General features: G+C 40.1%; 4 protein-coding genes, 2 long non-coding RNA genes and 1 pseudogene across 21 annotated transcripts; 4 read left to right on the forward strand and 3 right to left on the reverse strand.

Annotated features, from left to right (window-relative positions):
* Window positions 1–1,297: 1,297 nt before the first annotated feature.
* Window positions 1,298–5,517, reverse strand: LOC123635663. Its single transcript, XR_006734182.1, has 2 exons — window positions 5,391–5,517; window positions 1,298–1,767 (listed from the first exon to the last, which is right to left on the reverse strand). It is a non-coding gene; the product is annotated as an uncharacterized LOC123635663 (long non-coding RNA).
* Window positions 5,159–154,459, forward strand: EPS15 (epidermal growth factor receptor pathway substrate 15). 3 transcript variants are annotated; one of them, XM_045548048.1, is made up of 25 exons: window positions 5,159–5,310; window positions 46,913–46,954; window positions 50,795–50,884; window positions 51,764–51,811; window positions 54,355–54,450; window positions 56,830–56,895; window positions 59,901–60,026; window positions 63,244–63,303; window positions 72,481–72,570; window positions 73,829–73,974; window positions 75,802–75,958; window positions 81,578–81,663; window positions 96,715–96,787; window positions 110,979–111,140; window positions 111,592–111,789; window positions 115,100–115,303; window positions 117,390–117,506; window positions 117,913–118,003; window positions 120,807–120,842; window positions 121,703–121,839; window positions 129,667–129,736; window positions 144,269–144,345; window positions 146,410–146,572; window positions 148,558–148,745; window positions 151,740–154,459. In XM_045548048.1, exons 1-25 carry the CDS (start codon window positions 5,278–5,280, stop codon window positions 151,884–151,886), a joined length of 2,703 nt encoding a protein of 900 aa, XP_045404004.1. In that variant the 5' UTR covers window positions 5,159–5,277; the 3' UTR covers window positions 151,887–154,459. The 3 variants fall into 3 exon arrangements, with proteins under 3 accessions (XP_045404004.1, XP_045404006.1, XP_045404005.1); XM_045548050.1 differs by lacking the exon at window positions 148,558–148,745 and having other exon boundaries at window positions 151,740–151,832; XM_045548049.1 differs by lacking the exon at window positions 46,913–46,954 and having other exon boundaries at window positions 5,165–5,310.
* On the forward strand, window positions 43,610–44,128 carry LOC123634148 (annotated as a pseudogene).
* Window positions 131,481–170,971, reverse strand: LOC123635662. 6 transcript variants are annotated; one of them, XM_045548063.1, is made up of 6 exons: window positions 170,910–170,971; window positions 170,006–170,218; window positions 167,797–167,817; window positions 162,813–162,887; window positions 161,716–161,910; window positions 160,310–160,665 (listed from the first exon to the last, which is right to left on the reverse strand). In XM_045548063.1, the coding sequence occupies exons 1-6, from the start codon at window positions 170,960–170,962 to the stop codon at window positions 160,632–160,634; spliced, it is 591 nt and encodes a 196-aa protein (XP_045404019.1). In that variant the 5' UTR covers window positions 170,963–170,971; the 3' UTR covers window positions 160,310–160,631. The 6 variants fall into 6 exon arrangements, with proteins under 6 accessions (XP_045404021.1, XP_045404019.1, XP_045404016.1 ...); XM_045548060.1 differs by having other exon boundaries at window positions 160,310–161,112; XM_045548062.1 differs by having other exon boundaries at window positions 160,310–161,112; window positions 170,006–170,263; window positions 170,910–170,937.
* TTC39A (tetratricopeptide repeat domain 39A) lies at window positions 170,048–209,485 on the forward strand. 8 transcript variants are annotated; one of them, XM_045548053.1, is made up of 18 exons: window positions 170,048–170,278; window positions 178,363–178,467; window positions 186,046–186,177; window positions 187,492–187,568; window positions 188,345–188,412; window positions 189,887–190,068; window positions 192,135–192,234; window positions 193,069–193,134; window positions 194,547–194,655; window positions 195,114–195,181; window positions 195,263–195,322; window positions 196,191–196,352; window positions 200,674–200,765; window positions 202,318–202,438; window positions 205,559–205,670; window positions 206,060–206,174; window positions 207,530–207,646; window positions 208,442–209,485. In XM_045548053.1, the coding sequence occupies exons 2-18, from the start codon at window positions 178,370–178,372 to the stop codon at window positions 208,563–208,565; spliced, it is 1,803 nt and encodes a 600-aa protein (XP_045404009.1). In that variant the 5' UTR covers window positions 170,048–170,278; window positions 178,363–178,369; the 3' UTR covers window positions 208,566–209,485. The 8 variants fall into 8 exon arrangements, with proteins under 8 accessions (XP_045404009.1, XP_045404010.1, XP_045404011.1 ...); XM_045548054.1 differs by lacking the exon at window positions 170,048–170,278 and adding an exon at window positions 170,761–170,806; XM_045548055.1 differs by lacking the exon at window positions 170,048–170,278 and adding an exon at window positions 171,066–171,187 and having other exon boundaries at window positions 190,004–190,068.
* Window positions 209,486–219,730: 10,245 nt separating this feature from the next.
* RNF11 (ring finger protein 11) lies at window positions 219,731–256,462 on the reverse strand. Its single transcript, XM_045548067.1, has 3 exons — window positions 255,855–256,462; window positions 223,478–223,647; window positions 219,731–222,038 (listed from the first exon to the last, which is right to left on the reverse strand). The coding sequence occupies exons 1-3, from the start codon at window positions 255,975–255,977 to the stop codon at window positions 221,867–221,869; spliced, it is 465 nt and encodes a 154-aa protein (XP_045404023.1). The 5' UTR covers window positions 255,978–256,462; the 3' UTR covers window positions 219,731–221,866.
* Window positions 256,463–260,549: 4,087 nt separating this feature from the next.
* On the forward strand, window positions 260,550–269,783 carry LOC123635665. 2 transcript variants are annotated; one of them, XR_006734183.1, is made up of 3 exons: window positions 260,550–260,615; window positions 269,141–269,330; window positions 269,593–269,783. It is a non-coding gene; the product is annotated as an uncharacterized LOC123635665 (long non-coding RNA). The 2 variants fall into 2 exon arrangements; XR_006734184.1 differs by lacking the exon at window positions 260,550–260,615 and adding an exon at window positions 264,643–264,666.
* Window positions 269,784–288,358: the final 18,575 nt, after the last annotated feature.

A 288,358-nucleotide genomic window follows, 5' to 3' on the forward strand; every position in this document is an offset into this window, starting at 1 on the left:
GCTAGCTAGGCTCTTTCACAAAAGTTGCATCATTTAACTTTCCCTCAAACCCCAAGAAGTTACAATATCCTCATTTTAAAGAAAAAGGGAACTAAGACTTAGTTTATGATTTAACTGAAGTTATGCAGCCAGTAAAGGGCTGAGATTTGAAGTCAAATTTGACTCTGAAGCCCCTGCTCTCATTACTGCACTGATTCAAAGGTACAGAATCAGGATCCTCCCAAACTTTTTTCCTCATTACATGAAGCCTTCTGTTGACTCTCATGTGCCCTACTTTAGAGCCCAAGGCTGACAAACAGGACGGCTTTGTTCTGTCTATAGCCCATCCTCTGACTTGCCTTGTGATTCAGGGCAAGCTTCTTAATTTGATGTTGTCTCAGCATTCACATATGTTAAGCAGAGCTAGTAATTACTTATGGAGAAAATGCTTTGAAATCTTCAGATGAAAGGACCCGCAGCTAAGAGCGCAAGTATTTTCTTTCCTATGGTGTTCTTTTTTGGTTTCTTATATCTTCCAGGACCCTTCATAAAGGATAGAGAGGAAAGTAAGGAAACAGGGCAAGTATAAAACTGCATTTGCTTTCTCACTAGAAGCCAATGGCACTTTGGGGACATAAATGTAATACTCTCCCTTACTCTATGATACTCAATAAATATGACTAATGGATAAATAAATTTTATTTAAAAAACCATTAAGTGAGCTTTGGAAAACCACTAAAATCCTTTAAAAAACAATTTCTATTTTTGTATTCTAGCTATGTAAGCCCTATATGTTCTCCAGTAGGAAGAAAAAAGAGTTAATACTTACCTAGTGTCTGCTGTGTGCCAGGCATTGGGCTTTCACATGTAACTTCATTTAATCATCATAATAGTGTGATCAGGTAGGTGTTATTATTACCTTCAGTTTACAGGAGAGGAAACTATGGCTTAGTATTTTCACTGACTTCTCCAAAATCACAAAACTAAGAAGCTGCAAAGCCCAGAGTGGACCAACCTGGGCCTTCCCAGTCCTAAATTCAGGCTTTTACCAGGACATCTTGCTGCACTGAAAAGTTAGCAACGATGATAACTTTGAGCTGTCCTATCACACCCTGGGTGTGTGTGGCATTTAAAAATCTCTTGCTGCTTGTTCTTTTCATGGCTCAGTCCCTGGCACAGGGATGGTTATTTGTGTAGCACAATTGTTATTATTGTGTAGCCTCACATATTCTTTCTGCCCTGGGCAAACACGAACAATGATGGGCTATATTTATGAAACCAGCAGCTTGAAAGCATGAGCTCTAGATTACCATTACAATTGTAGCATAATTTTTTTAATCGTTTAACACCATTTATATGGAAGGCCCTTCTCAAAGTTTCATACAAATAAACTGGTTCTTTGTATATTCAGAGAATTCCTCATAGTTTTTTTCAGTTTCAATTAATCATCCTGCATTTCTCAATTTTCTAAACGCTGACATTGCAGATGTGCAGTGTTCATGAAGAGTTGATAGGATAGTCACTTTCAAAAGCTAAAAAATAAAAAAAAATAAAACTAGTTGTGATTTCCTCTAAGGGTGGCTTGGGGAGGAGGAGTGAAGTTAGAGTAGGCTAGAAAGATGGCTGATGACAAAGGTGTTCATGATGCAAGGTCTCCTCTTTAGGCTAATCCTGTGTTCAGGTTTATCATAAATCCAGAGCCTCATCTTCAGCTTTCCGTGTTCATGAGCACCATTTTATCAAGTCTTCTTGGGGTGATTAATGTCTGCAGGACACGAGTAACATGCCCTAGGAAAAAGCATTTGAGTCAGAAGACATGAGCATAATTCTCAATCTTGTCATTATGAATTTAGACAGATTCCTCTTCTGCAAAATAAGATTAAAATAATCCCTATAGGGTTGTTTTTAGGATTAAATGAAATAATATACGTGAAAGCAGCAATTTTTGGTTATTAATATTCAGATTTAAGTCATCAAACACAGCTTTGTTTACCTAGGGAACTTTTCTGATGACAGGGATATGTGTGTCAGCTATTCAAGCCCTGCGCCTGCCGCCCCCACTGTAACTAATGTGTCTGCAAAACCAACTAAACTATTGGAGGTTTCCTGAGGGGTAGAGAGTTAAACAGTGATCTTGAAGAATAGTATTTTATAGGTATAACTTATTGAACATCTAGTCCAGGCCAGGCTTTTTGATAGGTCTGCACGGGCTCTAATCATTATACCATCCCTACGAAGTACATATTATTATCTTTAATGTACACATGAGGAATATGAGGCTTAGAGACACAGAGATATTAAGTTGCCCTAGAAAAAACAGGTAAGTCCTTTTTGTCTGCTCCATGCAGCTCATTCTTGTTACAATGAATTAGATCATAACATATCTTCCATTAGCTACATTTTACTCTCCTAAAATAGATTTGAGATGTGACCCAGTGCTTTGATGAGATCTGGGACACACATTTGCAAATTTTCATTGGTGTGTCATTAAAAAAAAAAAATTCAGTCTCAGAAGTTCTAGGCCTTTTGGGGGGAGTTTGGCCTATCACTTCCATTCCTGAACTCCTGCTCCCACCCCCCCCACATTCAAGTAATTAAGAAGCCATTACAAGTTATTGGTGGTCTGAAAGAGGGTGTAGAGCAATTCCCATATAATGATCTTAAGCAAGTCTTTCCTTTCCTAAGCATGTCTGATTCTTTTTATTTTTTGTTAACCAAGACCCAAGCCTGCTTTCAGGCTCTTACTTGCACAAATTATTTATAAAATATTTGTTCCTTGATTTTCTAATCTGTAAAATGCGGATAAAGTGAAGATCCAAATAATAACTACACATGAGATTATGTGTTCATTTCGACTGAACAAACTTTTGTAATGTACCTATTAAACATCAGGAGTTGTGCTAGATGCTGTAAACAGAAACATTTTATAAACTATGAAAAGAAGTACTATACAAATACAAGGTGTTATTTATTTTTTTAAGAGGCAGGGTTTCACTATGTTGCCCAGGCTAAACTCAAACTTTGGGCTTAAGCAATCCTCCTACCTCAGCCTCCCTAGTAGCTAGGTCTACAGGGACCGGCCACTGCACCCAGGTGAGGTGTCATTTTTGATCTAACATAAATCATATAAAAATTATAATAACAATAATTCCTTATATTTCCTCAGTATTTTCCATATTGATTTGCTAATTTTCATACATGAAAACTGAGGTGCAGATAGGTTAAATGGTTTGCCTGAGGTCACTCACTGACTCCAATATTCTCTTTATTACCCCACACTGCTTTTCCAGGAATCTCTATACAATAGAAATTCCACCCTGTTCATCTAACAATAATATCTTGGCTCTCATATGGTTTGGAGGAGTCCCCTTGAATAGCAAGTGAAATTGTACTCCCAAAAGCAATTTGCTCCATGATTTTCAGATTTCTTAATCTGTATATCTACAACTTTAGGCACTTTCATATGTGTTATCTCATTCATCTTCACAACAACCGTAAGGTCATACAACTAGTAAATGGTAGAGCCAGGATTGTAACCTGGATGTTCCTGATGTCTGAGCCCTACTTATTTCACTATACTATACTGCTTTGGGTATTAGTTGTATAATCACTTAACCTCTGTGACCCTGAGTTACCTCATTTGTAAAGTGAGTATGATGATTACTTCCTTTTAGAGCTGTCGTAAAGCTCAAATGTGGTAATGTAAAATATAAAATGCCAGTAGAAACATGAATTGTTGTCATAACTGATAAATGTACCAAAGTGGAGTAATTTAAAACAGCATTTTGGCGGGGTGCAGTGGCTCATGCCTGTAATCCCAGAATCCCAGAGGCCAAGGTGGGAGGATTGCTTGAACCCAGGAATTTGAGACCAGCTTGGACAACATAGCAAGATCCCATCTCTGTGCTAGGCTAAACTGTGAGAGAGATGTAGTAGTGAGTCAGCTCCTTGTCCTCAAGAGTTTTACAGTCTAGTGAGGTGCAGACAAGCCCCCTACTCTTAAAAACAAGGCAGAGCATAATAAAGTCATATAATAAATATAATAAAGTATAATAAAGCTCATATCAGAACAACTTGGAAGTGGGGTGTGAAGTTCCCAGAAGGCATCTTGAAGTAGACACCACATAAGCCAAAGCTTTGAAGATGAGAATTTCAAGTAACTGGTTATTCCAACTGAAGGTTGGCAGCATCAGAAAGTGTAGGATGTGTTATGTTTAATACAGGCAGGCACTAAGGCCATTATTGAGCACAAACTACAATGCTATGGTCTTGGGATATAGAAATATATCAAAATCGGTCATTGCCATTGAGGAGCTCTTAATATAGAGGGGTAGATGGGTGTAAATCGTTATTAGGGTGATGATGACTTCATAAAGTAGAGAACAAAGGTTAGAAAGGAGCGTATGCAACTCTGACTCGGGGAGGAGAGAAGATACTTTGCAAAGGAGGTGACACTTGAGTTGTATCTTGAGAAAGGAGGAGGAGTTTGCCAGGTGGACTGCAAGAGGAGTTGAGAGTGCTGCAGGCACCTGAACGGTCCCAGCATTCTCTTATTGAATTCTCTAAGTGTGACAGGCAGCAGGCAAGGAAAGTATTCCTTCTCCCTTCCAAGTAGATTTTGGTTCTGGGAGGGAATGACTTAAAAGTCTTCTTTTTCAATAAAATGGCAGATGGTTAAATGAAAGGCTTTGGAGTCCAATTTGGATTCTAAGCCAGGTATCTAATCAGAGGTATGACCTTGGGTAAGACACTTATTTGTGCCTCAGTTTCCTCATTTGTATAACTTATTTGTGTTTCAGTCCCCTCATTCATATAATCCAGAAATAAAGAGCCTAGTACAGAGCCTGGCACATAGAAAGTGCTGTTGTTATTTTTTGTCATTATCTCATTCAGTCCTTCAAGCAACCTGGACTGTGGGTATAATTTCCCCCATTTTTCAGAAGCAGAATCTCAGAAAAGGTAGGTGACCTGCCTATAAAGTTCACGGGACAATCTGGAGACGCCTCCGCAGCCCGTCCACTTTAAATTTATATCCGCGCCGGGCTTTCCCAGGCGGCCCCGGGGGCAGGCTCTGGTCCTGCGGCTGAAACTCCGGCGCCAGGGTTTGCGCGCCGCCGCGGCCTGCTCGGGCGGGGCCAGGCGGGGCGGGGCGGGCGTGAGGAGGGAAGTTGTCGAAGTTAGGGGAGACGCCCGCCCGCCAGCCCGGGCCTTGCCTACGGCCGCTCCCTCCGCCTCCTCCCCGCCCCGAGCCCCCGTCTGCCCGTCCTTCCTTCCCCTCCCGTGCATGATGGAAACACCATGGCTGCGGCGGCCCAGCTCTCCCTGACACAGGTAACGCCGCCCGCCACTCCGCCGGGCTCAGCCGGCCGGCGCCCCCGGCTCCCTCCCCCACCGCCCCGAGCTTCGCTTACCGGGGCAGCTTCTCTTGGCTCGTGGGCCAGGCGGCCGGTGTGTGTGAGGAGAGCGTGTGTGAGAGAGGGAGGGCGCCATCCCAAGCCGGAGCTCCGCCGCGGCAGCCGCGACTCCGCCCCGGTTCGGTCGGCGCCCCCGGCCCCGCCCCGCGCGGCCCCCACCGCCCAGCCCCGGCCGGCCCCTCCGAGTAGCCCCAGAGTGGACTGTGACCCCAGCGTCGCTCAGCCCGTGTCGGGCCCGGCTCGCCCCAGTCCGCTTTCACCCGCCCAGGAAGTTTCCTGCTTCCAGGCCAGGCGCACCCCAGGTGAGCTCCTGTTGAGCTCGCGCGGATCAGCCTCGCCCCCTGGCCCGCTCGAAGCTCGCCCTCGGGGCCGGGCGGCGCGCTTGCCCCCGGTTAGAGTGGCCTCCTCGGGCCGGGCGCGCAGGCCCTCTCTAAGCCGGTCTTTCCTGTCTGAACTGCTCTTTGCCCACTGGAGTCGGCGAAAGCCCTCTTTGCCCGGCAGTTTAGTCAGTCTCGCTTCCAAATAAGTCTCATCTTACCCAAGTCCCTCCTGTTAGCCCCTTCTGAATTCAGTCTCTTCTCCTGTTCAGGTTTATCTTCTCGTCAGACCCCCGATTCAATCTTTGCCTGCTCACGGCTACTTCCACTTCCCTCCACCCCCTGGGGGCTCTCCCTCAATTGCTGTCCAGATGGTTCCCTTTAACAGGTGTGGCGGTTCCGCCAGTCCTGGTGCTGGGAGTGACCCGCGAGCATGTGTCCAGGGGGAATCTACACCTAAAGTTACTCTCAAGGTCTTCCCTCTTGCCCTTTTGCTTCCCCCAGAGTCCTTGTTCTTCACCTAAAACCTCTAAACACTCACTCTGGGAACTTGGTTCCTCCCTCTATAATCTAACCACGTTGTCCACTATGACGAGGTGACAGACACCTGCCAGTTCCTTCCTGCTCCTCTGACCAAAATTCGCCCCCACCTCCCCTTCTCAGTCCGATCTCTCCAGAGGCTGGCGGCCATGCACTTTCCAGTCGGGACCCACCCCAGCGGGCCTGCCTGCCTTGTGGTGTTTCCCTGCCATCTTGTAGTCTCCTTGGCCTAGATTTGTCGGTGTTTCTAAGACTTTAACACTGGTATTGGGTATACATTTGGGCAATAGTTTTCTGTTAGGATCAAGTGGCTTTGGGATGTTTTGCCTGGCACTCTAGGATGAAGAGATGGAGTAAAAATGTCTTCTTAGGAACCAAGATTCACATAAAAATATTTGCCTCAGGTAAAAGTCTGCAGGAATTACAAATCTCCTAAGTGGAGTCTTTTTCCCAGCTTCCCAGTTTATTTGGTGTTGGTTGTCCTGTTCAGGGAAGAATCCTTTAACAGGGAATGTGGTGGTTTACATGAATCTCTTTGGGATGGTCCTCCTGAAGCTCAAATTTGAGGAATGGCTACATTGACTTTTAGATATTTACTCTCCATGAGTCTTGTTCGTGACTTGCATTAAATAAGATCCCTGTTGGCAGGCTGTTTTCTGGCTCTGTTGACCAATTCTGGCAGTTTTCCCCTCTTGAAGATTTTGTTCTCTTGAAGACTTCTGTAGAATTGCATCTCAGTTGTGTGCGTACTTTATTCTCTTCCTGGGTAATACTATGTTTTTAGTTTCTATTTACTATCATTCATTTCTAGAGAATTGCTTCAGGCTCTGTCAGTTTTATAATCACTTAAAAATTTACATATGTTCTTGTGGTTATGTATTTAGGTATTAACATGTACACAGAGTAAATAGTGAATCAGTAGTAGGTATTATCCCTCAGTGTCTCACATATAAGAGAACATATATTGGTGGTTAATTTTTATTGATGATTCAAATAAGTGAATTTAGAATATTTTGATTTTAAGACACAAAGAGGCATAAGATACATTGTAAAGGCACAGGAAAAAAGAACCTTCCCAGTTGTTAGTATACCCTAACGTGCCTCCTTGTTATTTCAAAACTTTGCAGATTTATGTTTTTTTAATTTAATTTAATTTTAATTTTTTAACTGCTTGAGCCCAATAAACAGATAACAATGCATCTTAGTTTCACATTCATTATTGATCTGTTTATATCACCCTCTGTGTTTCTCCCCTCCACCCTCCCAACACACACCCTTACACGTAGGGGTAGGCGTAAAGAGTGAGAGATCCTTCAGGGCAGGGACATCTTTTAACTCATCTCTATCACTCAGTGCCTGTCTGGAAGAAAATGATTAATAACTGTTGGATAAATGACTGAAAATTCTAAAGGGCTCTATGACAGTTATGAAGATTAAACAGATGCTGAAGTTAGTTTCTGCCCCTGGTCATGAGATGATGATGATTTTGAAGTAAGTTCATTCATTCATTCAACAAATATATATATATATGTATATATATTTTTTGGAGACAGAGTCTTGCTCTGTCACCCTGGCTAGAGTGCAGCAGTGTCATCATAGCTCACTGCAGCCTCAAACTCCTTGGTTCAAGTGATCCTCCTGCCTCAGCCTCCCGAGTAGCTAGGACTACAGGCATGCACCACCACACCCAGCTAATTTTTCTATTTTTTGTAGAGATGGGTCTCACTTTTGTTTAGGCTGGTCTAGAACTCCCGAGTTCAAGCAATCATCCTGCCTTGGCCTCCTAGAGTGCTAGGATTACCGGCGTGAGCCACTGGGCCTGGCCTATTCAACAAATATTTTTAAAGTACCTGTTATGTACTAGGCACTGTGCTGGGATTATCTTGTTTATAATTTTTGCCTTTTTGCAGTACTGACAGTTTGGGGAAAAGTGTGAAAAATGTTTTAGTTTATGCCTTCCTTCCTCTTTCTCTGCCTGCCAGCACGCCAGCCACCAAAATAAGATACATAAATTATTATGTTCTAGCTTCTTTAGATGATAGAATACTAGACTAACATAGCATTAATTCCAGTCCCAGCTGTGTGAACAGCTAACTCTGTGGGTTTGGGTTAAATCTCTTGGCCTGTTTTCTTAACTTTAAAATTCATTCTACAAATATTTGTTGAGTATTCACTATGTGCTAGGAATTATTCTGTGTAGTGAGGATTATGAATGAACAAAATAGATAATTATTGGAGCTTGGAAACAAAACATGGAACTTTTATTCTGGTAGGGAAATTTGAATTAGCTGGTCTAAGGACCTTTCCAACTCTAACATTCTGTTTTATAGATCATATTCTATGATTAGTAGATCTAGTGGTGACTTTCTCAGGATACTTTAGTGCTGTACAGCCTTAGTGTTTTCTGATTTCAGTTTTTTTGGCTAGATGTTCTGTTTTCTTCTTGTGAATAAGAAGTAAAACATGAGTGAGAAAGATCTTGATTTTTGCTTATAGATTACAAAAAAAGATACTTAATACTTTCTCTTTTTTAAACTTTTCCAATTGTCCATTTCTTTTTCTTATGCCTGTATCCCTAATAATAACCACAATACTATTTGCTTCCCTGAGTGTTACTTATGTGCCAAGAATTTTACTTCTGTTAATCTAACAATCCATTTTACAAATGAGGGAAGTAATTTACATAACCCAGTATGTGGTAGAGCTAAGATTTAAACCAAGGTCTGTAGGACTTGAAAAGCTGACAGTTATGCTATAGTTCTCTGTGTACTAGATGCTTGGCATGTCCAATGCTCCTTTCTGTTATTGATTCCTTTTTTCATTATGCCTGGTTTTAATTAGGTAGTAAACTTCTTGAGGATAAGTCATCTCTTTTGCCTCTGTATCTCCAGTGCTTTTGATGGTATCTTGATGATACAACTGTGTGTGCACAATTAGTGCTCTTGATGATAAAGGTTTATTTTACTGAGATGTGATATGAGTATTTTAAATATTCTTCCAGCAGTTCGGCTTTATACTGAAGTTTTCTTGTTTTAGTTTAGTGAGGATTCTTTTTTTAATAATAGAGAAGCCCTTAAAAAGGAACTTAATAAAAAAATCCTAGTAGATGGTCTAAAACAATAGGTGGTATAAAAGTACTTTTCCTTTTATTGCTTTTATTTATTTATTTATTTATATTTATATTTTATATTTTAGAGTCAGGGTCTCTAGAGTCCAGAGTCTGTCACCCAAGCTGGAGTGTAGTGGCATGATCACAGCTCACTGTAATCTTGAATTCCTGGGTTCAATTGATCATCCTGCCTCAGCCTCCCTAGTAGCTAGGACTACAGACATGTGCCACTATGCCTGGTTAATTTTTAAATTTTTTTGTAGAGATGAGGTCTTGCTATGTTGGCCAGGCTGGTCTTGAACTCCTGGCCTCAAGTGATCCTTCTGCTTTGGCTTCTCAAAGGGCTGGGATTACAGACATGAGTCACTGTGCCTGGGCAATGCTTTTTTTTTTTTTAATTGCAAGAGTGCTATAACTGTATTACAGAAAATTTAGAAATCAGAGAAAAAACTCCTATAATTTCATAGTTTATAGTGTTTATTTTCAGTTTCATTTTTAAAGAAAATACACAATGTGTGCTAATAAGTGTATCACCTTAGTGGTCTGTTTTAACAATTATGACATTAAATATAGGGCAGAGTTTGAAAATTACAACATGTTCTCAGAAGCAGAAAAGGAATATTTTACTCACCGTGGCAGATATGTGAGTTCCTACTATGGGAAAGGCACATTAATGATATTTTTCTTTTTTGCCTGTAATTATAGTGCAGTGTACTCAGGAAATCTGTGCTTCCTTCAGAGATATCTAACCAAACCATTCTCAAAGATGGCTTGGAATGTTCAGCACTTGGGAGAGTTTGTCATAGTTAAAATTAATTAGAAACAGTTGGGTTTGTCCAATAGAGAGTCTCCCAGGAATAATCTTAAAAGTGTATTTCTTTGTTTTCACTCTATTTTCAGACAGAAAGCTAGTAACATAGTATTAATAACATGTAGCAGAAAAAGATTGAGCATCTTTAGTAACTAGTCGTAGTTCTGAATCTCTGTTAATTCTAATGGTCTGATTTTAAGAGCTCAATCTAAAATGTTTTACTTGTTCTTCAAGGAATTAAAAACACTTTATAAACATCTTTGTTTTGTGAGTTTTGGGCTTAATAAAATTGAAAGTCTAGAAACCAAAATGGTCTGAGAGAAAGAGAGATAGATATATGATTACTTGGAGAATTGGTAGAAATAACAAATGGAAAGTTAATCTAGACAGAGTTTATTAGACCCATATGATGGATTTTCATTTTAAAGCAGTTGAACCCTCATCAACAAATAATGACTTTTTAAAAAATTATTAGGAGCTTGTATTAATAATAATCTGAGGAATGTTATAATCTGAATGTTGTATTATAGTAAAGTGGAATATTTTTATTTAGACAAATGATCTAACCCAGTTGAGCATGCATAGAAAAAAGAGTGGAAGGCTAGGTGTGGTGGCTGATGCCTATAATCCTAGTACTCTGGGAGGCCAAGGCGGGAGGATTGCTTGAGGTCAGGGGTTAGAGACCAGCCTGAGCAAGAGCGAGACCCTGTCTCTATCAAAAATAGAAAAAAATTAGCTGGGCGACACCTGTAGTTCCATTTACTTGGGGGATGGGGTGGTAGTGGCTGAGGCAGGAGGATCACTTGAGCCCAGGAGTTTGAGGTTCAGTGAGGTGTGATGACGCCACTGTACTCCTCGCTGGGCGACAGAGCAAGACTCTGTTTCAAAAAAAAAAAAAAAAAAAGACTGGAAGAAAAAACTCTAAGATTTTATAATAGCATGATTATAGTTTTTATTACCTTATTTTCAACAGTGAGTATGTATTCCTTCTGTAATCAACTGATTTAGCATTTCTGTATGGCAACATTTTTGAAAATTTACTCATTTAAATTAAAATCAGTAGCTGTGTAAAATATCTACACTTAGATTTCATTTTAAATGTTCTCATCTTTGGGTTTAGAGAAATTGCTCAGAGAAATGATAATAATTATTATAATTGGTTTGGAGAATTCAGTTAGAGGACTAATTTATAATTTTGTATGCTGCTTTATAATTTACGAAGCATTTTATGTTCTTTCATTTGATCATCACAATCAGCAGTGAACTAGGCTGTTATTATCATCGTTTCAAATTGGAGGATACTGAGACTCAGAATTAGGGACTTAAGTTTTATAGGTTGTAAATAAGAGAGTCAGCAGAAATCCATGTTTAGAAAAAAATCAAAGAATGCTAGTGAAAAGTCTCCTTCCTGCTTTAGGGCCTCAGTCCCTTTTCCAGAAGCAGCCATTCTTGCCAGTTTCTTGTGTGTATTTCCAGTAATAGTCTGTGTATATATATAAAAAAGTGTGCATATATATATATATGTGTATATATATATATATATATATAGTGTGTGTGTGTATACATATACACACGATGTATGTGTGATATATATATATTGTTTTGAGTAGGCTGCTTAACTGACCTAGGAGATTGTCCTAGATCAGTACATTTAGATCTTTGTTGTTATTTTCAAAACTTCATGGTGTTCCTGTATATGAATGTACCATTATTTATTTAACAAGCCAACTAATGATTTATATTGTTTTTGACCTTTTGTTATTACCAAGAATACTGCAGTGAATATTCTTTTACATGTCTTTGTGCACTCGTGTGAGTATATGGATTAGTTTCTAGTTAGTGTAATTGTTGGGCCAATGGATATTTTTAATTTGTGTAGATACTGCTAATTTGCATTCAGAAACGTACCAGCAACAGTGTTTAGGAGTGCCATTTCTTCCACAGCTTCAGCAACATAGTATATTATCAAACTTTTTGATCATTGTCAATCCAATATATAAAAATGATATTTTGGGCCGGGGCGTAGTAACTCATGCCTGTAACCTAGCACTCTGGGAGGCCGAGGCCGGTGGATTGCTCAAGGTTAGGAGTTCGAGACCAGCCTGAGCAAGAGCGAGACCCCATCTCTACTAAAAAATAGAAAGAAATTAACCAGACAACTAAAAATATGTAGAAAAAATTAGCTGGGCATGGTGGTGCATGCCTGTAGTCCCAGCTACTCAGGAGGCTGAGGCAGGAGGATGGCTTGAGCCCAGGAGTTTGAGGTTGCTGTGAGCTAGGCTGATACCACAGCACTCTAGCCCAGGCATGAGACTCTGTCTCAAAAATATATATATATATATATATAAAAATGATATTTTATTGTTTTGTCATTTCTTTAATTATGGGTAAGGTTGAACTTATTTTCTTTTTTCTAGAAACCATTTGTATTTCTTTTTTTGTAAACTGCCTGTTTATTTGCCCATTATCCTGTTGGGCTCTTGGTCTTCTGTCCTACAGATTTATAAGAGCTCTTTGTGTGTTAGGAAATTTACACTTCTTTGCAAAATTCTATGCAAAAATTTTTTTCTCTTTAAAATTTTGGTTTTGGCATTTTTTTCAATTTATTTCTTTTTTTGATATTTCAGAATACTATGGGGGTACAACATTTTACATGTATTACATATGTTACATATATTGCATTTGCATCGCGCAAGCCAGAGCTACAAGCATGCCCATCCCCCATACAGTGCATTCCTCACCCATTAGTTGTGGGTTTACCCATCCCTTCCACCCCCCTCCCACCTGCCTGGCAACCGATGAATATTACTTCCATGTGAGCACCTAAGTGTTGATCAGTTAGTACCAATTTGATGGTGAGTACATGTGGTGCTTGGGCATTTTTTGATTATGTAGAAATACTTAAGTTTTATATGTTTAAATTTATCAGTCTTTTTTCTTAGAGCTTCTGCCAAATCTAGATTTTTAAATTTCAGGAGCAGAATAATATACCTGCTAGAGCAGTGGTCCCCCCAACCTTTTTGGCACGAGGGCCTGGTATCATAGGAGACAATTTTTCCACAGAGCAGGGTGTGCGGGATGGTTTCTGGATGATTCAAACGCGTTACATTTATTGTGTCGTCAAACCTGTCTGCTAATGATATCTGTATCTGCAGCTGCTTCCCAGTGGTAGCATCACCGCCTGAGCTCCACCTCAGATCATCAGGCATTAGATTCTCACAAGGAGCATGTAACCTAGATCCCTCACATGTGCTGTTGACAGTAGGGCTAGCACTATGAGAATCTAATGCTGCTGCTGATCTAACAGGAGGTGGAGCTGAGGCAGTGATTCCTGCGATGGGGAGCCATGCGAGCGATGGGGTGGGGAGCAGCTGTAAATACAGGTGAGGCTTTGCTTGCTGGCCTGAGGCTTACCCCTTGCTGCACAGCCTGGTTCCTAACAGGCCAGGGACTGGTACTGGTCTGCGGCAGGGGGTGGGTTGTATGTGTGTAAGAGTGTGTATGTGTGTATGTGTGAGAAAGAAGAGGTCAATAGTGGAATAATAATAGCAATAATTAATACTTACTGAGCACTTATGATGTGTCAGGTACTGTTTTCAATAATCTTTACAGCCTTTTGAACCTTTCAATAATCTTTACAACCTGGTGATCCTTATATCCCTGTTTTACAAAAAGAGAAAACTGAGGTACAGAAGTGAAGTAATTTGTTCAGGGTCAAACTACTGCTAAGTTGTAGACCCAGGATTATAACCCACTAGTCTAAACAACTCAGTATTGAGTGAATCTGCATTTTTAAGGAGAGAATGGCTCTGATGGACCTCATTGTGGTGCCATTTCTTGGTTATAACTGAATGTATGTTCTAGGCTACAGTATCTTATGTGAAAATCAACTTATTGCATAGGCCACATCTCTAGAAAGTGATTGTTGTACCAAATTGTAGTGGAGGGTTTTTATAGACATAGTAGAAGGTAGTTTTATATTTTGTAACCTTTTAAGTTTATTGCTCATGAAAACCTAAGCTTGTTTAGGTTAGAGTACATCATACCAATATTTACTTTTTAGCTAATATTCTCTTAGATATGATTATTTGGACTTAGAGTTTCTTCAGTATTTTATTGCTAATGACAGTATTTATCAGAGAGAAATATCCTAAGAAACAAACTTTTTTATTCAATAAAACCTGGAACCATTAGTTCTAAAGATTTCTGATGCTCCAGATATAAACATTTTTGAGAACTAGCATAAAATAATGACTGATCTTAGGTTTTGAATTCAGAATGTCTTAGGTTAGTTGATAGATTTTAGTTATTTATAGAGCTGTTAATTTTTATGAATGTTACACTCATTTTGAATTTTGATAGGTTGCTGATACTAAGAGTTATTGATAACTTCATTCTATCTTATATTCTATAGGTATAACACATATATCATTATGCATATATTAAAAATACGAAACTTACATGTGTTAAGGGTGCTTCTAGTATTGCTGGTTGATTCTCTTTTATTTCAGAAAAGATTTACGGAATGCCTCCTGTGTGTCACTACTAGGGTAGGCCTTGGACATAGAAAGAGAATAAGACCATGACACTCGCTGTCAAGTTTTAGTTTTTTAGGGAGATAAACACTGACTTTCTTCTGTGGTTAAGTACTGTGATGAAAGATGATAGAAGTGAGGCACTGGGGTGCTGGGTGAGTATTCTGTGATTATCATGGAACTTTTGGCAATAATTTAGTTTTTAATTTTTTAGTGGTTTTATAGTATCCAGGGTTGATAACTTTAGATGCCATTTAAATTTTACTTACTAGGACAACATAAAACTGTAGGAACATTTGATTCAATGAAAATTTTGTTTTGGTGCATAGGGTCCACATTGTGGGATATAACATCCATTATCTTTTAGTATGTAAAATATTTTGTGTATTTATTTTAGCACAGTATCAGGATTCTCATCCCAGGGATACTGAGAGAGGTTTTATATAGTGGCAAGTAGAACTTAGTACACAAACATGGATTTGAATTCTGGTTCCATCATTTGTACTATCTTTGGGTGACCATGGCAAATTACTTAAACTCTAAACTTTCATTTGCTTATGTATGATGTTTATACGTTGTTGGGATATAGGAGACATTCAGTAAATAGAATTGTTTTTATTATTATTGATACTTATGTTCAGAATTCACATAAATATTTATTTAAATGTTGTTTTATTTCTAATATTCTTTACTCATTCAAGAAAACTTGGAACATGCAAAAAAATAGTAAGAAGATGGATCACCATCCACATCATTCTTTAAATTTTAGTTATTTACTTTTTTTGAACATGGTTGTAATCTCTCTCACACATATACATATGTATGTGTATATATATAATTTTGTATTGTGTTTTCTTCAGTTTAACATTATAGGTGTTTTTCTATGTGGTCTTCATAAGCATCTTTTTAATGTCTATCCTTGGAATATATTAATTGGGTGCTTTATAGTCTACTTAATTAGGCCCTTATGTGGTACAGATATTTTATGTATGTATCAATTGTGATGAATACTGTTGCAAATAACTTTTCCTGAATTCTTTTCTATAGAGTTAAATGTGGTACTTACTGTATAATTGAGTTATTTTTCTATGTGTACCTTTGAGTTTTGAAACCAAACTTGAGTCATTTTTTAGTTTATATTTTTAAGATCTTCAATGGCGAGGCATTCAGGAGCAATAATTAACTTAGGAGCAATAATTAACTTAGGAACAATAATCTAAAAAATATTGAAAGAATTAAGATGAGTATATTTAATTTGGTTGCAAAGGCTGGTTATAGTTTGTAAAAGTTCACTTACCATGGGAAATTGGCATTAAAAGTTGTGAGCTTGAAGAAAAATGAAATGTTTCAGTTTATACGCAGTTTTCATTTTCTGTAGTCTGTGTTGCTTTCATTCTTATTCTGTTCTATGTTTTGTTTTGTTTTGTTTTTTTCCTGGCACACTTTGATGCAGAGCCTTGTAATATCTGGGGGTGGATTCTGGACCATCTGGTACTTTAGAACAGTTAAAAAATGTAACTCTTTTGACTCTACTTTGAGCCATACTTGCTTGAAATGTCCTGGTTTGTCTCTGTGTTTGGCAAGTTTTCTTCTTTATACCCTAACAGATTTTTATGACTAATTTCTTCCTTAGCACAGGAATTTTAACAGTAACAGTATTCGTAGATTAAAGTGGACAAGACTTATTTTACTATAACCTCCTCCAAAAAACCCTCATAAGGAAAACCTCACAAAACATTGTTTTTTAAATAAGTGTGTAATTGACACAAATATTTAAATGTTGATAAGTATTTAAAATTGAATATTTTTAGGTACTAATTATGAGGGTATGTGGAAAGGAAAGTATATTCTGCAAATTGTAAATTTACTGAGTTGATTTGTAGTCCTAGTTTTAAAATACTCCATGTGTCCAAATTAATTTTAAAAATTATATCTGCATTAAACAATATGAGCCATTGTGCACTTCCAGAAAGCTCTAGAGATACTGAATTTATAAAATATTTAAAAATTGTTTAGTTATTAATAGACTTTGAACTTTCTGCCTTTTTTTTTTTTTTAGTTCATAAAATAGTCAACCTTTAATTCAATTTAGTTAACTACTAACCAAGCCTGATCCTGGATCAAATAAAAAGTGAAGCTTTTCTCAAAGAATGCTAGTTTCAAGACACTAAACTGTTCACTGGAGTTAGACAAGTGTTTGGAGAGAAGTTAATGCAGAATTCAGTAGTATTTGCAGACAGTCCAAAGATATTCTTTTGCAAATTCAGATCCCCCTCCCTTCATTTCAATAATCCTGAGGGCTGCAAAGTGTAAAATTCTGGACAAGATAATCATCACAAGGCTCGAGACAGTATGCATGCAACCAATTCCATAGCAGCCAGTGATATCATGTTTAGACTTCAGTAAAACAGTAGCATCCATTCCATTACTGTTTTAGTTTTTGAATGGATTTATTTTATAGATCTTTTCGTTAAGGGCTATAAACAAAGTTTATATCAACTTTTATGTTTGTAAAAATTAAGAAATACGGCCGGGCGCGGTGGCTCACGCCTGTAATCCTAGCTCTGGGAGGCCGAGGCGGGTGGATCGCTCGAGGTCAGGAGTTCGAGACCAGCCTGAGCAAGAGTGAGACCCCGTCTCTACTAAAAATAGAAAGAAATTATCTGGCCAACTAAAAATATATATACAAAAAAATTAGCCGGGCATGGTGGCTCATGCCTGTAGTCCCAGCTACTAGGGAGGCTGAGGCAGTAGGATCGCTTAAGCCCAGGAGTCTGAGGTTGCTGTGAGCTAGGCTGATGCCACGGCACTCACTCTAGCCCGGGCAACAAAGTGACACTCTGTCTCAAAAAAAAAAAAAAAAAAAAAAAAAAAAAAAAAAAAAAAAAAAAAAAAAAATTAAGAAATAGAAAATTAACTTAAGGCAACATTAAGTCAACATAAGTAGTCACAAGAATTTTCCTCCTTAATACAGGGTGCATATATACAAGGGAACTTCAAAAAGTTCATGGAAAAATGAAATTAAAAGATAAAAATAAAAAAATACAGATATTATTTCTCAATATAAACTCCATCAAGTTCAAGACCCTTTGTAAGCAATACCAGCCATTTAGTCCATCCCTAAAGAACTGAGAGTCCTGGAATTGAACCATGTCAATGTAGTCTTTTTTGTATTATTAACTGAAAGAAAAATGAGTGGCCTTTAAAGACTTTTTCCAGATTAGAAAACAAAAAGAAATCAGAGTGAGTTAAATCAGGATTGTAAGATGGATGCCTAATGATTTCCTGTTGAAACTCTTACAAGTAAAACTGCCTGTTTGATGAGAGGAAGGAGCGGGAGCATTGTCCTGGTGAAGGACTCTGGTGAAGCTTTCCTGGGTGTTTTTCTGCTCAAGCTTTGGCTAGCTCTGTCAAAACAGTGTCATAATAAGCAGATGTTATCATTCTTTGGCCTTCCAGAAAGTCAACAAGCAGAATGCCTTGAGCATCCTAAAAAAACTTGCCATGACCTTTGCCCTTGATGAATCCTCTTTTGCTTTGACTGGACCACTTCTGCCTCTTGGTAGCCATTGCTTTGATTATGCTTTGTCTTCAGGATTATACTGGTAAATCCTGTACACATTCCATCTCCTATTACAATTCTTTGAAGAAATGCTTCACGATCTTAATCCCACTTGTTTAAACTTCCCATTGAAAGCTCTGCTCTTATCTGGAGCTGATTTGAGCACAATGGTTTTGGCACCCATTGAGTGGAAAGTTTGCTCAATTTTAATTTTTCATTCAGAATTTTGTAACCTAACCCAGTTGAGATGTCTATGGTATTGGCTATTGTTTCTGCTGTTAATTGTTGGTCCTCTTTAATCAGGACATGAACAAGATGAATTTTTTTGTCACAAATTGGTATCTGCCATGGTGGGCTTCACTTTCAACATCATCTCATCCTTTCTTAAAAGAAGTTAATTGTCCCCATAAACTTTTCGTAAAGCATCAATGATTTCACCCTTCTTCACCCAAGCTTCACCATAAATTTGATGTTTGTTCTTGGTTCAGTTCTGCATATTTCATGTTGCTTTGATTGGGGCTCTTTTTAAATTGATGTCTTATCCTTCTTACTGACTGAGACTAGATCCTTGTTATAGGAATCTGACAAATGATGTTCTCTAAGAAAACCATCCTTCAATTTTATTCTACCTTCCCTGCATATTTTGAGTAATTATCTTCTAAAGACCCATGTATCTTTTCCCAATATCTCTGAAGGTATAATTGTTTTTTCCTTCTTAATTCCCTCATTGTGGCAAAGCATGTTTCAGAAGACGGTTCGTTGAATTAAAAGTCAGCTTATCCTATTAGACTCTCAGACTCCTCTGGAATCACATACCTATGGCCAGCCGTGCCAAGAGCTCCTACATTATCTCTGCAGCAGAGAGCCAGAGACCCATCAGCATGTTCCTTGATTCATCTCAATTTTGATCCTGCCTCTCTGCCCCACATCCTCAGGCATAGCCCCTCAAGAAGCACAATGGTGCTGGATTAAGCCAGGACAAGTGAAAACAGGAGGAAAAATCCTGTTTCTCTTTACAAATTTTTACTTTTTACTTTATAAACAGCTTGAGACATTCACATATCATACAGTTTACCCATTTAAAGTATATAGTTCAATGGTTTTTAGTCTATTCTTAGATAGGTGCAGGTATCACTTCAGTCAGTTTTAGAGTATTTTTGTTACTGCTAAAAGAAAGTCTGTACCCCTCAGCTATCACATGTCTGTTTCACATGCTTCCCTCAGCCCTTAGCAACTATTAATCTACTTTTTACCTCTATAGATTTCCCAATTTGGATTTCATATGAATAGAATCATATAATACGTAGAGTCTTGTGACTGGCTTCTATCAGTTAGCATAATGTTTTTGAGGTTTGTCCAAGTTGGAGCAAGTATCAATAATTCATTCCTTTTTTGAATGCTATTCCATTGTGTGGTTATACCACATTTTGTTTATCTATTTGTCCATTGATGGACATTTGGGTTGTTTCTACCTTTTGGCAATTATGAATAATGCTACTATAAACATTTTGTGTGGATATGTATTTTCATTTCTCCTGGGAATATATCTAGTCATATGGAAACTCAGTGTTTAATCATTTGAGAAACTGCTGTTTTCTAAAGCAGCTGCACCGTTTTATGTTTCTACCAGCAATGTACAAGGGTGAGAATTTTTCCACATCCTGTCCAATGATTGTTATTTTCTAACTTTTTGATTCTAGCCATTCTCATGGAGGTAAAGTGGTATGATTGTTTTTTATTTTCATTTCTCTGATAACTAATGTCAAGTATGTTTTTGTGTGCTTATTAGCCATTTGCATATTTTCTTTGGAGAAATGTCTGTTTATGTCCTTTACCCATTTTAAAATTGGGTTGTCTTTTTATTGTTGAGTTGTAAGAATTATATATTATAGATACAAGTTCTTATTAAATATATGATTTGCAAATATTTTCTCCCAGACCATGGGTTTCTTTTCACTTTCTTAATGGTGTCCTTTGAAGCACTTTGAAGATTTTAATTTTGATGAAATCCAATTTATCTGTTTTTTCTTTTGTTGCTTATGCTTTTGGTGCCATCTTTTGGCAAATCCAAGGTCATGAAGATTTATCTCTATGTTTTCTTCTAAGGGTTTTATAGTTTTAGCTGTTATATCTAGGCCTTTTCTCTATTTTGAATTAATTTTTATATATGGTGTAGTATGAAGTAAGGGTCCAGCTTCATTCTTTTGCTTGTGGATGTCTTGTGCTTGTGGTGTGGTGTTTCAACACCATTTGTTGAAAAGACTATTCTTTCCACATTGAGTGGTTCGTGGAACCCTTGTCAAAAATCACTTGACTGGGTTTATTTCTGACTCTTAATTCTGTTCTGTTGATCTATATGTCTGTCCTGTGCAGTACAACACTATCTTGAGTACTGTTTGCTTTGTAGTAAGTTTTGAAATCAGGACATGCTAATCCTCTAAATTTGCTTTTCTCTTTTCAGCATTGCTTTGGCTATTCTGGGTTCCTTGCAATTCCATGTGAATTTTAGAGTAAGGATTGTGTTGAATTAGTTTGGGGAGTATTGTCATCGTAACAAAGTCTTCCTATCCATTAACATGGGATGTTTTCCCATTTTATTTATATCTTTTTAAATTTTGTTCATTGTATTGTAGTTTTTAGAATATAATAAGTTTTGTACTTCTTTTGTTAAATTTATAACAAATAAATTATGAGATGAGCTGTTTAAATAAAACTTTGATGCTCCTGTGAATGGAATTGACTTCTTAATTTTTTCAGATTGTTCATTGAAAGTGTATAAAAATACAATTTTTGTATATTGATCTTGTATCTTACCTTGCTGAACATATTTATTAGTTTTAATTGTTTTTTAGTGGATTCCTTAGGATTTTTTTGTATATAAGATCATGTCACTTAACAAATAGAGATACTATTATTTCCCCACTCCAATCTGGATGCCATTTATTTCTTCTTCTTGTTTAATTTCCATGGCTAGAACCTCCAAGATAATAATGAATATGTGGCAAGAATGGACATCCTTATCTTGTTCCTGATTTTTTGGGGGAGAGTGTACATATGTATATTCAGTACCTTGAAAGTATGTAGTTTAGCCATGAAATAAAACCTACTGTTATTTGAAAGAGGTTTTTAAATTCACATTTTGGTTATGTTGCTCAGGGATTTTTGAGGGTGGTCCTCATACCATCAGCATAACTTGAGGACTTGTTTGAAATGTAGATTCTTAGATCCCACTTGGGACCTAACTCTGAAAAAGAACCAGAAACTGGGGGTGGGAAGTTTACTTAGCCTTTTGCATGGTAAATGTAGTTCCTCTTAAAAACAAAACTAATAATGCTGCTAATGAGTAAAACATACAAGGTTTTAGGTTTATGGAACATGTGATATTCACAAAGCCTGTTTATAGTAGACATTTTACCTCCCCTCCCTTTTCCTTCCTTTCCCTTCCCTTCTTTTTAAGTCTATAAGGAAACAAAACCCAGAGAGTTGCCAGTTTTCTATGCTTTTGGACAGTAGTTAATGAGTTCTGACATAGTACTGCATGGCTTAGAATTCTAGTTCTACCATTTGTTAGCTGTGTAAGTTTAGAGAACTCATTTAATCTCTCTGTTTATCACTTCTTGACCTTTTAGCTAAGATCAAGTGTAATAATCTTTCTGTATTTCAGATTCCACATATGTAAGATGTGAGTAAGAGTGCCTACTTTATAGAGTTGTGAAGATTAAATGAGATGATACAAGTAAAGTGCTGAGAATAGTACCTGGCCTGTGGTAAAAGTGATTAATAAATGAAAATATTTTCTATTACAATTTTTTTTTTTTTTTGAGACAGAGTCTTGCTCTGTCGCTGGGCTAGAGTGCCATGTTGTCAGTCTAACTCACGGCAACCTCAAACTCCTGGGTTCAAGCGATCCTCCTGCCTTAGCCTCCTGCCTGGCTAATTTTTTCTATTTTTAGTGGAGACGGGGGGTCTGTCTCTTGCTCAGGCTGGTCTGGCACTCCTGACCTCAAGTGATCCTCCTGCGTTGGCCTCCCAGAGTGCTAGGATTACAAGTGTGAGCCACCGTGCTTGGCCTGAGATTTACCTTTTAAAACAATTTCTAAGTGTACACTGTTGTTAACTATAAGCATAGGGGTGGGGAACCTGTGGCTTTAAGGCCATGTGTGGCCTTCTGGGTCCTTAAGTACGGCCTTTTGACTGAATCCAAATGTTACAGAACAAATCCTTTTATTTTTATTAATACATTTTTGTTCCTCTTACATATTTTTATTTTATTTTAAAAATGAACATATTTAAAATACCAAAGAATAAGTTTCGCAGTGGCTCACGCCTGTAATCCTAGCCCTCTGGGACGCCGAGGCGGGTGGATCGCTCGAGGTCAGGAGTTCGAGACCAGCCTGAGCGAGACCCCGTCTCTACTGAAAATGGAAAGAAATTATCTGGCCAACTAAAAATATATATAGAAAAAAATTAGCCGGGCATGATGGCGCATGCCTGTAGTCCCAGCTACTTGGGAGGCTGAGGCAGTAGGATCGCTTAAGCCCAGGAGTTTGAGGTTGCTGTGAGCTAGGCTGATGCCACGGCACTCACTCTAGCCCAGGCAACAAAGTGAGACTCTGTCTCAAAAAAAAAAAAAAAAAAGAATAAGTTTCAATGAAATAATCTTCCCAGATTGACTAGTACAATTAGAATATTAGTAAGCCATAAGGGCTAAATTGATGGCTGCTACATGCATGATTGAGTTCTAACTTCCCCTACCTGACTGGCACCACTGCTGCAGGAGGCTGGTTGGCAAGTGTTTATGGGGGTCGAGTATGCCAGTCTGTTACCAGGTTTTGACAACAGTGCACTGTGTTTCTGTTTGAAGTGGAATTTATGAATAGTTGCAAAGCTTGACAGTATTTTTTAATTCTGTGAGCTTAACAGCCTATCATGTCAAAGAAGACTAAGAATGCTGAAGGAAGAAAACAGATTTTTTAACGAGGATTGGGAATTGCAATATTATCTTGTTTCTGCTAAAGATGATTTGCTTGCTTTGTGATACTACAGTATCAACATTACAGAAATTCAGTGCTCATTAGCATTATAACACTTATAAGGACCACAAATATTTTAAATTAGAGGGAGAGGTGCAAAAGATTGTATCGTAGAAATTAAAAGATGAAAAGCAAAAGCAAAGACAATTTTTTCAAGCAGCAATAAGACCTGGAAATAATGCCACTGAAGCAACTTATAAAGTAGCTTATATACTCGGGAAAAAAGGGAAGCCATTCAGTGATGCAAAAATTGTGAAAGAATACATTGTTAAAGTTATAGGATGCTTAGACCCCAATAATATTTCAAAGTACAAACAACTATCTCTTTCAAGGAGAACCATAACTGATCAGCAGCATGAATTAGCCTTCAACTTAACAACTTCATGCAATACTGCAAAAGGAAAATACATATTATTTAATTGCTTTGGATGAGTCACCTGATACTACTGTCTCGGGGCAGGTTTTATACTTCATTCGGGTCATAATAGAAGATTTTCTTTGTTACGAAGCATTACTTTTAGGCACTCTTATGAACAGGACACGGGGAATAGATATCTTCAACAACTTTCAACATAAATGTTGTGAAGTTGACTGAATTTGGTAAATTTAGTGAGTATATGTACAGACAGTTCACCTTCCATACAGGAAAACAGGAAGGGTTTATTGTACAGCTTAAAAAAATGTATTAACAGATGTACATGCTCTCATTTCTTTACATTGTATCTTGCATCAGCAAAATCTCTGTGCTCAAGGTACTATTTTAAGTGACACTTTGCAGTAATTTATAAGTATTAGTAACTATATGTGTGCAACACAGCATCTTCAGTTTCTGTAACATACTAACGTTGAATGATGAGTGTAGATTTGCCATATCATTTTAAGAGTCTTGGTTATCATAGGGAAAGGTGTTAGCCAAAACTTTTCCCTGTGAGAACAGATAGTTAAATTTTATAAAGAACAGAATCAGCAATGTGAATTACTGAAAGAAGATTTGTGTAGGAGTGCAGCATTTCTGTGTGATATCACATCAAATCAAAATGACAGAAATTTATTTCTCACAGTTCTGGAGGCCAGGAAGTATAAGATCAAGATGTCAGCAGATTTGGTGTCTGGCGAAGGCTGATTTATCTTTCCAAGATGGTACCTCTTGCTGTATCCTCACATGGCAAAAGGGCAAAAATGGACGAATGCTGTATCTTTTTTTTTCTTTTTTTTCTTTTTTTTTTTGAGACAGAGTCTCGCTGTGTTGCCCGGGCTACAGTGAGTGCTGTGGCGTCAGCCTAGCTCACAGCAACCTCAAACTCCTGGGCTTAAGTGATCCTCCTGCCTCAGCCTCCTGAGTAGCTGGGACTACAGGCATGCGCCACCATGCCCAGCTAATTTTTTATATATATATATTTTAGTTGGCCAGATAATTTCTTTCTATTTTTAGTAGAGATGGGGTCTCGCTCTTGCTGAGGCTGGTCTCGAACTCCTGCCCTCGAGCAGTCCACCTGCCTTGGCCTCCCAAAGTGCTAGGATTACAGGCGTGAGCCGCCGTGCCCGGCCAAATGCTGTGTCTTCATTGCAGAAGAGATGGAAGGGCAAAAAAAGTAGAGTGCTGTGAGGACTCTTTTATTAGGGCCTGAATCCTATTTATATGGGAGGAGCCCTCATGACTTTATTACTTCTAACCTTAATACTGTAGCATTGGAGATTAAGTTTCAACATGAATTTTGGGGGGACACAAATATTCAAATCATAGTAATTGAGGTAATTTATTGAATACTGTACTGAAAGCGAAAAAAAGAATGGTTGTATGTATACTTGAAGTATGGTTTCTACTAAGAATGTGGCTTTCACACCATTGTAAAGTTGAAAAATCCTTAAGCTGAATCATTGTGTGTTGGGGACCAACTATAGTGGTGATCATTACACAGCATTGTGAATATACTTCCACTGAGTTATACACTTAACATCACATCATCCATGAAAATTTATGATCTGCTGGGTACGGTGGCTTATGCTTGTAGTCCCAGCGACTTAGGAGGCTGAGGTGGGAGGATTGCTTGAGGCCAGGAGTTCAAGAACAGACTGGGCAACATAGCAAGACCCTGTCTCTAAAAAGAAAAAATCGAAAAAAAGTTTTCTTTTTCTTTTTTTTTTTAAGCAGCTCTGAAAAAAGTTTACCCCAGCATGGTGGCACATGCCTCTAGTTCCAGTGGCTGGGGAGGCTGAGGTGGGAGTTTGAGGGTGTAGTGAAGTATGATTGTGCCACTGCACTGCACTCCGGCTTGGGTGATAGAGTGAGACCCTGTCTCTTAAAAAAAAATTGTGAACCATTTGAAATATATGGGTATGTGGATATTTCTCTAGGTCTTTCTTTTCTTTTGTTCCTTTTGTGAGTTGGATAAATAAATTTATCAATGATCAGGCAGAATTGAGGTTTTCAGGATAAAAGCATAAAACCCAGATGTAGGGAAGTCACATTGTTATCCTATGGACTAGTTGGGGAAAATGGGGGTTTATTAACTTTTTTTTTTTTTTTTTGAGACAGAGTGTTGCTTTGTTGCCCTGGCTAGAGTGAGTGCCGTGGCGTCAGCCTAGCTCACAGCAACCTCAAACTCCTGGGCTTAAGCGATCCTACTGCCTCAGCCTCCCGAGTGGCTGGGACTACAGGCATGCGCCACCATGCCCGGCTAATTTTTTCTATATATATTTTAGTTGGCCAGCAAATTTGTTTCTATTTTCAGTAGAGACGGGGTCTTGCTCTTGCTCAGGCTGGTCTTGAACTCCTGACCTTGAGCGATCCACCCGCCTTGGCCTCCCAGAGTGCTAGGATTACAGGTGTGAGCCACCGTGCCTGGCCTAACTTTTTTCCTAATTACAAATCTGTAGGTCATTATTTGAATCTCTTTCACCTTTATATTTCACAATTACTAGAATTCTGGGTGATTGATTTAAGTGATATTTTTCTCTGCTACCAAAGGACTATGACAAAAAATGTGTAAGATTTAACAAAAAATTTTTTTTTTTTTGCTTAAATCACAAATTTATTATTTTACAATGCTGGAGATTAGAAATCTGAACCAGGTCTCACTTACCTAAAATCAAGATTTTGGCAGGGCTGCTTTCCTTCTGTAGGCTCTAGGGGAAAATCCATTTCCTTGCCTTGCCTTTTCCAGCTTCCAGAGGCTGTCTCCATTCCTTGGTTCATCGCTCCCTTCCATATTCAAAGCCAGCAAGGGCTGGTCTAGTCTTTCTCAAGCTGCATCACTCTGACACTCGATTTAACAAATTTTTATATGTCATGATACTTCTAAGATGTGTACATTGGGTGTAGACATGTTCAAGTGGTCTTGCTTGGGTGATTAATGAGTGTATCTCATCCTTTGTTGCATGCTCATAGATGAAACCGTGCATCATATTCATGTATCATTGCAAGGACATTAGATCATATTCAGCCTAATCTTTGGATGTGGCATAATTAACATTTTTGTGATCTTGGGCAAGTTGCCTATTTCCTTATAATCTCATTTTACATGAAAAAGGGATTTTCCCCTCAATCTTAAGATCCCCGATTTTCTTCCCTTTTTTTTTTTTTTTTTAATGAGAAAAGAGTCTCATTCTGTTGCCTCAGGTAGAGGGCAATGGCGTTCTCATAGCTGACTGCAACCTCAGACTCCTGAGCACAAGCAATCCTCCTGCCTCAGCCTCCGAAGTAGCTGAGACTACAGGTACACACCACGAGGCCCAGCTAATTTTTCTGTTTTTCTCTGGCTGGTCTCGAACTCCTGAACTTAAGTGATTCCCCCGCCTCTGCCTCCCAGAGTGCTAGGATTACAGGTATGAGCCACCTCACCTGGCCTATTTTTCTACCGCTTAAAATTGATAACAAAAGAAATTTGCTAGCTGACTAGTAGAGGAGTTAGTTGTAATACGGTCATCATTGCTCTGCATGTCTGTACTTGGTTGTCCATAGAAATATTCATCAAATGATTACTTCATGTGAGGTGATTACATTTGTCGAGTCATATGAAGTTGAATTTTAACTTAAATTTGAATCCCTAATTGTCTTCTAAGAAATATTCTATAATGCAATATTGAATGTTTTTTTTTCTGTATGCAGCATGCAGAAGATTCCTTGCTCATTTCTTTCTTTCATTTCATTTTTATTCACGTATAAAATATTTATGATCTTCTGTGTGTAAAGTACCGTTCAGGCCACAGGACAATGAAAAAATTCTGGAACTCATATTCTAAGTGTCCACTGCCATATGTCACATACTAGACATTAGACTGTAGTAATTGCAAAACTCTTGTAGTATATTATAGAATTTTCAAAGCAAGAAGAGGTTAATGTGTTGATATATTACTTAATGACTATTATACAAACTCTGACTGTAATTGAATTAATTTACAAAATGAAACTAGGAGTTTAAACAAACAGAAAAAAGGAAATATAAGAGAAAACTGCAGTATTTTAAAATATTTTTTATACTGATGAGATCAGTGTTAGAAGTGAGGCCTAAATTATAGGAAGCAGCAAATCAGTCTGATTCTATGCATAGTTGCCAATGGCTGCAAGCAATTCAGAAGAATCTTCAGATTTTGAATATGAAGAAAGCTTTGACTTAATGTTTGATTGTGATCCTAGGGCAAAAAGGTGGATAAATGTATGCAATTAAAGGTTAATAAAAAGTGTTCTTTTAAATTATCTCTATTTTGGCAGTAAATTATGTTAAGTGGAAAGTAGCATTTAACAATTAAAGATTTCTTAGAATTAAAGAAATACTATATACTTCTGAGTGTTGTTAGGTTCAAATGGTACAATTTATATGGAAGATCTAAGTAAGATAATGGTGAATATAACAATAACATTGCTCAGAGGCAGCAAACCAAATCATTAAGAGTGAATGTCCTTAAATCAGACACTTAACTATGTGTGTGACTTTGAGTCAGTTACTCAGTTTGTTAATGTCTCATTTTCCTCACCTGTTAAATAGGTGTAAGAGTATGTGCCTTATCAGATTAAGTGGGCTTAATGTGTAAATGCTTAGACTAGTACTTGGAGTATAGGAAATGCTTAATAAGGATTCAATATATATTCTTGTTATGAACCTTTGAAATACTGTATGTGTATGATTTTAAAATACAGTGTTACATAAATTCATGCTTTACAGTTTAACTTACCTTTTTAAAAAGCAACATTTCATGCCAGGCATGGTGGCTCACGTCCATAATTGTAGCACTTTGGGAGGCTGAGGCGAGAGGTTCACTTGATGCCAGGAATTTGAGACCAGACTGGATAGCATAGTGAGACCCCACATCTATTAAAAAAATACAAAAATTAGCCAGATGTGGTGGCACATCCTGTAGTCCCAGCTACTCAGGAGGCTAAGGGAGGAGGATGGCTGGAACCCAGGAGTTTGAGGGTGCAGTGAGCTATGATGACTTCACTGAATTCTAGCTTGGGCAATAGAGGTGAGACCTGGTCTCAAAAAAAAAAAAAAAAGGCAACACTTCATTGCTGATTGTTTTGGATCTTTGGTACCCTATTAACTGAAACATTTTTTTGTCTCCTTTGTACAGTGCTTATATTTTTCTCTGTGAATGAGCTACTCTTCATTTGTCTATATAAATATCAGCATGTTTACTTACCTTCAGCTAGTCCAGGTCACGTTTTATAAATTAAAGCTATTCTGGGCTATTAATCATCTCACCCAATTGGGTGGCAGCAGTAAACTCTGAGAGTTTGCTATCTACCACTTTGCAAGTCATTACTATTTAAATCATTGATAAGAATTTGTTTTCCCTGGTTCTTTGCTGTTTTGGAAATAAGAAATGGAACAACTAATAAATATGCAAAAATGTAGATTTTCTCAGATCACTTTAAGAAACTGACTTATTTGGAAAATGGCATTTTAAATTACACTTGAGATAAAAAAGTAAAGTTGTATGGGCATATTTTTTTAAATGTTTGGTCTATAGTATGAAAAGAAGTAAAATAGCAAAGATTTCTGTTGGTTTATATTCCTTGGTTAGGTATATGTGGTTCTGAATACTAGTCAAGAAAAATAAAACCCTTGCTCTACATACTTGCCAGCAAAAAAAAAAAAGCAAAGAAAAAAAATTATATAAAGCTCATTTTGTCAGCCAGTTTTATATAGGCTTACATCAGAACCTTTTTGGTTACAATTGATAAGCACCAATTCTCACAGTTTTAAGCTAAAATGATTAGCTTCTGTAAATGATAGGTACAGGAGTAGAGCTGGCTTTAGGTGTGTTAGGGTCTCAGTGATTGCACTATTCAGTTTTTCCTTCATATCTTGGCTCTAGTCTCAGACAAATTTTCTGAGCACCATTTGTAGCACCAAGATGATTATAAAGCTTCAGGTTTGCGTACTTTTAAACTCCAGGTCCAGGGGAAAAGAGAGCCTTTTTTCTGATAGCTCCCACAAAAGAACTGAGACTTTTTTCTGATGAGATTGACTAAGGTCACATTTCTACCCTGAAATAGTTGTTATGGAGGGTGGGTTGAAAAGTAGGTTTGCCAGAAAGAATCGAGGTTACTGATTGTTATGAGTTGAATTGTGTCCTTTCAGAATTCATATGTTGAAGTCCTAACACCCAGTACCTCAGAATATGACCTTACTTGAAATAGGGTTGTTGCAGATATAATTAGTTAAGATGAGGTAATAGCTGGGCATGGTGGTGGCAGCCGATAGTCCCAGCCACTCAGGAGGCTGAGGTGGGAGGATTGCTTGAGCCCGGGAGTTTGAGGCTGAAGTGAGCTATGATTGTGCCACTGCACTCTATCCTGGGTGACACAGTGAGACCCTGTCTGAGGAAAAAAAAAGGGTCAAGGAAGTAAGAAGCCAGGCTGTTGGATGGGATGTACAAATTGTTGTTGAAGTCACCCAGTTTGATGGAGGGTTGGTGTGGAGAGGAAGACAGTGAGCCAGGTGCCAAAGCCTTAGATGAATGAGGTGGAGAGACTAGGAGGTTAAGATAACAGTGATAAGGAAGAGGAGAGAGTAATTTAGTTGAAGGATAAGAGCCTCAAAAGAATAGAGCTTTATTTTGTTTTTGTGTTTAAAACAAGCAGTTAAATGGTATAATATGGATAAGCTACTGGTGAGCTAAGAGGACTTTATTTGCATTTCTAGAACCTGAAGTAGGCATGTCGCTAAAACCAGACAGCTACTATTTGAGAGGGCTACAAGGAAGGTGAGAGAATTTTTATAAATTCGTACATTTAGTCATTCAGGCTTAAAGATCATGCTTCTCCAGTGATCTCTGTTTGTTTTGACCTAGAATGGCATATATAGGGCTCACTAAATCTTCTGATAAGTTACCAAAGCTATTTTTTGTGTTCACTCTGTCATTGTGTCACCTAGATTTTTGATCAGGTTGAATTGGATTCAACAAAAACTCGTCCATTATTGGTTTGAGTTGCTGGTATGGTGTGTTTATACCCACTGTTTTTCAGTAGTATCTGCTTGTATATCTTTTTTAAGTTTTTTATTCTATTTAAAGTCCCTTTCATCTTTCATTTCTGATAATCTCTAAAGCAAATATATTCTTCGATCTGGATTTTGAAAACTTTTTTTTTTGGATACTGTACTTACAGCATTCCTAGGTCTTTGCCTGCTAAATATGTTATCCACATATAATGGTTTGCTGTGGAACAAACTTGAAATGTTAGCATGTTTACAGAATGGAACATTACAAATTTTACTAGAATGTAAGCTCTTCTGAGGGCAGGAGCACTATCTGACTATTGTAACTCCAGACACTTGAACCTATTGTCCTATACCTAGAAGGCATTCAGTTCATGTTTGTTAAATTATTAAGTGAGTTGGGAATAAGAGAGCTGAGGATATTACTGTACATTCTGTAAGGGAACTGCTCAGATGGCTGCTTGTGTTCCCTCTGTGTCCTCCCACCCTCAAGCTCTGAAGGTAAGGAATGCTCAGGTGACATGCTTTTCTCTACCCTCCCATTCCCTGCAGCCTAGCTTCAGAGTTGTTCTCCTTGCTAAAATTTCTCTATTACTGGCTTTCTTTTGACTCTTCAAGCAGCCTCTGATTTCTGTTTTCCTTGTTGGTTTGGATTACTGTTTATCACTATTGCTTCTTTTGATTTTTCATTGTTGTCTTCTGTTTACTATTAATTTTCATCCTATTTCCTTTGCATTGTGAAATATACAGGTCTTTTTTTAGACATTACAAGCCTATCGGAAGGTTTTAGTCTTCTATCCTGAAAACTGTAAATACATGTATAAAAGCATAGGCTCTTCTTGGTTGTATTTGTCTAGTACTTTGGCCTTAGGAGTTGCTATTCCACCATTAAAGAGGTGATGGTCATGGTTGAGATGGAAGTTAAAAAGATGTAATGGCTAGTCCCCAGTCTGTTTCTCAGCCCTCTTGAAAATGGAGTATTAGAAGAAGGCGGAATTCTAAGTAGTTGAATTTTTTTTATGTTAATATGTCAAAATTAATTTTATGGCAAATTACAGAAAATTGTATGCATTGTAAAACCTATTTTTTATGTTCACTGATACTGCACTGTTACTCATTTTATTAAATTTTTAGAGAGAGCATAGAGTGATTTATTTGAAGGAATAAAATCTGTTCCATTGTCTTCCTTTCACTACCTAGACTTTATATTCATTTGCCATCACATACAGTGTTCTTTTTGTCTGAATTGCCTCCTCCTCTCTGTTTCACAGTGGCCTTCAACACTGTCTTTTCATGGGAAGTTGCAAAAAGCAATACAGAGAGGGCCCCATTTACCCTTCATCTGGTTGTCTCTAATTGTAACACCTTGTATAACTATAGTGAAGTAACAAAACCAGGAATTCAAAATTGGTATAATTCACAGACCTTATTTAAATTTCACCAGTTTTATAGATATTCATTTTTGTGTTTGTATATCTAACTGTATACATATGTAATTTTATCCTGTGGATTCATGTAACTACAACTGTAATCAAGATTAAGAACTATTCTATCACATAGATCCTTTTTTTTTTTTGAGACAGAGTCTCTGTTGCCCCAGCTAGAGTGCCGCGGCATCAACCTAGCTCACAGCAACCTCAAACTCCTGGGCTCAAGCGATCCTACTGCCTCAGCCTCCCCAGTGGCTGGGACTACAGGCATGCGCCACCATGCCCGGCTAATTTTTTATATATATATTTTTAGTTGTCCAGCTAATTTCTTTCTATTTTTATAGTAGAGATGGGGTCTTGCTCTTGCTCAGGCTGGTCTTGAACTCCTGAGCTCAAATGATCCGCCCGCCTCAGCCTCCCAGAGTGCTAGAATTACAGGCGTGAGCCACCATGCTCGGCTCACATAGATCCTTTATGCTGCCTGTTCATAATTGTATCTACTCCCCTCTCTACTTTATTAACTTATTTACTGATTATTCTATATTATATAACTTTGTAATTACCTGTAAGAAGATTGGCATTATGTTTTAGGGGTTGTCTCTTTATTTTTACCCTTTTCTACATTGTACTATATAACCATTTGCAATAAGACTAAACCATTTAAAGTTTCAGTTCGTTTTGCATGTTACAGAATCTTAGACTCTCAAAATCATGTAATCTAACATTTCTTTCCACATAGCCATCCCAAAAAATGACACCAGAAATTCCATATGAAGCAACTCTTGACATTTAATTATTAACCTATAAATTTCTGCAGTGACTGGGACCCCTTTATTATTATTTTTTTTCTATCTGATAGACTTTGGTGTTAGATTTCCTTATGTTTTAACTTTTGCTAGATTATGCTACACTAAGAAACAACCCAAAATATCAGGAGCTAACGATAGGACAGGGTTTATTTATTGCCCACATTATAGATTCCCTAGAAATCAGCTATGTTTCTGCTTTATAATTCTTTTTCATTTCAGGATCCAGGCTGGAGGAGCAATCCCTATTTGTGATATACTGTTCTCTTGGCAGAGAGAAAAAACTGGCAGAAATGCACAATAGCTCTTAAAGGTTCTACTTGGGCCTGGAACTTTCTTCAACTCCTGAGCTCAAGCGATCCTCCCACCTCGGCCTCCCAGAGTGCTAGGATTACAGGCATGAGCCACCACACCTGGCCTAGGCCTGGAACTTTCTCACATTTCATTGGCCAAAGTAAGTCATATGGCCAAGCCCACTGTGACACCTACAGAGACACACTACAAGTCACAGGGCAATAGGCAGGGATGTTAATACTACTTTTATAGAGATAGGTTATATACTATGTGTGTATGAGAGGGGAATAGATGATTGTGAATTATAATACCACCTACCACACCTTAAGATGGTGTACCATGCTATGGTTTTGTAATAACTTTTTTGTTAGTAGAGCTTATTATATTCACATTTGTTATGATTATATATGGAATTATAATGACAGGTTGTTTTCTTAATGAAAATAGCAGCTCCTTTTGTTTTGTTTTGTTTTTGTTGCATTAGTTAGGATATTGGTTCAAGCCAAAATCAGTGACTTAAATAAGAGAGTTTATCTCTATCAAGTAACAGTCCAAGTGGCGTAAGTGTTCTAAGGCTGATATGGCAGCTTCGTGGTGGTGTCAGGGACCCAGGCCCTTTTTTTCTTATTGCTCTGTTATTCTCAACCATGCTTTCCATCTCTCAAATCTATTAATAAGAGAGCTGTTGCAGGCACTGTCACTAGATCTGCATTCTAGCCAGCTGGAAGAAGGGCTGGGAGGTAGAAGGCATTTCCTTTCTTTTTAGGTACACAGCCTGGGAGTTGGACACATTTCCTTCCACATTCTATTGATGATAACTGAGATTGCAAGGGAGTCTGGGAAATGTAGATATTAGCTGGGTATCCATATGTCTATGTCGAACTTAGAGGTATTATTACTAAAGAAAGAAGAGGAGAAAGGATATTAGGGGACAACTATTAGGTTGGTGCAAAAGTAATTGCAGTTTCAGACCGTGAATTTTAAATCATTATACTAGACATCTCATTTTTATTTCAATTTTAATTTACATAAAACCCATGAAAAAGAGGTAGTATTACCATTTTACAGATAAGGAAACAGGATTTTCAAAGAGGTAAATAAGTTATTCAAGATCATATACCTGTGTAGTAATGGAATGGGCTTTGAATCTAGGTCTATTTGATAGCAAAACCTGCTTTTTGTTTTTACGAACCTTTATTGACCTTCTAACATCTCTTATTTACAAGCACTTTATATTTTTCGTACCACTAATAAATAGCAATTGTTCTTTAGAAGGAGTTCTGATATTTATGAATATTTAACTTTGTGACAACTAAGAGTTTATGATATTGCCAATGGATAAATAATCACTTTTAAGTTATAATAACAGAATTTTAAAAGGTCAGATTTTTATTTTAACAACTGGAGTTAAAGTTTTCCTTTAGAAATTAATTTAGTTGCTAAAAATTTATATGCAATTTTGTATACTGATCACATTTTGGATTTTTGTATTTTTCCCTAAATTGAAAATGACTTTATTGTTTCATTCTATTTATGTAAGTAGGACATGCTTATAATAAAAAGGTTTTCATGGGCTTCAAGTGAGTGACAAGTGAAAAAAAAATTTTTAGAGAATACAGAGTAATATAAAGAGGAATGTAAAAATCATTTATGATCCCATTATCCAGATTGGGATATTTAAGCTATATCTTTCAATTTTTTTCTTTACGCATTTATTATGTGTGATTTTTTTTTAAGTTTAAAAAGTGATCATATTTAGTGTCTAACAACAATAACAAAAGTCTATTTCACTGAGACATGCCAAAAACACTCTTTAGTCATCTTCCTTAATCAGAGACTTGGCAATTTGGATAGCTTTTTCCATTTTCACTTAGCTGTATCTCATTAGTATAGTAATCAGTACAGGGTGTACTTCAGAACACTTTAGTGAGCTAAACCCTTCTCATATGGGATTATGTAGTAACCAGTGAATCTGTAATGTGACAATAAGGTACAGTTTGCAGCTCAGGATTTCCTACTATGTCTGAGGTTCTTTCCCTGGGTGCTAAAAATCTAACTAAAATTAACTCTTCATTACTGAGGGAACATATTTCACTTGCTTTCTCTAGCAAAGAATTTATATTAATACTCTTGTCTGTAAATAAGTGGAAGACTGTGTAGTTTTTTATTCAAACTGGGATATTGTTGAGAATGAAAGGGGGGTACTACAAATATTTAAAATTCTAAACATTTTTTGGAATTTTTTTGATCATTGAAACAGTTTTTATTGCATTGGCAGATCAATAAAATAGTTCCATTCATAGTCTTTTTTTCAAAAATAAAATTTTCTAAAACATTTCATTGCACATTATAACAAAATAAGAAAGTCTTTACATAGACTATTTTTTTTTTGAGCAGGGTCTTGCTTTGTTGCCCAGGCTAAGGTACAGTGGTGTCATCATCGCACACTGCAACATCAAACTGCTGGGCTCAAGCGATCCTCCTCCCTCAGCCTTCCAAAGTGCTTCAATTACAGGCAGGAGCCACCGTGCCTGGACTACATTAAAGTCAAATCTGTCTCTAATATTGTGATACTTTTCTGAACAATGTAATTATTTTCCAGTATGCTTTTACTAGTTTTAATTTTTTTATAAAATTGTCTGCAGCCTGACTGTGGTGCATCATGCTTGTAATCCCAGTGCTTTGGGGGGCTGAAGTGGGAGGATTCCTTGAGGCCAGGAGCTTGAGATCAGCTTGGGCCACATAGTGAGACGCTGTGTCTCTACAAAAAATTAAAAAAATAAAAAACTAACTTGATATGATATCGTGTGCATGTAGTCCTATCTACTCGGGAAGCAGGGGTTGAAGGTTGCGGTGAGCTATGATCGTATCACTGCATTCTAGCCTGGGCAACAGAGGTAGGCCCTGTCTCAAAAAAAAAAAAAAAAAAAAAATTGCAGTATTTTTCAGAGTTGCATTTTATGCTTTGTGGTTATTAACTCTTACAGTTGACTCTTCATTTTAACTAGTTATATTTTTGATTGCTAATATACTCTGCCTGTGTGCTGCTATACCCAGTTAGCATACGAAAAATTTTGCTAAATGGAGATTATTTTTTTTTTAAGACATGGGGTCATGCTCTGTCATCCAGGCTGAAGCACAGTGACATGATCAGAGCTCACTGCAACCTTAAACTAAGCGTGGGCTGAAATGATTCTCCTGCCTTAGCCTCATGAATAGCTGGAACTACAGGCATGTGTCACCATGCTCAGCTAATTTTTAAATTTTTTTTAGAGATTGGGTCTCACTATTTTTCCCAGGCTGGTCTCAAACTCCTGGCCTCAAGTGATCCTCCCGCATCAGCCTTCCAAAGTGCTGGGATTACAGGCATGAGCCACTGTGCCCAGTTGGAGAATATTCTTAATTTTAATTTATTTCGTATTGAAACTTATATATATATATATATATATATAATTTCCAGTATTTTTACAGGCAGTATCTTTTTGGATCTATTAAAAGTACTCTCTTTGGTAAATCTGGTCAAATAATCTTGTCTCTATGATTATTTTACATGTCTCACCAAATTTAAATGCTGCAAAACTGTAGGCCTTTTGTAATTTTATTACTTTCCAGTACGGAATAAAAATTTATCCAGTTAAAAATAAGAAGACTCTTGATGAAACTCCTACAATTTATTTTAAAGTATAATTTTAAAATTTTAAAATTAAATCTTGTGTACTATTTGAGCTGTCATCATTTAATTTTTCAGTTCTCCCTTTTTTTAAAAACTGTATTTCTTATTTATTTTCTATAACTTTTATTTTTGTTTTTTATTTCAGAGTATTGCAGGGGTACAAATGCTTTGATTATACTAATTGCATTTGCGTCGCCTGACAAGCATGCCCATCCCCCAGTGTGCACCGCATCTGTTAGGTGTGGATTTACCCATCCCCTCCTCCCCGCTCCCACCTGCCCGATACTCTATGAATATTATTCCGTTTGCCTTTAAAGGATACATTTCAGTGTCCTGGCAAACTTTGTTCATATTATTAGGTCATTAAATCTGAAATGTCTGATTTCAAATAGAAAGTGTAGTTTATGATATCTGAAGAAGCAGTATAATTAAAGTGTGCGCCTGAACTAGCAACACAATTTCGTCATCTTAACATCTTAATGGTAGCTTGTTTTTTTTTTTTTTGTTTGTTTGTTTGTTTTGAGACAGAGTCTTGCTCTGTTGCCCAGGCTAGAGTGCCGTGGCGTCAGCCTAGCTCACAGCAACATCAAACTCCTGGGCTCAAGCAATCCTTCTGCCTCAGTCACCCAAGTAGCTGGGACTACAGGCATGCGCCACCATGCCCGACTAATTTTTCTCTATATATTTTTAGCTGTTTATATGATTTCTTTCTGTTTTAAGTAGAGACGGGGTCTCGCTCTTGCTCCGGCTGGTCTTGAACTCCTGAGCTCAAACAATCCACCTGCCTCGGCCTCCCAGAGTGCTAGGATTACAGGCGTGAGCCACCGCGCCTGGCCTACTTATTCTTTTTAAAAAAATTTTTCCATTTCTTTTTTTTTTCTTTTTCCCTGCTACACATGAAACTGCAAGGTAGCTTGTTTTAAACAGCAGCAAAGAAGTGTGGGGAACTAGTGGCAATGAAGTGTTTTCCACAGCTTGTCGAGAATTGAATGTTTTTCCTTGCAAGAAGTGGTCCAAAGCCTGGAAGAAGTGGTAGTCAGTTGGTGTGAGGTCTGGTGAATACAGTAAATTACAGTTTCCAAGTCCAGCTTGTATAGTTTGAGCAGTGGTGTTTGTGTGACAGTGTTATCTTGCAAGAGGATTGGCTTGTCTCTATTGACCAATCTTGGCTGCTTAATTCTAAGCATCCTCATAATGTTGTCCAACTGGTTGCGGTAGACATCCACTGTAATGGATTGACCAGGTTTCATGAAGCTGTAGTAGATAATACCAGCACTGGATCACCAAATAGACACTGTTAGCTTTTTTTGATGAATATTTGGTTTCGTCTTTATGTCGTGACAGCAAAGAAAGGCAAGCTTTGAGACGATTTCTCTTTTGAAACTTATTTTAATTCATGCAGAACTCATCTATCCAGCTTCTTTACCTTGCTCATTTGTTTCAGATGGTCCAATATTGTTGGAATAGTAATGTCAAACCTTGCTGCTTACTCATGCATAGGTTGAGATGGATTTGCTTCCACTACAGCTTTCAGCTCATCGTTATCCACTTTGGTCTCAGGTCACCCACATCGTTCATCTTCAAGATTAAAATCACCAGAAAGGAGCTTCTCAAACTATCGATGTACTGTGCATTCATTAGCTACATCCTTCCCAAACACTTCATTGATATTTTGAGCTGTCTGTGCTGCATTGGTTCCATGATGGAACTCATTAAAATAAAACCCACAAATGTTTTACTTACCCATGGTTTCACAAAAATTGCTCTAAAAAAAAGTTGCAAAGATAGTCACAAGCCAAAACGTGCATTTGAAAGAATGAGGATGTACTTCACAATAAAAAAAGAAACAAGAAATGTTAAAATAAAATGTCAGAGATATTAACTGTCAAACTTAGTACTTAAGGAAACTGGACATTTTATACTTAATAACCTATTTGTTATTTGCTAAAAGCTTCAAAAGCTGAAGTTTTTTTTTAGCTTTATTCATTGAACTTTAATCTTCATTAAAGGTTTCCAACTGATTTTGAGCAATATGCTACCAATTTTTAGAAGACCCGTTTTCAAAAAGATTTTTTACTGAGACATTAGGTGGAATTTATAAGGTAGTATTTTTTAAAAGTACTAGCCTCTAAAATCTGATGACAGGTTCCAAGGAGAGTACACACATTGTTATGTTGAAGTATTTTTAAAAATTATTTAAGACCTTTATTAACAGGTACATGCAGTTTGTTGATTTTATTTTTAAAAAAACAAATTGTAAACTTTTGTTGCAAATTAAAAATGAATTAAAAATCTCAACTTGACCAGATATGAAACAATTTAAAAACCTTTAAAGGCGTATTGAGAAAAAACAGGCTTTTTAAAAAAACATGTTTGCTATTACCAAAAAAGACATCTTTAGGTAAAAATAATAAAAACCCCATGCTGCATAGATAATACAAATAGTTTTAGTTATCTGGTTAACAGCAAAAGCAAGCATTTAAGGTCTTCAGCTCCAATCTTTTGTTCATTTCTTATTGCTGGAATTTAATATTCATTTCTTCTTGTTGGATGACTAAACCTGTGATGGTAGAGATGGTAAGCTGGCATTTGCTCAGCTCTGCCCTGCTCTGCCTCCGGAGCGGATGAATTCTCAGCTGGTGGATCGGTTGCTTAGTCTCTTTGCCTCTTGTGGTTTAGGGTTTTCTGGGCGTCTGTGTTGGTAATTGAAGTTGTGGTGGTACTGGTGTTGAGGTGGCTGCTTACCCTGGGTCTCATCTCCTTGATTCTCTTTATCTTCTTCATTGCCGTCTTCTCTGGACTGTCTTTGGTGAGGAGGGCCCCTGCAGAATCGTGGTCCATAACCACCCCCTACATATTCTGTCTTACTGGTCTACCTTGTTCTCCTGCACCCTGGTTGTATCAGCCTCCATCACTTCTCCCTGCACACAGGAGGGTTGGAATACCATGGTCCACGCTCATAGGGTCTCTGCATGTAGTGAGAAGGGAAACTTCCCCTGCACTAGGGCCGGGGTTGTTGGGCCTGGCCTTCAGGAGCACTCTCCAGTCCCTGGATCCCTTGTTCTTTTCCCCACTCTCACTATTCTGGTAATTGCATGGTGGACTCTTGCAACATTGCTGCCTATTGACTGCCTTGAACTGCCTTGAACCAGGGCCTGTAACATTTGCTGCTTCCACACACCCTTTTCTCCTTCAACAACATCAAACTCCACAGTCTCTCCCTCTCCTATACTGCGAAGGTACTTCCTGGGGTTATTCTTCATGGCAGTCTGGTATACAAATACTTCTTCCTTGGTGTCATTCCTGTTGATGAAACCATATGTGTTTCTTACATTGAACCATTCTACTGTTTCCAAAGCCTTTATTGCAATGACCTTCTTGTCTCTACTGTCAGCCTGCCGATGTGAGGCTACCGGGGCCACTGCTTCCTGCACTGCTGCCTATGGTGCCGGGGTTGGTGTCAGCAGCTCTGAGGAGGGGGCTGCTGCTGAGCCTCGCTGTTCATGGTTGAGGTGATGTTGACTGGCTGTTCCCGATGTGTGATGGTGGCAGTGGAGGGGCTGCTCAGGGCTGTCTGGGGTCCACTCTCTGTTCCTGCTACTGATTAAACTCTGAAGTTTTGTGTTTTTTTTTTGTATTTAATCTTCATTGAATCAGCTTTATCCTTAAAAATTAAACTGTGGATATGTGAAAACATTTATAAATTTTGATAGTTGCAGCTAACTCATTAACAGTGATGTCACTAGAACTCCCATGATAAGTAGCAATAGCCTCAAAGGTTTTAATGCAAATTATCTGTCCATCTATCTTCTGGAGAAATGAAAATTTAGAGCATAGTTCTTTTTAAATAGTTTCTTCTTTTTAGTTCATTGTTCCTAAAAAGGCTAATGAAATAATAAAGATGATTACCAAACAACAAAATAAACAAAAAGTTGTAGATTTATATCATACAGTAAATGACAAAACCACCTAGAAGTTTTCAGACTGTTGACTCCTTGCATGTACTTCATTTGTACCTAACCTGTAATTTCCCATTGACCTAGCTAGCGTGTAGCCTGGTACATCTTACAGGTTACTGTACATATCACTGTATTGGCTGGCATATCAAATAGCCAGCAGGAGCACTGGTGTCAAATATTTCCCCTAATATTTCTCAAGACATTGGGAATTAGCTGTCCATGGTTACTTGTGAGGATACATTCTAGTGAGTGTTCTGCCTGCTGTCCTTAAAAGGAACGTGTTAGTTATGTTGTATCTGTGAATAATCAGGACAAGAAAGATGGAATTATCACTAGTTCTCTTTCAGATTTCATCATTTGTTCAAGTGGTTAAAGCACACACTATTAGGTGATACCTTGGCCAGAAATTAGATATATACAGTAGAGGTATACTAAACTCATCCTGGTTTATTTTAATGTATTTTAGTGTAATGATTAACAGTAGTTCATTTTTTAAAATGAGAAATTTGAGACAAATGGTAAACTGAGTGGGATACTGGGACAACAGATTGTAAATCAAGACTGTCCTGGGCAAACCAGGGCATATGGGAAGCAGCATAGAGCTTGGAGTGGGACAGATGTAAGTTTAAGTCTTGACTCTGCCCTTTAAAAGCTCTGACAGGCTGGGCACGGTGGCTCCTGCCTGTAATCCTCACACTTTGGGAGACCAAGGCGAGAGGATCTTTTGAGGCTAGGGGTTTGAGATCAGCCTAGGCAACATAGCAAAACCCTGTCTCTACAAAAATTTTTTGTAAAAAATTAGGTGTGGTGGCTAGCTCCTGAGTCCTAGCAACTAGGGAGGCTGAGAAAGGAGGATCACATGAGCCCAGGAGTTTGAAGTTGTAGTGACCTATGATTGCGCCGTTGCACTCCAGGCTGGATGACAGAGTGAGACCCTTTCTCAAACAAAGCTTGCCACAAATAAATAAATAAACATTTTGATAATTAAATAAAGCTTGCCACAAAAACCTATTAGAACTGATAAATTCAGTAAGATTGCAGATACAATGTACAAAAATCAGTAGCATTTCTATATATCAGTGGTAAACAATCTGAAAAAGAAACCAATGAACAAATCCCATTTACAATAGCTACAAATAAAATACCTAAGAATACCAAAGAAGTGAAAGATCTCTACAGTGAAAACTATAAGACATTGATGGAAGAAATTGAGAAGGATCAAAAACAATGGAAAGATATTCCATGCTCATGGATTGGAGGAATCAATATTGTTAAAATGTCCGTACTACCCAAAACAACCTACAGATTCAATGCAATCCCCATCAAAATACCAGTGACATTCTTCATGGAAATAGAAAAAATGATCCTAAAATTCATATGAAACTACAAAAGACCCAGAATAGCCAAAGCCATCCTGAGCAAAAAGAATAAAACTGTAGAAGCCACACTGCCTGACTTCAAATTATACTGCAAAGCTGTAGTAACCAAAATAAGCATGGTACTGGCATAAAAACAGACACATAGACCAATGGAACAAAATAGAGAACCCAGAAGTAAATCCACACATCTATGGTGAACCTATCTTTGACAAAGGTGCCAAGAACATACAATGGGCAAAGGACAGTCTCTTCAATAAATGGTGCTGGGAAAACTGGATATCCATATACAGAAAGAAGAATGAAACTAGACCCTTATCTCTTGCTGTATACAAAAATCACATCAAACTGGATTAAAGACTTTAAGACCTGAAACTATGAGACTGCTAAAAGAAAACATTGGGGAAACATTTCAGGACATTAGTCTGGGCAATGATTTCTTGAGTATTACCCCCAAAGCTTAGACAACCAAGGCAAAATTGTACAGATGGGATCACATCAAGCTAAAAAGGTTCTGCACCACAAAGAAAATAAGAAAGGGAAGAGACAACCCACAGAGTGGGAGAAAATATTTGTAAACTGTGCATCTGACAAGGGATTAATAACTATATGTAAGGAGCTCAATAGGAAAAATATAAAATAATCTGAATCATTAGTTATCAGAGAAATGCAAATCAAAGCTACAGTGAGATATCGTCTCCTCCCAGATAAAATGACTTATCAAAAAGGCATTAACAAATTCTGGCAAGGATGTGGAGAAAGGAGAACACTCGTACACTGTTGATGGGAATGTAAATTAGTGTAACCACTATGGAGAACAGTATGGAGGTTCCTGAAAAAACTAAAAATAGAATTACCATATGACCCAGCAATCCCACATATATATATCCAAAAGAAAGGAAATCAGTATATTGAATAGATATCTGCACTCCCATGTTGACTACAACACTATTCACAATAGCCAAGATTTGGAGTCAACCTAAGTGTCCATCATTGGATGAATGGATAAAGAAATTGTGGTATGTATACATATGGCCATAAAAAGAATGAAATCTGGTTATTTAGAACAGCATGTATGGAACTGGAGAACATTAAGTGTTAAGTGAAATAAGCCAGGCAGAGTCCTCACTCATATGTGGGAGCTAAATATTAAAACAGTTGATCACATGGAAACAGAGAGTAGAATGATGGTTACAACTATTATATACCCATAATAATTAAAAATTTAAAGATAATAAAAGCTTGGACAAGTAGGCTGTGACTGGCAAGAAAAAGCCTGAGTTGCCACCAGAGAGGACTCAACTCCCTAGCAGCAGCTGGCTGAGAGGCCCTCTCACCTGTTTGCCTATCTCCTGCCCTGTTTACAATGCAGCTTGCTTCTGCAAATTGTTAGGATCAAAATGACCATGTCTTCATTGCATTTTGTGTTGAAGATAGTAAAGATGTTAATATAAATTCTGAAAAACCCAAACTTATATTCATTTGTCTTGGAGAGGAAGTGATAATTTTAAACATTTAAATGAAATTGATCTTTTTCGCTGTACTTGTCCAAATAATTCCAGGCATTAAAGAACAGACATATCAATTTTATGTTGTTTACAAAGAGAATCTGGCAAGTCATGGCCAAGATTAACAAAAGAAAAGGTAAAGTTTAATTGGCTTAGTATGGACTTCAGTAATTGGAAAGACTGGGAAGATGATTCAGATGAAGACATGGCTAATTTTGACCGTTTCTCTGAGGAGGCACAATACATTGATTTAAAAAATGCCAGATCTGGAGTAAGGAATATTGTTGTCACCCAGATTTTGAGAAAGAAAAATATCTTCTCTGCAAGATTTTATAATTGAGAGAATTCCTGAGTTACTAGCTCTAAAGGCAGATGCTGTATTTGCTTTCTTTAACCCATTTTTCAACCTGTTTGTTTTTTGAAGGCTTCTCTAATGTACCATTGTGTTGGGCAGCTTTAAGTGAGCTAAGGCAGTAACGTTTTGCATGAACATTTCCCAGATTGAATGAAGCTGTCAAGATCCTAGGCAATTGATACAGCAGTTGTGATAAATAAAAACATTTCACCAAAGTCTTTTTTTCATAGCAGAGATACTAACATGATAGAGCTTTCAATTTAGAGAAAGAGAACTATATTTTAGATTTTAGAACATGGACTCAAAAGTGGATGAAACAGGTCGGGTGCGGTGGTTCACGCCTGTAATCCTAGCCTCTCGGAGGCTGAAGTGGGTGGATCACTTGAGTTCAGGAATTTGAGACCAGCCTGAGCAAGAGTGAGACCCCATCTCTACTAAAAGCAGAAAAAATTAGTTGGGCATTGTGGCACATACCTGTAGTCCTACCTGCTTGGGAGGCTGAGGCAAGAGGATCACTTGAGCCCAGGAGTTTGAGGCTACAGTGAACTGTGATGATGCTTTTGCACTCTACCAGGTGACAAAGTGAGACTCTTAAAAAAAAAAAAAAAGTGGATGAAACAAATTGACTAACACCTTAAACTGGTAACCTGCTGTCCCTCTGGTATGTCCTTCAGGATTGTTCCACTAAAGTTTATTTTTCAGAAAATTTGCTTTACATTATTGTATATAAGTGGTCATTTGCCAGTGTTTCAGGTGTATCTTAGCTAAAACTAGTGAATGCCCTAGCTTAGATGGTTATTGAAGTCTGTACATTTGGTATTGTTTGCTCCTATATATATATATGTATATATGTGTGTATATATATATATATGTACACACACACACCACACGTATATACATATATAGAGATATACACACACACACACACACACACACACACACACACACACACACACACACACACACACACACACTAGTCCCCGCTTATCCTCAGAGGACACGTTCCAAGACCCCCCCCCCCCCGTTGTTGCCTGCAACCATAGTTTATCTATGATAAAGTTTAATTCAAAATTAGGCACAGTAAGAAATTAACAACAATAACTAATAATAAAATAGGATAATTATAACAATATACAGTAATAAAAGTTATATGGATGTGGTGTCTCTCATAGAATATCTTACCGTATCATAGGCACCCTTCTTGTGATCTATTATATCTGATGACCGAGACAGCTACTAAGTGACTAATGAGTGGATATACAGAGTGTATACCCTAGATAAAGGGATAATTCACATCCCAGGCGGGATGGCATGAGATTTGATTACAGTACTCAGAATGGTGCGCAATTTAAAATTTATGAATTGTTGGCTGGACGCAGTGGCTCACGCCTGTAATCCTAGTACTCTGGGAGGCCGAGGTGGGAGAATCGCTGGAGGTCAGGAGTTCGAGACCAGCCTGAGCAAGAGCGAGACCCCCGTCTCTACTAAAAATAGAAAGAAATTATCTGGCCAACTAAAAATATATATAGAAAAAAATTAACTGGGCGTGGTGGCGCATGCCTGTAGTCCCAGCTACTTGGGAGGCTGAGGCAGTAGGATCGCTTGAGCCCAGGAGTTTGATGTTGCTGTGAGCTAGGCTGACGCCATGGCACTCACTCTAGCCCGGGCAACAGAGCGAGACTCTTTCTCAAAGCAAAAAACAAAAAAACAATAAACTTTCCTTCAAACCATACCCTTCTTTTCTGCCATTGCCTTCGATCCTCAAGTGGACTATTAAATTTATTTCATAACTCGTCCCTATAGTCTGCTTCTACTTTGTCTTTCCAAGTAAATTATTATAATACCGAGATCTAATACCAAGTTAATAACTTTTGAATCTGTCCCCTTTTCCATCCTCATTTTCTTTACTTCTGCCCTAGCAGATGAGGCACTTTATAAGTTGTCTTCTATAAAATTTCACAATCTTATTTCCCATCTCTTTTACCATTCAGAGCTCCTGGCTGTACATTTTCAGACATAACTATGCTTTCTTTTGATTGTGAGCCTTTGTGCATGCTGTTACCTCTGTGTAGAATCACCCTCTCCCCATCTTCTCCATACCTCAAGTTCTTGCTCTATGTCACTCCCCCCATGAAGCCTTCCTGGACTCCAATCCTGGTTCCGGAACACTTTTACACGTTCATATGCAGGCAAACCTGAGCCTTTAAACATTGATGCTCCTAAGCTGCCTTTTAGATGAAATATTAAGTTTGTTTATCAGCTGACCAAGGAACCCTTTGAACTGTTGTGTGAATTTAATGGCACTGCCTGCCTGTAAGCAGTTCAGATCTGATGACATCACTGTCATCTTTTTCTATGTCAGTTTGCATATTCCTCTGATTATTTTATTGAAGTGATTTTTTAATTGTATTCATAGGTACCTTGGGTACTTGGGTAGAGGATGAGTGCTTGGGGCTTTGGACCTCTCAAGTGGCTTTAAAGCATTACATCCCAAATTTGTTATATGTTGGGTTTGGGGATAAAATTGGATAAGGAAAAGAGTTCTGATGTAAAAAATAAATTTAAGATTCTTGTTATATTTCTTGTCTACTTGGTTCTTAGTAACCCATGTGCCTATCTTTCTTTATTCTGTCTCTTAGCACTCTCCCAAGAAGAAACAAAACCAAACTTCTTGAAATCAAGGATATCTTATTCATCTTTGTTTCTCAAATATCTGTTGAATATAAGTTACTGAATAGCATATAATTTCTATTTATTTATTTATTTTAGTTATCAAGTGGGAATCCTGTATATGAAAAATACTATAGACAGGTAAGATTTTAATTTCATTGTTTTCCTAGATTGAACATACCATGGGCTGTCAATTTTTGATTGTATGCATGTAGATTGCCAGCTAGCTGGATGAATTTTGACATCTGGTTTTCAACTTCTTGTGCGTTAGCCTCCTACTTTGAGTACTTAATGCTTTTTCACGAGTTCCCAGAAAAGTGAAGGAGAGATAATTAAGTCTGAACACTTACTTGTTTCAAATATTTATGTTAAAAAGCTATACAACATTAAATATATTTATTCAGATATAAATATCCAAATTAATTTATAAGACAGACAGAAGTGGCTTTTATTTATTTATTTTTTTGAGACAGAGTCTCCCTCTGTTGCCCTTACTAGAGTGCTGTGTCATCAGCCTAGCTCACAGCAACCTCAAATCCCTGGGTTCAAGCAATCCTCCTGTCTTAGCCTCCCAAGTAGCTGGGACTACAGGCATGCCCCACCACGCCTGGCTAATTTTTTCCGTTTTTAGTTGTCTGGCTGATTTCTTTCTATTTTTAGTAGAGACGGGGTCTTGCTGTTGCTGAGGCTGGTCTCAAACTCCTGACCTCAAGTTATCCTCCTGCCTTGGCCTCCCAGAGTGCCAGGATTACAGGTGTGAGGCACCACGCCGGGCTTATGTTGTTTTTAAGACTTATTAAACTATGATTTTCACAAAGTGAAAACCATGACTCTCATACAAATGTAAAATGAGTATGTGTCAAGGGTTTTTTATTCAACTCATTAATTATTGGAAGAACCAGTCAGATGTAAAATGAGAATATGAGTTATGGAGATTTATATTCTTCATCAGACAAAATTCATTTGCATTGGATAAGAATCATTTGTATTACTATCAGTTTTCTATAATTTAACCTCTACCCCTATAGAGTATAAAGTAATGTAGTCAGTAGAAAGTCAATCAAGGGTGCATACCATAGATCAGATAATCTGTGGAGGGTATAGACAATCTTATTTGCCCATTTCCAAGTATTGGGTCATTTTTCCTAACAGTCTTCCTTACCTAGTGATCATGATCACAGAAAAGGCTGGTTTGGCTGTCTACATCAGTGGTCCCCAACCTTTTTGGCACGAGGGACTAGTTTCATGGAAGAAAATGTTTCCACCAATGGGGGCGGGTGGTGATGGTTTCCGGATGATTCAGGCACATTACATTTATTGTGCAGTCAAACCTCTCTGCTAATGATAATCTGTAGTTGCAGCTGCTCCCCAGCGCTAGCATCACCACCTCACCTCTACCTCAGACCATCAGGCATTAGATTCTCACAAGGAGAGGGCAATCTAGAGCCCTCACATACAAAGTTTACAGTAGGGTTTGCACTCCTATGAGAATCGAATGCCGCTGTTGTTCTGACAGGAGGTGGAGGTGATACATGCGTGATGGGAAACAGCTGTAAATACAGATGAAGCTTCGCTCACTCCACCTCCACTCACCTCCTGCTGTGCAGCCTGGTTCCTGACATAGGCCATGATGGGTGCCATCCTCAGTCCAGGGGTTGGGATCTACATAGTTGTAGCAAGTATTAATTAACCATCGTAGGCTCTCTTGGTTTTTACTTGCAAATCTAGAGGTATATACTATTTAGCAACTTCTAATGCTGGAGAATTAATTTCAGCCTGAAATTTTTAAAAATCTCAGATTGTATTTTTTAAAGCCTTTGTTATTTATTCATCCATCTTGAGGCTAGGATCCAAACCTTAGAAATTCTCTCCATCATATTTCACCTTCAGTACATATAAATTTGAGTGAATTTATCTCATTTTGAGGTTTTCCAGTTTTGCTAAGGTTCCTAGCCTGCTGGTAAGGGATCTTGTTTGCTACCTGTGAGGCGGGGACCTTACAACATGCAGCAGGCCAGTTTTTTGGGAGGGCTTTATAGATGTTGGTGTCACAGAAAGTGGATCCTTATTCTGTCTGAATAAAAGGGAATCATTCTCAAATGTGGCCTTGTTTTACACAATTGATTTATCCTGATTAAAAAAGGAGAACAAATTGTTATTGAACCTGTGTAATAATTGTATTGCCATAAAGAGTAAAGACATTCAATGAAACTATTTATTTTGAATTCTGAAGGGTCAGTGAGAATCAGACACAAGTAAACTATTTGATTCAGTTTACAAAAGCAGAGCCCATTCTTATAAATTGAGGGTTGAGAGAGCCTAAGAAGAAAAAGAAAGGGCTTCTTCACATATCCATTTAAGAAATCGAACATTAAAAATAATACCAACAGTATTCTATGTAAATATCCATGATTAAATTTTCCTTAACATTTCATTCAGTCCTGTGTAATTAATTCTTGTTCAGCTGAATCTTGGGTAAGAAGTCTGCTTTCATGAAGTACGTCTGCTTCCCGATTGAGAAACAGTCCTGGAAATCCTGACTTAAGTCTACCAGTATAGTGTGAAAGTAGTCTAAGTGATGTCAGCTCAGATGTCTTTACCCAAAAGTCCATTTTTTAACAATAATTCAGAATATGTGGAATAGTATATATCATATACTGTAAAGTATAATCCTTTTCATGATATTCTGAGACTTTCCTTGTTGAAGAAACAGCTTCTAGCCTGTATATGGCAAGGCCTTTATCAGAGTATAACAGAAACTGCCTGTAGATAACAAAGACTAAATGGCTGTGTTTAGTTTATTATGGTAACCAAAAGAATGAAAGATAGTAAAATTATTTATCGGGATATAATACATAAATATTTCATAAGATCTTGATTGATGTTTTCCCTGAATACTTCTATATTTAGGTTATGCTGGGTGTAGGTATTCCTTTTCTACCCTGGTCACAGAGTGGGCAAAGAAAAGGAGTTCTGGAGAATTCTACAGGCAGATTTCCCAACCCTTTTTGTACTTCCTTCTTACCCTAAATTTGAAGGATTAGGCAATTCTTAATTTTTTGCTGAGTGCCCGATTTATCCCACATTCTAGTACTTGAAAGAAAGAGTTTCTCTTTTGCTGCTTTGCTGGGATTGGACTGTCTGGAATGCTTTGTACTGTATGTTTACAGTAAACTTAATCTTTTAACTAAACTGGAAAAACAGCTATCTCATAAATATCCTAGTATCATATTACCTTTCCCATAACTTTTTAAAATTTACTTTTTATTTTTACAAATAGAACTTTAAGAAATCTTTATAAAAATGAGTCTTTTATTTTTATTTTTATTTTTTTCCTGTTCTGTGACCTCATTCTGTCTTAAAGGAAAGTCCCCAGTCACTTAAGTGAATGTGTTTCCCTTAATGTGTTTTAGGACCTTAATAGTTTTTTAAATGTTTCTTAACGTTTATTATGGAACCACTGCTGGTTTTAGAGCTGATAATTGCTTTGACTTTTTAAAAAAGTGCTACCATTTCTAAGAGTAGGTATAAAAGCAAAAGGTGATGATTTAAAGATGTTTGAAGAGCCAGATAACACATATAGCGATTCCCATTTGTCCAAAAGACCTCTCTAGGAAATGCTGCCCTTTTCCTCCTTTTGCCATTTAAGTTTATTGGAATTTAGATGAAAACTGTAGAAGATTGAGAGTCAGAAGATACATGTTGATGTTACAACTCCACTAACTTGCATTTACTTTTCTGAGCTTAAGTTTTCTCATTTGTATAGTGGGCATAAGAAAAAACACTTTTTACATTGCAGTGTTGTCTAGGTGGTACTCTACTCATATGGCTCTCCACATATTCCTTGGCTCATATTAGTTTGAGGATTCCTGTTTCTTTCTTGAAAAAACTGGTTCCCAAATCACAGGGATGAAAGGCAGGTAAATGATGGTAATTTTGCCTTTGTGTTTTGTTATCTACTTATGGTTTTTATCTTTTCAGGTTGATACAGGCAATACTGGAAGAGTGTTGGCTTCTGAAGCTGCTGCTTTTCTGAAAAAATCAGGGCTTCCAGACTTGATACTTGGAAAGGTAGTATTTGTTCATTATAATGAGATTGTAGTGAATATATAGTACTGTAGATGAATTGAGTACAAATTCAGAAATATACCATTAAGAAACTTAGAACTGAGGCATAGAAGCAGTTATAAAAATGGGATGGAAGGAATTTGTGGTGTAGTGATTTACCCTCTTGAAAAGTAAGGTGTTTTTCAGATTTTTAGAAATAAGTTGCTTTTTAGTAGGATGAAATGAAGAAGTAATACTACATTTGGTGGGGAGAAACAGTGCAGACTGGGAATCTTGCCACCCACTCAGATTTGGCTCTGTCCCTACTTCCTCTATTGTAAGTAACTGTTTCTGTATTTAATGTGTGGTGAATAGAGTGGGGAATGAGAAGCTTTGCAAGGAGCACAAAGAGGTGGAAAACCCCTCTCCTGTCAGATCCTTGTACATGATACTGATATATATTCAAAATCCTGAAAAATAATCACTATTAATTTTAATTATTCACAAATAAACATTAACCATCTCAATTTGCCCATAAGAAAGAATATCATCTTAATAAGGATCTAAAATAAGGTAGTATTTTCTAGTAGAAAGAGCATTGAACTCAGAGTTAGAACCTGGGTTAGTGAAAAAGACATTTGACTGGAAGTTAAAACCTGAGTTTTAGTTCTTTCCCTGATACTTGAATGTTCTTGAGCCAAGTCACTTACTCTCACTGGGCCTTAGTATCTTTGTGAAAGGTTGCACTAAATAATCTTTAAGGTTTCTTTCTACTCTTAATTCTGTGATTCTTATATCTGATTACCAGAGAGTATGGGGTTGTAAATTATAGAAGTTTAATTTATCATTACGATGATTTTTGTTTAAAATATAGATTGATACTTTTTTCCCCCTAAATTTCAGATTTGGGATTTAGCCGACACAGATGGCAAAGGTATCCTGAACAAACAAGTAAGAATCAGAGATTCATATGAAAATTTTTTTGATTCAAAATCAGTAATTATTTTTGTTTTTTTTAAAGCTAAGAATTGGTTTTTTACCAACATTAGGGTTTTGCAAGGGCAGATGTCAGAACAATGAAAATATTTCCTCTCACTAGATGTTAAAATAACTAATTTCTAAAGGTTAGTGTTAGTTTAGTGACATTATTTTCCTGGAGTTTGTTTTACTGTCTTTCAGAGAGGCTTTGCTCTTTAATTAAATTTCTTGGGTATAGAGGGCTATAAGTAAAAGTGGATTTTTGTTAGCAAGTGTTAAGATGGTATTACCCGGTACATCTGAAAGGAAGCTCTTAGCTAATTAAACTTCAGTATTCTGGTGCAGGTCTTACCTCTGATACATATACCAAAAAATAGTTTACTGATCAGAAGTAAACTCTAGACCAGAAATACATGGATGTGGTTATGGCTAAGGGTGTTGGATATCATCAAGTGTACTTTGAAGTGCTGACTGTTGGGGGTCGATTTCAGCGTCGTGTAGGATTGAATTCAAAGTTTGCTACATGCTGATACATTTGCTAAGAGCCACTACTCAAAGCTAATTCCCTACTATGGGGATAGCTGCAACAGGATCAAACCCAGAAAAAATATGGGAAAAATTAGATGAGAGTGTCAGAATACCTAGTCTTTTAATTAAGATTTCAGGGCTAGATTGTAGTTCCCTTTGGAGCCTCTGGGTGGAAGGGCTAGTTCAGTACATTCGAGACAGAGAGACTAAATTCATATGGGGTACCCAGGTACTATGCATTCAAGTTAGCAAATATTTGTTGAGTACTTGTTATGAGCCAGGCTTCAGAAATGCAGAGGTGAACATGACAGATGTGGTGACTATCTTAAGATTTTACAGTATTATAAATTCTTCAGTGATCTTCCTGGGTTTTAGATGTTGAGTTTGAATTGTCTTCATTACTTCCAGGTAGTTGGATTTACTTTGAATTTGCATTGGAGGCATAGATTTTCAAATTAACATATGAATGAAAGAAAAGAAGCCAATACTTACAGTTTCTATGTGCCAAAAATGACACTAAGCACTTTTCCTCTTATTGTATAGTTTTTATTTCGGTGCTCATAATACACTGCAAGGTAGATATTAGCTACACTTTTGTGGAAAGGTTTTATTTAACTTGCCCATGGCCTCATAACTTTAAGAAGCAGAATTAGAATTTAATGTAGAATTATTTCACTTCAGAGCCCGTACTGAGTGAGTGCACCTGATTACCTAAGAGTAATTGAATCTCACATAGAGTGAGAAAAGAAAGATCAGTGTTGGAATATTTAAGATACTAGCATTTAAAGGTTGAAGGAGACATTGACTTCAAGAGAAGAGGCTTGAAAGATCAGAGGAGAATTAGGAGAGTTTTATGAAGCTATATTGGTGGAGGAGAGCTTCAGGGAGGATCATACTTTCCCAGGCTGCAAAGAAAGAATGAGCAGGATAAGGTTTGCTTTTTTTTTGGTTTAAATCAGGCTATTATATTTGGTAGCTAGGAGTTTATTTGTGGCATAGGCAGTAGTTTCTTTAGCTAATAGTGGGAGTTGAAGTCAGATTTATACAGAAGCTTGTGGAATGAATGAGATGAAAAGGGGATATCTTGAAATAGCATTTATTTTTTCAATAAATGAGTAAAGGCAAAGAATTATATAAAGTAGACAGCCTACAAGGTGATAAGAATAGTAATTGGGTATGAAGCGTGTATGGGAGAGTAGGGGGTTTGAGAAAAGTAGTGAAGGGTTGGTTGCATCAGCAGCTGTACTAGGGTATTGACAAGTTGGAGGAGTTAAAACTGGAGTAAAGGTTTTTGTTTCCTGTCTATTCCCAGACCTGACTCTAACTCAAAACAACTGAAAACCAGTTGCTTCAGCATTTATTTAGTTATTTAGTTAGTTTGGGATTGAGATTTCAAATGCGAAAAATCCAAGGACCTTTGGTGGGGGAGAAGGGATTTGTAAGTATTTTGAAGTCAAGCAGTCATAATTGTTTTAGGTGCTACACAGTTATTGTCTGTAGTGATTCTGGAATAGCAATGACTGAGTCTTTTGAATTACTGATCCAGTTTCAAAATATATAATCTCATAATCCAGAGATGACTTTTGGTAACATTTAAGTTATTATTTCCTTCTAGGTTTTTTTTCAAAATTTTTTCCTCAGTTAAATTATAAAATGCATCTCTTAAAATCATTAAATATTCTTTGAAATGTGCATATTCTGTATAATTTCTACTATCAAAATTTAAATCACAATTTAAGTATTTTCCCATATATATTTTATCTGCTATTTGTAATATTAGGAGCATATTTGTACAGAGGTCTTTTCTCAATTTTAAAGCAATTGTTTTTGAAGTAAATGTGCTATTACATTTGTTGCTACATAAAAACCCTGGAGTAATTGTGAATTGTTTAATATTTTTAGATTGTAAGCATGCGTATAGGCAGGAGAGAAAGAGAGAGAGAGAGAGAGAATGAATACTCTTAACATTTCATACTTTTCTTTCTCAGGAATTCTTTGTTGCTTTGCGTCTTGTGGCATGTGCCCAGAATGGATTAGAGGTTTCACTGAGTAGCTTGAACCTGGCTGTTCCTCCACCAAGATTTGTAAGAAATAGTTTTAGATTTAAATTGTATTTTATTTTTTAAAAATGATACCATATGATTTGAATAATAAAATTAATATATTAAAGAAATTCTCCCTTTAACCCCTATCACTCAGCTACCTGGATTTTTTTTCTCGGTGACTACTGCTGTTAAAAATTTCTTGTGTATCCTTCCTGAGTTGTTGTATGTGTATATAAAGAAATATAAATATGTATTTCCTCATTTGACGTTAATTGTAGCATACTATACATGGCAATTCTATACCTTTTTAAAATAATGTGGTTTAGAGATCTTTATATATCATTATATAAAAGCTTCATCGTTGTTTTTTATAGTTGCGTAGTATTTCCTTCCTGTTGATAGGCTTTTAACTTATTTCTAATCTTTTATTATAGTAAATGCTGCAATGAATAATGACCTCATATATATGTCATTTTGCATATGCAGGAATATATTTATATATATAAAATCCCAAAAGTGGAAATGCTGTTCCAAAAGTTTTTGCCTTTGTAATTTCCATATATATTGTCAACTTGCCTTCCATAGTGGTTATTCTAGTTTACACTCCTACCAGTAACTGTTCTGAGTGTCTGTTTCTCTATACCTTTGCTAGCATAGTGTTGTAAAACTTTTAGATCTTTGTCAGTTTGATAGGTGACAGTTAGCGTGTAAATGTGATTTTAAATTTGTTCTTTTGGGTTACTGGAGTGAGGCTGAATAGCTTTCTTATGCTTAGGAGACATTTACATTGCCTTTATGTGAATGTCTCTTTTTACCTTTTGCTCATTTTTCTTGAATTGTTGCTCTTTTTCTTACTGAATTCTAGAGACTTTAAATATTAGGAAATTAGCTCTTATGTGAGTTGCAAATTTTTTTTCCATTTCTGTCATTTGTCTATTATTTTAATTTAAGAAACAAAGTCTCCGTATGTTGCCTCTGCTGGCCTCAAATTCCTGGGTTTAAGCAATCCTCTAACCTCAGCCTCCTGAGAGGTAGAGATTACAAACTCAGGCCACCCCACCTTGCCCTGGTTTGTAGTTGTTTTTTATGTAAATAAATTGTGAAGTTTAAAATTTTTTCTTCTTTGTTTTTCTTTTCTTTCTTTTTTTTTTACATTTAAGTTTGTCCTGATGTAGAGTGTGAATATGGATTCAAGTTTGTTTTTTTAAGATGGCTACTCTGTAGACCTATTAAAGATTGATTTTTCAATAAACTGTCCCTTCTTGATTTGAAATGCCACCTGTGCTAAATTCTCATATATATTTGGTTGCTTTTTGGATTTTTTTTTTGTTTTTACCCATTGATCTCTCTGTTTATTCTTATGCTGGTCTTACATTATTTTAATTATTGTATTTGGTAACATGTTTTTATATCCAATATGGCTACTTCTCTCCACCCCACTTTTTTTTTTCAGAAATTTCATGGCTCTTCTTGCTTGTTCTTAAACTCAATATTTTAGAAGTTTTTGGTTTTCGTACTAAGAATTTAACTTCAGTTTAGAGAATTTCTGCACTTTCATGTTTAGGCATGTACTTAGAGGATTAATTTAGGGATGTGTTGCTTAACTATATTATAGTTACTTATTGCTTAGTGATGGGGATACGTTCTGCAAAATGCATCATTAAGTGATTTTGTCATTGTGCGAACACTGTAGAGTGTACTTACATAAGCCTAGATGGTAAAACCTACTACACACCTGGTCTATATGGTGTAGCCTATTGCTCTTAGGCTACAAACCTGTATAGCACGTTTCTGTACTGAATACTATAGGCAGTGGTAGCACAATGGTAAGTTTGTTTATCTAAACACAGAAAAGGACAGTAAAAATATGGTATCATAATCTGTGGGACCACTATCATATATGTCGTTCATCATTGACTGAAATGTTGTTACATGGCACATGCTTGTATTATAAATGTTTTTCAAATATGTTTCTCTGTCTCTTCAACAAGATAAACATAATAACTTAGGAGTGCATTTAATAGGGATCATGTACTTGTAACTTAGAAAATGCCAGATTGGGTTGTTTTCCCAATCTGCTTTTGTCGAATAATGTTGGGAAAAAGTCACCAGTTAACAGGGCCCTGTATATTTTTGTTAAAATTCAGATATCTTTATCTTGATCTCAGTTGTTGGATTTCTTCTGTAATACTTCTGTGTTTTAGTTAGTGCTCCATGGTCATTTATGCTACTAAATCCCTGAAGATGTTTTTGTTTCATTGGTACCTAGATGAAGGTCTAGTAAGTGTAAAATCATGTTCTGTGTGCATTGAGAGCCAGCATATTGTATGAATATATTTAAATCCAAAGACCACTTTTTCTTCATTGCTTACTGATGTGAGAATTTCACCTCTTCATGTACTATACTTTCCTTTTTAGCATGATACCAGTAGTCCTTTGCTAATCAGTGGAACCTCTGCAGCTGAGCTCCCCTGGGCAGTAAAAGTAAGTAAACTTTTTAAAAACATCTTTATTTCAGAGTATTAGGGAGTACAAATGTTCTTGTTACATGGATGAATTGTATAATGCTGAAGTCAGGGCTTTTCATGTGCCCATCACCAAAATCGTGTACATTGTACCTGATAGGTAAGGTTTTATCCTTCGCTATACTCCCACCCTCCCCCTTTCTTAGTTTACAGTGTTCTTTACACCTGCAGTCCCCAACCCACAGGCAGGGGACCGGTACTGGTCCATGGCCTGTTAAGAACCAGGCCACACAGCAGGGGGTCAGTGGTGGGCCAGCAAGTGAAGCTTCATCTGTATTTACAGCCACTACCCATCACTTGCATCACCACATAATCTCCACCTCCTGTCAGATAAGCTGTAGCATTAGATTCTCATTGGAGAGTGGACCCTACTATAAACCGTGCATACGAGTGATCTAGGTTGCACATGCGCTCCTTAAGAAAATCTAGTGCCTAGTGATCTGAGGTAGAGTTGAGGTGGTGGTGCTAGTGCTGAGGAGTGGCTGCAAATACAAATTATCGTTAGCAGATAGGTTTTACTGCCCAATAAATGTAATGCGCTTGAATCATCCTGAAACCATCCCTTCACTCCCCTGTGGAAAAATTGTCTTCCATGAAACCAGTCCCTGGTGCCAAAAAGGTTGGAGATCTTACTTAGCTTTACACCACTTTATGACCATGTATACCCATCCTTTAGCTCCCACTTATTAGTGAGAACATGTGGTGTTTGTTTTTCCATTCCTGAGATACTTTACTTAGGATAATGTTCTCCAGTTCCATCCAAGTTGCTGCAGATAACATTATTTCCTTCCTTTTTATGGCTAAGTAGTACTCCATGGTATATATGTCATGGTATATATTTCACCTTTTCTTTATCCACTCAGGAACTGATGGCACTTAGGTTGATTCCATGTCTTTACAACTGTGAATTATGCTGTGGTAAACATTTGGGTACAGGTGTCTTTTTTATATAATGACTTTTTTTCCTTTGGGTAGGTACCCAGTAGTGGGATTGCTGGATCCAACAGTATATCTACTTTTAGTTTTTCGAGAACTCTCCATACTGTTTTCCATAGAGGCTGTACTAATTTACAGTCCCATCAACAGTGTATAAGCATTCCTTTTTTATTGCATCCTCACCAACATCTATTGTTTTTTTTATTTTTTTAATAATGGCCATTCTGATAGGGGTAAGGTGGTATTTCATTGTAATTTTAGTTTGCATTTCCCTGATGATTAGTGATGTTGAACATTTTTTCATGTGTCTGTTGGCCATTTGTATATTTTCTTTTGAAAAAACTCTGTTCATGTCTTTTGCCCACTTTTTAATGGAGTTATTTGTTTTTTTCTTGGTGATTTGTTCGAGTTCTTTGTAGATTCTGGGTATTAGCCCTTTGTCAGATTTATAGTTTGAAAATATTTTCTCCCATTCTGTAGATTGTTTACTCTGTTGATTATTTCCTTTAGTGTACAGAAACTTTTTAATTTTGTCTCATTCATTTTTGTTGTTGCTGTATAAGTAAACTTTTCAATCGTTTTCTCCTTACCCTTGCTTTGCTTCCTACTCACATACATCGTCTTCCTCTACCTCTAAAATGTATTGCAATCTGCATAAGACTTGGATATGTATGTTCAAGGACAGTAGGGAAGTACTGGTGCTGGATATCTTTGAGGGATCTTTCAGCTCTGTCAGTCATTTTGTGATAATTATTAATAGTATTGGTCTGATCTTATTTCTGCTATAGTGTTAAAATGGTGATGTCATAATCCTTTATTAACTAAAATATTTGATGAACAGGTAATTTACCCCACTGGTAAATTTTCTTATTTGAAAATTCTGGTTAACGAAGTATTCTCTTTATGGCTTAAAACAAAGAATTCTTTATGAAATCTTTTTCAGAAATGGGTATTTTGTAGCATAGTTTTTCAGAGGCAAAATATTGGCTATAGATATCTTACCAGATTTTTTAAATTTGTAATTTTAAAACAATATTATAATATAGCAGATCAAATGATCTTTGACAAATGTGTACAGTTTTTTTTAAAACTATTTTGATTTTCATGTCTGCATAAGCTGTGGCCTATTAACTAATTTTATAAAGTGTAGGAATTTGGCCTTGAGTGGGCAAATGAACAATAGTTTTCCAAATTATACAAGTAACTTTCAAGATTTTTAGGAGATACCTTGTTATTTACGAGAAAAAGGAATCTTGCTTTGGGAAAAATAGAGGAATCTTGATGTTTATTCCTTATAGCAGCAGTCCCCAACCTTTTTGGCACCAGGGACAGGTTTCATGGAAGACAGTTTTTCCACAGAAGGAGGGTGGGCAGGGATGAAAGCAGAGCTCAGCCAGGTGATTCGAACATTGGGGAGGGGAGTGTCTGTAAATACAGATGAAGCTCCCCCCTTGCTCACCTCCTGCTGTGTGGGGCTGCCCCTCTCCCCTCCTAGGTTTCATGGAAGACAGTTTTTCCAACAGGAGTGAGGTGGGGCTTGGGAGGTTGGTTTGCAGCCTGAGGTTTGAGACCATAGCCTTATAGCAATGAATTTATTTTTAAAAATTTATTTGTGTGAATTTGAAGTATACCTAACACAAACTTTCTATATTTAGAAAGTCATAGAATGTCACTGACTAGCTGTATTATAAAAGTTACTTTCTTGTCCTTGGTCTATTTAAGTGAAAGGGTTGGACTAGTTGCTTTTCAAAGCCCTTCTGTCTTTCTGAAATCCCATCAAGCCAAAAAAAGGAATGGGGAACACTGGAATCTTGAGTAGAGTCACTTTGAAATTATAATTTGCTATAATATAAATATTTTTTCTTGCATATCCTTCCAATAAATACTATATTTTGATGAAAGTGAAAATGTTTTATAAATGATAATTGAAAGAAATACGTAGTCTGTTCTTTGAAGACTTGATTTTTATAACTGCAGTTAAATCCTTTTCACCATTTTTTAACTTATGATTTTTTTTTTATATTGTAGTCTGAAGACAAGGCCAAATATGATGCAATTTTTGATAGTTTAAGCCCAGTGAATGGATTTCTCTCCGGTGATAAAGTGAAACCAGTGTTACTCAACTCTAAGTTACCTGTGGATATCCTTGGAAGAGTAAGATATTATTAAATTCTAAATGTAATTTTTATTTTAGTTTTATATCTACCAGGAATGCTTATAGCTGCATTCTTAAAAAATACACAGATCTTAATTTTAATACATCAACTGCCATTTGAGTTGTTTAACTCACGCTAGTTTTGAGGTTAGGGCCTTGTGAAGCATATGTAACTCACATGTCTCTTTACTTTGCGAGTTGGCAACTCACCCTGCCATGCTGTAACATAAATGTTATGTGATGGGTGGCCCCCTGGGCAAAACCCTGCAGTTGGTTCCTGAAAATCTTACTTGTTGATGTTCTTATTGTTACAATTAATATTGACAATTTAATTGCATATAACTCACATGCAGAAAACAATAAAGAATAACAAATTTTTCATTAAATTACAAAGGAGGGCCGGGCGCGGTGGCTCACGCCTGTAACCTTAGCCCTCTGGGAGGCCAAGGTGGGTGGATCGCTCAAGGTCAGGAGTTCGAGACTGGCCTGAGCGAGACCCCGTCTCTACTAAAAATGGAAATAAAAATTATCTGGACAACTAAAACTATAGAAAAAATTAGCCGGGCATGGTGGCGCATGTCTGTAGTCCCAGCTACTCGGGAGGCTGAGGCAGTGGGATTGCTTAAGCCCAGGAGTTTGAGGTTGCTGTGAGCTGGGCTGACGCCATGGCACTCTAGCCCGGGCAACAAAGTGAGACTCTGTCTCAAAAAAAAAAAATTACAAAGGATCGTTTTGTTTTCGAAGTTTTTATACCATTTTCATAATAAAACACTGTGGCCCCAAGGAAAAAAATTTTTTTTTCTAATGTGGCAGTGAATGTGTTAAAGTTGTATTACAAAATTTTTTTTTTCTTTTTTTTCTGAGACAGGCTCTCACTCTATTGCTCAGGCTGGAGTACAGGGGGGGATTATAGCTCACTGCAACCTTGGACGCCTGGGTTCAAGTGATTCTCCTGCCTCAGCTTCCTGAGTAGCTGGGACTACAGTCCCACACCACCATACATGGCTGATTTTTTTTATTTTTTGTAGAGATAGGGTCTGGCTGTGTTGCTCAGGCTGAGCTCGAACTCCTGACATCAAGTGATCCTCCTGCCTGAACCTCCCAAAGTGCTAGGATTATAGGCGTGAGCCACTGCACTCAGCCATGTTACAGAACTTTTTGTTTCTGTATTTGCTTATTCCCTATAAAATATGAGTGGCTGAAATTAGTTTTATATATAAACCCCTTAAGTAGGTCCTTTTTTCTTTGTGCTGATCTCCCAATTGCTTGAGTTCATTTCCAGAGACCGTTAGTATTTTACATCTGCCACCTACTCCATGGCTGTATCATGGTGTCTTATTGTAAGGAATAGTTTCATCTCTGAAATCATATATTCTGCTCTTTAACTTGAACTTCATGTCTATCTAGATCTCTTTCCTAGATACTTGCAAGACTTTAATTCTTTGCCTTCACTAAGACTTTTAAATTTCAAAGTTCTTTACTTTTCCTCCGTGTTTTTTTTTTTTGGAAACAGAGTTTCACTCTGTTGCCTTGGCTAGAGTGCAGTGGTGTCATCATGGTTCACTGCTGCAGCCTCGAACTCCTGGGCTCAATCGATCCTCCTGCCTCAGCCTCCCAAGTAGCTGGGGCTACAGGTGTACCATCATGGCTGGCTAACTTTTCTTATTTTTAGTAGAGATGGAGGTTAGGCTGATCTTGAACTCCTGAGCTCAAGTGATCTTCCCACCTCAGCCTTCCAGAGTGCTAAGATTATAGGCATGAGCCACCAAGCCTAGCTTCCTCTTTTTTTTTTCAATTTTTTCATTGTGGTAAATACACATAACATGAAATTTACTATCATAACCAATTTTAAATTTACCGGTAAGTGGTATTAAGTACATTCACATTGTTATGCAATCATCACCACCATTCATCTCCACAACTCTTTTCATTTTATAAAACTAAAACTCTTCCCCTATCTTTTGGTCCACAGTTCCGTGTCCTTATCCTTAGCTCCTTTTGTCATGTTATTCTGCCATCTCTCCTGAATATTGGAAATCCAGCTTTGCATGAAGCTAATTATCTGCTTTCTCTGTAGTTGCCTGTGGACTACTGAGAAAGTCTAATAAGATTGATGTTACCACAGGCCGGGCGCGGTGGCTCACACCTGTAATCCCAGCACTCTGGGAGGCCGAGGTGGGTGGATTGCTCGAGGTCAGGAGTTCGAGACCAGCAAGAGCGAGACCCTGTCTCTACTAAAAAAATAGAAAGAAATTATCTGGCCAACTAAAATATATATAGAAAAAAAAAATTAGCCGGGCATGGTGGCGCATGCCTGTAGTCCCAGCTGCTCGGGAGGCTGAGGCAGTAGGATCACTTAAGCCTAGGAGTTTGAGGTTGCTGTGAGCTAGGCTGATGCCACGGCACTCACTCTAGCCCGGGCAACAAAGTGAGACTCTATCTCAAAAAAAAAAAAAAAAAAAAGATTGATGTTTCCATAAATTTATCATCACCAACTTCAGCTGGGTTCCTCCCTATTGCCAGCCACTCTTGTGCTATTTCCATAGTGATTTCTCTCTACCTATCTTCTTATTTCGGACCATATCTCCTCTCTTTAAACCTCTTGACCTTTCTTTAATTCCCTGCTTAAGTAGATTACATAGGGTCAAATCCTTGGCTGCACCACTTCCTAGTTTTGTGACCTTAGGGAGATCATTAGAAAACTATGTCTCAGTTTCCTAATCCTTAAAAAGGGAATAACCTTATAAACCCTTCCCAGTTTATAGGGTTATTGGGATTAAATGTGATAATGTATATAAGGTGCTACTACAGTACTTGTTACATATTCTTTGGATGCTAGCTGCCATGATGATGACGATGGTGACCACCATACCACCAGGACTAGCACTACTATTATTGGATCAGTGTTATATAGATTTTAGGTGTTCAATAACTGTTGATTTTTTTAGTATTGTTTCCTACAAATTATTTCTCCACTGTGTGGTCAGTATGAAATTTCTAAACTATAAATGTAATCTTGTCATTTTATTACTTAAAACTAACCTTTTAGCAGCTTCACACATTAGAATAAAGTCTGGACTTCTTTCAAGGCATTTAATGACCAAGTATTTGCTCATCTCCACTCTTAACTCTCACTAGTACACTTTCTTTCCCTGGTACCAAGTAGCACATGAAATGAAAAGAACATTAATCTTTCTCAATTTTTCTCTTTTTAAGGTTTGGGAATTGAGTGACATTGACCATGATGGAATGCTTGACAGAGATGAGTTTGCAGTTGTAAGTAATCTAATGCTCTTAAAATCTTTAACATCTTAATGATTTTCTCATGTGAAAATTTTCTCTTGTAGTTTATTCTTAGAGGAAAACTATATTTCCATCAGATTCTTGGTATATACCTTTTTACCTAGAATTTATAGGCAGACAATAAATATTTCCTAAACAAATGGATAACAGAAAACGTGTATTTTTCCATCTTCATTTTATTTGAATTTCAGGTACATAGGACTACATGCTTTGGATAATATACTATAAAGATGCTGAGTGATACTATCTTTTGTATCACAACTTGACCAGGTATCTCAGTACCTGCTTCTGTTACCAAACAATTTTGCTTCAACTGTATCCCCTAATTCTCACATTTAGTTCATTAAAAGGAAACATAAATAACACTTTAGTTTCATTTCATTTATGAAGTCAGAAAAGTTCTGACATGTTATCTGATGGCATATTATCTTAGTAATTGGATAGTTAATTCCAAATAGGATTGTATTCATCTCTTTCTTTTTTTTTTTTTTTTTTTGAGACAGAGTCTCGCTCTGTTGCCCGGGCTAGAGTGAGTGCTGTGGCGTCAGCCTAGCTCACAGCAACCTCAAACTCTTGGGCTCAAGCAATCCTACTGCCTCAGCCTCCTGAGTAGCTGGGACTACAGGCATGCGCCACCATGCCCGGCTAATTTTTTTCTATATATATATTTTAGTTGGCCAGATAATTTCTTTCCATTTTTAGTAGAGACGGGGTCTCGCTCTTGCTCAGGCTGGTCTCAAACTCCTGACCTTGAGCAATCCACCCGCCTCGGCCTCCCAGAGTGCTAGGATTACAGGCATGAGCCACTGTGCCCAGCCTCATCTCTTTCTTAAATGTTAGATAAAACTCTGTTGTGAATTTATCAGTGGGAAATCTCTAATTTTCCTTTCATTCACTTATTTGGAAGTTAGTCTGTTTAAGTTTTGTATCTCTTCTAATTTTGCTAAGGAGTTGTCTATTTCTTTTACCTTCAAAATTGTTGCTACAAATTTGCATTATTGTCTTAATCTCTTCTGGTTTTGTAGTTGTGCTCTTTTCTCATTCTAAATCTTAAGTATTTTTTTTTTCTGTGTCTTTTTTTGTTTAATGTGATTATGTCTGGTTTATTGATGTTTTAAAAGAATCATCTTTTGGATGTATTTATCCTTTCTATTATATTTTGACTTTTTATTTCAGCTTGTATCTTAATTCCCTCTTTCTAGTTTATTTTTGTTTACTTTACAAAGAGCGCTAAATATATTTACTTCTCATGATCTTTATACTGAAATCATTTAAAGGAAATTTTTCCCCCTGAATACAGGCAACTGACTTTTCCTAGACAACTGACTTTTTTTTTCTTTTTTTTTAAATAAAAGAAACCTTTATTAAAAGGATAATTTAAGAATAATAAATATAATTTGTGGGGAATTACTACTTTAAATTTTGTTTTAAATAGTAAACACCCATGTGTCTTCTCCCAGATTTACTAATTGTTAACTATTTTGCCGCATTTGCTTTCTCCCCATATGCATTCTTCAGAAATTTTTCCAACTTTAAATTCTAGTTTGTGTGATTTTAAATACTTCCTCTCCTGTTCCCTTTTTGTTTGAATTACCTGATATTTCTTATGTTTATTGTAAGAAATATCTTGAAAATGGCACATTTTCTCTTTTTAATGTTTTACCTAATTTGATTGTTTCTGTCTAAAATAATGATGTACATATTGATTTTGTTTTCCTTACTGTATCTATATATTTTACATTGTTATTTTCCCTTTTTTTTCCTGTTCCTTATTATTGGTGATTATCAAGTTGTAATTTATTCGTCTCCCCTTATTAATGTGAAAATTCTCTTATAAGGTCCTGTTTCATTAATAGTAAATACAGGTTGAACATCCCTAATCTGAAAATCCAAAATCTGAAATGCTTCAAAATCTGAAATTTTTTGAGTGCCAACATAATGCCACCAGTGGAAAATTCTACACCTGACATCATGTGATGGATCATAGTCAAAACTTGTTTTATGCACAAAATTATTAAAAAGTTTATATAAAATTATTTTTATGCCATAAATGAACTTTGTGTTTAGACTTAGGTCCCATCTACAAGATATCTCATGTATATGCAAATATTCCAGAATCCAAAAATACCTGAAATCCAAAACACTTCAAGTCCCAGGCATTTTGGATAAGGGATTTTCTCTCTGGACGCTTTTCCCTGTACTCATACTTATTTATTCTGTATTACGTCTTTTCTTTCTCTCTTACCTTCCAACACCAGAAGATTTTAGGATATTTTTTTATGATGCAAATTCTAGATTTTGCTCAGTTAATTTAGTTCTTTTAATTCTAGAATTTTCCTTGCAATTTTTTCAATATTAATAGTTTTTTTTAGTATTCTTTTCGTTAGAATTTGCCTGATATTTCTTTTACTCTCCTTTTACTTTCATGAGTGGAACAACATGATCTATACTATTTTTAAAAATTATAATTACTACAACATAGTGTAACTACAATTGCAAGTCATTGATTTGTCTTTATAATATTTACAAGCATCAAAATTTTTTAAAAACTGAATTTTAAGAGTTGCTCTCACTCTTCCTTGAAAATTGATATAATTTTAACAATACTTTTACAATAGTGGAATAACTAAGATAAGAACATTTTAAATTTATTTCCTAAATAGTGAAGTGTAAAGATAATATTCATATGATTAGTCCTTTTGGCAATTTATACTCTGTCATGTTTGGTCTGTTGAAGTATAATATACGACTTTTTTTTCCCCAAAATTTCTTGCTTTACTTATTAATAAAAACTGAATTGAAATTAAGAATCTTTATGTTTAGGACTTACTTTTAAAATTCTTACCATTTCCCTTTGGATTAAAGGTTTTTATTTGTTTGTTTTAAGGACCCAGTATCTGCTCTGTGTTTATTTTTCGAATGGGAACAGAGAAAAATGAAATTAATGAGAGATTCTAACTTGGTTTGTTGAGTTACAAGATAGATTTTTTTTAAGAATAACTTAATTCATCAGTGAACCCAAACTTGATTCAGCCTGTATCTTTATGTTCTAGGCTGTTTACTCATTGATGAATTATCTGAGTAGATTATAAGGATATTAGAAATATATCTCCCAGTTTTACTTCTTACCCATTTAGTTTAGTACAGAGTCTCTGATGGCACATTAAGGGGACATTTTGCAAAGGGGCAAAATTTTTGTCTCTGTTACCAGTTTGAAAACTCAAACTGTATATAAAATTTTGGTATTGCCCTTGAACCAAGAGAAGTGACTGATAATTATGTTAAAGTTTATTGTTTTCTTTGTGGGATGAGTTCTGCAAGTATGTAGTCCTATTCTGTGAAGTAGCTCTTTGTTTTACTAAGGCTGAATCTACTGCTTTTAAATTTAAAAGGAAAGGCCCCTAAATCTAGTAAGCTAGTATTTGGTGAATAAGCTTATGCTCATGCTTTTTCATAGATTTTTAGGGATTAACAGGATCCTATAATTTAGCTCCTCTAAGCACAGCAATTACTAGCTTAGAATATGGGCTGAAGCTGAGCTTTCTAGAGTTATGCTTTTATTTTTAAATGAACTTTAAATTTTGGAATGATTTTACATTTATAGAAGAGTTATAGAGATAGTACAGAGTTTCCCAATACCCCTCACTGTTTTCCCTTATTGTTAACATATTACATTAGCATAGTACATTTGTCAAAACTAAGAAACTAACATTACTATTAACTAAACTCCAGACTTTATTTGGGTTTCACCAGTTTTTCCTTTCTGTCTCAGGATCCAATCTAGGGCATCACATTGTATTTAGTTGCTGTGTCTCTTCAGTCTTCCTGGTATATAACAGTTTGTCAGTCTTGCCTTGCTTTTTATGACTGACATTTTTGAGGAATACTGGCCAGATATCCTGTAGAATGTCTCCCAATCTACATTTGTCTGATATTTTTCCCATGATTGGAGTGGAGGAATAGGTTTTTGCAGAGAACACTTGTGGAGATGAAATGCCTTTGTCATCACATTATATCAGGGGGTACATGGTATCCATGTGACATCACTGGTGATGTTAACCTTCACCACTTGGTTAAAATGGTGTTTGTCAGGTTTCTCCCTTGTAAAGTTACCGTTTTTACCTTTTCCTGCTCTATTCTTTGGAAGTGTAGACTCAGGACCTTTTTACATCTATTTATTGTTTTTTACGTTCTTACTAAGCCATAAATTTTTCTGTTAGGTAAGTTATACTGAAAGTGGTTTAAGTTTTTGTCAGTAGCATTTGTTGGGTCCTCATCATATGGAAAAGTTTTTGGCACTTGGAGATTTATAAAGGAGCTGTACTTGTCTGTATTAACATGTATGATGTTGTATTGAAATTAACTTTTTACACATCTGCTGAGGTCAGGAGTTGGAGATCAGTCTGGGCAACATAGCAAGACTCCATCTCTACAAAAAAAATTTAAAAATTAGCTAGGTGTGGTGAGGCACACTTGTAGTCCCAGCTACTCAGGAGGCCGAGGCAGGAGGATGACTTGAGCCCAGGAGTTTGAGGCTGCTGTGAGCTATGATGATGCCACTGCACTCCAGCCTGGGCAACACAGGGACATACTTTTCTGGAAAAAAAAAAAAACCAACTAATTAATTAGACTCCTCAAGTGACTCCAGCATGCAGCCAAATTGGAAAACGAAGCTCTAAAGAAAGTTTGGGTATGGTAAAGGGATCATAGAGCACCTATGACTCAAATTAAGTGGGCAGGTTGTATCATCAAAACCTCTTCTGGGTCTGGTGAAGGAGGTTGGACTCAGTCACTAGAATGGAACACAGCTGCCCACCCCACACCCTCTTTAAAAAAAAAAAACAATTTTTTACATATCTACTGTTCAATTGGGTTGTAAAAATGAGGGATTTTTTTAAATTCTTTTTAATTTTTCAGAGACAGGGTCTTGCTCTTGCTGAGGTTGGTCTTGAACTCCTGAGCTCAAGCAGTCCTCCTGCTTTGGCCTCCCAAGAGTGCTAGGATTATAGGTGTGAGCCATTTCGCCCAGCCAAGATCTTTTTACCTTTGTATTTCTGGTGCTTAGCCCAATACAGTGCCTGTTGGCGCGCAATTTCTTAGTAAACATTCTGTTGAACTAAATTGATAAAGATAACTTGCACTACTTGGAAAATGCAAGAAGTACCTGATAATTTTGATCCCAAATTGTAATTTTAAGAAATTATAACAAGCAGTTGAACTGCTTAAGTAAACCAGTGAGCAAGTCAGACTCCTAAGGAAACTCCTAAAAAGACTGGTTCTCAAAGTGTGGTCGCCCATCAGCAACATCAACATCACCTGAGAAGCTATTAGAAATGCAAATTCTTGCGCGTTGCCCCAGACTGAACTTGTTATAAAAGCCCTCTAGGTGATTCTGATGGCCACTAAAATTGAGAACTACAGCCTAAAAGCATGGACAATGAACAAATATCAGAAAAAGTGAGCAGCTATTGTTAACTGACTGCAACAGTAAAGTTAAATTCTCTCTTTTCCTAATTTAGGTTTATTTTTGATGCTTTTACTTTGTTTTCTTTCTTTTAGAGACAGGGAGTTACTCTGTTGTCCAGGTGCAATCATAGCTCACTGCAACTCCCAACTCCTGGGCTCAAGCTATCCTTCCTCCTTAACCTCCCAAAGTGCTAGGATTATAGGCACATGCCACCATGCCCAGCTTGATGCTTTTACTTTGAAATCATCAAAAAGACATTCTAAATATTTCTTTGTGAAGTGTCTGTCTCTATCTGCATAAATGCATTTGCTAGTACATTTCAGTTTGACAACTAGTTAATAGCCATATTTTGTTGTTGATGTTGAGTGTGGCCCATCATTTGATTTAGTTTCCGTTTTTGTTTCAGTGGCAGTCTTGAATAGGATAAAGTACAATGTAATAAGAAAACAAAATCACAACTTAGCAGTATTAAAAGTATTCTGTTCACTTTTTCTGTTTTATTTGGTGGAAAAATTTTTGGCTTCAGTTTTGTCAGGGAAACTATTTTCAAGGCAACATGGAATCAATAATTGTATTTTTTTAACTTTCAAAAAAATGTGTTGTCTATTGGTAGCAGATGGCTAACGTTGCTTTTTTGCTTCTAGTGTCCACTTTTCCACGAAATGATTCCCATCCACGTTAAGAGGAGTGCTGACTGTTAATGTGCATGCTAGTTACTTCTCTTAGCTTGGTGCCAATCTAATATTACAGTACATATGTTTTGAATTTGCTTGAAAGTGTTTGCTAGCCAGATTGTTTTGTTTCTAGCGTTTCAAGCTTTTGGAGATAGAAAGTTTGTGTGTTTCTAAAACTGAAACTCAATTCTTCCAAGTTAGCTAGCAAATGGGGAGAGGAGAATTCTTGGTTTGGGTCAAGTGGTAAAGTGTGGTTCCTAGACAAATATCAGCATCACCTGGGTACTTGTTAGAATGCAAATCCTCAGGCCCAACCCAGCCTTACTGATTCCAGAATTCTGGGGGCATGGCCCAGAAATCTGTGCTATATCAAGCTGTCCAAATATTTCTGATACCCAGTAAAATTTGGGTACCAATAGGTTAATGCTTAGTTTTATTGGTTGTAAAGGAAAACATGGTATTGTAAAATTACATGTGTGCTGCTAATAAAGCTTGTTAAACCTGGAAGAAGCAAGAGCTTGGTAGTCAGAAGATCTTGGTTTGAACTTTATCACTTCTTTAAAATATCGTGTTGGGCAAGTTACTTAGCATCTCAGCCTCAGTTTCTTCATTTGTAAAATGACATTAGTAATGGAAATCATAGATCAGTCTTGTTATATTGTGTGTTCAATAAATTTTGACTTGAAAGCCCCACAAAAACATATAATTAAAAACAAATTTCCTTTTGGGTAGAATTAGGATTTGCAGTGAAAGAAAAAATTAAGAAGAAATGTAAACTTTCTTATGGTTGCTCTTGGAATCTTCTAGAGATTACTTTGAGTAATTTCTTATGCTTAAAGATAGCCATGAAAACTGTTCATCTTCTGAAAGTCTTGAAGGTGCCTTGAATCCTTTAAATGGGGAGGATACCATCTCTACAAAAAATAGAAAAATTAGCCAAGCGTGGTGGTGCGCACCTGCAGTCCCAGCTACTTGGGATGCTGTGGCAGGAGGATTGTTTGAGGTTGAGGTTGCAGTGGTGCCACTACACTCTAGCAGGGTGACAGAGTGAGACCCTGTCTCAAAAAAAAAAAAAAATGAGGAGAATGTATCCTGGGACAGTCTATATGCAGGTTGTCCCATTTTGTACAAGTGATTTATGTATTTATTAATTAAAAATATTTTAAAGTAGGCATTACATTCTATGGTTCAGAAATCAATATAAGAAGATATTCAGCGAAAAAATTCTCAGTTCCATCCCTGCTCTCAACTGTTCCATTTACCCCTGCACTATAACCAGCCAATTTTCTTACTTTGTTATTTATTCTCCTAGAATTTCTTAATAAAAATGTAAACGAATGTGAATAATTGTTTCCTCCTTACCACAAAAGATAACACATTATCCACACTGGTCAACACTACTTTTTCATGTTAAACGTATATCTTGGATGTCTTTTAATGCCATTATTCTCTTTTTGCTGGTCAACTTTATTGAGGATTACTTTATATACAACAAACTGCATTCAATTTAAGTATATAATTTGGTGAGTTTTGTCAATTATATACCTGTGAAGGCATCACCACAGTTAAGATAGAGAATGTTTTCCATGATTTTTTTTTAATGCTTCATAGTATTTCATTATATAGATATACTGCAATTTTTTTAATCAGTTGTTTTGTAGATGGGCACTTGGGTGCTGATACAAACAATACTGCAATTAATAACCTTTTGCTTACAGCATTTCATATGTAGGCAGGTAATCTAAGGATAGATTCCCAGATGTGGGGGATTGCTGACCCAAAGGGGGAATACATTTGCAATTTGGTGGGTGTTGCCAATTTGCCCTTCATAGTAGGAGTAGTACCAATCTGAGCTCTTTAGGGGAGGAAAAATAATTTTTCCTCTACCCTTATAAGTTCTTGGCTGGGACCCCTGTAACAAAAGTCAGATTAACAAGAGAAAAAACAGAAGTTTATTAACATGTATATATTTTATATATACATGGGTGAAACTCAGGGAAATTGTAACTGTCAAAGAGGTGGCTTACAATTCAGGCTTATGTAACAACAAAGAATAATACATTTTTAGAGAAGTGACAAGACAAAGAAAAAGGACTTTGAGTCTCTAAGGGGCTATAAATTAAATAAATGGGAAACTAATAGTCGATAAAAACTATTTAGCAAAGTTTGTTAGGTAGATTCTTCTGGTGGTATCTCCAGGCTGAAAAGGGTCTAAAGTTGTTTGGGAAGGAACTTTTTATTTTTTTCTTGTAGAGAGGGGAGGAGGGACACCTTTGTAAATTTATGTCCTGCTTTTAGGCAAATACTGGGAGGGCAGAGAGCTTTTCTTGTATCTGCTGCTTCTCAATTGTCCTTAGCTCAAAATAATCCTTTTACCAAAGTAACATGTTTTGAGGTGGCATATTTTGCTACTCCTCAGCTTCCACTAGCAATGTATGAAGAGTTTCCTCACAGTTTAGCAACAAAATATATTATGAAACTTTGGATTTTTGCCAATTAGATGGAAAATGGTATTTCAGTATAGTTTTAACTTACAGTTTTCATGTGAGTTTAATTGAGCATATTTTTATATGTTAAAGGATGGGCCATTTATGGTATTTACTTTTCTGTAAAATATCTGTTCATACTCTTTGTCTATTTTTCTGTTGGATTTTGGTTTTTCTTTTAACTTCTAGGACCTCTTTGTATATTAGGAAGATTACCTCTTTCTTTGCTGATATTTTTTTCCCAAATTGTCTTTTGCCCTTGACATTACAAGAATTTTAGTTGAAGGGTATGTCTCTAAGTTTTTGCTAAGGATATCTTCCTAAAAATTGTTTAGCTTTGGTTTCTTTCCTTTTCTCCCATCTTTCTTTCATCCTTCCCTCTTTTCTTCCTCTTTGCCTCCCAACCTAATTTCTTAAAAAAGGATTTGAGATAGCTTGGAGATGATTTGTTGATAAACAGTAATCAATTGGGTGAATATTAAATTGTTTTAATATATATAACCCTACTTCATTTATTTTGAAGGCCATGTTTTTGGTATACCGTGCACTGGAGAAAGAACCTGTGCCAATGTCCTTGCCTCCAGCCTTGGTGCCACCTTCCAAGAGAAAAACGGTCAGTATATCAGGCTCTGTGCGGTTGATCCCCTCTTCAGCATCAGCCAAGGAATCTTACCACTCCTTACCACCTGTAGGCATTTTACCTACCAAAGCACCATTAAGACAGGTATAGATTTATCAATGTTAAAGGATTTTTTTTTAAACAAAAGTGCATGGCATTTAACAGTTGATTACTTGATAAAGATAGAAGGATCAATCAAAGGGATCAAAAATTTAGAGCTCCCTCTGGTCGAATTTACATAACGTGATGTTCCAGAAGAGGCAGACATTCCATCTGCATTTGGGCTTAGGGAATTAAAGTTAGAAATGGAAGATAAGATGCTCCATGCTAACATGGCATGATGCTTGCCCTGGCATAATTAATAGTTGTTTTTGTTTAAGCTCTTGTTAACTCTTGATTTTGGGGATTACATTATCCAATTCTGGGTTTTCCAAGGCCTTTCTTTCCCCTCCAGCCTGCCTCATACCAGGTTGAATAAAGGCAGATAATGGCAGAATATGCAAATCAGCTGGCTATAGTTAAACTGCTTGAGTGAAGCTATAAAAAATGAAGATGGCCGGGCGCTGTGGCTCACACCTGTAATCCTAGCGGTCTGGGAGGCTGAGGCGGGTGGATTGCTTGAGGTCAGGAGTTCGAGACCAGCCTGAGCAAGAGCAAGACCCCCCCCCCCCCCCGTCTCTACTAAAAATAGGAAGAAATTATCTGGCCAACTAAAAAAAATATATATAGAGAGAAAAAAATTAGCCAGACATGGTGGCGCATGCCTGTAGTCCCAGCTACTGGGGAGGCTGAGGCAGTAGGATGGCTTAAGCCCGGGAGTTTGAGGTTGCTGTGAGCTAGGCTGATGCCACGGCACTCACTCTAGCCCAGGCAACACAGCCAGACTCTGTCTCAAAAAAACAAAAAAAATGAAGATGGAGAATTGTCTGAATATTTTGTTTATACAGACTCAGTTACGTATATTAATGTGGGCATTCATAAATCAAGAGTTAACTATGCTTGAATTTACTTATTACTTGAAAAAAAGTAAAGTATGCATTTATAAATGTAGTACTAACTGACCTATATTTTTCTTCTATTATTTTTCTCTTCACCACAGCATTTTGATTGAGATGTGATATGGAAATGATACACTGTTGCTATAGTTAGAGGGTAGAATTGTTCAAAATTAGTGACATACTGTCATGGATTAAAAGATGACACTTTAGTTTGTTTCATTTTGGCAGAAACACTGTTTTTTCCCCCCCTGTAGTGGGTTGTATCCCCTGCAGAAAAAGCTAAATATGATGAAGTCTTCTTGAAAACTGATAAAGATATGGATGGATTTGTATCTGGATTGGAGGTTCGTGAAATCTTCCTGAAAACAGGTTTACCCTCTGCCTTACTGGCCCATATTTGGTAAGACTTTATTTAAATTAATTTTTTTAAAATATGATTTTGTATTAACTCCAGTTTTATGCATTCTTACTTTTTGTCATTTGTAAGTAGGACAGTTTTTGTTTCAAAATTCTTTATCGAGAAAATTTAAATCTGAAGAATTCTTCTGGGTAATAGACAAAAGCTTGAGAATGGATTACGTGAAGCATTTTAAGATTGACAGTGTCAGTTAATTGTTATTAGAATGTTAAAATGCAACAGCTGTTTATATCGGTTAAAGTTAAAATCTTAAGAGAGAATATAAATTTTTGAAATTTAAACAGTATGAAAAACAGTATCTTCAAGGCATACCTGTATAATTCTGTAGCGTGTATGTATGCTTTCAAACCTTTACATAGGAATAATATACATGGTTCTTAAAAAAGACGCACCTGGCTGGCCCATAACTGTAATCCCAGCACTTTGGGAGGCTGAGGTGGGAGGATTGCTTGAGGCCAGGAGTTAGACCAGCCTTTACAACATATTGAGACCCCCATCTCTACAAAAAATACAAAAATTAGCCTGGTGTGGTGGTGTGCATCTGTAGTCCTAGCTACTTGGGAGGCTGAATTGAGAGGATCGGTTGAGCCCAGGAGTTCGAAGTTATAGTAGAACTATGATCACGCCGCTGCCCTCCAACCTGGGTGACAAAGCAGAGTGAGATCCTGTTTCAAAAAAAAAAAAAAAAAAGAAAGAGACAAACCTTAGTGTCTTTAATGAATTTCATATAAAATGAGATAATGTGTATGAAAGCTTTGTAGTGTGCCTACTACCAACTACCAATCTACCTAACTATCCTAGAGGTTATCTTGAGGTTTCAAGAGGCAGCAAACATTAGAAGAAGAACCACATAGTTGTAAAGAGAAACTTAAAAAGAACAGAGGAGGACAATAGATCTACCTTAAAAGGAACAAGAACCCAAGACTGGGAAAGATTAAATATGCATAACTAGTAATAACTGCCACTTTTGAGTGCCTAGACTAGGCACTATGCTCAATGAATGGCAGCTGTCACAGGCTTGGCATTATGCCCAGACTTATGTCTTTAATTCTTATGGTAACTTTGCACAAAGGGTGTTATCATCTTTACTTTATAGATGAGGAAACTAAGGCTTGGAGGAAATTTTACTGAGGTCACAAGAAGAAATAAGTAGAAAGCTGGAATTCAAGGTTTATTTGATACCATAGCCCATAGTCTTTTCATCACATCCTACTGGCTTTCTATGAATTTAACAGATTAGGATTTCAGAAAGCTGAGCTTTAAAAAAAAAAAAAAAAAAGAAAGAAAATAGAATAAAACTTTTGCTGTTTCTCTTTAAGTGATTTTGTAAAGCTTTCCAGATTGCTGCCTTCTCCTCACATGTGATCTCCATTTGCAGCTGTTCATTCTGCTTTGGCGTGATCTTTGTATCCTCCTACTCAAGAGTTGCAGGAAGCAAGCTGACATGAAAATTTTTGCTTGTTTTAGAATCATTCTAGTGCCACCAGTGAATCAAATTTTTTGAGAGTTAGGTTTCATCTTTAACATTGTTTAGTGTTAAAAATTTTGGGAGTAAGGAATGTTGGAATTCTTTGGCGCACCACAACTCTTACTCTGTAGTGGTTCTGGAAATTGGTGAGAAAGCACAAAGTAAACCCAGATTAGAGGATCCTGCTCCACACGAGGGTGAACATATAGCTTCAAGTTGGTGTGACTGTCTTTTTAAATTCAGCTCATTATTTTTGAAAAAGTACATAGTTGTACTTTCTCCCTGGATTTTTAGAATAGTAGTTGTCACATTTATAATGTTCATTTTGTTTATTTGTACAGGGCATTATGTGACACAAAGGACTCTGGGAAGCTTTCAAAGGATCAGTTTGCATTGGCTTTTCACTTAATCAATCAAAAGTTAATAAAGGGCATTGATCCTCCTCATATTCTTACTCCTGAGATGATTCCACCATCAGACAGGGCCAGTTTACAAAAGGTAAGACAACTTAAAAGAAAAACTGAATGGATTAATTTGAAAGGAACAGTGCGATATCAAATTACAGACTTGATTTGAATGGAATAGTAGAAAAAAAATGTATCTGACTAAGAGCAGAGCAGTATGCTCTTTGTGGTTTAGTTTGTGCCTACAAATAAACTGGAGTGCCTTGTATGACATCATTGGCCTGCAGTTTGTTTACTCCACCATTCATTAAACATATGATAACTATATCTTCCAATCTTAAAATTGGAGAAATGTGGCCTTTTTCCTTCCTGGATTTGTCAATCAATTTTTATGAATAGATTATATTGTAAAGTTTAAATGAAAGCTATAAGAATTATTGTTTGGTTTGATGACTTACTCTTACAGAAAATGATACAAATTTGAAAACAAAACCTAGGAAATGATGATTGCTTGGTATAAATTTTACATGAGACAAGCATCCAAGAAAAATGTTATGTTGAGGGTAAATCTCTGTGGTTTTTGCTATAGGTGACTCCTCATTTCTAAGTGTACAGCAGAACTCCATATCTAAACAACTAGAAGCATGTTTTAGTTACCTTTGGCTTCTGGATAGCAGTAGGAATTTTCAAAACTACATTGTTTTAGCCACATTGTGCTTTGGTTTTTCTCTCCTAATCTAGAAACCATTCCTCGTATAGAGTATTTACAATATCTAGGTCTTTAACAGACCTTTATTTATTTATTTATGTATTTATTTTCTTATTTTTTTTTTTTTTGTAGAGATGGCGTCTCCATACATTGGCCAAGTTGGTCTCAAATTCCTAGCCTCAAGCTGTCCTCCTCCCTTGGCCTCCCAAAGTGCTCAGATTACAGGCATGAACCACCATGCCCAGCCTAATACACCTTTCAAAGGACTTACATCCTGTAGTAGTTATTTGCCTTTAAAAATAAATATACCATCTCTACAAAAAAAATAAGAAAAATTATACAGGTGTGGTAGCATGCACCTATAGTCCAAGCTACTCAGGAGGCTGAGGTAGGAGGATTGCTTGAGCTTAGGAGTTTGAGGTTGCAGTGAGCTATGCCACTGTACTCCAGCTGGGTGACAGAGTGAAACCTTGTTTCTAAAAAAATAAATAAATAAATAAAAATAAATACTAAATACCTTGTATCTTTATATCTCTTGTGGCTTATAAAGTAACTATTGTTGTGATTCTTCAGACTTGTATATACAGTAATAGGAGTCGTCAAATGTGTGGTATGAGGAGAACTCTCTTTAAAATATCAATAGAATACTTTGGTTTTGCATTAATTTTGTCACGTGAATTTTTTAAAATCCCATTTTAGCAAACTTAAAAGTCAAAATGAGGTTTTTTTCCTAAGTAAACTAAATGAAATTTATAGCCACCAGGTATATATAGAGAGTTAGTTATAGGACTTTTTTTTTTTTTTTTTTTGAGACAGAGTCTCACTTTGTTGCCCGGGCTAGAGTGAGTGCCGTGGCATCAGCCTAGCTCACAGCAACCTCAGACTCCTGGGCTTAAGCGATCCTACTGCCCCAGCCTCCCGAGTAGCTGGGACTACAGGCATGTGCCACCATGCCCGGCTAATTTTTTTGTATATATATTTTTAGTTGGCCAGATAATTTCTTTCTATTTTTAGTAGAGACGGGGTCTCACTCTTGCTGAGGCTGGTCTCGAACTCCTGACCTCGAGCGATCCACCCGCCTCGGCCTCCCAGAGCTAGGATTACAGGCGTGAGCCACTGCGCCCGGCCTAGTTATAGGACTTTTTATCCTTATTTTTCTTTAACACAGAACATTCTCAAGCTATTTGTATATCCTTATTTTTAATAAAATAAATATTTGATTATATACTTTGAACTATTTTTGAGGGGGAGAACATTTTGTGAATTTTTTGAGATTCCTTGTGATACATGACATGGGTTCCCTAAATTGTGAAGAAGGCTGAAAGTAATGCCACCCAGAAAGATAAAGGTTAATGAATTTGTAATTTTGCCTTTTGCTATATAACGGTATCTCAGTTATGGAATACTCTGTTGTTTTGTTGTTTCATCCTTTCTTTCACCTATGCAGATTGATTTTTTTTCTTGCCTTCCTCATTTTATTACGTACTTAGGCTCCTACCAGTACAAATTGCAAATATGACAAATTTCTGAAGCGAATATGTTTATTAGATTCCCTATAACATTAGAAGACACTTGAAATTGCATATATTATACAAAGTTGTTTTTGTTTTTTTTTTTGAGACAGAGTCTCATTCTGTCACCTGGGCTAGAGTGCCGTGGCATCAGCCTAGCTCACAGCAACCTCAAACTCCTGGGCTCAAGCCATCCTCCTGCCTCAGCCTCCCAAGTTGCTGGGACTACAGACATGTGCTACCATGCCTGGCTAATTTTTTCTATATAGTTGTCTAGCTAATTTGTTTCTATTTTTTTTTAGTAGAGACCGGGTCTTGCTCTTGCTCAGGCTTGACTCGAACTCCTGAGCTCAAATGATCTACCCGCCTCTGCCTCCCAGCGTCAAAGTTTTTAATTCAGTAGATTTGGCTGGGAACGGTGGCTCACATCTGTAAAAGCACTCTGAGAGGCCAAGGCAGGAGGATAGCTTGTGATCAGGAGTTCAAGACCAGCCTGAGCAAGAGGAGAACCCATCTCTCCTAAAAATAGAAAAATTAGCTGGGTATGGTGGCACATGCCTGTAATCCTAGCTCAATCCGGCTGGCTGAGGCAGGAGAATTGCTTGAGCCCAGGAGTTTGAGGTTGCTGTGAGCTAGGGTGACACCATAGCACTCTAGCCCAGGTGACAGAGTGAGACTCCATCTCAAAAAAAAAAGAACAATAATAATAATAATTTAGTAGATTTGTGTGGAGTTCATTTACTAGAGCATAGACACCTTTGTCTACTTGTGTCAGATATCAGTATTATTCATTGAAATGGGATTTTATCACTGTTGTCTTATCTATTAACCAAAAATTTTAACCTTAAAAATTAAAATTTGTGTCTTTCAAATAATCTCTTTTCTCTTTATAATCTGATTTTTTTTTTTTAGTACTGCATTTTTTGCAGCTTTGACTAATCCTTTTTGAATGTTGCTTTCCTTTCTGTGTTTTTTCTAGTTTGGACTATTTTTTCCATTCTGCAGCACTCTGCTTTTCGCCTTTCTTGTACTGTCAGTTTCTTAACTCTACTCTCTCTCAAGGTTAGAGCTTTATTTTATGCCTTTTTTAGCATTAGACTTTTTGGTTTACAAGATAGATTTTGAAATTAGAGGTTTTTTTATTCAGCAAAGTTGATGCAGAGAACATATACTTAAGCAGCATGTTTTTGTCACATGTCACTTGGTCCTTGTGTAAATTTTAGCTTGCCTTTCATAGGCTGTCTGATCCACTTGAAATCACCAAAGTGGAATTTTTGTGTAATGCACAGAATAGGGTGAGAGAAAATATTTTGAAAGAAGGGAACATACTACATTTTTCTTTGTATGCCCTTCATATACTCGTATAATATGAGCTGAACTTTTTCCGTGCTTCCTGGTTACATACCATTTTAGAATCATCTGGGGTGTCACCTTCTAACTTGTTTGAGGTTAAATTAATTTATCTCACTGTCTCCTTATTTGATATTTTTAATGGCAAAAGACTATCAAATGTGAGTCATTTTTTTAAAATTAGTATGACAGAAGAGGTGTGGAAGTCATGCATTTCTTGGTATACTTGCACCTCTGATAACAAATTTCTCAGTAGCATTTAAATGGTGTCAGTTACTCTTGGTGATAAAACTGAGACCAGTGTTAATTTTTCATTTTGTTCACCTTTCTAGCTATCTGGCCAGGCTTAGCTCATAGTTCAAGTTTAGACAGAATTAAAACACTAGTAAGTAACTGTCACATTCAGAAATTCACTTTAAATTTTCTAAATTAATTTAGCGTTGATAAGAGTCTGTGTATCAGTCAGTGGAGCATAGTAAAATAGTTGAAGTATACTTGATAAAAGTCTATAATTAATATAAATTGGGATTAGCATTAATTGAAGCCTTATAGTTGAGTTTTGATATTGATAATGAAAATAAAACAAAACAGCTAAGTACTCAAAGTGCAGTGTAGCATGAAGAAATATAGAAGGAGGAATTATTTGGCAAATGTCATTGATGTACCTGTTTATCAAATTTACTTTTAGGGTAATGGTTTCATTTACCTAAATGATCTTGATATGCAGGTACCAGGGGTCATAGTGTGAAATAGCACTTGAATCTAATCAGAAGACTGTTGATCAAACTACCTGTTAGCTGGATTCAACTTCGAGCAAGTCATTTACTGTGTTTCCTCAGCTCTAAAATGGGGTTAATAATAATATCTGCTCTACCCTCAGTCCACTTTTCAGATTAGTTTTGAGAATTAACTAATGGATTTGAAAGTACTTAGTGAATTGTAAATGAGTATACAAATATAAGGAGATGGGATATTATGAGTTTTTAGGTTTCTTCTGTTGGTGACATACATTAACTTTACAATAACATAAGTATTACTACTAAGTTTTATATGCTACTAATAAGGTCATCAATATGTCTTAGTTTTTATATGTTCAGGCCTCAGTTTTAACATTTCCAAATTATGATTATTCTGTAATTTGTCAGTCTGGTTTTAGCATTGATTGTAGGTCAAGTATTGAAGGAGCAGTTATCTTTTTTGTGCTGACCTCAGCCGGCTATATGAGGCATCAACAATAGTTCACAAAGGAGATTGAGCCAAGGTAGAAACTACTTATTGGGAGGCCACATATTTTAAGAGCATATTCTCTTGAGGTGTGAATCATAACAATAGTTTACATTTATAAAATATCATAAAGTTTATAGAGTGATTTCACATAACATTATCTCATGTAATTTGTAAAGTGGGCAAGGCAGAGATTATTTCCCTATTTTACAGGTGAAGATCATGCAGCTAGTAAAATAGCAGGGCCCAGAATAAACCCAGCTAGATTCTCTAAATACAGGTACCATTCAGATACCAATTTTGGCACCTTCATTATTGAAAGAAAACCATATATAAAGAATGTAATATGAAGACAGTTTTGTATGTGGTGATATTAGTATTTATTATGGAACATGCCTGTGCAGTTGGCCTTACTTTAAATAGCGTAGATGCTAAAAACATTTAACAAAAGTAAATATTTGTTAAATTGAATAAGATCACTCATCATTATAATTCTGAAATGCAACAAAAATTGATGTACTAACTCTGTGCCAGAATGACACGAATAAATCACCATCCATTTGCCCAAGAAATTTACACTTCAGTGGAGGAATTAGTTTCTATATGTGGTATCTGTTATCTGTTTTACTGCAAGGTTCTGAACAGGCTAGGATCAAGTGACAAAGACATTGGGCTCAGAGGTGAGGATGGGGGTGTATATTAACGAATAACAGCTTTTAGAGAATTTAAGGAAAATGTCTTAGTATATAACTAAGTATATAATTGTACCAGATATGGTTTTCTTAATTAAATGTGTTAGTAACACAGTAAAATATGCAATACCTTGTATCTGTGTAGAGCTTTTAATGTTTTTAGTACTTTGCTATATATTACATAATTTTATAGTAATAATGTATAATTGTGAACTTTTTGTTTTTAGAACATCATAGGATCAAGTCCTGTTGCAGATTTCTCTGCTATTAAGGAGCTAGATACCCTTAACAATGAAATAGTTGACTTACAGAGGTATGTAAAGTAAAACTCATACACACACGCACAAAGTATATATATGTATATGTGTATATATGCACACACATCCTTCTGTTTCTAATGTATATTTTGGTAAATGCTACCTTATTTGGTTAAGTACCAAAGTCTACTTGAATAGAATCACTGTATTTTATTTCATCAAATATAAGGCAACCTTTAATTGCAGGATGTGCTATTTTCTTATGTACCACTCAAAAAAGAAAGAACATTGTCAAATAATCAATGACTTGCCATTAACTATAAGGTACTATTTGATTTCAGATTGTGAAAAATGTGAAAAAAAAAAAAAACGTATATCTTAGAATGAATGAAAAATAGTTTTTCTCCAACCTTAGATATTTGGATAACATGGTAGGGAAACATTTGTATATAATGCATTTAATGGAAAGAATGTTAAATGCAGATACCATGCCAAGAGCTTTCATAACTGTTACTTGATCATCACAAAAACCTTGTGAGTTGAGACAGGTAGTGGTATTCCTGTTTTACAGGTAAGGAAGTTAAAGCATTTAGAGGATTATTTTGCCCAAAGCCATACAGACTTGTCAGCTGTAGAGCCAATACCTGATCCCAGGACTACTTGATTCTACGTGGAATCTTTCTTATATGTGAATACTGTATAGAACAGACACAGACACAATTAGATTTGAATCTGAGTACAGCAGGTATTGGTATTTCCTTAATTCTCATGTTCCTTGGAAACTTTATGGGAATACTGATTATAAAAATGCTTATAAAAAAGTAATTTTATACTTTTTAAAAGGTGAAATGATTTTTTCATCTATAGGGCACTGGATTTAAATATCACTTGATATTAATACCACATCCCCCTCCACCATATATATATACTTTTTTCAGTCAGGGTCTTGCTCTCTTGCCCAGGTCAGAGTGCAGTGGCGTCATCATAGCTCACTGCAACTTCAAACTCCTGGGCTGAAGCGATCCTCCTGCCTCAGCCTCCCATGTAGCTGGAATTAAAGGTGTGTGCCATCACATCCAGCTACTTTTTAAATTTTTTGTAGAGGCAGGGTCTCTCTCTGTTGCTCAGGCTGGTCTTGAACTCCTGGCCTCAGGTAATCCTCCTGCATTGGCCTCCTAAGTGCTAGGATTACAGGTGTTAGCCACTGTACCTGGCCATTTCCCCTTTTTTAAACTTCACAACACTTTGAAGCAAGTAATGGTTGATATATTTTGTTATATTGATGATATTGAGACATAAGGGGATTAAATGACTTATTTGGCTTATATGGCAAGAACTTGACAATGATTTTACCTCATCTATGAGACTACATTGAGATTGCTGTAGAGAAACTAAGTTGTTAGAGTTTTTCAGTTTTAAGAAAGAACTCAACTCAAACTAACTTAAGTGAGAGTAAATTTATTGACTGTGAAACTAAAACATTTTAGAAGTAGAGATGGCTTAAAGCATAGCTTGACACTGAGACTCAAATGATGTAATCAGTTCTCTTGCTCCATTTCTTGTTTCCATTTCCACTGGCTTGATTCCATTTTCAGATAGGCTCCCCTTATGTTGGCAAGAGGGCTGTAGCACATCTAGCTTCATGTACTTATAATTTCAAGTTTAGTGGAGAGTGCCTCTCTTTTGGCAGTTGCTGGGAAAGTGCTGAGATTCAATCTAACTGGATTGGCTTAGGACCATGCCCCGCTCTGAATCAATCAGTGGCCAGGGATGTCTAAGTTATTGATTTGTCATGAACACATGAACACATTTGTCCTGGGATTGAGGATAGAGGTAATTTGCCTACAAGAGTGCTTGGAAGGGGGAGTATCCCTGAATGAAAATTGGAAGGTATTGCCAGAAGGAAGAATGAATTCTGGGAAGCAAATATTTACTGCAGGCATATGTCTACTGCAGGCAATATAGCTTTAAATCTACAGTAATTTCAGTGATAATTCATAGTATCATTTACCTCTTTTAACAATATGATTTGACATTCTGTAAATTTAGTCTGGGAACCTTTTAAATATCATTGTTTAGTTTTGAGCATATCTGCCTTATCCTAAATTCTACCAAATTCTTATTTTGATTACTGAGTCTATACTGGTGTTTTAAACTTTTTATTTTCATATGGTCCGTAAATGGCCCATAAACATTTTTGCATGCCTTATATGTATAATATACATTTTATAGTAGCTAGATTTGAAAATACTTGTCTTCTGTGCCTCTTAAGCTTATGAAAATGGACACATACCCCAGTGTACTAGGCCTTGCTTGACTTGACTTCAGCAGTACTTGTTTAATGTATAAAATGTTTCTATAATGAGTTGTAGTAGGAATTAGAGCATCATAGATAGAATGCTCTTGCCATTGCAGACATTTGTAATATGTGTTACATTTCAGTCAACTAAGATTTCAATAACTTTTAGTAACCATAATGTTAAGTTATACCAGTGGCAGTCTTGTATAGTTAATGACAGCTACCAACATAAAAAGAACATATGTAACATTTCTTAACTGTCTTATTACAAAAATAAAAGTTTCAAAATTTTGTTAGTTTTTAGGTTATAGTCACATTTTATAAATGTGTAATACATTTATACATGATTTGACATTTGTGAAAATATTTTCCCTAGGCTTTTAATTTTAGGTGAGATCTACAGTGTAGGCAAACTTCGTCTGTCAACTCCACTAAAGTCATAATGAGACTCATCTACCCATGCTAGAATTATGGTTGTTAAAATTCACTTTTTTAAGTGGTTGTATTAGGTCACTATCACCAAGTCTTCAAGGTATTACATTGTTTTTTGTTATTGTGAATAACAGTTTTTTCCAGTGCAAAGTTATTCTTTAGCCTTTAAATCTTTCTTTTATTAATATATCAGGATGTGATAAGTATGACTACAAAACGGGAATAAAGAATTTAAAGAGATTTTGTTTGTGGCTTTTACTAAATTGTTATCTGAAAAAGATTAACCCCTTCTTTTTTGGTTTTGGGGTGAAGATATCTAATTTTAGTCCAGGGATCAAACATAAATAAACAGCATCCATCATGTGGAATTGTAATGTGTGTGTAGTGAATATGGTGCTTTACAATATTTATTTTTTCCTCTCCTGATAGTTATAATATATATTCGTTGTAAAAATTTGGGAAATACAGAAATGGATAATGGAACAAAAGAATATGTTTCTTAGAATATTTTATTTTCAGCATTGCAAACCCATGGAAATATTGAAAGCTATATAAACTGGAGAGTTGAGTAAAGAATGTTCTTTATTATTGGTCAGAAAATGAGATGCTGTTGTTGTCATCTTTTTTTTTTTTTTTTTTTTTGAGACAGACTCTTGCTCTGTCACCTAGAGTGGAGTACAGTGGCATTGTCGTAGCTCACTACAACCTCAAACTCCTTGGCTCAAGCGATCCTCCCGCCTCAGCCTCTCATAGTGTTAGGATTATAGGCATGAGCCACTGTTCCTGGCCTGTTTTCATCTTGAGTTCACCAAGTTGCTTCTAGTAGAAAATATAAGACATTGAGAGCTTGGGGCAGGATACCTTTTGGAACTATTTTCTTTAAAATTTTTATATGATTCGTTCAACATTTGCTATTAATTTAATGATTTAATTATGTCAATCAGATAAAGTTGGGAGGATTTTTTAACTTAAAGAATGAAAAGCAATACAGGTAGTTGTAATATAATACTCATCAAATACCTGGATCTCTTGCCTGAGCTCAAGACCTATTTTTTTGTTGCCTGATAGTGTTTTCCTCTGAATGTCCAGTCGAACATGATTTCCTAATCTTCCCCTGATCTCTGTCCTTTACCTCCCTTTCTTAGTGACATCACCATTTATCTAGTCACTCAAGCTAGAAACCTGAGGTTTTTCTTTCTTTTATCTTTATTCTTCTATCTGTGAAATGTCTCTTGAATTCATTCCTACCTTTCCATCTTCTTTGGGTGATCAACTTCTCATTCTTCAAATCTCATTTCGTTTTTTTCTGAAGCCTTCTTGACTTTACCTCCCAACTCTAAGAGTCTTATTTAAGGGCCTATCTTATATAGTCTTTGTATTTACAACTGTCACACCACTTACCATACTTTATTATAATTGTCTGGGTTTTTTTTTTTTTTTTTGCTCTCCCACTAGATTATGTGCTGCTTGAGTATAGGGGCTGCTTGCTTATTCACAGTTGTATCCCTAGTGTTTAGCTTATAACAGATGAGAAAAAAATTTGTTCAATATTATTGAAATTAATCTTCTCTATTCTACTGTTTCTTTCTTAATGTTAGCTTTTATCTTTTGTCTGGATCATGGCTGTAACCTCCTCATTGGCCCTCTGCTTTGAGCCTTTCCTTTCTTTCTTTGGACCATCCTACTTCCAACTGATATATAAAATACTACTCAGATCCCTCAGCGATTCCCCATCTCCAGCTGGATCTAGTTCACTTCTGAGCATGGTTTAAAGGCTCACTCTTTATGATGTTCTCTCGGCATTCTGACCATTCTTTTGCCTTAGTCACCTATCATGCTATGGTAGAATCATCCTCCCCTGTGATACTGTAGAGCTTATTGAGAGCAGATAGCGTGTTTGCTCTTTGTACTCTCAGTGATTAGCAGAGTGCTATAACCTACCATTTTAGCTTCATCCCTTTTCTCTAGCCCTGTGGTGGGTGGGTGGGCTTATTCTCACTTTAATATGCCACCACTTTTATTCTCCTATGCCTCTGATCCTACTAGTGTACCTTTTACCTTGTGCTTCAAGGCCCAGCTTAAATATCATATCTTCTGTCAAGTCTTCTCTGAAATCTTTAGATTGCTCCTTGCTCTTTCCTCTACTTCCAGAGACTTTATTCCTTTATTATAGTATTTGCCACAGTTTATTGTAGTAATTTATATTTCTTTTTTGGTGAAATTTGAACTCTTTAAGGGCAAGAGCTATGTCTTATTCTTTTTGACAGGTCTAGAAATTAACCCACACAGTACCTGACACTGTAGAATCAGCATAGGGTAGTTGGTTGGATGAATCAATCAAAGTATATTGTAAACATTAGGATATTACCCAGACTTAATTCCTGCAAAGTATATGGCAGAATAGAAGCCATATGTTAAATGTTGAAATAAGGCAAAAGATCCTCTGAGTAATAGTTTATTTTGAAGACTATAGAAAAGAATCTTATATATAAAAGATTTTTTTTTTTTTTTTTTTTTGAGACCGAGTCTCTCTCTGTTGCCTGGGCTAGAGTGAGTGCCATGGTGTCAGCCTAGCTCACAGCAACCTCAAACTCGTGGGCTTGAGCGATCCTACTTGCCTCAGCCTCCCGAGTAGCTGGGACTACAGGCATGCACCACCATGTCTGGCTAATTTTTTTTCTATATATATTTTAGTTGACCAGATAATTTCTTTATATTTTTAGTAGAGACGGGGGTCTCGCTCTTGCTTAGGCTGGTCTCGAACTCCTGACCTCAAGCGATCCACCTGCCTCGGCCTCCCAGAGTGCTAGGATTACAGGCGTGAGCCACCGCGCCCGGCCTAAAAGATTTTTTTAATCTTCACAGGGACAATAAGGTTAGTGGGCTGATTTTTCAAATTCTGTAGAATTTGAAAATTTTTTTTTCCAATTTCTAAAATTGTGGTAAAATACACATACCACAAAATTTATCATCATAACCATTTTGTTTTTAACTTCAAAACATTAAGGAGGCATAGGTGTTTTTATTACATAGATATATATGCTTGGGTCAGGGCTTTTGGTGTGCCCTTCACCAGAATAGTATTCATTGTATCCAATAGGTAAGCATCTTAACCATTTTTAAGTGTACAATTCAATGGTATTAAATACATTTCACAGTGTTGTGCAACCGTCATTACTATCCATCTCTAAAACGCTTTTCATCTTGTAAAACTGAAGCTCTTTACCCATTAAACAATAGCTCCCCATTCACCTCTCCCCACCACCCTCTAGCAACCACCATTCTACTTTCTGTCTTTGATTTTGACTACTGTAAATATCTCATGTAAGTGGAATCACATACTATTTATCTTTTTGTCACTGGCTTCTTTCACTTAGCATGATGTCCTCAAGGTTCATCCATGTTGTGGCATATGTCAGAATTTCTTTCCTTTTTAAGGCTAAATAATATTCCATTGTACTTATGTATCACATTTTGCCTATGTGTTCATCTGTCACAGACATTAGGGTTGCTTCCATGTTTGAAGTAGCTGTTGTGAATAATGCTGCTGTGAACATGGGTGTATTCATATTTCCATTGTATAAATGAAGAAATGGAGGCACAGATAGTTAGGTAAATTTGTCCCAAGTCATGTTAGGCAATCATGACCCTGATTTCAGTTTTATGGGGTGTATACCCAAAAGTGGACTTGCTGAATCACATGGTAATTGCAGACATGTTTTTGGTCAGGGATTTTCTTTGAGAATCTGATGAAGGCTATTAGACCTTGTGCCCAGAACAAAAAGAGTATGTATACCTCTATACACTATTTTGTACTTATTGAAGGAGTTCCCAGACCCTTGGAAACTATTCATGGACCCATTTTTGAGAACTTTTGCTCTGAAAGTAAAATGCCTCAGATAGAGAATTTCTTTGTATTGGAAATGATGAAACATATTAAGAGATTGCTTTAGTCATTTGGATGGTGTGGTGGTAGTGAGTTGTGTTGAGGCAGGAGTTAATATTTTGTCATCTAAGTAGCTTCTACTTCCTTCCTGGCTCTGTCCCTTTTAGCAAAAACATCAGGAAGTAAAAGCCACATCCTGTCAGGCCTGTTTGTTATCCTGGTCTTGGGCCAATAAACAGGATAGATAATTATAATATTAGTTATTGGGCATTGTGCTATGCCTGCTTTATATAAATTCTCTTATTGAACTCTTGCAACATCCCTGAAAGGTAAATATTTTTATCTTGATTTTTCAGATAAGGAAATGAACAAATCTTTGTTTTTAAAAAGCTTTCCTTGATATCTGCCTCAGCTCAGGGAGCACTCAGTTTCCTTCACTCAGAGCACTTACAATACTGAATTATATTTCTTTCCCCAGTAGATACTGAACTCTGTGATGGCACAGACCAACTCTTATTTCTAATGAGGCAATATAGTGTAGTATTTCAGAACGTGGGCTTCTTAACCAGATTTCCAGATTGCCTAACATGACTTGGGACAAATTTACCTAACTATCTGTGCCTCCATTTCTTCATTTATACAATGGAAATATGAATAATACTATGTACAATGTTTGACACAGTTCTTGGGACATGGTAAACTCTCAGTACATGTTAGTCGTGGTCATCATCTCCAACACCCAGCTCAGCATTTAGAGCACAGACAGGGTTTATTGAATAGCTGCTTACAAAATATTGCAGTAGCTGAATGAAATCTCTTCCTTAATTGAAGAGAGATTGGAGCTATGTAACCAGATAGCCAGATTCTGTTTTCCTAAATATGTAGACCTTTGCCGTAGTCATATTCAAGAACTGATTTGTAAAAAAAAAAAAACTTTAAAAAATATTAGCGTAGGGTTTGAATTTTTAAAAACTTTGTTTTTGGTTTGGTTTGGTTCAAATACCATTAGAATCTATTATGTCTGTAGAGTTCATTGCTTATACTGTCAAATCTGGAACTCTTGTGCTTATATAATCCACCTTGTTCTGTTTCTGACTGTCTAAAGACTTGTGGCACTGATACTAAAAGGTCTCTGTTGTGACTACCTCAAGAATGGCATTACTGGTTAATTGTGTAGCTCTAGGTTATAGTGTGCATTTGTTTGTTAGCAAAGAGGCAACCTAATTGATTTTCACATAAAGTGTATGAATCATCATTAAAACTTCTGTTTAGGCTAGGTGCAGTGGCTCACACCTTTAATCCCAGCACTATGAGGCCGAGGCTGGAGGATTGCTCAAGGCCAGGAGTTGGAGAACAGCCTGAGCTGGTAGAGACCATGTTGATCTCTACAAAAAATTTTAAAAAACATTAATCAGGTGGTGTGGTGCACGCCTGTAGTCCTAGCTACTTGGGAGGCTGAGGTGGGAGGATCCCAGGAGCCCAGGTTAGAGTGAACTATGATTGTGCCACTGCAACTCCAGCCTGGGCAAAAGATCAACACCATGTCTCTAAAAAATAAAATAAAATAAAATAAACCTTCTGTTTAGGGATACTCCTCTTGTTTGAAGAACTGGACCTCTGCTGTCCAATACAGTAGCCACTAGCCATGTGTGGTGATTGAGCACTTGAAATAAGGCTAGTCCAAATTAAGATGTGCTGTTAGTATAAAATATCCTGGATTTCAAAGACTTAGAATGAAAAAATAGAATTTTAACTATCTCATTAATATTTTTATATTTACTACATGTTGAAATGTTAATATTTTGTATATATTCAGTTAAAATATATTAAGGTAAATTTCACTTGTTTCTTTTTACTTTTTAATGTGTGGCTATTGGATCACTTAAAATTGCATATTTGGTTTGCATTATATTTCTATTGGACCTGCTGTGGTCTGAATCAGTTGTATTTTGTAAGAATTACATTTCTTTTGTGGTTCTAGTAGCTTATTAAGGAGCACTTACCTCTTTCAGTAGAGCAATATATGTTAAAATGCGTTAAAGTCTGTCTTTGGGGAAACAAAAACATCCACCAAGAAATTTCAGCACCTTGAGGATTTAAGAATCACACTCTACCAACATATTGGAGTCCTAATTGCTATCACTCTGGATGCTTTATTACAGCTTTCAAAAAGCCAGTAAATGCTTTGCTTTTATACCAATAAATAATATAATGATAATAATAATAGTAGCTGAAGCTTATTTAGCACTAATTGTGTGCCAGGTATTGTTCTGGAGTCTTTCTAGGTGTAACATAAATTAATTGTGACCATCAACTTTATTATCCTTATTTCATAATGAAACTAAAGCTTAGTTCTATATTTTTTTCTTTTAGTTTTTCAATCTTATTTTGTCCTTCTGGATAAGTAGAATAAATGAATTATTTTGTGTTTGCAAAGTTAAGTTTTATTTCTCCTTTGAAAAATGAGCCATCTGATTCCAGTTAGGCTCTCTTTTCAAAGATTTATGCCCATGAATATATTCTCTGACTTATTTCTCAAAAATAAAACTCGTTATAATAGACAGCCTCTCAGAACTAAGTAAGAAGTTTATTTATTCCCGTGCTACCTTAGACACATAAACTTTTACAGCATTTATCTTGAAATTATTAATATATTATATATCTCACCTCCTTCACAAAGCATTTCCAGACTGGAGTAATTTCTTTTGACAAACATATCATTACTCTATGTACAGCTTATTTCACAATTGATCATCCTGCCCTCACTAATATTAATGAAGCCTTTTCTGACCCTGTCCAGGCAGAGTCAGGTTTCCATTCTCTGTGTTCCCACAGCACCTGTTGTGGCACCCAGTATACTGCATTGTAATTATCTCTTTACATTCCTCTCCCCAACCCCTCATGCCTAGTGTGTGTGCACCTACACTGAATTGAGAGTTTCGTTATGGCAGACACTTACCTCACTGTTTTATGCATCCCTAAAGTATAGCACAGTAACAGGTATGTGATAGGATTCAATATATGTTTGTTGAGTCAGTAGATAAGTCTTAAAGTTGCATAGAGGTGTATTGGGTTCTGTTGTATATTTTTTTTCTTTCTCTTTTCATGATTCCACATATTATATGTAAAGTAGATATTCTCTATAGATTCAGAAACTAGAACTTATAAAGAGTTTGGTGCTGTTTAAGTTTTTATTTAGAATCTACTATAAACTAGGTGTGTTGGCATAAATTACGTAATCTTTTCTGCAATTGTGAGATACAAGTTTTATTATCTCTCTTTGAAGAGAAGATAACTGAAGCTTAAAAAAGATTGTGATACATCTAACTGGAGCTGGTTTAGGCAAGAAGGGGAATTTGATGACTCCATAAAATTGGAAGAGCAAGGGTATAGGTGAGGGAAGTGTTAGGGTTCTCCATAGGAACAGAACCAATAGGATGTATCTATACGTATATATAGAGAGATTTATTTTAAGGCATTTGCTCACACGATTGTGGGAGCTGGCAAGTCTGAAATCTGTAGGACAGGCTGGCAAGCTGGAGACCCAGGGAAGAGTTGATGTTGCAATTCAATTCTCAAGGCAGTCTGGAGATAGAATTCCTTCTTCCTTGAGGGACCTCAGTCTTTTTCTCTGAAGGCCTTCAACTGATGGGATGAGGTCCACCTGTATTGTGGAGGGTACTCTGCTTTACTCACATCTACTGATTTAAATGTTAATCTCACCTATAAAATACCTTTACAGCAATATCTAGGCTGGTGTTTGTCCAAATATCTGGATACTGTGGCCTAGCCAAGTTAACACATAAAATTAACTATTACAGGAGCCAGGGCCTAAGTCCTACCAAGACTCACTCTCTCCATGATTTTCACCTCAGCTCTTTTGTATGAAAATTTTATTATTATTTATGCAGGGACAACAGCTGCCAACAGCACCTGGACTCACATTTGCCTATCTTCATCATGTCACAGGAATATTTTTCTCAAGAATGAGTGTGATAATCCATGTAAAGTACTCATCATATAATACCAATTATGTAAATGCTTAATAAATGTTAGCTTCTGTAATGTATTATTATTATTAGTAGTAGATATGCTACTGGTAATACTACTTTTTTATTAGTTCCAAATAAAGGCAGCCTAGGTAAAGATTCCAATTGCCTTGGCTTTGGTCACAGGCTCATTCTTAAATTAATCACTGTGATTATGTGGTGGGGTACTGTGAGTGGTTAAGCTTTGGTCAGGAACCAATTCCTGGGCAATCAATGCTCAGAGAGGTAGAGTCTATTAATAGGTGGTATCTTCTGTTTGAAATATATGAGTAGAAAGACATTAGGTCTACTCTCTTTTAGGGAGAAAGAAGAGTAATCTCCTAAAAGGATTGCTGGACTCTAGAAGGGAGGGTCAGCCAGAACAAATAGCTGTTACAGTGATTTAAGATAATCTGTGAAAGAGCCAGTATTTTAATTCTGGATTGTTTTTCCTCAAATCCTATGCTTTAAAAACCATATAATGCGTTTCTAAAAGTAGAGAGTAGTTAGATTATTTTAAATGATATTTAATTATATATGTGATTATGTTATTTATTCTACAACTATTGGATCAATGTTTTTAACCTTTTTTGTAACCCGTAATTCCTTTTAACAAATTTAAAAATTACTTCATCAACATTATTTAAAATTCTGAATAATGTTATTAATTTAGGCTCAAAGGCTGCTTTTTTGTTTTAGTTATATGACATCTTCTACATTTTGCCTTATAAATCCTAAAATGGTAGAGATATTAGTATCTGCGTATGAAAAATTAGATTGAGGCTCTAAAAGGTTAAGTGACCTAATCAGAGTCAGAAAAAATATTTTTCAGCAGAGCCAGGTTGGAATCCAGGTCTCTAGTATTTTTTTCCATTTTCTTGCTCTCTATAAGACCCAGATACCTTACTGTAGACTATATAATGAGAATATCCTGCCTTTCTCTATTTGCTTGTAAGAGAGGTTGACAGTTAAGCTCCTTAGTAATAAGAGCATTTTTATGGTTAAATGTGCCCCCAAAAGATTTTTATAAGTATGTCTCAGGATTGAAAAATACAGCTTTATGAGTTTCCACAGCTTTCTATAATAGTTTCCAGTGGTTTTTAGTTTGTATTGTTTTCTGGTTATAAAACAATGGATGCTTATGTTCGGAGAAAAAAACATAAGAGTGTATCGGGGAAGGACTTTGAAGGTGGTTTAATCCTGTCTCTATGATAATATTGGAATTATCAAAACAAAGACAGATGGATCATTTCCCTACTCCCCATACACAGAGCCTGGGAAAATGGAGGTGAATTGCGTGGACTCAAGGTCCCTCAGCCTGACTGTCCTTGTGAATAGCTTTTGACTACTTCATACTAGGTTTATGCAGTTAGCAACCTTAGGCTTCTGAAAGCCTACCTTGGGCTTTGCTTTCCCTGATGGTTCAGATACTAGGTTCCACAGAATCAGAACTGTTAACCTTTGCAACACCAAGGAGCTCTATCCCTGACCTCTCTTTATAGCTTTGGTACTTGTGGATTCCTCAGGATATGCAAGCCTCTTGGGAGTGGATAAGGCCAGGGAGGTAGTCAAAAATAAAAGGTGAATAGGATCATTTCTTTTCCCTTTTCTGTATATTACTAAGGTGAAAGCAATAGCTTTTCCTGTCATGACATCCAGGATGAGTGGTGGCTTGGGCAAAATACTCACACCTATTTTTGAATTATATCTTACATCTATCTGTCTTTTCCACATATATTGGGGGGCTCCTTGGGAAGCTGCATATAAATACTACTTTTTATTGTGGCACACATCCTTGAAAAGGGAATGAAGTTTTAAAATTACTAATGTTAAACAGAATGCTTTGTGTTGATTATGCATCCATCACATGTAGAAAAAAATACATGTTGTTCAAAAGAGGGGAGAATATAAGAAATATGGCCAAGTATCCTTAGTGTATCTAAATTTATATTTAGATATTTTTACTTGCCTGAAATGAGAATAGTTATAGAGGTTAAGAACCATTGCAAGACAACAGAATAACAATTTGGCATCTCTGAAATTGTAATCTAAGTCAATGAGAAAATTATTTGATTTTCCATCTCTGATTTTCCATAATGCTTTTTATAGAAAATAATATAACTGAATACTTAATTTTTTTTAAGTTTTCTATTTAGCAATGTATGTTATAGTACTTGGTTTTGATAATAAAAGAAATTATTATGAGACCAGAATTTTACTAGATAAACATGAATCAAAATTTAAATTTAATTGTTCTTTGTAGTAAGAGGAATTAATGCCTAAAGATCACTATATTTTATTTAGTTGGGAATGGTCTCAGGATATGTTTGGAGACATCACCACCACTTCTACCCTCCCCCTTCTTCCCCCATACACCCCAGATTATGAAGAGAAATTTATATTCTTCAAGCTTCCTCCATTTTACCCAAACGAAGACTGTTTGCTGGTTATAGCTGAGAGTCCTTTATAATCTGTTTTCCATTTTCACCAATTGCGTTTCCTTCCTTTGCTCTCCCGTTCTTCTGTCTTGGCTACTTTGAGTTAGCTCACTGCCTTCTTTGCAGCCTTATTTTCCTGCTTGCACATTTGATCTTAGCAGACACTGTCAGTGACAGCAGTTAACAGCAGAGGAGAAAGAATTCAATACAAACGTGTGTGCAGTGCTAATCTGTGACACTGTAATGTTTTCTATTTTTGTTATTATCTAGTGTTGAAATGAGGAGCTAAATTGGTATTGACCTCGTGTGGAATGCCTCTGAGGATTTGGGATTGGGGTACGGGGCAAGATTTTCATGTGACTTATTTCTAACATGCTGCAGCAAGACTGAAAACACTCATCTGCTCACATAAGGAGGAAAGAAAAAATTTCCGAGATTGAGCTTGCAGAATTTTTCTGGTATTTTCAGATTTTTTTTCCCTGTGTTTTTCTATTTCTGAACTTTACCTAATTCAATAAGGGTTGGAGGTGGGAGATGGCCTTTGCATAATAAATAGAATGAGGTATGGAAGGACCTCGCTGCAACAATGATTCACATGGTAAGAGACTGTTTAAAATCTCCACAACATCATGACCCATATTGTGACCCATCTGACAAACGGTTAGTGAGCTCCTTGGCCATCTTAAGTGTTTAAAAGTAACAGTATACAAATAGGTTTATTCCTATACTTTCTTCCATACAAATCTTGAGAACATTTTGCCTGCAAATCCAAAATAGTTGATTTTTGTCTACATTTAAAATCTCACCTCAAAAAAGGTGAGAAATATAAATGAAGGATGCAGTTGTCCCTTAAGTATCTGCTTTGGTATAATTTTCTCACTTCCCTTTATGCTAGAGCTAAATGGAGCCTGAGCTTACATTTTGGGTTATGTCTGGGACGGAAACTGAAATATAGTCATGAAGCTCAAAGGAGAAACTGCTATACTATCTGGAGGACTTCTTAAATGCTATCCTCCCTTCTCCATGTTGCTTTCTTTTACATTTCCCCCCACCCCAAAAATGTACTGCAGAATTTTATGGTTGTTTTTTTTTTTCTTATTTTGTATAAAAGAAAGTGAAGGGAGCTGTGTGTGTGTGTGTGTGTGTGTGTGTGAGAAAGAGAGAGAGAGAGATTTCAGTACAGATGGGCAGTTAAATTTGTTACATCAAAAGAAATAGCTTTATTTTGTAATTCTGTATCTAAGGTTGCTTGGGATTGATTCATAGGAACCCAGGTGTAATTGAAGCATATAAGAATTTAGATATGATGTTTCAAAGTAAAAGTGGAGCCCAGCATGTTTGACTTGAAGAGTAGAGGAGATAAATGCTACTGTGATTCTTTTTTTACTTGGTATACATTGTTTTATATATTTAATCAATCAGGTTTGATATGTGATCCTAAAATAGCATTTTTGAGCAGATGTGGTATTTGATAGAGCAAATTGTCTGTGTATTAACAATCTTTTCCATTTTCTCTATGTTGTTTCATTCTAAAATTGATGCACACCAGTGATTTAAGGGGAAATTAACACTTCAATAAATGTCTTTTTCCTTAATATTGTTGGTTGTTTCTATTAGCCATTTTCATTTAATTTGGCAGTGATACTTAAGGGTTAACCTTACAGAGCTGATGCAACTCCTCCTTTTCTTGACCAAAAATTTTCATTGGACAGTATTTCCATAGCAACAATGAGATCAGTGAAACCTGAGTGTTTCATTGATTATTTTTCTCCTCTTCCTTTTTTAATCTAATCTTTTTTCACCACATTTTAGTGAGAAAGCGATTTTTTTTTTTTTACAAACAGAGCTTATATTGATTTCTAGTCCATAAATAATTAGAAGAGGGTAGAAAAATCTGCCCTTCATTTAAAAATTGAATGTTTCACTATGTATTTAAAAAGCGATTCAGGATTAGGAGGATGGATAACCATACCAGCTGTAGCTGATGTTCTCAAATATTCTTGCATTGTTTGCTGGTCTTCTAGGGAAAAGAATAATGTGGAACAGGACCTTAAGGAGAAAGAAGATACTATTAAACAGAGGACAAGCGAGGTTCAGGTAGGTGAACCATAAAATTCAGTATTCTAGTTCTGATTTAGGACTATTCATTTTAAATGTATAGGGTCATTTACTATTCAATGGATGTGGTATTAGGTCAAGGCAATACTTAATATTTTTATGATATAAATGTCTTTTGCAAAATGATTGTTCTTGCTTTGAATTCTGGCCTGTGAAGATTGCACTGCAGTGAGAAAGCAGTATTTTTCATGTAGATTTCTAGTTTTGAAAGTATTTTTTAAATGATATTTACTTGCATATTATATCATTAAAGGTGTGAGTTTGACTGACTTACAGTGTGAATGTTATTGCACCGGTAAAATTAAATGAGTGAGATCATCATCATTATCATCATCGTGAAAAACCAAATTGCTTTTTCATGCGAGATTTTGTTAGCTAGGAGACCTAGAGTATTAAAGGACTGTTTCTCATAATACTGGTAGGGTAGAAGATGGTATAGAACAATTTAAAATAGCATGTTATGAGTAGCTTATCTTATTAAGATATACTTAGTATATCTTAAACTTTGACATAAAGAGATTTAATCCATTTTTACTAAGTGCTATGTTAAATAGTTTCATTTCACAAAGAGAAAAGATAATAAAACCTGTTTCTGTTTGGGAAATGATTTTTTAAAAAGAGCGGGGTTTCAAACATTAAAAGTATGAAAAATTGGGCAGTATTTTACTTAGAGCAGTAAGCAGTACATGTGGCCATGTTATTGGGGTACTGTTTCCTGAATGCTGCACTAGCACATACAGGAAATTGGTAGAAGCACTGGTAGCAGTTGCTAGTGAAAGCTCATAGATGAGTATTTTTTAATGTGTTACTTCTATGTTGGATTTCCCTGCTTGTCCTAATAGTTTTAAGTAGGTGAAAGCTCTAAATTGTTAGATCCATTGTTTTGTTTTAATGCAGGACATTTATTAGAGATTATCAGGTAGACTATATACTAGGGTGAGGAGAATGATTTACTGGAGGATTGAATAAGAAGCCAGAAAGACTTCTTGTTGAAATTTATTCTCTGGTTGGGTGATTACATTTATTATATTTACTGCATTTTTCCTAAAGGCAATGCAAAAGTCAAGAGATCATCACCAATATATTTCTCTTTCTGGCAGTGAGGTTGGGTGGGGATGGGGGAGTAAGTTACCTGAATTACATTATTTTGTGCAATTTTTGAGAAATGCTAAAGAGTCACAAACTTTAAGCAGTTATTGCTGAAAATAGTTAATGGAAGATAAAATAATCTGCAAGAGTTTTCACAATCTGAAGAAATAGATATAGTTACTGATATAATCTTGGACAGCTGCTGAATTTAGCCAGTTACTGTTTTAAAATGCATAATATCTTGTGACAGACAGTAGTAGTTTGTTATTTGAGTACATCTACCTGTTGGTTTTTCCCTATTGCATCTTTTGAGGATGTGAATTTAAACAGCCAGTTTAGAAGAGCACTAAAATTTACATTGTTCCTTTTAGGCTAAATGGGCTATCCTTGAATATTTGGTTTCTTATAACAGAAGTTTTTCATAACAGAATATAGAAATTTTGTTGTTAGTCAGAATTTCTCCATGATGTGCTTGTCCTTTTTACTCAGTGGTAATAGTAAGGTATATGTCAACCTTAAGCTTTGCAAAGTCCAAAATTTGTGATTGGCACAGGAAGTCCAAAATGTTGAATGTTTTTTGCGTTAAGGTGCTCCAAGTAAAGCATCTCAGAGCATGGATAGTATAGACCAAGTAGTAATGGTTGAACATAAATTCGTTGAAAGAACTCTGGATTAAAGCTTTGGGTTGGTAGGCTCATTACTTATTTCACCCAAATATAGGTATCTCTGTGTTACCCATGGTAATGAGGCACTAAACCAAGAATGACATGGATAATTGAAATCTACTCTTCATTTTAGTGATCATTTCTAATTTTTTGAAACACAACATAACTTACCATCAGTGGTAGTAAGTAGATTTCATTACCTATTTTTAGTTAACTCTGATTTACCCGTTGGTAATGAATTAAAACCTGTTAAGTAACTCCAACTCTCAGTACTTATTTTCTAATTTCCCTGGCTAAAGGTAATTTACTAGAACTAATAATGAAAACAGAATCAAAGGAAGTATGCTTCACTGCTTATTTCTTTCCCCACTTTCTAATGGAGGTGCTAATGAGAAATGCCAAAACAAAGACAACAGGAAAGAGAAGTAGGTGAATTTAGGCCTGTCAGTGAGTGTCTGCTTAATCCAAACTTGGCTTTTCTGAGTGTTCTTGCTTTTCTCCATAATAATAAAGTCACAAATAGTGATTATAGGAGCTCATATCTCAAGCACAGAAACCAAACTTTCAAAGCCAAAAGGTTTGAGTTTGTTTTGTTGTATATTTATATAGTCTTCCTAATTCAATTAAAGTAGAATATCTGCTATGTAATTAATGTCTAAATTTCTGTTTCCTGTCTGCATTCCCATGAATTTACCATCTTGAAAACTTTTAGTTCAAGATTTTTTTCTTGAAGATGACTTCAAATTTAATTTCATGAGATGATCACTTGTATGAGGTATACTACTAGTTGATCAAGTTCTGTGGAAAAATTAGGCCCAAAGTGATCCAATTCTAAGGGGAAAAAGTTGTAAAAGGACATTTTTCAAATATTTATAGTTTTTGGCTTTTTTTGTTTGTAAGGAGAGAAGGTAGACCCACATTCTTTCCTACCTTAAACTGCTTATTTACAATCTTACTAAAATTTTTCTTCTAACTAGTCAACAAATATTCAGAGATCTACCCTCATGTGTATTCTTCCTTCAGTTTTACATAGATGTTTATAGCAACAATTTGAGAGCTTGTTTGGAGGTTCTAGCAGGGGAGTGCAGCTGCTCGTATACCCTTGACCAAAGAATGGTCCTCCTCTGTTGGGAAAGGTCGTCCTCTTCGACCCACTGTGCAGCTTTGGGAGGGACGCACATGGAGCAGTAAGGGAGGAAGGGGACACCTGCCTAGCCAACCAGATCAGCCGAATCAACCTTGGCAATCAATGGGTTGACAGATGTCACAGCCAGATCGCCCTCACATCCTATAGCAACAATTTGGTATCAAACAAACTTGAATTCAGTTTCTGGCTCTGCTACTTCCTAGGTTTGTGATCCTAAGGAATTTGACCATTCCATACTTTAGATTTCTTTTCTGAAACATGGGATAACAAAAATACCAAACATTTAAGAGCTGGTATAAGAATAAAATGAGGTAATACAGGTCAAGTGCATCACAGGGTGATTTAAGTATTCACTAAATGTTCTGATTAGTTTTATTATTCTATGCCCTACAGTCATCTGCTTATCACCCTCCCTTCATCTTTAAGCTCTTTCTTCTCTGACTTCTATCAGAGTCAGCATAGGATTTTGCACATAGGACTCCCCAGTTCAAAAATGCCCCCTGTTTTGACTATTGCTGCCACTGTGCCACCAACCTATTTTGCTCTACTTTTATTGCTTTGTGTGGCCATTTTTCCCCTTCCTATCCTTCTAGTAACCCTTTCAGTCTGCTGTTTACTCATACCACTGTGCTTTGATTTTTTTCCCCCAGAGCCAGCAGTAATCTTAAGGCCAAATCTCTTGGTCCTTCCTATATTGATTACTGCTTTCTTGGGCTATATTCTCTTAGATATCTTCCTACCTCTCTGATTCTTTGCTTCTGTTGCCTTTGCCAGGAACAGATGGGCAGACAGACTATGTGTATGCCTCTCTCTCTCTCTCCTCCCGACTTCCTTCCTTCTCCATACCCCCTGTTATCCATATGCTGATAATACCCAAGTGTTATTAAACTCTCATCCCTCCTATGTGCCAGTTAACCACATCTCCAGTTAACCATTTTGGTATTTATCATTTTAAGGTCAATATGTCTAAAATGAATCTTAACCTTGTTAAAAACTTGGTTTCAAGTTTGAACTTTCTGTCAGTGTTTTTCTTCCTTACTACTGTCACCCTTATCACCTAATATCTAAAATTTTAAAATCAGATTATTAATCGCTTATCTCATCCTCTCTTGCCTTTCTTCCTAAACCAATTTTAGTATCATGACTCTTAGATGTGAAAATCTTTACTATTTTTCTCTGCCACTGTTAATAATGGGAGGATGTCATACCTCACAGATTTATTGGGGATAGAGAAAAAGATGAAATGCAAATGCTCCTCATTTTTGACTGATTGACTCTGAACTGTGTGCCTTAAATATTTTTCTTATTCCCACTTGTATACCTTTTGTTGTTATAATCTAGAATGTTCCCTACCTCCTTGCTTATTTGAATTCCACTCATGCCTAAAAGCCCAGCTGACATCTCACCACTTCTCTTAAACTTTCCCTTCTCTGTCTCATTAGTCTACACCAGTGTTTTTCTGTGTTGGAACTCTCTCAGAGGAGTATATATGCACTTATATGGCATGTGCCATATGTTACCTTACAGTGTCAGTTTGATGTGCATGTATATAGATTCCAGTATCTTCCAGCTTATATATTATGAGCTCTTTGAGCTTAGATATTGTGTCTTGGATCATATCTTCCACTGTATTTAGTAAAATGTTATTAGATGGAGGTACAGTTAAAGAAGCTGTTAACAGTAGAAATGAATACACTTTGATTTTGTGCATGAAATTAACAACAGAAGAAGGCACACCTAGAACCCACAGGCAGAAAGGATTGGAAGCACGGTAAGTATCATGAAGAGTCAGATTTTTTCATATTGTTCATACTACCCTCATGCAAAAGAAGTTTCCAATTATTTATACTTTATCAATAAAGATTCAGTAATTCCGAGTAATTGTCCGTATGTTTTTCATTTTAATTCACTTGGTTTTTTTCTTAGATGAAAAAGGATGACTTGTCTTAGTTGGAAATAAAATTAGATCCATAAGCTCAGCATTCGTTTCCTAGCCATAATGCTCTTTAGAACTACTAGGAAACATATGATTGGGAAATAAAGGCAGGCTGTAAATGGGGTTTTCTAACACCTACCCTAGTTTAATAGGCTTCCTTTCTGTTCTTTGACTTAAACATCTTGCTCTATAATTCATATATTTTTATATTAAGAATAAGCCTAGGCCAGGTGTGGTGGCTCACGCCTATGATCGTAACACTCTGAGAGGCTGAAGTGGAAGGATTGCTTGAGCTCAGGAGTTCAAGACCAACCTGAACAAGAGTGAGACCCCGTCTCTACTAAAGATAGAAAAATTAGCCAGGTTGTGGTGGCACTCGCTTGTAGTCCCAGCTATTTGGGAGGCTGAGGCAGGAGGATCACTAGCCCAGGAGTTTGAGGTTGCTGTGAGCTAGATTGATGCCACAGCATTCTACTCAGGGCAATGGAGTGAGACTCTGTCTCAAAAAAAAAAAAAAAAAAAAGAATAAGCCTATAACTTCCATTTTGAGTATTAGGCCAACAAAGTGAATGTAGCTGATTATTTCTAGTTTGGCATTGGTCTATAGAGTTGTTTTTTTTAATCAATTAAATAAATAATTAGCACTTTGTTTTTTAAAAACTAAATTTCTTTTTAGCTACATACACCAAATGTCTGATAATTAGCAATTTCTGTAAGATTACTTAAATCCTTAAATTTCTGCTATGATGAGGCCACTGTATCCTAGCCTGGGGCAACAAGGCGAGACTCGAAACAAAACAAAACTTAAAATTCTACTTATTCTCTTTAATAATTCTTTTAGTATTGGTATACTAGTATATATGTTTTGCATGTTTTTTAAAGTATTTTATTCATAAATTAGTGTCCTTTTGTTTATTTTTTTACTCTGTATTTTCTATGAAACAGATATAAACATATTCATGTTGTTATTATTTCATAGGTTTAATTCTTAAGTTACTTCCTCAGTTGTAAATCTGACTTGGGTTGCTAAAAGGAATTGTTTAAGTTTTTAATATGTCTAAGAGTTTTATGTATTTGTTTAAATTTTATTTCCACTACCCCATAGCACTTTATGGGGTATAGAAGGATGGGAGTGAGTTTGTCATTTTTAGTAACTTGATTATTTTCTAGAAAACAGGACATTTTCCTTGAAGTTTCTTTTTAAATAAAGCCAGAATTCCCAGCTGAAGTATCCCTTCATTCCTGTATGGGGAACCTTGGATGTGGCTTGCTTTGGTATTTTTCTAAACCAAACCTTAGCAATGTATTACACTGGACTTGTTCACTTCATCCTCGCCATTCTCCAGTTGCTGTTATCCTCCTTTCTATTGCTGTTAATGGCAGCAGTAGGCAAGTAGAACATGATCAGGGGAAACAGAGCAGAACTAGGAAAGCATCTGCCAATGTCTTCAGTCACCGGAGAGGATGGCAGTGCTGCGGTCATGCACTGACCCAGTAAGGGATTTTCCCAAAGAGCCAGCTTAAGGTAAAAGAAAATTATCTAAGTTCAGTGGAAGGCACTATTTGCTAGGAGAACCTGCCACTGCTCTAGTTAAGGACATAGTGGGGGAGGAAAAGATGGAGACGAGAGAGGTACATCTGTTGTCTTCATTTAGTCTCAGGATAAGCAATCTGTACCAAAATAAAATAGCCAAGTACATCTGGATACTGATATTGATATGGAAATTGCATTGCAATTGGAATAACCTTACAAGTAATTTTGCAGTGAAATATGATTGTTATTCTTGTTAGCATGTATATTTGCATCTATCCTTTTGAGTTTATGCAGTTTAATAATTTTAATTCTGCTTACTGAAAAGGAAGACCCTTTTTGTATGTGGATTAGTGTTGGAATTTTTATAGAGTAGATCTTTTTTCATATTTAGAAATAGATATAGAGAAACATTATAATGAATTTTAATATGGACATCTATCCTGCTTAAAGCTTCTCACTATTATGAGATATTTTCTCAGTAACCTTTTCCTCAAGGCCTATAATTTTATAACCTTATGGATTTTTACTGCAGCTAAGAAATGATAAAAGACAGTGAGGCTAGGAAATTTGAGTGAATGTGTTTGTTTTTTGGAAGAGAAAGGGCCAGAATGAGTAAATATTATATTGGTTTGTTTATTTGCTTTTCTCTTACATAAGCCTGTCTTCTGAGGTTACGTTTAAGTGGCTCACCAAAAATACTCTTTTTGAAAAATGGTTCAGTTTATTTATTAAAGGAACATTGATTCTATTATTGGTAGTTCTTACATAAAAATTTAGTTACATCAGAATATTTTTATATTGGTATGAAACCACCAGAGATATAATACTTTAAAAAACAGCAAATTTAACATTTTCTGATTATAAAAGTAATATCAGTTCATGATAAATTTGTAAAATACAGAAAAGTATAAAAAAGGAAAAAAATATTTCCAGAGAGAGCCATTGTTAACATTTTGTTTTATTTTCTGTGAATATACATAAAAGGCTTTATTTGTGTTCATACTGTATATGCATGTCCTAGAAATTTTCTTATATGACCCTTTTAAGGTAAGTTGTATTTTTCTTCATTGGATTTATAATAAAAGATCTGACTATAAAGACTAGATATTATTAGAGATGTGAAGTCCTAGATTTTTCTTTGTGTTATGAGGAAGGTGAGAAATAAGCCTAGAATACTTGCTGATGGGAATAGGTAACATATTTTTCATATTTGCATCCCTAAATGTTTTTAATTAAAGGAAAGAAAAAACATTTTTTCCTAGGATTTAAAAAAATGCTTTTGGTGCTAGCATACTGTTATATATAACCTATATAATAATTTTATGAAGAAAGTAAGGAATTTACTATGGATTATTTTCCCAAACTAATAAAATTACTTTAGAGCTACAGGTGGCATTCTTTGAAAATACTTTGTAGCTGAATTATAAGAATTCTTCAAACCACTGTAATTTTTCAAGCTACTATGTTAAAGTGAAGTTGTTATTCTGCTTTCTCAAAAGTAAGAATAGTACATAACATAATGTAAAAAACAAATATATAACCACAAGAAAGATATATGCCACCGTGACATGCTAAAGCAGTAAAGATTATTTCCAAATAGTGAAAATTTTAAATGTCAGATCAGCTTTGGCCTATAGATTATAAAACTTTTGAATAAGTATGGAAGTATAGGTATTATTTAAATCTTTAAAAAAAAACCATTTATCTTAGGTCAGTTTGAGGCTAGTATTAATATTTAGCTATAGAGTTATGTTAACAGAATTTACAGTATGTTAAAACAATGTAAGTCCTTTCTTTCTGTCAATCTCAGGCATGTTTCTCATTAGTTTCTCCCACATACTAAAATACTGAGATGGTTGCAATCATTGCTTAATTAATCCCCTGGAATGTGCTAGGCATTTTAGTAGATTTTGGACAATCAAACAATGATGAAACATGGGCTCTGCCTTCAGCAGTTTATAATTTGGAGGTAACTATGATATAGTATAGTAAGTGTGACAATTGAAGTTAGAGCCAAACTGCTATAAGAACACAGGTAAAGGAAGCCCAAGATGAGTCAGAGGAGATTAAATTTGGCTGGGACTTGAAGAATGAATATCGGGTTTCCAGATACCTATGGTATGGAAGGACATTTAAGACAGAGGAAATGGCTTAGGGAAAGGTACAGGAACATTGAAGTATATTGTCTATTGGGGAAAGAAGAGGGTCTTCTGAGGCTGGGTCACAGGTAAATATGAGGAAAAGAAGATAATAGAAGAATAAGGATTATTTAGGGCCCAGATTTGAAGGTTCTAGTGTGTCTGGCAGCAAGTTTTTACTTTATCCTACAAATAAAAGGGAACATCAAATATTTTACAGTGATTAAAGAAATCTTTGCAATGAATTATTTTTTAAGACAGTTGGACATTTGAAATAGGAAGAAATGAAGGGAGAAAAACCAGTTATAAATCAAGGGAAGGACAATGAAAACTAGAATAACTCTGTACACAGCGAGATTTTAAGGTAGAATCTATAGGACATGTGTGAACAGAGAAAATCAAAGATGAACCCGAAGTTGTTAGATTGGGTAAGACAAAAATGGAAGTCATTTTATACATTCATTATGGGTTTATTGAGAGCCAATGCCATGTGCATGTATAAAGCTCTACTCTATATCTGAGTATAGATCAGTTAACAGTATAGGCAAAGGTAAAGATATAGGCACAAAAAAATTTAGGCATGCTCGTAAATTAATGATACAGTACAAGGCCTCATACTGTTGAGGACCTTGGTGTAGTTGGGTTCCCAGGGGCTTCTCCATGGGTGTCAGGTAGGATGTTGTGAGCAGCTATAAGTTTCTCTAAGTGTGGGCTTAGGAGACTTTGCGTCAGAACCACCTGGGGCCCGCTCCTGGGGTTCTGATTCAGTAGTTTTGGTGGGTGGCCCAGGAATCTGTATTTAATAAGCTCCCCAGATAATTCCCAGGAGTGCTTGGGGCTGAGAACCTGTGTCCCAGAGTGAGGAGGATGGCAGGGCTGGGGCAAAGACGGTCTGTTACGTTTCCACCAGTTTCGTATGTGTTCTGGGGCCTGATGCTGGGCAGGGCAGTGCCTCACAAGTATGATCACTCTCCTTCGTACTTTGCTTCGTCCCTTGCAGCCAACCTAAGAGTTGGGTGGAAAGAGGCATGTCAACTCAGCCTTGCCCTCTGCGCTTAACCGGAAAAGTTATTGGTCACTTGCCAGTCTCAGAAGACTTCACCCCCTCCCCACCCCATTTAATTATGAAAAATTTGAAACATTCTGAAAAGTTTAAGGAATTTTACAGTGAATGCCCATAGACCACCATCTAGAAAGTACAGTTAACATTTTATTGTAGGGAGAGGAGGCTGTGTAAGAAGAAGAAGAAAAAAATGATAAAGCACTAAAGGAGCTCACTATTTTGAAACTGTGATCACATAAACTCAAAGAATGTTAGCACTGGGGGAGTCACAAAATCATCTGTTGTTCTGGCATTTTTAAAGGAATTTCTTAAAGCAGCATGATAGTATTTTTAGACTAATCAGTTGAGAAAATATAAGATAAAAAGCAATTATTAAAAGCATTGTTCATTGAATATCATGCTGTACTACAGCAAAAAATAAATAAAAGCTTTGTTCAGTGTTCTTTTTAATTACAGAACCATCTACATATATTTGAAAAATAGTATCATACATTATGTGTGAGACATTTAGCCTTCAGACAGTATATAGTATAGTGGTTAAGAGCTCAACCTCTAGAGTCAAAACTAGTTTGAATCCGTAGCTTACTATAACTTTGGTCAAGTTACCTGCATATGTGTGCTTCAGTTTTCTCATCTGTAAAATGTGAATAATAGTAGTACCTACCTCATAGATTTATCATATGGATTATATAATAAATAAGTTAACATATATAAAGAGCCTAGAACAGTACCTAGGACATTGTGAGCACCATTTAAAGTGTTTGGTATTATGGTGATGGTCCTGTTTTGTGTAACCTATGCAATAATTCAGAGATTTTCTTCTGATACGTCTTTCTTGTGCTCTTAGATTCTTTATCTGATGAATGATTATTGGGACCTTTGAATAGATATTAATATTTCTAGAAATTTGTGTTCATGGTTTTGCTTCATTTTCTTTGAGATCTCTGCCTACCTCCTGCTAACACATAACTTAGAGTTATCAGTCCCTTCTGCTTTCTCATCTATAGTTCCTGGAGTAAACTAAGTTCTAATTCCCTAAATCCTTTATATGTAAACCTGTCTCCTGTGCCTCTGCTGGGGTACCAGTAGTGTACCATTCTTGGGAGAATTGGGAAAATAGCCACTCAGATGATTTTCTGTGGTTCAGATGAGGAACCCCAGTCATCAAAGGATACATCTTGGTTGCTATGTTTCACAGCAGTAATGATGATGGCACTGCTTTCATCTATCCCTCAAGATCTCCCTTGTGTTTTTTTAAAATCTTCTATAGCTCTTATCATTAAGCATGAGGTCTGGTACAAGATGAATGAATAAATATAGAATTTTCAAATGGTTCATCTTTTTTTGTTTTAAGAATTCTTTTCTACACTGAGATCTACATTTTCTTCTACACATTATAAGTTTTGTCTTTCACATTCAGGTCTGTAATATACCTGGAGTTAATTGTTCTGTTTGGTGTCATTTAGAGAAATATTTTTGCATATGGGTATGTGCAGCAGCATTTACTGAATAGTTCTCTTTTCCTCAAGGCAATTTTCATGTTGTATCTTTGAATCATTTTTTCTATACATGTATAGATCTGTATCTAAATTTTCTTTTCTGTTCCTTTAGTCCCTTTGTCTAGCCTTGTATCAATGCCAAACTGTCTTAATTATTTTAGCTTTCCAATAATACATGATACCTAGTAGGGTAAGTCCTTTTACATTGTGTAATGTAAATTTTAAATTTACACTAGAAATTATAAGTTGCACATTTTATAATGTTCTTTTTTTCACTGCTCTTCCAAATATATTTTAAAATCAGTTTTTCATGTTCCTTGAAAAACTCTGTTAGATTAATTAGGAGAGAATTGACATCTTTATGATATCATTCATTATTTACTAAATATTTCTGGAGTACATTCTACATACTGGGAACTGGGAATACAGCAGTGATTAAAACTTACAAATATACCTGGACCTACTGTCTAGTGGAAGGAGATGGACCATAAACAAGATAAATAAATTATGTACTCTATTATTTACAAAAACTTTATAGCCAAAAACTGGGAACAATCTAAATGAACATCAACTAGTATATCCCTACAATGGAATACTATTTAGCAATAAAAAGGAACAAAAGGAATAAACTACTTATACAAGCAAGAACACACATGATTCTTTAAAATGTCATACTAGGCCAGGCATGGTAATTCCAGTCTGTAATCCCTCTAATTCTAGCATTTTGGGAGGCTGAGGTGGGAGGATCTCTGGAGCCCAGGAGTTTAAGACCAACCTGGGCAGCATAGCAAGACCCAGCCACTACAAAAAATAAAAAAATTAGCTGAGCATGGTCTCAGCTACTCAGGAGGCTGAAGCAGGAGGATCACTTGAGCCCAGGAGTTCAATGTCACAGTGAGGTATGATCATGCCACTGCATTCCAGCCTAGGTGACAATGTGACATCCTGTCTCAGGAATAATAAAAAAAAAGTTACACTAGGTATAAGAAGCCAGATAACAATAGACTGCCTGTTATGTGATTCCATTTATGTGAAATTTCTGCAAAAGGCAAAACTGTAGCAACAGAAAGCAGATCATTGGTTGCCTAGGCCTTGAGATGGGAGTGGGGATTGATTGCAAAAAGAGTATGAGGGAATTTTTTGGGGGGATAGAAGCGTTCTAAAACTGAATTATGATGATGGTTGCAAAAGTGTATAAATTTACTAATTGAAGTGTATACTTACTGTGGGCAAATTTTATGGTATGTAAACTATACCTCAATTAAGCTGTTTAAAATAATTATATGCCAGCATGCCAACGCTGAAAACAATATGCTAAGTGGAAGAAGCCAGTCACAAAAAAAAAAAACCACATGTGGGATTCCATTTATGTGAAATGTCCAGAATAGACAAATACATAGAGATAAAAAGTAGATTGATGGTTTCCTCGGGTGGGGCAGAGGGAAGGTCCATCAGGGAAGTGGGGGGTGACTTGCTAATGGGTATAGGGTTTCTCTTTGGGTTGATGAAAATATTCTAAAATGGCTTGTGATGTACAAATTTCTGACTATACTAGAAACCATTGAATTGTACACTTTAAATGGGTGAATTGTATGATACGTTGAAATTATCTCAATAAAGCTGTTCCAGAAAGTTATATGCTATATTGAGGCAGAATTAGGAGTGATATGGGGAGATAATGGTGGTAGTGGTGAGGAACACCTCACTGAGATGGTAACAGTTGAGCAAAGACTTGAGAGCAATGAAGGGTTGATGAAGATTCCCCATGTGGATACTTAGGGAAAGAACTTTGTAGGAAGAGAGGGTAATCATTGAAAGATCCTAAGGGGGCACATATCTGGCATGTTTGAGGCACAACAGTGAGGCCAGTAAGGGTGAAATAGACTGAGCAAGGAAGAGGGCAGTAGGAAATGGAGTTGGGAGATGGGGTCATGTAGGACCATTATAAGGACTTTGGTTGTGGTTCTGGGGTTTTTTGTTTTTGTTTTGTGGTTTTTTTGGAGACAGAGTCTTGTTCTGTTGCCCTGGCTGGAGTGCAGTAGGCTCAAGCCATCCTTCTGCTTCAGTCTCCTGAATACAGGAAGGGACCACAGGTGTGTGCCACCACATCTGGGTAATTTTTTTTTTCTGGAGACAGGATCTCACTGTATTGCCCAGGCTGGTCTTGAACTCCTAGGCTCAAGCAATCTTCCTGCCTAGGCCTCTCAAAGTGCTGGAATTACAGGTATGAGCCACCATGCCCAGTCAGAACTTTGTTTTTTAAAGTGAATTAGATGAGGAGTCATTACAAGGTTTTTTTAGTTTTTATTTTTTTATTTTTATTTTATTCTTTAGAGATGAAGTCTCGCTATGTTGCCCAGGCTGGAGTGCAGTGGCTATTCACAGGCACGATCCTAGTGCACTGCAGCATCAAACTGGGCTCAAGCAGTGCTCTTGCCTCAGGCTCCCAAGTAGCTGGGACTACAAGCATGCACCATCACGCCAGCTACTCTGCGCAGGGTTTTGCGTAGAGGAGTGACATGATCTGACGTAGGCTTTTAACAGTAGCTGCTATGCTGAAAATACACTGAAAAATAGCATGAGTGGAAGCAGGGATACCAGTTTGAAGGCAGCAATCCAGGAGAGAGATAAGAGTGACTTGGAGTAGGGTTAAAAAATAAGTGGTCAGTTTCTGAATTTATTTTGAAGTAAGAAGCAACAGAATTTGCTGTTAGATTACAGGTAAGATGTAAGAGAAAGAGAAGATTTAAAGAAGAGGCCATTTTTTAGATCAGAGAAACAGAGAGGGAAGATTGAGGTTAAAGCAGATTTATGGGAAAATGCCCGAAATTCTGTTTTTTTAATATGTTAGAGAAGCCCATTGGACATCCAAGGACAGATCTGAGTAAGCAAATTGAATATATAAATCTAGAGTCTAGGGAAGGTCTAGGTCCTCAAGTAGAGATTATGCTAATATTTAGAGCTTTTAGTACTTTAATGCATCCACACAATATATTCAATAAGAGAAGATTTTATTTCCCTTAAGATAGACTTTAAATTATTAACTAAACTTCCTCTGCTGCCAATGAGAATAAATATGTTAATTTTGTTGTATTTCAGGATCTTCAAGATGAAGTTCAAAGGGAGAATACTAATCTGCAAAAACTACAGGCCCAGAAACAACAAGTACAGGAACTCCTTGATGAACTGGATGAGCAGAAAGCCCAGCTGGAGGAACAACTCAAGGAAGTCAGAAAGAAATGTGCTGAGGAAGCCCAGCTGGTAACGTCTGGCTGTTTACTGCTGCCTGCATCTATACATACCTTAGTTGCTTTTCTTGGCTTAAGATGAAAACATTCTCTACTTTTTTTGTTGTTGTTGTTAAGTGGCAAACTAGTCAGCAGTTGGGCACATGAGGGAGATGGAACAAGGTTCATCCGAAAACACAGGCCCTCTTTAGTGGAAATAGAAGGGCACTTCATGTACTGTTCTTCCGAATTTTGGTTGGAAATATGGTATCTATGCTGTCAACTCTCCTGTATCCCTCCCCTAATTATCCTTCTCTACCAAAAACATACATCTAAAAACACCAAAATATAAACTAAACAAATAAGTGTGTTGCATATGGAACATTTTAATGACCTCTTCTTTTTTTTTTTTTCTGCTCTTACTATCATTCCCAATGACCTCTTCTTTTAATCCCCCTTTCTCGTCATTCACCTCCATGTTACAGATCTCTTCTCTGAAAGCTGAATTAACCAGTCAAGAATCACAGATCTCCACTTACGAAGAAGAACTGGCCAAAGCCAGGGAAGAGCTGAGCCGCCTACAGCAAGAAACAGCAGAATTGGAGGAGAGTGTGGAGTCAGGGAAGGCTCAACTGGAACCTCTTCAGCAGCACTTACAAGATTCACAACAGGAAATCAGTTCAGTAAGTCTTTGTACAGCAAGAAATATGTTCAAATGGACCCTCATATATCCTTTTAGTCAATAATATTTGCCAACTTCTGCTCCTTCTCCCTCTGCCTAGTTTGCTATTCATTTTTCAGTCATTTTATACAAATAGGGTTCTTTTGTTTGTTTGTTTGTTTGTTTTGAGACAGGGTCTTGCTCTGTTGCCCAGGCTAGAGTACAGTGGCATCATCATAGCTCACTGCAAGCTCAAACTCTTGGGCTCAAGTGATCCTCCTGCCTCATCCTCTCAGGTAGCTGGGACTATAGGTGCATCCCACCACACTTGACCACAAATAGATTTCTTATCACCTTCTATATGTTAATAGTATCATACATCTTATACAGCTGATGATTATTATCATTGGAGTAGTGATTAAGAGTGTGGGCTTTGTGGTTAAATGGTCTAAGTTTAAGTACTGGCTTTGCTACTAACTATATTACCTTAGTATCAGATTTTTCAACTTTAAAATTGGAGAATTAACAATTCCCCCACCTCTTAGGGCCACTGTGAGGATTAAATGAGGCAAACCTGTGAGACATTTTAGCATAATGCTTGGTATGTAAATGCTCAGTAAGCGTTAACTTATTTTTATGAATAAAAGCCTAATGTTTTCTCTTTTATGGTTCCAATTTTAAATTCAGTTTTGTTCATTTGGAAACCTTTATTTTTTTAAATTAGGAAATTGTTCCTTCTATAGATAAATGTGCAGTATGTGGTTTGTCCTGTATATAGATCCTTTGCTTTTTTATTTCTAGGCTCCTCTACATGGAGGCTGATGTTTTAAAGACTGATAGTAAGGTTGTGCGTGGTGGCTCATGCCTGTAATCTCAGCACTTTGAGGGTGAAGCAGGAGGATCGCTTGAGCCTGGGAATTCAAGACCAGCCTGGGCAACATAGCGAGACCTTGGCTCCACAAAATATTTTTTAAAAATTAGCTGAGCATGGTGGCACATGTCTGTAGTCCCAGCTACTTGGGAGGGTGAGACAGGAAGATTGCTTAAGCCCAGGAGTTCGAGGTTATAGTGAGCTATGATTGTGCCACTGCACTCTAGCCTGGGTGACAGAGCGAGGCCCTGTCTCAAAAAAAAAAAACTTAACAAACTGTCTTAAATAGAATTGTTTGATAGGCAGATATTTTCACTTACTGCTTCATCTTTATGATGGGTATTATTTTAGTGTTAAGGTTTTAAATACTAGACTGTAAGGTGTAGTAGGTCAAGAAATTGATTCAATGGTCATGATAAATTGTTTTTTAAATGAAATAAAAACTAGGAAACATCAGTGCATTCATATTCATGAAGGATAAGTATTCATGAAACTTGTTTGCATGTATATGTGTATATATATGACTACACACATATATGCATGTGTGTTTGTACATTATCTATATATGTTTATGTGTATGATTACATATGCACAGAGACATATCCAAATATATACATATATATTTACTGTGTCAGAATGCATATATTTCTTTCTGGGGGTTACAGTAAAAATAAAAGTTTATAAGCCACTGCTCTATAGCACTAGAGTATACAGGGATTATGCTGTGTATTATAAATACGTAGTGTTTTGTGGTTGTTTTTATTTATTTATTTATTATTATTATTTTTTTTTTTAAAAGCCTACAGTGCCTGGTATTCCCAGGCAGTCTCCCATCCAAGACTAACCAGGCCTGACTGTGCTTGGCTTCCAAGATCAGGCGCGTTCAGGGTGGTATAATTCTAAGTAAAATGCAATTGGTGTGTATATACACATACTGTGTATATACATACTGTGCATGTATACATATGCTTGTTGATGCCTACTATTTAAATTTGTAGATATAATACTAGTGTTCATTCAGTGAACATATATTAAGCAGTTACAGTGTGCATCATTGTGCTTGACGTTGGAGATACAAAGTTTATAACAAAAGTTGTGGTCTCTACCCTGAAACAGCTCAAGGCCTTTAACATTTTAAAAAATGCAGTGAATTAGTAGAAAGAAGACAGGACAAACAAGATGCTGGGAAAGCTTAACCACTATGATAGTGAGAATTGCAGTGTGCTATTCACTTTTACATACATTGTCCATCATTTATATAGACCTTTACATTTTAAAGAGTTCTTTCAAATATCTTTTGAGCCACATAACAATCATCTGTGAAAGTGTTCTTACTCCCTCTGAGGATTAAGAAATGAAAACTTGAAGAGGTTACTTTGACTAAGATCTCCTAATTAGAAGATAATAGAACTAGATTTACACCTTTCTCCTAATCCAGTGTAGTGTTATTTCCCCAGGTATGACCTTGAAAAGACCTGTAGTCAATTACAGACTCCAACTTTATCAATTTAAAAATCTTGTGGAGAAGATAAAATTGAGGGAACAGAGCCTTGATTTATGAAAGGTTGATAGATAATTTATGTTTGCTAAAAGCAAAATACACAGCATGGTAATAAAGGAAATTCAAATGTAATTTTTCTAAAATATATTTTATGAAAAATAGAAGCTATTCACTAAAATTTTGTCATTTCTTTTTCACTGGAAACTTAATGAATGTGCCTTCTCCTCAATTTCTTTATTTGTAAATTTGTTTTTCTTTATTATAGATGTTGGTATAAATAAGCATTTATTCTATTGTCTCTGTTTCACAACATTGGCTTTTTTAATATAGTATAATTTATTCAAATCTTCTTTCTGTGTCCCACTATTGTTAACAGGAATATAAAGTCACTTGGATGATGGGGTCAAAAAACTTTCAGTGTTCCTTATTTAATATGCTTGGCATAGCATTTATTTAGAGCATACTTTCTAGGGTTCTAACACATTAATAAGTGGTGCCAAAGCATAGGACACTAGCTCATTTTACCTTTGTCTTCATTGCCCGCCTTCCCAATAGGAGTATGGATGGTTCCAAAGCATTGTGCACTTTTCTTCAACTTTCTTTATCTCTCCTAAAGCTTCATCACAAAATCTTCTCTTTCTCAGTTACTTTGCTTTTTCCCCAGGACTCTGGCCCTTCTTTTACTAATTATACCCCCAAAGACTGCCAATTTACAGGTATTTGAACCAAAATTCTTAGAAATTTCAAAAGATGTACAAAAGCAAATCCATGTATCTTGGAATTTCAAGAGGAGAACTTATTGGGAGAGGTTACTGAAATCTGTCCCGTACAGCATTCTCAGAGGATTCTACGTAAAGGAAGCAAATTTTTCCTTGACAAAGTCTAGGGGTATAGCCATTTTTATTGTACATGTCTTTCTTGTAATAAATTCTCTTCTGTGTTTCTACTTTGTGTTGGTAGATGCAAATGAAACTGATGGAAATGAAAGATCTGGAAAATCATAGCAATCAATTAAATTGGTGCAGTAGCCCACACAGCATTCTTGTAAATGGCGCAACAGATTATTGCAGCCTCAGCACCAGCAGCAGTGAAACAGCCAACCTTAATGAACATGGTGAAGGCCAGAGCAACCTAGAGTCTGAGCCCATACACCAGGAGTCTCCAGTGAGTCTAATAGTTGTATAATCTTCATAATCAACTTCCTGATGCAGTCAAAGTTTTGTTGTCATCATACCTCATATAAATATGTGGCCTTGCCTCATCTGAGGACAATTGAGATTTCTTTTTTAGAGGCACAGAGTGGGTCCTGATCCAACAATTCTAACAGTTTTAACTAGTATAAAAATGTAATTTTAGTTAGCTAATGTATTTTTTATAGAGCATGTTTTTAAAACAGAGTTCTATAGATAAAAACTTTTTTAAAAGTTTTTTAAGTACCCTCCCCCAACACTAAAAGTAATTCATTATTACATAATATTAAGGGCATTCACTTACCCATTATTTGGAAAAAACAATCATATGCAAGAGTGCTATATTGTGTGTGAGAGCAACAGACAAAAGACCTTTAACCCTTTCTTCAAGCAGCATACAGTCTAGTAGTATAGGGCTATGATAACGGAAGCACAAGATACTCAGGCAGGACAGTTTGAAGGGGGCATAGAAAGGATTTTGTAGGGAAAGCTTTGCAAGTGAGCCTTGACAAGTAAGAGGGGTTAAGCAAAGAGGAAGGTGATAAATTTCTGAGAGAGAAAACAGTATTAGCATAGGTACAAGGTGGGAAAAATCATGTAGCACAGAATCATGAGAAGTTTTGATGGTGGGGAGAATATTGGTAAGAGATGATGCTCTCTCCTAGGAGGCATCTGCATTACCTCTGCCTGGTACTTTATCAAAATAGGGATGTATATTCCCTACCCCAAATTTGCCAAACTAGAGTTTCTGGGATGAAGCCAGGTACATATATTTAAAAAACAAATTCTATAGGTGATTATGATATGTACCTGGATGAAAATGACCAGGTACTTTCAGGTTAGAAAGAATCAGAGGGTAAGAAATTTGGATTCATCTTAAAGCATTGGGGGATTTATCTTACTACAGTGAGTAGCCATTAAAGAATTTTAAACAAAGAAGTGACATAATTAAATTTACGTTTTAGAAATGTGGAAAATGGATTGGAGAGTGAGACTGCATACATAGAGATACGTTAAGAGACTGTTGGAAAAGTCTATGTAAGAGTTGTTTGTCTTAGTCTGCACTGAATCAGCAACAGGAGAGATGATGAGAAGAATACAAGTTTGAGAGGTGTTAAAAATGAAAAATTAACAGACTTGATTTTACTTAGTGTAGTCATATGTACATTATACAGTTTTCTTTCAATCACAAAAGGCAGATTACTAGGTTATTCTTAAAACACATAAGGGTAGTATGAAATAAAGATTGCCTCTGCTACTTCTTTAGCCTTTTACTCACTGTCAGGAGAGCAATGGGAAGCCGAGGCAGTAGGATCGGCTCGAGGTCAGGAGTTTGAGACCAGCCTGAGCAAGAGTGAGACGCTGTCTCTACTAAAAATAGAAAGAAATGATCTGGACAGCTAAAAATATATATAGAAAAAAATTAGCCAGGTATGGTGGCACATGCCTGTAATCCCAGCTACTCGGGAGGCTGAGGCAGAAGGATTGCATGAGCCCAGGAGTTTGAGGTTGCTGTGAGCTAGGCTGATGACACGGCACTCTAGCCCAGGCAACAGAGCGAGACTCTGTCTCAAAAAAAAAAAAAAAAGGAAAGCAATGGGAAACCACTGAAGGACTTGTAACCAGAAGGGTCATGATCAAATTCACATTTTAGGTCTATTACTTTGGCTACTATAAAGAGGATAATTGGAAGAGCATATGTTAGAGATAGGAAAGCAGTTGGAAGGAAGGTTACTACATTAATCTGGACCAGAAATGATGATACTATAAATGATAGTGACAGTGAAGATGGAGAAGAAGGGAAAGATTTGAGAAAGGGGTAAGAGGTAGAGTAAACAAGACTAGGAGTCTTATTCTAGCTGAGGTTTAAAGAGGATCTGGAGGCTCCTGACATGAGTAACTTTGATGCTTGATGACACTGTTTTCCTAAGAAAGATCATTCAATAAATATGTTCTGCTTGTCTTTTTAAATTTTTAAATAATTTTTCGTTATCCTTTGTCAGTTTCCTCTGCCAAGTAGAAAAGTATATTGTTAGTCCATCAGCATTAATATTTTGTAGGCAAGAAGTACTCCTGAAGTACCACCTTCATGTGTGACCGATGAAAATGAAGTGCTGACTATAGCTGTTAATGAAGAAGTTTGTCCTGAATTTGACAGTGACAGACATTCAAAAGAGGTAAAAATAATTTTATATTTAAATGTTCTCATAGTCAGGTGTGGTGGTATGTGTCTACAGTACTAACTACTCGGGAGGCTAAGGCAGGAGGATCACTTGAGCCCAGGAGTGTGAGGCCAGCCTTGGCAACCCTGGGTCTTAAAAATATGTAAACAAATTAATTACTTAATTTTAAAAATATTCTTATCACTGGTTTCCTTAGATGGATTAGACTCTGTTTTAGGCTAAGAAAAGAGAAAAATGTGTTAAATGCACTTAATAACTACAGAATTATTTATTATATAACCATCAGTTGATTTTTCAAAGTATGTGTATGACCTGAATATGTATTATTTTATTATAAAATGTTACCTTCTAAAACTTTAGTTTCTAAAAAAACTTTTTTTTAATTTAAAATTATTTTTAGGAAGATCCATTTAATGTAGACTCAAGTTCACTAACAGATCCAGTTGCAGATACAAACTTGGATTTTTTCCAGTCTGATCCTTTTGTTGGCAGTAAGTACTCTTTTTTTATATCATAGATTTACCCCCAAAAAGGGCTTTTTAATATATTAAACTGTGTAAGAATCAGGGCTTCAGTTTTGAGAGCCAACTTGTCACAATAAAAGTAGAAATGAGAGTGAGGGTTTATATGTTTAGATTTGCTAGTATTTATCTTCCACAGGCAACTAAATCCTAGGACTAAGCCTTTGATTATGCCTTAGGAGCCCCTACTTAAGAGTATGTTTCTTCAGATAGGGACCAAAGGAAAGTGGTATTATAGACCAGTAGAGGAGATTGGGTACTCTTGTACTCTTAAGTCAACCAGCAATTATTTACTAAAAATGCCAAACTGTGTTTTTAAAACAGTGGAAGCTGTAGCAGCGTTAGAAGTCTGATCCCTCCCTTTAAGGTGCCTACCTTAAGTCTTATTGAAAAAACAAAGTTTGATAAATTAAAATGTCTGATGTCAGTGTAAAATATGTTAAATACTGCTTGTGTCAAAGCTTTTTTGCATTTTCATTTTATTTCCAAAATTATCTTGTGAAACTGCTTGGTCACTTGATGACAGTTTTAAAGATGGGAAACTAAGGCACACAGGCAAAATAACTTGCTCAGGGTTTTGGCAGAAATGAACTCAGATGTTAGAACTCTTTTTCTTTTCAAACAGCATTGTTGAGATATGTAAAGTGTTGAAAGATATAGAAATTGTACAATTAAAGTGTACAATTTAATGATTTTCAGTATAGTTCCAGTTTTATAGTCATCACCACAATCTAATTTTGGAACATTTTTCATCACTCCATAAAGAAACTCCTTACCCAATAGCAGTCAAGTCTCAGCCTCCAGCCCTAGGCAACCACTAATCTACTTTCTGTCTCCGTAGATTTGCCTATTCATGGAATTATACAATATGTGTTCTTTTATGTCTGCCTTTTTTAACTTAACATAATAATACCTTCAAGGTTCACCCATGTTGTAGTATGTTTCAGTACTTCATTCCTTTTTATTGACGAATAATATTTCATTGGATGGATGTATCACGTTTTACTTATTCATTGGTCGATGGACATTTGGGTTATTTCCACTTAAGAATAATGCTGCTGTGAACATTTGTGTACAAGTTTTTGTGTGTATATATGTTTTTATATCTTCTGGGTATATATCAGGTCATATGGTAACTATGTTTAATTGGTACCTCTATGTTTAATCATTTGAGGAACTGTCAGACTATTTTCCAAAGAGGCTGCACCATTTTACATTCCTACTAGCATTGTATGTGGGTTGCAATTTGTCTATATCCTTGCCAACACTTGTTATTATCTAACCTTTTAATTATAGCCATACTAATGGGTATGATGAATGGTATCTCATTGTGGGTTTGATTTGTGTTTTTCTAGTGAGTAATGTCAAACATCTTTCTATATGCTTATTGGCCATTTGTATACCTTCTTTGGAGAAATACTTATTCAAACCATTTTGCCCATTTTTTAAATTGGGTTATCTTTTTGTTGTTGGCTTGGAAAAGTTCTTTACATATTCTGAATACAATTCCCTTGTCAAATATATGATTTGCAGATATTTTCTTACATTCTATGTTGTCTTTTCATGTTCTTGATGGTGTGCAATTAAACATGAAAGTTTTTAATTTTGGTGATGTCTAACTTATCTATTTTTTTCTTCTGTCACTTGTGCTTTTGGTATCTTAGCTATCAAACCATTATCTAATCCAAAGTCACAAAGATTTATTCCTGTGTTTTCTTCCTCTAAGAGTTGTTTTCTCACTCTGTCTCCCCAGGTAGAGTGCAGTGGTGTCATCATAGCTCACTGCAACCTGAAACTCCTGGACTCAAATGATCCTACTGCCTCAGCCTCCTGAGTAGCTAGGACAACATATGCCTGCCACCATGCCTAGCTAATTTTTTCTATTTTTGATAGCTTTTGCTCAGGCTAGTCTTGAACTCCTGACCTCGAGCAATCCTCCCACCTCGGCCTCCCAGAGTGCTAGGATTACAGGTGTGAGCCACCATGCCCAGTCCCTCTAAGAGTTTTATAGTTTAGCTATTACATTTATATCTTTGATTCATTTTGAGTTCATTTTTTTATATGGTGTGAGGTAGGGGGTCAAACTTTGTTCTTTTACATGTGGATATCCAGTTATCTTAACACCATTTTTTGAAAAGACTGCTCTTCCTCCATCGTTGTGTTCTCGGTACTCTTGTCAAAAATCAAATGACCATTAATGTGAGGATTTATTTCTGGACTCTTCAATTGTATAAAATGTTTTTTTTTTTTTTTGCTTTAGTAAAGCTCAATATCTTCATTTCTGAATGGATGTTGATAATACTCTCCCAGTGTTCTTGTGAAGAGTAGAGGTTTTGTTAGTAAAATTTTTGCTGTCATATCTGTCTACCCCTCTATCTGTAACCTCAGCTTGTGATCAAGGTAAGTATAGTTGGCTCTACTTCAAATTTGCCTCATTAGCCAGGCTCAGTGTCTCCTACTTGTAATCCCACCTCTTTGGGGAGGCCAAAGGTGGGAGGATCGCTTCAGCTCAGGAATTCAAGATTTCAGTGAGCTATGATCGTGCCACTGCACTCCAGCCTGGGTGACACAGCAAGACTCTAAAAAAACCGAATTTGCCTCTTTCATGAGGTCTGTTGAGTTCTGCCTATATACCCTATGTTATTATTTTATTTACTTTGAGGTGGAGTTATTGATTTGCTTTAAGAAACTTTGCTTTGCTTTTGTTTTAAAGTAATAATGTCACAACAATAAAGGTTGTTATTTTGATTTCTGCTTATTTATTTTATCACAGGTGATCCTTTCAAGGATGATCCTTTTGGGAAAATTGGTCAGTATATTATTGAGTTCCATCTTAGCTTTAATTCAGTTCTGCTTAAGTATAAGCTTATGTTGTATTTAGAAGCTTATGTTGTATTTAGAAATGAGAGGTTACAAGTTGGGTAGTAACAGTTTTAGGAAATGGACTTTCTTTTTATTTAGTTTTGAAACTGATCTAAAGCACCAATAAGATGCTGTATGTGCCTGGCATTTTCAGAAAGAGGGTGGTATATTCTTGTGAATTTGCTTAATAAACTGTTAGCTTTTTTAAAAATGATGTTAGTGTTTAGACTTTGCTTATAATAACATTTATTTTGATTTCTCCTTATTAACTAAAGGTTACATGAGCATAATGACCTACACTACTACAGAGTTTAAAAACTAATTTTGTTTTTCTAAAATTACAGCCCATTCATTGAATTGGGGGGAAGGAAACTTCCAGTAGAATTACTAAATGTCAGACTTTTAAAGATATTCTTTCTTTGGGAGTTTTTATTAGAATAAAGCAAGTCTTGTTTATCATTTAGTTTTGCTTCCCAAACCCGTTCTAAACTATTGGCTGTTAGTCAGGAGCTCAGAGAGAATATATTTAGATGTTTTTGTTGTTTTATTTAATTATGATAGTATAGAATAAAGGGATATAAAATTAAATTCCTTGCAATTATATGCTACTTTAAAAAATAAGTGTATTAGGTGAAAGGCTCTGTATCTTTTGTCAAAATCACAAAGGAAATCTATGAAATAAGTACCTAAGTTTGATTCTGCATGAGTTCAAAATGTCTTTTAAGGCAATAATCATGCCTTCAGGTGATGGGAAATTTAGTGCAAGGATTTTTTTTAGTCGCTTATATTTGTGCTTTATTTTCTTAGATCCGTTTGGTGGTGATCCTTTCAAAGGTTCAGATCCATTTGCATCTGACTGTTTCTTCAAGCAGTCTTCCACTGATCCTTTTGCCACTTCAAGTAATGACCCTTTCAGTGCAGCCAACAATAGCAGTACTACATCGGTAAGTGGGAGGATTAAAACTCTTAAATGGCTAATGTGTCCTAAGTGAGTTTCTTCAAATATAGTGATGAAAGAATCCTCATTTAGATTACTTCTAGTGAGTCATGTAAGAATTTCAGTCTCATCTAGTTTTTGGTTCAGACTGGCATTTCATAGTTTGATCACCCACTGGAATTAACTAGAGTGACTTACGGTGTCCAAAAGTGAAGTCTATCCTTCAAGGGAACAAAACTTACCCCACTGAGAATATTTAAAATGATCGGAAGTCCATAAGCTAGTAAAGTTTTTCTGAAATGTTTGGTGTGTTATTAAAATAGTGAAAATTACTTTAAAAGGAACAGCAATGATGTTTTAGAAGATAAAATCGTTATATGTTATTTCATAGACACATCTGTAATATTAATCTTATAAAGTACTAATTCCCACTAAATGTCAGGCTCTCTTGACAATGGTACAGACCTACAACAACAATCACTATTTAATAACCACACGCTGTGATCCAGGTACTTCTGTGTGTTTTACATTCACTGTTTCTAATCTTCACATCAACGTTATAAAGGCGTTGGTACCCCTTATTTCAAAAATAAAGGACATTGGGACTCAGAAAAATTAACCTACATGCTCAAGGTCATACAACTAAGTGCTTTGTCATCTGGAGGCTTCTAAAAAAATCTTTATATTATGGATATTTAAAAATACTCAGAATAGAGTAATATGAAATATTTAACAAACCTCCATGTAGCCATCATCCAATTTTAATAATTATGAATCGTTTTGGAGGTTTTGAGTATTTTTTTTTTTAATTTATATTTGGAGACTTAGTTTTTGAGGCAGTAGTTTCATGTCTGTAAGTAAACTGGACTCACAAAGGGGCAATTGGTTGATAGGAATTTGAAGCAAAAAATTTTTTCTTCTAATACTCTTAGATTAAGAATACTTCCTTAAAAGAGTAATTGATTTGTTTAAACATTTTGGTATTTTTGAATTGCTTCTTTTCTTTCTTCAGTAAAGAGCTACTTGGCCAACAGCTGGTATTTTCCACTGATGTAAAACTGGATAAATACCTCTGTAACTGAGTATTTGTTGTTTCCACAGGCTACTGGATACTCTGTTTTCCTATAACACTTAGTTGGAATGTAGACCCATTGCACCCATTTGCCAAATTCTTCTAAAATTGCTGCAACCTGAATTCTTCTCCTCTCACCTCTCATTCTCTAGTCCTATCATTTAAAGAGCAAAAAGCCAAATCATCTGTTCCTAATTTAAAAATAAACATGTTCCTTCTGTTCCTCTCCCCTGTGAGGTTTTTCTACCATTTGTTCTACTTTTTCTTTTTTCTTTCCAGATTTCAAAAGGAACATTGCCCTTGTTGGCAGCTTATGATTTCACCATTAAAAATGAAACAAAGCCTAAATTGGCAATATGATAACAGCTGTAGTTGATCTAATCTCTTCTATGTACCGGGGATGGTTCTAAGTTCTTTCTATACATTGTCTCATTTAATTTTCACAATAATCTTATGAGGTTGTTATTGTCAAATAAAGTAAATGAGGCTTAGAGAGGTTAAGTTGGTATTAGGTCATTAATCTGAAATGTCCGCTTTCAAATCAAAAGTATAGTTTATTATATCTCAAATAAGAAGCAGTACAGTTAACCAAAGTATGTGCCTAAACTATCGACACAGTTTTGCCATCTTAACAGTAGTTTGCTTATGCCAGCAAGGAAGATGCCTAGAGAGTGAGTGGCAATGAAATCATGAAAGGCAAGCTTGTTGAGAATTGAATATTTTTCCTTGCAAGAAGTAGTCCAAAGCTTGGAAGAAGTGGTAGTCAGTTGGTGCAAGGTCTGGTGAATACGATCGATGACAAGAAAATTTCCAAGTCCAACTTCTATAGTTTGAGCAGTGTTGTTTTTTGTGACATGTAGTCTTGCAAGAGGATTGGTCTGTCTCTAACCAATCTCGGCTGCTTAATCACAAGCATCCTCATCATTTCGTCCTTTTGGTTGCAGGAGACATCTGCTGTAATGCATTGATCAGGTTTCATGAAGCTGTAGTGGGTAACACCAGTGCTGGACCACCAAACAGACACTATTAGCTGTTTTTGATGAATATTTGGTTTTGTACTGTGTTTCAGCACTTAATCTTTATCAAACTATTGTGCCAAATGCTTGCAATTGTCAAAAGAATCCCTTTTTCATCTCACGTAACAATATAGTATAAAAATGGTTCGCCTTTATGTCATGACAGCAAAGGCAAGCTTCGAGACAGTTTCTCTTCTGAAGCTTAATTCATGCAGAACCCATCTATCCAGCATCTTTATGTTGCCTGTTTGTTTCAAATGGTTCAATATTGTTGGAATAGTAATGTCAAACCTTGATGCTAATTCACGCATAGGTTGAGATGGACTTGCTTCCACTATAGATTTCAGCTCATCATTATCCACCTTGGTCTTAGGGCACCCACGTGGTTCATTTTCAAGATAAAAATCACCAGAATGGAACTTCTCAAACCATCAGTGTACTCTGTGTTCATTAGTCACATCCTTCCCAAACACTTCATTGATATTTCTAGCTGTCTGCGCTGCATTGGTTCCACAACGGAACTCATATTCAAAAATAACATGAAGGCCGGGTGCGGTGGCTCACGCCTGTAATCCTAGCACTCTGGGAGGCCGAGGCGGGCGGATTGTTTGAGCTCAGGAGTTCGAGACCAGCCTGAGCAAGAGCAAGACCCCGTCTCTAATAAAAATAGAAAAAGAAATTATACGGACAGCTAAAAACATATATATAGAAAAAATTAGCCAGGCATGGTGGCGCATGCCTGTAGTCCCAGCTACTCGGGAGGCTGAGGCAGAAGGATTGCTCGAGCCCAGGAGTTTGAGGTTGCTGTGAGCTAGGCTGACGCCATGGCACTCCCTCTAGCCTGGGCAACAGAATGAGACTCTGTCTCAATCAATCAATCAATAAATAAATAAATAAAATAGTAACATGAATGTTTCACATCCATGGTTTCACAAAAATTGCTCTAAAGAAAAAATGTGAAAGATAATCACAGGCCAAACGTGTGTTTGAAAGAATGAGGATGTACCTTCACAATAAAAAATAAAACAAGAATTGTCAAAGTGAAATGTCAGAGATATCAACTCTCAAACTTAGTACTTATGGAAATCGGACATTCCATACTTAATAACCTAGTTCTTTGGGGAAATTTCTTCAACTTTTCCCCATTAAGTATGATGTTGGCTATGGGTTTGTCCTATATGGCCTTTATTATTTTAAGATATATTCCTTCAATGCCTAGTTCATTGAAAGTTTTTATCTTGAAGGGATGCTGAATTTTATCAAATGCTTTCTCTGCATCTATTGATAAGATCGTATGGTTTTTGTCCTTAATTCTGTTTATGTGATGTATTATTAAAACATTTATCAATTTGCATATGTTATACCATCCTTGCATCCCTGGTATAAAAACCCACTTGTTCATGGTGTATTATCTTTTTGATGTGCTATAGGACTCTATTTGCTATTGAGGATTTTTTGGTCTGTGTTCATCAGGCATAGTGGTCTGTAGCTTTCTTTTTTTTGTTGAGTCCTTTTCTGGTTTTGGTATGGGTAATACTGCCTCATAGAATGAGTTGGGGAGAATTCCCCCTTCCTCAATTTTTTTTTTTTTTTTAGAACAGTTGGAGGAGGATTGGTATTAGTTCTTCTTTGTATGTTTGGTAAATTTTGTCTGTGAATCCATGTGATTGTGAACTTCTTGGGGGGAGATTTTTTATTGCTAAATCAGTCTTGCTACTCATTATTGGTCCATTCGAGTTATATTTCTTCCTGGTTCAGTGTTGGGAGGTTGTATGTTTCTAGAAATGTATCCATTTCTCCTAGGTTTTCTAGTTTGTGAGTGTATAGTTGTTTCTAATAGCCTCTGATGATCTTTTATATTTCTGTGATATCAGTTGTAATGTTTTCTTTTTTCATTTCTGATTGTGTTTATTTGGATCTTCCCTATTCTTTTCTTGGTCAGTCTAGCTAGTGGTTTATCAATTTTGTGTATCTTTTCAAAGAACCGACTTCCTCTCCTTGTTCTTTTGTATTATTTTTTTGATCTCTGTTTCATTTAGTTCTGTTCTGATCTTTGTTATTTCTTTTCTTCTGCTAACTTTGGTTTGGTTTATCCTTGTTTCTCTAGTTTCCTTGAGGTATGATTGTTAAGTTGTTAATTTCTGATCTTTCAACTTTTTTTTTTTTTTTTTTTTTTTTTAAAGAGACAAGGCACTCTCTTGCCCAGGCTGGAATGTAGCGGCACAATCATAGATCACTACAGCCTCAAACTTGTGTGCTCAATCCTCCCACTTCAGCCTCCCAAATAGCTGGAACTACAGGTGTGCGCCACCATACCCAGCTAATTTTTCAAAATTTTTTTGGTAGAGATTGGGTCTCGCTGTGTTTCCAGGCTGATCTGTAACTCCTGACCTCAAGCAGTCCTCCCTTCTTTCTCAGCCTCTCAGTTCAGTGCTCATTTGGGATGACAGGCGTGAGCCACACCCAGTGCCAATCTTTCTATTCTTTTTTTTTTAAACCAACATGACCTGGGATAAACTTTCTACTTTTTGATGTAGACATTTAATGCTATAAACTTCCCTCTTAGCACTGCTTTTGCTATATCTCATAGGTTTTGATATGTTGTATTTTCACTTTCATTCATTTCAGAAAAATTTTGAATTTCTTTATTGACCCAGTGATCATTCAGGAGCATGTTGTTTAATTTCCATGTAATAATATTTGCATAGTTTCTGAAGTTTCTTTTCATATTGATTTCTAGCATTATTCCACTGTGGTCTGAGAAGATACTTAATATGATTTTGATTTTCTAAAATTTGTTAAGACTTATTTCATGGCCTAATGTGTTCTATCTTGAAGAATGTTCCATATGCTGGTGAAAAGAATATTTATTCTGTATTTGTTGGGTAGACTATTCTGTAAATGTCTGTTAAGTCCATTGGTCTAATGTCCAGTTAGACCAGTTGGTCTAACCCTAACCCAATGTTTCTTAGTTGATTTTCTGTCTCAATGATCTATCTAGTGCTGTGAGTGGGGTGTTGAAATACCTCACTATTGCAGTCTATCTCTTTCTTTAGGTCTAGTGATATTTGTTTTGTGAACCTGGGAGTTCCTAAATATATATATATATATATATTTAGGATTGTTATATCCTCTTGCTGAATTGATGTCCTTATCATTATATAATGAACTTCTTTGTCTTACTTTACTGTTTTTTACTTATAAAGTGTGTTTTATCTACTCCTGCTGACCTTTGATTTCTGTTTGTGTGGAATCTCTTTTTCCACTCCTTTACTTTTAGTTTATATATGTCTTTACAGGTACAGTGAATTTCCTATAAGCAGCATATAGTCAATCATGTTTTTCTTTTTTTTTTTTTTTTTTTTGAGACAGAGTGTCGCTTTGTTGCCCTGGCTAGAGTGAGTGCTGTGGCGTCAGCCTAGCTCACAGCAACCTCAAACTCCTGGGCTTAAGCAATCCTACTGCCTCAGCCTCCTGAGTAGCTGGGACTACAGGCATGCGCCACCATGCCCGGCTAATTTTTTCTATATATATTTTTAGTTGTCCAGATAATTTCTTTGTATTTTTAGTAGAGACGGGGTCTCGCTAAGGCTGGTCTCAAACTCCTGACCTTGAACAATCCACCCGCCTTGGCCTCCCAGAGGGCTAGGATTACAGGCGTGAGCCACTGCGCCCGGCCTCAATCATGTTTTTCTTATCCATTGTGCTACCCTATATCTTTTGAGTAAAGCATTTAACTCATTTATTTTCAAGGTTAATATTGATATGTGAGGCTTTATTCCTCTCATGTTGTTAATTGTTTTCTAGCTGTTTTATAAATTCTTTGTCTCTTTTTGTCTTTGTGGTTTGATGAAACCACTTTGTGGTTTTGCCATTTGATTCTTTTCTCTTCTTTGCGTGGTTGTTTTATAAGGCCTTACATTTTATATTTTTGTGTTTTTTTTTGAATACTGACCTTTCATTTCTGTGTTTGAGACCCCTTTGCACGTTTCCTATAGGACTGATCTAGTGGTGACGAATTCCCTCAGTGTTTGCTTGTCCAGGAAAGACTTAATTTCCCCTTCATATATGAAGCTTCTTCTGGAAAGATATAAGGTTCTTGGTTGACAGGTTTTTTTCTTCCAGCACTTTGAAAATGCCATCCCATTCTCTTCTGGCCTGTAAAGTTTCTGATGAGAAGTCTGCTGTCAGTCTGATGGTGTTTCCTGTATAGATGCCAGAACACTTTTGCTAATTTTAAAATTCTTTCTTTCATTTTGACTTTAGACATCCTAAATATAATATGCCACGGTGAAGTCATTTTTACAATGTATTTGCCTGGAGATTGCTGAGCTTCCTATATCTGGATGTCTAACTCTCTTGCTAGACTTGGGAAGTTTTTATCGATTATTTCCTTAAGTAGGTTTTCTAAGCTTTTTTCTCCCTTCTGCCTCAGGAATACCAATAGTTTGTAAGTTTGGTCATTTTATGTAGTCCCAGATGTCTTGAAGGCTTTGTTCATTCTTTTTTATTCTTTTTTCCTTATTTTTTTCTAACTGGATTATTTCCAAAGACCTGTCTTCAAGTTCTGAGATTCTTTCTTCTGCTTGGCCTAGTCTGTTATTGAAGCTGTCACATGTATTTTGTATTTTCTTTAATTAGTTTTTCAGTTCCAGAATTTCTGTTTTTTTTTCCCTAAGATACCTATCTCCTTGGTAAATTTCTCACTCATACCCTAAATAGATTTTCCAATTTCTTTGTATTGGTTTTCCGATTTCTCTTGTATCTCATTTCAGCTTCTTTAAAATCAATATTTTGAATTCTTTGTCTAGCATTTTGAGGAGTTTTTTTTTTCTGTTTCTTTTTTTTTGAAACAGAGTCTCACTCTGTCACTGGGCTAGAGCACAGTGGCATCGTCATAGCTCACTCAAATTTCTGGGCTCAAGCAATTCTTTTGTCTCAGCCTGTCGAGTAGCTGGGACTACAGACATGTGCCAACCTGCCCAGCTAATTTTTATATTTTTTGTAGAGACAGGGTCTCACTGTGTTGGTCAGGCTGATTTTGAACTCTTGGCATCAAGTGATCCTCCTGCCTTGGCCTCCCAAAGTGCTGGAATTATAGGTGTGAGCCACTGCACCCAGCCAGAGACTCTGTCTTTTTAGAAAAAAAAAAAAAGGAAAAGGACATTAATGGAAAAACTGGTGAAATCCAAATAAAGGTCTGTAGTTTATAATTTTGTACCAGGGTTAATTCCATAGTTTTAATAGATATATCATGATTATAGGAGATACTAACATTAGAGGAAGCTAAGTAAAGAATGTATGGGAACTCTGTACTATCTTTACAACTCTTCTGTAAGTCTAAATTATTTCAAAATAAAAAGTTAAAATAGTGTACATCTATAAAAATAGCAATTATATGGAGAATAAAGAAATGAATACTACCAAAGTCAGAATTGTGATTTGAGAGGGCCACATGAAGACTTCTGAGGTTGTTGGCAGTTTGCTGGGAGATAATTACATGGGTGATCACTTAATACTTACTTGTTAAGCCATAGATCTATTTCAGGCACTTTTATGAATGAGTGGTTTTCATAGTTAAGATTAGAAAATAAAATATTTCATTTAGTAAGACTACAAACCACTTGGGGGAAACATTTGTCTCTAATGCTTGTATTCTTTATTTAATCTAGAATTTAGAGTGGAAATTAAGTTTTAGCCTAGAAATGTTGCCGCTCTCATTCATGATTTTATATAATTTGTTTAGGTAGAAACAGTGAAGCACAATGATCCTTTTGCTCCTGGTGGAACAGTTGTTGTTGCAGCAAGTGATTCAGGTAAAGAAATTATCAATTTTATTGAGCATTAAACATTACATTTTAAGATTCTTTTTTCTTTGTCTCTAAACATTCATCCTATTATTTATGGCTTTAAAATTATTCATAATTTGATTCAATCTACTGGCTGGACACAGTGGCTCACACCTGTAATTCTAGCAGTTTGGGAGGCCAAAGCGGGAGGATTGCTTGAGGCCAGGAGTTTAAGACCAGTCTGGGCAACATCGTGAAACCCTGTCTCTACAAGAAATAAAAACATTAGCCAGGTGTGGTGGCTCATGCCTATAGTCTCAGCTACTCAGAAGGCTTGAGACAGGAGGATCACTTGAGCCCAGGTGTCCAAGGTTACAATGAGCTATGATCACCCCAGTGCACTGGAGCAACAGAGTAAGACCCCATCTCTTTTACAAAAAGAAAAGTCATCTACCAATAATAATAGCAACAAGTATTTCTGTATCACTTTCTACTTTTCTTATCTTACTAGAATATGTATTCTACCCAATATCAGTAAAACCAATAAAAATGTTTTGCTTTATAAAAGGCAGTGCTGCTTTGCAGCTTCAGAGTCAACATTGACTCTTACAGATCTGCGTCTAAGTTAAAATATACGTGGCCTCCAATAGATAATGAAAATACAAATAGATTCTGTTAATAATTCAGAGAAAAGCCAAATTTTATTCTAGTATCCAGTCTTCATGCTTTATTTATGATATCTAATTTTTCATTTATTCTTTTAATAACCTTTAAATAATAGCTTCATTTTAAACGTAAGGAAACTGAGCACCAGAACATTAAATAACTTGATGAAGATTGTACAGTTTACTAGATTTGAACCAGGTGAAGCCAAGCTTCAAACCTAGGTCTGACAGAGTCTAAAAGGTTTTCAACTTAAGTATCTCTGCTTCTTTTCCACTATTCATTTAAAAATAAAACAGATAAACAGACCAGCTATTGTTTGGGAGAGCAGTAAATTAGAGGAACGTGAACTCAAACATGTAAATAGCTTAATGTGCCGAAAATAGTTTGCTTTAGTTTTCCAGATGAATATGGGGCGAGTTGTCACAAATTTACTAATTGGGACAAATTAAAGATTATGAGCATAGAAAATGATTAGTAGAAATGCCTTTACAAATTGGATTTCTTATATTGAACAAATGGTAATAAGATGAGATTTGGCAGAGTGCATTGTTTTCAATTTGGAAGTGAACTCCCAACATGAGTAGCAAGAGTGTGGAATGTTAAAAGGAGGTAAATAGACAAGATTTAACGTAGTGCTGGATATTGATTTAAACAGAAACTTAGAATGAGAGCAAATGAGACTTCTAAAAGGCTTGTATTAAAAAAATAAAAAATAAAAGGTTTGTATTAACCGTGGTTAAACTGTATCTTAAAATACATGTTTTTTTAGACCCTTATTACTAAACTGGTGAGTTAATATATTGCTAGTGATATTATATGATTAGAAAGGCTAACCTAAGAGAATAAAATGAAAGGTTTATATATTTATAACTAACTCTTAATTGCCCACACTGTGGAAATGGTAAGCACCATAAAGTTAGTTAAAGCTACAAAGATTTAAAGAAAGGGGAGATCACATTAAGGGCAAATCATGAGTGATTTCAAAGGAGAATGTGGCTTTTGTGGTATGCCTTGAAAGCATGAGCTAGAATTTTAGAAAGTAGATACTGAGAAAGAGTGTGTGTAAAACAAATAGAGCACCATGAACAGGGTATGGAGGCAGGACATATATGGCATGTTCAAGGAAAAACAGACATTTTGCCAAGAGCTTTTTTATAGGTAGAGGAATGGTCAGGTTAAGGCTGAAGTGGTAGATTACAGTCTTACTGTAAATGGTTTCTAATGGCATCTCCTCTGTTGGTCTTCTCTTTAAATTCCAGCTCCTGGTTATTTCCTGTAAAGTGGTAGAATAAATGACTGTAGTAGCCTAGGAAGGGCTAAGAATTATTATTGTTAATCATGATAATAGCTACCATTTAGTGAGCACTTGCAGAGTTCCAACACTCAATGCACTAACCATTTTCCTGGTGTCAGTTAATTCTTACAACAGCTACATGAGATAATTGGTATTATATTTATTTCACATAAAAGGAACATCAAGGCATGGAGAGATGAAGCCATTTTCACAAGATTAAAGAAACAGTAGTAGATGGACCCAACTCAAATGAAGTGTCTGGTTTTCTACCTGCCTCTTTGGTCATTCTTTCTCAATCACCTTTGCTGACATTTCTTCTTTTCCCCAACCTCTTAATGTTGTGTTGTTCCAAGTCTTAGTCCCTAGACCTCTTTGCTTCTCTATCTGTATTTTCTTGGGGAACTTATCTAGTTTCACTGCTTCAAATACTGTCTATGTGCTGATTTTTATCTCTAGTCACATCTTTCTTGAACTCCAGACCTACATACCCTACTACTTATTTGATATCTCCACTTGAATATCTGATAGATACATCTAACACCAAACACCTAATCTTTCTTCCCAAACCTGCTGCTCTTGGAGCCTTCCCCATTTTAATTCATGGCAACTTCATCTTTTTTTTTTTTTTTATTAAGAGACAGGGTCTCACTCTCTTGCCCAGGCTGGAGTGCAGTGGTGGAACCACAGCTCACTGTAATCTCAAATTCCTGGGCCAAGTAGTCTTCCTGCCTCAGCCTCCCAAGTAGCTAGGATTACAGGCACATGCCAGCACACCCAGCTAATTTTTCTTTCTTTTTCCTTTTTTTTTTTTCAATAGAGATGGGGTCTCACTATGTTGCCCAGGCTGGTCTCAACCTCCTGGCCTCAAGTGATCCTCCCACCTCAGTCTCCCAAAGTGCTGGAATTAAAGACATGAGCCACCACACCTGGCCTCTACTTCATCTTTAATGTTTCCTAGACCTAGAACCTTAGAATCATCCTTGGTTCTTCTTTTTCTCTTACTCTGTCTCTAATCTTTCAAGAAATCTTATTGACTCTTCCTTTAGATTATATTCAGTAAAAGCCTTACAGTGACCTACATACCTTTCCAACAACATCTCTTAGCATTATTCCCTTTATTCATTCTGCTGCAGCCACACTGACCTCCTTGCTGTGGCTCAGACAACAGTCTGGTGTTCCTTTGGCCCTTTGTGCTAGACGTTCCCCCTTCCTGGGATGATCCTTCTCCATATAACCACATGATGATCTCTATTACCTCTAACAAATTTTAGTTCAGATGTCACCTCCTCAATGAAGCTTATTCTGGCCACTCTATCTAACATTTGCGAATAACACTACCCACCCCAGCATTCCCACATTACCATTCTGTACTCTTCTTTCATAATGACTTACTACTTTTGAGCATACTATATAAATTACTTTATTTTTCTCTTACCTGTCTCCTTCTCCTCCTACTAGAACTTAAGGACCATAAGGAACCAGGATGTTTATTTTCACTGACACATCCCAAGGTCCTGGAAATATGCCTGGGCACTAATATTATTGAATAAATGAGTCAGCTACTCTCCTCAGAGAGCATATAAAGGGAGCCCAATCAATGAGAATCTTTCTTGAATGGAGGGTGGAGAGTGGGTGGATATTATTTATTTTGTTCTGATAAGTATGGTTTTTTAAATTGTGGTAAAATATACACAACAAAGTTTAGCATTTTAACCATTTTTAAATGTACAATTCAATGACATTAAGTACATTCACATTGTTGTGCAACCATCGTCACCATCCATCTCCAGATCTTTTGTCATATTTGAGAACTGAAATTCTGCACGCATTAAACAATAGTTCTCCATCCTCCCTCTCACCAGACCCTAGCAACCATCATTCTGCTTTCTTTCTCTATGATTTTGACTACTCCAGGTACTTCATATAAGTAGAATCATAAAGTCTTTGTCTTTTGTGACTGGCTTATTTCACGTACCATAATGTCCTCAAGGTTCATCCGTGTTGTAGTATGTATCAGTTTCCTACCTTTTTAAGGCTTAATAATATTCTATGGTGTATACATACCACATTTTGTTTTTCTATTCATTTATTAATGGACACTTGGGTTGCTTCCATATTTTGTCCATGTGAATAATGCTGCTGTGAACATGAGTGTACAGATATGTGTTTGAGTCATTGTTTTCAATTATTTTGGGTAGAATTCCAGAGTTAGAGTTGCTGGATCATAAGGTAATTGTATTTTTAATATTTTTAGAAACGCACATACTGTTTTCCATAGCAGCTGCACCATTTTATATTCCCACCAACAGTGCATAAGGGTTTCAGTTTCTCCACATCTCTGTCAGCACTTACTACTATCTCTTTTATTATAGGAGCCATCCTAATGGGTGTAAAGTGATATCTTATTTATTTGATTTGCCTTTCCCTAACAAGTGGTGATGTTGAGCATTTTTTCATATGCTTATTGGCCCACTTGTATATCTTCTGTGGAGAAATGTCCATTCAAGTCCTTTGCACATTTCTAAATCAGTTATGTGTTTCTTATTGTTGAATTGTAGGAATTCATTATATATTCCAGATATTAACCCATCTCATATATATAATTTGCATATATTTTCTTCCATTCCACAGGTTGCCTTTTCATTCTGTTAATACTGTCCATTTTAATTTTGATGTAGTCCATTTTATCTATTTTTTCTTTTGTTGCCCATGCTTTTAGTGTTATAACCAAGAAAGTATTGTTAAATCCAGTATCATGAAGCATTTTTTTCTGTTTTCTTCTATAAATAAGGGTTTTATAGTTTTAACTCTTATGTTTAGGTCTTTAATCCATTTTGAGTTAATTTCTGTATATAGTGTGAGTCCAGCTTTATTCTTTAACATGTGGATGTCCAATTTTCTCATCACCATTTGTTATAAAGACTATCTTTTCCCCAATGTGTGTGTTCTTGACACCTTTGTTGGATACCGTTTGACCATATATGTGAGGGTTTATTTCTGGACTCTGTATTCTAATCAGTTGATCTATATGTCTATCTTTATGTAATACCACACTATTTTGATTACAGTAGCATTGATATAAGATTTGAAATCAGGAAGCTTAAGACCTCCAAATTTGTTATTCTTTTTAAAGATTGTTTGGGCTATTTAGGGTCCCTTGAGATTCCATATGAATTTTAGGATGAATTTTTCTATTTCTGTAAAAAGATGTCATTGGGATTTTGATAGGAATTACCTTGAATATGTAGATCATTTTGGGTAGTATTAACATCTTAACAATATTAAGTTTTCTAATCCATGAATACACGTTGTCTTTCTGTTTGTGTCTTTAATTTCTTTCAGAACATGTTACAGTTGTCAATATATAAGTCCTCTTTGGTTAATTCCTAAATATTTTATTCTTTTTGATGCTATTGTACATGGAATTGTTTTCTTAATTTCTATTTCAGATTGTTCATTTTTAGTATTTAGAAATACAACTGATTTTTTATGTCAATTTTGTATCCTGCTACTTTGCAAAATTCAAATATTAGTTTCAATTTTTTGTGTGTGTGGAATCTTTAGGGCTTTCTACATATAAGATCATGCTGCTTTTTCTCTTTCTTGCCTAATTACCCTGGCTAGGATTTCTAGTACTATATTGAATGGAAATGTTAAAAGCAGGCATCCTTGTTTTGTTATTTATTTTAAAGAAAATATTTTTAGTCTCTCAACATTGAATATGATATTAATGTTGGCTTTTCATATATGGCCTTTATTATGCTGAGGTAGTTTCTTTCTACTCCATGTTTGTTGAGTGTTTTTACCAAGAAAGGATTTCAATTTTGTCAGATGCTTTGCTGCATCAATTCAGGTGATTGTGTGTGCGTGCGTGCGTGTGTGTGTGTTTCTGTCATTCTGTTAATATGTTGTATTAAATGATTTTCATTGAACCATCTTTATATTCCAGGCACAAAGCCTACTTGATTGTGGGATATAATCCTTTTAATGTGCTATTGAATTCTGTTGCTAGTATTCTGTTGAAGATTTTTGTGTCAATATTCATATAGAATATTGATCTGTACTTTTTTGGTAGTGTCTTCATCTGGCTTTCATGTCAGAGTAATGCTAGCCTCATAGAATGAGTTTAGAATTTTTCCCTCCTCTTATAATTTTTTGGGAGAATTTGAAAGGATTGATCTTAATTCTTCTTTAAATGTTTGGTAGAATTCACCACTGAAGCCATCTAATCTTGGGCTTTTTTTTGTTGGGAGGTTTTTGATTATGGATCCAATGTCTTTACTATTATAGATCTGTTTGGATTTTCTATGTCTGCATGATTCAGTCTCCATAGGTTGTGTTTCTTGGAATTTGTTCCTTACATCTAGACTATTAAATTTGTTGATGTACAATGTTCATAGTGCTCTTAACAATCCTTTTTATTAATATATCTGTGAAATTAGTAGTAATATCCCCTCTTTCATTTCTGATTTTAGTTATTTGGATCTCCTCTCTTTTTTTCTTAGTCTAGCAAAGGAATATCAATTTTGTTGATCTTTTCAAAGAACCAACTCTTGGTTCTGTTGATTTTCTGTATTAGGTTTTCCATTCTCTGTATTGTTTGTCTGTGTTCCAATCTTTATTATTTCGTTCCTTCTGCCACCTTTGAATTTAGCTTGCTCTTATTTCTAGATCCTTACGGTGTAAAGTTAGGTTGTTAATTTGAGCTCTTTCTTCTTTTTTAATGTAAGTATTTATAGTTAGAAGTCTATCTCTTAGCACTGCTTTTGCTGTGTCCCATAAAATTTGGTATCCTGTGTTTTTATTTTCATTTGTTTCAAGATATTTTCTGATTTTCATTATGATTTCTTCTTTGACCCATTGGTTGTGTAAGAGTTTGTTGTTTAATTTCCACATATTTGTGGCTCTTCCAGTTTTGCTTCTGCTATTGATTTCTAGTTTTATTCTATTGTGACTGGAAAGGATACTTCTATAATTTCAATTTTCTTAAAAAAATTTTTTTAATCACCACCATACTAACGAGGAATTTTCTTAAATTTATGACTCTTGCTATGACTTGGGGTCCAGTCATCCGTGGTGTATGTATCTTGCTCTATTAACCTATATTTTGCTCTTGCTCTATAATCCAATCTTGCTCTCCCCCCTCAATAAATTTCACCATGTGCTTGCCTTTAAAAAACAAAAAAAGACTTGTTTTATGGCCTAAAGTATGTTCTGTCCTGGAGAATGTTCTGTGTGCATTTGAGAAAATGTGTATTCTGCTATTATATTATTGGGTACAGTGTTCTGTATATGTCTGTTAGGTCCAATTGTTCCAAAGCAGTGGTCCCCAACCTTTTTGGCACCAGGGACCAGTTTCATGGAAGGCAGTTTTTCTATGGATAGGGGAAGGAGGGAGGAGATGGAGCTCAGGTGGTGATGTGAGCAATGGGGAGTGGCTATAAATTGTAAATACAGATGAAGCTTCACTTGCTCCCCCACCACTCACCTCGTGTTGTGTGGACCCCTGATTCAAGGGAAAACAATTTTTCCATGGGAAGGGCAGGGGTTGGAGTTCTGCAGACCCATCTGCAGACAGGGTGTTGGGGACTACAGCTCTAAAGTAGTGTTGAAGTCCTCTATTTCCTTATTGATCTTCGGTCTATCATTCTATTCACAATTAAAAGTGGGATAGTGAAGTCTTTGACTGTTATTGTTGTAGAGCTGTCTGTTTCTCCCATCAATCCTGTCAATGTTTGCTTTATAATATATATTTAGGAAGCATATTTGGTGTATGTGTGTTTATAGATATTTTATTATCTGGATAAATTGACCCTTTTGTCATTATATAATGTCCTTCTTTGTCTCTTGTAACATTAAAGTCTGTTTTGTCTAATATTAGTATAGACTCCCTGCTCTCCTCTGATTACCATCTGCATGGACTATCTTTTTCCATCCTTTCCCTTCCTGTCTTTCTTTGTGTTTAGTTGATATTTGGTAGTGGCATGTTTGATTCCCTTCTCATTTCCTTTTGCTCTTTCCTCTGTGGTTTTCATGGAGATTACGTAAAACATCCTAAAGTTATAACAATCTATTTTAAACTGATAAAACAGTTTCAGTTGCATAAAATAACTGCTCATTTACAGCTCTGCTCCCCATTTTATATTATTGCAAGTCACAGATTACATCTTTATAGATTGTGTACTCATTAACATAGATTTATAATTAATTTTTGTGGTTTTGTCTTTTTAAAAATTTTTTTCTTAAAGATAGGGTCTCGCTCTTTCACCCAGGCTGGAGTGCAGTGGCACGATCATAGCTTACTGCAGCCTCTAGCTCCTGGGCCCAAGAGACCTGCCACCTCAGCCTCCTAAATAGCTGGGACTACAGGCACCGCACAAGCCACCAGACCTTGCTAATTTTTAAAATTTTTTGCAAAGACGGGGTCTCACTATTGTTACCCAGGCTGTTGTTCAGGCTGTTCTCGAACTCCTGGCCTCATGTGATCTTCCTGTCTTAGCCTCCAAAATTGCTGTGATTACAGGCGTGAGCCACCATGCCTGGCCTAGTTTTTTGTTATTTTTTTTTTTAATCTTTGGAATCTTGTAGTAACACTTAGCTTAAAACACAAATACATTATACAGCTGTACAAAAAGAATTCCTTTCTTTATATTCTTATTCTATAAGGTTTTTTCTATTTTTAAAATTTTTCTTTTTTTCTTCTTCTTTAAAGTCCTCTCTTAAAAACTAAGACACAAATATATACATTAGTCTAGGCCTACACAGGGTCAGGATCATCAATATCCGTAACACACATGGGGCTGTCATCTCCTATGATAATAATGCCTTATTCTGGAGTACCTCCTGAAGAACCTGCCTGAGGCTGTTTTACAATTAACTTTTTTTTTTTTTTTTGAGACAGAGTCTCACTCTGTTGGTACAGCTAGAGTGCAGTGGTGTCATCATAGCTCACAACAACCTCAAACTCCTGGGCTCAGACGATTCTCCTGCCTTACCCTTCCAAGTAGCTAGGACTACAGGTGTGTGCTACCACACCCAGCTAATTTTTCTATTTTTTTATAGAGACAGGGTCTGGCTCTTGCTCGGGCTGGTCTTGAACTCCTGAGGTCAAGCAGTCCTCCCACCTTGGCCTCCCAGAGTGCTAGGATTACAGGATGAGCCAGAGTGCCCATCCTAACATTTTTTTTATTAAGTAGAAAAAGTATACTCTAAAATAAAAATTTTTATCTAAAATAATAATTTAAAGTATAGTAAATACATAAACCAGTAACATAGTCATTTATTATCATTATCAAATACAGGTTGAGCATCCCATATCTGAAAATCTTAAATTTGTAATGCTCCAAAATCCAAAACACTTAGTGCACTGACATGATACGCCAAGAAAATGTTCATTGGAGCATTTCAGGTTTTAGATTTTCAGATATGGTATGCTAAACTGGTAAGTATATATAACGCAAATATTTCAAAATCTGCAAAAATCTGAAATCCAAAACAGTTCTAGTCCCAAGCATTTCAAATAAGGGATACTCAACATGTACTATGTATTTTACATAATTGTATGTTATACTTCTATATGACTGACAATGCAGTAGGTTTGTTTACAGTAACATTACCGTACACATGTGAGTAATGCATTGCACTGCAGACATTATGATGGCTATGAAGTCACTAGGTGATAGGAATTTTTCAGCTCCATTATAATCTTACGTGTGGTCTGTCATTGATCAGAACATTGTTATGTAGTGCATGACTATGTATATGTATAGTGTGTGTGTATTTCTCTCCTCTGCCCCCTTTCCATTTACAAGGAAAAGAAAGTGAAACCTTTTTTGTAAAGTCTTTCTTCCATATAAACCTATGTATTGTTGCTTCTTTACAAAGTTATACAAACTTCAATACAAAGTTATCTTTGAACTTTAAACTTACTGTATAGCAATTTTGTACATGTATATCACTTAGTGAAATCATGAGTTCCTTGAAGGTAGGCATTGTGTCTTATTCCTCTCTAATAAATCTGTAGTACTTAGACTTGAACAAAATAGAGCTTAGTAAGTGCGAGTGGATGGGTGGGTCAGTGAGTGAGTGAGTGAATGAATGGATTGATGGCCAGCTTGGGAAAATGGATCCTTCATTGATGACTAACACCTATACCTGAAATTATTCGTGGGTAGCTCTTGAAGGTTTTTTTTATGAGATTGAGCTTGATTATCTTATAACAGAATGGATCATGGAGGAAATAAAAAAGGTTTCTTCCTCCTCCCAGGATTCTCTGGTAGATAGCTTATTTGTGAGCCTTAAAACTGGTTTCCCTTATACTGTGTTGTTGCTCATTGTACTAAGAAATATTATGATACCTGTTTAGAGATCCTTAGTAGATGGTTTGCATCCTTTTTCTTTCACTATTTTCAACAAATATGAGCCTCTCCTATATGACAGACCTTGTGTTAGGCCCTGAGGATACCGTAGGAAATAAATCAAAGTTCCTGTCTTCATAGAGCTTATATTGGAAGATAGGCATTAAACCAATATATGTCAAATATTGGTGAGTGCTATGATTAAATCAGGGTAAGAGGATAAAAAGTAATATACCTAAAATGTGGCTTTATCATTCACACCTTCACGAAAAAGCTTATCAGCATAGCATGATAAATATATAAGAAAAAAATAACAGAAAAAAAGTCTATTAAAGAAGTATGCTAAAATATTGTAAGGGTTATTTCTGATGATGAGATTTATGGATGATTTTTTTTTTAGTATGCTTTTATATATTTTTTCCAAAGTATTCATTACCTTTCTTCTTGAGGAGGAGAGGGTGCTAATGAGGTCACGTTTGTATTTAAAGTCTGGTTCTGCTGGCTTATAGCTCCTTTGTGCATAGGAAGAAAGCCACCTACCTGGTTTCTCCTAACGTATTTCTGGGACTTCCCTACCAGGTGTCTCACATATGATCTGAGCAAGTTCAACTCAGTGAGTCCCTCCAGCTTCTAGACAGACATCTGCTTCTTTTTTTTTTTTTTTTTTTGGTGGTTGCCAGCAATCCTTGGCATTCCTTGTGGTGGCATAACCCCAATCTTTGCCCCCACACCCTGGTTTTCACATGACCTTCTTCTTTGTATGTGTCCTCTCATTGGTGTCTTCTAGTGGCGCCGGTCACTAGATTTAGGGCTTACCCTAAATTCAGGATGATTTTATCCTAGAATTTGTAATTATATCTGCAAAGACCGTATTTTCAAATAAGGCCACAGTTGAGATTCCACTATGTAGGGAGGAGTCAAGGGTCCCAGGTGTAGGACCCAGCATGCTCTTGTTTGAAGGGCTGGTGTTTATGGAGGGCTTTCTGTGTACCAAGTACTGTTATTAACTCATTTAATCCCCACAGTAACCCAATGTAGGTTACATCTGGAGAAACTGAGGCAGCAAGCCGTTCAGTAACATGCCCCAGGTACACAGCTAGTGAGTTCAAGTGCTGGCAGGGACCTGAAGCCAGGCTGGCTGACTCTGGAGTCCATGTATTTTATTTGTTTGTTTTTTTAAGAGACAAGGTCTCGCTTATGTTGCCCAGGCTGGTCTCCAACTCCTGGCCAAGCCATCTTCCTGCCTCGGCCCCCCCAGTAGCTGAGATTATGGGCGTGTGCTACCATGCCGGTGGCCGGGGGAAAGTCCCTGTTCCCAACATGATGCTCTACCACCTGGGGCAGAAACCCGATTCAGACTAGCTAAGGAGAGAGGAACTTACTCGAAAGACCCTCAGGCAGCCTCATCAAATCGCAGGATGGGCCTTGGGAAAGGCTGGGGATGACGGGAGCCAGGCGCGTATGCTCCCCACCTCTCTCTGCTTCTTACCAACCATGGTCTTCATCTGAGAAAGTTCTTCCCAAAGTCTTAATTTCCCAATTTGGGCAAAAGTGCTCTGTCATTCATATAACAATATAATACATTTCCCCAGTGTTTGGACTAGTACTAAATAGGTCAATTATGAAGAAAGTGTAGAAAAACTGTCTAGTAAGCTACATGTTCTTCATATAGAAACGTCATTTTTTAATTAATTTCTTTCACAATATTTCAGTCAAACCTGACCTAACTTAGTGTTGTTGCACACGTGTTGTGACTTCTTGTAAAGGCTGTGCTACAAGGGCAGAGAAAAGGCATGAAACACGTTTTTCATTCCCTCCAGTGAAATGAGTCCAACTCCTTTTCTCTTGTCACCAATCAGTAGAGCTTTTGTACCCTGCTCAGGCTGTACCTCAGCCGCTATAGCATCAGGAATAACAGGAAGAGGAGGAGAAAGAAGGGAAAGCCTGAAACAGTACCCATGATGACGCTGAGCCCGGGGCTGGGCACTCAGCAGATGTGTGTTAATGAAAAAGCATCTTTTATAGCTAAAGCTGTAGGATTTCCTGTAACTCTGGAATTTTCAGCATCATCTTCAGGATCATAGTTGCTTGTATCTCCCTAAAGGACTGATTTTTTTATGCTTCTACCCACTCCTTTCACCCACTTCTATCCCATGCCTTGGTGACAAAGCAAACAAAAATAATACATCTTCCTTGCTCCTCTCATTTTAGTAATTTACCTATTACTTTACACGTTTAAATGGGTGAGTGGGCACACTTTTGTTCTAAGAATGGTTTGATGTGAAGATGAAGAGTTGAGGGAAGACCAAGGAGAATTCTTCTGTGTCTCTTTCTCTCGCTCTCTCTTTTGCAATTCTCTTTCTTTCTTTTTTTTGAGACAGTCTCACTCTGTTGCCCGGGCTAGAGTGCTGTGGTGTCAGCCTAGCTCACAGCAACCTCAGACTCCTGGGTTCAAGTGATCCTTCTGCCTCAGCCTCCCAGGTAGCTGGGACTACATGTGTGCACCACCATGCCTGGCTAATTTTTTCTATTTTCAGTTGTCCAGGTAATTTCTTTCTGTTTTTAGTAGAGATGGGTTCTCCCTCTTACTGAAGCTGGTCTCAAACACCTGACCTCAAGCAGTCCTCCTGCCAGAGTGCTAGGATTACAGGCGTGAGCCACCACACCCGGCCACAATGCTCTTTCCTCTCCTTCCTTTCCAACTCATTCCTTTGTTTCTTTCCACCTTCCTCTGTTGGGCAGCAATTGCTATAAACATTCTTTGACTTTATTGGTAGCCCTAATGCCTGAATAGGTAAAGCCTATCCCAGAGTAGACAATTTCATTCCAACTGACAATGTTAGTCTACTTGGTACATGCACCATGATGGAAGAGATAACTTCTCATGCCTGTGCAGCATTGGTTAAGTAATGCTTTTTCAGTTACTATTCTTTCTGCCTGGTAGCCTGATGTCTCTCCCACACATCCATTTATTTGGCAAAACCCATTCCTTATTCAAAAGACTTTGCAAAAGCTCAAATGTAATGGCCTCTTTGCTACTTTTCCTGATTGTCCCAAACCTTAGTCACTACCACTAATAGGTTTTTCATACTTCTCTAATAGCTCATATAAAATTGTTTTATTGTTGTTTACATATCTTTCACCAGACTGTGAATTTTCAAGGCTAGGAACTGTATCTTATTTTCTTGGATTTGGCATATTGTCAATAAATGTTTGTTGACTGTTCATTCTTCCTTAGGTATGCCTTATTCCCTGTTTCCAAGACCTTACTGTCAAAAAGGGTGATTATCAGCCAGGCACGGTGGCTCACGCCTATAATCCTAGCACTTTGGGAGGCCAAGGTGGGAGGATTGCTTGAGCCCAGGAGTTAAAGACCAGTCTGAGTGAGAGCGAGACCCTGTCTCTATAAAAATTAGAAAAATTAGCCGGGTGTGGTGGCGCATGCCTGTAGTCCCAGCTTTTCAGGAGGCTGAGGCAGGAGGATCTCCTGAGCCCCGGGAGTTGGAGGTTGCAGTGAGCAGTTATGATGCACTGCACTCTAGTCCAGGCAACAGAGCAAGACTCTGTCTCAAAAAAGGGGGGGGGGGCGGTGATTAGCAATCACAGATAACCATAGTACAAACTAGAATGCAGTTAGTGCCACAGAGAAGGAAAAAAAATCACTTCTTGCTGTGGGAATTAATGATACCTAGGTTACTCCATGGCTTGTAGATGAGGTAGCCTTTGAAATGGGCCTTGAAAAACGAATGTGAATGGGTGCAGTGCACACCGTCTGGGGGTTGGACACTCTTGAAGCTCTGACTCAGGTGGGGCAAGGGCAATATATGTAACCTAAACATTTGTACCCCTGTAATATGCTGAAATTTTAAAAAATTTAAAAAAGAAAAATGAATGTGAAATGTGACATTAATGCTATTAGCTTTTTGTACTTCTTGATGTCTTCATTAGCAATAACTTAACTTGATAGGAGCTGTATTATTTGACACATATTCCAGAGCCTTAAACACTTTACCTAGAGTTAGTTCACCTTGTATTTTGAATCATTCATCAGCTGATTTATATAAAGGAATACATTTTGTGGGATTATCATTGTGCACTGTCTTTGTGAATGTCAGTCATAAATTTAGAAATTAATATTTGAGATTAGATATTTTCCATCTGTCTGAATGTTACTAACCAAAAGATGACATGAAATCCAGTGTCTTTCTGCCCTCTTGCATTGATTTTCTTTATTCATTTTAGCCACAGACCCCTTTGCTTCTGTTTTTGGAAATGAATCATTTGAAGATGGATTTGCTGACTTCAGCACATTGTCACAGGTAATCTACAGTAATTAATGGGAAGGGAAAATATACTTTGTTTCCACCAAAGGAGCAATCCTCCTTTCAATTGTATAACCCTCTCACAAAGTTGCAACTTGATTTCAGGAAGTCACAGCAAATGTTGATTTCAGATAGAAATGAAAGATAAGATATAGTTAAACTAGGCTGGGCAGGGGCAGTGGCTTATGCCTGTTATCCTACCACTTTGGGAGAAAGTCAGGAGGATCCCTTGAGCCCAGAAGTTTGAGACCAGCCCTCGGCAAGAGTGAGACCTTGGCTCTACAAAAAATTTTAAAATTAGCTGGGCATGGTGGTATACACCTGTAGTCCCAGCTACTTGGGAGGCTGAGGCTGGAGGATCACTTCAGTCCAGGAGTTGAACTATGATGATGCCACTACATTTCTAGCCTGGGCAACAGAGCAAGACTCTGGCTCAAAAAAAAAAAAAAAAAAATTTAGTTAAAGTATACATATTACTATATATAAATAGACTATGTTGATGGTACAGGTAATTATAAGTTTCTGTTGACAGGTTTGCTCAACAACTTCATATTTAGAGTTTTCTGTCTTTTAAACATGTTTCTGCCAATAGAACTACATTTTTCCCGTTGACTGTCTCTGTCAATAGCTGTAAGATCTGGGAATTCATTCTGTCCTCTCTGTATTGGTTACTTGATTGTAGGTCCTGAGGTTGTTAGGGTCAGTATTAAGATAATTAAACACAAAGCCCAGCATTCAATGTCCACTACTTTTTTTTTTTTTTTTTTTTTGAGATAGAGTCTCTGTTCCCTTAGCTAGAGTGCCGTGGTGTTAGCCTAGCTCATAGCAACCTCAGACTCCTGGGCTCAAGTGATCCTTCTGCCTCAGCCTCCCAAGTAGCTGGGACTACAGGCATGCGCCACCATGCCCAGCTAATTTTTTCAATATATTTTTAGTTGTCTAGCTAATTTGTTTCTATTTTTAGTAGAGATGGGGTCTGACTCTTGCTCAGGCTGGTCTCGAACTCCTGAGCTCAAACCATCCACCTGCCTTGGCCTCCCAGAGTGTTAGGATTACAGGCGTGAGCCACCGCGCCTGGTCAATGTCCACTACTTATTTTCCAGTTGTAGCTCTAGTATTGATTCAGGCCAAGAGAGAAGGATTAGAGTTTATGTCAAATTTTTATAACATTGCTTCTCAACTGGTGGTTATTTTGCCCCCTAAGGAATGTTTGGCAATGTCTAAGACATTTTTGGCCAGCACAACGAGGTGGGGATAGAGACCAGGGGTGCTGCTAAACATCCTACAATCTACTTTCTAGCCCCCCACAACATACAGTTATGTCCAGCCCAATATGTCAGTATTGTCACTGTTGAGAAACACTGGCCTAAATAGATCTATAGTTGTCAAGTCTGATTCATTATAGAAAAGTGAGTTTTTCATTACTCCACTTATGCAAAAAGCAGGGTCTTTAGACACACATTAAGACTTATCATTCCATGGGATCAGTTTGCTTCAAAAAGTTGACTTTCAATTTGTCCTTATAGTTTATCAAGATGCCATTTTCTTTGCATTAGTATTAAATCTTTCTTATATTTAAGTGCATTGGGAAGTGTAGAATCAGTGTTTTTTTCTTTGATTATCATTTGGATCAGATATTCATTTGAGGGAAGTTATACAATCCCTTTAAAATGGGGTCAGTACGTCTTATGGCATAATGTTTAGGAAAAAAATTAAAAATAAAATGGTACCCAGGTTGTGTTGTATTGAATATTGCCTAAAACTTGACAAACCTTTAATCTAGAATTGGCTTGGTTTGGTTTGATCTGTTGCTCTTAATAAGTAGTGATTTTAGAGTCACTACTCGTACAGAACAATTTTTTTTTAATTTCTCACATTTGGCCCTAAATGCAAAGGTTAAAATGGCAGTGGTCTCAGAATTGAAATAAATAAAGCTGCTTTGTTTAAAAAAAATACACAGCATATGTATGTATATATATATATATATATATATATATATATATATATATATATATATATATATATATAAAACCAGGTGTAAAATATTTCTTTTTAAACAAGGTCAACAATGAAGATCCTTTTAGTTCAGCCACATTGAGCTCTGTCAGCAGTGTGGTTACTACAAAAAATGTGTTTGAGGAAACATCGGTCAAAAGTGAAGATGTACCCCCAGCACTGCCACCAAAGATCGGCACTCCAACAAGACCCTGCCCACCACCACCTGGTATGAGAGTTGGTACCTTTTTTCATCATCTAGATGCCTTTTCTCTTTCTGAAAAGTATTGTGTGGGCCTTGCTTATATAAAGGGCCTTAAACAAAACAAGTCAAACACATGTTAGAAGCCTGCTGCTGTCATTTGTTTTGACCTCAATACAGAATTACAGATGTGTGTCTAAGAGACCAGCATATATAACTGTCATGAACTGCCTTTCTAGAAAGAGCTTTTCTTTCCTTAATCATTTCAGAAAGGCAGTAAATGGAGAAAGGAAAGCATCAATGAAATCTCTTGCTTTTTGGAAGCTTATTGATTATCATTTGAACAGCAGTTTTCTGTACTTTAATGTTTTAATTATGATTTCTGTAAGAGCAGATTAATTCAAAGTCCGCTTCTTTTCCTGCAAAATATAAAATCTTCCTTTAATCCTTTAGTGTGAGAATATATAACCTCTTTGGTAGCCAGAATTCAGCAATATGGTGGTTTAAAAGCCAAGTATTGCTTTACTTAAAGAAAAATAGGATTTTAGCTCACTTAAAAGACTTGTTTATTTTATATACTGAATTTTTTTTTTTTTTGGTCCCAAAACAAATTCTTTTTTTTTTTTTTTTTTTTTATTTCAGCATATTACGGGGGTACAAATGTTTCGGTTACATATATTGCCTTTGCCCCACCCAAATCAGAGCTTCAAGCATGTCCATCCCCCAGATGGTGCGCATTGCACTCATTATGTATGTATATAATGAAATCCACAATAAAACCATTGTGGATGCTGTACCTAGTACTAGCAGAAACTGAGTCTGAATCAACTAAAAGTCTCTAAAGAAGTATCTTCTTCCTGCTAAACTTGGTACAAGCTGACTAAAAAAAAAATAAAAGAACAACTTACCCTTGAAGTGTTTTACCTGAAATTTCTGAATGCTGTAACTTTTGTGGCCTCTTTGAAGAGTGATATTTTAAATGTAATAGTTCAATAAATAGTTTACATATTTAAAAAAAGATCTGGGTTCTAATTCTGGATATCCCCTGACTAGCTCTGTGATTTTAAGTATATAATTTGCTATGTCTGAGCCTCAGCTGCCTCAGCTGTTAAATGGTGGTAGTAATTCTAATTTTGCCTACCTTTACAGGATTGTTGGAACGATTAGTTGAGATATGAGATGAGCATCTTTTATAAGCTGCTACAGTGATGGAATCTGTTGTTATTATCGCTACTACCAGCTTAATGCATTTTAGGAAAATAAATTTAAAGATATTTTAACTCCTTATTACCTTTTCTTCAAGAAGTGCTAAGTTTAACTAAGACTTCAAATAGAGAACTGGTTTGAAAATGATAATGAATTAATGAGTGACTAACAGGACTATATGCTATTGTTTGGTCAAACATTATTTTATCACCAACCACAAAGATTTAGGTCCTGGGCTTCAAAACATTGTTTATTCTTTAGTTTGAAATATTATAGATGAAAAATAGTAGGTGAGGTTTTGCCAAGGTAAGTTTTAATTTTATTCTCCTAGGTATTGTATATAGATCCAGAGAAAAATCAGAAGAATTTTGCTATTTTTCAAAGGTCTTTTGCTCTTATTCCATTAGTGGACAACTGTATAAGTACCACGCTGAGGGTTATAACAACAGAGGCCGTTTTTGTCTTTATTATTCTGCTTCTATTTTATCCATTCTTCCCTCTCTTCTTGAGAACATGCTGCTTTGGGGGAAAACATTTAATTTCTGGACAAAAATAATGATTCCTGGTCCATCTTCCCTTTGCTATTTTTTTCATTGAGCTGCACATAGCTGAGATGTATTTGAGAGATTGTATATGAAAAATTTGAGGGCAGGTTGTTGGTGTGGCCATTTAAAACAATATTAAGAACGTGTTTTAGGTACTCACCCATCTTCTGCCTGCTCAGTTCTTTGATGCTCTCTGTGTACATGTTCTTGTGTGTTTGTGTTTGTTGTATATACTGGTTAATTGTAATGATTTTGATCCAGGGAAAAGACCCATCAACAAATTGGATTCTTCTGATCCCTTTAAACTGAATGATCCATTTCAGCCTTTCCCAGGCAGTGATAGCCCCAAAGAAAAAGATCCTGATATGTTTTGTGATCCATTCACTTCTTCTACTACTACCACTACCAATAAAGAGGCTGACCCAAGCAATTTTGCTAACTTCAGTGCTGTAAGTAGTGTGAATGGGCTATTTGGGGGAAAATCTTTCCATTTGCAGTTTAAAGAGTTTTCAAAGATTACCAATTTGCATCATTTTAAGTAAATTTACCAACATACTAAAAATGATCTTTCATTCTTCCCCCAAGTAAAACCTCTCTTTGATGATTCTACAATTATTCCATCGCACAAATGATTTTAGTAGTCTTAGTTCTTGTGATATTGATAAGTTATTTTTATAAGCCCTTCTCTTAGTCTTGGTAATATAAATTTAAGTAAAATCCTGATAGTTATTATTTTGCAGATGGTCATGGATGATGGTGATTTAATAGACCATTAGAGTGTCATTGCTGTCTGCCCACTGGATGAATAATGCCAGTAATGAGCTTGTGTATTTGTAACTGTGTATGTGTGTTTGTGTATAAAGTTTTAATGATTTCTGGAGACCAGTCAGCAACCATTATATGAGAAGATAGGGCCAGGGATTCTTTGAAGAGAAAGTAAAACTATTCACTATATTTCTGTAGTAGCTTTTTAAAATGTAAATGTAAGTTTTAGGAAATAAATGATTGTCAAGATCTAAACAATCTTTAATTCACTACCTCTAATTTACTAGCTTCTCATATTTTTACTTTGCATTCTCAGAGCTAACAAAAATAGGAAAACTGTTAGAAACAGTGGAGAAGGGTGCCATGATAATGGCATAAGCAGGGCCTATGAGATCACAGCAATGGGACAACCCGCCATGTAGGTCTCACTCTGGAGAGACATGAAATGTCCTATATTCCATCATTATTTGGGTAAAAACAAGTTATTTTATTTTTGAATAAAATTCTTGGAGTAGGTAACAAAATTTCATTTTCCCAGTTGTTTTTTTGTTTGTTTTCCAGGCAAAAAGACCTTTATTATCACTGCCTATTCTATAACACAGCAGTTTTCTTCTGTTTCATACCTTATGTCCTTGAGATGGTTTTGGAAGTAGGAGATCTAGTGGCCAGGCGACCCGGCCACAGTCTGCCTAATGTTTCCTCCTCAGTGTAGCACTGGTCACTCAACCAGTTGCTTTATCCCTGCAGCTATTTCTAATTTGAAAGGAAGTTTGCAAGAATCTGCAGCTGAGCTACTCAGCTTTTGAATCGGTACTCTCAGTTCCAGTGGCTTCTCCAGAATGTGAAGGAGCAAAAATAGGAATCAATATTTTGAATATTGTAAAAATGGAGTGTCAGAATTACATTAACTTAACTTTCAATAGGTGGAATTTGATTTGTTTCAGGCAGAAAATCAAGAATTGGCCTTCTAAGTAGGTTATAATTCTCTTAGTATAAAATAACCCTCTGGCAGTTTGTGGTATTTAATATCTTAAATATGGTTTTAGCAAGTCAAAACCTGGTTGGAATGAATCTTGAACAATAGCTGAGGCATTTTACTTATTTTATACTCCAAAATCTCAATATAGTATAATATAAAGCGGCTTATAAAAAACATTTCTTTTTTCATTGTGAAAGATTTGTTAAGTATTATAAGTTTCCAAGGTTCACTTAATTCTCTAGGGGAAACAGCTACCATTTTCAAAAGCCCTGACAAATTCTTTTATTTTATCCTTTTACGGGATCCCTTTCTGTGACAAGACTTGAAACCAAGTAGAATTTGGTATTTAGTATGTGCCAAGGTTGCTGTTTTGGGTGGATAAAAATATTTCCCCAACCTAATAATTACTAGCATTAAGGTTTTATTTAGACTGAGCCTAAAAGTTCTCAAAGCCTGGCAAAATCTTCAAAATGCTTTTCTTTTTTTTGAAACAGAGTCTTGCTCTGACACCCTGGGCATTATCATAGCTCATTACAACCTCAAACTCTTAGGCTTAAGGGATTCTTCTCCCTCACTCCCTCAGCCTCCCGAGTAGCTGGGACTACAGGTGCGTGCCACTACGCTCGGATAATTTTTTTTATTTTTGTAGAGACACACGGAGGTCTCACTATATTGTGCAGGCTGGTCTGAAACTCCTGGCCTCAAGCAATCCTCCCACCTCGGCCTCCCAGAGTGCTAGGATTACAGGTGTGAGCCACCAAGCCTGTCCCAAAATGCTTTTTAAAAAAACAATTTGGTCCACATCTTGCTTAGTATACCCAATACTCTTATGTATAGCAAAATCAGCATTCTTTTTTTTTTTTTTTTTTGCTTCATAGTTTTTCTACATCTGAAGGGCTGAGATAAGGTAGAAAGTCACCAGTGGGATCAAGTTAAAAATAATTTATCATGTGAGAATGCTTACTAAAGTTGAAGTAGCAGATGTTTTACATTAGATCAGAAAAGGCTAGCCCTCTCCTTTTATTAAATCTCCCAATTTACCTTAAGCATTTCTATTTTAAGTGATAAATTTTTTTTTTTTTTGAGACAGAGTCTTGCTTTGTTGCCCAGGCTAGAGTGAGTGCTGTGGCGTCAGCCTAGCTCACAGCAACCTCAAACTCCTGGGTTTAAGCGATTCTACTGCCTCAGCCTCCCAAGTAGCTGGGATTACAGGCATGTGCCACCATGCCCAGCTAATTTTTTTCTATATACATATATATATTTTTAGTTGGCCAGATAATTTCTTTCTATTTTTAGTAGAGACGGGGTCTTGCTCTTGCTCAGGCTGGTCTCGAACTCCTGACCTCGAGCGATCCACCCGCCTCGGCCTCCCAGAGTGCTAGTAAGTGATAAAATTTTTAATGTTCAGTTTTATAGATATTCTATCTGTAGACTGAATTAATTTCATAAACCACAGTTTAATAAATGGTTACAATTAAATGTTTTTTTCAGAAGAAAAATTAACAAATAACAAGACTATTTCCAGAATCCTTCAGGTGAAACAAATAGTTAATGACCTTTTATGAGACTGACGCGCTGCCTACTGCGCTAAGGAGGCAGATGTTAATGACCTTTTATATTGCTTTTTCTTTTTATTTGTTTTACTCATTGGTTTATTCATTCATTCATTTGTTCATTCATTCGATCTTTTAAATGGCAGTATCCCTCTGAAGAAGATATGATTGAATGGGCCAAGAGGGAAAGTGAGAGAGAGGAAGAGCAGAGGCTTGCCCGACTGAATCAGCAGGAGCAAGAAGACTTAGAACTGGCTATTGCACTCAGCAAATCTGAGATATCAGAAGCATGAAGAATTCTTTTGTCCTTTGTCAACAATACAGTACTCTTCTGCCTGAATACTGAAGCTATTTACAATGTGTATCAAAACTACCTATAAGCATGGGAATACAAAATGTTTGAGATTCCTGTAAATGTGACAAAATTTTAGGTTTTTGTTGGTTTTTTGTTTTCTTTTTTTTATTCCATTTCAGGTTTGTCACTTTTTTTCCTTGTAAAAGCAGTAACCCAGTCAGATAACTTCACTGAGGCCTCTGCCTATGCCTGCCTATGCTACTTTTACTTGTAAAGCTAGAGCACCCAAGCTTCTGCCTTCTGGAATATAGAGACATAGTTTCACCCTGTGCTACCCTTGTTCTGTAGTTATTCTGATGATAGCCAGTGGGGTTCTTAAAGTTTGCGGTCTTCTCCCCTGATTTGAATTGTTGAGGGGAGGGTAAGGGAAAGAACATCTTATTTCTTTTATGACTGGTGGAAATTGGCTAGTTTAAAGCGCATTTTTGTACTTCTCATAGTAAAAATACTGTTTAATTTGTTTTTTGGAGACAAGGAAAAATATTTCAATATTGCTATTAAAAAAGGGATGCTTTAGGTTGAACCATTATAGCTTTAGATTTGATCTTTTCCTAAATAAAAACGTTAAAGCTTCATGTGTGAAATAACTTTTTAAAAAATTTCTCTGGATTTAAAGAATTTTAGATCAACAGATACCTCTCCATATGTTTGGTAATTAATAAAATCAGTTTCTTACAAATAAGATTTATAGGCAAATGTTCATTTTAAGTGCTAGCAGTGAAGAAAATTTATCACCTAAAATATCCCCATCAGTATAAGGTAAGCAAACATCTTAAAATGGCAGCTATTCTGCCTTTGCTATGGCCCTGCCCCCTTTAGTTCATAATAGGTTTGGTTTAGTACTTTTGCAGAAGAAACTGTAGCAAGCTAGAACTGGAAGGTACTTTAATTTTTCTTTTTGTTTTTTTCTTTAATGAAGGCTCAATTACTTGAAATGTAAAAACTTCCACTGAATACAAATGGAAAAAGTGATGTGTATTAATTATATTGCTTTTTGTCCATCTTTCTGGTTTAAATTATTTACTCTTCGGTGTTTTTCACCTATAAAATTGGCAAGCTAGCAAAAATTCTTATTTTTTTAATTGGGAGAGAAGAGACCTGCCAGATTATCAAAACTATTCATATGTTAAAAGACCATTTCCTGTAAAACTGATCTAGCAGACAAGCTGAATTTGAAATAGACTGTGAAGTCGGCTATAACTTGTAATCAGATTTTTTTAAACATGAGTTACTGACTTAGATGATGTACTGAATACCATGATAAAGAGAAATGCACCTAAAAACATTAAAATTCTCTGGGGTCACAAGTCAAGGTGGTTTTGATTTGTGTTAATCAGAGTAACTTATTGCCTAGCCTATAAATAAATTCCAAAATATCCAATTCATTTTATCTTGAAATGGTGCTTTTTTTCTTTCCATACACAATTGGACTGCTGCAGTTTAAAACAAACCACTTTCTTTCACTGCTAACTTTTTTCTACCTTTGTAAATAGAAACATTTCAGCATAAAAGTCATACATATGAAGCAAGGGCTGCATCATAATTACAAGGCTTTAATTTTGATAAACTAATCCAGCGATCTAAGGATTTACTACAAAAGTTGATTGAGAAGGTAGTGTTGGGAGTTGTGATAGGTGGTGTTTTTTTGTTTTCTTCCCCTTACTCTTTAGGAAAAAGGTAAGTTGACTTGAACAACCTTCTTTTGCACTGGGAAAATGAAGATATGTTTGAAATGCTTTTAAAATATTTTTTTTAATTAAAAAAACACTCTAGAAAATATTAAATATATGTAACTTATAAACACCAACTTTTGATGTAATAAGTGTACCCTAATCTTATGTATGTTTAACTGGATTACATAGATTCTTATCTTTTGTTAAAATATGTATACTCAGTGGACCAATACAATATTAAAGAGTGTGTATATTATATAAATATATATCTATATCTCCATGCTCACTTGTGTAGGATGAATGTCTTAGAGTCGTTTGTGATATTTTATGTTGTTGACTCTGGCTCCACGGCCCGTGCTTGAAAAGTGGCACTACTTACAAAGTTTTAACCATCTTCTACATACTGGTTCAGGTTTATTTGGACTCTCTTTATAGAATTTTCTCTTATGTTTCAGACTTCTAAATTGTAGCCTGTAATTATGAGAATAAACTTTAAATAATAATAAAACATACTATCCATATATCCAATTTGCAGTGGAATTTTGCACAGTTCTCTGATTATGTCCATGCTGTGTCAAGGAGAGCTAGGTATACAATCGGCATAGATTAATATGTGTAAAGTGTTTGGGACAGTAAGTACCTTGTATAGAATAACTAATAAATGTTAACTATTATTTTTAGTTATCATGTCCTATTTTTATGAAGGAAAGATAGGAAACATGTATACACAGAGACAGTGCCTGAGAACATACATGGCTTTATATATATTTGTTGAATAAGGATTTGTGACATGGACTCTTGGAAGGCACTATGATCTAATAAATTCATACAATCCTGGGTTTGAATCTCTTTTCTGCCGTTTTTGATAATGTAAGGTAAAGATGACTTTGAGAAAGTTATTTAGCCTCCCTGAACCTCATTTTCCTCACCTAATGTACATCATAATATCTAACTCACAGGATTGTTCTAAAGGATTTTACTTTGACAGCTTTTTAATATTATTAATTTTGAATAAACAAATTCAGCCACATTATTAATAGTGAAAATAGCTATTGGTATTATGTGTGAAGCACTCTACTAAGCATTTTATGTATCTTATTTAATCTTCACAATAGCTTTAAATATAATAGTAGGTACTGTTTTCCCCTATTTTAGAAATGGTAAAACTGAGGCTCAAAAAAGTTAAAATAATGTGCTTCAGATCATCCAGCTAATACGTAGATGAGCTAGGAATTGAATTCTGGTCTCTCTGATTCCAAGCATGATATTCTTCCAGTTTATCATGCTTTGTTTCATTTTGTGTGAAAAAATATTTGCTTATAGGCAATGGCAGCAATAGGACATGATAAATAATGACAACATATAACATTTATTAAGCTCCAGGCATGATCCTAAGTGCTTTACACATGTTAGTTCATTTAATCCTCACAACAGTAACCCTGAAAGGCATAGGTACTATTATTATCTTCATTTGACAGAGGAGGTACCCAAACTAGGCCACAGTTATGCAGCTACTAAGTGGCAGAGCTGGAATTTGTACCCAGGAGACTGGCTCCAGAAGTTTAACCACTACTCTCTATTCCTGTTAAGGATGAGAAGCCAGAGGAGAAATATCACAAATAAAATAATCCATGTAATCTTTCTGCTCTTGAGTATTAATGGAATAAACCTACTACATTGCGCATGGCATCTTATGAGACATTTTCCAATTCATTCTTCTATTTAACTCTTATGAGGGTTTAGAACAGTTTCTGACACATGAAAGCACTCAATCATTATTAGTTGCTAATATTACCATAAGTGATAAATATACAGGGGAAATGGCCCAGCCTTGCTTTTTATTAAGGAAATACAAAATTTAAAACCACAAGGTTAGGAAAATGAAAAATAATTTCTCAGTGCTGACAAGGCTCTGGAAAGAATATATAAAAGGGAGGAAGAAAGTAAGTTTTGAAGCTCAATGAATGTGGCTAGAGTTTAGGTTTGTGGGCAAAAGAAAGAGGTGTTCCTGTTTGTAAGAAAGATCTCACTGGTGGTGATTCGAGGGATTGCTATAGGAGAAGACTAGGTAAGGCAGGGCGAGCTGGTAACAGATGGTTGCAGTCATGCAGGTGAGATGGTGGTAACTTAAAATGTGGTTGTGGCTGAAGCCTGAGAGAAGGGGACCAATATGAGAAAGATTTAGGAGGATTAACAGGCCTTAGAGTCTGATTAGATGTAGGTGGTGAGGGGAAAGGAGTAGGTCTCAAAATTTAGCAAGCATCAGGATCACCTGGAGGGCTTGTTAAACTGCAGACTGCTGGACCACCAGAGTTTCTGATTCAGTAGGTGTAGGTTGGACCCAGGAATTTGCATTTCAAACAAGTTCCCAGGTGATTCTGATGTTGCTGGCTAGGGACCTCACTTGGAGAACCACTGGAGTGGACTCTAAGTCTCTTTGTTCTCCTGCAGGTTTTATTAAATCCACTCAATCACTTTCCAGTGCTATTGCATCTTGTCATTCTGTATTTGACCTATGTGTTTTGCATCTTAGTGTAAAGCATCTCCAATCTTCCTTGTGAATAGGTAGTTTTTAAAAATAATGGCAAACTAACACTTACATGACACTATGTGCCCAGTACTATTTGAAGTACTTTATTATATATATACTGATTAATTTAATCTCTATAACAATCCTTTAAGTTAGGTAGTTATTCCCTGTTTACAGATGAGAAGGCTGAGATACAAAGGGGTTAAATGATTTGCTCAAGATCACAGAGCTAAAAAGTGCCAGAGCTAGGATTCAAGCCCAGGCAGTCTGGCTCCAGAATTCATGTTCAATCATTCTTTTCTACTGAAACAAGTTTATATCAAAATACCTTTTTTTTATGTGTGGATCTATAATGTACCTCTTACTGCCAGAAAGCTCTGTATTGTCTGTTTTGAAAATACACAGTGAGAAAGTCATTATCATTCCATTGACCTTTGCTAAGACCTGTTGTAAACTGCACTAGGGACAGAGAAGACTCACATGAGGGCCTTGCCATTAGTGGTATAGTAGAGGAGATACATTTAATTTCATAACATCCCATATTGAGGATTATCGTAGGAGTGCTGGGGCACCCAGAGGGGGGAGAGACTAGTTCGAGCTGAGAGGATTAGGGAAGGCTTCCCAGAAGAGGTGTCACCAGGACACTGTACTAGCATTAGTATTAATAAAAGCATATATGGTGACTGTTGAAATTTTTTTTAAAAAGAACAGCTCTCACAAGGCCATACCATTTGATGTTAGGGCTCTGTCAACTGGGAAAGGCCAGCAAACAGTTTCCTAGGAGGGTTCATTTAAGTGACAAGTCATTGCTTTAGTGAATTCAACCTAGTCCAAGGTTTAACCTTTAAGTTTAGAAACCTGATATTCATCAGTAAAACAGAGACAGCTTTCATTAACCAATTCACAGGGACTGATAAAGAGACCAGAATGTCACTTGGCAGTAAAAATAAAGTTGCCACAGGGCTTGGAGTACAACTCCCCCTCCCTTGCTGGTGCGTGGATGCCTCCTGCCTCTGAGGCTCCTCTCGATTTCCGTAGCCAGGGTTGCCTGGGCTCCTCTGATGAACACATTTTTCAGATTAATATGTTCAATCAGGTTACAATCTGGTTTGGCTGGTTGGGTAGCTATAGTGTCTCTTTGGAGTGACTTTGCATATCTTTGCTTTAGTCCATTGTATGTAAATTTTTAGTATGTTAATGAGCATTTTTAAAACCATGAAATAGAATTTGTTATTTGAATATGTACTGGGTTACAAGATAAAATGAAAGCCACTGATTTTTAAAAATCTCTTTTCAAATAAATGCAGGTCTTAATGTTATGTATCCAGGTGAATGATGTAAAAGATTACCTCATGGAGGGGGAGACCTTTCTACAGAAAGACCCCACCCATTTTTCCTTCCCTACCCTACAAAGTGTATAGAGTGTGTTCAGCTGCCCAAGACCTAAGGGCTTAGTTTCAGCCCCTCCTTTATTTCCTCTGGGGTCAGAACTTGAGGATTGAGTTATTGCCTGGGAAGGAAAAGAGGCAGGGAAAGTAGCTGACACTTACTGAGGACCTTCTCTGAGCCTGGCATATAAATAAAAAGTCTTAATCCTCACAACACTTAAAACAGATAGAAAATATGAGGTATAGAACTGAGGGAATTGGGGAAGGCTCTAAGCAAGAAGCCCCCGTCCAGCACATAGCAGACCCAGCACCCCCTGAGGCTCTGTAGGATACAAGAGACTCTGAACAGAACTGCCTGCTCAGCCTATGGGCCTTTTTAATGATAGTTGGATGTGTCAAGAACAAGACAACCCTGAATTGTTCTCATCCAGTGTGTGGGTCTCTGTGGTCTTTCAAGTCCTGAGTTAAAGATCCTTCCAAGCACTGTGACATACAGAGACCTGGATACGGTAGAGGCTCCACCTAATTGAATCAAAACTCTAGTCCTAGAATAGGAAGAAGCAGGTTAGGAGTCCCCCACACCCACTCCCTTGCAGAATGCTGACTTAACCATATAGGAGCAAAAAAAACTGATTCATCACAGTTTTCCTGAGAAGGTTCCTGGCCTTATAGAAGGAATCCAGACATTGGAGTCTTATAAAAATGAGTCTAAATTCTGGCCTTATCATTTCCTAGCTGTGTGACTTTGGGTGACTCTGTTAACCTCTCCGGTTCTCAATGGGGATAACAGTTCTTTCACAGGGTTTTTTGCAAGAATTATAAAGATGATGGATATTAAGTCTTGGTTCCTCTTGCATGACAGATATTCAGTAAGGAAGAGCTATCATGCCCATGTTTAAGAAGACAGAAAAGGTAATAAGACAGTTTAGGGAAATGTGGATCTGTGATTGAAGGGGATAAACATCAATTATCTTGAAAGTTCATCTATATGGAACACCTCATTTCCCTCTGATTCTGGGTAAAACTATCACTGTAGGAGGTGCACATAACACATACTATGCGTCTGGCACTATTCTGTTTTGTTTGCATTAACTCATTTAATCCTTAAAACAACCCTGTAATAGGTTCTGTTATTGTCCTCATTTTACTGGGGAGAAAACTGAGACACAAAAAGGTTAAGTAACTTGCTTGAAGCCATGCAGCTAGCAAGTGGTGGGGCCAAGAGTCTCACAGTGTGGCTCCAGAGTGAGGGAGGCAGGGAAGAACAGAATCTATTCTGCCTTGGGATTGTTATGAGATCCAAAATAAGATAAGCTTGGGAAAGTGGTTCACAAATGCTTTGTGCATTCTAAGAGCTCGTGTGGCAGGCAGACTGGGGCTGGGGTTAGGATACAGGCTCTCAAGTGGCTGCTTGTATTGCGTCCCAGCTCTGCCACTTAACTGGTTTGTATGATCTTGAACAAATTAATCCCTCTCTGCTTTACTTAACTATAAAATTGGGCTTGCAAAAGGACATACCTGATAGGGTTGTTTTGAAGATTAAATGAGTTGGTATATAAGAAGAGTTTAGAATAATGCCTAAATAGTTGAAAACAGATGATGATGAAGAATAGGAAACAAGCCTTCAAGGTTAAAAACCCTGGGATTGAATCCCAGCTCTTCATTTGATTTTAGGAATATATCTAAACTTCTGACTCAAATATTCTTAAAACAGAGTTGCTGTCCAGATTAGAGGTAGCGTATGTAAAGGCCCTCAGCATAGTGCCTACCGCTCAGTAGAAACTTGATAGATATTAGTTCCTTCTTTATTTATTCAACACTGAGTACCTACTATGTGTTGCAGTGGTGCTAGGCTCCGTGAAAGACACAGACATGAGACATTCTAAAGAGAATAAACTTAAGTTATCTTGAAAGTTCATTTATATGGAACACTTAATTTCCCTGATTCTGGATAAAACTATCACTATAGTTATAGAAATCTGAAGCGTGAGACACTAATATGGTTGTACATAACTAATACAAGGATTAAAAATATTTAGTGCTAAGTGTTGTGAGAGTGACAGATAAAAATACGACCTCTGAAGAGGGAGAGACCCCTTCAATGGGGAGATGCTGGAGGGCTTCCTGGAGGAAGTGGTATTGATTGTGGGCTCAGAGGCTTGGTCGGACTTTAATCCTCCATCAGTAGACTGGGCTTATAGGAGGGTCAGGCTGCTGAGGCCCTGTGGCATTCTTGCCTGTGAGCCCAGGATAAAGTTGGCCATCTGCAGTGACCAATCTGCCAAGCGGGACAAGGCTAGACTGAGGGGTTTGGGCCCCTGGGTGCACTATAACTGGAATTTCCAGATCTGGAAGCACTAGCTGTGTGATCAGATAGGCAGCATTCTCAGGCCCTTGTTGATCTGCCAAGACCATAGCATGAGTGCTCAGAGAAAGGGAGAAAGGTCATATCATCTCTGCTGCCTACTGAGAAAGTGTGAGAGAAACTGCCCAGATAGTCCTTGGGGCTTCCGCCCTCTGGGCAACTTTTCCAGGGGCCTCCCACTCCGTTCCCAGCCCACCAGGGCCCACAGGCAGGACGGGAGGAAAGCACCAGAAGAGTTTAAGACCTGGTTCCACAATTCGGTCTCAAGGAAGATAGTCAGCCCCTCTGAACCTCAGTTTCATCAACTGTAAAATGGGGATAAGCAAATATTTAATAAGATGAAAATAAATGACAATTTGTGTAAAATACCTGGCTCAGGGCATGGCACATTAGAGAACACCTGACTCATGAGAATCAGTCACCATTTATTGGACTAAGATGTGTATTGCACAAGTTCCTAGGATACAAACCCAGGCTGAAAGGAAACAAAAATGATCACTTCCTTAGCTACCCTGCCCCTGCCCTGTGTTCACCCCCACCCTCTCTCGTGGGAAAAGTCTCCAGGGGTCCCTGAATCCATTTTCACGCTAGAGCTGGAGTCCTCAGATTCCTCCTCATGGAGGAGGGGCTCCCCTGCCCCTTGTCCTTAGTTGGGCCTCCCATAGACGCTCGCTGGTCTGCACCACCAGGGATCACCTCGCTCCAGAGCTGATTCCACTTGTTGGTATTAATTTAAAATAAAAATCAAAAATGCATATGACCTAAGATAAAATATGGGGTTTCAAAGAAAGTTTGTACTGGAGACAGGCTGTGACGCATTCTCATTCGTCCCCCAGCCCCCACAGGGGACTGGGAATCTTAGAAGTCAGCGAACTGGGTCATGTCCCGGCGCCTTGCCTGGCCTGGTCTGCAGCCTCCAGCCTCAGGCCCGGGCAGCTACTTCCCACCTCCCTGCTCCCCTGTCAGCTCCCTGTCACTCCTGCTCTGTGCCTTGCACTTGACCCAGTCCCAAGCCCCTGACCCCATGGTTTTGCAGGAGGGAAGCAGTCGGTGGTACCACTTTGTCCCTCGGAGACCCTGATTGGGGCCGTGACGCTGCTCATCGGTATGGAGGCCAGGCTCTAGACGGAGTGGAGTAGGCTGCGTGATCTTGGACAAATCCCTGGCCCTCTCTGGGCCTCAGTTTCTCCTGGTGCCCAATGAGGTGTCTAGACGTGTTCGAGATCCTTCTTGGTTCTGAGTGGGAGTGGGCTTGCCCTGGGACCCCAGGCCCGCCCCTGGGACACCGACGCCCTTGCGGGGCAGGGAGGCGCCTGGCAGGGCGAGGAGGAGCCGCCCGTCCCGCCCTGCCCGCCCGGCCAGGTGCTGCCACCGGAGCCGCCGCCGCCACCGCCGCAAGGGGCCGCCCGCGCCCCCGTCGGAGTCCGGCCCGCGCCCATGGCCTTTCTGACCACCCGGAAGGGGGCAGCCTCCCGGAAAAGCGACCGCAGGTACCGGGCGGAGGCGGGGGCTCGGCGGGGGGCACGGACGGGACGGAGGGGCCGCCGGGGGTACTCAGCCAACCACGGGGGGGACAGCCGAGGGCGCGGCTGGGTAGCGCTGTGCTGCCAGGCACAGGGGTAAGGCCGAGGGGGCCCGGGGAGGGGCCGCCCCGCGCCTCTCGCATCCCCACGTGCCCCCCGCTCGCGTGTCATCGCCCCTGGCAGCGCCGGGCCTGGGGATGAGGAGGCAGTCCCAACCCGAGCCCGCCATCGGCGCCAACATCGGGTGGGGCTGGTGAGGTGTTTCCACTCAGCCCTCCACTCACTCACCTGGCTGTCCCCAGCTGTGCATGAGCCACGTCGTGGGCACCCTGTGTGCCCAGACCAGTGAGAACAGCCACACTGTCCTCTGAGGGGTTGTCCACATTGGAAGGCAGCAGTGTGTGTGTGGTGGGGGTGGAATCCTGTGTCCCAGTCCCAGTCCAGTGTGGAATTATGTGCACCACAGTTCCTCCAAGGTCAACCCTTCAGGGATGTGTCATTGTGTCACCTCCCCAGCTTTCCCCAACTCCTGAATGAGCTGGTGCCTTCAGACGTGTTCCCATGAGAGGGGACGGCCCTGACCTCTCTTCTGAGCTTTGGCTCTCCCCACAAGTCCTTCATATTTACATATTTAAAGCTCATCTTGCTATCCCCAGGAGAGGGCAATCCACCCGTCCTCCCAGCACTTGCATCTGACTGTCCTATGAGCACCTTGAAGTTGGCAAGCCCAAAACCAAACTCAACATCTTCACCCCCAAACCTGTTCCTCCTCCTGTGTCCCCATCTCAGTGAATGGCATAGTCATCAACCCAGTTGCCCAAGCCCGAAACCTTGGAGTCATCCCTGACACCTCACTCCTCACTCCTAGCCCAGTCTCCAAGTCCTGCTGATTCCATCTCCTGACATCTCCCAAAGCTGTTCCTTCCCCTTGGGCTATTGCAACAGCCCCTAACTTCCCCAGCTCCTCCAGTCTCTCCCTTGACACACATCCTTTATAAAGCACAAACCAGACCATGTCATTTTTCTACTTGAAAACCCTCCTATGGCTCTCCATCACCCAGAGCTTAAAGTTCAAGGCTCTCAGAGCAGAGGCTGTGTCGCATGCTGGCCCATTTCCCATTACTCCCTGACCCTTACTCTGTTCCAGCAGCACCAACTGGCCCTGTGGTGCTCTCACAACTGTGCTGGGGCTGCTCAGGGTTGCCTCGAATGCTCCCTCGTCCCTCCTGATGCTCACTCCCTAAATGTCAACTTTAGGTGACCTCTTTGGGAGACCCTTTCTAACCCTGTCCCTGAGTGAGAGTCATCATCTCCAGGGCTGCAGCCTCTCTGCTTCCCTTTGTGGCTCTCATTCAGTCTTTCAACACACACTGTTGAGCACTTACCACGGTCTGGGCATTGTGCTAGGCAGGTACGGTGTTACTGCAGACATACAAGTCCCTGCTCTTGGAGACCATGTTCTAGTGGGAGAGACAGACATAAACAAGTAGACAAATTAGCCAGTAAACAGGAGAAGTAGGTCAGGCACGGTGGTTCACACCTGTAATCCTAGCACTCTGGGAGGCCGAGGCAGGTGGATTGCTTGAGGTCAGGAGTTCGAGACCAGCCTGAGCAAGAGCGAGACCCCGTCTCTACTAAAAATACAAAGAAATTATCTGGCCAACTAAAATACATATATAGAAAAAATTAGCCAGGCATGGTGGCGCATGCCTGTAGTCCCAGCTACTTGGGAGGCTGAGGCAGGAGGATCACTTAAGCCCAGGAGTTTGAGGTTGCTGTGAGCTAGGCTGACGCCATGGCACTCACTCTAGCCCAGGCAACAGAGCGAGACTCTGTCTCAAAAAAAAAAAAAATAGCAGAAGTAGATGCTGTGTAAGGCTTACATTAAGGCGACGTGATGCGCCGTAAAATCAACCATGCCCAGGGCATTCCAGACAGTGAGGGCAGCTCATGGCAAAGCCTGAGGCCCGTCTGAGGAGCAGAAAGAGGGGCGGGTAGCTGAAGATCGATGCCTGCCGAGATCCAGGAGGCAGGCTAGCCAGAGCAGGCAGGGCCAGGAGTTTGGATTTCACTGTGTGTTGGGAAGCCACTAGAGCCACATTTACTTGTTTAAAGATGACCATGCTACCCTATGGGGAAAGGATTTTGTGGACAGACCATTTCAACACTGGGTCCCTGTCATCTACTCCTTTTCCATTTCCCTACTACACATGGGGAGGGGACAGGGTTCATCTGCTCCCACATCCCTGGAGCCCAGCACAGAATGAGGCTCAGAGTGCATTTCCGTTCGATGGGGGTCATCATCATTCCCTCATGTCTCAGGATCCCCTGGCGGGGGTGGCAAGGACTGGCTCTGTCCAGATGGCTTTGTTGCTTGCCTGGGACCTTCCCTGACTGTGACAATCTACTGCTCTGTCCTGTAGGGGCCAAGGAGCCTTCTGAGTTTCCGAGTGTCTGTTACGGATGTCACAGTGTGGAGGGAGAGCAGAGGGAAGGTTGGAGTGATAATCCAGGAGAGAGATGCTGGAGTGTGGACTAGGAGAATGGAGGGAAAGGGGGATGGAAGCTAAGAAAGAAGAACTGAGAAGTGATGAATGGACAGGCCAGGAGGTGACACTCAGAATCACCCATGACCGGAGGGAGGTGAGAGACGGTGAGCAGGAGAGGGAAGGGGACCCATTAGAGGCCTCCACCTCCCTCAGTGGGCCTGCACCACTGTGCCTTTATACTCCAGCTGGAACTTCTTGGGCACAAATACCCAGGGAATTCTTCACCCTCAGTTGTTCCCACAAGCTCTCACACCTGAGGCTCAAACCTGTGTCTCCATTCTCCGAGATCAGGACCTGTGACCTCTCTACTCTCACCCTTCGTCCACCGCGAATGACCCTCAATAGGACAGTTATAGCAGGACCAGGTGGGACATCAGGCACCCCATCCGCAGGGAACTGGGCCAAGACACTCCATTCCTTTTGACCTCTTTTCTTCCCTACTTTTTGCTTCCTGCAGCCTCAGATGTTCCTCCTTAGTCCCTTACTAGAGTCAGCTCTGACCAGCACCCACACCCTGCAAGAAGCAGCAGCACAACTGCTCAGTTCATTTTCAGCTGAGAAACACCCTTTCACAGATAGAGCAGCTAAATCTCATATTAAAGGTTACTCTACAGTCTTTCCGACAAAATGAGTGTGTGGGCACTTGCTTTACATCTGGGTGACCGAGAGGCCTACCCGGGGGCTGTCCCTGAGCACAGGACAGGCCATTCAAAGGAAGACAACATCACTGAACAGCCCCACACTCAGATCATTACACTTCTCCTCCTTTAGCTTGCCATTGCTCCCTCCAAGCCCCAGCTCCTGTCCTCTGGGCACCTTCTATACTAGCCCCCTGCCTCCAGAATGCCCCCACCCCCTGCCTCTGTGAGCTGTAAGGACAAGGAGACCTGCCTTTGACTGTGCCCTGACAGGCAGCACTTGACATGCATCATCACCTTTAATCCACACAACTCTAACCAAGGGGGGCCTTGTTGTCTGCAATTTAATAGATGAGGAAAACTGGGGCTCGGGGAGGTGGAGTGTTGCCCCAGATTATGGTGAAGAAGCCAAAATTCAGATTCAAACCTCTTAGCCTTGACAGTGTACCTTTCTACCTCCCCCAGCAATGGCTTCAGTACCTCCTCGTGCTTTCTATTAATAAAATGCATAGATATTGGGGTTTTCTTCTTAATACTAAATAGACAAATTTGTGTTGTGTTTTCTTCATATTTTCCCACATTCTAGCAAATTCATTTATGCAACAAGCATTTACTGAGCACCGCCTGAGGTCGGAGGGTGCCTGGCAGTATTTGGAGATGAGCAAGGAGGCCGGTGTGGCTGAACTAAGGACAGGGAATACAGGGAGATGCCACTGGGGAGCTGCCGGGAGCACACAGCCTGGGCAGGGCCTCCTGAGCCAGGCAGAGACTGGAGCTTCTGCCCGGAGAGACACGGGGAGCCTTTGCAGGGTTTTGAGCAGAGATGTGACATGATCTGGCCTAAGTGTCAAATGAGCCTGGTCCCTTGTGGAGGACAGACAACAGGGGACAGGGATGGGGGCAGAGAAACCAGTTAGAAGACAACTACTGTAACCCAGCAAATGAACTCTCTATAACACAATTTAAATATCTACAGAATAGTTTACCCTATAAATTGACCATAATTCATTGAACTAATCCTTTATTGATGGACATTTAGGTTGTTTCCAGTTGTGTCCTTATTATAGAACACACAAGCATCCTTGTACCATAAATCTTTGTCTGGGCATGTGATCATTACCTCAGGACACGTGTGCTGCCCAGGTGTCACTGGGTCATCTTTCACAGATTTTCCATCTATAATTCCAATTGCCCTTCAGAAAGATGGAGCCACTTGATTTTCCCACTGGTGCTACTGTGTCTTTGCGGTCCCGGTCAGGTCCCTGGGTGCACACAGTAGGAGAAATCTCTCTTCTCGGGACAGCCTCGCATGGTTCCAAAGTCCTTTTGGGTCCATTTGCTTATTTAATGCTCACAGTAAACCTGTAATCCCTGCTTTATAGGGGAGGAAACTGAAGCTCAAAGAATAATGATACGGCCCCATTCCAGGTGCTTTACATGTATTTCCTCATTTAATCTTTGCAACACCACAGTGAGGCTGGTGCCATCGTCATCCCTATTTCAGAGATGAAGCTGCTGGCCCAGGATGTCAGAGCTGGGGTGCAAGCCCTGGATTTTGAATCTGCTCTCCGAACCACTCTCTGATGACTCGCTTGGGGCTGCCCAGCTGAGTCATGGTGGGGCCAGTAGTTCATCCAGATCTTCCTGGCTCTGCAACCCAAGTTCTAAACCCTGACAGGATGCCACTCAATGCCAAAAACACCCTCCTTAGAGCTCTGATCCTTTTTTTCAACCAGAGCTGTCCTTGGTCCCTTGTGCTTGGCCCAGGTTCCTTCCTTAAACCAACCTTGGCAGCTCCTGGGGACTAGACTTCAGTAGAAGAGTCCAGATCCTAGAACCAAAGCCATCAGAGCAGGGAGGGCCCTTCAGCCCCTGGTCCAACCTTCTCTCCCCTTTATATTTGGTGGGAAGAGGGAAGCTAAGGGCCAGAGTGGGGCAATAACTAGCCCAAGGTCACATAGCCAGTGGGGGGCAGAGTCCATGGAGGGAGGAGGCCTGTGCAAGCAGCAGACCTAGAGGTTCCCTAAGGGACCTTGCCAGGGAATATTTAAGAGCTGTGATTGTCACAGCCCTCTTCAAGGGCCCTTTATTGATAGGCCTGTTCATTTGTGAATAATTAACAAGCCAAGCCTATAACCTGCTGGGGTGGGGTCACTCCCTTTAAGAAAACTTGCCTTATAGTCACCAGTTCAGCTGGGCTCAAAGGGTTCTGGAGTCTGAGGAGGGGAGATCTGGCCTGGCAGAGACTGTAGGTCTCAGGAGGGGGCACTTCATGCCAGGGAAGGGCTTGGGGGAAGGGACTGAGATCAGGGCTGAGAAGGAAGAAGGGTCACCCACGTATGGATGCAGTAATCCTCACAGCATCCCTGAGAGTTTGGGGTTATTATCCCAGGTTTATGGTGGGAAGACTGAGTCTCAAGACAGAGACAGAGCTGACGTCTCAGCTTAAGCTCTTTCTACTACAGAGGCATCACTTGTCTCATGTTTGCAGCCCCCATTTCTGTGAGCCCCCATTTCAAACGCCCCTCCTTTCTTCTCTTCTTCCCCCTTTCCATTTAGGGTAGGAATCAAGACCTGGGTTCAAGCTGTGACTATACCTTGGTCCATGTCACACTTGGTTCAACTCTCTATGTTCTCATCTGTAGGATGGGAGGTAATGCTTCCACAGACTTTCTGGGGCATGGCAAGGAGCTTTCACTCAACATGTATTTGCTAAGGCCCTTGTTAAGCTAAGAGGTGGCACAGGGAAAGCAGTCCATGGAGGTTCTCAAGGCCATCGAGAGGCGCGATGACCCTGGTGATTTGTTCTTGCAGGTTGGGGAGGAAATGAGGGAGGAAAGGAGGCCTAGCATCTCCCAGGTGGAAAGCACCAGGAAACAGGTTTCCAGACAGGGGAGGAGGGACCCAGGACTCAGGATGATTTCGCAGTCCCCAGGGCTCGGCTGTAGGATCAAGGTGGGGATGGGCAGGTGATCCAAGTAGGGTCATCTGGATTGGGAGGCAGAAATAATGATGGTGACTCACAGGCTCCCCTGGGTTGGGGCTGAGCCCTGGGCCAGAGCTCCTGGGGGCTGGGAACAGCCTGGGTGGGGTGTGAGCCACCCCGCTGCTCTGACTTAGCAGGTGAGCGGCTCCAGCATTGCTGCCCCTCGGTGGTGTGGGGAGGCAGCTCTTCTGCTTACCTTGCTGAGCTCAGCTTGCATCTGTAAAGTGGGGAGAAAGGTAGTATGTAGTGTACCACCACAGCCACCATCAGGACACTGATAGAGCACTGTGCTACGTGTAGACACCATTCTGGGCATTTTACATATATGAATTCTTTTTTTTTTTTTTTTTTTCTGAGACAGAGTCTCACTTTGTTGCCCGGGCTAGAGTGAGTGCTGTGGCGTCAGCCTAGCTCACAGCAACCTCAAACTCCTGGGCTGAAGCGATGCTACTGCCTCAGCCTCCCGAGAAGCTGAGACTACACGCATGCGCCACCATGCCCGGCTCCCTTTGAAGTAGGCATTATTATTATTTCCATTTTACAGATGAGGAAACTGAGGCTCCGAGAGGTGGTTAAAAGCGAAAATTAAATAAGATAATTGATGTTCTACATTTAACACCATGGGTAGCACATAATAAGCCTTTGATATACGTCAGTCATTGTTATAATACCTATCTCAGGGGGAAACGGTAAAGTGCTAGGCCCAGTGTTAGTGTCTGGTGATTAGTCAGTCACCTGATGGCAGGCCCTGAGACAGACAGATGAATCGGATCGGGCCCTATCCTCAGGAAGCAGAGAGTCATATACAAACCTCACTCTCTACTCCCCACCCCCCAGACACACATGCTACACACAGGCCTTGATGGCCCAGGGTGATTAGGGTAGGTCAGAGGAGCTGAGGTCAGTGGGTGCCCAGGGAGCCCTTGCCCAGCCAGGGAGGGAGGGCTTCCTGAAAGAGGTGGCATCCAAACTGAAACCTGTAGGATGAGTAGATTTGGCATATGTCAGTTTGTTAGTTTTTTTTTTAAGAGACAGGGTCTCACTGTGTTGCCCAGGCTGGTCTCGAACTCCTGTGCTCAAGCGATCCTCCTGCCTCTGCCTTCTGAGTAGCTAAAGACTACAGGTGTGCACCACTGCACCTGGCTGTCAGGTTGTTAATAAATATTGATCAAATAAAGATTTCCCTTGACTTCAGGATTTCTCACTCATCTAGCCTCTCCCAAGACTCTGGGAGGACCCCGGCAGTTTTATACAGGCTGAGTATCCCTTATCCCAGATGCTTGGGACCAGAAGTTTTTGGATTTCAGATTTTTTTGAATTTTTGGAATATTTACATATACATAATGAAATATATTGGGGATGGGACCCAAATCTGAACACAAAATTCATTTATGTTTCATATACACCTTAAACACATAGCCTGAAGGTAATTTGATACAATTTTTTTTTTTTTTCAGACAGGGTCTCACTCTGTTGCCCAGGCTGGAGTGCAGTGGCATCATCATAGCTCACAGCAACCTCAAACTCTGGGACTCAAGAGATCCTCCTGCCTCAGCCTCCTGAGTAGCTGGGACTACATCCATGCCCAGCTAATTTTTCTATTTTTTGTAGAGATGGAGTCTCACTATTGCCCAGGCTGGTCTCAAACTCCTGGCCTCAAGCTATCCTCCTACCTCAGCCTCTCAAAGTGTTAGGATTACAGGTATGAGCCACTGCACCTGGCCTCAAACAACAACAAACAGCAGACTTTCAATGTCCATGTTGGTGCTCAGAAAACTGAATTTTGGAGCATTTTGGATTTTGGATTTTCAGATTAGGGATGCTCAACCTGTATTGGTAAATTTGTATACTTTTTTGAAAAGCGGCCTCTCAATTATAAGCTTCTGGATCCTCTCCTGGCTAAATGAATAACAGGTGACAAGAGAGGAAGGAGATCTGAAAGTGCCCAGGACTGCCCTTTACACACACTGCTGGTCTTCTCACCAGCCTCACAAACTCCAGCCGTCACCAGGGTGCCTCTGCCCACCTGCATGCCTTTATTCATGCTGGTCCTCCATCTGGTATACTCTCTTCACAACTTCATTGTGTCTAAACAATATAAACTTCAAGGCTCAGCTCTGTCCCTACCTCTTCCAGGAAGTCCCCCAGACTCTCTCTCATCTGGATTCTCTATAGTTGCTTTATACATTCTTTATCTGGTGGATGTCATCATAGCCTGCTTGTTGTAGTTAAGTATCTTTTTCATGCCTATATGTGAGACTCCCAGAGGTGGGATGATTCTTGCAAGTGAGCATCTGGCCTCTGTTTACATATGGGCAGGACAGGAAGTCACTGCCTTTCCAGGCAGCCTATGCAGATTTCTGCAGTAATGCCCCAAACCCCTCCCCTCTACCACCAAGCCCAACCTGTCTGGCTCCTGGGGGATCTGGTCCACGTCCTCTTCCCAGCATAGCTGCTTCTGCAGGCTGCCCCCTTCTGCTTCCTCTTCCGACATCCTGGAGCTCAGGGCTGATCCAGGGAAGCTGAAGTTCCTCCTCCTTCTGTCCCCTCCTTTGTGAAAGGACAGCTCCAATGGCAGCCACATGCTCTGATGAGTCATGGTTAGGAACATCTGGGGCCTGGAGGTGATGGCTGGTTAACTCCTCATGGGCCAGTGGCTCCCTCTGCCAGGAGATCAGGTCAGGTTGGGCCTAGACACCCACCCACCTGCTAGGTGCACAGTGGGCGTCTGGGGAGGGTTGTGGGTGACCCACACTCAGTCACTGGGGAATCAGGGGTGAGGGGACAAAAGGGATAAGCGGCTAGAGCGTTAGCTTTGGAGTCAGGAGGGCTGGGTTCCTGTCTCAGCTTGCCACTTAACTAGGTGAGTGGCCCTGAGTGAGTCACATGAACTCCATGCCTCAGTTTCACCGTCTATAAAATGGCAGTTATGGGGAATATTTGAAAAGGCAAGTGTGCATTTCCAGCCGCAGGGAGTGCTAAACCGCGGTATTTCCCGCCACCTCCTGCACACAGTCACTCAGTAGGCAAGAGGGTGGGATTAAAACCCAAGCCTGACTCTGGAGGCTGTCTTTTCCTGCATGAATGCCCCCCATTAATGCAGTAGGATGACGCTGGGCGGGGGCCGCTTCGGGGCGAGCTGTGGGGGAGGGGCGGCGACAGGAAGGTGGACCTCAGGTCTAGGAGAACTTTCTGGCGCCAAATAGGTAGGGGTGTCCGCGGAAGGAGCGAGCTCCCGGTCCGGGAGGTGTGTGCGCAGAGAGCACGCTGGCCCGGGTCCCGCAGCCCTGGAGCCCCCGTGGCTCTTACCTGTCGGAGCTGGGGTGGGGGACGTCCCCCGGCGCGGGCCGGGCGGAGGTCATGGCCCCACTGCGCGGGTGGGCAGACCGAGGCCCGGCCCGGCCCCGCCGCCTTCCCCGCCCCCGGCGCGCCCCTCCCCGACCGCCGCGTCCCCGGCTCGGCCGCACAGCGCCCGGCTCGGGGTTCGGCGGCAGCACCTGGGCCGCGGCTGGCGTCCGGCCGGGACAGCGCTGCCCGCCCCCCTCGGCGATGACCACGGCCGGCGCCCCGAGCGCCCAGCCCGCGGGGTAAGTGCGCGGCGGGGCGGCCCCCGGGGGCGCGGGCGGCGGTCGGGGCGTGTGGCGGGCGCCGCGCCAGGCCTCCCCGCGCCACCCGCCCGCGGCCCGCACTGCGGCTTCCGGCCCCCTGGCGGGCGGCGCCCCCTCCCCGCCCGGCCTCTTGGTGCCGCCGCCGGGAGTGGGACACGGGGCTGCGGAGCAGAGAGAGCCAAAGCGCGGGGACCCTGGGTCGGTCACTCCCATTCTGGGTCCCAACTTTCTCGCGAAGCTACCGTCACAGCCACGTTCAGAGCCGCCTTTGTCACCCACTCCATGGCGTTTACACCTGTGGGGTGGGCCTTGTTATTATCTTGCCCCTTACAGATGAGGAAACTGAGGCACAGCTCTTAAGTTACTTGTCTTCGGTCACCCAGGAAGAAACAGTTGGGGGCTGGGATTTGAACTCGGCTATGTCTGATGTCAGAGCCCCCACCCGCGTCATCTTCAGGGATATTCAGGGCATTTAAAGGGCTAAGGCATGGTCCAGCTAGGCCTACTGGGTGCAGCAGGAACCTGGGTGGTAAAAGGTGGGCATTGTCACTGGCAACATGGCTCTCCAGCCCAACCCTACCCCCACCTCACTGAGGAACCCTGTGGGACCCCTACGTGGCCCCTGTAGCGGTGTCAGCTGCTAACTGCCGGGAGACCTTCGCCAACTCTCTGCTTTTCCTGTGCCCCAGTGGGTAGGGGCAACTGCTGGGAGGTTGCTGGGTAGAGATCCCGCCCAGGTGAGCTGGGAGGGGTACCCGCCCTGCCTGGAGCCTCCTTACCGTGACAATATTTGCTAAAGGCCCGAGGGCTGACACATGAGCAGGGAGGTGAAGAGGGTAGTGCCAGCTGGCAGCTGGCAGCTGGAAGCCTCCATAGGGCTGTGTGTGTGGCCCCAGGCTGAAGGCTTGGAAGCTGGGTTGTTGGGGGACACCCTGGCCTGGGAGAGGGTTGCCTGGTGAGTTTTGCCTTGATCATTTTTGTTTTATGACTCTGGCCACATCCTTTACCCTCCCTAGACTTCTAGTCCCTCCTTTGGAAAATATGGGAGGGCTGGGCTGGCTGCTCCCTTCCTGCTCCGAATTGAGTCTTTATAAATCGGGAGCTTGGTTAGGTCCTTTCTGCCCAGCCCTGACTGAGCACCACACTGCTGGGTCCAGGAGAGAAGGAGGCAGGGAGCAGGGTATCCATCAAAGAATCCTAGGTTCCCAGGCTGAAAGCCACATTCATCCCTCTTCCTTGTTGGCGTGCATCCGTGCCTGAGTCCCCTCTGCAACCCTGGGAGTCTCTGGCCCTGCTGTGGGCCTTGAGGGCAACAATCTCACTCTTCTAGCACTGGGAGGCCTTCCTCTTAAGGAACCATACCTGCCTCCCTGCATGCCTGCCCACTCTTCCTTGAGGCCACACAGGTTCATCTGCCCCTGCCCTGCCCCTGGTCAGTGTCATCCTGGTGGGTTCTGGAGGAGGGCTGAAGCAGGACCTGTCTCACCTTCACTGTAGATACTAGCAACGTGGCCACGTTGTTGTTCAGTCACTCAACAAACACTCAGTGATGACTGCTCTGGGCCCAGCCCTGGGCATGATGGTTAGTGGTGAACAAGCCAGACCTTAAATCTCTACCACTTTAAAAATTAGGAAATATTTTAAGCCTTCAGAAGAATATAGCAAATAATGCAGTGAAGTCCCATGCCCTTGCCACCCAGCTTTATCAGTTATTAACACGGTACCCCACTTATTTCATTTTCTTTTTAAGAAATAAACTGTGGTGGAGATCATTGAAGTCCCTGTGGAAACCTCCTCTTCTCTTCCGTCTCCAGAGATACTTGCCATCCTGGTTTTATCATTTCCCTATCTATTTTTATTCTTTTGCTGAGTGTGTATAAGTCTAAAATGTAGTTTGTTCTTACGTTATTTTTGTTTTCAGCCTGTCCTACAGTTGAATTTACTTTAAAGTTTTATGTAAATGGAGTCCCACGGCATGCGTCATCCTGCAGCTTGCTTTTTCTCATGCGACACCAGGTTTCCAAGATTTAGCCTTCTTGATCCTGCAGCTCTGGTCCCCACTTGTCTTGATGACTGATACACCACCCCATGTATTGACCCCCATTTATTTATTTATCCTTTCTGACGGACATTGAGGTGTTCCCAGTGTCTTGCTGTTCAGTGGATATTCTTGTGCGGTTGTCTGCTTCACTGGGGTAGTAGAATTAATTGCTGGGTCTTTGGATATGTGCACTCAATCTTTTAAAGTTATTTAGTTTCATTATAAAGTCAGTGCTGCTTGATAAAAGAAATGGTGGCAATATATACTCTGAGAAAAAATAATGATCACTAACATTTTCTGAGTACTGCCTATTGTCCTCTCTATGGTCTTAGTCATTCTTTTTTTTTTTTTTTTTTGAGACAGAGTGTTGCTTTGTTGCCCTGGCTAGAGTGAGTGCCATGGCGTCAGCCTAGCTCACAGCAACCTCAAACTCCTGGGCTTAAGCGATCCTCCTGCCTCAGCCTCCCGAGTAGCTGGGACTACAGGCATGTGCCACCATGTCCGGCTAATTTTTTCTATATATATTTTAGTTGGCCAGATAATTTCTTTGTATTTTTAGTAGAGACGGGGTCTCGCTCTTGCTCAGGCTGGTCTCGAACTCCTGACCTCAAGCGATCCACCCGCCTCGGCCTCCCAGAGTGCTAGGATTACAGGCGTGAGCCACCGCGCCCGGCCTTGGTCTTAGTCATTCTTCACAACAACTCTGGGAGGTAAGAACTGTCATTCGCATGTCATTGATGAGGAAAGGGAGGCTCGTGGAGGGTAAAGAACTTTCCCAAGTTTCTCTAGTAAGTACTTGCTCAGCTGCAGCTCAAGTCCAGGGTTGTCCCCTTTCAAAACTCTTGAAGGCCATGCTGCATTAGGTCATGCCATGTCACTCCGTGACACATGATATTTGCTTTATGTGCAGCACCGGGGGACTCTTTGGAAAGAGTCACAATCATGTTTGCAATTTAGAAACGCCACTTTGGAAATGGACAGGTATCTTCAGTTCCTCTAGTGGTGGAGCACAGATTAAAATCCAGCTCTGACTCCAGTGTGTTCTTTGCTGGAGGTGACTTTGCTCCACTGCCTCACCTTGACTGGGGTCAGGGTAGGGAGATTTTCTGTCCCCACCGGGGACTGAGGGTCTCCCAGTTCTACCCAGCTCTGCCCATGAGACACTAAAGTAGCAGCGAGGCAAACTACAATAGGGAGGTGGGGGGGAAGGGGAGAGTGGGGGTGCCTACAGGCCCCCTGACACCCCCTCCCACCCTCGAGCTCCCCCTCACTTGGGCCTCAAGTGTGGGTGGGATCTGAATGGGAGAGCCCCCCCACGATGCTCCTGGCGTTGGTCACCAGCCTGCTCCATGCTACAGTTCTATCCAGCCCAGTGCCTCCCCCCCACACCCTCAGTTCCCCAAGGCACAGTGGAGAGGTCACCATCACCACAGGAATATATGTCACCCGGGCCCAGCAAGGTGCCCTGCAGCAGAAAGGCCTTGAAGATGAGGGGATGGCCTGTGGAGAAGTGGGGGCCTCAGTGGCAGCCAGGGGAAGATAAAGGTTTGGTGCTGTTGCTTCTGCAGAAAGCATTGCTATCTTCTCTTAGGCTCCTGGGAGGAGCCAGACCGGGTTCCTGTCTTCACAGCCTTTATTCCCTTATCTGTCACATCGAATAAGAGTGTGCAGTCATCAAGTTAGATAAAGTGGTGTGATATTCTCTTTGTGGTGATGGGGTGGTTGTTAATGCTATTATTTAAGTCAGATGGGGCCAATGTCCCCAGCCTTCCTGAACTCCCCAGCCAGCCCGGCCTCACCCTCCATTTAGCCACCTTCTAGGGCCTCTGTCTTCCAGCCCTTCCAGACTACTTGTACCTCCTAACTATGGTGTCATGCCTCCAGCCCTTTGCACATACTGTTTCCCCTTTTTGGATTTCTTCCTCCATCTGTCCTCAATTCAGTGCCGTCTTTTCCAGGCAGCTTCCTTGAGTGCCCAGGCTGGGTTAGAGGCCTCTGCTGTGACTCCTACTGTCGCAGCCCTGAGCAAGCTGGCAGCCACTGCCTCTGTCTGCATCTGTGTGAGTCCTGCAGGGCAGGCCTAGGTCTGGGTCACTCTGGGTCCCCAGAGCCCAACCCAGGCCTGGCCTAGAGCGGGAGATTCGTGGGTGGAGCCACTGTGCCCGGCCCGAGTAATTTCTTTAGATATTTCATTTCCCTCATTTTCTCTTTAGGTGTATCTGATCTACTCCTTATCCTGCCTACTGAGTTTTTCATTTCAATGATTATATATTTGTTTTTAAAAATTTTTTACCACTTCCACTTGATGATGGAAATGATTATATTTTTCATTTCCAGAAATTCTGCTTTGTTGTTTTTCAAATCTGTTTGGTTATTTGAGGCAGTATTTTGGTCCATGCTTCAAGTCTGTCTTTAATTTCTTTATACCTCTTAAACACATTTATATTCTATATCTCATAATTCTAGCATTTTGAACTCTCGAGGAAACTAATTCTGCTATTTCCTGTTTCTGGTGCCTGCTGCTCACAGTGGTTTGTTTCCTAGTGTGTTCTGTAATTTTATCATTTTACCACCACCCAAAGCTGCCCCTGCCCCTCTCTGAGGCCAGGACAGTGTCTGTCTGTGCCCAGGGGCTTAGCCTAGTGACAGGTGTTCAGTCCATTCATCCCTGTTGGGTGATTCAATGAAGAGGCAGTGAGCACCTACTGCCCTGAATATTTGACTGATGTTGTCTCCAAGAGCCCCCAAAATGCCCTGTGAAATGGGATTGTTACCCCCACTGCAGATGAGGAAACTGAAGCACAGCAGAGAGATGACTTAGCTAAGGTCACACACTCAAGCATGGGTTCTAACCCAAGGGTCTGCCTGAGCCAGTGCCCATCAGCTCAGCCCCAGGGAGCCAAGTCCATCGCTGTGGCTTATGCCAACCTCTGAACAATTCCAGAGCCAAGAGCCTGCCTCCCACTTCTGCACACACACCTCTCCCCCACCCCTCCACCCCCCACCAAGGAAGAGTTTCTTCTTACTTGGTCTACCTGGAGAGAAAGATGCACAGCCCGAGGGACAAATGTGCAGACGTGCATATTCCCCCTGACCTGGATTGCTTGAGGCCAGGAGTTTGAGACCAGCCTGGGCAATAGTGAGACCCCATCTCTACAAAAAAATTTTAAAAATTAGCCAGGTGTGGTGGTGCTCGCCTGTAGTCCCAGCTACTTGGGAGGCTGGGGTGGGAGGATTGTTAGAGCCCAGGAGTTTGAGGTTGCAGTGAGCTATGATGCCACTGTACTCCAGCCTAGGCAACAGAGTGCGACTCTATTTCAAATAATAATAATAAATAAATAAATTATTCAGAATCTAACAGTGAATAATGAGATGGTAAAGAAGTGAGTTAAGAGACATGAAATATAGAATAAAAAGATCTAACGGAGAAGAGAGAAGGGATAGGAGGTGGTGGGGGTGGAAGGTGGAGTCTTCCAACAGACTGGGCAAAGGTGGTAGTGGCCTGGACCACAGGGCACTGGGTACAGAAGGGGTGGATATTAAGAGATGTTGGGAAGCAGAATGGATAGGGTTAGTGATGAAGTGGATGACAGAGGCCAGGGAGAGGGATGTGGCAAGGATGACTATCAGATTTTTGTCCTGAGGAACTGGGTAGAGGAGTGTCGCTCCTGAAAATGGCAAAGACTGGGGGAAGAAGAACAGATTTGAGAGACTGAACAAGACACATGTTTCAGTTTGCCTGGGAAGATCTACTGATGCATCACAGAGGAAGAGACATTAGAGCTGGGTCTCGAGGTATGTGTAGGAGTTTTCCTGGTGTAGAAGGGAATTTCTCTTAACTAACTTTTGGGAAACAGGATTTCCCTTCAGTGAGATCATTGAGTGCCCTTCTGGAACCTTCTTTCACTCAAAACTGGCCCCTTGAGAGGAGGCATTATCAAGACCATCAAATAAGACAGGCCTCAGTGATCTCTTAATTTCATCTCTCATTTTTCAGATGGGAAAGCTGAGACCTAGAAAAATCAGGGATTTGCTTTCCGAGCCTTCCCTTCTTCATTCACTCCTTCCTTCCTTCCTTCATTCACCAACAGATATTTATGAAAAGCCTACTTTGGGCTGGGCACAGTGGCTCACACCTGTAATCCCAGCACTTTGGGAAGCTGAGGCGGGAGGATCTCTTGAGCCCAGGATTTTGAAACCTGGGCAGCATAGCGAGACCCCGTTTCTACAAAAAATAAAAAAATTAGCCAGGTATGGTGGTGTGTGCCTGTGGTCACAGTGACTTGGGAGGCTAAGGCAGGAGGATTGCTTAGCCCAAGAGTTGGAGGATGCAGTGAGTTACGATGATATCGCTGCACTCTAGCTGGGCGACAGAGCAAGACCCCATCTCTAAAAAAAAAAAAAGTACTTTGTACCAGATGCCAAGTGCTGAGGATATAGCACTAAATAAATAAAGCCAAGAGTCTTGCTTCTGGAAGCTTAAACACAAAAATAAGTGAAAAAAAAAATCACGTCAGAGGGTGATAGAAGCTGTATAGAGAAACACAAAGCCTGGAAAGGGGTCAGGTATAGTGGAGGTGCCATCGGAATGGTGAGTATGAAAGGCCCTGAGCTGCTGGCCCCACCCACCCCCGCAGCACAGCCCACTGTGACAGTGTCTGGGGTTCTAGAATGCAGGCCTGGGGGACAGGAGGAGGCCTGAAGAAGGAGGAGGGAGACAGGGAGACTGAAGAGGGATTTAGGGAGTGGGCTGTACCCCCCAAGGGGGGCAGCAAAGCCCAATGGGTCAGAAGGGCCACAAAGACTCCCTTTACCCTTGCGGAAGGTGAGATAAATTTATTCCTGAGGTTGCCTTGTACCCCGTGCTCAGCCTGTCCCCCACCCTCCATCAGATCTCAGATGACACCCCCTTCCACTCTTCCTCCCACCCTTGAGAACACCAAGACGTGGGTCCAGGTTGTCCCTGTGTCCCAGTACAGAGTGGGCAGCCCGGGGGAGCTTGTGACAGGCATTCAGGGCCAGCCAGGGAGGCTGAGTGGGCCCTGTGAGGCTCTGTCCTGGCCAGGAGGGGTTTGAGGGGCCCCAGGGTCACGCCCTGCGTCTCTCCCCGCAGGACTCCCATGAGCAGCCTCCACGAGGCCCTGGACCAGTGCATGACCGCCCTGGACCTCTTCCTCACCAACCAGTTCTCAGAAGCACTCAGCTACCTCAAGCCCAGGTGAGGCCAAAGCCCTGGTTGGGGTGGGGGCGTGTGGGGCCAGGCAGAACCAGAGGTCTTGTGGGAGAGGAACCCCGTGTCACTGAATGCCTTCAGTTTTCTGGGTCACCATGACTCCTGAGAAGTCTCATAAAAACGACTGGGGCTCCACATCCCACAGCCCTCTCCAAGGTCACCGTGACTTCCTTCCCCTTAGGTTCCTGAGGCCTCTTCGCACTTTGGTTTCCTGTGCCTGCTGCAGCCTCTTGGGGTGTCTCCGTCAGCTCTAGCACAGACCCTTGATTTCCCCCAAAGCACTAGGGACCTGGTTGCCTGCTTCACTGAGCATTTTAGGGCAGTAATGCAGGCTCTGCATGTAGCCGTTTCTTCCAGCGTTTACTGCCTTGTTTCTATAAATATAAATAAATAATGTGCGTATGCCCCTTTCTTGTATCACTTTTTTTCAGTTTTTAACATTGAGATATAATTCTTGTACCATAAAATCTTCCCTTTTTCACTTACCACTTTTTTGTTAACCTTCATCCTGTGTGTAATGGTGTTGCTTACCACTTTTAAACATTGTCTGTTGGCAGATAAAAATTCAGCTTTCCTGTGCCCCTGCCCTACCTCCCTCCCATCATCCTCCTCTTGTCATTATATCACAGTATTTGGCTAAATTGATAATCAGTGTTTGCATAGTTATTGCTTTGTAATTAACGTTCATTGCAGAGACAAAGTAGGTATTAGATTGTTTCCTTTCTGGAGTTAATAATTGTCTTGGTTTTCCATTTGCCTAATTTGCTATACATTTAGTATTAACTCTTTATAACCCATTATCCTATCATCAGTTTTTCCCAAAATGCTCACACATACCAAGTAGGCTGTCAGTCCCTCCTGTTCCTGGAAACCTGTCCCTTGTCTTCTGGCCCCCTCCCAGCCGGCTGCTGGAACCCCTTTGCTTCTCTCCTGTTTCCTTGATCCTGGGTCCTTCTCTCTTGTCCCCTCCCTCATTTTACCAGAGCATGTCCTCTGGAAATTTCCTAAGAAGGAGTTGCATGAATATCAATTTTTCCCTCAGAATTTTGAAGACATTGCTCCCGGTTTTCTAGCATCTACTGTAGCCATGAGAACCCTAATTCTTCCTACTTTGTGTGTGACCTTTTTTCTTCTCCAGAAATGTTTAGGGTCTTCTCTTTTCATCTTGAAAATCTGGGATTTCACAGTGATGAGCTGGAATGAAGGTCTTTTTTATTCCATATTTTTATTTGGAAACTCTCAGTTCTGGGTGTTCTCTTGTATAATCCCTCTATCTTCTGTTTCCCTTTCCTGGGCTTTCTTTCCATCAGGAATTGGACCTCCTGGAGCAATCCTCTTCCAAGCCTCTTTTCTCCCCCCTTCCGTGCCCTTTTGCATTTCTTTATCTTTTTTTCCTCTGATGTTTGGGAGATTTTCTCAGCCTTATCATTCAGTCCTTCTGTTGACTTTTCCTTATTTCTATAATCATGATTAATTTCCTGGTACTCTTTATCCTCTGAATGTTCTTTTTTGCCTGTAACGTCTCATTCTTGGCTTACGCACTATCTTCTTTATACCTGTATTTGCCCCCTTAGGACGGGGCCCTGGCATGTAGTAAGCACTCTAATATTTATTGTTTATTATTATTATCACAGAATATTGTCTCTTTTTAAAATGTTTTATTCTTTTCCTGCATAACTTGGCTTTCTCCGTATTCCTGAATTCTGTTTACTGGTGGGAGTATCCCCTTCTCGTGGGGTGCTCTCTTCAGATACCCACTGATCTCTGGCTGTCAGTCTGGTCATATTTAAAAACAAGTTCCCTCAGAGACCAGCTGGAAAGTCTGTGCCTTGGAAATGGTGGGATTGGCTCTGGATGAGCTGGCAGAGAGCTGGCCCCCAGGTGTCAGCCTCTGAGGTGGTTTAGCTTCTCCAGAGAAGAATCCCACTTTCCTTGGCCTGGACAGAGAACCCCTGGCGGCTTCAATTCTGAGACTGGTGAAGGGAGGACGGCCGGGGTCTCCTCAAACCCACTGCGTGCTTTCCCTGACCCCCTTCTTTTCAGCCCCCAGCTAGCCCCTGCAATGCCGGACCTGCTTCCCCAACCCCCCAGGAACAGCTAATGCTGAGGCCGGAGGACTGGTTTGCACAAGTCCCCGAGCCTGACCAGTTCAGTTTCCCCACTGACCCCTCGCTCTCCTGTCTGGGCTCAGTAGCCCAGGTCTGGGGTGGGGTGGGCGCTCCAGGCTGTGCTGATCATAATGAGTCCCTCCGGTAGCTGTCCCCACACCTCACTCCTGCCCTCTGCGGGGACCTGGGCTTGAGGTGGGGCAGGCCAAGCCACATCCTGCTCTAGCACTGAAGGTCCAGATTCCCTTCCTGGTGTTTTTGGGAGGCTCCCCAGCTCCTATGTCTTTCCTGGTCATTTCCTGTCCTTTACTTGGCCCAGGCCCCCTGACCACAGCCACCCTTGGGCACTGGAAACTGGCTGTCCCAGGCCACAGCTGCTCAGCCTGTCCTGGTGCACCCCAAACATAGACATTGGCCTTTCTCCTCCTCCCCGAAGCCCGGCTAAGACCAGGCCACACCTTGGTCCGCTCTAAACTGTCCCGCAGACCTGGGGCCAACACAAAGGAGTCAGACTAGAGAAGAAAATATTAAAACCAGATGCTGTGGCTGCACCCAGGCCCTCAAGCTGTCCCCACCACAGAGTCCCTAAGAGGGCTGTTCCCTCTGAGCCCCTCCCTGCCCCCCCTCGCCTCAGGAGCGTGCTCCGCCAGGAGTCCCACAGTGCTCAGGCCCCAACAGGAAACCTGCGTCCTACAGGTGGCGTCCCAGGGATCCAGCCTTCCCGTGAGGCCACCTTTTACCTCACATATGAAGCAGTGGGGCTTCTGTATCTTAACCCCTGCCCTGTTCCAGAAAGGCTCTTTCCTTTCTTTTTGCACTTAAGAGCTTGACTCCAAACAGTAGTGTCAGCAGCATACTCCTGCCACACCACCTTGTGACAACCCGAAATGTCTCCAACAATTGCCAAAAGTCTCATGGGGGATAAAATTGACCCCACCTTGTGACACTAAAAAATGTTTGCATAAATTGCTGAATGTCCTCGCCACTTCCATTGAGAACCACTGATGTAAAGAAAATAATTGTTGCTAAAAAAACAGCCTCCCCTCCCTGTTTGTAGCCACTGAAACTTCAAAAGATGTCAGAGTCCCATTTCATTCACTGCTCTTCATTGTACACACATTGTCTCATTTAATTGTCCTTACTCCTATGTAGGGGGGCTGTTATCCCTCTTTTGCTCCTCAGGGAGGTGGCTGGGCCTACCAACTCCCTCCCCTGGCCCTGGCATTTGCTTTCCCTGTGGGTTGAGTAGCATGGTCTCCACTTCCCCTTTGCTTACACGGTGTCTGTCCCTAAGCACTATCTCTGGAACATGGAGGCCACTCTATTTTTCTTGATGAATCAGTGATTGTGATTAATAAGTGGCTGAGCTGGGATTCAAATCTAGGCCCCCTGGGCTGTCCCAGCCACACTCCGACTACTGTGCTACCTTGGGTCTCAAGCAGGGTGGAGGCGTTTACCTTGGGTGCGGGGCCTCACACCTGCCTCCTCCAGCCCTGGGAGTAAAGAAGGTCGAAAGGGTGTGCACAGGGACTCGTGTGTGCTGGGCTGGGGTTGGGTGGGGGAGGAAGTTCATGGTGTGTCCCTGCCATGTCCTGGAATTTCTCTAGGAAATGAGGCAAGGTCACCTGCCAGAGTGAGAGGCCAGGCAGTGGTGGGGGGATGATGAGGAGAGGGGAAAAGGTGTTTCTGGACAGCGTAACGGGCTGGCCAAGGCTGGTGGCCTCCGGCTCAGGGTGTGCCTGTCTATGTGCTGGGCAGCTTTCTCCAGTGTCACTCAGTGGCAGCGAGGAGAAAGCCAGTGGTTATGTGGCTCCTGGACTGGGGTCCTAACTGGGGGTAGCAGAAGGTTGGAAGGCTTTGCCAAGAGAGGGGCCAAGAGAGGGGCTGGTATGAGGAAGCTAAGATGAGGGGTCAGAAAGAGAGGACAGGTGGAGGTGGGAGGATGTGGCAGCTGGAGGGATGAGCAAGGCAGGGAGCTGGGGAAGGAGGGTGGGCGGCTTCCTTTAAGACTCCAGAGGCAGAGCCATTCTGTGTGATGAGGATGAGGTCAAGGTGTGATCCAGGCAATGGGGGTGGTTGGGCAACTGTCGCCCGTTCATTCAGCGACATGTGGCCTGGCAGTGTGCTGGGTGCTGGGGCTGTGGTACTGAGCAGGACATGGGCTGTTCTCAGGGTCCAGCAGGGGAACAGCGAAACCAGCAATAAGCAACAAGCACTGATAACCCAGCCTCAGAAAGGCTCCAAAACGTACCAGGGTGCTGAGAACTGCACAGGGACCCCAACTCGTGGGAAAGGGGCTGGTCAAGAAGGCCACATAATTCTCAGGGCCCATTGCACAATGAACATGCAGGGTCATTTGTTCAAATATCATTAAGAATTTTAAGACAGTGACAGCAGAGAATGTAACCAAGCATGGGGCCTTTTTAGATATGGAGCCCTGTGCAGAGGTACAGATCACACGCCCATGAAGCTGTCCCCGGAAGGCTGAGTGGGAGAAGTGATATCTAAGCTGAGATGGGCTGGATGAGGAGTCAGCCAGGTGGAGAGGGTGTTTCCAAGGCAGAGGGAACAGCCTGGGCAGAGGCCTGGCAGTGAATGAGGTCTGTGTATCTGAGAAATGGAGACGCTCAGCCTGCCTGGAGTGGGAAGCTGAAGCAGGTCACAGAAGGAGGAGGGCAGGGCATTGGAAGGTAGGCTGGGGATGTGGAGTCCCCTGGCAGCTGGGGCTGGGGGGCGGGGCAGTGAGTGGGGTCTGAGAGGACCAGAAAGTGGAGCAGGAGGAGCTTCAGTGAGGATGAAGGGGCAGAGACTTGCAGAGACAGAGGGGCTGCCTCTGCCTTCCGGCCTAGAGAGCCCTGAGAGGGCCTCGGGAAGGGAGGCTGGGACTGCGCTGGGGTGGGTGGGGCCCTGGAAGGAGTGGCAGGGTTGGGTCAGGCTCAGGGAGCCCCGATGATAGGGACAAGGGCAGGGTGGGATGGCTGACAAGTGTCCAACAAGGCCCGAGCCTTGGGTGTTAGCTGAGCAGGGACGGGCACTGGCCACTGGGGTTAGCTGCCCTCCAGGTGGCCAAGGAGTCCTCAGCCCCAACACCCTGGTTTGCTGATGGCTCTTCCAGCACCTTCCCTGTCTTGACAGCTGATCTGGGCCCAGAAGGTGGGACCCCAGTGGGCTTCATGTCCTAGAGCTGGGTTCAGCTCAGGAGTGAGGAGACTGTTGCTCCCAGAGGTCTGGATACTATATACGCAAACAAGAACTTGTGGGGTGCAAACTAAACTTGGGTATCTGAGGCTTGGGGGTTTTCATACCTCTGTACCCCATTTCCCAGTCCAGACCAGAATTAGGGGGCTTCCAGGTGGTAGGCTGGGGAGGATCCAGGCTTCCTAGCCACAGGTGCATGTTGGGAACGTGGGCCTCAGACTAGAAATTCCACTTTGTCTGCCAGCAGCCTGGGTGGGGCTGTCCCTCTTCCTGGGCCCAGCACCAGACTGGCTTCAGCAGGTGGGGCTGGGCAGTGGCTCCGAGTCCCTGCAGTGGGAGAGGACAGAGGCAAGGGCTTGATTGGAGAGGCCTGGGGGACGGGTCTGTGTGCTGTCAGGGAAGCCCCTCCTCAAGGAGAAGGTTTTATGCAGGGAAGCGACCCTTGACCCTGGTAGGACATGGAGGGATTCACGTTTATGGAGCATTGGTGATGTGGCCCCTGGCTTTGGCATCCTATCTAAGCTACTCGAAAAGCCCTGGGAGAGAAAGGTTATTGTCTTTGTTCTACAGGAAGAAACCTGAGGCTCAGAGAGGCTCTGAGAAGTGCCAGGGTCACACAGCTGGTGCCTGGCAAAGCCAGATCCCAACTTGAGTCTGAGGGACTCTGAAGGCAGCCGATTCCTTTCCACAAGCTGCTGCCCCCGACTGCAACTGCGTGGTCCTGGCAAAGGCCTGGGAGGGGCCCTGCTGGCGGCCAGGGCTGGTGAGGGGTACACCAGACTCTGTTTTCTACCTGAGGGTCACCCAGAAGTAAAAAAGCAACTTAATTCACAGGTGTTTCATGCATGAGAAAGGGAGGAAAATGAGCAAAGTCACATGATCTTACAATAAAACAGTGTATTAGCCTTAGTCATCTCTCTCCTCTGGAGTTCCTAGCACAGGCCTGGCCCTGAGGAGCTTCATAAATGATTAACAAAGGGCCATGGGGGAGGGAGGGAGGGAGAAGTCCCCAGTGCCTCCTGTCCAGGCAGGCCCCCCCCCAGTCAGTCTCACTGGCCCACAGGGACCCGGGGCAGGCCAGCACTACCATCCCCATTTTGCAGAAGCAGAAACCCAGGCTCAGATATGTCAAGTGACTCCCCCAAGTGCAGAGAGGGACTGGCATTGTCACCATCCCTCCTTGCCTGTTGCCCTCTCTGTATATTAGGATAAAGGCCCCCAACACACCCTGTGGCTGAGAAGCCCGGGGCTGTGGCAGAGCAGGGAGCTGGGGGGGGCCAAGGTTTCCTGAGGCCATCTTGGTCGGTCCTGACACGCTGGTGCTGAGGACAGAGATGTGTCACACACAAGCTCTGTCCTCGAGGTGCCCTCCGTCTGGGGAGAGAGCTGGGCCTGCACTGCCATCAGTTCAGTGTGGTGGGGCCTCCGTTACAGGCACACAGTCCCTGCGGAGGAGCCCTGGGTTCCCAGTGGCCTCGGAGGCATCTGAGGGCCTTGACCGATGAGTGGGTGGATGCGGAGGTGGGGAAGGGCCCTTCAGGTGGAGGGAACGGCATGCGCTAAGGCCGGGAGGAGGGAAGAGTAGGGTTTTCTTGTGGAACGTCTGTGTGGTTCAGTGGGCAGGGGTGCAGTCTTGAGTGTGACCAGATGGGTGGTTGGGGGGAGGAGCAAAAGCCACAAGAGGACTGGAGAGGTGGGCAGGGCTGGCGTCCTGTGGCCTCGGCCCAGGCGTTGTCTCGTGGGATGTGGAAGCCGCAGGAGGGTTCAACCCGAGGGCACCATGATCAGGGGACTGGATGGGAGAGGGAGAGGCAGCAGCTGGCCAGCAGGGGGGTCCAGGGAGTGGGGTATGCCCAGGGGATCAACACGGTCTCACAGGCAGGACTTGGGCCCAGCCTGCAAGAGGCAGGCCCTGGGCATCAGGAAGGGCAGCCACAGGCCCACACGCTGCCAAAGCCCTTTTTCAGTCCTCACAGCAGCCTGTTGCTGCCACCCCTACCGAGCTGATGGGAACCGGGGCTCAGCTCTGGAAGGTCACTTAGAGCCACTCAGCAAGAAGAGGAGGAGCTGGGAACAGGATCTGAGGTCTTCTGAGTAGCAGTGAAAGGATCAGAGCTGGGCAAGGCCCTCCCTATCCCTGGACCTCTGTCCCGTCTGTCCCCCATGCAGAAGGAGGAGCCGGTGGCGGGATCTACCCAGGGCCAGCTACCTCTGGAGTTCCAGGAGTTGTTGCTCTCAATGTCCTTCTTTCTGGCAGAACCAAGGAGAGCATGTACCACTCGCTGACGTATGCCACCATCCTGGAGATGCAGGCCATGATGACCTTTGACCCTCAGGACATCCTACTTGCCGGCAACATGATGAAGGAGGCACAGTCGCTGTGTCAGAGGTTGGGGATGGCAGGGGTCGGGGCGAGGATTACAGGTTGTGAGGCCCACCCTTCTGTCACCCTGGCCCATCCTAGTGCCTAAAATGCCACTATTCGTGCTGCTTCCTGTGGCTAAGATGTTGTGTCCCCAAGTGCTAAGTGCTGTCCTTGTCAACCCCTGCCTTAGATTTATTGTCTAAGCCAGTCACTAAGCAGCTTCTAGAGACCAGTCTTGATTGGGAGAAAATGAATTCTGGCTCTTTCACTTAGTGACTCATTGACCTCTGGCAAGTCCCTCTCTGGACTCAACTTGCCTCACCTGTAAAATTGGTGTGATGAGACACCATAGGGTTATCCTGGGGACTTCATGAAGACACCAGTCACAGGACCTGGTGCATAATTGGTGGTTGGTACACATTTGCTGGTTGAATGAATGCGCTGACAGACCCCAAGTGCTCGTGCACTGGCTCACTGGGCACACACTCACGCCTGCTCCCGGCTGGGCCCTGTGCTGGGCACTGACGACCCCAGAAATCATCAGACCTGGGCCAGTCTGATGCCCACATCGCCTGGTCAGGGAGGCACAGACAGTGACCTCCCGGCATGGTGCAGGGAAGCTCAAGGTGTCATGGGGGTCCCTCCACAGGAGCAGGACAGGCTTCCTGGGGTAGACGATGCCTGAGCCAGGGCCTGAGGGGTGCCTAGGAGCTGGCCAGGGTGGAGGAGAGAAGCGAGGGGGCTCCAAGCAGGGCAACAGCAGGGGCAAAGGTGTGAGAACACCTGAGCCTGGGGGACCTGCCAGGAGTTCATGTCTGGAGAATCCAGTGGGAGGAGCCTGCACACCTTGGAGGCCACAGCAGGAGCCCAGGCTTCGTCCTCAGGGTGACGCAGAGCTATAAGTGTCCTCAGCCGGACACAGCCTGTTGGAAAAACTCCCTGGCACACGGGGAGGGTGAGCAGGCACCAAGACTGGGTGGGCAAGAGTGATAGGACAGGCAGGGCATGAAGAGACCTCCATTAGGGAGAGGAACCCAGAGCTAGGAAGGCTGGGAGAAGAGCATCAGCTAGGTGGGGGGCAGGTTGGCCAGGGGGTTGCTTTATATGCTCAGCCCCGTGACTGATACGGTGTTAACTGTCCCTGTGTTACCAATGAGGACAGTGAGGCTCACAGACCATTTTGCCAGAATTTCAAACCTTCTCTGTCTGACCCCAAAGCCTATGTTCTTTCTGCTAGTGCTGCCTCTCTAGGAGTTTATTCTGGAGTGTGGCAGAGAGGGGCAGAGCCAAGTGTGGCCCCTTCTTCATCCTCATCTCAGGCCCCTTTCTCCTCTCCAGGCACCGGAGGAAGTCTTCCGTAACAGATTCCTTCAGCAGCCTGGTGCACCGCCCCACTCTGGGCCAGTTCACAGAAGGTGTGGCATCTGGACGTCCTCTCAACCATGCTGAGCCCAGGTGGCCTGGCTCCAGGCCCAGGGAGGGGCAGGAAGGGCAGTTATCCTCCCAGTTTTTGCCAAGGGGGCCCCAGGCCCTGGCTCTCTGGTGAGGGTGTGGGGGGCAGGTGAGACCCACTTACCTGACAGCATGCCTGGCTGAGAGCCTGGAAATCGAGGAAAGGAAGAGCTGTCACAAGGTCCATAGGCTTTGCTCCGCAGGCAACGGGTGCTTAGAATTGTGTGTGCAGTTAGGTTTGCTGATTAATCATCCTAGTGATTGTGTGTGCACCAGAGGGAAATGTGGCTCTAGCAGCTGACCTGGGGCATGAGACAGCTGACGGTAGAAGAGGTGGTCTTAGCTGTCGTAGCCTGTAGGATGTCTTTGTTCTGTGATCATACGTGGCAGTCCTGGAGGCAGCAGTGGCCGACCACAAGCAGTTAGGGAGAGCCCTTGAAGGTTCCAGCACCACACAGTGGTGGTGGGTGTGCAGCATCTACAGCGATGCTGGGGGGACAAGAAGGAGACTGCCAATCTCCTGGGTGGTGGAGGGGGGACCAGAAGGTGAGGGGGGTGCTAGCTGACTGGGGACAGTGGGGATGCTCTGAAGGAGCTTGACCAGGCTGACGGGGCTGAGGAGGGGGAGGTGCTAACACAGGCTCCCTTTGTTTTTGGGGACATGGAGTCAGGTGGATTTGGCCCAAGTCTCCTACAGAGAGTCCCAGGAGGCTGCGGGGCTTTGTTTTTCTCCCCACAGAGGAAATCCACGCTGAGGTCTGCTATGCAGAGTGCCTGTTGCAGAGAGCAGCCCTGACCTTCCTGCAGGTAGGAGCGTCCAGCTCGGACAAGCGGGCGGGGAATTTTGCATCAGTCACCACATCCAAGCATGACTCATCCCCTTGTCATCCAGGCGAGGACTGAGGCTCAGCGACCCCCACTCTCCTGAGCCTGGCCAGGCTCCATGTGGAGGGTGAGCGTTGCCAGGGTGCTGCTTCTACCTCGTGACTGCTGCATTTCCTGCCAGGGTCACATGGTGGTGACAGGCATTGACGCAAAGCCTACATTACACTTGATTCATTCAGCAAATGCTATAGCACCTACGATGTGCCAGGCTTTTTGATGATAATACAGGTGTGTAGTTTTTACATACCTTACATGTGTTACCGTTTGCTTTTTTGAACATTTACATTTATTATTTAATCTTCACCTTGGAGGCCTGCAAAGGGGAGACATAGAAGAGAGGAGTTACTTTCCCAAGGTCACATGATTAGCAAATGGTGAGCTGGGATTTGAACCTGGGTCTGACCAGGTCGGAGCCCGCATCTCCTCACAACACAGCGTGATTTCAAGAACTGTCACTGTATGATGTTACCAGAAAGCCTGGTTACATATCATCATATCATCATCATGTATATGTATGTATTTGGAGGGAGAGGGACAGCTACTCATTAGTGTTGGGTGCTGTTTATTTTTCTTAGCTCTTTTTCTGTCTTTTTGGACCTCAGGTGATTAGAATTAGATTAATCCTAATGCTTGGTTTAGGGCTCACTCTAATAATTACATCATGCATTTTATTTTATTTATTTGTTTATTATATTTTTGCAAATAATGAACACCCAATCCCCCAGCTGGAGGACAGACGCTGGCCGGAGCTCTCCTCACCCTCTGGACCCCTCCGCACCCTTTCCCTGACCCCCACAGGGAACCACTACTGAGAGTTTTGTGTTTATCACCCCCACTCTATTTTTTAAAAATAGTTTTATCCACTTCGTATTCATGTCTGAACAGCATATGGTTATGCTTTAGTTGCTATTGGGCTTCCTCTGCTGTGTGGGACTCCCTCCCTTCACCCAGCCTCACCACGCACCACGCTGTGTTTATCCGTTCTGCTGCTGTGGGGCGTTTGGGTTGTTTCTGGTTCCTGGCTATTATGAACCTCCTTGAAGGTGACTTCCACAGCGCATGTCCTCCTGTTCCTCTTGGGTGCACACCCGGAGTGGAGCTGCCGGCGGGCTGTAGGTATTGGCGCTTTAAATTATAAATGTGATAAATGCCTGCTTGTTGTAAAAACCGTAATCCAACAATAAGTATCCCCCTCCTTTCCCACAGTCCCACCACCTAGAGGCAGGCCCCGTTAGCCATCGGAGTGTCCCCTCCAGGCCTCTCTCCGAGCACGTAGTGTGTGCACGTGTGATGCTGGTTAAGGGAGGTTCTGGTCCCTCCCTGGGCGTTTTGGAGGTTTGTTTGGCCAAGGGCCAGGGAAGCCTGGTTTGGCTGACCTCTGACCCCATCCCCCCAGGGTCCTCATAGATTTGGGCACAGGAAGGGGCAGTGGAGGCCCAGAGCCTTGTATGGTCCATCTCAAGCCTACAGCTACCTGCCTGGGCCAGGCCCTCAGCACCTTTCCCCCCTGCAGGATGAGAACATGGTGAGCTTCATCAAAGGCGGCATCAGAGTTCGAAACAGCTACCAGACCTACAAGTGAGTGGGGCTGAGGGCCACAGCGTCTACCACCCTGTCCCCCTCAGGCTGCTTTGTGGAAAGAGAGGGGGAGTGTTAACTGGAGGCCAGAAGCTAGAATGCTATGTGACCTCAGGAAAATTTCTGCGCCCTCGGGACCTCAGTTTTCTGGACTAATATTCCCCTGGTTTTCTGGTTGTCTCTGTTCTTTTTGGTCCCCTAAGTGCCTACTCTGTGCCTGACCCTCTGCTAGGGGAAAATAAGTCACAGATTCTGCATAAACAGCTTGGTCTTGTGGGGGCAGGGAGACAGCTATAGGAACAGCCATTTAGGGAACAGCAATAGAACTGCATGCCTGTTAAGGCCCAGTCCGAATGCCACTTTCCCCAGCAAGCCTTCCTTGACCCCTCTAGTACACAGGGATGATGTGTACACATGCACACACACACACACACACACAAGCTCCCTGGGGGCCAGGGTCATTTCCACGCTATCTCTGGGTCCCTGACATTCAGACTGGGCCAGGTACATGCCATGTTTATGGATAAGAGTGAAGATTCCATCCAGAGCACTTGTACTCAATATGGCTCTACAATGCCTTATCTACGGTTCCCAAACCAAAAACAACAACAACAAAAACGCTCTTAAAACCCAGTTTTCCCCTTGCCAAATTTTGCATTAAAACTTATTTTCCATTAAAAGTTGATTTGAGGCTATTTATCATCATTATCCTCCCCATTTAATGCGACCGTCTCCCTGCAGACACGTCGAGAGCTTGCTTGCCAGGTATTGCCGAGGCACCACGCGCCCACAGCATGTGGATGCCGCGTTCCCCGGGGGCCTGGGCTGGAATTGTCTGGAAAACCAGACAAGTGCTCTGGCCCCTTCATTCTTCCTCCCGGCTGCCAGAACGATGTCTCCAAAGCAACACCTTGTCAGGCCACCCTGTGCCAACCCCTGAGGCTCCTTTTGTCCTTAGAATAGAGTCCTGGGTCACTGCCAAGTTGTTCCTTGGAGCTCTCCCTGCCCTCCTTGCCACATGTCCCACCTCACTGTGCCGCAGGCCCTTGGCCATCTCCTCAGTTCTTCAACTGTGACAGGCTAATTCCTACCTCAGGGCCTTGGACACGATGTTCTCTCTGTCAGAAACACTTTCTGCACCAGGGCAGCCCCAGCTCCTCCCTCAGACTTCAGCTCAAATGTTACCTCCTCAGGGAAGCCTCCCTTGATCCCCAGACTGGGTCAGGCCCCAGGATTCTTCTCCTCTGAGACTCTCAGCACCCTCACAGTGACTCAATGGGGGTCTGTCCCCTAGAGTGGGAATGCCATGGGGGCAGCAGCTTGGTAGCTTTGCTCCCTGCTGCTTCCAGTGCCTGGCAGAGAGAAGCTTCAGTCAGTGCTTGCTGATCGAAAGCCCTCAAGATGCGCTCAGCCCAGGAAGGGGGCAGACACATCACTAAAGCCTCTGTCCTGCCCCATGGGGGCTGGGCTGTGGGCTCCGTGCAGTTGGTGACCAGGAGAAAGAGAGTTGAATTCCAACCAAGGGACTCCAGGAAGACTTCCTGAAGAGGGGATGTTTGAGTTTGCCCAGTGGTTTTCAATCAGGGGCAATTTTGCTCCCCATGAGACATTTGACAATGTCGGGGGGCATTTTGGTTGTCCAGCTCGGGAGAGGATGCTACTGGCAGCTCATGGGTGGAGGCCAGGGATGCTGCTAAACATCCTAGGATGCACAGGACAGCCCCCCTTCCGCCCCCTCCCCAACAAAGTTATTCAGCCTAAAATGTCAGTAGTATTGAGGTTGAGAAACCCTGTTCTAGACAGAACGCAGAGACAGACAAATGCCCAGAAGCTGGACAAGGCAGAGAGCACTAGGGCCGATGTGGCTGGAATTCAGGGGTAAGGAGTATGTATGTTATCACAGTGGGAGATGGGGTTAGAGATTCCTAGAATATCAGCTCTCGATCGCCAGAACTTTAAGAATCTACTACCAGGGAGTTCAGAGAGCAGCTTGGGTGGGAGTTTACTGGGCCCCGCCCCTCAACCCCCAGCAAGTGGCTGAAACAAGACTTGGTATCTCTCCGCAGGGAGCTGGACAGCCTCGTCCAGTCGTCACAGTACTGCAAGGGAGAGAACCACAGGCACTTCGAAGGAGGGGTGAAGCTTGGTGTGGGGGCCTTCAACCTGGTGAGTGGGCGTGCCTCTCCCCCATTTCCACAGTGACTGGCTCCGGATAAATCTTCCCTGCATGTCCCTGCCCCACACGTGGTCATGGCTGAGTGCCACCGTGCCTGGCCGTGTGCCGGGCGTGGAGACCCAGCGATGAACCAGGCCCGTGGTGAGGCTTACGGGGCTCTCAGCTGGGCGGAGTCCATCTGTGCATTTCTTCTCAAGTCGTTAGCTTGAAACCCGCCATGGTGGGAGTCTTTTTTTCTTTTTTTTCTTTTTTAATATTTTTTCCTTTCCTTTGGTTTCTATTTTTTTATCCCAATGATCCACTATCATTCCCAACACGGTGGGAGTCTTGACAGCACCACAGCTTGACAAACACAATAAATCAGGGCTTTTTCTGCCCCCGAGAGCTGGTGGTTAAACACTTACCAGTGTCAGGGAAGGAGACAGGCCTGAAAACAGCTGATGACCCGGGAGACAGACAGCCAAGTCCTCTTCCTGGCGGGACTTTGGAGAAGGTTTCTCACGGGTGGGGTAAGCATTTGAGCTGGATCCTTAGGATCCCCAGGAGTCTCCCAGGTGGGGAAGGGCACCCCAGGCGGAGGGCACGGTGTGAGTGGAGACAGGGAGGCTTGGAAGAGCTGTGCTTGCTCGCGGAGCTTCTCAGGGAACACTTAGAGCTCTGGCCCTAGGTGGCCGGGGACCTTTCCAAAGTAGGGGGAGCAGAAGTGGTGGCTCTCCCACTCCAGGTAAAGCTTGTTTAAAGAGCAAGCCTTGAGGTGGTGGGGGAGGTCCCCGCCCCACTCTGGGGCACCTTGTGCACGTGCTCATCTGCCCCCTTCCCTGCAGACGCTGTCCATGCTCCCCACGAGGATCCTGCGGCTGCTGGAGTTTGTGGGGTTTTCAGGAAACAAGGTAACCACCTGCCTTCTAGCGCCCCCGACCTGCTAAACGCCAGGCCTGGAGCTGGGCTGGACAGGGTGGGGCTGAAGGGAAGCAGGGTCTGGGTGCCAGCCCTGGCTCAGCCCCCCGGACAAGGCCCAGACCTCTCTGGGCCTTGTCTTCTCTCCAGTCGAATGAAACCAGTGATACCTGCCTGCACCCCATAGGGTAGAGAGGCTCTGGGGTAAGGCTGGGTGTGAAGGGCAGCTGTGTACAGTGGCCTGGGGTCACATTCTCTGAGCTTGACCGGTATCAGGAGCCTGGCCCTTCCCACAGACACCTCCTCACTTCAAGGCCTTGAGCAAGTCCTTTCCTCCAGGGCCATTTTCTGGTGCTACCACCTCATCTGGGAGATGCCTTAAGGAGGAAGCAGAGAACTCCAGTACTCAGACTTTACTGAGGGTTGAAGGCAGCAGATCAGGGAGGGCTCTCTGGTGGAGGAGGCCCGGTGTGGGGGAAGGAGCATTGGCTTGGAAATCAGGAGCCCTGGACAGCCCAGCCTCACGGCCTTCTCCCTGTGATCCTGAACAAGTCCCTCCCTCCCTCTGAGCCTCTCTTCAGTGAAACAAGGGCTTTCTGTAGACCAGTATGTGTCCCCAGAAGTGCACTTTCTATAGTCCTTGCCAATATTGGCCACTTCCATGTGCTTTTGTATTATTATTTATATTATATACTTTTTTCAAAAGTAACTCATAATCTTTACCGAAATTTATTTAAAAGAAACATTGCTACATGAAAACCCGTATTATTTGGCATGATAAGAACAGAATCACACAACTAAATACCACGAGGCCCAGCAATGTTAGGAAAGCCCTGCTAGACTGCGTGGTTGGCCCAGGCTCAGCTCCGGCTGCTGCTGTGAGGAAGGGAGCTCGGGTGAGAGTTGCACACACTGGGGCGCAGGACGGGGGCTTTGTCCTGGGCACCATCAGAAGGCTGGAAGGAGAACTGAGAAGGGAAAACCCTCGCTTGTGACTCAGTGTTCCCTGATGCCAGTCCACGGACCCCAAGAATCTTGGTTGCCGTCTGCGTGGCCCCATCTGTGCCCTGGGCCTGTGGTCAGGGTTCTCGGCCTCCTTGTTCCTCCTCCCAACCAGACCTGGCTGCGCGGCCGTCAGTGCCCACCGCAGGGCGTTCGAGCAGGTGCACACAGGGAGGCCTGGGGATGTGGCTGCTAAGGAGGTAGGGGACGCCCAAGGCCTGGCCAGGCCTTTGCTCTGGCCTTGGCAGCATTGTCCCCTCCCTCCAGGAAGGCTGCTGAGGCACTGAGAGAGGCACCTCTTGCTCAGGGCCACACCACTGACCCAGCCTCCAGGGTCCCAGGGCTCTCCCGCCCTGGCCCCTGCCCCTCTCTAGGAGTCTCAGCCTGTCCTCCTGTCCCCCAGGACTACGGGCTGCTACAGCTGGAGGAGGGTGCGTCAGGGCACAGCTTCCGCGCCGTGCTCTGTGTCATGCTGCTGCTGTGCTACCACACTTTCCTCACCTTTGTGCTCGGTAGGCTTCCCTGTGGGGCGAGCCCTGGCCCAAGAGGGAGAGGGGGCTGCAGACCCTGCTCAGGCCCCCAGGACTGGGGATGGGGGTCCTGAAACCAGAAACAGCAGAGCCACATCAACCAGCCTAGGGCTTGGCCTGCTCACTTCCTCACAGCGTGACTGGGTTCCAGCCTCAGTGTTCTAATCTGTGAAAGGGGCATGGTTGTGCCCACCTTGTAGAGGGTATGAAGACGCTGTAGACACAGCCTTGACGCACATATGCTCCTGGTTATTGAGCCCTGTGATGTGCCAGGGATGCTACTTGCACTACCTTCTTTAATCCTCACATCACCCTGGAGATAGGAAGCATTATTATCCCCACTTCACAGAGGGAGAGATGGAGACCCCAGGAATCCCCCGGTAGGTTGCTGGATCGCGGGAGCCAGTGGAGGTGACGTGTTATGTTCCCCCCACTTCAAGGTACTGGGAATGTCAACATTGAGGAGGCAGAGAAGCTCCTGAAGCCCTACTTGAATCGATACCCTAAGGTGAGCCCCACCCTCTGCCTGGCACCCCCAGCCCATGAGCACCCTGCAGACCCACAGGGACCCACGTGCGTGTCATTGCAGGGCGCCATCTTCCTATTCTTTGCGGGGCGGATTGAAGCCATTAAAGGCAACATTGACGCAGTGAGTGATGCGGGTCTGGGCCAGTGCTGAGGACCGCTCAGGGTCCCACAGGCACACACAGACATACTCAGGGACAGGGCAGACTGGGAGGAGGGCCCAAGAGAGAACCAGCAAGAGGGCAGGGGTAGGAGAGGCACTTGGGAAGACGAGGGAGGAGGTGGCATTCGTGGTAAGTGGGCTTTTGACAGGGAGATAAAGGACCGTGGCGCTCCTGGAGAGAGAGGGTGCTAGAGGAGGCAGAGAGGTAGGAAGGACCACCAGTTCAGGGCGTGGTGATCAGGCTGGCAGTTGGTGCGTAGAATGGTGGGGCCAGCCGGGTGAGAGGAGCTGTCAGAAGGGTTAGAGATGGGAAGGGTCATGGTCCCAGCAGACACTCCAGCACTAAGCCAAGGCCCAGGCCGGACTCTACAGCATGGAGTTCTGGGCTCTCCAGCCAGCTCTAGCTGTGATTCTCCAGGTGGCAGGAAAAGTGCCCCAGGCCCAGGTAACTTCGTGGAAACTACTGAAACCTTTGGAGTTTGCTCTGAGACAGACATTATTTTATCACTATAATATTACCACTTTCCACTGCCTCTTATCCCCTCCATTATAGCTCTGTCTTGACCTCTCATTGTTCAATTGAAAAACTAGAGTTCCAGACAGGGACAGTAATTGGGCCCAAGGTAGTGTGAGACTTAGGGGTAGATGCAGGACTGGAGGCCAGATCCCCTGGCTCCCCAGCCCCCACCTGAGCCTAGCACAGGGCTGGATCACCATGCACTGGGGGGGCGGGGTCGGGGCTGCTCTGGAGTTGGGAGGGTGTGAAGGGTCTAGAGGGCAGGGTGGGGCTGGGTGGGCACCCACCAGGCTGACCAGCAGGTGCCTGCAGGCCATCCGGCGATTCGAGGAGTGTTGTGAGGCCCAGCAGCATTGGAAGCAGTTCCACCACATGTGCTACTGGGAGCTGATGTGGTGCTTCACCTACAAGGGCCAGTGGAAGATGGCCTACTTCTACGCCGACCTGCTCAGCAAGGAGAACTCCTGGTCCAAGGTGGGCATTGGGAGACCAGGGCCCCCAGACTGAGGGCCAGCTGAACACAGATGTGTCAGCTGGAATCTAAACAGAACCACAAATTCTAATAGGACTAGAAGGAACTAGAGACCACAGGAGCAGAGAAACTTTAGAGCTACAATTATGTCAGTCGAGATTTTTAGTCACAAGAGACGGAAACATGGCTCACATGCACTGTCCAATAGAACTGTCTGCTGTGGTGGAAATGTTCTATTTCTGTACCATATTCACTTGGAATGTGCCTGGTGCAACTGGGAACCTGAATGTTTTAAATTTTAATTAGTTTTGATGAATTAAACTTTAGCCACATGGGGCTAGTGGCTACCACTTGGACTATGCAGATCTAAAAGAAAAGGCTCATTGGTGCACAGAGCTGAAATTTGTAAGCACATCTGACTTTAGGAAGGACTGGGTCCAGGAATTCAAATTCCCTCTTGCGCAGGCAGATTCGCTCCATATGGCGGGCAGGGAGGCTGTGGGCTGCCTCTAACTCACATTTCCCCCTTGGTTTCAGAGTCTCACAGTTGAGCCTCATTGGTGTGGCTTAAGGCACATGTTAATGCCTGAGAGAGGGGACTCTTCATGGACTTAGAGTAGGAGGGGGTGGTTCCCCAAAAGAAAAATGAGGTGACATACCCAGAAGTAGTGTGTGTGTGGGGGGCCAATGTCAGCAAAACAAACAAAACAGATGCCTGCCCACCACAGATGACGTTATCATGGTAAGTGTTGAAATAACTGTTAGCCTTTATCATCATAGTAATGATAGCACAGAAATCTGAACCAAGAGTCTTAGAATCCCCTAGCTCAGGGAGCATCGAACCTGGTATTTGCAAACACAGCATCACTTGCCCACAGCAGACATTGCTAATCAATCCTGGCACTCTGCCATGAGCCTGCTGTGCTTAGAGGCCTTCTCTGCAGAGCGCTCCAAGCAGCCATTAGCACTGGCCTGCACTGGCACGTGTCAGGAGACCTGCTTGTCACCTGCATCTAGCCCCTCTGAAGAAGGAAGTCCTTCAGTGCCCCTGCCTGGGGGCCAGGTGGCTGGGGAATTCTCTGGGTCTGGGCAGGTGGGGCTGGGGGAGGAGCAGGCTTCCACTGAGCTCTCACTGTGTCTCCACACCACACCCAGTGAGACGGGAAGAAGTTACCAGCTCCACTGGGCACATGAGGGCCACTGAGGCTAAGAGAGAGTATGTGACTTTCCTGGCCCACATAGCTGTTGGTGACAGACACTGGATTTGAGGATGGTTCTGTGTGACTCACAGAGGCCTCTGCTTTCCCCTTGCTCCTCTGGTCCTCCAGAGGAGGCCAGGCTTGCCCTGAGCCCACCCTGCTGTTGAAGGTGCTTCCTCAGGCCTGGCCCCATCCATTCCTCACCTCCTCCCTCCTCCCTGCTCCCAGCAAGAACAAAGCCCCAGGGAGTCTTTTTGAACTAAAAGTGAATCTGGAAGCCTTCCTGTGGAGTGAGGCAGGCAGCTGGGCGGGGCCCACACAGGGAAAGGGACGCCTGGGGTGGCCACACAGCTGCTGTGAGGAGCAGAGGGAGGGCCAGGCCTCCCAGGTGTCAGGAAGTCTGGCTGAGCCCCAGCTCAGTCCCCAGATCACTGTGACTTTGGGGTGGTTGGTCCCCCACTCTCTTCAAAAGGACTTGCTGTGAAAAATGGGGATTGTAACACCCCAAGTTCTGGGGCCTCATCCATTCCTAATCTCCAGCATTTGGCCACCACAGAGTCTGCCAACTGCCTGTCCTAGGGACCCGGCCTCTGGCCACGCCGTATGCACCAGCCCCCCTGCACGGCAGCCCACTCTGTTCTGGACCTTTTAAGGTCAACCCTGTGGAGGCTTCAAGTTTCCCCCAGTGCTTGCAGCCTGGAGGTTGAGATGGCCAGAAGCTAGGTGGTGACAGTGTCATGTTCAGGACTATGATGAGGGAATCCTAGGGAGCTCAGAGGCAGCCCTGGGCATCCTGGCCAAGAGGACAAGGAAGGCTTCTGGAACAAGAGACCTCTGACCAGAGTCTTGAAGGATGAAGAATTAGGGTGGCAGAGCAGAGGAAGCGAGAGGACACTCTAAGCCTGGAGAACAGCAGGAGCAAAGTCTCGGAAGCCAGGGTGCTGCCAGGGGATTCTGTATGGCCGGAGCGCAGGGGGCCTGGATCAGGGGAAACAGCTGCTGTCTGCCATCAGCATGGCCCCATAACATCCCTGGGGAGTGTGGATGTCCACAGTGCTGAGTCACTGCATCCAGCCTAACTCCTGGTGGCGCAATGAGGGTGAGCTTTTTGTGGGGTGGGGGGAGAAGCTCTTGGAGGAATGAGCTGGGGAATGCGCCTGGCTGGGAAGGGACAATGGCATTCCAGGCAGGAGCAGCATGGGCAAAGGCCTGGGGTGGAGTTGCAGGAGTGAGCGGGAGGAAATGGCAGAAGATGAGCCAGAAAAGGAGTTTAGGGCAGGTCGTGGAACATGTGAGTGGCTGTTTGGGCTTTATTTTAACAGTAGGGGACCCTTGAAGGCTTGGGGTTTAGATCTGTGCTTTGGAAATCCCACCTGCAATTTCTGGGCACCCTGACGTGCCAGGTCCTGTTCTAGGCCAGGAAATACAAGAGTGAACAGAGCAAAGAGCCCTCTCAAGGCTTCAGTCCTGGTGGGGAAAGAGTCAAGGAATAGACGAACACATTGATGTCCAGTGTAATGTGATGCCAGGTTCCAGTAAGTGCAGTAGGGACCAAGCAAAGTGAGGGGCAGGGAGTGGGGGGCTCTTTTGTCTGGCGTGGCCAGGTCTGGGAGAGGGCACCGACATGGAATGAAGGAGCAGGCACGTGGGTGGCCATCTGGAAGGGATGTTCAGGCAGAGGGAGCTGCGGGCAAGGGCTGGGCAAGGGGTGCATTTGATATATTCTAGGGACAGCCCCAGGCCAGCGAGGCTGGAGTGATGCTACGCTGGCTGGCTGGAGGGAGTGATGTGCGTGTGTGGCGGGGATTGTGCACAGTCCCGTTTGGATTTTACCCTAAGTGTGATGGGATATCACCAGAAGTTTTCCAGAAGGCGCTGACGTGATCTGACTTAAAGAGATCAGAGTGGCGAAGGTGTGGGAAATGGCTTGTCCGAGATGGGGCGGGAGCAGGCAGAGCCCAGACCTCCGCAGGGCAGAAGGAAGACACCCTGGTAGCCTGGAGCAGCTAGGCGGTGCGGAGATGGTGGGGCGATAATGAAGAGAGTGGCACGGGCAAGGCTAGTTAGTGGCATTCAGGAGCTAGACAGGAGGTAAAGCCACTAGGACTTGGTGCCTCCACGGCAGGGGCAGACGAGAGGGAGAGGGCAAGAGCGACACCGGAGGTTCAAGATGGGACGGGGAACAGTTTTCAGTGAGGGAGACACTTCCCACCGTAGCCCACAAAGACCAGCTTTTCCTCGTGTTGTAAAGGCCTGCGTGGGTGGGGCTGCCGGGTGGAGACCAAACCTCAGGAAATCCTGGTCCGTCTCCTCCGCCACCCTCCCCTCTCGGCCTGGAAGCAGGCGCTGTGGTTCAGGGCTCGGCCACTGGAGGGCAGCACAGAGCCCGCTCCCCTCCCAGGACCGTCCGCGGAGGGGCGGGGCGTCGGGGAGGGCGGGGCGCGGCGTCCGTCAGGGCTGGTAGTGGATCCGGTGGACCGGGTCCTGCGGTCGACTCCCGGCTCTGCCCCAGCAGCTCTGGGGGCCCAGGAAGCAGGGGTGGGGAACAGATTCCTTTCTGGCACCGTCTTTGGGATCAGGTGTGCCGGATGTGAGGTGCCTGGCACACAGTGCGACAGTTCTCCCCAGGAGGCCTGAGCTGAGCGCCGCCCAGGGCCCTGCCCACGCTGCTGGTCTCACCTCTTTTGTGCCTCCCGGGCTTCGAGCCTCTCCGCCGCATCCTACCCGCACACGCCTGCCCTCCCGGGCTTTGCCCAGGCTGCCTCCCTTTCTTGGGCCTCTGCGAATCTTCCCGGGGTCCTTCAAGGGCCCACTCTGGGGCTCTCGCTTTCCAGAAGCCCTGAGTGCTGTCCCTGGCCGGTGTCTCCATCCCAGCCTCGCGTGTCCTGCCCGTCACCAGTTGCTTGGGTCCTTCTCTCCACGGCTTCGGGTGGAGAGGGTGGCCGCCTCCACACGGCTTGGCCTGGATTTCACTCCCAGCTCGAGCCCTCCGGTGGCGTAGGCTTCCTGGCCTCGGTTTCTGCCGGGGCCCTGGGCGGCGGCGTGGGCTGCTGTGCGGGGCGCAGGGGGGTCTGGCTATGGCCGGGGGCCCGCTCACACCGGGCTGTTGCTCTGCCTCGCACAGGCCACCTACATCTACATGAAGGCCGCCTACCTCAGCATGTTTGGGAAGGAGGACTACAAGCCTTTCGGGGATGACGAAGTGGAGTTGTTTAGGTGGGTCCTACCGTCACGCTCCCATCACAGGCCTCAGCTGTGCACAGACCAGCCAGGCCACTCCGACTGGGCGCCAGGGAGGGGGTGGCGGGGTGGTCGTGTCCCCGCGCCCCCCCCCCCCCCGTCTCCGAGCTCCCTGCCCCAGGATTGCCCCGTGAGCTTGTCTTCCCCTCCCCGTGCTGCTGCAGCTGCTGGTTAGAGCCCTTTGAATCTGTTCAGAGGTTTTCTTTCCCAGAAGTGGTTTTGTCAACATCCTCTACCACTGAGTCTCTTTCATCTGTTCAGTAGGACAGATGTGAACTCTAAGGTCCGGAGAGGGGAAGGTCCTTCGTTCTGCTGAGTTAACCAGATACACTCAGAGAAGCAGAGCACAGAGCCCAAGAGTTAGACTCAAACGAGCGGGACTAAACTGAGCCTCTGCCATTTCTTTGCTATGTCACCTGGGACAATTTCAGCAACTATAAAATAGGAATAACAACCTTCATGTTGCAGGGTTGTTTTGTGAATCAACTAGATAATATATTTAAAGAGTCTGGCATAGGACCTGGAACTTAGTAAGCTGCTCGCCAAGTGGTGGCTGTTTTCATTCTTATCTGTACCACTGTGTTTACCTCCTGCAAAAGGTCATTAGAGCACAGCTCAGCCTTGGCAGGCTGAGGACGGAGCCTAGAGCCTTCCTCCCGTCAAGGTGAGGTTGGCCCCAATTTGCAGACCTGGAAGTGGGTGTCATATGAGCTTCATAGGCTCCTGCTGTCACACTAATAGGGCATTTATCACTTATGGAGTTCCTGCTACTACAGTGAACTCCATGTCCCCATCTCATATAACTCTTCCAGAAAGCCTTGTGAGGGAGGGTGGGTGTCATCTCCAGTTTAAAGATGAGGAAATTGAGGCCCAGAGAGGTTCCACAGTGAGTAAGCAGTGTGTGGGGACCTCACACCTACATCCAGCTATTTCCTGAGCCTAAATGGCTCAGGCCTGAGGTCACAGCCACACCTGGTGACTGTGGCAGAAATCAGAGGAGGGTGGGATGGAGTTGGGCGAGTGAGGGCCCAGATGTGGAGGCTCGCCCAGCTGCATTCCATATATTTTGCTCTGCCCTTGGAAACAGCTGAGAAGGCCACAACTCAGGAGGCAAGAGTTAATTAGGGGTTTGACCTGTTTGGTATTGGATAGCTCCCACCCATTTTCTGGGTGTTAGTCTCTCCTGTGAAAAATGGGATTAGATTTCCATAGGGCCCTCCCCAGAAATGGGGCCTGGGAGTGGAAGAGAGAAGTGGAAGTAGGAGGCAGAGCAGGCCCACTCCCACCTCTGCCAGCTGGTGCGGAAGAGCCCCTTGTCCATCCACAGGAAGTGGCCACGCCTTGGGCAGGGCCTGTGAAATAAGACCATAGACACAGGCTGTTTCAGACCTATGAGGTTCCTTAGGGTCCAACACTGTCATCATACAGGTGGGGAAACAGGCCCAGAGAAGGGCCAAGCAGAGGCTGGGTAAGATGGGGACCCTCAGTCCTCCCTTGCTTTTTCTCATCTTCTCCATCTCTTTTGCAGAGCTGTGCCAGGCCTGAAGCTCAAGATTGCTGGGAAATCTCTGCCCACAGAGAAGTTTGCCATCCGCAAATCCAGACGCTACCTCTCCCCCAACCCGATCTCATTGCCAATCCCTGCTCTGGTGGGTAGGAAGGTCTAGACTGGTCCTGCCCTCTGGTTTAGGATTTTGGGGATTAGCTGAGAGCCACCGAAGTGGATGAGGAGAAAGGCCTTCATGCCTTGGGCCTGGAAAGGGTTTTACAATTTACCTGGACCCTGGGGAAGAGGAACACAGATGAGTCTGACTCAGCCCCTGCCCGTTATAAAGTGATGGTCCAGGGCCCTCGTGGCTCACACCTGTAATTCAGGCATTTTGGGAGGCCAGGGTGGGAGCATTTCTTGAGGCCAGAAGTTTGAGACCAGCCTGGGCAACATAGCAAGACCCTGTCTCTAAAAAAAAATAAAAATTAAAAATTAGCTGGAAGTGGTGGCCTCTAGTTCCAGCTGCTTGGGAGGCTGAGGCAGGAGGATTGCTTGAGCCCAAGAGTTCAAGGCTGCAGTGAGCTCTGATGGTGCCACTGTACTCTAGCAGCATGGGCCACAGAGTGAGACTCTGTCTCTAAAAAAGACAATAGAAAGACAGTGAAAGTGATGGTCCATTGAGTGTGGGAGTGGAGAGGAGACAGGTGAGCAGCTGCAGATACCAGGAGGCCGCAAGAGCAGCCCTCCTGGACAGCCCCATGCCCCTGTGCCCAGACGGGGTACCACCTGGCTGTCTGTGTTTCCAGCCAGTCTGCTTCAGTGTTTATATGAGGCAGATGATTTTAACTGTTGTTTACACTGTCCCCTTCATGTGACCAACCTTTTCATGTTATATTCAACTCTGAACTAACAGTAAGTAAGTAATAGCCAACAGTGCTACTGGGCGCTTGCTATATTCCCTATTGCCTCATTTGCACCTCTCATCAACCCTCTGAGTAGGGGCTGGTGGTGTCTCCAGTTTACAGGTGGGGCTAGCAAGGCCTCATAGATAAGTAGAAAGATTAAAAAAGCACTGTCCAGGCCGGGCGCGGTGGCTCACACCTGTATTTCTAGCCCTCTGGAGGCCAAGGCGGGTGGATCGCTCGAGGTCAGGAGTTCGAGACCAGCCTGAGCAAGACCCCCGTCTCTACTAAAAACAGAAATAAAAATTATCTGGCCAACTAAAAATATATATAGAAAAAATTAGCCGGGCACGGTGGCGCATGCCTGTAGTCCCAGCTACTCGGGAGGCTGAGGCAGTAGGATCGCTTCAGCCCAGGAGTTTGAGGTTGCTGTGAGCTAGGCTGACGCCATGGCACTCACTCTAGCCCGGGCAACAAAGTGAGACTCTGTCTTAAAAAAAGAAAAAAAAAAAACAAACAACAAAAAAAAGCACTGTCCAGGTCACACAGCTAGTGAGTTGGAGTCAGAATTTGAACTCAGCAGTTTGGCTTCAGAACCCATACTCCAAGCCATTATTATAATGCTGAAATTTCATGCATGATTTGAGCAGGCATCAGGTGACGTTCCAGTTTGTTAAGAGTCCTTGTTATTCAAATAGTAAAGCAGCTAGAAAAGTGGAAGCTTTGCTTCAGAGACCTTTTTCTGGTCCTGGCTCTACAATTCACTAATTGTGTAGCCTTAGATAGGTTCCATCTTCCCTTAATGCAAAATGAGGATAATAATATATATTTTTCCCATTTCATAGAACAGTTATGAGAATCAACTAAGAAAATATGTTAAACAATTTATAAATTGAAAAGTTTGTATTTCTATAGAATTTTATTTAGAGCTTATATCCTGAATATTTTCTAAACAAATTTTAAAATATTTTATAGTAAAGCTATTACTACTAAATGGAGAAGGAGGATATTTTTAAGAAGGGGAGGGAAGTAACTATACTAAAAATTTAGGGGAGAATTTCCCAAACTGTAATCTGCAAAATACTGTTTATGCATAAAGTGATTTCTGTGATTAGTACGTTTGGGAAAGACTGGCCTAAACAAAGTTTACACACTGTAGACTTTCTTGGAGCCTTTTTATGTTAATCTGCGTGGTGAGTCTCCAAGAAGCTCAAAGATGAGGTTTTTCCCTACCTTGTTTGGCCACAGAACCCTTTTTTTAAAAAATGAAACATTTGCTAACTCGGGACCACAGAACAATTTGAGAAATACTGGTCTAAATTTAAATTTCCTTCCTAGAACATAATAATAAGAACTTCAACAATAATGTATTTCTAGAACTTTATACAGAGCACTTTCATATCCATTACTTGGTTTGATAGTTTAGGAAATGCTAATTTAACACATTAACTACCTTGTGAGTTATATTTAACTGATACTAGTTTTGGGCCCAGGGCCTTGTGAAGCAAAACCCCACAGTTGGTCTGTGAAAATCTTGTTGATGTTCTTAGTGTTACAATTAATATTGACATTTTAATTTGAAAAACATGGGTTGCATTGCATATAACTCATACACAGAAAACAATAAAAAATAACAAATTAAAAAGGATCATTTTGTTTTAATAAAACACTGTGGCCCCAGGGAAATTTTTTTTTTCCTAGTGTGGCAGTCAATGTGTTAAGCTAACAGGGTTACTATGAATGAAAATTTAATTTAGTATTCTGAGCTTCCTGGAAGTCCAGACAAAAAAAGGAATCAGGATATGTTTTATGGTTTTCATGATGATAAGTCTAAAGGAAATAGAATATGAGTTGTCATTTTTGAGCCCATTGTTTTGGGGGAATAGGAGAGAAGATGACATAGTCTTAAACTCTGTTGTCCTGAAGTGCTTAAGTAAATTATGGTTCCTCCAATATGGCAGGAGGCCCTGCCAGCTGGAGACGGAGAAGAACTTCCTGGAAAGCATGGGGCATGGCCTGGTCTTTGAAGGATGGAAAAAGTTTGCACACAGACTGGGAAAAAGGGCATAATAGTACCTAGGGAAGCGACAAGCAGAAAAGTAGCTGAAAAGTATTGGTAGCTATGAATAGAACAGTGAGAACATTGATCCATCTGAAATCCTCATTGGGTAAGGCAAGAGCTCAGCAATAAGTGAAGGGGCCCTCCATAATCTCCTTGAGCCCGTAGCTTTACACACTGGGCTGAGACTTGTCATGGATGATAAGAGCAAGAAGGGCCTTTAGTGATCCTCTGATCTGAGCTGCCCATTTTACAGATGGGAAAACTGAGGCCCCATTGGGGAAGAAACCTAGGACTAACTTGCCCCCCCTGCCCTCAGGAAATGATGTACATCTGGAATGGCTACGCTGTGATTGGGAAGCAGCAGGAACTCACAGACGGGATCCTCGAGATTATCACCAAAGCTGAAGAGATGCTGGAAAAAGGCCCAGGTGACTACACTCAGGCCCTGGAACCTGCCAGGCTAGGTCAGGTCTTCACAGTTGAAGGTTCCCTTTGCCAAAATGTCCTTCCTCCCTTCTCTACCCTGGGAACTGTCCTTTGTCTTTCTAGACTGAGCTCCAATGTCACCTCCTCCAAGCAGCTAGCCCTTGTCCCCTAGGTAGGGTCAAAGCCTCCTTTGGGCTCCCACAGCCCCTGGGCTTCCTTCAGTCATTGTCTCAGTCTCTGCCTTTCCTTCTCCAATGTGAGCCCCCTGAGAATAGGGACCATGTCTGATTAACCTGTGTCCCCTGGGCCCAGCACAGTAGAGGCTCTGTGCATATTTAATGCAGAAATGAGCAAGCCTGTCTGTCTTCTTCCCTCACATCCCTATTTTCAGAGAATGAGTACTCAGTGGATGACGAGTGCTTGGTGAAATTGCTGAAAGGCCTGTGTCTGAAATACCTGGGCCGTGTCCAGGAGGCGGAGGAGAATTTCAGGATCATCTCTGCCAAGTAAGTGCCTCTGCGGCTGCTCCTGCTGGGCCCGGGTCTCCTGGGTGGAATTGTCAGTGCTTCTCCATCCTCATGCCCAGTGAGGACCTGTGCCAGCCCCGTTCACCACACATGTACCTGTCCACTCTGTGCCAGCACCTGGGCTGGGCACAAGGGGCACAGATAACTCAGACCTAGCCCCCAGGGCTACCAAATTGCCTGACTCCAGGAGCCCACCCATGTTGTTTCAAGTGAACAGTGCCCCAGAGCGTGCCTCAGCGGCTCTGCCCTGCCCTTGGGAGTGCACATGCTACAGAGGCTGGCTACAGGCGGCTCCACCTAGGATGGTCAAGGCTGTGCTACAGGAAGGCCGAGAGGACAGTAGGTGCCCTGAGGAGGGACCTAAACATAATGGGAGGTACCAGGAAAGGCTTTTCAGAGCCAACATTTAAATTGGGAAGTTTACCAAGCAGAGAAAGCAGGGGGGGGTGGAGCAGGTACAGCATATGCAAATGCCTGAATGTAGGAAAGACTCCCGAGGTTGGGGTGATGGTGATTAGACCCTTCCCTGCCCAGGCTGAAGATGAATTGAGGAGGCGTAGACTGAGAAGGGCCTGGATGTTTTGTTCACAAGGCTAAACTTTATCCTGCAGATAGGAGAGAACCAGGAAGGAAACCAAGCAGGGCAGACTTGGTTTGTATTTTTGTTTTTTTGTTATAGGGTTTTGCTCTGTTGCCTAGGCTTAAGTGCAGTGGTATGATCATAGCTCACTGGAACCTCAAATTCCTGAGTTCCAGTGATCCTCCTGCCTCAACCTCCTGGGTGGCTGAGACCACAGGTCCACACCACTACACCCGGCTAATTTTTTTTTTTTTTTAAATTTTTTTGTAGAGACTGGGTCTCGTTATGTTGCCCAGGATAGTCTTGAACTCCTGGGCTCAAATGGTCTTCCCACCTCGGCCTCCCAAAGTGCTGGGATCACGGGTGTGAGCCAGTGTACCCGGCCAGACATGGGTTTTAAAAAGATGTCTCTGGGGCAGCATGGAGGGCAGGTCAGAAGGGGCCAGATCAGAGAAGGAGATTTTCCAGTTTAATAAACCATTTGACATGGAGAAAAGCGGGGTTGGGGCTTAGGTGAGAGTGGGCTAAGGACATGACAGGAGCCGTAGGCTGTCAGGGAATTGGGGCCCAGGATACAAGACTGGAAGATTCTTCCATGGATCCAAGGCTTTCTAGTGCTACGTAGTGGGAACCTTCCAAAATTGAAATTCAGATCAGGAAATCCTCACATGAAGTTTGGGGAAGGCTCAGGAGGCGGAACTGAAAGACATCTCAAGGGCAAAGCCTGTGAGCCACGTCCTCCTCTGTTCTGCAGTGAAAAGAAGATTAAATATGACCACTACTTGATCCCAAATGCCCTGCTGGAGCTGGCCCTGCTGTTTATGGAGCAAGGCAGAAACGAAGAGGCCATCAAACTCCTGGAATCTGCCAAGTAAGGCTTGGGGAGCCTCAATCTGTCCTTTGCTCCTCTGAGCTCAGCTCAGGAGCTGGCTGGGGGCAGAAGGCCAGGCAGCAGTGAGTGGCAAGGGCAGTATGGCCGTCCAGAGAATGGACCTGCATCCTTGGGAGCTGGGCTCTCACCTGGCATAGGAAGGCTTCCTCTTCATTTACAAATGAGCAATTACAATCCGAGGCAGGAAGTGAGTTGCCTGGGGTCACATGACAAACGAGCTGCTCTGCTGGTTTGAGGACCCAGGTCTCCTGCCTTCCAGTCCCGGGATCTATCTCCCAAAACCACCCATTCAAGCTTCGCTACTCAACAGGACCAAGAGTGGTATCAGTGGGCATGATACCAGGGGTGAGGGGCTACAGACCCTTTCCGTTAAGGTTAATCCTCCCATTGGGTGGGGCTAAACTTTTTTTTTTTTTTTTTTTGAGGCAGAGTCTTGTCCTGTTGCCCTGGCTAGAGTGCCGTGGCGTCAGCCTAGCTCACAGCAACCTCAAACTCCTGGGCTCAAGCAATCCTACTGCCTCAGCCTCCCGAGTAGCTGGGACTACAGGCGTACACCACCACTCCCAGCTAATTTTGAAATTTTTTTTTTTAAAGAAATGAGGTCTTGCTATATTGCCCAGGCTGGTATTGAGTTCCTGGCCTCAAGCAATCCTCCCAGGCCACTTAACTCTTTCTTTGGACACGGAAGAGGGTGGGTCTCGCACTGCTCAAACTGAAGAAAAGGACTTCTGGGAGCAAGCAGCCTCACATCTCTGATTCTCTGCTCACTTCCAGGCAAAACTACAAGAATTATTCCATGGAGTCAAGGACACATTTTCGAATCCAGGCAGCCACACTCCAAGCCAGATCTTCCCTAGAGAATGGCAACAGATCCATGGGCTCATCAGTGTCCTTGTAGCTTTGTGCAGCTTCCCAGGCTGGAAGACAAACTGAGACAGCTGGATAGAGCTCCCGGAAACATTTCAAATGATCCTCTCCCCCTGCCCTGCCCTGCCCTTGGGGTCCACCGGTGCTCCCGTGGGATGGCACAACATGGGTACCCATGCAGAAGCCAAGCCAGCATTTTCACCAGTGCGGCCAAGGGCCTTTGCCAAGGGCAGAGCAGGTGGAGCCTTCTGCCTGCCCTATCACACATACGGGTACTTGTTTTTCACTGTGATGTTTAAGAGAATGTATGAACAGTTTACATTTTCCTTAGAAATACATTGATGGGATCATAGTTGGCTTAAAAAAAAAAAAAAAACCAACACCAACCAACCACCTGTAAATCTTTGTTTTCACTCATCACGATCTGGAGGTAAATCTCTTCATATGAAGCCAAAGGGCAAATTGCTTTTCAAACTTCAGCAAGTTCCCAGCTTCTCAGACTGGAAGGACCTTCCTTTCAGCGGACCTGGGCAATGCCCAGGAGAGTCTGAGCCTCAGGCTTTGATGCTTCTGGGGGTTGGGCACCGAGGATGCACACAGACACCCACCACCATACTTCTCACACTTCATTTCACACCCTTTGTAACTTCCAATTTAAAAATCTAGCATGTGTGAGATAAAATTTGAGCCTATCTGTAGAAAAATCAGTCTCCACCAGTAAGGACTGTAGCTGCCAAGGCCTGATGGAGGAGCTGTGTGGCCTTTTCTGTGCCAAAGCCAGGCCCTGTGGGGGGCGAGGGGGAGGTTCTCAGAAACCAGTCTGCGTCCTTGCTCTATGCCAAACTGGAACCACTGGGAATAATTTATGAAATATAAAAATCTTCTGTACTTTGCTCCAAGGTACATTCATTTACTGACAGCATTTTCTTAGAAATAGAAGGGTTATTCTTGGCCTGTTGTATATGTGTTAGATTTTTCAGTTAAGAGAAAAGAGATATTTAAATTATAAAATTTATACACTTAAGAGATCATGCAACATTTATTTCAGTAAAATATGTGTTGCTTGAATTCTTGGGCAAGGCAAGAAGTCTTGATCAGAAGCCACATGGCCCGTGCATGTTTCCTTTAGACAACACAGTGTTTTAAACATTTTTGAGGCTGGTTGCAGTGGCTCACGCCTATACTCCTAGCATGTTGGGAGGCCAAGTGGGAGTGGAGTTCAAGGTTGCAGTGAGCTGTGATAGCGCCACTGGGTGACAGAGCAAAATCCTGTCTCAAAAATAAACATTTTTGAATCAGTTACCAACATTTACAAATAGGGAGATTTCACAAATGAATCTGGTCTCTGGCCTCTAATTGAAAAAAAAAATGGCCCCACAAGACAACAATCAGCTGGAGCTAAGTAGAATTTATTTTAAACACTTATATTACCCTAAAAGCATCTGAATTTGCAACCTCTGGAACTGTTAAAGTGGGAAGGCAAGTTCAGGGACCAAAACCAAGCTTTACCATTCACATTCTAATTTCAGCACACTACAACTTAACCATGTGCCTGGAAGGAAAATCAGGTACACAGTAAGAAATATACATCTGTGAAAATGCAGCTCCCCAAATGCACGAATGCAATGTCTAGAAGAGATAAACTATAGTCAACTTTTCCAGTCTCCCAGCATTACTGTATTCAGCACTTATGAGCATCTGCCGGGGCCTCCTGGGTTAACATATTAAAACCCAGTCAACCCCAGCCCCCTATGAGTGATACTGAATGAAGTCAAGGGTTTTAGGCAAAACATATTAGGAAAAAAAAAAAACAAAGCAAAAAAAATCCCATCCAAGATCATCTTTTGCACTGAGTACTGTCGCAGTAGAAATGCTATGAAAAAAATCTCTCTCATTTTGTCAGGGCTAGGCAAAAAAATAAAAAAATGCTCTCCATAGAGAATGATTGCTTTACAAGCTCTCTCTTTTCCAAAGCCTGGATGAGTAGGACAGGGCTGTGGAAGGAGGGTGGGCTTTTGTGGCTTCCCCACGTTAGAATGCTGCCTGCTGCTGTATCAAAGCAGCGTTGAACACAGGACACCAAACATATAATTTGGAAAATTTCAGTTTACAAAAAAAACCTCATCACAACATTCATTTCAGGTGCTTCTGCTTTCCACCTGCAACTTCTGAGATAACCCATCAAAAACATTTATGTGAAGGAGAATAAAAACATTGAGTTTCTAACACCGACATATCCTATGCAGGGACCTTTGAAAAGTGAAAATCCCATCATGGGTTTCTCAGTGTCTTGAGTCATTTCTGGTCATCGCTTCTCTAATAGTGCAGAACTTCCCAGCACATGTGCCCTGGTAGGCAGCAGACCAGGTGGACAGTTTTGGCCTGGAAATATGGAGACCTGAATTCTAGTCCTGACTTTGCTATTGATTTTCAGATTGACCTTGACCAAGTCACAGATCCTCTAAAAATGAGCAGTTTGGGCTGTATTAAGGCTCTTTCCTGTTCTCTACAGTTTCCGTTTCTGGGTTTTCATCTTCAAAATGAGGCAACAGATATACCTCCCTACCTTTCTGTCAAAGCCTTGTGTCCCAAGCAGTCCAACCAGAAATAACAGGCTTCCTTAAACAGGGGCTCTACAGTAGCCTGGACACCCAGACAGCAAGTAATTCTCATTTAGACAAAGCGTAAATCCTGTACCACACAGACAAACTCAGTTGTTAGGGAAGTAGCAACTGTGTAACATAATCTGAACAGACCCTGGGCAACGGGCAGTCTACCTCAGCCTCTCACTGGTTACAGGCCCTCAGACTGGCAGGGAGCCTTCCAGTAGCATGCGGGTCCCTATCAGCTCCCCCACATGTTGGCAGGTTTCCCTATTACTTATCTCTTGAGTCAGAATGGGAGTGTTTCCAAGGCAGTTATCGTCATTCACAGCAAAAAGCCACGACCTGACATCAAAGCCAGGACCCTAAAAGGCCAACATCAACCCAAGATTTGGCTGTGGTCCAGCTGGGCCATTCCAGCAACTGAAGAATGGCACTAGGAGGTTTTCAGAAAGCCCCAGCCTGCTGAGTGCTAGAAACATTCAACAAGGTAATCAAATCCAGACACTTTTCTCTGGAGTTACTCCCAAGTTCATTTCTTATGAGATGATTGGGAGTTGATAATAGTCTTTTCCTTGTTTGCTTCCAACTTAAAGCCTAACAGAGTCCCTTTACAACAACCGTTTCCTTGTGTCCTTAGCTTCATCACACTAATTCAGTAATAAATGAGATGTCCAAATGGGAACTTCTTATGCCCACCCCAGATGTATCTTTCCAAAGTGCCTTTCCACTTGGGTTAGCACAGCTCCTTTGAAAGCTAGAGCAAAGTCCGTTACTGACCAGTAGGGTAAGTCCACGAATAAGAAGCCTCATTTAGGGGCTTGAAAAATCCATTTCTAAAGCAATCTATGGCTGCTTCCATTATATAAAGTCAACTGTTAAGTGACAAAATGTGACTAGAGCCCTGTGGGGAGGCACATAATTAATTACTGCGGGTTTGCTAAAAGTTGACACTTAAGTTTAATCAGAGACATTACAGCTAATACCTCACAAATGACTGGACTGTTTTTTTTTTTTTTTTCCTTAACAAACACTTTAGAACATTAGACACCATATGCTCTCGGGAGATTAATAAAAGTGAATATTAAGTGCTCACTATCAACCAGTTGATAGTCTAAGCACTTTACATTTATGTAATCCTCATAACTACCCTGTGAAGTAGGGACTATTGTTGCCATTGTACAGATGAGAAAACTGAGACAAAGTTTAAATAACTTAGGCAAGTTCACACAGCCATTTTGCAGCAGAAAGATTTGGAGTCAGACAGCCGAATTCTAAAGCCCATGCTTTGCTACATTGCTGGTCAAACTGTAAAAGTCACTTTAAAGCTGGACCTGACTTATACTCTTGGGCCACTGTTAAGGATGGAAGCAATACTGGCTAATAACCACTGGAAATCCTTGGCTAGGAAGACATGGAGCATGTTTGTGTGGCATGGTTCTGACTTGGAAAAAGCCAAAAGAAAAAACCCTTCAGCAACAGTACTGGCTCATAAAATCACTGAAGGATGATGGAGGAAAGGGCATGATCTAACTCCCCACTTGGATAGGAATAGTTCGGTCAACTACCCCAAGTCGGGAAGTGAAGGCCCCAGGCCTGGACTGAGGTTTGAGGGGTAGCAAACCATATGCTAGAAAAGGCTTAGTATGAGACAATGAGAAGTAGAAACATTGGCTAACTGGAAACATATGATGCTACAGGCACTCAAAAACGTTTTTTAGTTTTAAGCACGAGTGCTTGGCTAAACATATCACACATGTGGGTCAAAGTGATCCATGGGCCATAAATTTGTCCCTGCTGAGCTGGAGTTGACTTTATGCAGTTATCTCAGCAAAACAGGTTGTGAGCAAATTCATAGCATAAGAAAAGCCTGGTTTACTAAAAATACCCAGGCTTATTTATTTTTTACAGACAAGGTCTTGCTCTGTTGCCCAGGCTGGAGTGTAGTGCACAGCTCACTGCACCCTCCAACTCCAGGGCTAAAGCGAGGATCCTGCCTCAGCCTCCTGAGTAACTGGGACTACAGGTGCACACCACCACGCTTGGCCTCAAGTTTTAAGTTCTGTCAATTCCATGGGGTAGTGGATAAAAGCCCATACTGTATGCAACTTAGTTGAACTACTTCACCACTTCGAGAATCAGTTTACACTCATGTAAAATGGGGCCTAATGCCGATTGCTTCACAGGGTTGCTGAGGATAAAAAGAAATCATGTAAATAAATAGCCTAGCACAGCCCCTGGTATACAGTACTAAGAAGGTAAATTTATTGGCCCACATATGCTGTGCAAAGGCAGTAGTGTTTGGCGTGAGGGATGACTGAATCAGGGGCACTAGTGGGGCCACTAAGGCTTCTTCATCTCTTGGCTTTGTTCCTGTGTCAGATTTATTTCTTGAACTGGTTTCTCCGTGGGGCAGAGTTACACAACAGTTTAGGCCTCATGTCCTTATAGCTTATGAACAGCAAAGCAAAGGGCTCCTTTCCCTAACTCCACTATGAAAAACACAGGGTAAGGACAGTTAGTCTAGCTTGGCTCCAATGTCCATCCTTTAAGCAAGTGGTTCTCAAAGTGTGGTACCCAGATCAGTAGCATTAGCACCACCTGGTAACTTTTTAGAAATACAAATTCTCAGACCCCACCCAGGCCCAGCAATCTGAGTTTTAACAATATGTGCAGATGAATCTAATGCACACTCAAGAACAACTGCCTTAGAATGGGAGAGACGTACTACAATTGGCCCATCTTTTGACATATGCTCAGTGGGGATTATCACTAAAAGGGAAGATGGGGCGCTAGGAAAACAAAAACACTGTAAATCCATTATTATGTCCTTTCTTTCAAAAGCTGATATATAGGAAGTATTCCTTGCTGCACTCCTAGGTAAAGAGGAGGAGGACAGGGGTGTAGTGTGCAGTAGTGATTAGAGAAGGGGTTATCAGAAAGCTGCCCACCCAGGGAGAGCTTTGCCTTTGCCCTTCTCCTTGCCACCTTCCAAGGTCTTTATAAGATCCCTACTGGAAAAGTTCCTTGCGGCGGTAGCTCCTTCTCCATCAGAAATATTCAGATTCCTTAGGACCTCTCTTTCCCCCCAATTTTCTCCATCCCTTCACTTGATATATATCTGTTGAGGAGCTCCTGCTCTCGTGGAGCTTATTCAGATAGGGAAGACAAAGGAGAAAACAGATTTAGAGGCATGAAGTAAACAGTCACGCACCATATAATGACATTTTGGCCAACGATGGACCACATACTTGACGGTGGTCTCATACGAGTAAAATGGAGCTGAAAAATTCCTATCACCTAGTGACATCCTACCCGTGGTGAGGTTGTAGCGCAACGCATTACTCACATTTATGGTGATGCTGGTGTAAACCCACCTACTGTGCTGCCTGTCATATAAAAGTCTAGCACATACAATTATGTGCAGTACATAATACTTGATATTGACAATAAACAACTATGTTGCTGGTTTATTTACTAAACTATACTTTTTTAGAGTGTACTCCTACTTATATAAAAAAGTTAACTGTAAAACAGCCTCAGGCAGGTTCTTCAGGAGGTATTTCAGAAAAAGGCATTGTTATTATAGGAGATGACAACTCCATGTAGTATTGCCGCTTAAGACCTTCTAGTGGGTCATGATGTGGAAGCAGAAGACAGTGATTTGATGATCTTCACCCTGTGTAAGTCTAGACTAATGTATGTTTGTACATTAGGTTTTAACAACAAAGTTTAAAAAGGAAAAAAAATATTACAAATAGAAAAAAGCTTACAAAATAGGGATATAAAGAAAATATTTTATACTGCTGTACAATGTTTGAGTTTTAAGCAAAGTGTTATTACAAGAGTTAAAGAAATTAGTTTATAAAGTAAAAGTTACATATATTAGGGTTAATTATTAAAGAAAAATATTTTTTGAAATAAATGCAGTGTAGCTTAAGTGTACAGCATTTACAGTAGTGTATAGTAATGTCGAGGCCTTCACATTCATTCACTGACTCACCCAGAGCAACTTCCTATCCTACAAGCTCCATTCATGGTAAGCGCCCTATATAGGTGTACTGTTTTTCTTTTATACCATATTTTTTACTCTACCTTTTCTAAGATACACAGTATGTTATGTTTAGATACACAAGTACTTACCATTGTGTTACAAGTGCCTACAGTATTCAGCACAGTAATATGCTGTACAGGTCTGTAGCCTAGGAGCAACGGGCTATACCATACAGCCTAGGTGTATAGTTAGTAGGCTATACCATCTAGGCTTTTGTAAATACACTTTGTGATGTTCCCAATGATGAAATCACCTAAAGACAGAGGACTGTAATGAGATGTATTTGGTAAAGACAGAAGATAAGAAACCATCTATTGAACAATGGAAAGAAGAGAGCTCCAGGGCAGAAAATACAGTACAAGGACTTGAGACAGGAGTTTGACATTTTAAAAGACACAAAAAGATGGTCCACGATGTTAGATGGTAGAGTGAAATGAGAGGCAGAAAGCCAACGCATCTCTTGAGTTTGGGTTTTATTCTCAGCATAATGGGAAGCTTTTAAATTTTAAGTAGGAAAAGGACATCATCCAATTTATTCACTTAAAATTATTTTAGCTGCTGTGTGAAGAATGGATTATATAGGGTTAAGCATGGAAGTTAGCCTCCAGCACCAACTGCTTTTGGTTTGTCTGAACTGCTAATAAAAATACTGCATCTTCCCTTACCCAGCGACTAGACTTAGAGGAAAAAGATAATGCCTTCAATATGCTAAGTGATAACCAAGCTAAGACTCAATGTGAGCTGGCATTTCTTGTTCTTTGCTCTTCACAGGAAATCAGAAACCCAGTTTATCAAAATCCATACCCATGAACAGGATTTCTTACTTCAAAGGTATTTTCAAAGCCAATAACTCGAAGTTTAAGAAATAGTCATGAGAGTAGAACTTGCAGTAATGGCCCATCTGAAAATGCTATAGCACCTGTCTCACAACCAGAAAGAATGCTTATGAATTATTCTTCCTCATGTCAAGATAATACCACAGCGATTATGAGTGTTAAGTATGGGCCACAAAGACCAAATACTCTGTGAAAAACAACCATCCTTCCCCACACGTTGCACACTAAAATCACAGCTATTAATTTATAACCAGTTTGCTGACTTCAGCTACGCTCGTGGATAGAGGATCATCGTTCTGCACTGTTTCAAAGCTGAAGGATTGGCTTTAATTCTGGAATTGGCAGAATGTGGCCTATTCCTGCATCTCTTTGTATGAACAGTACTAGAAGCCAATCTCAATGTCTTTTTGAGAACAGAATCTAGGTTTCCCAATTCACACCATACCTAAAACTTGCTTTTGGGTCTTAAGTGACCAGACTGGCTATTACGGTGGCCTCCTAGAGGAAAGTTTGGCCTTTTTTTGCATAGCCATTCAAATCCTCTTCACAGGCATTCAGAGTACACACTACAATGCTCAGACTTTTAGGGCAGGACCTTAGTTAGCTTCTTCAACTTCTTTTTCTCAGTGTTAAGAAATCTGGAAACTACAAGCACTAATGTTATAGAAGGGATTCAATGCCAATAGGTGCTGCTCCTCTTTTTATCACAATCAGTTTCAGATGCCTAAAACCTGTACCTTACTGATAATGCTCTTTCTAAGGGCAAACTTTCTTTGGAAAGCACTAAAAGATAGCTAACTCTACTAAGTGAATAGTAATCCTTCTCAAGAAACAGAAATGTAAAGAAACACAATAGCTCCCAAAGTTTCTGTAAAAACCTTATGTGGGCTAAGCACAGTGGTTCACACATATAATCCCAGCACTTTGGGAGACCAAGGTGGGAGGATCACTTGAGGCCAGGAGTTGAAGACCAGCCTGGGCTACATAGCAAGACCTCATGTGTACTGAAACAACAAAAAACTTCTATGTGAAGAAATGACTTCAGTTAATTAATAACAATCAGATGCACCTAGTTATTGTCCTGAGCCAGTACCAGTTGCTCAGTGTGATAAAGCAAACAATGTGTACAATTAAAATGTGCAGATAAATCTCAAATCCCTTTTGTAAAATTTCACTGGTGCCTCTAATGAAAATTTTATTGGTCAGGAAATAGGTTGTAAAGGGTCTCATCTATTTTCTGTATCCATGCTAAAGAGCAAGGAAATAGCCAAAGGACAAATGGAAAAAGCAAAAGTCTGAATAATCTCGCCTGGACAAGATTTCTTTGATGAACCAACAAGCAGCCAATACTGCTATTTTAAATCTGATACTCAGGCAATTTTTGCAGGAAACAAAAAAATGTACCAAACCATATGTTACATTAGTGAAGGGTCATCTCCCAGTGGTTCCAAACCTGCTAGTGCATCGGAATCACTTAGAGAGCCTATTAAAAATGGTACATTTCTCTTTCTCCTCTCACACTCCGATGCAATCGGGGTCTCCATTACTAATAAAGATCCAGAGCTCTAGACAATTGTGCTCTAGTTGTCCTGGTCTTTGAGAGCCACTAATTTACAAATCCCCTCACTGGTGGGGAAAATGTGGCTTAGAGAGACGAAATGACTTGCCTGGAGTCACCAAACAATTGACCTGGGATTAGAAAAAACTCAAGCTTTGGCTCCTAGTTCAGTACTCATTCCTCTCAGTTTCTATTACAGACTTTTGACATATACAGAACTGAGAACAAAATTCTTTCATAGACTATTTTTGACACCTCTCAGGAAAGCCACATCCTAAAGTAGACCAAACAGTAATTATATTCAATGCAATGATGGAAATTTTATGGGTTGGACAGTTTTACTATATACTTTATTTAACAAGCATTATTAAGCGCTTAGGTTTTGTGTACATCTTCAAGAGATAAATGGGTGGTTCCAATCTTTTAATTCATTCCTGTAAAGAGCAGGAGAGTCAAACTGCCTCTCATGAACAGGAGGGACCTGAATGTAGTGGAAACAAAAGACCTCAAAAGCTAAATACTAAGACTGGGGCCAAAAAAGAAAATATTAGAAGGAATTCAGCTAAGCCTCACAAATTTATTACTATAATGCAGTCAGCGGAAGATTGTGACTTGGTAAGGACTGATGGCTGTCATGCTCATGCTGCCCATGATGGAGGCATCCTGGATACAAGACCATTTATTTATTTTTTAAGACTAGTCAAGTGCAGTAGTGAGAAGGGGGGAAGGTAGTAGAACAAGGAGTTCAATCTATAACTGACTGAACAATCAAGTTAGATAACTCATTACCTTTGGACCAGCCAAGGCTGTTTATTTTTCAGATGAAACTTTTTTCAGCTTATTAACGAGTCACGTTCAGATGTTTCTCACAGTTATCAGAAACTGAAGTAGAAAACTGAGTCCTGGAAACACTAGAAAATGGACAGGTGTTAAGGAACAAAAATAGTACTAACTCTAAAGGTTAAAAATACTTTAAACATAAAACTGGCACCTATGAGGCTTGTGAAGGTCTAGTTGAGATTAAGATCGAAGGGGCTGCATAAACAAAGTACAGAAGGAGGGGTCATAAACTATCTTCTCAACTCTCTCCACCCAGTAAAAGAGTAGATGACAGTAAAGTCTACATTCCATCAGGAGATACTAACAAACAGCCAAACTTCCTTATGTCCATTAATTTCAAAATGAAAGGCTTAAAAAATTAGTTGAGGTTACTATAGCAGCTAAGATGCACTTACATGCAAGACTCAGTTGAGTCTGAGAAATGATTGCTAACCATTGCTTTTGTAAGCAGGGGTAGCCGCCAAACTGGCTATATTTCTGACTTATACTGCTTTTGACTGCAGTAGTCAAAAGTATGCTTCCCAAGACCCCCAATGGATGTCTGAAATCAGAGGTATTACTGAACCCTAGGTATGCTATGTTTTCTCCTATACATACATATGATAAAGTTTAATTTATAAATCAGGCACAATAAGAGATTAACAGCAGTAATAATAAAATAGAACTATAACATACAGTAATAAGTTATATGAATGTGGTCTTTCCCAAAATATCTTCTTGTACCATACTATGCAGGTAACTGTAACTGTGGAAAGCAAAACTGCATGTAAGGGTGGACTGCCGTACTTTATTAAGTGTGACTCCTTTTAAAACCTGAATGCTTCTTTATGAAGGAGCTTTGTATGCAGAGACTCTGTTACCTCAATGCCCACTATTCTGTGAAATTATACTGTTTTATAAATAACACCCAGACTTTAAAAAGTTGTGTAAACTAAACTTCAAGTATCTTGAAGTATTTTAGCTTGGGTTTTGCATTCAAAAGGGTAAGAATCCTTTGTTTTATCCTGATCAGGCTTTTCAGTCATCTCAAATCCCACAGCCAAGCTCCAACACATCTTGCCTGTATCTAAATAAATAGGTTGCGCCTATTACTTAGCTTTCCAAACTTTGAGGCTATCAAGTTTCTTAAGTATATGATTAGATGATATTAAACCCAAGCAATAAAAAAATGCTCCCCAAAAGTATACATACTTAGAGATTTAAAATTGATTTATAAAAACTATTTAAATTGATACATAATTATTTTAAACGATTAGATATTTGGGGGAATAGTCTTATGTAATGAACTCTAACTTTAGCCCTTCACACAGATGTATTATAACTTTATTTAACAACTTAGTAAAAGCCGAAATTGATGGTTCTTAACATGGTATGTGGGAAACAAAGTTAAATACAAAGTGCCTAAAAAAGGTGCATTCTGCTCACTGCTAGTTTGTTCAATATTATTGCCAAAGTTCTGTGAAAGAAGCCTTGTAATAAAGAAAGACTAACTGCAACATGGAGGATGATTTAAAAAAAAGTTCATTTACCAATTTTAACAATCTAGAAAAAAAGAAAGTCTGACTATAATATTTGATGATACAGACATCACATTTAAGTAGAAAACACAAGAATAAAAAAAGCAATTATCACTGAAAATATTGCACAACTTCAGCTGTTTCCTCCAAATTTGCTTTATGTAATTGGGTGGATATAAATTAATCAACAGAAATTTAAGCAAGATACATGTAACAATTTAACAGAACCTGACAATCTAATTTCTTTCAAATTTTATCTTGAAGTCTTTCCATCATGGGGCTCAGAAGAAAATTAACCAACATATGGATACTACGGTTGAATGTCAAATCTTTGCAAAGCACTTATGATATACTAAATCCCTCTATAATGCAATCATGACGAACCTTCACGATACTTGAATTTTGTATGTAGAAAAGTGTTAGAGTCAAATATCCAACTCAATATAAAATAATGAGAAGAAACACTTCTGATTTCTTTGTTACGCTGAGACTGCTTCTCCTTATGCTAATGAATGATTTTTAGCTATAATATCACTGAGCTGAACAAATAAGTCACCTTTGATACATAAGGAAAAATCAACACATGCTAAATGGATAAAACATTACTACTACTACATCTTTACTAAACCAGCTCTACCTCTAACACATCAGAAGCTTACAGATTTAAAGTGTTCTTACAGTAACTGCAAGAAAAAGATAAAGGAGAAATTCCTTCTTTTTTTGAGATCACAACTATGAAGTCATGTGGTTATACAAATTCTGCATTTGTGTGCAAAACATGAAACACATTTATCTTTATTCTCACTGCTTAGTCTTGTCAGTAAGCTAGCAGGACTTAATAGATACTTTTCAAAGAAACAGAGACTGAGATGTGTTTTATATAACTTCAATAACCTTAGCACTACAGTAATGAGAGATGCAGTATCCTTTTGCTATGGTTCAAGATAAGAGGGAAGGAGGTCACAGGAGAGAGAATAAATCAAAATTGTTACAACTGAGAAGCTACTTCTCTTTAAGTTTCACCATGGTCACCTTCACTGTGTATATAAACATGGTGGCATAATTCAAGCTCAATAAATCAGAATTCTTAATATTTAAAATTTACCTTGACTTTCAACTATCACCATATTAACAACCAAAATAATTAGATAAAACACATAGGAAAGAGTAATATTAAACCCCACTTTACTAGAGTTGGTTTCTTGACACATTTACTCATTATTTTTATAGAAAAGGGATAGTGCATCTCAGTTTGCTTACAAGCTAGGAGATCACTTTGAATTCTGCATTTCCTAACTGCAAACGGAATATAGCACTTATAACAGGTTATAAATAAACTGGTTTTCAAGCATAGAGCCAGCCCCAACGATAATAATACACTATTTAAAAAGACCTAAGGCAATGAATTCCATTTCCAATGGAAAAAAAGAACTGTGCAAACAAGCTTAAAACTACTTTTTTTGTGCCAGTGTTATAAAATGTAGCTTTTAATAAAACCTTGACCCAAATGCCAGCAACTTCAGAAAAGAATTTGGGTGGGGGGGGGGGGGCGAAGAAAAAAGTTATTTCATTTAGGAAAAATAACCACTATCTTTTCCTAATCTTCAACACACACAATTTAAACATATACAGCTGCTGTAACACTTTACACAATTCCTATGTACTGGAGCAATAACAAGATCTAAATACAATTATATTTTTAAACACTGGGTCAAGGCTTTACATAAAAATACCATCCTACTTTTCCCACTAAGTTTCTAAAATATCACATACTTTCCCCCAACATCTGCAGCCATCCAGGAATTTTTAGGAAACTTTTGTGCATGATCTTAATTCCTAATCCCTGGCTCTTTGGGCTCAATGACAAAAGATCAAAACCACCCAAAAATGATGGTTCACTTGAAGTCAGACGAGAGACCCCGGCTCAATTAGTCTCATAGGATGAAAGCAGTGCTGCATCAACTGGCTCCATGCAGGAGGGGCACGTGAAGGATCTCATCAACCAGTCATCTATACAGTCCAGGTGATAGATGTGCATGCACGGCAGAAATCGAATTGGGTCCCCATAAACAAAGTCCATCATACAGATCACACACCTGTTGGGTGAAAGGGAAAGAAATCAAAAGGCATTTTTAGAGAGATGGCCAATTCAGAAAATTCTTTAAAGTCCCACTACAAGCACAGTGTTAATGTGAGTGACACATTAGAATGGTTTGCAGGTCATCTCATTAACAAAACATGCAAATTAATTTTTCCCTCGTAAGTGTTGATCCATCCATACTCTCTTATTTCAACCCCTGAGAATTTGCAAGGCTTAGGGACAATTAACAGAGCAACAGAAATGGGCCATATAGGGATCAAGTCCACTGTGAGAAACCTGAAGGAGAAATGTCATACTTTAGGTAGGAAAATAGATCAACTTTGTTTCCATGTACTGAGGTTTTAGTGTAATCTTGGAGTAAAATAATTTACATTTTATTGACTACCTGTAAAAACAGAACCCACTAATCTCTACGTACTGGACTGCTATAAATTAAAGCTATCTCCACCAACTTTGGTTTTGGGTTCACTGCACTTTTCTACAAGTTCAAGAAACAACCTGATTCTGCAGTGTTCCCAAAGTCCATATTCTAGATAGAATTTGCTCTTTCAGTACTAGCACTAAATGGTGCTATGGCTCAAACAGCCAAACATCAACACAGCAAACTAGATTATGTCTGTGTTGATGAGGCCATTCGCAAATTTAAAGAGGAATGGCTGTCTACATTAGGTATTCTCATTGACAATGATGAGCCCGGGGAACAACAATTCCCCAAATGTATAATTTTATCTTCAACTTATCAGGCTTAATAAAATTATGTCACAAGTTAATAAACAGATTAAAGACTTTTCTCAATCTCACTAAAAACACTTAGCCAACAATTTTAATGGCTGCATAACCTACTAATGTATTCCTTTCTCTCTTTTTTTTTCTTCAAAACCAATATACAACAGGAGTAATGTATTCCTATATCACAATTTACTTAACTCTATGGTTGGAGAATTCAGATTGCATTGTTTTTCAGTAGGTAAGATTATGGTGGATATTTTGTGCATAAAATTCTAATAGGGGAAGCGAGGTACACGTTTTAGGGGTAGATCCTTAGGACTATCATCTCAAAGGGTTTAGAACTTGTCTCAAAGAGTATATAGGTCCTTGAAATATTACAAAACTGCTTTCCAAAAACCAACTGACAGGGCCACCAGCAATGTTGGTCCTAGTTCACATTCACATAGGTGAATGATTTTAACTACCAACCATTGTCATCCAAATGGACAAGCACCATACATACAATGGTCAGAATTCATGCCATCACTTCTTAGCTATTTTCATATGAAAATTCTTAATTGCTACATTTAAACATTCTCTTGCATTGACTAAGGTGTTCCTATATATTAAACATCCAACTTCTAAAGTGCAGGAGAAAAAGCAAATTTTTTAAAAGCAAATCTCTGAAAGTAGACCTTTGAAGTATATAAATTTAATAAAACTTACTCTCGGATCTTTTTCTCTGATCCATCTCTTCCAGGGTCATAAACTCCTTTAGGCAGGTGCTGAATAAGGCCTATTCTTTGAGCTATCCTAATTTGTTCCTCTTCAGTCAGTTGAGTTGCTAGCCGAGTCTGGCTAGGTGTTGGATGATAGACTGGAACTGGAACTTGTTCCTGAATATTAAAAAATGGAAAAAAAGATTACTTTTTAACAACGGGTTTTCTGGGGGTTACGCCTTCTTTCTTTTGGCTGCAGGTAGGAGGGAAAGGGGCCCTGGGGAGATATAGGAGGCTGGGATAATTTGCAGCAGTGTGATTATGTTTTATCCTGCCTTAACTTTGGGTATTGCAAAACATACACACCCTTGAAAAAAATTCATGTTTAGGTATTTGACCTGCTTTAAAAGGATATAAATGCAGGCTTCACTAAAAAACTGGCAAGGAATACTACCTTAAGTGTTGCTACATGAAGATCATATGACCCGGATATATTTACTTCTGATAAGTGAACAGATTAAATAATATAAACAGATCTGCCATGTGATTAACCAGTTGGACAACACTCACTAAGCTAACTTACTATTCTACAGGCTATAGTGGATTTGTGGCCTCAGGATTTGAACTGCCCATTATAGACTTACTTCATTTTTTCTTTCCATATAGAAAATAACCTTAAAATTCACTTATTATTTATTTAATAAGATTGAACATTATTATGATAAACTTATGAAATTCCTTTTGCACTTTGGATACATATTCTGTATGACCAAAAATTGAGTGACCCTTTAGTTATTAATCATAAACATGGCTGTGGGCACCTCTGGCTTAGATATTCACTTCTTCAAGATTTTATACTTAGGCTGTGTATGGTGGCATGCTCCTGTAATCCCAGCTACTCAGGAGGCTGAGCCAGGAGGATCACTTGAGCCCAGAAGTTTGAAATCCAGCATGGGCAACAGAGCAAGACCTCATATCTTTAAAAAGAAACAAAGAAACAAAAATACCACCACCAACAAAGAAAGGATTTTGTAATTAGCAGGCAAACTTTCAATGCAGAAAAAACTTCCATGGTTTGGAGTCAAAAACTGTCCCTGCTCGGTTACTTATTAGCCATATGACTTTGACCAAGTCATTTAACCTCTATGAGCCTCAGTTTCTCCATGTGTGAAGTACTAGGGCCACTATAAGTATTAAATGGGAGTATTTAAAAGTGCTGTCTTTGGTATTGTACTGGACACATATAAAAGCCGAGAGTAAATGTTAGCTGCTATTATTGCAGTGCTACTATTATATGACTGCATTATAGTATTCCATAATTTATTTTCAAGTGGATTGGACTATAGTAAAAGTAAAGGGGAGTCTACAAGTCAGCTAGTACCAACTCTCTTAATTTATAGGCCCAACCAAGCTTGTCTACAATCACATAGTAAAAATATTGAAACTGGACATCTGTTTTCCTTCTAATTCTGTGAGTCTTTTATGCAACAAAAAATTCTATTCAAAGGAATTGTATTTATAATCACAACACTTAAAACTAAGCTGCTCTGGTGGAATGGAGCTGGGATGGAGTATGACCCAGGAGCGATGAGGATCCCCACTCCCATACTCACTTTGGTTACCTTTGCAGAATTCTCAAAATAACAGAATAATTTGAAAAACACTACTCCTAGAAGATGGGATTTTCAGTCTGAAGAATTAAATTATAAGATATGAGTCTCAAGTCTCTTTGAATAAAGGAGATAATAGCACCCACTCTGGAGGGATGACGAGACAATCCTATCAGATAACTAAGAGCTTTGTAAATGCTAACATTTGTAAATTATTCTAGTCCTTTGTTTTCTCCCTATCAGCAACTGATGCTTTGTAGACTTTAAGCTAAGTGCTACAGGCCAGGGCTTTGATCCCGACTTTCTGGCTTCTCCTTGAATACTAGCAATTCTTTGGCCTCTATTGGGACCTCTGCCAGCTCTGAGTTCAACCCTTGGATTACCATTTCCAGTCTGGACTACCTTCCTGAGTCTCAGCACCAGTCCTATTTGACCAATGAGCTGCCATCTACACAAAAATGACATATAAGGTCACATAGGAACAAAGCAGTATGACACTGTCAGTAAAAAAGGGTCTCCAAAATTCCTGAACATATCTAAAAATCAAAAATAACTAAGTTGTTTTAGAGCAAAAAAACTCCAAGCACTTGTTTTTCAGAGGCTAGATTTCTTCAGTCTTCTGGTTCACATGTGTATAGAGAACACAAGAAGCACAACAGAAAAGGAAAGCTCCATTTTATGGAGAAATATATTAATAGACATTAAAGAGGAAAATAAGAACTACTCTTTAACACATTGACTGCCACACTAGAAAAAAGTTTTTTTCTTTGGGGCCACAGTGTTTTATTATGAAAATAGAATAAAACACTTTGAAAACGAAAGATCCTTTCTAATTTAATGAAAAATTTGTTATTTTTTTCTGTATGAGAGTTATACGCAATTAAATTGTCAATATTAATTGTAACAATAAGAACATCAACAAGTAAGATTTTCAGGAACCAACTGCAGGGCTTTGCCCCGGGGGCCACCCATCGGGTAACATGTATGCTACAGCATGGCAGAATGAGTTGCCTGCATACCACATGGCTCCCAAAGTAAAGAGACGTGTGAGTTGCATGCTTTACAAGGCCTGGGGCTCAAAACTACTATGAGTTACATACAACACACATGGCAGTTAATGTGTTAATTCACATTATAGATTTATTCTCTCCTTTGGTATTTTTTATTAAACCATAGGAACCTTTTAGAAATTTTAAAATGATTCAAAAATTTAATTTCAGTTTACGTGCAACTTTTCAGAAAACCATAGAAGGAAGGAAATGACCAAGACTTCTTGATACTTTAAAGATGTATGTGATCTCACCCTTTTGATCACATGCCTAAATTTTAATTCCTATCATACTTGTTTAGAAAAATGGCTTGATATATTTAAGTTAACTGTTTACTAACTAGAAAGTCACTGAATAGATTAGATAGGACTATAAAAATACCATTTTTTTTGTTTGTTTGTTTGAGACAGTCTCACTGTCTCACCCTGGGTAGAGTACAGTGGCATCATCGTAGCACACTGCAACCTCAAACTCCTGGGCTCACGTGATCCTCTTGCCTCAGCCTCCTGAGTAATTGGGACTACAGATGCACACCACCATGCCAAATTTTCTATTTTTATTAGAGATGGGCTCTTGCTCTTGCTCAAGCTGCTCTTGAACTTCTGAGCTCAAGCAATACTCCCTCCTTGGCCTCCTAGAGTGTTAGGATTACAGGCATGAGCCACTGTGCCAGGCCAAAAACTGATTTTTAAACGATTTAGATTTGGGGTTGGTTCCCACAGTTCCCTAACTGATGGCTCACTGTGCCTAAACTCTGTGTAAACAGTACGTTTCATGGAGAACACCTGCTTTCCTCCTGGGAGCATGGATTTTGGTATGTGCCATGTAGTGGGTGCATATGTACTCAGTATCTAGGGCTCTGGGTCTCTAATGAGCTTCCCTGGTCACATATTTTGTCACATGTTGGAGGAATTCAGCATGTCCTATGCGACTCCAGTAGGAGGAGTCTTGGAAGCTTATTTTTGGTTTCCGTTGGGCTTAACCTATGCACCTTTTTCACTTAGGTGATTTTGCTTTGTATTCTTTTGCCATAATAAATCATAGCTGTGTACAGATTATATGCTGAGTCCTGTGAGACCTCCTATTGAATCACCAAACTTGGAGATTGCCTTGAGGACTCCCGATGCCAATGCTATGTTTTGCTCCTACTTTATACTTGCTACTATGTCTCATTTCCAGCTGAAAACAAATGGAAAAAAACTAGAAATGTTGATTAGCCTGTATTTCAGGGCCTAAATATGGAGCTGATGATAAAAGGTATACAATCACACTTTTTACATAGTGTTCAGACTAACGCATGGCACTTGCAATGAATCTTGCGTTTTCAAAATTGACGGTATTCATCAGGAATGTCCCCTTGTGAAAAAATTATGCTTTGAATTTGACAATAGTGGTTATCCAGCACTTGTGTTTTATTCCTTTTCTCAAAGCAAACTTTAAAAGACCTCTAATATTTTGAAAATTATTTAGTATAGAGAAAAGCACTTTAAGATAGAAGCAGGCCAGGTGCAGTGGCTCACACCTGTAATCCCAACACTTTGGAAGGCTAAGGCAGTAAGTACCGCTTGAGGCCAGGAGTTCAAGACCAGCCTGGGCAACACAGATCCCAGTCTTAACAAAAAAAAAAAAAGAAAGAAAAGAAAAAATTAGCCAGGCATGGTGGTGCAGGACTGTAGTCCCAGCTTCTCAGGAGGCTGAAGCAGGAGGATTGCTTGAGCCTAGGAGTTTGAGGCTACAGTGAGCTATGATGGTGCTACTGCACTCCAGCCTTGGCAACAGAGCAAGACCCAACAAAGAGATAGAGACAATTATGGATTGAACTTTGTTCCCACAAAAAAAATTCTCATTGAAGCCATAACCCTGAGATTACGATGATATTTGAAGACACGGTCTTTACAGAGGTAAGTTAAGGCATAAAGTCCATATGGGTGGGCCCTAATCTAATATGAATGGTGTCCTTGTAAGAGGAGATCAGGACACAGAACACAGAGATGGGTGACCCTGTGAAGACAGAGAGAAGGCAGCCATATGCAAGCCAAGGAGACAAGCCTCAGAAATCAAACATCTTGATTTTGAATTTTAGTTTCCAGAACTGTGAGAAAATAAATTTCTATTATTTAAGTCACCCAGTCTGTGGATTTTATTGTGTCAGCCCTAGTAAACTAAAATAGACACAATCATATTTTACCTCTTGCAACACTTCAAAATGGGCAGAGTTTAGAGTCAAGTCCAGGTCTACCCAGCTTAGAACTTGTGCTTTAGCACTAAGCCTCCCAATTTTGCAGTGTACCAGGACACTTAAAAGGGAATACTATGAATCTGTTTATAAAAATCTAAATCACCAATGTACTAAACTGCTAATTAATATAAATACTGGCCATGAAGAGTAGTATTTGATTAAAGCCTAGAAGACCAGGGGGAGATAGGCCAAAAGAACTTGGGGGTGAGCTTCCCCTGGATGAAAACTTGTTTTGGATTTATATCACAGCAAGAGTAATCTGTGATTAAACTGACTGTCCTCACCTCTGTGTCAATGAATACAAAGTCTTATTTTTGAGCCTGGGACATACAGGTGGTTATCTCTGGGATAAATTTCTTTCCTTACCACTAGACTAAGTTTGATGAGGGAATGTGCTATGTTTGTTTTGTTTACCAATGTATACTATCTATATAGTATAGTATCTGGCACACCTGGGACTCAATAAACATTTCTGGATAACTGAATGATCTGAATCAATGCACAAGTGCTCCTGTAATCTATGTCTTATACATATTAGAATTTTGTAAACATTCTATGAAAAAAAATGCTAATGATTTGGCTTAAGCCACAAAAAACCAAAAAGAAAACTTGATATACATTACAACGAACATTCTCCATGTGACAATACCTGGCTTGTTGCCTCTTTCAAATTTCTACCTACCCATCCCACAGGAACTTCAATAGTTCCAAAACCAAATTAACTTCCTCTTTCTATTTCTACATTCCCAAACTTATAATTTCTATTCCCCTTATGTAGATTAATAGCAGAGAAGTATAGTGGACAGAGCATAGGCATTTCATGGAATTTCAGCTCTGGCACTTTAAAAATTAGGTATATGACCTTAGGCATATTACTTAATACCTCTGAGCCTTAGGGTTCCTCATCAGCAAATAGACATAATACTTATCTTAAAGGAGTGTGTCATAAGGAATAACTAGAAAAGCACTCACCATATGATGGAGCTCAATAATTGGGCCCTTCTACTAGACATTCAAAATAGACATCTTATCCTCCCTGATTCCCAACTTCCTCCCTTCCCTTTATCCTCATCATCTATGTAAGTATCTTACGCTTTTTTTAAACTACCATTTCTTCTTGTTGATTAGGAGACACATATGCTTGCCCCGTGAGTTTAAATTAAGATGGAATTCACTCAGAGAAGCCAATATACCTTAAATAAATTTAAACCATTTTCTCCTTAATGCTTTCTCTAGTTAGCCACATAAGTCTGCAAGCAAAAACAAAAGAGAAGAGGATCTAAAGAAATGTATTTTCCTTTAAGAAAGGGAATGATTTAAAATTAAAATGTGCACTATGGAAAAATGCAGCATCATAGAAGAGGGTATAATAGCAAATGAACACAGGATTATAAAATATGCTGAGGCAGCGTAAAACACAGGATTAGAGACCAAAAAAGCAACATTCACCTATAAAATGGTAAATGTTGTTAAGAATATATTCGGCTCTACTCTTAGGGAGTTTATAAACCAAGAAAGACAGAAACAGGTGAAAGTATGTATCTCTTCCATCTGAACACTGCATTCAATTTAGGGAATATGATACAATTTCAGAAAGTGAAACAATGCAGTTGGGAAGTGCCTAAATAATGTGCTGAGGCTGGAAATAGTACAAGTCTGTGGTGAAGGAAAAATAAAGTCACTGCTAAAGAATGCAGCTTGTCACCAAAAGCTGTATCTTTTCCTCCAGTAGGAAATAAGATCCAGCTCTTCCGATCTTTCTCCTTATAGCCTTACAAGCTGCTGCTGGCACCACCCCCTCCCCAGCTGCAGACTCCTACGGGGAATGTTTTCTCTGAATTTTGCAAGACAGACACTTAAGGCCATAAAATGGAGGATTTGGAATAGTTGGTCTCAATGTATATTTTAGTTCTGATGCTCCATGAATCCTGACAAAATAACTACTACCATTTATGCAATGCCTGAATAATTACACCCATAAAGGAATAAAAGCTAGCATCACATCCATGATCCCAAGAAATGATATGATTTTATATGTAATGAGAAAGTATACAAATCAGACTGGCCTGTATGGAAAAAGGACATTGCTTCCACGGAGGTGGATTATGGTTTGTTTAGTTTGCTTGTGTTTTAAAGAAATGAAAAAGGATGGTTTCTTTTCATCACATAAATATTGACCGAGCACTTAGTACACAGGGTATATACCTCACTGGAGACTTGGTAAGGCATTATCACTACAAGCATTCAGCATAAGCAAATTATTAGATAAGCTTAGTCATCCTTCTAAAGCTTGGAAACAGCTAAAATCGAAGTCACTTGAGCCTGGGCACCAATTAACATCTTTATTTAACACCCAATCACATTCCAGACAATGTTTTAGGCAAAGGGGATACAATGGCAACCAAGACAGTAAAATTAGCTGGCCTTACAAACCTTGATACAGAAACTGTAAAGAAGAAAACAAAAATAACTACACCTCATCCACCAGCTCCGACTATCCCTATATTGCCATGACCTGACAACTGACAGTCATACATTACAGTGGATCCACAGGCTAACCAACACTTGATGATCTGTACCTCCTGGCTGATGAAGACGGGTTCAACCAATAACATTATTTCTTCTATTAGGAATCAGAAATAGGAAACTGAATTAATTGACCTGGAAGGCTATGGACCAGCCAATAAAAGACATGTAAATAGAAGTTATAAGGAAACTGATGATATTAAAGGCAGATTAGCAATGTAGACAGAAGAGCACACAAATGAAAAAGCTTACAGCCCCTGGGTAAAAGAGATAGATAGGAAAGTGACTGCCTTGGTTCCTTAATAGCTTTCTGATTCTAATCCTTGTATACCATTAAAATGAACTGCCTTCTCAGAGGTAATTTTATCTAAAACAAGAGCATCCTAAGCACCACTACCACTTTCTTTCCTGAATTAGGCTACCTTTTCCATCCCTACCATGCAAACTGGTTTTCAGAAGGAATATGACACCTACTTACTGACAAGAAATTGCTTACTACTGGTGCAGATCTCTAAGGTGGGCGTAGGCCAAGAGATATTCCTCTGATTTAGTACCTGATTGTTGGAATCACTTCTTTACAACAGGCAAATAATCCTGGAATTTCTCTTTTAAGCATACTATCTTTAAATTTTATACACTCAAATAATACGAATATACATTTCAATAATTTTTACTGCAACCTTAAATGGAAGATGCAAATGTAAATCTCATTTGAAAACTAATAGTAAAATAGTAAGCCCAAGATTGCAAAACCAGAATCAGAAAATACATAGCCTTTGAGGTGTTATGAGGGCTTTTAAAAAAGGTACCAATTCCAAAAAGAATGTCTACTGCAGCCAAGGACTGGCTCTGGGGTTCAGGAAGCCTGGTATTGCATTCACTATACTAAGCTCTTTAACAGATGCCCTATCTCCTTTTTATTGAATTTTTATTTTTAACCTGGAGGCATAGATTCAAGTTGCCCTGAATATATCCTCTTCCCTTTGAAAGTAATTTCTTTAAGGACTAAGACCAACATCACTAAAAATTTCATCTGATAACTGCCGAGCATTTTAAGAATGTTGCAAAGTAATGCTCTAGGAGTTATGTTTCTTGGGTTCTAATAATTTCTGAAGCTAAATGGGAAACCTGCCCATTAAATGTACACATCATTAATACACATTCTTATCACAAAAAATATTGAAAACTTTTAAAAAGTATCAAGGAAAAAATACAGCATCATTATAAGGCAAAAGGCCTACCTTTTTACAACGCCTTTGAGATAAAATTCACATATAATTCCTCCCATTAACGTACACAATGCAAGGGTTTCTAGTATGTTCACACTGTTATGCAACCACCACTATTCAATATTAGAAGATTTTTATTACCCCAAAAAGAAATCCTGTACTTATTAACATTGCATTGACACCACATTCCTTGCCCCCACCTTCCTGCCACCACACTCTCCAGCCCTAGGCAACTACTAATCTGCTTTTTGTCTCTATAGATTGCTATTTGGACATTTCATACCATGGCATTACTCAGATAGTGTGGGTTTGGTTCCAGACCACCATAATAAAGTAAGCCACAATTTTTTTTTTTTGGTTTCCCAGTGTATACAATAGTTGTGTTTATACTACATATACTACAGTCTATTATGTGTGTGATAGCATTATCTCTAAAAGAATATACATACCTTAATTTAAAAACAATTTCTAAAAATGCTAACGATCATCCGAGCCTTCAGTGACTTGTAATCTTTTTGCTGGTGGAGGGTCTTGCCTCCATGTTAATGGCTGCTGACTTATTAGGGCACTAGTTGCTGAGGGTTGGGGCGGCTGTGGCAATTTTGTAAAATGAGACAATATGATGCTTGCTTCATTGATTGACTTCCTTTCATAGACGATTTCGCTATAGTATGTGATGCTGTTTGACGGCATTTTGCCCATGGTAAAATTCATTTCAAAACTGGAGTCAGACCTCTCAAACCCAGCTGCTGCTTTATCAACCAAGTTAATGCTATATTCTAAATCCTTTGTTATCATTTCATCAATGTTCACGGAATCTTCAGCAGTAGATTCCATCCCAGGACACCATTTTCTTTGCTTATTCATAAAAAGCAATTCTGGGCCAGGGCCAGTGGCTCACACCTGTAATCCTGGCACTCTGGGAGGCCAACATGGGAGGATTGCTTGAGGTCAGGAGTTCGAGACCAGCCTGAGCCAAGAGTGAGACTCCATCTCTACAAAAAAACAGAAAATTAGTCAGGTGTCATGGTGCGTGCCTGTAGTCCTAGCTACTCGGGAGGCTGGGGCAAGAGGATAGCTTGAATCCAGGAGCTTGAGGTTGCAGTGAGCTAGGTTGATGCCACTGCACTCTAGTTGGGGCAACAGAATGAGCTTCTGTCTCAAAAAAGAAAAAAAGCAACTCTGCCTCTGTTTGCGTTTTTTGTTTTTTGTTTTTTTTTTTTTTTAGACAGAGTCTCACTTTGTTGCCGGGCTGGAGTGCTGTGGCATCAGCCTAGCTCAGAGCAACCTCAAACTCCGAGGCTCAAGCAATCCTTCTGCCTCAGCCTCCGGAGTAGCTGGGACTACAGGCATGCACCACCATGCCCGGCTAATTTTTTCTATATATATTTTTAGTTCTCCACCTAATTTCTTTCTATTTTTAGTAGAAACAGGGTCTTGCTCTTGCTCAGGCTGGTCTCGAACTCCTAAGCTCAAGCAATCCTCCTGCCTCGGCCTCCCAGAGTCCTAGGATTACAGGCATGAGTCACTACGCCCGGCCATCATTTTATCATGACATTACAGCAATTCAGGCTCCACTTCTAATTCTAGTTCTCTTGCTATTTCCACCATATCTGCAGTTCTTTTCTCCACTGATGTCTTGAGCCTCTGAAACTCATCCATGATGGTTGGAATCAACTTATTCCAAACTCCTGTTAATGTTGATATTGTGACCTCCCATGAATCATGAATGTTCCTAATGGCATCCACAATGGTGAATCCTTTCCAGAAGGATTTCTGTTTATTTTGCCCAGATCCATCAGAGGAATCACTATCTTTGGAAGCTCTATAGCCTTAAAAAATGTATTTTTAAATAATAAGACCTGAAAGTTGAAATTACTCCTTGATCCATGGGCTGCAGAACGGATGCTGTGTTAGCAGGCATGAAAACATTCATCTCCTTGTATGTATGTCTCCATCAGAGCTCCTGGGTGACTAGGTACACTGTCAATGAGCCGTAATATTTTGAAAGGAATCTTATTTTTCTGAGCAGTAGGTCTCAACACTGGGCTTCAACTATTCAGTAATCCATGCTGTATACAGATGTGCTGTCATCCAGGCTTTGTTCTTCCATTTGTAGAGCACAGACAGAGTAGATTTAGCACAGGCAGAGTAGATCTGGCATAATTCTTCAGGGCCTTAGGATTTTCTGAATGGTCAATGAGTCAGCCTGTCCTTTAAAGCTTTGAGGTGAGGTGCTGACTTCTCCTCTCTAGCTGTCAAAGTCCTAGATGGCATCTGCTTCCAATAGAAGGCTGTTTTGTCTGCATTAAAAATTTGTTGTTTAGTGTAACCCCTCTTCATTAACTGCCATGTGAGTTGTATTTAACTCATGCTAATTTTGAGCCTGGGCCTCATGAAGCATATGTAACTCACATGTCTCTCTACCTTGGGAGCCATGTGGTTTTGCAGGCAACTTACTCTGCTATGATACAGCATACATGTTACCTGATGGGTGGCCCCCTAGGCAAAACCCTGCAGTTGGTTCCTAAAACTCTTACTTGTTTATGTTCTTATTGTTACAATTAATGTTGACAATTAAATTGCATATAACTCACAGAAAACAATAAAAAAATTTTTTCCATTAAATTAGAAAGGATTGTTCTGTTTTCAAAGTTTTTATTCCATTTTCGTAATAAAACAACATGGCCCCAAGGAAAAAAGTTTTTTTTCCAGTGTGGAAGTCAATGTGTTAATGATCTTAGCTAGATCTTCTGGACAAAACTTGCTACAGCTTCTACATCAGCACTTGCTGTTTCACCTTGCACTTTCATGTTATAAAGATGGTTATGTTATGGAGATGGCATCTTTCCTTATACCTCTTGAACCAACCTGTTAGCTTCAAACTTTTCTTCCGCAGCTTCTTCACCTCTCTCAGCCTTCACTGAATTGAGGAGAGTTGGGGCCTTGCTCTCGATTTGTCTTTGGCTTAAGGGAACGTTGTGACTGATTTATTCTAACCAGACCACTAAAACGTTCTTCAAATCAGCAGCAAGGCTGTTTTACTTTCTTATCATTCATGTGTTCTCTGGAGTAGCATTTAACTGTCTGGCACAGGAGATCTTGCTTTTGGCCTAATTCACCTTTTGACTTGCCTTTCTCACTAAGCTTAATCATTTCTATCTTTTGATTTAAAGTGACAGATGTGTGATTCTTCCTTTCACTTGAACACTTACAGGGTATTAGAGGGTCATTAATTGGCCCGCCAATATTGTTGTGTCTCAGGGAAATAAGTAGGCCCCAGGAGAGGGAGATAAGAGAACAGCTGGTCAAAGGAGCTGTCAAAACACACATTTATCAATTATTAAGCTGACTGTCTTTAACTGGTGTGGTTCCTGGGGCTCCACATCAATTACAATAGAAAAAATCAAAGATCACTAATCACAGATCACAATTAACAGATGTAATAGTGCAAAGGTTTGAAATACTGCAAGAATTAGCAAAATGAGATATCAAGTGAGCTGCTGGAAAAAGGTTGTGGATAGACTTGCTTGGTTCAAGGCTGACAAACTTTCAATTTGTAAAAAATGCATTTATCTGTAAAGCACAATTAGGTGAAGCACAATAAAACATGGACTGCCTGTAAAATGGAATCATACTAATGTGGTCATTTGTGGCTAGCTTTTCACTTAGCATGTTTTTTAAGTTCACCCATGCTGCAGCGTGCATCAGGACTGCATTCCTTTTCATTACTGAATATGCCACCATATGGATACACCACATTTTGTTTAGCCATTGATGGACACTGGGATTTGTTTCTACTTTTTGGCTATTATGAACAATAGTGTTATGAAAATTCAGGTACAAGTTTTTGTACAAAGGTATGTTTTCATTTTCTTGGGTATAAACCTTGCACTGGAACTCTGTTCAATCTTTCCTAGAACTGCCAAACTGTTTTCCAAAGCACCCGCACCATCTTACATTCCCACCAGAAGTGGATGAGGCTTCCTATTTCTCCACATCATTGCCTAAACTTATTTGTCTTTTTGACTATAGTCATTCTAGCAGGTAAGAAGTAGTATCTCACTGTGGTTTTGATTTGCATTTCCCTGATAGCAAATGATCTTTTCATGTACTTGTAAGCCTTTACAGAATTGGGTTTTGAGTAAGAGTGTGTTATGCCCTGGACACTAGTCTCATATCAGACATGATTTGCAAACATTTTCCTGTGTTCTATGGGTTATCTTCTCACTTTCTTGATGATATCTCTTTTGAAGCACAAGTTTTGATGATATCCATCTTTGTTTTTTTGTTACTTGTACTTTCAGTATATCTAAGGTTTTTTCAAACCCAAGGTTATGAGGACTTACACCATTTTATTTCTAAAAGTGTTATAGTTTTAGCTTTTACATTTCACTGTGAATTTCTGAGTGAATTTTTGTATATGGAAAGAAAGGGGTCCTATTTTACTTAGTATGTGGTTATGCCAGTGTCCCAGTACTATTTGTATAAAATTGTTTTGTAAAGCCCTACATTTTAATATGAAATTTGTTCTAGAAGCCCAGTGAAAAATTTTGGGTTGAGGTTAAAGGAGGGAGGATCTTAGAGGACTGCTTATCTGAAGCAACCTGGCTGTCTTGAGGATACCTAAAATTAGCTCAATTAAATAGGTTTTCTACACCCTCTACTCAGATCAGCTGCTGGATCTTCCACATTGGGGGCTTCTATTTTTCTAATGCACCATTCAATAAGAGCATAATACCCTGGATCTCAGTGTTGGGACTATACTAAATCACAATAAAATGCTGATATCTAGACCACTAAGACTGCACCACATGTTAGCTCCTGTAAGTCTAGAGGTGGAAAATTGGGTTTAGCCTTGCATTAAGATCTTTTCCCTCAAGCTTAATTGTACTTAAGTCCTTAGGTAATTAACCTCAAAAATAAGAATTTTAGAAAACAGAAGGAAAAGAAAAAAAGCTTCCCAATCTGATCTCAGTAGCACAAATGTAAGATTACTAGAAACTTAGAACCCCAAAAGTAAAGTTGTTCTAAGCAAGGGTTATCTACTACCCAGTTACTTCCAAGTTATTTTCAAACTGAAACTACATGTTCCCTAACACAATTCCTAGATGAGGAACATACTCCATCTCTTCTACCTCTGCCACCACCAGGAATCATAAAGTTTACCTTGAAATAACAAATTATCTAAATGTACAGGAAAGTAGTATCAATGTAATAGAATATTTAATGGCTTTTCAAATTATAGCCCTGAAGACTATGAGGCAACATGAGAAAAATGCTTATAGTGTTAAAGAATTAAAATTTAATAATATGGAGTACTATCATATGTATGCTAAAAAATATTTGCATTCAGAAACAGTAGTAAGGAAACACTAAAGAGTTAAGTACAGGTGCATTAGAGTATTGAATATGGGTTATAATTTTTATTTCTATGTAATTTCATTTAATGTGCAATTATTACCTTTATCATAAGAGGAAAGTAAGCATTATTTCATTGGTGTCAATAGCTAATTTTTTAAAAGTTATTAGAAAATCCAATTTATAAGCCGAAAATAAAAAACATGAACAGTGACGTCACAATTCTGCTGAGAACATGACTTTTACAGCCAATTCTAACTCCAGTTTTTTAATGAAGTTGGATTCACATTTTAAAGTGAACAATTGAGCAGCATTTAGTACATTCAAAATGTCAGGCAACCACCTCTTTCTACTTCCAAAACATTTTTATCACCTCAGAGTAAAACCCTGTAAGTAGTTACCACCATTCCCTCCTCTCCCAGTGCCTGGCAACCACTGTTTCAATGGATTTACCTATTCTGGATATTTCATATAAATGGAATATGACCTTTTGTGTCTTGCTTCCTTCCACTTACCATAATGTATTTGAGATCCAGCCACACTGTAGCATTTTTCAACCCCATTTAGAAAATATAAATAGTGAATTAGTATAACATCATTGAGCATTTCTTTCAAGTCAGTTGTACCTATCAGCTAATCAATGATTTCAACCATGCAACTTGGAATAAAAAGATTGTGAATCAATGAAAATCAACTTTATTATTTACACTTGAAGTGTTATACTACTTTAAAAAAGGACAGAAAGTTCATTGACAAATTTCAAAATATCTTTCAAGTACAAAAACCACTCTTACTTTAGAATTATGAAATGAAGTCTAATGACAGAACATGCTGTGGGCCCAGCGTGGTGGCTGACGCCTGTAATCCCAACACTTTGAGAGGCTGAGGTGGGAGGATCACTTGGGGCCAGGAGTTCCAGGCTGCATTGAGCTATGACCAGGACACTGAGGAATCACTGAAGAGATATGACAACCGTAAAGCCTATGTCTATATTCCCAGCTGCAGTGAGCTATATGATCAAGACACTGAAGAATCACTGAAGAGGTATGACAGACATAAAGCCTATAAACAGGCTACCTGGTACTGGCAGACAAGATATGTTGGAGAAGGCAAATAAAGAAAGTAGACACAGAAGTTTGAGCTAGACCAAAGGTTAATCTGGGGTCTAGGACTTAAGGAAGCATATAAACTCCTTGATATTGCATCCAAAATTCTGTGCATCTTTCTAGGGAAAGGTTTATGGTCTTCAGCTTCAAGAGTTATTACCAGTAAAAATGTTAAGAAACACTGACTTGAACTTAGATGATTCCAAAGAAACAGAAATGCAATTTGAAAAATGATGTGAAGGGAAAAATCCACAGGATTTGGGGGTGATTATCTCAAGGGGTAAGGGAGGTCTTGGTTTTTGATACGCCCACTTTCTCAAGAAACCCTCTTTAACAACTCCAAAGTTAGTTCTCTAACCTCAAGCCTCGTCTAGCACCAATCTCACCTATGATTTCATACTGATTAATGTATCTTATACTTTGTACATGGTACCCAACAAGTGCAGTGACATTTGAGATCCGCCCCAAGCAGAAAAAAACTGTAAACTTGATGGTGCCTTTGCATCACTCTGTAAACAAATAATTTAGGCTTAATCAATTTTTCTATTTCTGATTAAAGTTACAGATCCTATGGTTGAAAACCAATGATAGAAATCTGAAATCCTTTGGAAAGTTAAGCAGTAATGTCTTCCCATTTTTTTGAGACAGGGTCTCCCCTGTTGCTCAGGTTGGAGTGCAGTGGTGTATCACAGCTCACTGCAACCTCAAACTCCTGGGCTCAAGCAATCCTCCTGCCTCAGCCTCCCAAGTACTACAGGTTCACACCACCACACCTGCCTAATTTTTTCTATTTTTAGTAGAGACAGGGTCTCACTCTTGCTCAGGCTAGTCTCAGACTGCTGACCTCAAGTGATCCTCCTGCCTCAGCCTCCCAGAGTGCTAGGATTACAGTCATGAGCCAGTGTGCCTGGCCCATTTATTTCAATTTTTATAAACTGAAGCATGATATAAATTTTTCACTCTGAATTGCCAAAAACAATTTGAATACTCATAGGTTGGCAATTTAAAAAATTTTTTTTTAATTTTTTTTTTTTTTTGAGACAAAAGGTCTTGCTCTGTTGCCCAGGCTGGAGTGCAATGGCATCATGATAGCTCACTGCAACCTCAAACTCCTGGGCTCAAACGATCCTCCTGCCTTGCCTCCCAAAGTGCTAGAATTACAGGCGTGAGGCACTGCGCTCAGCCCAGATCTAAGGTCAATAAAAAAATCTTGGCTAGGCGCGGTAGCTCACGCCTGTAATCCTAGCTCTCTGGGAGGCCCAGGCGAGTGGATCGCTCAAGGTTGGGAGTTCGAGACCAGCCTGAGCGAGACCCCCGTCTCTGCTAAAAAAAAAAATAGAAATAAATTATCTGGACAACTAAAAATATATATAGAGAAAAAATCAGCTGGGCATGATGGCGCATGCCTGTAGTCCCAGCTACTCGGGAGGCTGAGGCAGTAGGATCGCTTAAGCCCAGGAGTTTGAGGTTGCTGTGAGCTAGGCTGACGCCAGGGCACTCACTCTAGCCCGGGCAACAAAGTGAGACTCTGTCTCAAAAAAAAAAAAAAAAATCTTTAGATTGAGGAGCACTAAAATTAGGGTCCACAGACCCTTACAGATTCAGGGATAGAACTGCATTCAATGATTTCCTTAGTAATCTTAGTAATTTATTTTATTCATTCAAAAATCCTATCTGAATAGGGGTCCAGAGCTTTCATCATATGGCACAAAGGTTTCTATGTCACAAAAAAGGTTAAGAATCCCTGAAAAACAGTCTCTGAGTTGGAGGTCACGATCTCATATCACTGCTGCCAGAAATCACAAAGCAACAGAATTGGGGGTTTGAGCCAGAGTTCTGATAGGAGTGTGGAATTAATTAAATCATGTTCTAAAGAATAAGAATTTTTGACAAACAAAATGTAGGGATGAGAAAAAAATTCCAGAAGATGACACAGTGGAGGAGGTGAGGTGTATGTGAACAAGGAAACAGATTAGCTAACCACAATTGAAAGAGGTTCTTTCAACTCTCATAAACATATGAATTTCCTACTAAAATTGAATTTATATAAGCTAAACTGTGCCAAGAATTGAAAAAAAAAATCTTTAACTTCAAAAAAGAAAAAAATAAGGTGCCCAAGTGTACAAACCCCCAAAAAGTTCATTCACAAATGATAATGATACTCTACTCATTGCCACTGCCTGTAGGATCTCTACTGACAATTGCTAGGAAATATTATGCTGCTTGATTATCTGGTTTTCCAATATGAAAATAATTAGAAATTGTAAGAGGTACTCCAAGGGCAGACACACTAACAACAGAGGAAGAACTATCTGATAGTAAGAAAAAAAATTAATGAAATAGGTGTAAGAATTCAAAATGCCGAATAGATTTCACCCATTAATACAAACTGTCCTACATAATTCAAGAGTTTGTATGCACCATTCTATTACCTCCAGGGCATAATAAACTTATCTTTCTAATAATAATTTTGAATCAATAAAATGAAATGAAAATCTGCTCAGAAGTCATTTCAGTGATTTCCGGGGAGGGAGTGAAGATAAAAAGGGAGAAGCTGTGAAAGTTTGTAAAAGGACCTAGTTAAGAATCAGTTTCAGAATCAACATATGAAGTTGAATTTTAGTACTTTATTAAAACCCTAAAAAACAAAGGATAACCACAAATGCATCAATTTAGAAAAATCCCAAGGCATCTAACCAAACCTCCTATAATGAGTTTATACCCAGGTTGCAACTTATAAGGACACACATAGGCCAGGCACCATGGCTCACGTCTGTAAGCCTAGCACTTTGGGAGGCCATGGTGGGAGGACTGCTTAAGGCCAGGAGTTGAAGACCAGCCTGGGCAAGAGCAAGTCCCTGGGCATTGTGGCAGGTACCTGTAAACCTAAAATTGGGAGCCTGAGGCAGGAAAACTGCTTTAGCCCAGGAGTTTGAGGTTGCAGTGAGCTATGATGATGCCACTACACTCTAGCCCAGGCAACAGAGCGAGACTCTATCTCAAAAACAAAACAAAAACAACACACACACAAATCCACTGTATTTGTCAATACTAGCAATGAATAACTGGAAACCAAAATAAATTTCTAAAATATCATTTACCATACCAAAAAATTAAAATGCATAAAGGTATACATTTAACTTGTGCAGGATCTCTAGGCTGAAAACTATTTCACAAAAAAAATATCTCCAGTGAGCCTCAGCCAATTAAAAAAAATTTAAACTCCTAATTCATAGTACCTAACACTACCTTGCATTGCAGTATACCATAAAAATCTAAACAATCCACAAATCTTTCCTGTAAAGTTTACTGGTTTTTGACACTAATATCATTTCTGCTTTTAGAGGCTTCTTAGACTACAATTATCAATGGCCTTAAATTTAAGTACTACATAAAATTTAAGATACGAAGAGTATAGGATCAGTTTAGTGTTTCTGCAATTTTCCTTCTAACATTTCCTACATATGCTATTTGACCATGAACTCTTTTTTGACAATAGAAAATATTCAATTACTGACTGACTTAAAGTTTGCCCCACATTCCTCACCAATCCTCAATTCACTGAAGTATTTAAAAAAGAAAAGCAAAAGATATCTCTAACTTAAAAGTCATGATAATCACTGTTTTTCATGATCAAAAATGAAAACATGATTTTAAGAGGGCGAACAGGAAGCATATTTTAGATGCTGAAATATAGAAATTTCTATAGCATGTGACTTATAGTGACAAGAAATCAAAGTATTTAACATGGGAATTTTCTCTAGAAAATCAAGATGAATGATAAGAAAGGGAGCTACATCACAGAATATTTTTTAAATGCTCTAATTCATTCATTCGGCCAAGAGTGCTACTGTGTCAAGGCACTGTGCTAATAATTTTCATACATCAACTCATTTAATCTTTGTAGCTGAATAGGTACTGAGTAACCCCCATTTTTCAGCTGAAGAAAGAGAAACTTAATTAAGGACTTATTTGAGTTAAGGGAGGAAGAAGAGGTTCGCTTGGTTGAATGAAGGGTTTCTCAACCTGGGCACTCCAGACATTTTAGGCATGATAATTTTTTGTTGTTGAGGGGCTGTCCTGTGCATCATATGATTGTTTAGCAGCATCCTTCTATCCACTAGATGCCAGTAGTACCCCCTTCCTGGCCACATGTTGTGACAACCAAAAATGTTTCCAGACTTTGCTAAATGCTTCCTGGAGAGCAAATTCATCCTGGTTGAGAATCTTTGGCTTAGGGTCTTAAAGCAGTAAACTAACATGACAAAAAAGACCAAACGAGTCCTGGTATTAAAAGCCATAAAGGACAGCATACATGCCCTTCTTGGTTTTTATTTATTTATTTATTTTATTATTATTATTTTTTTTACAAGAGTTCCAGCTGTTGCAGGGAAAAGGGGATGGTGCAAAGGGTTAAGTACACAAAGGCCTAGTGGAGTTACATAAAATACATCTGCACTATACTGAAATGAGCCTTAATTGATAGGAACTAGTGCCTTAGTATCAATTAATGATCAATATACCACTTATTTTGGGAGAGAAAGGTTAGATTGAAAGCCCTGATTGCCTATTAGGGAGAAGCGGAAAAGGAGAATCTTTGAGAATAGGAAAAGACACCAAAAACACTTTGCTAACTTCAGAATTTTGCTGTGGGACAGGGCCATTTACCTTCAAACGACAAAAAAGATGTTACACACATGCGTATTTCTGTCAATGTAGTAGAACACTGTGCCATATGTTGTCCCTACCTTTATATGATTTATGAAACAGTATTAGAAGATCCATTTCATTATAAAGTAGTCATTATTTCAGGTATCACTTTATAAACTACTTCATTCCAATATCCCATTCCTTTGCTGGACTCACTCTATCGGAAATGAACTCCCAGTGGATCCCATGACTGCCTGAGCCCAATCTAGTGTGTACCACATCTATTAATATTTTCATTCCTCTACCATTCCTCTGCCACATTGTGTAGTTATCCCTGTTGTCTAAATGCAATTCTCCTAGCTGCCCTGCTCTACTGCAAAGCCTGTTTCTTCATCTTCAAGATTAAGTGGATCTCGGCTGGGCGCGGTGGCTCACGCCTGTAATCCTAGCACTCTGGGAGGCTGAGGCAGGTGGATCGCTCGAGGTCAGGAGTTTGAGACCAGCCTGAGCGAGACCCCCGTCTCTACTAAAAAATAGAAATAAATTATCTGGACGGCTAAAAATATATATAGAAAAAATTAGCCGGGCATGGTGGCGCATGCCTGTAATCCCAGCTACTCGGGAGGCTGAGGCAGTAGGATCGCTTAAGCCCAGGAGTTTGAGGTTGCTGTGAGCTAGGCTGACGCCACAGCACTCACTCTAGCCCGGGCAACAAAGTGAGATTCTGTCTCAAAAAAAAAAAAAAAAAAAAAAAAAAGATTAAGTGGATCTCTAGTAGTTCCTCCTTATTATATGCTTTTTCAGTCTCTCAAGGTTAACTACAGTCTGAAAATATTAAATGGAATATTCCAGAAATAAACAATGCATAAGTTTTAAGTCGTGTGCCATTCTGATTGGGGTAATAATGAAATCTTATACCATCCCACCACTCCTTCCTTCCTACGTGGGACATGAATCACCCCTTTGTCTAGGGTATCCATTCTGTGTGTGTTACCTGCCTATTAGCCACTTAGTAGCCATTTCAGTTATTACGATACATCAGAGAACATAGTATATATAGGGTTCAGTAGTGTCCAGAGTTTCAGGCATCCACTGAGGATCATGGAACTTATGCCCTGTGGATAAGGGAGTACTACTGTACTCACTTTCATAGAATTATTATGAAAAGTAAGAATTGCTGGTTTCTGGTTGGCATATAAGGAACTCAGAAGCTGTCACTCTGTTGTAACAAATAACCAGCTGAACAAATGGATCAATCAATAATTCTTAGATCCAGAAAAGGTCACATGTAAACAGTTGCCACCAAAACTGGAGAAACAGACAGGCAAACACAGAGAATCACAACTCACTGGACCAGAAACCCCCAAGAACCAGTGCTAGGGTAGGAAACCTGAAATGTTATTGAAAAACTGCTGGAAGCTCAGTGTGGACAAATCTGAGACTGAAAAACTCACAATGGTCCCCCACACTTGAATTTTACCTCCAACACCTCTACCAGGTTTTCACAGTAAAAAATCTTGTGATTCCAGCAGGAAGGGAAAGAAGAACCACTTTGAAATATGCCATAGTATTCTGTTCTTCACAAGGCTTGCCCACAAGAGAATATTCTACCAGAGCTCAAACTACCTGGGGAAACGGAACTACTCAACTCCAGCCACCCTTAGCCATCCTGTCCCAAATACGAGGGGAAAAAGTTAAAAAGCACAGAGAATTGCAAATTAAAACTAAAAATACCACTATGCACCTATTAGAATGGTGAAAATCCCAAACACTGACAACACCAAAAGCTGGCAAGGATGAAAAGCAACAGGAACTCTCATTCTCTGTTGGTGGGAATGCAAAATGGTAAACTTTTGGAAGACAGTTTGATAGTTTCTTATAATACTCTTAACACACTCTTACCATTTGATCCAGCAACTGTGCTGCAAAGGAGCTGACAAATTATATCCAACCAAAAACCTGCACATAGATGTTTATAGTAGTTTTACTCACAATTGCCAAAATTTGGAAGCAACTAGGTATCCTTCATTAGGTGAATGGATAAACTGTGGTACATCCATACAATGGAATATTACTCAGTGTTAAAATGAAATGAGCTATTAAGCCACGAAAAGACACAAAAAAACTTTTAAGTGCCTACATGAAAACTTTAAATCACTACATGAAAGAAACCAATCTGAAAAGTCTATATACTACATGGTTCCAAGTATGCAACATTCTGGAAATGGCAAAACTATGGAGGCAGTAGAACCACCAGTGGTTGCCATGATTTGGGGAAAGTGATAAACAGGATTTTTAGGGAGTGAAACAATTCTGTATGATACTAATGGTGAATACCTGCTGTCATACATTTGCTAAATCCACATACAACACCAAGAGTGAACCCTAATGTCAACTACAGTCTTTGGGCGATAATGCTTAGGCCAATTATTGGATGTCTCAACGTAGGTTCATTAGAAAAAAACTTAAATGCAGCCCTATCAAAATTCCAGCTGGCTTACTTACAGAAATTGACAACTGATGCCAAAATTCAAATGGAAATACAAGGGATTAAGAATAGCCAAAACAATCTTGAAAAATGAGAACAAATGATTCATATTTCCTAATTTCAAAACTCACAGGCTGGGCACAGTGGCTCATGTCAGTAATCCTAACACTTTGGGAGGCTGAGGTAGGGGGATTGTGTGAGGCCTGGAGTTGGAGCCAGCCTGGGTAACATAGCAAGACCCTGTCTCTAAAAAAAAAAAAATAGAAAAATTAGCCAGCATGCCAGGCACCTGTAATTCCATCTGGGAGGCAGAGGCAGGAGGATTGCTTGAGCCCAAGAGTGTGAGGTTGCAGTGAGCTATGATCACACAACTGCACTATGGCCTGGGTGACAGAGCAAGACCCTGTCTCAAAAAATATATATATATTTTAAACTTTCATTATATAATAGATTTGTGTATATTTTATGGTAGCAAATGATAAAATAGAATAGTATCTACACATATTTTATTCATTTACAATATACCCTTTTCTTAATTTTGCTATTTCTATGCTATGAGGTTCATTTACAACTTTTTTCAAATTGTCACAAATCTCCAAAAAATTTTCTAATATATTTACTGAAAAAATTTGCATAAGTGGACCCATGCAGTTCAAACCTGTGTTGTTCAAGGGTCAACTATATTTCTTTTCTTCTATAAACCTATTAAAATGTCTAAAATAGGCCGGGGGTGGTGGCTCATGCCTGTAATCCTAGCACTCTGGGAGGCCGAGGCGGATGGATGGTTTGAGCTCAGGAGTTCAAGACCAGCATGAGCGTGAGCAAGAGCGAGACCCTGTCTCTACTAAAAATAGAAAGAAATTATATGGACAACTAAAAAAGAATATATATATATATATATATATAAATATAAAAAATTAGCCGGGCATGGTGGTGCATGCCTGTAGTCCCAGCTACTCAGGAGGCTGAGGCAGTAGGATCGCTTAAGCCCAGGAGTTTGAGGTTGCTGTGAGCTAGGCTGACGCCACGGCACTCACTCTAGCCCAGGCAACAAAGGGAGACTCTGTCTCAAAAAAAAAAAAAAAAAAGAATATTTTACTATAAGTCACATTTTAATTAAAAAAAAAAACTTATTTTCCACTCACGCACTACATTGTTACTGTACGAGATTACACAAGTCCCTGGACTCTCAATTCATGCCCACCACCTACTGATTATAGTCATGCCTCCACATCCAGTATCCATAGGGGACTCGTCCCAGCCCGCCACACCTCCAGGGATACCAAAATCTCTGGATGCCCAAGTCCGATATAAAATTGTACATAACCCATGCACATCCTCCTATATACTTTAAATCATCTCTCGACTACTTATAATACCAATACAATAAATGCTATGCAAATAATCATCATACTGTATTTTGTTTTTTATTTGCATTATTTTTTATAGTTCCGTTATTTTTTATTGTTTTTTCCTCCAAATATTTTCAATCCATGGTTGGCTGCATCAGAGGATGAGGAACCCAAGGATAAGAAGGGCTGCCTGTAATCTTTTGGTTCCAAGCTCAACCACTCAATTTAATCAAGGCAGTGCTGTTTTTATTTTTATAATACTGACGTTTCATGTAAGATTTCACTAGAAGGCTTCAGATACTAAAAATTAAATTTGCAACTCATTGCCCTATCATAAATTGATTCCATAACTTCAAGTCTATAAAAACAATTTAATATTTGATTGTTTACTGTTTCACAATGAATTCGTCAATTTCACACTAAACTCAGTAATTGTTTCATGTATACACATTAGTGTTCTCCCCTTAAATAGTTCCTTAGAGGTAAGAGACTCATTTCTCCTTTCTACTTAGTGCCTAAGACATACTTGGTGACTGACAGAATAACCTGAGTATCAAATGTCTGGTTTTTATCCTAATTGCTCTGCTGCTCAATTTATGGTAAACGGCTTCTTTTTCTTCCACAAAAACAAGGGTTTAAATTGTTATACAAAATTACGTGCAATTTTAACTAGCTGAATTATAAAAGCCTCACTGTTAAGGCCACTCAACTTTCAGTATTCAGAAAATTGAGAACTTTAGAAACATATTTTGAAGGCTGCTTTCTTCATTCCACACCCTCAGATCCCTTAGTTACCTTACTGTATGGTCTCTGGATTGAGAAACAAGATAATTACTCATCTGGCCCCTGGGAGGACACTCCAGGTTGGCAATTTAATTAATTAAAAGATAGGTATATATACATTCTATGAAATTTAACTTCAGTATTTAGTCAAAATAAGGAACTCTAAGAGTTCAAAAACAATATTATCATAAAGCCAAACTGAATATAAAAATCATTAGATCAGGCAGATTCCCTAAGAGGATAAAATACATGTATCTCTCTCTTATCATTTTACTTTTCAATCTCATGTAGCAATTTCTTCTACCATTAAAAGCATACACTTCACTCAGCTACTTGGGATACTGAAGCAGGATCACTTGAACCCAGGAGTTAGAGGCTGCAATGGGGCTATGTTTTCATTACTACACTCCAGCCTGGGCAACAAAAAAACTCTACATACTATAGCTGAGTGCAGTGAAGAAACCCTGTAGTCCCAGCTACTAGGAAGGCTGAGGTAGGAGGATCTCTTGAGTCCAGGAGTTTGAGGTTGCAGTGAGCTATGATGATGCCACTGCACTATAGCCTGGGCCACAGAATGAGACCCTCTCTCAAAAAAACAAAACATAAATATTTAATTCAATATTAAATTACTAATAAGGAATCACCTTCCGTATATTTTATAGCCTATTTTTGTTCCAATTTCAATTGTTTTAAAATATACATAACATAAAATTTACCAGCTTAACCATTCAAACATATAGTTTGGAGATATTAATACATTCAGAACTTGCAACCGTCACCATCATCCATCTCTAGAACTTTTCATCTTGTAAAACTGAACTCTATACCCACTAAACAGTAATTCTCCACTTACAGCCTTTTTAATACCCCATATGAATACAGGATAGAAATATATCATCCTTAACTCTGCACATGAAGGAAGGTAATACAAAGAAGATAAACTTTCAGAAATGGCTTGAGGCAAGATAACATTCCTCTAATTCTGATTCTATTCTACAATTATCTTCTTGTCACTCCCCTCTTAATTTTCAGAATTTACCTTGCCTGAGACATAGTCAAGAAAAAAGACACAGTAACAAATGACACAAGTTCAAAAATGTCCGAGAACCTGTAACAGCCATTCTGTGACAATTTTCCTACTTAGAAGAAACTAAATAAAATCAAGCCTTTAGGCCGGGCGCCGTGGCTCACGCCTGTAATCCTAGCCCTCTGGGAGGCCGAGGCGGGTGGATCATTTGAGCTCAGGAGTTCGAGACCAGCCTGAGCAAGAGCGAGACCCCCGTCTCTACTAAAAATAGAAAGAAATCATATAGACAGCTAAAAATATATATAGAAAAATTAGCCGGGCATGGTGGCGCATGCCTGTAGTCCCAGCTACTTGGGAGGCTGAGGCAGGAGGATCGCTTGAGCCCAGGAGTCTGAGGTTGCTGTGAGCTAGGCTGACGCCACGGCACTCTAGCCTGGGCAACAGAGTGAGACTCTGTCTCAAAAAAAAAAAAAAAAAAAAAAAAAAAATCAAGACTTTAAAGAAAACACATCATTTTACCTGAAGTATTTATGTATAAAATTTTTAAAGATCTAATTTCTATAATATTGTTTTCCAGTATTACCTAAAAAACATTAAGAAAAATCAAGTGCTCAGATCTTATGCACCAAGTAACTCACTGCCCCCATCTTCTCAAGTTACCCTATAATTAGCTCTAGAATTATTATAAACTGACACACAGACTGTCCTACTCTTAAAGGTGCATACATTCTTAATGCCAACAAATCAGCCTTATATAAAGGGCACAGAGTGGTAGATCAGGCATAAACAAATGAAAAACTGCAACAATGGTCACACAACAGCAAATAACTTTGCTTATTTGTAAGTCACCTAGGCAAACTGAACTTCATACAACATGAAACCAAATTCAAACAAAACAAATACAAAGATATTAACTTCCCCAAAGGTTGTGTACTTTCTAAGTTAGAAGTGATATGCCAAACACTAAAGCACAGGATTCTGGGAACATTTTATATTGAAGCTACCATAAAACTGCAGCCTTATAGCAAAATGCAATACCTGATCATCATATTCAACCAATATGAGTACCTGCTATGTGAAAAGCATAGTTCTAGCAATGCAAAGATGATCCAGTCTTGGATTCTAGCAGATGTGGTGATGCCACAAATAATTTAAATAGGAAGGGTTAAGTGTCCTAAGACACTTTTTTGGGTAAACAATGTGCCAAAGGAGTTCAGATTTTAAAAAGTTTATGTTGGGGAGGCCAGAATTCATGGATTCATGGCACTTAAAGTGAACCTGAACACTAGAATTTAGACTAGAACGGATTAAAGAAAAGCATTCTGAGCAATGGGAATACAATGAGCAAAGAAAGGCAGGAAAGCAGAAGGCACAGGATATAGTAAACTGTTCAGTTTGACTGGGGTATATAGGTTGTATAACATACAAGGCTACAAACAGCTGGAAAAGTATTCAAAGAGCGAGATCATGACTTTGAATGCTATGTCAGGTATCTTCAGTGGTTAGTCACGGAAGAACCATTAAGGATTAAGTATTCAAAGAGCGAGATCATGACTTTGAATGCTATGTCAGGTATCTTCAGTGGTTAGTCACGGAAGAACCATTAAGGATTAAGATGCAAAGGGATCTGATCTGAGACAGAGGTTACCTAGCAACATGAAATAAAATTAACAGGGAGGAGAGGGTACATCAATTAGGTTACTGTTTTGATATTATTACCTATAATATTGTTATTATAGAAAGCATCTAAGGTATGGAATGTGCCATTCCACTCCACTGAGAAATCTTTTAAAAGTTTAATATATCTTTTTCGTTAAGGAAAGTTTGCTCTGGGAAGACATAATTTTTAAAACATCAAGAGCTAACAAACAAGACAATGATTTCCAGGTAAATGTTGCAAACAACAACAAAAACCCTGTACTGGACAAATCAGGAGTCAGAGGAAAAACTAGTGAGGGAAGGCTTTATTTAAGAAAGTTGGAGTTGATCTGAACCTCAATGAGAAGGTAGAACTTCTTAATCATGAAGATGAGGATAAAACTTTACACAAAGAGAATTCATTACAAGTTAAACAATTTGTTTAATAAGACCAAGATATGCGAAATAAATTTGGGGGTAATTTGCTCCAAAATGATAAGCAAAATTGTTAGTATGTACAAAAAAAAGAAATCCTTCAAGTATCAAATTTAACCTCATAAGATGAACAGAAAAACAAGGCATTAGAAAAAAGGCAAAAATATTCCCCCAAGCCCCAAGGCATTGAAATAGTATTGCAGTTGTGAAGGTGTAAAAATAAGTACTATATTCTAGATTTTTAAAGGGGGATACTTTTTAAAGATTTCTATCCGGGAAAACATACTATGAAGAAATTTTTCAGTTACAACTTAAATGATCCAAAATTTTGTTTTCTTATTTCTGAACAAAACTCCTCAAAACATAATCTGACAAACTCCTTCCTTTTTCTTATTTGCCAGAATGTGAGCCCAGGTCCACCTGACTCCAAACCCAGAGCTATACTTGTACTCAATGCTACACTAATAACAATAATTTATTTTCTTCTGATTTTAAAATTTCAAACCTATTAATCAAAAAGCATAGCTTGGGGGAAGAAAACTGGTAAATCTCAAACTGCATTACTACTGCAAAACTGAGTGATACCCATCTTTATTTATATACATTCAGATAGAAATATTGTAGTTTGTTCAACGAATACTAAGCTCTGTTTTAACAGAGTGCCACCCTCAAATCAGCACATGACAGAGTTCTCAGTGACAAGAGTTGTACCTCAAGCTGTTCACACATAATACCATTCAGAGCTGGGCTGCTTATCTGGCCTCCTCAAGAACTTTCATTCTCCAGCCTTTCATGACATCATCCCACTCACTGTCCTTCCTAGACTGCCTTGGATGGGCAGGACTCCTTGTGTATAATTTTTAACCAATCAGGAGGTACAGAGTTGGGTAAAAGGTGTGTCAAATGTTTCTACCTTCTAAGTCGAGAAATATCCTAATCTCTTCCCCTCTCAATACTTTAAGGATAGGGATTCAAGTACTTTCTCATTGAACAAGTATCTCGTGGTAGCTACAAAGAGTTAAAAAAACCAACAACAAACCATTAATCATTTTTACCAATAATTAGTTTAAACCAATTCCTATATTTAATAATGTTGGAATTTGACTTTTTAGGATTCCTTAACACTGATCTATAAAAACCAGGCACCACACGTGCCACCTGTATTCCCAGCTACTTTCAAGGCTGAGACAGGAGCATCGCTTGAAGCCAGGAGCTCGAGGCTAAACTGAGCTATGATTATCCCTGTGAATAGCCACTGCACTCCAGTGTGGGCAACATATCAACCCTGTCTCTAAAAATAACCTGATTTACAATATAGGAACAAAAATGGCATGAACAATATGCATGGTTCTAATAAGATGTTCAACAGCCTCAAAATATTAGCATAATATTTTGTATAATGAACATACTAATTTATTTGAAAGAAAACCATTTGGCTGGGTTCAGTGGCTCACACCTGTAATGCTAGCACTTTGGGAGGCCCTAAGCAGGATCACCACTTGAGGCCAGGAGTTAGAGACCAGCCTGAGTAACACAGGGAGACCCATTTCTACAAAAAATAGAAAAACAAGCTGGGTGCGGTGGCGTGTACCCATAGTCTTAGCTATTTGGGAGGCTCAGGCAGGAGAATTATTAATACTTGAGCCCAGGAGTTTGAGGTTACAGTGAGCTATGATGACACCACTGTACTCTAGCTGGGGCAACGGAGGGAGATGCTGTCTCAAATAAAAAAGAAATCCATTCAACCAAATTACTGAGTGCCTAATATGTGCCAGGCACTGTTCTAAGTACTTAGGAAAGATTAATTTAAAAATCTCCTTTCTTCCTTTCGACCTACGAGAAAGAGACAGATAAAAGTAAGATAGTATGTTAGAAAGTGATAAATGCTATAGGGAAAAAATAAAACAGGGTAAGAGGGACTTCAGGCTGCAACTTTAAATAGTATGGTCAGAGAGGATTTAAGGTAGCATTAGAGAAAAAACTTGTAGGTGAGAGTCAGCCACCATGATACCTAAGGAAGAGTACTCCGGGCACAGAAATAAGCAGGGCAAAGGTCCCAGAATATCCTAGAACAGCAACAAGGCCAGTGAAGTTGGAGGGAAGCCAAAAAAAGGTGAGAGTAGTAGGACATATCAAGAAAGGGATATGTGGAGACAGGGGTATAGATTATGTAGGGTTTACGGGACACTCAGGAATTTTGTTTTTACTTTGAATGAAACAAGGATCCACATAGGGATCCTTGAGCACAATGTCATGTTCTGTTTCACCATAATCTCTCTGGCTTCTGTGTTGAGAACAGGTTATATAGAGAAGGCAAAGGTGAAAGCAGGGAAACTCATCAGGAGGCTAGTAAAGAAACTCAGGAGAGAAATATGTACTTACTACAAACTTGATCATAATGGCACTGAGCTTACTTTTAAGCAAAAATTTAAAAAAATCTGTCAGATGCTGCTAGTAGCAAATAACTGGAATTCTGCTTTATAAGAGCTCTTAGCATATAAGTGCATTGTACAACAAGAAAAATGACATCTTTTAACTACACTACACAAAAAAACACATTTCTTTATAATCAGCTATTACCTTTCCAATTTTGTATTGCAGCCAAGTCTATTCTTTAAAGAAATAAGCCCTTATTCCTATAGCTCTGTTAATTATATACTATTTCTTGAAAAGTTACTTTTGTCAACTGAAAATATTATAAATCATTTACCTTGAATTGTTTCTCAGATCATCTAAAATAACCATTTATTTCTTTGGCAGCGAAAAATATTTTCTACAAAAGTTTCTTTTTATGCTCCCATTTTTTAAAGTAATTATTTTCTTCCAATTTATACTAAATTTGCATTAGTATCTGGGTCATTCACTTCAGGAAAGGGCAACCACAAAAACTCCCACTGTCAAAAATAACATTTAAAAAAAAAATTCTTTCATGATGCCAAAACTCTCATTATCTAGTCCTTCTGAAATGAGCAAATACAGTTCTCATAAATTCTAACACCTTTAATACTACAATTATAAGGATAACAGAGAACAGTAAGCTAAATACATTCAATTTGCCTGGAAAGGGGCTAGGAACCATAGGAGATTTTGAAATTAAAACTCATAAAAAAATGTGCACACAAAACTGAAATAAGCACATTTGTTGTATAGTATATATGGGGGGTTGGACAATGACATATTAACAGTTTACTCAAAGACATCCAGATTCAGCTTGGATTTTTAAAGAGACTATCCCTGTGATAATTCACATACCCTGGGAGAAATGGTTGTGCAAATATACAAAATACCGAATTCACATTCATAAACTCATTCAACATTTAGGTGCTTCTTATGTGCCCCAAACTGCAAAACATTAGGGATAGTCCCTGCTCTCGAGGGCTTATATTCTTCATTTAGCTCACAGTTACTAAGTATCTCCTAAGAGCAAGATGCTAGGGATACAACAATGAACAGGGTCCCTACCTTCATGCAGCTTATACTGGGGTACTGGGGAAGGAGGGGAACATCTCAAAGATGAGACACACAAAATGTTATAGGTATTGCTTATGGAAGTGTAGAGGGTTCAGTGGACACACAAACAAGGGATTCAGGATGGAAGGGAGGGGAATAGGACTTCAGATGTGAGAGCTGACTCCTCAAAGAGGATTAGATGTTCACCTGGCTGACCTTGGGGGAAGGGCTCCAAGCAGAGAGCTACTGGAGCAAAGGCATGAACAGGTGTGAACAGCCTAGTGTAGTTGGTAGGCCTGGAATACAGAATGTTAGAGATAAGTCATGGAGGCTTCTGTACGCCATAATTAAGACCAGACCATACAAGGCCCCTTTAGGGTTTTATTCAGAAAATCAGTATATGTGATCAGGTTTTTCTGGTGTGACGAGACACTGGTTTACATAGGAATGAGAAAAGAAAACACTAGATAATGATGTCACCACATGAAACAACAAAGGAGAAAACGAAACTCCCTTCAGGAAAAAAATTAAGGACTATTATTGAAGCCCTTCCGGAAAAAATGTTTATATTTCTTATCTAAAATTGAAAAAGCAGAGAAAATATTTTTACATATTATCATGGATTATAGCATCAGCATTTCTATTTTGAGTTTAAATGGTCTTAACTCTAGTAATTCTGTAACACATCTGGGACTACTGATTGTTGTCAAAAAGCAGTGAAACCTACTTCAGAGAGTTTCTGATACAAAGGAAGAACCATGAGTAACAGAAGACATTTCCCAAGTCAGGTTTAAAGGTTTCCAAAGTTCAAGATAATCAAGTTTTATTAAGTCAGCACGTTTAAAAGGTGTGTCATAGGGGGTGGAGCAAAAGGAGGAGGGGTTAAAATATATACATACATAAACAAGTAACTCTTGATGTCGCTAGGACCAAAATCACCACTTGGAGATCTGTCTCAAGTACAGGGAGAAACGAACACCTACCAGATCCAATTAACTAAGATGGGGTGGGGAGTGGGGGGGGGTGGATGACCACACGTGAAACTATAAATGGGCCGGGGGTGGGGGTGGACAATCACCTATCCAGAACCCATAATCCAGTTGGCGATGACATGGGGAAATCTTATGATTTAGACATAAAGACGAAAATGTCACCCCCAAACTCCACCTGGCCAAGGGGATATGGTCACACACTCTGATCCCTGAACTCAAGGACAGGAGAGTATCATCCCCACACGGTGCCCGGGGGGGGGGGGGAGGGGGAGAATCACCCCTATTCTGGGACTGGGAAGCAAGCGCCTTAGGATGCACCTTAAGGGGGTCAACGCCCCCCAGGCCAGGCCTTACCGAGGCCAGGAGCGGAGACGGCCCCGAATCCCCCTCAATCTCTGCCAGAGCTGCCTCTAATCCTCGCACCCCCCCCAACACACACCCTCCCCTACCTGATATGGCGGCGGCGGCTCCTGATCCGGCTCCGTCCCCTCGCCAAAGCTAGCCCGGTCGGACTGAGACTCGTGAAGCAAGGAGATGTCATCCGAGGTGGGGGATTTGAGGCAGTTCCCCATCTTCTGGGGCTGGAGCGTATGATCTGGGGGAGGAAGCAAGCAGTGGTGGGGTCGTTCGCAGCTCAGCGGTCAGCCTCGGTAGGCAAGGTGGGGTCGACCGGCAGGCCCGGGCTCAGGCGGCGGCGACTCCCCCGCCCCCCGGCGCCGCCGAGGGGCCGCTCATGCCAGCCCCCGGGGGTGGAGGCTCAAGGCTGGGCCGCGGGCTTCGCCGGGGTCGCGGCGGTTGCCTCTTGAGAGGCGACGGTGGGGGGGGGGGGCGGGGAGACGAAGCACTTCCCCACCCCGCCCCCCCGCGGGGCGGCGGCGGCCACGGAGCTGCTGGGCCTAATCCAGGTCAGGAGGGGGGGGGCGCAGCCGTCGCGGCTGCCTCAGCTGCTGCCTCAGCTGCTGCTGCCCCCGCCGACGCCGGAGCCGCGGCCGCGGGCCTCATCCTACTCCGCCTCAGCGCGGCGGCGGCAGCCAGAACAAGGCCGGCTCGGGCCCTGCGTCATCCCGCCGTGCGTGCGCTGGTCCCGCCCCCGGCGCCAGGAGGCGAGGGCGGCGCCGGCGGCCGGGTGCGGCCCCTCCCCCCGCCCTCCAGCTGTTCCCGGGGCTGCGTCAATTTCTGCTGCGCTCACCGACAGTTTGGCTCAGCACCTGGTTCTGAAACTTCTCTGCTGCCTCCTGCGCCTCCCAATATTCACTGCTCCCGCCCCGTTTAAGCCTCGCCTCTTACCTGTGCACTGTTCTGACGGTCTTCTCACCACCCTCTGCCAAGTGAGCTATTTATAAACCCATATCTGAATGGATTAGTTCCATGTTTGAAATGTTAAATGGCTTCGCCTTTATCCCTGAAGAGTAAAGTCCAAGTTCATTAATGAACCCTCCTTATCTCTCCAATCCCTTCCTTATCTCCTGCATCACAGCCAGTGAGATTCTTCCTCCACTTTTATATCTCAGATTGTTCCATTTCTTTCCATTGCCCCCACCATAGTCCAAGTCACCATCATGTCTCACCCAGACTTTTTGTTAAACATGTCTGACCCGGACTTCTGCAATAGACTCTCAGCTGTTTTCCCCAAATTCGTCATTGCCTCCATCCAGTCCACTACTTGCACAGTCCACAGAGTTATCTTTTTAAAATGTAAATCTGTTCATGTCCTTCTATTTAAAACCTTCAACGGCTTCCCAATTGAAGGGAATTAAGACAATCCTTAAATAATTTACAGATCTTTTTCTCCAAAATCTCATTAGAGCATTGTCTCCTCCACAGATTCAAAACTCTAGGCTGTCTAAAGTATTTTTTATTATCACAAAGACTGTTCCCTCTGGCTGAGGCCTTTGCCCATGTTGTTTCTCCAACAGAGACCCACTTCTCCCCCACTGGACCTTCTACCTCTGGTCAGGCTAATCGTTATTCCCACGTTTCCTTCTGAGACTCAACTTCATTTCCCCTGGGAAGCCTCTCCTGACCACCCTTCAGTCTGGGTTAGTTTCCTCCTCTGTGCTCTCAGATCCTGAGCTTTTCTGTGTCACAGTCTGATCAAGCTGCATCATCTGTCCCTTCTCTGTACAAGGCCTGGCACTTTGCCTAAGGTAGAGTATGCTCCCTCCTTGGTTGACTGAACAGCTCAAACAACATACGCAAAGGAAGGAAACAAGAAAGATGAGTGCTTCTAGTAGTCATTCATTCAACAAGAAGACAAGAAGTGGATCTTGACTCCCTTTCTTTTTATTCACCATTTACTGATTGTGTGTGTGTATGTGCGCATTAGGCACTAAGGAAACTGATTTCACACCTGGCTTGTTCCTGATGTAGCCCATAGTCCAGTTGAGAAAACAAGTAAACAGATGATTCCTTCTGAGCCCACCACCCCCAAAGATTTTGGAGGACCCAGAAGAGAGTGATTAGTTTATTTGGGTGAGGAACAGAAGGGATTCGTAGAGGTAGGACTGTATTAAACCAATATGGGTCTGAGCATTCTTACTTTGGGGTCCCTATGTCACAAAATCGCTATCTTATTTAAATGTACTCAAATTCCATATTAGATATAACTTTTTTAATGTAACGTTTTTGAAAAAAACTGTCATAATTTTGGTTTTGAAATTGTTGGGCTTCCAGGAAATCATTTAATTTATGATTGGCTAAATTTACCAGAAATCAGAGGTGCTCTGGAATTCTTGCAGTGAGAAAATCTAGCCCACAAGTTATTTTCACAGCTAATGAAATTTTTATAAATAATAAATTTAACATACCATTTACACAGTGCTAGAATTTATAGAGATAGTAGTTTTTTTTTTAAAGTTTTGTTTTTCATACATTTTTCCCCACAGGTGGGTAACACTGTCATAAGCCTTTAAAAAACTCTATAGTGCCTTATGAAAAGAAATGGTGTTGCTGAGTCTAAAACTAGATTGACCATTTGCCAGAGAATGGAGGAACATCTGAAGCCCAGTAATGGGTTGGACATGGTTCTTGCCCTCAAACAGGTCAAAGTCTAGTAGAGACAAAACAGGTGAATAGACAATTAGCAGGACTACAATTGAGAACTTTTTTTTTTTTGAGACACAGTCTCGCTCTGTTGCCTGGGCTAGAGTGCCGTGGTGTCAGCCTAGCTCACAGCAACCTCAAACTCCTGGGCTCAAGCGATCCTCCTGCCTCAGCCTCCCAAGTAGCTGGGACTACAGGTGAGCACCACCACGGCCGGCTAATTTTTTTTTCTACTTTTAGTTGTGTAGCTAATTTTTTTCTATTTTTAGTAGAGATGGGGTCTTGCTCTTGCTCAGGCTGGTCTTGAACTCCTGACCTCAAGCAATCCTCCCGCCTCAGCCTCCCAGAGTGCTGGGATTACAGGCATTAGCCACCACACCCAGCCTACAATTGAGACCTTTATCTTTGTTCCATTTTTTTCCCACTTTGCTCCCACAAGCATCACCACATCATAAAGGTACAGCTTTACACCTCCTGGGTCTGGGGGGGGAACAACTGTTGCATATTCCCCTGAACTCAGCCCTACTGCCTAAGTTGGGGAACAATATTGAAATATCTGTTCCCCTCTCATTTGGTAGAAATTCAAATCAGTTATGAATCACTTTCTAAGTAACCACAGAGAGTATGATTCTGTAACAGGGACATAGTAAGGAACAGCAAGTCAGTCACACATGTGAAGAAGAGGTGTAAAAATGATATTTTAGGAAAGGTAGATGTTTATTGATCATTATTTCCTTAGAGATAAATAACATACCAGCTACAATTTAATCATAGTTTTAAAAAATTATACAAATGGTCTTGATAATAATGAATAAGATTACTATAATAAAAATTGTATCTGTCTTTCAACCCTGACAACTATGAAATGGACACTACTAATATCCCCATATTACAGACGATGTAAGATATAAGCAGAGATGTACTAAAGATGTACTTCATACTAGCTTATAAGAGCCAATTGTTAAAATTTCAGAATTATGTGATCCAGTTGTTAAACACAACCTTACTAAAAATTAAATTGTATAAACTTACAGCTAAATAAGTATATTAAAAATGAAGATAATAAATGCACAAAACTCACCACTTCTTAATTATTTTACTACATTTTACTGTTATCTATGTTATTGAAGTTATTTACCTCTGTAGTATCTATGTGGTAGAAATACTTTATAATGATGGGCTGCTGAGCATTGCTTCCTAATTCTGCGTTTAGTCATGCCAAATTGGTAGCTTGAAATTGGCTACGGTGGGAATATTCATACCTTGGAAATCAGCAAGTGCTACAAAGCAGGATTTGATTTTTTTGTTGTTTTTGCTTTAAGACTAGTCAACTGCAATAGTGAGAAGGGGGGAAAGAGAACAAGGAGCAAGCTCTGTAACTGACTGTGAACCATCAATAGAGATAACTCTCTACCTTCAGACCAGCTTGCTGATTTATTGTTTTGTTGATTGTCTACACTTAAGAAGTGATAGGGAGGCCGGGCATGGTGGCTCACGCCTGTAATCCTAGCACTCTGGGAGGCCGAGGCAGGTGGATCACTTGAGGTCAGGAGTTCGAGACCAGCCTGAGCAAGAGCGAGACCCCCGTCTCTACTAAAAATACAAAGAAATGATCTGGCCAACTAAAATATATATAGAAAAAATTATCTGGGCATAGTGGCACATGCCTGTAGTCCCAGCTACTCGGGAGGCTGAGGCAGTAGGATCGCTTAAGCCCAGGAGTTTGAGGTTGCTGTGAGCTAGGCTGACGCCACGGCACTCACTCTAGCCCGGGCAACAAAGCGAGACTCTGTCTCAAAAAAAAAAAAAAAAGAAGTGATAGGGAAAGTTATACAGATTAAACTTAGAAGTATGTCATAACTGTAGCCATTATATTGAGAATAACACAAAAAAATGAGAAAATGTTCTAGTATTTCAAAACTATTATCTGATTCAGTAGAAATGTAGCTCATTTCATTAATAAATGAGTGAAGTTTTGACATACTTCTTCATTGTTTTAGTTTTGTCTTAACTGGTTGATGTAAATAAAATATCAACTAAAATTCATGTCATAATTACCCTTGTTCTTCAATTGCAACCTTAGGCTGGCTACAGGTACAAGAGTTTGGCAGAAATCAATGAAAGCACTCTGTGAGCATCAATTGGTTATATGGAATTTATACCAAACAGTATGTATATTTTGTAATTATTTATAGATTGTGTGCTATACATTCTTTATATCAGTAAAATTTATAATAAATTATGTACACATATATACATTATTTCCCTAGTTAAACATTACCAGCACACCACTGGATATATGGCTATGGTACACATGTTTTGGGGTGCCTGTTGCCTCATGCCTCTTCTTCAGGACTTGCCTTCCTTCCCACTAATAAATGCCCACCTAAATAGGTTTATCCCCAATGCCATGTTTGTATCGGAATCTTTCACACATCCCCAAAAATCATTGCTTAATTCTCCTGCCTGAAACAGCAACATTGTTGGATCCTTTGGGATGGAACTTTCTCCAGCCTGAAACAGACAGTGAAATTGGATCCTTTGAGAAGAAACTTTCAGGTGTTTGCCTTTTTGCCCTGTTGTCATTTTCCTTGTCTCCTTTGCACTATTCCAACAGCTTCCTAATGAAGCCCTTGCCTCTGTACTATCAATCCATTCACCATACTACTGCCGTGAAAAATGTGATCAGAGAGCATCTGTAGACTCATGATTCAGAAATTTAGCATGGCATTAAGGCTTTGCACTATTTAGTCCCATCTTTATCTCCCATATGATTCCACTGCCAACCAGGCATCTATACTCCAGACACATCACACTGCTTGCCGTAGCCTCAATTTTCAGTATGCTTTTCCACTTCTGCTATTTTGCCCATGCTGTTCCCTACTGTTAAAACGAAGCATCTTTAAAACGCTCCTTAAATACCACTTTCTTCATGAAGCTATCCCTGATTTCATTCAGTTGGAATATATGTAATAATAGAAAATAAGTGGGATCTATTATTGTATTATATTGTGTATATCAATTACTAATCATATATGAATATTTTAACACAATTTTTAGTATCTGTAATTATAGCTGCCATTTATTACGCTGAGCTGGACACATAGATCCCTGAAAGGCATATGTTGACAGTCCTGTTTTACAGAAATAAAAATGTGGCTTCAAGGAGATTAAGTAACTTGCCTGATGTCACATGGCTATTCAGTGGTATAGGGAATGGAAGAAGGCTTATCTTGAATGCCTTTGGCATAAACATGTATCCACATGTCCACATGTAAGGAAGTAGCTATTCAGTGACCTTCTTTGTAACCTGGTTCTGGAGAGAAGCCCTTGGAAAATGCCCTGTAGACCAGAGTGTGACCTAATCATAAAACACAGTTTAAATCTGAAAATGATACCCAAGACTATTACAAGAGATTGAATGCAGAAGCAGATTATGAGAATGCAGAATCTTTTTTTTTTCTTTTATTTTTTTTGAGACAGAATCTCACTGTGTTACCTGTGTTGAAGTGTAGTGGCATCATCATAACTCACTGCAACCTCACACTCCTGGGCTCAAGCTATCCTCCTGCCTCAGCCTCCTGAGTAGCTAGGACTACAGGTGCATGTCACCAAGCCCTGCTAATTTTTTTAAAAAATTTTGTAGAAATGACAGTCTCTCTGTTGTTCAGGCTAATCTCAAACTCTTGGCCTTAAGCGATCCTCCCACCTCAGCCTCCCAAAGTGCTGGAATTACAGGTGTGAGCCAGCATGCCCAGCCTCAGAATCTTTTACAGAGCAAGATATTAAAGAGATATTGCAAAAATGTAGAATTTTTTTTTGTTTTTGAAAATGTAGTTATTTTTATAGATATTTTTCATGTAATATTTATGTTAACATGTAATGAGCTTAATACTGTTACTTTTAAGCAAATTAAATTTTTTAATATTTCTCAGGTTTGATTTCTTTCTTCTTTTGTTTCTTTATAGAGATGAAGTCTCACTGTGTTGCCTAGGCTGGTCTTGAACTCATAGGCTCAAGTGATCCTTCTACCTCAGCCTCCCAAAGTGGTGGGATTACAGGTGTGAGCCAACACACCTGGCCCTCAGTTTTTATCTTTCTTTCTTTCTTTCTTTCTTTCTTTCTTTCTTTCTTTCTTTCTTTCTTTCTTTCTTTCTTTCTTTCTTTCTTTCTTTCTTTCTCTCTCTCTCTCTCTCTCTCTCTCTCTCTCTCTCTCTCTCTCTCTCTCTCTCTTTCTTTCTTTCTTTCTTTCTTTTGAGACAGATTCTTGCTCTGTTGCCTGGGCTAGAGTGCCGTGGCGTCAAACTCACAGCTACCTCAAACTCCTGGGCTTAAGCAATCCTTCTGCCTCAGCCTCCCGAGTAGCTAGGACTACAGGCATGTGCCACCCTGCCCATCTAATTTTTTCTATTTATATTTTTAGCTGTCCAGATCATTTCTTTCTATTTTTAGTAGAGACAGGGTCTTGCTCTTGCTCAGGCTGGTCTCGAACTCCCAACCTCGAGTGATCCTCCTGCCTCAGCCTCCCAGAGTGCCAGGATTACAGGCGTGAGCCACTGCGCCCGGCCCAGTTTTTATTTCTAATATGATAAATATCAACAGATATAATTTACATAAACAAAAGCTTGTTGGGGTCTTCAATCTCAACGATTAAAAGGTTGAGAATTTCTCGTCTGAGGTCTTCCTACTCAAAGTGTGGTCCATTGATCAATACTATTTGAAGTACATGGGAGCTTATTAGAACTATATTAATAAAATAGCCGGGAGCTGTGGCTCATGCCTATAATCCTAGCACTTCAGGAGGCCAAGGCGGGAGGATCGCTTGAGGTGAGGAGTTCAAGACCAGCGTGAGCCAGAGTGAGATCCTGTCTCTACAAAAAATAGAAAAACTAGCTGGGAGTGGTGGTATGCTCCTGTAGTCCTAGTTACTCAGGAGGCTGTGGCAGGAGGATCACTTGAACCAGGAGTTTGAGGTTGCAGTGAACCACTACAGTTTAGCCCAGACTACAGAGTGAGACCCTGTCTCAAAAAAAAAAAAAAAAAAAAAAAAAAATGCAAAACTTCAGGCCCATCTGAGACTGACTAAATGTGAGAATATGAATTTTACCATGACCCTCAGGTGATTTGTATGCACATTAAAGTTTGAGAAACATAGGTCTGGGGGCGTAAAAATTTTTCTTGGAAAACATGACCCTTGAGTTTTGTAGGAAGACTGGGAGCAGCTGGGGAAGACTGCAGACGGAGGACTTAGGGAGAAGGGAAAGCTTGGGTAAAGGCATAGTAGAGAGAAATGTCATCATACACTTAGAATAAAACTGTAAATAGAACATATCTGAATTCTTGGTAACATTGAGTCCTCTAAAAAAATTAATTATGGTGATTAGAAATAGCTCTACAGTAAAAATCTGGAGCCAAAACTGCCTGTAGTCCTCTTTGTGGGGGCTTTATTCAAAAGGAAAATTTTTAAATAAAAATAAAATAAGGAAAAATTATGTATATGAAGAGGTTGACGGAAGGACAGTCTCAAAAACAACAATCTGAATGTTCAATCACAGAGAAATGATTTAGTGCAGTAATCATATATTCACCCCATGAGGTATTTTCTGAAATGGTTGCTCTCCACAACATCATTCTTTATTCTCTTACCTTATTTTGTTTTTCTCTATAGCACCTGACATTTTTCGATATATGAATTGTTGATTGTATGTTTCCTCAACTGAATTAAGTTCACAGGGCAAGGGCATTTTCTTATTCACTACCAAATCCTCAGCATCTAAAATAGATTCTAGCACATTGTAGGAACTGTACAAATGTTTGCTGGCTATATGAATGAATGAAACATGAAAATCTCTTGGGATATAATATTCATTAAAATATACAGAAAATGGAATGTGTTCTCATTAAAACAGTGAAAAAATGACATATACATGTTGACAGAAACTGGAATTTAGGAACTTGGAGACAATAGTCACCAAGATAATGTGGAGAAATGAAAATGGTTTATTTGATAGGAGATAGGGTTGTTAACAATGTTCCCCCCACTTTCCTAGTATTATTGTTTCCAAATGGTTTGTTCAATTTAAAGAAAAACCTTTTTATGTTTTTTGCAGACAAGGTCGTCGTCTGTTTCCTGGGCTAGAGAGCCATGATGTCATGATAGTTCACTGTAACCTCAAACTCCTGGGCTCAAGTGATCTTCCTGCCTCAGCGTGCCAGTAGGTGGGACTACAGTTGTGAGCCACTATGTCTGGCTAATTTTTCTATTTTTTGTAGAGACAGAATCTTGCTGTATTGCTCAGGCTGGTCTCGAACTCCTGGCCTCAAGTGATCCTCCTGTCTCAGCCTCCCAAAATGCTGGGATTACCGGCATGAGCCACCATGCTTGGCAAAAACAAAAAGTAGATAGTGAACATTTATTTCACAATAGAATTTAGTAGAACTATAATAAATGTTGATTTCTAAAATATGTTAAAAACTAACATTAAAAATAAGACTATTGACTGTTTATTTAATAATTTGCTAGAATACCTCTTAATATAGTCTCAGTAATCTGCTCAGTAAATAATATAAAATTAAGATTTGAAAATATGTAGTCAATCACACAAGTAAAAAAAAAATAAGGTCTCAAATAGAATAGGAGAGTAAAAACAAAGAGAGTAAAAACAATCACCTTGTAGGTCTATCACTTTTATTTTCATATTATAAGAGCTTGTTAGCAGCTGGGCGAGGTGGCTCATGCCTATAATCCTAGCACCCTGGGAGGCTGAGGCAGGAGGATTGCTTGAGCTCAGGAGTTGGAGACCAGCCTGAGCAAGAGCGATACCCCATCTCTACCAAAAATAGAAAAAAATCAGCCAGGCATGTGGTGTGCCTGTAGTCCTAGCTACTTGGGAGGCTGAGGCAGGAGTATCGCTTGAGACCAGGAGTTTGAGGTTGCTGTGAACTACAATGATGCCATTGCACTCTACTTAGGGTGGCAGAGTGAGACTTTGTCTCAACAACAACAACAAAAAACAACAACAACAAGGAAATAACCCTTCTCATGCTCCTCACAACCCCCCCTTTCATAATCTAAAAAAAAAAAAAAAAAAAGGCCTGAGCCTGTTAGCAAGTAATAAGCTCCAGGGGAGAAGTGAACAGAGCAAACATCACTGGAATGAGGGTGATAATTTTGTACCATTCTTCCTCCTCTTATGTCATACAACATATAGCTAGGATCTTCTTGACCTGTGGCTGGAAGATGCCACTGGGATCTATAGCTACAGATGCCACTACACTGCCTGTAGTGGGAGGAATAAAAGTTTAAATATAAAAAACCAGTATACCTAAATTGCAACATAGCTAATTATGTTCACTGAACCATATAGATCATATACTAATGATTTAATGTAGTTTATCAATACTGTTCAGTTATGGAAAAAGCCAAATTAATAATCAACCAATAAACGCTCATGTTCTTAAAAAAAAAAGAGAGAGAGAGAGTGAAGGTATGGATAGAATGTTATGCTTGCCAAGCTTATTTTTGACAAATGGGGTTGTATATTCCAAGGGGGGGAGGATCAGTCCTTGGAGCTTTCAGAGAAAGAAAAATAAGCACAGAGAAGCAGAATGATTTGTTTAGTGTTTGAACAGAACGTAACAGAACACATTTAGAGTCAGGCAACGTGGGGGGAAGGAAATGGAAAATAGCCTCTCAGGTCTGTGTCCACAGGCTCCATTCTGAATTTAACAATGGAACACTAATAATCAGGCAAGGTCAGAATATAGAGCTGCACACTTTGTACATGTCACAAAGGTGCCCTACCCAGGAAACAATTGGCAGCTGAAATTCAGAACTTACTCTGCTCTCTAAGCCACTGAAACCTGGCATGGGACTGTATCTGCCCAGATGGTGTACCTTTTATTATTAATAATTTTCACAAAGGCATCGCAGAAGACAGCAGAGGTTCTACTACAGATAGTGGGGTAGGCTACTGACTTGGTGTGTTGCAGTTTGATGGCAAGTGAAATAATCTCTTAGTAGCACCACATCAGTCTCTACTCCAGCAATACTAGAGTCTGGCTCAATGGGCAGTCTTCACAGACCCACATGAAAAGGCATGATTAGTATCTATCACACACAATCCATTACCTGGGCTTGCACACATGTTGAAAGACAGAAATTTATATGGTGGATGTAAAGACAGAACACTAAATTACCTTATCTTCCTCTAATCCTACTGCCATGATTTAATGAAGAAATGGAGTGGGTTGCAAGTGGAAACATAGAGGAAAGCTTTAAGTTGAAATGAAGTCTCCAATCGCTTCCTCCCTACAGCACTCTGTGTCAGGAAAAAACATTAAAATAATTCCTGACCAGTTTGAACTCCTCACACTGTCTACACCAATCATGTGAACTCCTTAATGCTTCCCAAACATACCATGTTCTCACCCCACCCCTCCTTGGCCCATGCCTGGAAAGTCCTTTATTCTCTTCTCTTAGCAAGTTTTCTTCATCTTTTAACACTCAGATCTACAGTCATTTCTCTAGAAAGCCGACCCTGATACTCTCTTTTCCCCACTATAGATATTTCCTCCGTCTTTTGTGTCCCCCCAGCAATTAGTACACCTCTCTATTAGCATCTAGCATTATCTGTGAACATATCTGTTAATGTTATTAGACTGTTGACTATCCCAGCAACCCCTTCCCCTTGAATCTGAGCAGGCTCTATAACTGCTTTGATGAATAAACTAGGGCAGAAATGATGCTGTGGCAGTTTTCAAGCCCAGACCTTAAAAGACTGGAAGCTTCCACTTCCTATCTTTTGGAATACTGCCTCTTGGAGTCCTTAGGTCTCATGTATGATGTCTCACATTCCTTCTGGAGAGACTTCATGGACAAGCTTTGAGACTACATGATGGGGAGAAGGGCCTACCCAAGGCTGGCCTTCAAGAGAAGGAGAAGGGCTTACCTGAGTCCCTAGCCTTTCAATTGTCCTTGCCAATGTGTCTGTCATGTGAGTGAAGCTGTCTTGGATCCCACCTGTCAGCTGAATCCCATCAACTGACCCCAGTTAACTCCATGTGGAGAATTAGAATTGGTGATCCAAGCCAAACATTGACCCACAAAATCAACGGAAATAATGATTTTTTTTAAAGCAACTAAGTTTCGGGATAGTTACGCAACATCTGATAACCAGAATAGAATTTGGTACCTGGAAATAAGGCGCTTCTGTAACAAAAAACCCAAAACATGTAACACTGGCTTTGGGACTGGGCAATGGAGACTTGAAGAGTCTGAGTCTGTTAGTGCAAGCTGGAAGGGCCTGGAGGAGATTGTTGGGGAGGACTCGCCACCAAGGAATTACTGTTGAAAGCTGGAGAAAAATTTGGCAACACTGTCCCTTGAGGTAACATGAAAAATAGAGAGGCACCCAGTGAACTGTGGGTCTGGCTGAGGAGTTTCCAGGCATAACATATAAAGTATTAATATCAGTTGGCTTTTCTTAGTTGTCTATGATAAATTAGAAGAATGGGCATGGCAGGGTGGCTCACACCTGTTATCCCACCACTTTGGGAGGCCAGGGCAGGAGGAAACCTTGAGGCCAGGAGTTCAAGGCCAGCAAAAAAAACAAAAAAGGAAGAAGGGCCCAAGGTAGTATTTAGGATCTCAAAGAAAGAAATGGCCTTAGGGTAAAGATCAAATCCAAGGTGTTTCCAGAAAATGAGATCACAGAGCAAAGATAAGTCAAGGGTGCAACTGTAAAACCTTTTAAAATCTCAGAAAGATTTAAGACAGTGTTCCACAGATCCTTTCAAAATCTTTTTTTTTTTTTAGAGACAAGGTTTTGCTGTGGAACTGCACTAATGTCACCCAGGCAGTGGGTGCAGTGGTGCAATCATACTTTACTGCATCCTTGAACTCACGAGCTCAAGCAATCCTCCTGCCTCAGCCTCCTGAGAGTAGCTGCAATTATAGGTGCATGCCACCATGCCATGCTAATATTTTTAAATTTTTGTAGAGAGGGGGTCTTATTATGTTGCCCAGGCTGATCTCGAACTCCTGGCCTGAAGTGATCTTCCTGCCAAGCTTGACCTCCCAAAGTACTGGGATTACTGGTGTGAGCCACCACACCTGGCCCCAAAAGCAATTCTAAAGAAAAAAAATTCTAAGGATCTTAATTTTGTGCCTCATAGACCATCTGTGCTAAACAGGGTTTCTAAGCATCTTATTGGTGTGGTTCCACAGCCGCTTCATAAGGGGCCCAAGGTAAAGAAAGGATATTTGAAATAGATTTGGGGGTGTGGTGTTTTGCTAATGGCATGAAGTATAATTTAATACATAGGAAGCTCCTGAAATTTAAAAAAGATTACATGAGCTTGGCCTGAAACCTACTGAGATAATACAAAACAAAAAGAGGTTTTTGGACCTCCAGCCTACTGTGGGCAGAAAGCAGGCTAGGAAAACTACTCAGCTATAAAAGTGGGCTATTTCTTATAGAAAGGAAAGGACGACTCAGAGGGCAGAAGCAAAAGTGACAGAGAATCATTTGCAGGGAAAACTAGGCCTTAATGAGAGAAGTGGCAACATGTGCCTAGCTGGATTTCAGAATTTCTGTGTGCCAGTGACCGCTAGGTGCCTTCACTGCCCACCACCCATCTTGTGAACAGGGGCGTGTGTTGCAGTTATCTTATGCCTCTCTCATCATTGTAGTTAGGTGTGTAAGGACCAGATCACTTATTCCTTTCGTTCACAAGTCTTCAGTGAAAGGAATAATACTCCAGAAGCTACACCCTAGGAACTACATCTGAGGAGCCCACATGCACGCCTGGAACTTATTCAGAGGATGAGATCATGAACCTTGATCCTGAGTCTGATGTTGTAATGGGCTGAGTTTTGCTGGGTAAGTCCTTTGAAGATGTGAGTGTATTTTGCATGTGGGAGGAATGTAAATAATTTGTGGCCAGAGGGAAGACTGTGACAGATTAAAGGTGGCTGTAAATTCTTTGATATTCCTACCACCGAGAGGGAGCATCTATGTCTCCTCGTGTGTTTGGGTAGCCTCTGTTACTGCTTTGACTAACAGAATACTACAGAAGTGACACTGTGCTAGTTTCCAAGGGCAAGTAATTAAGAGATTGGTAACTTCTACCTCCTGTTTCTAGGGAACACTGTCTCTTGGAACCCTGAGCCACCATGTGCTTGGCTGGAGAAGTCATATTGAAACTACCTGGGGCCCAAAGGAAGCCAGCTTTCTAGCCATTCATGCCCAGGCCCAAGCCACGTGAATGCCATTGAGTGACTCCAGATGACTTCAGGTGGAACAGAAGAAGTGACTAGCCTGGCCCTGACTGAATTCCTGACTCACAAAATTGTGAGAAATAATAAAATCGTTGTTGGTTTAAGCCACTAAGCTTCGGGGTAGTTTGTTACCCAGCAGTGGATGACTGAGATACTCTATAACCTTGGGTCAGTCTCTTCTCTCTCTAGAACTATTTCACCAGCTTGGGCAGTGTTAGGCTAGGTTAGGTGAATTCTATGGGCCTTTATATTAATAACTCTGATTTTTAGTTATAATGCAAACTGTATTTGAAGGACATTGGACTACTTCAGATGGCATCTAGACGTTTGTGGAATGATCAGAGAAACATAGAATATATATAATTAGGTACTCAATACATATTTTAATGAGAATTAATAAGCCGAGTAAGTAGAAGTGAAGGGAAGGACACTTCAGGAAGAATGAACAGTACATGCAGTCTTAAAAGCCTGGTACATTAGGAAATTGTAATCATTTCAAAATTGTTGAAGTAGCAAGTACAAGAGAGAATGGGGGATAAAATAACTAAAATTGGAATAGGAATGTTCCCAACACAAAGAAGAGTTAAATGCCTGAGGTGATGGATACCCCAATTACCCTGATAAGATTAATTCACATTGTATGCCTGTATCAAAACATCACATGTACCCTATAAAGATATACAACTATTATGTACCCATAATTATTAAAAATAAAAACAATTCTTAAAAAAGAGAGAATGGGAGAGATGAAGCTGGAAAGGTAGACAGGGGTCAGGGTGTAGAGAGATTTGTGTGCCTGGCTAAGTGTTTTAGGCTTTATCTGAAGACCATGACAGACGTTGAACACAAAATTATCACTAAATCATGAATCAGATAAGTGATATTATCTCTACTTATAAATATAGAAAATGAGGCTCCAGACAGGTTTTGTCACCTGTCCAAGATCACATAACTTGTAGTAGGTAGCTAATACAGGATTTGAATCCATGTCTAATAGCTCTGAAACTATACTTTAGAAGGCTTCAAGAGTGAATATGATTTCATTTTTTCTTTTTCTTTTTGTTTTTTGAGATAGAGTCGCTCTGTTGCCCGGTAGAGTGCCGTGGCATCAGCTTAGCTCACAGCAACCTCAAACTCCTGAGCTCAAGCGATCCTCCTGCCTCAGCCTCCCAAGTAGCTGGGACTACAGGTGTGTGCCAGTATGCCCGGATAATTTTGTTTTATATTTTTAGTTGCCCAGCCAAATTTCTTTCTATTTTTCAGTAGAGGCGGGGTCTCACTCTTGCTCAGGCTGGTCTTGAACTCCTGAGGTCAAGCAATCCACCCACCTTAGCCTCCCAGAGTGTTAGGATTACAGGTGTGAGCCACCCTGCCCAGCCTGACTTCATTTTTACAAAACAATTTTTGGGTCGGGTATGGTGGCTCATGACTGTAATCCTAGCACTTTGGGAGTCTGAGGCAGGAGGATTTCTTGAGGGCAGGAGTTTGAGACCATCCTGGGCAACATATTGAGACCCTGTTTCTACAAAAAAAAAAAAAAATTAGCCAGGCTCAGTGGCATGTGCCTGTAATCCTAGCTACTTGGGGGGCTGAGGCAGGAAGAGGCTTGAGCCCAGGAGGTCAAGGTTACATGAACTATAATTGTGACACTGCACTTCAGCTTGGGTGACAGTGAGACCCTGTCTCCAAAAAAAACAAAAACAAACAAACAAAATTGCTGAACACATTCTATCCATGAGAAATTGTATAAAGTGAAGAGATATGAAAGTAAATGTCATAAGCAGTATGACACTATGAATAGGTTTTTGGTAGAAATGATTGATTTTCCTTGGGGAAATGAGAAAAGCTTCCCAGAAAATAGGATGTTTTATCTATTTATTTATTCATTATTAATTTATTATTATTTTAAACCAGAGCTAACATTCACTGAGCTCTAATTAGATGCCTGACATTATTCTAAGTGTTTTACATGTATTATTTTATGACAACCCTATGAAGTAGGTTCTATTGCTTTCCACATTTTGTAAATGAGGAAATTAAAGCAAAGAGAGTTTAGATAACCTGGTCGAGGTCACACATTTAATAAACCTACATTGAACCCAGGTGGACCAGACATCATACTTTTAACCATAAGCAGGGACATTTAAACTGGGTCTTGAAGGGAGATTTGTGGGCCAAAGGGCATTTAAGAGAGAAAAACACATGCAAATGTTTGATGACATGGAAGTTCACTGTGTTCTAAAAATATCATTCAGGGAAGGGAAGCTGAGATTTAGAGAAAGAACATTGTGTGTGTGTGTGTGTGTGTGTTTTGGGAAGTGAAGAGAGAGGCTGAGAGAGGAATGACAGGAGGAGAGTGTTAGAAATGTAGTAATGTAGTTCGGGGCTAGTTAATGGAGGACCTTGAATGCCAGACAAAGGAGTTTGGACTTGCTCCAATAGACTGTGGGGAGCCACTGAAGTTTTTTTCTTTTTACTTTCTTTCTTATTTTTGAGACAGAGTCTCTGTTGCCCAGGCTGAGTGCAATGACACCATCATACCTCACAGCAGCCTGGAATTCCTGAGCTCAAGGGATCCTCCTGCCATGCCTGGCTAATTTTTAAATTTTTGGTAGAGCTGGGTTTTTGCTATGTTGCCCAGGCTGATCTCAAGCAATCTTGGTCTTCAGCAATCTTTCTGCTTCAGCCTCCAAAGTGCTGGGATTATAGGTGTGAGCCACTGTACCCAGCCTTTTTTTGTTTTGTTTTGTTTTAATCAAGGAAGTGACATGATTAGGTCTGTGTTTTAGAAAGAACAATCTGGTGACTAGGGGAAATGGAATAAATGGGGGCAGAGAAGGTAATTAGGTAGACTAGTCAATGGTCTGATATTGAGGCCTGAACTAGGATGGTGGCAGGGGCGATGGAGGAAAGGGAACCAAAGAATAAATGGGCTAGTACTTATTTACCTTTAGAGATGGGGTCTTGCTCTGCTGCCCAGCCTGGAGTGCAGTGGCATGATCATAGTTCACTGCAGCCTCCAGCGCCTGGGCTCAAGTGATCCTCCTGCCCCAACCTCTGGAGTAGCTGGGACTACCGGCCGGAGCTGCTGTGCCTTGGCTAGGACATAATATTTTGAAAGATGATTAAATGTTGCTTATTTTTTGCTTGCAGAGGCTTGAATACAAAGCTCGTTTTCATAATTTGGAAAGCCAGGGACTTTTCCTATAACTCAGTTGCCCTTCTCACAGGGTGAATCAGATACCCTGAGGTCACTAGAGGATACACAAATCAAAAGAGTTTGAATACTTCAGTGTTTTCCTGCCCTTCCCATTTGTGACACTGCACCATGTACAGTTATTTGCATTATTTCTACCTCAAAGCCAGGACCCCAGCTGCATTTTAAGAACAGACACATCTCTGAGATTTTAAAATGTCCACAGAAGGCCACAAAACTTGGCTAGACCCAAATAAAACTGAACAAAGGATGAGATAAATCCCACATCACACATATCCTGCCTCCTGGCTTTACCAGACTTGACAAGGGAAACTCGCTGACATCTCCAAGCCTTTTCACATCGAGTCCATTTGCCTAGGAAACTCTCCCTAAGAAGAGCTTATCCTCTTCTAAGATGTAGCTCAGAGCTGCCTCACACAAGGCAAAGCCAGACATGTCCTCCTTCCTACTCCCAGAGTGCCCTCCATATTTCTCTTTTATAGCACTTGTCATGTGTTTCATAATTCCTTGATTACTTGTCTTTCTCTCCCAGCTGTACTGTGAATTATTTAAGGATAAAGATTTACTTTTGCTCATTTATTTATCTCCAGTGCTGGGCAAGACACCTAATAGGTTCATTAATGTTTGTTAAATAATATACCGTCATTATAGAAGAAACACATGGTCAAAATCTTCAGTTAAGGAAATTCAAATGAAGATAATATAACATTTAAAAATTATTTTAAAGTTAAAAAAAAAATCAGAGTAATATACTCACATTGTTTAAAAAGTCAGATAATAGGCCAGGCATGGTGGCTCACGCCTGTAATCCTAGTACTCTGGGAGGTCACGGCAGGAGGATAGCTTGAGCTCAGGAGTTCGAGACCAGCCTGAGCAAGAGTGAGACCCCATCTCTACTAAAAATGGAAAAATTAGCCGGGTGTGGTGGAGCAAGTTTGTAGGTCCAGCTATTTGGGAGGCTGAGGCAGGAGGATTGCTTGAGCCCAGGAGTTTGAGGTTACTGTGAGCAGCCCAGGGCACAGAGTAAGACTCTGTCTCAAAAAAAAAAAAAAAAAAATGTGCTTACACTTGTTCTTTTTGATTTGTCAATTTCAGACATTACCTTTTGAATTTCTATTATGAAAGATGAGGATTTAGCCCTCTTCCATCATTCTAGGCCCCTATTTCTCTTCCCTAATGTAGTTAAAATATAATTTTTGACTAAATAAAAATTTACAGAGTTCTTATAATTCTTGTTTACTGCTAAGCTAAGCACTATACTATAATTACATTCCTCTTCTTGCACACATTTTTCTTGCTGGAGACATTAAAACATTTTTTTCATTTGCTTAGTTCTCTATGTTACTTTTTACTATTTTCTACATGATCAAATATATCAGAAAATATATCTGTTCCATTTATTTCCCTGAACATTTAACTCCTGAAGCCCTCCACTCTTCTTTTCCAATCTTTTTTTGTGGAGACAAAGCCTCACTCTGTCGCCCTAGGTAGAGTGCAATGGTGTCATCATAGCTCACTGCAACCTCAAACTCCTGGGTTCAAGCGATCCTCCTGCCTCAGCCTCCCGAGTAGCTGGGACTACAGGAGCACACCACCATGCCCGGCCAACTTTTTCCATTTTTAGTAGAGAGAGGGTCTCACTCTTGCTCAGGCTGGTCTCAAACTCCTGAGCTCAAACAATCCACTGGCCTCGGCCTCCCAGAGTGCTAGGATTACAGGCGTGAGCCACTGTGCCCGGCCTAATGTTGTTAAGATACACCTTGACATAGATTTTTTTTAAATTCATTTTGCTGGGCCCTTGATAAGACTTTCCAAACTGGAAACATGTATCCTTCAGTGCTGGAAATTTTTTCTTGTATTCTTTCTTTAATAATTTCTTTCTCTTTGTCTCTTTGCTTTTTCTTTGTAGAACTCAACTGTTTGGATGTTGGATTTCATGAATTGATCTTCCAGCTCCTTATTTCTTTTGTTGCATCTTTTTTTCCTACTTTCTGGGAAATTTCTTTAATTTTAATTTCCAGCCCTTTTAGTGATATAAACAAACTTTTCTGCTGTCATGTTTTTAATTTCCATGAGGTCTTATTCTCTTATTGTTTCCCCATTTTTGAAACAAAACATCCTAGTCTTGTTTGATGAGTATAGTATCCATTCTTACCTAAGTACAAAAATTTCTACTGTTCTCTGATTTGTGTTTCCTTTGAGTTCATTTTTCTGTTTGTGTCTTTTTGTTTCTCTCATTCTGGAGTCTTTTTTCAAATAAATGGTAAATTTCTGCAGCCCTTCATATTTAGCAATGCAGTACTAAGAAGCAGACTGGAAGCTCTGTGTGAATAGGTGGGACTTGTTGATTGGCAGCTTCCACAGTAAGGTAATGAGGAAGTTACCTGACCATTGTGCTGAGGATCCCAATATATCAGTATTGTGATCCTTCTTTCTGAGGCTGGTCAGTTTCTCTAGTGTCTTCCCTTGGATAGCAGAGGCTGGTATAGCTGCCTGGCTGCCCAAGTACTCTAAGCTGAGTAGGACCAGAGGCCAGAGGCTTCACCATTCAGTAAGTGGACATTCACTTAATTCCCCTGTTTTGAGTTGGCACTTCTCTCCCCTCTACTATAATGTCTAATCTCCCTGGGCTGCGGCCCCTCTGGTGCAATTTTCCTCTAGATCAAATCTCTGGTCTCCTGCCAAGGTAGGGAGATACAGCAGCCTGGCTAGGTAAATTGGGGGAAGAGACCTGCAAATCTAATTTTTTCATATGTAGTCTTTCAACCAGTCTCCACACCTTATCCCAGCTTTTCACAATACTCTATGCCTCAAATTCATGAGCTTTACTCAAGAGACAATGCAATATAGTGGTTAAGGGAATGGACTTTGAACTCAGCCTGGGCTTGAAATTTGACTATGTGACCTTGGACAAGTTATTCAACCTCATGCTTCAATCCCATCACTTGTAAAATGGTGAAAATATTAGCACGTACCTGAAAAGATGTGAGGATTAAATGAGTGCATATATGTAAAATGCTTAGAGCAATGCCTGACATCTAATAAGTACCATATATTATTATTATTATTATTATTACTGGGTTCTATAGTTTCCCACTAGAATTTCTCCTCAGCATATACTTCAGCTTTCTCAACTCTGCTAACTGCTCCCTCTTCTAAAAATATGTCCACTGACAACTTCTTTTATATTCTCTTTGATCATGACTTTATACTTTTAAAATAATCATTTGTTCTCATTTTATTAATGTTTTGGGAGAGGAAGAGGAGTAAGTATACAGGTATGTATATTGTGTTAGTAGTGGCCCAACTGGCCAGAAATTAAAACATTGAAATTATAACATCAATGTTGATAAGATTGTGGTGAAATCTTATGTGGGAAATCTATTGTGAGAACTCACACATTGTTGACATCAGTGTAAACTAGTATAATTCCTTTGCAATATAGAAATCCATGGCTATGGTTTGAATGTGTCCCCCAAAAAGTGTGTTTTAGAAACTTAATCCCCAATGCAACAGTGCTGGGAGGTGTCTGGGTAATGAGGGCTCCACACTCATAAATGGATTAATGTTGATTATAAAATGGTTTGAGGCTGCAAGTCTGCTCTCTTGCTCTCTCTCTTGTCCTCTCTTGCCCTTCCAACTCCCACCTTCCACCTTTGCCATGGGATGATGTAGCATGAAGACCTTCACCAGATGCCGGCCCCTCAATCTTGGACTTCCCTGTTTCCAGAACTATAAGAAACAAATCTTTGTTCTTTATAAATTACCCGATCTCAGGTATTCTGCTATAGCAGAAAGCTATAGTCTACAAAATAGACTAAGACATCTGTATTGAATTATAAAAATGCTTTGACCTTTAACTGGCTATCCTATGAAATTATTTAGTGGAAAAAAATTTATAAACAAAAAAGGTTTTTTTTTATGAAAAATTAAAGGCACAAAAATTTTCAATAATCCCAGAATGTTAAAATTCAGTAGGTGCTAGCATATCCAGTGGATAATATTATATAGTAATTATTTTAAAATATGAATTACATTAAAATTAAAATATAACAAGTGCAAGAAGAAGGACACAAACATAGGTTCACTGCGGGTAAGCAATGTGAACTTTACATGTCTATTAAGGGAATATGCAAAAATAAAACCCGTTGTTTTATAGAGGTAGAATTAGGGAGGTTTTGTTTTTCTTCTTTAAAAAATTCTTTCATGTTGTCATAAAACATTTTTATAATTAAAAAAAACACCTCAAGCCTAAAGCTGACAAAAATCATAGTTATTTTGTCTACCAGGCCCCTTAGATGGAGATGAAAACTAAACCATTCAGCCAACCATCTGAAAGTCTCAGAACAGCCGGGTCTTTGATGTTGGGTAGACTAAACAACCAGATGTTTGACTGAAGTTTTCCATTTTCATCTGAAAAGCTGACATCATGCAACTATAGCCTGAGTGCATAACTGATGTCAGTTACCATAAGGTGCAGTGAGTGGTTAACATGGCCTCAGGCAGCTCTCCTGGCCTTCCTCATTTGGTACTCGCAAATGTCATCTTTAACTTGCTCTTAGCTTTAGGTGTTATATAACTCTTTGATTACTCTTCCTTGTCTAAAGAATAAAGGCCAAGCTCCTTAACCCTTCATAATGTAGCTCCAACTGAATTCACCAGCTCCGTCTCTAATCATTTCCCTCCCTCACGAGATCTGTGTTCTCTACGTGCTACACATACAGTCCCTGACCCTCAAGATACTCACAGTTGCATTATTGTTGTTGTTATTGGCTAAGGAATATCAGTGTTATCATCCATTGAGCTATTATGTGCCAGAGTGCTAGGGCTTTGTATATATTATTGCATCTTATCTTCGCCACAACCTTCTATGGCATTATTATTTTCATTTATTCAATGTAGAAAGAGAGGCTCAAAGAGGTAAATATGTTGCCCAAAGTCATAACCAGTAAGTAACAGAGCCAGGACTCAGAATATTGGATTCCAAAGCTTGTGCTCATAATCACAACACCATATAGACATGTATAGTAATAAACTTACTACGGTATTATGATGGCTACAGTGGGAGAGAATAAAAGAACTATAAAATGACAGGAAATAGGTGGAAATAGGCAAAGGTTTAGTCCAAGAACCATTTATAGAGTGCCTAATATGTGCTGGGCCCGATGCCAAGTACTAGGGACACAGAAAAGTCAAATACTATCTCTGCTCTGAAGGAGAAATCAGTCTGATAAGGGTGTCAGTCACCTAAAATTAGGTGGAAAAAGCAGACTTTTCCCAGAAATGGAGCCAGCAGGAATGATAGTGACAATCATCCCCAGGGCTCAGCTGGGGTATAGAGTATCAGCCCAAAAGTTCCAGGAAAAGGGGAGAGGGATTCAGAGAGATCCCAGGCATCAAGTGACTTGGAGAGAGTACCCTAGGAAGGTCTCTGTCTCTCCATAGGAATGTTTGAGGGATGAGGAAAGAGTAGAAACTATTACCCCATGAGAATCAAGAAAGCACTGACCCACAAAATACGTACAACTTTTTTTCTTTCTTAAGTTTCTACCCTTGTGAACAAAAGGCACAAGTCTTTAAAACAACTATGAAGATTCATTTATTCTACTGGTTCCTATCCTGTGCCAGCCCTCTACTAAGCACCAGGGGTTCAGATAAGAGTCTGACACAGTACCCCCCTGTAGTGGTCATTGTGGTTTGTCCATTCTTTCGACAAATAAGTATGAAGAACCTAGTATGTGTGAGGCATTGTTCTAGGCATTGGGGATGCATCAGTGAACAAAACAGACATTGCTGCCATGGAGCTGACATTCTATTAGAAAGAGACAGACAATAAATAAATAAATGTGTAAGATATATGCTACATTAGAGTGAGAAGAGCCAGGAAGAAAAAGAAAGCAAGAAAGAGGCATAGGAATTATTTGTGAGACAGAAGAGCCCTTATAAAAAGTTGGTATTTGAGCAAAGACATTGTCTTTTCACAAAAGGAAAGCATCCGAGGTAGAGGAAGGAACAAATGCAAAGACTCTCAGGCTGGAGTGTGCTCGGTGTGGCAACAGCAAGGCTAGATTAACTGGAGCAGGGTAAATATTGTAAGAATTCTGACTTTTATTCTGAAAGAGATGGGTAGCTGTCAGAGGGTTTTGAACCAAGATGTGATATGATCGACTTTATGATATCACATTTTCATTCTGCTTGTTGTGCTGATAATAGAGTGAGGGAGGATGAAGGTGGAAGTAGGGAGATCAGTTAGCAGGCTCTTGCAATAAACCACAGAGAGATGATGGTGGCTGGGATCAGGACGATACCGATAAGGATAGGAAGTGCTCTTATTCCAGATACAGGCATACCTCGTTTCATTATGCTTCCCTTCACTGCACTTTGTAGATATTGGGTTTTTTTTATAAATTGATGGTTTATGGAAAATCTGTGCCTAGCAAAATCTATCAGTGGCATTTTTTTTTAACAGCATGTGCTCGCTTTGTGTCTCTGTGTCACATTTTAGCAATTTTTGCAATATTTAAAACTTTTTTATTATTATATTTGTTATGGTGATCCGTGATCAGTGATCTTTGCTGTTTCTGTTATGATTGTTTTGGCGTGCCACCAACCATGCCCATTAAAGACAGTGAACTTAATCGATGCTGATAAATGTCATGTGTGTTCTGACTGTTTCATTGCCCAGCTGTCCCCCTGTCTCTCTTCTTCTCCTCCAATTTCCCTATTCCTTGAGACACAACAATATTGAAATTAGGCCAGTTAATAACCCTACAATGGCCTCTAAGTTTTCAAATGAAAGTAAGGGTTGCTGGTAATTTATGCCTTTAAATAAAAAGGTAGAAATGATTAAGCTTAGTGGAGAAGGCATGACAAAGCCAAGATAGGCTGAAAGCTAGGCCTCTCATGACAAACAGTTAACAAAAATTTTTTTTTCTTTAAGAGTCAAAGTCTCTCTCTGTTACCCAGGCCAGAGTGCAGCTCACCACAGCCTCAAATTCCTGGGCTCAAGTGATCCTCCTGCCTCAGCTCATTTGCTTTTATATTTTGTAGAGACGGGGTCTCACTATGTTGTCCATGCCAGTCTCAAATTCAATCCTTGGATTCCCAAAGTGCTGGTATTACAGGCATAAGCCACCACACCTGGCCAGTTAGCAAAGTTGTGAATGCAAACAAAAAGATCTTGAAGGAAATTAAAAGCACTACTCCACTGAGCATATGAATAATAAGAAAGCAAAACAACCTTATTGCTGATTTAGAGAAAGTTATAATGGTTTGGATAGAAGAACAAACTGGCCATAGCATCCCTTAAGCCAAAGACTACTCCAGAGGAAAGCCCTAACTCTCTTCATTTCTATGAAGGCTGAGAGAGGTGAAGAGGCCAAGCTGCATAAGAAAAGTTTGAATCTAGCAGAGTTTGGTTCAGGAGGCTTAAGGAAAGCCATAACATAAAAGTGTAAGGTGAAGCAGCAAGTATTGATGTAGAAGCTGCAGCAAGTTTTATCCAGAAGATCTAGCTAAGATCATTAATGAGGGTGGCTACACTAAACAACAGATTTTCAGTGCAGACAAAACAGCCTTCTATTGGAAGCAGATGCCATCTAGGACTTTGACAGCTAGAGAGGAGAAGTCAGCACCTGGATGCAAAGCTTTAAAGGACAGGCTGACTCTCCTGTTAGGGGCTAAAGCAGCTACTGACTTGAGGTTGAAGGCAACACTCATTGACCATTCAGAAAATCCTAAGGCCCTTAAGAATTATACCAAATCGGCCAGGCGCGGTGGCTCACGCCTGCAATCCTAGCACTCTGGCAGGCCGAGGCGGGAGGATTGCTTGAGCTCAGGAGTTCGAGACCAGCTCTGAGCAAGAGCAAGACCCCACCTCTACTAAAAATAGAAAGAAATTATATGGACAGCTAAAAATATATATAGAAAAATTAGCCGGGCATGGTGGTGCATGCCTGTAGCCCCAGCTACTCGGGAGGCTGAGGCAGTAGGATTGCTTGAGCCCAGGAGTTTGAGGTTGCTGTGAGCTAGGCTGATGCTACGGCACTCACTCTAGCCCAGGCAACATAGTGAGACTCTGTCTCAAAAAAAAAAAAAAAAAAAAAGAATTATACCAAATCTACCCTGCCTGTGGTCTACAAATGGAAGAACAAAGCCTGGATGACAGCACATCTGTTTACAGCATGGATTACTGAATATTTGAAGCCCAAATGTTGAGACCTACTGCTCAGAAAAATAAGATTCCTTTCAAAATATTACTGTTCCTTGACAGTGCACCTAGTTACCCAGGAGCTCTGGTGGAGATGTACAAGGAGATGAATGTTATTTTCATCCCTGCTAATACAACATCTGTTCTGCAGCCCATAGATCAAGGAGTAATTTCAACTTTCAAGACTTATTATTTAAAAATACATTTTTTAAGGTTATAGAGCTTCCATAAATAGTGATTCCTCTGATGGATCTGACCAAAATAAACTGAAAACCTTTTGGAACGGATTCATCATTCTAGATGCCATTAGGAACATTCATGATTCATGGGAGGAGGTCACAATATCAACATTAACAGGAGTTTGGAAGAAGTTGATTCCAATCCTCATGGATGAGTTTCAGGGGCTCAAGACTTCAATGGAGGAAGGGGCTGCAGATATGGTGGAAATAGCAAGAGAACTGGAATTAGAAGTGGAGCCTGAAGAGGTGACTGAATTGCCACAATCTCAGGATAAAACTTGAACGGGTGCAGAGTTGCTTGTTATGAATGAGCAAGGAAAGTGGTTTCTTGGGATGAAATCTACTGGTGAAGATGCTGTGAACATTGTTGAAATGACAACAAAGGATTTAGGATATGACATAAACTTGGTTGATAAAGCAGTGGCAGGGTTTGAGAGGGCTGACTTTAATTTTTGAATTAATTCTACTGTGGGTAAAATGTTATCAAACAGCATCACATATTACAGAGAAATCTTCCATGAAAGAAAGAGTCAGTCGATGCAGCAAGCATCATATTGTCTTATTTTACAAAATTGCCACAGCTGCTCCAGCCCCCAGCAGGCACCACCCTGATCAGTCAGCAGCCACCAACATGGAGGGAAGACCCTCCACCAGCAACAAGATTACGACTCACTGAAGGCTCAGATGATCATTAGCATTTTTAGAAATAAAGTGTTTTTTAATTAAGATATGTACTTTTTTTAGACATAATGCTATTGCACACCCAGTGGACCATAATATAGTGTAAATATGACTTTCATATGACCTGGAAAACCAAAAAATTCACATGGCTTGCTGTTTTGTGATATTCGCTTTGTTGAGTGGTCTAGAATCAAACATGTAATTATCTCCAAAGTATGCCCATATGCCGTATTCTAAAGGTAAAGCTTGGTAATATTTTGCTGATGGGCCAAACTGGGGTATAAAATAGTAGTTAAGGATTATGTTGAGGTTTTACCCTAAGGAAATGGCAAAATGCAATTGTTTACTTTGGTGAACAAGAGTAAGGAAGAAGCAAGTTTTTTTTCTTTTTTAAATTCAATTATTTTTCTTTGTAAGAAGCAGATTTTAAGGGAAAGATCTGAAGGTCAGTTTGGACATGCCAAGATTTATCATAGCTCACTGCAACCTCTAACTCCCAGGCTAAAGCTATCCTCCTGCCTCTGCCTCCCGAGTAGCTGGGACTACAGGCATGCACTGCTGTACCTGGCTAATTTTTAAAATTTTTTTGTAGAGATGGGGTCTCTTTATGTTGCTCAGGCTGGTCTCAAGTTCCTGGCCTCAAGTGATCCTCCCACCGGGGCCTCCCAAAGTGCTGGGATTACAGGCATGAACCACCATGCCTGGCTTTTATATGCATATTAAATATTCAGGTGCAGATGTTCAGTAGGCAATTTGATACACAGATCTGTAGTTCAGGGGAGAGGTCCAGACTAGAGATAGAAATTTGGGATTTATCACTATATAAATGAAATTTGAAGCCACAGACTGGATAATGTCACCCGAGAGTGAGTATATACAAGAGAAAAAAATGTGAGTACTGAGCTCTGGGAACTTCAACACTTACAGGTCAATGTATGAGAAACTAGAAAAGAAGACTGATGAGGAGCTATTAAAATTAGATTAAGTGAAATAAGCCAGGCACAGAAAGACAAATATGACATATAGTCTTACTCATATGTGGGAGCTAATAAAGTTGATGTCATGGAGGTGGAGAGTAGCATAGTAACCAGAGGCTGGGAAGGGTATGTGGGATGCAGAGAGGTTGGTTAATGGGCACAAACATACAGTTAGATAGAAGGAATAAGTTCTAGTGTTCGATAGCACAGTAGGATGACTACAGTTAACAATAATGTATTGTATATTTCAAAATAGCTAGAAGAGAAGATTTGAAATGTTCTCAACACAAAGAAATGACAAATGTTTGAGGTGATGGCTAGCCTAAATAGCCTGATTTGATCATTACACATAGTATGCATGTATCAAAATATCACATGTTCCTTATAAATATATGTATAATTATGTATCAATTTAAAAAGTAAAAAAAAAAAAGATTTAGCACAAACCTAAAAATAAAAAACTGGAAAGAAAGCCAGAAGAAGGTAGATTCCAGGAGTCAAATGAAGGAAACATTTCTAGGAAAAGAAAGTAAATCAACTCAAACATGTGCTACTGAGAATTGACCATGGGGCTTAACAACATAGAGGCCACTGGTGACCTTGATAAGAGCAATTCCAATGGAATATTGGGACACAGCCAGATTGGAAAAGTTAAGTGAGATTTAAAGGAAAGGCAGTGGACACAGTGAGATTACATAAGACTTCTGAGGACTTTTCAAAAAAGGGGAGCAGGAAATAGGGTTGAAGTTGGAGGGGTATGTGAAATCAGGGAAGGATATTTTTAAGACAGAAGAAATAACATTTACATGTGCTTATAGGAATGACCTAGTACAGGGTTTCTCAGCCTCAGCACTATTGACATTTTGGGCAGGATAATTCTTTTTTGTGGAGGGCCATCCTTTGCATTGTAAGATGTTTAGAAACATTCCTAGCATTCTATCCAGTAGATGCCAGTAGCACTTCCATTCTCTTTCCTTGAGGGGTGTAGAGTGGGGAATCACTCCTGGTTGAGAACCACTGATCTAGTAAAAAAGAAAAATATTGGTGATGCAGAATATAGCATGGGAGAATTGCTGGGGGCAATATCCTGGAGCTGACGAGAAGGGATGGAATCTACTACACAAGAGGAAGGATAAGTCTGCGAGGATCACAGACTGTGCCTCCACACTAACAGAGAAAGCAGAGGTAAGAGCACAGATGTAGCTGGGTGGCTAGATGTGGTGGTGGGAATGTATGGAAGTCCTCTTCTAGTTGCCTTTGTTTTCTCAGTAAAAAAAAAGCAAAGTAAGCAGCTGAAAACAAGGATTCAAAAGGAGGTATTGGAGATTTTAGATGGCAGATCTGATGGGAGAGCATCTAGAATGAGAGACAAAATGGATTAGAGAAATGTAATTACTGAGCAGTAAGAGGAGAGTAAGACTAATTAATGTTGTGTATTTTCTCCAGTCATACTCAGGGGCTTTGGTACAGGCACAGAATAAGCAGAGAGTTGGACATAAGCAGGGTCGTAGTCTTACCAAGAGGGTACCATGAAGTGAGGGGGAGCAAGGGAGTTGAGGGTATATGCAAATGAGATATTATAATGATTGACTATGATATTTAAGATGGGTAGGAAGGGAATTAAGAACATGAAGGGAACGAAGGACAGTGAATATGTAGGTGGAAGGATCATCAGTGGAATATAGATCCCTGTGAGATTGAAAGATTATTGGAGTTGGTTTTTAAAGAAGCTGAGCTAGAAATATAGGAGGTCCAAGAGTGAGATGTTTGAAATTGAAATTATGGAGGGATGCATTTATTGGTAAGTGCAAGGTCAAGGGTATGACCAGGGTAGTGAGTTTTGACTGGGGTCACAAAAGCAGATTCACAGAGACATAAGGAGGAGTGACAGACACCAAGACCTTATTGCGGTAACCAACATAAACAGTTACCAACTTATACTCTGTCTTGCATGATTGGCCTAAACTATCTGTGGTAATATTATTACCTTTGCTAGTGACTGATTTAGGAATGGCCAAGTAGATGAGGGAAAGTATGCTGGGGAGCTTCTGGAAAACGTTTTCTTATTTCAGAGAGAGAGGAAGTTTCTTTTCTTCCTCTGTTATATGATGCCTGAAACCTCTATCCTGTTACCAGCCCAGTTGTTTTACCACCAGAAGGAGTTCTAGATGATCTCAACAAAAATACTAGTAATAGTTGATATGCATTTGCCAATCAAAAAAGTAATTTAGGCTGGGTGTGGTGCCTTGTGCCTGTAACCCTAGCACTTTTTTTTTTAATTAATTAATTTATTTTTGGGAGACTCTCTCTCTCTCTCTCTCTCTCTCTCTCTAATCCTAGCAATTTGGGAGGTTGAAGTTGGAGGATAGCTTGAGGTCAGGAGTTTGAGACCAGCATGAACAACACAGCTAGATCCTGTCTCTACTAAAAATAGAAAAATTAGCTCAGTGTTGTGGCCCACACCTGTAGTCCCAGCTACTTGGGAGGCTGAGGAGTTTGAGGTTGCAGCGAACTATGATGACGCCACTACACTCTAGCAGGGGGTGACAGAGCAAGACCTTGTCCCCTGCCCAAAAAAAAGTAATGTAGGTCTGGCATGGTGGCTCATGCCTGTAATCCCAGAACTTTGGAAGGCTGAGGTGGGAGGATTGCTTGAGGCCAGGAATTTGAGACCAGCCTGAGCAACATAGTGAGACCCCATCTGCAAAAATTTTTTAAAAAAATTTAGCCAGGCATGGTGGTGTATGCCTATAGTCCCAGCTACTTGGGATGCTAAGGTAGAAGGATGGCTTGAGCCCAGGACTTCGAGGTTTCAGTGAGCTTTGACAGTGCCACTGCACTCCAGCCTGGACAAAAGAGTGAGACTCTGTCTCAAAAAAAGACCGTAATATATGTTATAGGTTCGTTAGTTGCCTATCTAGCATTTACCTTCTCTTTTCTTCTTCCTAACTGTATTAATATTTTCTTTTGGAAGCTATTCCTCCCTCCCTGTGTGACTGATTCCAACCCCAGCTCTAGAGGTGGACTCTGGCTGGCAGAAGTCAAGTATAGTTCGCAGGCCGTGGTGGCTCACACCTGTAATCCAAGCACTTTGGGAGGCTGAGGTGGGAGGATCACTTGAGGCCAGGAGTTCAACACCAGCCTGGGCAACATAGTGAGACCCCATCTCAACAAAAAATAAGGCAAACTAGCCGGGCTTGGTGGCAGGCACCTGTAGTCCCAGCTACTCAGGAGGCTGAGACAGGAGGATTGCTTGAGCCCAGGGGTTTGAGGTTATAATGAGCTATGATCCTGCCATTGCCCTCTAGCCAGGGTTACAGAGCAAGACCTTGTCTCAAAAAAATAAAATAATTAGCCAAGTGTGTCCCAGCTACTGGGGAGGCTGAGGCAAGAGGATTGCTTGAGTCCAGGATTTGGAGGTTGCAGTGAGCTATGATCCTGCCACTGCACTCCAGCCTGGGTGACAGAGCAAGACTCTATCTCAAACAAAAAAAAAAACAAAAACAAAAAAAAGAAAAGAAGACAATGACAAGTAGAGTAATCTTATCCTTCTTGACATAATGATTTGCTCTGGTAAATGAGGTATAAATCAGTCAAATCTGGCAGTCCTCTGGCATAGAAAACAGTTAAGGGGTAGTTTAGTTAAGTTTGGGACTTTTATTCACTGGTTTTGAGAAATGATGCTCTCTCCCCCTGCATGTAAACAAGACAGCACATTAATCTCCTTTCTGATAGCAGCTAATTTGTGCCCATGGGGGAAGCCAGTCCAAAGATACAGCCAACATACACAGGAGGTCGTAGACAAGCAAACAGCAATTGAGAAGCTCTGATTGAACTGTCCTGAAGTCCGCATTATTCCTTGACTTTCAGCTACATTTACCAATAAATCCATTTATCATTAAGATTACTTGCACCTGAATGGATCTTTGTTTAAAACACACATGCATATGATCAGTATGCTTTTTAATAATCTACATTATATTTTATATTAGCTGGTGTATGAACAATTAATACCATAATATTTTTTATTTTTTATTTCTCAGTTAGATGAAATATAGAATGTCCAGTTCTATACCAGACATCTGTCAACCCTAATGGATTGTGTATGGGACACATGGATATGACTCTGGAGAACTGGGCAGCAACAACATTTTATCCAAAGAAAATGGTAAGCCAAGGGAAGGGTTTAAACAGGTTAAACAAACAAAAAGGTTGCTTTGGTTTTGAGGATAAGCATTTCCAGAAGGGAAATTCTTTTTCCTTGCCTTTTTCTGTAGGTAAAATTCTTATTGATTAAAAAAAAACTACTCATTCATTCCATAATTATTAATTAACCACTTACTATGTGCCTGTCATAGTTGTAGCAACTTAGGACACAGCAGTGAACAAAACAGACAAAAATTCCTGCCATGATGGAAATTTTGTCTCATTTAAGTAAAATAGTACCTTCTCCAAGATGTCAGCTTGAATTCTCTCATTGATATTTAATATTAACTTCTGCTTTTATGACATGTTATACCACTATAATTACACTCAACCATAGTCTGCTTCAAGTTGGAGGTATTCCCTCAGATGTTAAATACCTCACTCACTGTACCAAAGGGTTCTTGGGTTTAGGGTCTATATTCAATCTGTCTCCCAAGCACAGAGCTAGTTTGGAGCAAGTGCCAGTGGATCTTTGTTGAATGAGCCAATGATTCTGTCTATAGCCCTCAGGGGGGAGTCCTAAATGGTGGAGCTTTCACTGCAGCCTCTGCCAGGCATTTATTTGGAGCAATTGTGAGCCATCCTTTCATGGGCATAGGCAATCTGGGAGCTGTATAGAAATGACATTCCCAATGAGTGATTATTACTGGTAAGTTATAACAAAGTTCATTTGTATGACTGTGGGCGTAATAGGAAATGAAGGTCTGGATAATTCTATTATGAAATTCAAATAGCTGTCCAGTTTAATGAATGTAAATGGCCCCTGATGAACAAATGGAATGGTGCCAATAAAAATGGTGACTGCAAATATGAAAATATTTCTTTGGTTTAAACTTAAAAGACATAATAATTGGGTCTTATATTCATTTGAATACTGTGTACATTACTATATAAGTAGGGACAAGATCTCTGATTTTTTTAAAAAACAAAAACCAAAAAAGTAAAGATTCAAAGCCATTGTTTCTGCATGTCGAATGGTTGCTGTTTTGTTGCTACACAGCCAACAGAGGGAGCCCTTGTTACAAAACCTGATGACAACTTCCTTACAGAGTTTGTACATTGGTAGAAAGCCAGGGGAAGAATAGAAGAAATAGAAAGAGT

This window comes from Lemur catta, chromosome 3, assembly GCF_020740605.2.
Source record: "Lemur catta isolate mLemCat1 chromosome 3, mLemCat1.pri, whole genome shotgun sequence".
Classification (NCBI taxonomy): Eukaryota; Metazoa; Chordata; class Mammalia; order Primates; family Lemuridae; genus Lemur; species Lemur catta.

Excerpts from the sequence above, each read along its gene's own strand:
- EPS15 (XM_045548048.1), top strand. The coding sequence starts at position 5,278 with ATGGCTGCGGCGGCCCAGCTCTCCCTGACACAG. Across the intron at positions 111,790-115,099 it reads CACAACAGGAAATCAGTTCA|ATGCAAATGAAACTGATGGA; the intron begins GTAAGTCTTTGT and ends TTGTGTTGGTAG. Across the intron at positions 146,573-148,557 it reads ACCCTGCCCACCACCACCTG|GGAAAAGACCCATCAACAAA; the intron begins GTATGAGAGTTG and ends ATTTTGATCCAG.
- LOC123635662 (XM_045548060.1), bottom strand. The coding sequence starts at position 170,962 with ATGACCTCCGCCCGGCCCGCGCCGGGGGACGTCCCCCACCCCAGCTCC. Across the intron at positions 167,818-170,005 it reads ATCCCCCAGGAGCCAGACAG|ATGCAAGCTGAGCTCAGCAA; the intron begins GTTGGGCTTGGT and ends CCCACTTTACAG. Across the intron at positions 161,911-162,812 it reads AGCACAATGCCCAGACCGTG|GGTTGACCTTGGAGGAACTG; the intron begins GTAAGTGCTCAA and ends ACATCCCTGAAG.
- TTC39A (XM_045548051.1), top strand. The coding sequence starts at position 171,150 with ATGACCACGGCCGGCGCCCCGAGCGCCCAGCCCGCGGG. Across the intron at positions 171,188-178,362 it reads CCGAGCGCCCAGCCCGCGGG|GACTCCCATGAGCAGCCTCC; the intron begins GTAAGTGCGCGG and ends CTCTCCCCGCAG. Across the intron at positions 190,069-192,134 it reads AACAGCTACCAGACCTACAA|GGAGCTGGACAGCCTCGTCC; the intron begins GTGAGTGGGGCT and ends ATCTCTCCGCAG.
- RNF11 (XM_045548067.1), bottom strand. The coding sequence starts at position 255,977 with ATGGGGAACTGCCTCAAATCCCCCACCTCGGATGACATCTCCTTGCTT. Across the intron at positions 223,648-255,854 it reads AGCCGCCGCCGCCATATCAG|GAACAAGTTCCAGTTCCAGT; the intron begins GTAGGGGAGGGT and ends TTTAATATTCAG. Across the intron at positions 222,039-223,477 it reads TCAGAGAAAAAGATCCGAGA|GTGTGTGATCTGTATGATGG; the intron begins GTAAGTTTTATT and ends TTCACCCAACAG.